The 284,677-nt window shown below is 50.5% G+C and overlaps 4 protein-coding genes and 1 non-coding gene across 12 annotated transcripts in view; 3 read left to right on the forward strand and 2 right to left on the reverse strand.

The window, feature by feature from the left end:
• The window catches only part of GINS4 (GINS complex subunit 4), a 14,051-nt gene extending 1,221 nt beyond the window's left edge, over nucleotides 1-12,830 (forward strand). Inside the window, exons 3-9 of one of the 2 annotated variants that reach the window (XR_011072157.1) lie at nucleotides 4,709-4,795; nucleotides 5,750-5,863; nucleotides 8,800-8,897; nucleotides 9,062-9,150; nucleotides 11,553-11,643; nucleotides 11,734-12,008; nucleotides 12,548-12,830. Coding sequence is in view for 1 of the 2 variants with exons in the window: in XM_068532221.1 (XP_068388322.1) it covers nucleotides 4,709-4,795; nucleotides 5,750-5,863; nucleotides 8,800-8,897; nucleotides 9,062-9,150; nucleotides 11,553-11,643; nucleotides 11,734-11,830 (576 nt within the window). In the remaining variant the exon portion in view is untranslated. Of the gene's footprint in view, nucleotides 1-4,708; nucleotides 4,796-5,749; nucleotides 5,864-8,799; nucleotides 8,898-9,061; nucleotides 9,151-11,552; nucleotides 11,644-11,733 lie in introns of both variants that reach the window. The other variant, XM_068532221.1, reaches the window with a different exon arrangement.
• Nucleotides 12,831-40,479: 27,649 nt separating this feature from the next.
• GPAT4 (glycerol-3-phosphate acyltransferase 4) lies at nucleotides 40,480-77,303 on the forward strand. Of its 4 annotated transcripts, none has more exons than XM_068532020.1 (13): nucleotides 40,511-40,582; nucleotides 44,486-44,582; nucleotides 52,243-53,226; nucleotides 66,247-66,316; nucleotides 66,471-66,771; nucleotides 67,546-67,620; nucleotides 68,405-68,494; nucleotides 68,674-68,767; nucleotides 69,416-69,531; nucleotides 70,490-70,545; nucleotides 71,066-71,151; nucleotides 74,048-74,256; nucleotides 76,554-77,303. In XM_068532020.1, exons 3-13 carry the CDS (start codon nucleotides 53,062-53,064, stop codon nucleotides 76,660-76,662), a joined length of 1,371 nt encoding a protein of 456 aa, XP_068388121.1. In that variant the 5' UTR covers nucleotides 40,511-40,582; nucleotides 44,486-44,582; nucleotides 52,243-53,061; the 3' UTR covers nucleotides 76,663-77,303. The 4 variants fall into 4 exon arrangements, with proteins under 4 accessions (XP_068388119.1, XP_068388118.1, XP_068388121.1 ...); XM_068532019.1 differs by having other exon boundaries at nucleotides 40,518-40,586; XM_068532018.1 differs by lacking the exon at nucleotides 44,486-44,582 and having other exon boundaries at nucleotides 40,480-40,582.
• Nucleotides 77,304-92,610: 15,307 nt separating this feature from the next.
• Nucleotides 92,611-96,483, reverse strand: NKX6-3 (NK6 homeobox 3). The gene is made up of 3 exons (XM_068531998.1): nucleotides 96,102-96,483; nucleotides 94,117-94,286; nucleotides 92,611-92,832 (listed from the first exon to the last, which is right to left on the reverse strand). The coding sequence occupies exons 1-3, from the start codon at nucleotides 96,481-96,483 to the stop codon at nucleotides 92,611-92,613; spliced, it is 774 nt and encodes a 257-aa protein (XP_068388099.1).
• Nucleotides 96,484-100,599: 4,116 nt separating this feature from the next.
• On the reverse strand, nucleotides 100,600-198,821 carry ANK1 (ankyrin 1). 4 transcript variants are annotated; one of them, XM_068532256.1, is made up of 43 exons: nucleotides 198,580-198,821; nucleotides 192,144-192,245; nucleotides 172,408-172,506; nucleotides 168,337-168,435; nucleotides 167,698-167,796; nucleotides 166,518-166,703; nucleotides 165,356-165,454; nucleotides 164,883-164,981; nucleotides 164,509-164,607; nucleotides 162,089-162,286; nucleotides 160,572-160,670; nucleotides 160,055-160,153; nucleotides 159,466-159,564; nucleotides 157,910-158,107; nucleotides 157,269-157,367; nucleotides 156,604-156,702; nucleotides 152,614-152,811; nucleotides 150,125-150,223; nucleotides 148,205-148,303; nucleotides 147,887-147,985; nucleotides 146,783-146,875; nucleotides 146,254-146,326; nucleotides 144,530-144,626; nucleotides 143,243-143,321; nucleotides 141,146-141,243; nucleotides 140,840-141,064; nucleotides 139,739-139,893; nucleotides 139,216-139,427; nucleotides 138,519-138,723; nucleotides 138,134-138,230; nucleotides 137,692-137,923; nucleotides 135,347-135,472; nucleotides 135,101-135,220; nucleotides 134,005-134,083; nucleotides 133,679-133,753; nucleotides 131,942-132,073; nucleotides 130,513-130,659; nucleotides 116,191-116,749; nucleotides 112,967-113,225; nucleotides 108,890-108,973; nucleotides 107,794-107,934; nucleotides 107,425-107,562; nucleotides 100,600-101,467 (listed from the first exon to the last, which is right to left on the reverse strand). In XM_068532256.1, the coding sequence occupies exons 1-42, from the start codon at nucleotides 198,616-198,618 to the stop codon at nucleotides 107,461-107,463; spliced, it is 5,697 nt and encodes a 1,898-aa protein (XP_068388357.1). In that variant the 5' UTR covers nucleotides 198,619-198,821; the 3' UTR covers nucleotides 100,600-101,467; nucleotides 107,425-107,460. The 4 variants fall into 4 exon arrangements, with proteins under 4 accessions (XP_068388357.1, XP_068388355.1, XP_068388356.1 ...); XM_068532253.1 differs by lacking the exons at nucleotides 100,600-101,467; nucleotides 107,425-107,562; nucleotides 107,794-107,934; ... (1 more) ...; nucleotides 112,967-113,225; nucleotides 116,191-116,749 and adding an exon at nucleotides 127,508-128,130; XM_068532254.1 differs by lacking the exons at nucleotides 107,425-107,562; nucleotides 112,967-113,225; nucleotides 116,191-116,749; ... (35 more) ...; nucleotides 192,144-192,245; nucleotides 198,580-198,821 and adding an exon at nucleotides 109,570-109,788.
• On the forward strand, nucleotides 183,940-184,012 carry TRNAG-UCC (transfer RNA glycine (anticodon UCC)). The gene has a single exon. It is a non-coding gene; the product is annotated as a tRNA-Gly (tRNA).
• Nucleotides 198,822-284,677: the final 85,856 nt, after the last annotated feature.

The following is a 284,677-nucleotide window of genomic DNA, read 5'->3' on the forward strand; positions in this document are numbered from 1 at the left end:
TGCGGGGACCGCAGAAGTGCTTGGTAGAGACTTGTAAGGTCTAGAAAGTGCTGAAGCACCTTTAGGAGAAAACGGGTCTTATTCTTCCTTTTCCTCCAAATACTTCCTTTTGTCCACCGTTCTGTATGTTTCCACTGCTTACCTCAAACCACTTCTTGGTTGTTTTTGCTTTTAGTCATAATTGCTGCGGTTTACTGAGTATTTCCTGTGTGCCAGGGCTCTTCACAATTGTTGTCTTAGGAGTTCTTGGTAGTTTCGGAGTTCAGACTACCTGTGTTTAAATCCCTGCATGCCACTCGTTTTTTCTTTAATTTTTTAATTTAAAAAAAAAAAATTTTTGGCTGCGTCGGGTCTTCATTGTTGTGCGCGGGCTTTCTCTAGTTGCGGCTAGTGGGGGCTACTCTTCGTTGCGGTGCGCAGGCTTCTCACTGCGGTGGCTTCTCTTGTTGCAGAGCACAGGCTCTAGGCGCGCGGGCTTCAGTAGTTGCAGTACACAGGCTCAGTAGCCGTGGCACGTGGGCTTCAGTAGTTGTTGTGCACGGGCTTAGTTGCTCTGCGGCATGTGGGATCTTCCCGGACCAGGGCTCGAACCCGTGTCCCCTGCATTGGCAGGCGGATTCTTAACCACTGCGCCACCAAGGAAGTCCCCACCCATCTGTTTTACAACTTAAGCAGGTTGTATAGCTTGTCTCTAGCACTTCCCTTGACTGTCCGTTGAGATAATAATAGCGGCTGCCTCACAGAGCTGTTGTGAGGATGAAATGGGGTATTATGTGTGAAGAGCTCAGAGTGTTGTCTGACATGTGCTGAGCGCTCACTGAATGTTAGGTGTGAGTGGTCATAATCAGTACAACAACGCCCTGAGGCTAGCACTATTGTCATCTCCATTTTACAGATGAGGAAACTGAAGCTTAGCGATTAGAGGTGTAAAGTAACTTGCCAAGGTCACACTACGGCAGCAGAGCCAGGATGTGAACCAGGTCTCTTTGATTTACTACACCTGCTGCCTTATTCTTCTCCCTCTCACCGCCCCTTTCCAGAACTCTCTCATGTTTGTTACTTCAGGATTCTTCATTCTTTCCTACCATTACATGCCATCGTGAGCAATAAAACCCAAGGAAGTTCATTTTAAAATTATGTCTCAGACCTTTTTAAGAATCTGGTAAAAACTCTGGCTCTCCCTCCCAGAATAATGCACATACACGCCCATGCAGAACTTTGCATGTAACTTCAGGAGATTCACAGACACCCTGAAAATTTAAAACCCAATGAGATATCACTTATACCCATCAGAGTGGCAGAAATGAAAAAGGTGAACAGTATCAAGTGTTGGCAAGGATGTAGAGAATTTAGCACACTTGTGTACCACGGTGTGCGTGTAAATTGGTACAGTCACTTTAAAAAAGTAATGTTATTTTCTGGTCAGATTAAAGAAGGCACACATGTCTAGTGGCCGAATTATTCTACTCCCGGGTGCGTACCTAGAGTACGGCATATACACATAACGAGGAAGAAAAACAGCAGTAAAATGAGTAAAAGCTCCTGCCACAGCATGGACAGCTGTCAGGAACATCACACAGAAGAACAAAACATAAGTTGCTGAAGAAACCCTCTGTGTACCGTTCAAACCCTTGCAAAGCTGTCGTCCAGGGCAGAGCTTGCCAGCTTGGTAGTGCTGCACACGCTGAGGCTCTGCGAAGGCTCAGATGCTGACCCTCGCCCTCCAGGTCAGCTGGGCCCAGACTGCTGGCATCTTCTGGGTGTCCTCAGGGCTCCCTGGAAGGCAGCCCAAGGGGGGTGGGGTCTGGCGGCCTTGGCAGGGGGTGAGCAGGAGTCACACCTGCGGCCTGATGCTCTCCTGCCCCGAGGGCAGCCACCGCCTGGACAGCTGCTGTGTAGCATGGCCTCGGCGCCGGCCTGACAGGCCACTGATGAGCACAGCTCCGGGAGCATATGTAGGATACTCTTGAATGCTGGTAAAGATACGATTTAAAACTTGGTACCTAAAATGCAGAGTTTCTCATTTTAATGGTCGTATCAGTTTGCTAAGGCTGCCTAACAAAGTGCCACAGACTGGGTGGCTTTGCTGACAGAAATTTATCTTCTCAGTTCTGGAGGCTCTTCTGTCTGAGACGAGATCAAGGTGCTGACACGGTTGGTCTCCTCTGAGGCCTCTCTCCTGGACTTGGAGACGGCCGCCTTCTGTGTCCTCATGTGCTCTGTCCTCTCTGTAGGTAATTTCCCATAGAGAGTGAATGTACATAAAGAAAAGAAGGTACCAGGGACTGAGCCTTGGGAAACTCCGTGTCTGTGTCCTCTTCTTCTCCTCCTGCAAGGACAGCAGCCGTATTGGATTAGGGCCCACCTAACGACTGCCTTTTAACCTAACTACCTCGTTAAAAGACCGCATCTCCAAATCCAGTCACATTCTGAGGTGCTAGGAGTTAGGGCTCTAACATACAAATCGGCAGGTGGAGGCGGCACAGTTTCACCTGTAACAGTGATAAACAGGTTGTCGTTAAAATTTTTTTGATGCAGTCATTTCAAACAGAGAACTTGATTATTTTTAAAAAGATTGTGAACTTAAATACAAGTTTCTCACTAAAAATCTTGAAAAGATTTTATTTGAGCATTTTGTACTAATATAAACTTTCCCCTACTGTTATATGTTTTATTACCATGATTTCATACTGTAAATGAGAAATCTCCCCCAAATCTACTCCATTTTACCCAGTATATCATACAAGTGCTATCATTTCTTTGAGTGCCCTGTCATGGAAAGGTTGGTAAGCACCATGTAGAGGTACAAACAGAAGTAATGAAACTACAGAAAATTAGTCACTAAATTCAGGCTAATGATCACCTCTGAGGAGGGAGGGGACGCGAGGGGACTTGTAAAATGATGATGATATTCTTTAATGAAGCTATGTGCACATAGGTGTTTATCAGTATTCTTCATGTTATTATGTATTTCATAAATATTTTTGTACCTATTCAGTATTTAATAAAGTCAGGTAAAAACAAAACCTCCTGGGCTTCCCTGGTGGCACAGTGGTTAAGAATCCGCCTGCCAATGCAGGGGACGCGGGTTCAAGCCCTGGTCCGGGAAGATCTCACATGCCGCAGAGCAACTAAGCCCGTGCGCCACAACTACTGAGCCTGTGCTCTAGAGCCCATGAGCCACAACTACTGAACCCACGTGCCACAACTACTGAAGCCCGCGCGCCTAGAGCCCATGCTCCGCAACAGGAGAAGCCACCGCGATGAGAAGCCCACGCACTGCAACAAAGAGTAGCCCCCGCTCGCCGCAACTAGAGAAAGCCCATGCGCAGCAACGAAGACCCAATGCAGCCAAAAATAAATAAAATAAAATAAATAAATTTATTTTTTAAAAAAGAAAATCTCCTGGGCGTCCCTGGTGGCGCAGTGGTTGAGAATCTGCCTGCCAATGCAGGGGACACGGGTCCGAGCCCTGGTCTGGGAAGATCCCACATGCCGCAGAGCAGCTGGGCCCGTGAGCCACAACTACTGAGCCTGCGCGTCTGGAGCCTGTGCTCCGCAACAAGAGAGGCCGCGATAGCGAGAGGCCCGCACGCAGGGATGGAAGAGTGGCCCACGCTTGCCACAACTAGAGAAAGGCCTCGCACAGAAACGAAGACCCAACACAGCCATGAGTAAATTAATTAATTAATTAATTTAAAAAAAATTAAAATAAAAAAAGCAAAAAGAAAACCCATTCATTAAAAAAAAAAAATTACTGTAATAGGCGTTCAAAGTCATTCCATGTTTAAAAAAAAAAAAAAAAAATCTCCTGCTTTATAAGTTCTCTACGACAGTTTGATCTTTTCTCATTCATTATGCTACTTGAAAAGACAGATTGTCTTTCTGGTTAATTTTATATATCTGCAACACTATTCCAGAAGGTTGAGCACCTGAAAAAAAAATTTTATGGTAGTAGCAATACCAGTATTTAATAACGCGTCTGAATGGTGATAATTGGAGAAGCAGAGACTTAAGTGTGTCAAAATGAATAACTGGAGCGTGCTTGGCCTGTAACTGTGAGCTATGCTAGAACTCAGTTTCCTGTGATTGAAAGATAAGTACAGCTTCCTCGGTCACCAGTGGATACTTCAGTTCCCTAAGCCTTGGTAATTTCTGAAATGTACCAAGCATCTGGGCCTAAGTCATAAATTAGGGATTTAACATCTTATCCCAACGACTGCTTAATAGATAAACCTCCGTTTCCTTTGCGATCCTTTGTACTCTTGGGCAGTTAGTAAATAACGTAATCTGTGTTTTCTCATCAACAAGGTAAGGATAACTGTATATCCATTTCATCTCAGTTATGATAGTGATGAATGAAAAAATTATAAAGTGCTCTGGGCTGAATGGGAGGGCGCTGGTGCCCCCTGGTGGGCAATAGCGGATAAAGACGCTGGTGCCCGGTGACGGGTCCCGAGTTGGACACCAGGCAGGGTTACTCTCAGCCACAGGCGTACTGACAGCACAGCCTTTCCACTAAAGGAAATAAAAAAAGCCGTCATTAAACATGGCTTGTCTTCGAAACATTTCCAGTATTTCCAACCGGTAAGACAATTTCTTTGCTGAGGCGGCTGTGATTCTAGGGGCGAGTACTGACTCACAGGGTTATTTTGCGCCATTGTGAGCAGTGCCCCTTTGTTCTTTTTCTCGGGCCTTGTGTTTCTAGGCCTGGATGAATGAGAAGCTTGCCCCTGAGCTGCTGGGAAACGAGTCGGAAATCGTAGCATGTGTCATGGAACAGCTGCAGCACATGGTAAGAGGTGCCTCCCTCAGCGTTCAGAGCAGGGCAGCTGAGCAGGTGTGTCGGCGTGGTGAGAGGCCGTAGGCTGATAGCAAATCCGTAAATCCGTTTCGCTGGGCCCAGCCTAGTGTGGGGTTTTTTTGTTGTTTCCTGTTTTAACGTTGAATTCGTTATCCACGTTTGCAAAGCCTGGGCGCTCCTGTGAACATCTGGATGTCAGCTTCCAAAAACCTGTCCTCAGCATTCCTGCATTTGTAGGCGAGAACAGCTGACCAGAGCAGGGTAGGGACCGCCCCTTCCAATGTGCTCCCCAGGCCCCCAGCTCCTGGCTGCCCACCTGTCGCAGGTAGCTTACCTGCCCGGCCCCGAAGCCTCTGAGTGTGCGGCCCGTGCCCCAGATGAGCCGGGCTTCAGTCGCTGTCAGCCTCAGGGTAGCTGTGAAACGGTGGTATGTCACAGTTTCTCAACTGGCGTTTTAAGTACTTTCAAGACCCTTTAGACATGTCTTCTCTCTGCTGCTGTCCTTTACGCTCGGGTTGGGGTTCTTCAGTGGGCCCTTCTGACCAACCAGATTCAGATTCTATTCAAATGGTCATTTTCTAAAAGTAAACGAGTGCTGTCTGCACTTTATGTCTGTCTAAAAGTAAACGAGTGCTGTCTGCACTTTATGTCTGTCTAAAAGTAAACGAGTGCTGTCTGCACTTTATGTCTAAAAGTAAACGAGTGCTGTCTGCACTTTATGTCGTGAGACTGTGGTCATGTATTGTTTGTGTAGTTAAGAAATGAGAAGGAAACGAGAGCCCTTAAACGATGAGTTTTTTGTTCTCCTCTGACCTAAACGTAGCCGCTCAGTCCCTAATGTTGCCAACGACGATGGGCCTTGTGGGCCACGCGCTGATTGAACAAAAAAGGTCCTCAGTCTTTGACTCTCATGTTTTTTACAAACTTCTTTTTCTCTGCTAACAGGAAGAAAATCTCAGGAGGGCCAAGAAGGGGGACCTGAAGGTCAGCATCCATCAGATGGAGATGGAGAGGATCCGCTTCGTCCTGAGCAGCTACCTGCGGTGTCGGCTCATGAAGGTTGGGAGGCAGGGGGCGGCTGTCGTGCGGACTGAGGGTCCTGGGAGGAGCTGGGAGGGTCCAGGGCCTGCAGGTGCCGCTGAGGCCCCACGTCAGGGGAGCCAGAGTCGGGAGGGCGGGACTGTTCTGGAGAAGCATCGACGGCACGGTTGTCTCCCACCTCCAGGGACACTTAGTCCGTCTGCTGCGCGAACGGCCCCCCCCGGAGTGACCGTCGGGCGGTGCTGAGCGTGGAGGTGTTGGCAGTGGATGAACAGGGAATACTGACCACAGGGGACCTGGTTTTAAGAACTGTTTTGCATCTGTCGTTAGGTCAATGTCAAATGGGCCATGCTAACGACATTCAGCTCTATCTGTGTGGCCATCTAACTTATAAAAACGAAACGGCAAAACATGCTAATTTCAATGACGTCTGCTTTAACCCTGGAAGTTCTTACCTCCTCGAAGTTTCTTCTCGTTTGGTTCCACTTGTTCTCTTAGTTATTACAAAGCAAATATGCTTGATTCTTGAACACCATGGGTGTGAACTGCGTGGGTCCACTGATACACGGAATTTTTTCAATAAATATTTGCTGTAAAGTGATCCGAGGTTGGTTGAATCCAGATGCAGAACCAGGGATACGGAGGGCCGACTGTAAGGCGGGGGTAGGGGAGGGCTGCTGGCACACTCGACCCCCGAGTTGTTCAAGGGCCAGCCGTACCCTCTACCATGTGAATGCGCTTCAGATACTGAAGATAGCTCAGAAGGCTCCGGAGAGCCCTGTCAGGTAAACATTTCAGCCGTTTATTTCCATTTACTCTCCTGGTCTCTTCCCTGAAAAGGTTTATCAGTATCCTTCTTAAATTATCCCACCTACAGTGGAACAGAGCTCCCGTTGTAGTTTGGTCACTTTTGTGAAATGCAGGATGACCGCTTCCCTTCTCCTGGATATCAGACTGGTAGTAATGCCACCCAGCGTCATGCAGCGTCTGACGGACACGTCACCCTGGGTTCATTCCGCACTCGCCATGAGCACCAACCTCTTTTGAAGTTTTTAAGCTGTTGTTATTGTGATTACGCCATCCCGTCACTGTCCTGTATTTCCATGGCTTGATTTTTGACCCTTCAGTGTAGGGCTCAGTACTTGTCCCTCTTCAGCTTCTTTTTTCGGGCCCTTTCCCTGGTCTCTGGATCCCAGTCTTGTCACCTAGCGTATTAGTTATCTCAGCGAGTTTCATGAGTGGGTCATCAGAGGTCTTATCTGGTTCGTTAGTAGGACTGGACCAGTGATCCATGTCCCGCCAGAGCCTTCCCCGCTGATCGGCGTCGGTCAGTTGAATCCGTGTTCTTCTTTCACTCATTCATGCGTCTCCTGGTCTGTGCTGTCACCCAGCACCCCCGCTACAGCTTGTCCACAAGGACGTTAAAGACATCATCACGCGTTTTGAAAAACTTGAGACGCGCTATGCCTCTCCCCACCCTCCGCTGCCAGGCCGCTCAGTTTTTTGGGGTGTGTGGTGAGGTGAACGCTCTTCACGCTCACCACTACTTTCCTTTGAGTTCACAAACCATCTGTCTGTAAGGCCACGTACAACGTGAAGGACGCTGATGTGTGTTGGCAGAGTCCCCTCCTTTGTATTTTTGAAAATCAGGGAACGTGTCTGCCTCTAATCTTTCCCACCTCTTCTGAACTCAGTGACTCTGAGATTCTGAAATGGCATGTATTTTTAGTGCACAAAGTGATACAGTAGCACCGGTGATCCACATAGGACAGGAGAAGGTGCCTCACACACTCAGACTCCGTGCAGACGAGAATTTAGTTCATCCTGGAACACAGTCCGTCCGAGCCGGGAGACCTCACCCCTTTAAGGATAAGTGCTGCCTTATCTCGGCCTTCAGCTCCTCCTTGCCGTCATCGTGGTCCTGCTTGCAGAGAGCGTTTCCCTGGCGGAGGTGATCGTGAGAGCTTTGACTCCAAACAAGAGACTGCCATTCCTGGCTCCTGACCACGCACCTTTCTGTAGCTTTTAGCTTTGTTGTTGTTGTGGTAGTTCTTAGCATTCTTCCCAAGCCTCACCTCATTGTGGGTTTTATCCTTGCTGCTTATATTGTTTTTTGTTGTTGCTGTTGTTGTTAATAAATTTATTTATTTATTTTTGGCTGCGTTGGGTCTTCGTTGCTGCGCGCGGGCTTTCTCTAGTTGCGGCGAGCGGGTGCTACTCTTCATTGCGGTGCACGGGCTTCTCATTGCGGTGGCTTCTCTTGTTGCGGAGCACGGGCTCCAGGCGCGTGGGCTCAGTAGTTGTGGCACGTGGGCCCAGTAGCTGTGGCTTGCGGGCTCTAGAGTGCAGGCTCAGTAGTTGTGGCGCATGGGCTTAGTTGCTCCGCGGCATGTGGGATCTTCCCGGACCAGGGCTCAAACCTGTGTCCCCTGCGTTGGCAGGCGGATTCTCAACCACTGCGCCACCAGGGAAGTCCCTGGTTATAGTCTTGTAACTGAGCGTCACTCTCTGTCTGCTTAAATGTTCTGTGTGTGTCTCTCCAGCCTCTGCATCTGTTTCACTTCACAGCTTGTACAGTTGTATCTGTACAATGACATAGAAGTGCTGGGTAACAGCCTCTTCCTTTCTCTTAACTTCCATTTCCAGTTGTCTCACCAGAGTTTCTTTCATGAAAGCCTCTCATCCTTTTTAAACTGTCTTCCTTTTTTGAGCCCTGGCCTTTGCTCCAAATTCTCTGAAACCTGCCTTCGTGAAGTCCAGTGTGTAAGTCTTATGCTTAGAAAGAGTCTCAACCATGAAAACGTGTCATTTTAAGAGTCACTTTCCAGGTTAACCTCGACCTGTTTCAGAAAACTAGCGTGTGCGCCACTGGAATCAGACGAGACCTTCGCTGACACACTTGATCAAACTTGCTGATGGCAAAAAGCGTTGACAGGTGTTTCCTGTCCCCACAGATAGAGAAGTTTTTCCCTTACGTCCTTGAAAAGGAGAAAACACGCCGTGAGGGGGAGCCTTCCAGCCTTTCTCCGGAAGAGTTTGCCTTTGCCAGAGAGTGAGTAAGCGGCGAGCGTGGGACCCGCCTTTATTTCCCTGGCTTGCCAGTGTGAGTTTGGTGGTTGTGTCCCTGAGGCCAATCGCAGGGCCACTGCTGTTGGTCTTATAGCCCTGGTGGCTCCGGGGCATGTCGTCACTGCGATGTGGGTTTGTGTGTTTTAGGTACATGGTTAACACAGAGACCTACCTAAAGAACGTTGCCTTAAAGCACATGCCTCCTAATTTACAGAAGGTGGACCTCTTGAGGGCAGGTGAGCGGATCATTCTCCTTTCGGACATCCCGAGGGGCCGTAGTTTACACCCCACGTATCTCCAGGTGCCTTAGAATAGCATCTTCATCTCCACTCTCTTCTCTCGAACTTGGGCAAATAGGTGCATAGATAGATCAGCAGAAAAGGGACAGAGGGGAAGGGTTCTGGGTTAAAAACCAAAAATCGTGAAAAGCAGGTGCCGGGGTAGCGATTTCAGCATCACTTTTGTGTTCTTCCGGTTAAGAGGAAATTCTCGTAGCTGCCACTGTAAGTGCAGACTCACCCGCGTACACAGTCACCTCCCGAGGGTCCGTTCTGGGCGAGGAAGATTCCGGGGTCTCTGGTCTCCGGGGGCAGCAGCGTCCCCCTCACAGGCTCCAGGCCATGCAGGGCGTGTCTCCTCCCCGGGGGGGCGTTAGCTGGGGGGCTGGGACACCTCCGGGGGCAGCAGCGCCCCCCCTCACAGGCTCCAGGCCATGCAGGGCCTGTCTCCTCCCGGGGGGCGTTAGCTGGGAGGCTGGGACACCTCTGGGGTCCCTCAGGGCTCCTGATCTCCGCTTGTGAGCAGCCTCCCGGCTGTGGGAAGGGGAGCAGGACAGATGGCGGGGAGGCGCCAGGGAGGGAAGCACGGCCATCTCCTCTGCCTCTCGCCCCCTTGCTGGGTCCCCCGAAAGGCTGCCGAGCCCAGGGGGGGGCCCCTGGTGGTAATCCCTAACCTTGGATCAGCCAGCAGGGCCCCTGGCGTGTGGCCTCCAGTCAGTCACCTCCCCGGCCTTTCCCAGCTCGCCGTGTCCACGCAGGACCTCACGGGGGCCTGGAGTCCACGGGTTCCCAAGCTGAGTCCAGGACAGCCGAGCCCTGGGCGTCCCTCGCCGACCCAGCCTGGGGGCCGCGCTCTGAGCCCTGCCACTGGCGGGGGACTTAGCCCCGGCTGCCACAGCTAAGTACCGCCAACAGGACGGGGGCGCCTGACCAGCCGGCGTGGATCTTCTCTCAGGTCTGGAGGCCAGAGTCCATGGTCAGGGTGCTGACGGTGTTGGTTTCCCTGAGCCTCTCTCCTTGGCTTGCAGGCGGCCGCCCCCTGCACACGCACCCTGCTGTCTGTCCCTCTCCTCATCAGGTTGCATCAGGGCCCAACCCTGACGGCTTCATTTTGCCTCTTTAGAGGCCTGGTCTCCAAATCCATTCCCATCCTGAAGTACTGGAGTTCGGGGCTTTGGTGTGTCATCGTGGAGGGGACACCAAGAGCAAGCCCACCACGTGCCGGGCTTGTGGAATTCTGAACTGGTCGTTTTTGTAAACCTGCCTGAGGGACACAGGAGGCCCAGTCCGTGTCCAGTTCGGCCACTTTCATCTGCACTTATGAGTGGGGCAAGGACCACGTCCCTAATCACTGCCCAGCACCACCTGTCGTATCCAGTTGAGCCGGGTCCAGGCAGTTGCCCCAGAGCTGCTTCTACTTGATGCTGGCCAACACCTCCTGACGCTCATGTGTCGTTTGTCCTGGGTCCCTTCCAAGGACCAGAGCCGGGCGCCGAGGGCTGGCGCCCTCATGAGATCAGAGCCTTGCTCACTTAGCCCAGATGCCCCCTGGAGCACGGAGACCACGATGGCAGGGTCGTGGAAGGGCGTTGTAGCCTAACATCCTTCGAGGGTTTCTTCAGATCAGCAGCTGCCCAGTGGGCCCCGCTGACCCTGCTGAAGTTGGAGTCTCTGGCAGGCCCAGAACCCCCGAGCAGCCCAGGGGACCCTCCCTGGACCTTTGCGGTCAGTTATCCTGACCCCCCTCCCGTAGACAGGGAACCGAGGGCAGCCCCACACCTGAGCTGGGCTCTGAACACTTGAGTTGTCCGGTGGGTTGTCCGGACCCCGCAGGTGATGGGGTCCTCTTGGCACAAACGGAGCCACAGGCAGGGAAGGGCTGGAGGAGCTGCCAGCGCGGGGCACTTCCTGGTGAGGTGCTGGCTGGTGGTAGGGAGGGAGGGGTGCTTACAGCGTGCAGCCCGTATTCATCACCCTGACGTTCAGGGCCATCGCCGTGTGACCCAGTCTCCCTAACATCCTGTCCTCCCACCCTTTATACAGACATACTTTCTGGCCCGATTCACACACTCTGTCCTCCTAAGGCGTCGTGCGTGTTTTCTCCCATGGCCCTCGCTCTTCCTCCCAGGCGCCCTGCAGATCTTAAGTCCTCATCACTTGTCAAATGAGCGGGTGCCGTGTGAAACCTTGAGGGAAGTGTGCTGTTTCTAGAGGGAGCCAGATCTCTCCTCAGATCCCTGCCCCCAAGATGCTTTTACATCAGGGGTCCCTTTGTGCCTGAGGCAGTTAATCCCAGCAGCTTCTCCAATTTGATCTCGTTAGCTGAGCATTTTCTGATCACACTGTCGTCCTCCTGGCAGTTCCCAAACCAGATCTGGATTCATACGTGTTTCTGAGGGTGAAAGAGCGACAAGAAAACATACTGGTAGAACCGGAAACAGATGAGCAGAGGTGAGTGGCGTTCGCGTCGAGGACGGTGGGAAACACTCCTCCCCGTGGGGCTGCAGCCGAGCTCCGCGGGGACATTGTTCTCTTTTCCAGGGACTATGTGATCGACCTGGAGGAGGGCTCACAGCACTTGATCCGATACAAAACCATCGCACCCCTGGTCGCTTCTGGAGCCGTACAGCTGATTTAAAACCGGAAGCAACTAACCAAGAGTGAGGACGTGGAACGTTAGAGAGCGCACTTGGAAACCCCACGTGTCAGCCGGTGCCCGAGGATGGGAACTTTTCCTGGCAGCGCCATGGATCACTGGGGCATTGAGATCCGCTCGGGGCGGATCCCTCCCTGGCCGCTCCAGCCAGGATCAGCAGGTGGGGTCATCGCTCTGCTGACCCCGCGGCTGGGCAGGGACACGGAAGCGCCCTTCGTGGTGGTGTTTGAACTGAGGAAACACCGAGGCCGAGGTGGTGCGTAGAAAGGCCTCGCTGCCTGTGATGAGGGGACTGGTGGGCCACGACCTGACAGTGGCAGGAGCGCTCCCTCAACCCTCCTGGTAGGAAGAGTGTAAATAGATTAAACCGTGTGGCTGCCCTGTATAGTATGTCACTGACTCGCGTAAACTCACCTTCTGGAGCCTCTGCTCTCGGACTTAAAGCCAGCTTCTGCCATGCCTAACTGAGCATCACAACCCATGAACTAGTAACTAGGTCTCGGTTTCATGGCAGAAGGAGCCCACGGGCAGTTCCCAGCGTGTGGGCTAGTGAGGTGCATCCTCCCCGCGGCGAACTGCAGCGTTGGGCGGTCTCCCGGGCCAGCCTCCAGGCCATCTGCCGGCCTCGACCGGGGCCCCGGGGGCAGAGCAGCTGCAGCTCTCCTGCGCTGCCGCCTCACAGCAGCCGTTCCTTTTTAGGCTCTTCACCTTCTCAAGGGAAATGGATGAAATTAAACTCGGTGAGTGGACAGCGTCTCGGTGACACCCGAGGAGGGATGTACACACATGAACCGTCTTCCCTTGAAACGTGATACAGAGCAACTGCCTTCCAGTCTTTCTTGCTCGATGCAAAGGCAGGTTTTCATCTGCATGATGTTGGCTCTTGGAGTAATCAGTGTGACATTGCTGTCATTTCCAAGAGAAATCACTAAGTGAAAGCAAGGAAGGTTTTATTCGTTAATAAAAAACGTTTTATATCTCACGCAGTGCTTTATTTTCTCCAGAGCGTTTTCACCCTCTTCAGCCATTCATCAAATAAATGTGCAGTGAGCACACAGTGTGCCGGGCACAAGTCCACCCCACTGGGGCTCCAAGCCAGAGTGAGATGGTCGCTGACCCTGCTCAGGTGGGAGAAGTGCCTTGAAGAGAATTAGAACGGGGGGCTCACGGGGGCTCACCGGCATGACTGGGCGCTCTGAGAGGCTCTCACTCATCTCAGTGAATCTCACTGCATTAGGCTGAGGTCTGAATAACAAGACGGGGCCAGACGCAGAACTCGAAAGGCTTTCCAGGCAAAAAAGGCAGCTTGTGCAAAGGCCCTGAGGCAGAAACGAATTCTACCTGCAGTCGGCGTGGCTACAAGGCAGTGGGCACGATGCAGAAGGGTGCAGGATGAAGGTCTGAGAGGCAGGCTGGCCCCAGATCACTTACGGCTTTGTTAGCAAGGACCCCGTGGGTCCTCACAGCATCCTGCGAAGCAGGCAGGGCTGGTAGTAGGTAAATAGGTGGGAAACAAGGTGGGCATTTAGCAATAAGTCTGAACCCAAGTCTCCTTCCTCGGGGCCACCTTGTGGTCCCGTGTCACTGTTGCCTCTGCTGTGGAAAGGAGAGGACCAGGCTGCATCGTGTCACCCGCTCCCGCCCTGTGCATGCTGGGCAGCACGGAGGAGTAAGGTCGTCACTGAAGCCACAGAGCTCATTGCTCCATTTCCTAGGTCACCTCTGCAAAGGAAGACTGGTTTAGATAAGCCATTTCGAAATAAAGGGGAAGTTGAATTTCAAAACCAAGTGAAAGGAAATGATGTGGTTTAGTGTGACGTTGTCTTTAACATTTTCAGTTTGTGGGGAGTATTTTGCTTTATGGTTAAAAACTCATCACTGGAAGCAGGATGGGACATTTACTTCAAACAATGGCATCATACCTTATTATAAGCTTGTTGCCAGCGAGATTCCTGAGAAATGCTTGCAGGTCCATATCTGCAGGCGCAGCAAAAACATGTACCAGCTGTGACCTTGCAGCAAGACCCCAGCTGTGTTTACTCTGTGCCCAAACATTGAGGCTTCAGTGCCCCCGACCCCGTGCATATCCACCTTCCTTCTGTGATGGACTTGAGCTAACCATGAAACTCTCAGTGGGATTGTGAAGTGAGCACATCATACACCAGTACTTCAGATGAATGTTATATGATACCACTTCTATGTGGAATAAAAAAAAAAAAATACAAATGAACTTATTTCCAAAACAAATAAATCCACAGACATAGAAAACAAACATGGTTACCAAAGGGGAAAGGAGGAGAGAAGGATAAATTAGGAGTTTGGGATTATTTATTACTATACTATATATTAAATAGATAATCAACAGGGACCTACTGTATAGCACAGGGAACTCTACTCGATATTTTGTAATAAACTGTAAGGGAAGAGAATCTGAAGAGAGTGTACGTATACATATATATAACTGAATTGCTGTGCTGTATACCTGGAACTAACACGATATTGTAAATCAACTACTGTATACTTCAGTTAAAAAAATACTTCATATAATGTTAAGTAATTTATCATGGGAGGCTAAACATTCCAAATATTTGGAATTGTTCAAAATTGATTTTTTTCTTTTTTTGTATTATGGTAAAATACACATAACGTAATTGCCATCTTAACCATTTGTAAGTGCACATTCAGTGGTGTTAAATATATTCACCTTGTTGTGCATCCATCACCACCATCCGTCCCCACGACTCTTCATCTTGTGAAACTGAAACTCTATACCCGTTAAACAATAACTCCCTCCCACCGTCCCTGAAAACCACCATTCTACTTTGTCTTTACGGTTTTGGCAACTCTAAGTACCTCACTAAGTGGAATCATAGTTTGTCTTTTTGTGGCTGGCTTATTTCCCTTAGCATAATTTCCCCCAAGGTTCATCCGTGTTGTAGCATGTGTCGGAAATTCTTTTTAAGGCTAAATAATATTCCCTTGTACGTATAGACCACATTTTGCTTATCCATACATCTGTCAGTGGACACTTGGGTTGATTCCACATTTCAGCTGTTGTGAATAATGCTGCTGTGAACATGGGTGTGCAGATACCTTCGAGATCCTGCTTTTAATTTTTTTGGCTATATACCCACAAGTGGAATTCCTGGATCATAATATAATTCTGTTTTTAATTTTTTGAGGAAACACCACACTCTTCCACAGCAGTTGTACCATTTTACAAGGGCTCCAATTTCTCTACATCCTTGCCTATACCTGTTTTCTATTTTTTTATAGTAACTGTACTAATGAGTGTGAGGTTATATCTCATTATAGTTTTGGTTTGCATTTCCCTAATGATTCAGCATCTTTTCCTGTGCTTATTGGCTATTCCTACATCTTCTTTGGAGAAATGTATATTAAAGTGCTTTGTGCTTTTCTAATCGGGTTGTTTTTGTTGTTGATGAGTTTTAGGAGTTCTCTATACATTCTGGGTATTAATCCCTTATCAGATATGTGATTTGCCAATGCTTTCTCTCATTCTGTGGGTTGCCTTTTTACTCTGTGGATAGTATCTTTTATGCATAAATTTAAAAAATGTTTTCATAAAGTCCAATTTGTTGATGTTTTCTTTTGTCACCTGCACCTTTGGTGTCATATCCAAGAAATCATTACGAAATCCAATGTCATGAAGTTTTTATCATATACTTTCTTCCAAGAGTTTTATTTGCTTAGGTCTTAAATAAATTTAAGGACCTAAAGGTCCTTGATGCATCTTGAGTTAATTTTTGTACGTAGTGTTAAGTAAGGGTTCAACTTCATTTTTTTGCACGTGGGTATCCAATTTTCCCAGCACCATTTGTTCAAAAGACTGTCCTTCCCCCATTGAATGGTCTTGGTACCCTTGTCAAAAATAATGTTACCATATATGTGAGGGTTTATTTCTGGGCTTTCTATTCTGTTCCATTGGTCTGTATGTCTGTCTTTATGCCAATACCACACTTTTGATTACTGTAGCTTTGTAGTAAGTTTTGAAATCAGGAAGTGTGCGTGCTCCAGTTTCGTTCCTCTTTTTTCAAGATTGTTTTGGTTATTTGGGGTCTTTTGAGGTTCCGTATGAGTTTTAGGATGGGTTTTTTCTGTTTTTGCAAAAAAAGTCACTGGGATTTTTATAGAGATTGCATTGAATCTGTAGGTCTCTTTGGGTAGAATTGACATTTTAGCAATATTAAGTCTTCTGGCCCATGAACGTGCAACGTGTTTTCGTTGATTTATGTCTTCTTTAATTTCTTTCAGCAGTGTCTTACAGTTTTCATTGTGTAAGTGTTTTACCTCCTCGGTTAAGTTATTTCCTAAGTATTTTTTCCTTTCTGATGCTATTTTAAATGGAACTGTTTTTGTAATTTCCTTTTCAGATTGTTCATATATAGAAATGCAATTGGATTTTGTGTGTTGACTTTCTATCCTGCTACTTTGCTGAATTCATTTATTAGTTCTAACAACTTTTTTGTAGAGTCTTTAGGGTTTTCTACATATAAGATCGCATCATCTGCAAACAGATAATTTTACTTAGTCCTTTCCAATTTGGATACTTTTTATTTATTTTTCTTGCCTAAGTGCTCTGGCTAGAATTTCCAGTACTATGTTGAATAGAAGTGGTAAGGCCGGGCATTCTGATCTTAGAGGAAAAGCTTTCAGTCTTTCACCATCAAATGTGGTGTTTGCTGTGGGTTTCTAAATATGGCTTTTATCATGTAGAGGTAGTTTCCTTCTCTTCCCATTTTGTTGAGTGGTTTTATCGTGAAAGTGTTGAATTTTGACAAATGCTTTTTCTGCATCTGTTGGAAAGATTTTGTGTTTTTTCCTTCATTTGCTGATATGACCTATTACATTGACAATTTTCATATGTTGAGCCATCCTTGCATTCTAAGAATAAATCTCAGTCATGTGTATAATCCTTTTAATATGCTGCTGAATTCTATTTGCTAGTATTTTTTTGAGGATTTTTGCGTCAGTGTTCATAAGGGATATTGGTCTGTAGTTTTTTTTTTTTTATTGAAGTATAGTTGATTTACATTGTTGTGTTAATTTCTGCTGTACAGCAAAGTGACTCAGTTATACACACATATACATTCTTTTTAATATATTTTTCCATTATGGCTTATCCCAGTGTATTGAATATAGTACCCTGTGCTGTAGTTTTCTTTTCTTTTAGTGTCTTTGTCTGGCTTTAGTATAAGGTTATGCTGGCCTCATAGAATGAGTTAAGAAGTATTCTCTCCTCTTTGGTTTTTTGGAAAAGTTTAAGAATGATTGGTATTAGTTATTTAACTGTTTGGTAGAATTCACAGTGAAGCCATCAAGTCCAGGGCTTTTTTTTTTTCCCCCGGTTGGGAGATTCTTGATTGCTGATTCAATCTGCTTACTAGGTATAAAATCTATTCATATTTTCTGTTTCTTTGTGATTTAGTCTTGGTGGGTTTTGTGTTTCTAGAAGTGTGTCCATTTCATCTAGGTTATCCAATTTTTAGCATACAATTGTTAATAGAGCTCTTTTATAATCCTTTTTATTTTTGTGGAATCTGTAATAATGTCCCCACTTTCATTTCTGATTTTAGTAATTTGAGTCTTCTCTCTTTTTTTCTTAATCCATCAAGGTAAAGGTTTGTCAATTTCATTGATCTTTTTGAAGAACCAACTTTTGGTTTCATTGATTTTCTCTGTTGTTTTTCTATTCTCTATTTCATTTTTCTCTGCTCTAGTCCTAATCATTTCCTTCTTTCTGCTAGCTTTGGGTTTGGTTTGTTCTTTTTTCTAGTTCCTTAAGTTATAAAGTTAGTTTGTTGATTCTCTCTTTCTTGTTTATTAGTGTAAGCATTTATAGCTATAAATTGCCCCCTTAGCACTGCTTTCTCTGTGTCACATAAGTTTTGGTGTGCTGTGTTTTTCTTTTCATTTGTATCTAAGTATTTTCTAATTTTCCTTGTGATTTCTTCTTTGAGCTATTGGCTGTTTAAAAGTGTATTATTTAACTTCCATAATTTTGTGAACTTTTCAGTTTTACTTATGTTATTGATTTCCAGGTTTATCCTGTTGTGGCCAGAGAGGATACTTTGTATGATATTTATCTTTTCAAATCTATTGAGACTTAATCTGTAGCCTAATACATGATCTGTTCTAGGAAATGCCCCATACGCACCTAAGAAGAATGTGTATGCTATTGTTGTTGGGTGGAGTCTTTGTATCATATATGTCTGTTAGATCTAGCTTATTTTAAGTCCTCCATTTTATTTTTTCTGTTTGTTCTGTCCATTATTGTGAGTAGGTATTGGTGTCTTTATTTTTGTAGAACTGTCTATTTCTCTCTTCAACTCTGTCAGTTTTTGCTTCGTGTATTTTGATGGTCTGTCACTAGGTGTGTAAATGTTTATAGTTGTTATATCATCTTGCTGTATTGAACCTTTTATTAATATATAATATCCTTTGTCTCTTGTAACCTTTTTTGATTTAAAGTCTATTTTGTCAGATATTAGTATAGTCACCCCTGCTCTCTTTTGGTTACTATTTACATGGAATGTCTTTTTCCATCCTTTCCCTTTCATCTTCTTTGTGTCTTTGGATCTCAAGGGAGTCTCTTGTAGATGGCATATAGTTGGGTCACGTGTTTTTATTCATTCTGCCAATCTCTGTCTTTTGATCGGAGAGTTTAATTCATTTACACTTAATGTAATTACAGATAAGAAGTGACATATTTCAGTCATTGTGCTGTTTGTTTTCTATATGCCCTATAGCCATTTTGTCCCTCCTTTCCTGCATTCCTGTCTTCTTTTCTGTTTTGTTGATTTTTCTGTAGTGAAATGTTTAAATTCCTTTCTCATTTTCTATACTCTATAGCCCTTTTCTTTGTGGTGATCATGGGGATAACATGGTAAAGCTTTAACACTCTAATTTGAATTTATATCAGCTTAACTTCAATAAGTTTTTATAAAGCTGCTCCTTTACAGCTCTGTCCCCACCCCTTTCATTTGCTGATGTCACAGAATTGCATCTTTATCCATTCATTGTATGCCCAAAAACATAAATTAAAAATTCATTTAAATGCATTAGTCTAGATTTAGAGTTACACACCAAAGTTACAGTAATACTAGCTTTTACACCAGTAATTGTTGGGAGTTTTTTTCTTAAAATGTGTTAGTCTCTTACTTCATGTAGAAAACAAAAAGTACAGTTACAAACCATTGTTACAATGATAGTAGCTTTCATAATTGCCCATGTGTTTGCCTTTATTGAGATCTTTATTTCTCCATATAGCTTCAAGTCACTGTCTAGTGTCCTTTCATTTTACCCCACAGGACTCCCTTGAGCATTTCTGCCATTGCAGTTGTTGTCTGGGTGGAGAGGCAGCTTCCTGGCACTACCTGCTCTGCCACCTTCCAGAATCCTCTGAGAATTGATTTTTTTAATAATGTATCTAATCAACTAGCTCTAAAAGTACTCTCACCTTGTCCAAAAAAAACCTTCATTTTTTTAAAAAGCAAAATCAGTATTCTTAATATTTAACAGACTTGATTTCAAATAACTTAGTCGTTTCAAAAAAATTGAATATCCCTTCCACAGCAGAAAAACAACTACTGGGGGTATTCAAAGGCAATACAGATTATCAACATAGAATATCAAAGGCACTGTAGACTCTGAAGGCAATAGTAATATCTAATGTTTATGATTTATTTACTATGAATCAGACACTCATATGCTTTAAGTAGATAAACCTGTAAATCTTTACAACCACACTATGCAAGGAAAAACTTAAGATTTTTGGAATGAACAAAAGAGATTACTGGATATCTTTTCAATGGGACGCTTGATCCTTGCAGGGTGTGTGCCCACATCTTTGAATAAGCTATTTTACAACTCTCTAGAGGTAGAACTTAATTCATAGAAAACTGATAGTAATGTGATATTCCCTAACTGTTGCTATGCAAGTGATTCCCATCCACGGCAATGCAAATGAATTTTGTCCTGTAGAGAATAAAGCTAAATCCTCATTTGAATTGGTTTTAACATTTTCCTGATTCTGTCATTAAAAAAAATAAGCTAATTCACTTCACCGTACAGTAGAAACTAACAAGACATCGTAAAACAACTATACCCCAATAAAAAAAAAATTTTAAATAAGTTAAATAAAATCATTGGCACATGTTCATTTTACATCTGTCTGAGAGTCAACAGTTCCTACTGTTAAATACATTTTTTAAATGTTTCATATATTTGTAAGGTAGGTAATACTGATATCCCCATTTTATAGATGAAAAAAACAGACTGATCCACTGAAGGCCACACCCAGCTACTAGGTAGAGAAGGTGGGTTCAAACCCCGGTGAGCTCAGAGCTCCAGATTCCATCCTCTTCATTACCTTGTAATACTCCTTCCGCAAAAGGAAAGAAGATCCAAAAGTATTTTGAGCAATGAGAGCTTCACTGGAGTAAATTCAAGTCTTCCAAAAAGACTCCTTGGGGGAATAACCACTACCACTCACATTACTTTAGAGGAGATGGCATTTTTCTTAACATGGGAGTATTTTCTGCTTTAAGTAGGTCATGTTCTACATACCAAGATGCTTACAAAGTCTCCTGGTTTGCTAAGACAAGGAAAAACAGTATCAATTCAGCACACAATTACCTAAGCCTGGCTTCTTGTCCAGTTCTGTTAGGTTCTATGAGAATGAGGACAAAAGTAAATGACTATTTCAGCCCCAAGGAATTTACAAGGAATCCTAAGAAGACTTCCTAAGTAAATCTGATAATATGAGATTGTTTGACTCAGAAGAAAAATTGTCCTAACAGCCGGGATTAAAAAGTTTGAAAGGAAATGATTTTCTTGGGTTCAGAGCTTTGTATATGAGAGAATGTTTTCAGTGAATGTTTAAGTGGGGTACTGCTTGGGACCCAAAGTTGTTCCCAGGTCAAATGTAAATTTTTTAAAACTTCTACTAACCGCTTCTGTCATCTCTGAACCTGCAATTTTTCTCAAGTATAATTCTAACCATGTCATTGCTTCTCTTAGAAAGCTTCCATGGTTACTTATTGCCTACAGAAAAGGAAGGGGGTGAAGGAGATTAATATTTTTTGAGCATCTGTGTCCTGGACAGTGGATGAGTGCCCTCCACAAATTACCTTGTTTAATCCTCATAACAACCCTGTAAGATAAGCACTAGTCTCACCATCGTATCCCAGCTTCCTGGTTAAATTGTATTTTCTCTTCCCCTAAATGGTTTCTAACCTCCTTTTCATACTTACATTTTTACTATTTTATCTTTCTTAAAATCCCACCAAAATTCTTTGGGGAATTAAGTAAGGTATAAATAATTTCACGTTAGTAACACTGGTGCCAACAAGATGATTTGGGCATGGCTGCAATCTAATTTCCAGAACAGGTCATGAAAATAACCTAAATGAAAAATGGCATATGCTTCATCTGACTTCATCTGTTAACAAACGGCAATAGCTTAGCTCTGTTCGCAGGCATGGCTGCCCTCAACCTCTGGGCAAGTCGGTTGGTCTTCAGTCTGAATGAGACTGTAGCCCGCCTCCTTCATTTTTATGAATGATCATCAACTTTGCCATCTTTTGGTATCTAAAGCTTCATGATCTCCAATCAACAACATCGCATGTCTGCACTCTGTGGGCTCAGTGATCTGCAGGCTGCTAATCAAGGCATGGCCACAGTTTAATAAGGGAAACGAGAGAGATACTAAGGACAGTATCCTCTGTCTGTTTCTCTTGGTTCCCCCAAGTTTTATTTCCATATCAAACTTGATGCCGGAAAGCAATATCCCTGGGCTAATGTATAAGTTCCTTGCTTTTAGCAAAGAAATAGCCCTGTGAGCAACATCTTCTGTCTTCCAAAAATTATAATTCACATTGTCAATTACATGACCTATTCTTTTCTTTATAAGGATCCATGTAATCGATTTTTCTTAGAATTTAGTGCAAGTAAAAGTTTGCCTCTTCAAATGTCTATGATTCATTTTTATCAGACAGATGAGTCCTGTCACTTCCCCTTGTTAGCCTTCCTACCAAGGGGCCCAGAGGCAATTCCCGTTTCACTGTCTCACCGCAGCTTCCTGTAATATTGCCCTGGATCTTTCCTTAAACACTCTCTGATCTCCTTTTTATACCTCCAATTTTCCTATTTTATTTTGTCTTAATTTAAAAAGCGAGCCCAATTTGGGGGAGAATCAAGTAAAAGATAAATAAGTATGGAGTAGTCACTTGGGCATATACAAGTAACTTTGAGTTCCCAATTTTTAAAAGTATGTATGAGGGGACTTCCCTGGTGGTCCAGTGGTTAAGACTCTGTGCTCCCAATGCAGGGGACCCGGGTTAGATTCCTGGTCAGGGAACTAGATCCCACGTGCCGCAAGTAAAGATCCCGCATGCTGCAACTAAAGATCCCGCACGCCACAACTAAGACCCAGGGCAGCCAAATAAATAAATAAATACAATTTAAAAATAAAATAAAATACATATGAGAATGAGCCATTTCACAGAACACAAATTCCTAAGTGAGGCACATCAGCAAAAGTGGTGATAAGGCAAGAGTCGTAGAGTCCTGTCACTCTAGAACCCTAAAAAGAGGGAATAGGTCAGGTCAGTGATGCAATAAAAATAGTAGTTGCCAACTGTGACTCCATTCAGTTGGTACCTGAACACATAGGGTCAGACACTGTGTGTGTAACCTGCTTGTACCCTGGGCATTCAGAGGAAGAAGGCTCCTGACCTGAAACAGCATGTGGTCTAGTGAGAGAGACCAACCAGAGCACAAATCCCAGAAGAACACGCTTTTATAAAAGTAGGAATGGGCATGGAGCATTAAGAAGGAACATAGGAAGGCCTCCAAAGACGAAGAAATCGCCAAAGCTTCCCAGAAGGGGTGATGGCTGAGCCAGGACTTGAACACTCAAGGAGTTAGCCAGGCCAAGGAGGGAAGAGGCGATGGCTGTTTTGGGTGGAAATGCCATGTTTAAAGGCACAGAAGCCATGGGCACATAGAGCATTCTGGGCCCTCCGAGGAGCTGGCTTGGCAAGAGCATAGGATGAGGGGGGGTGGGGTGTAGCAGGAGAGCAGCTTCCCATTTCATAGGGTCTCATAGGATGGCTTATAAGACATACATGATGTGTAAGTTTTACAGGAGTCTGATTTTCCATGCTAAAAAATCTGGATTTTTGCACTAAAACATTTGGAAGCCCCTGAAGGACTTATTTGATCAGGTTTGCATTCTAGAAATCTGATCTGCATTTAGAAAAATCCCTCTGCTGACTGTGGAGAATGGAGGCCAGACTACAGAGTTAGAAACAGGTGGCCGTGCCGGCAATCCAGGCGAGGAGAAATGAGGACCCGGCAGCACATAAAGGTGGAGGCACGAGGCGATGGGCCGGCGTCTCCGCGGTCAACTCTCACGCTGAAGACAATTTAAACGCTGGATAAGACAGAAAAAGCGTTTTGCTAAAAACATCAGATGGCTAATGAGCTAGTGAGAAATGGTTGCACAAGGTCTAGAGGAAAACAGGTCAGGACAGGTGAGTGAGTCTAGCGTTGCCAAGGCAACATGGCAGCCGTGAAACAGCAGTGCTTCCTGCAGCAAACGCAGTGACCCTAAATCTGAGGTTCACAGACAGGTCATCTCAGGGGTCTGTGAACTTGGTTAAGAAAAAAAATTACATCTTTCTTTTCACTAACCTCTAAATGAAGCTTAGATTTTCCTTCTATTATGAGTCTAGGCCACAAGCCTCAGTGATGTGTGCCTTCCTGTGACTTTGTCACCAACAGAAATCAGCTATTTTCACACCACATTGACAGCTGTATGTATCTCAGAATGTTGTTTAGGGACTTCCCTGGCAGTCCAGTGGTTACGACTCTGCGCTTCCACTGCAGGGGGCACAGATTTGATCCCTGCTTGGGGAACTAAGATCCTGCATGTCGCATGGCACGGCCAAAAAAAAAAATGTCATTTACATTCATCACTATTTCTAAATTGCAGTCACTTTTAGACCTGCTGCTTGAACTTGCTATTTAATACTTTAATAAAGAAGCACACATATGACTCTATCACAAGATTTTAAAAAATGTTTTGTTAACTGTATTTCAATATAATGGGCTTCCTTTGTAACTCTGTATATTTTTTCCCCTTTAATGTTTCTCTATTTTCTTCTTTTATTTTATTTTTTGTTCTCTACATATTTTATGTTTTTAAAACCATCATTCTGAGAAGGCGTCCGCAGCTTCATCAGATTGCCAAAGGGACAGAAGAGGCTAAGCACCCCTGGCCTGGTGGAACTGAAACGGAGCAGTTTGGTCCTTCCCTGCCCCCCACCCCATGTCCTCAGCCTACCTTTTGTCTGTGGAAAAACTTTAGCCAAAGAATAAGTTTAATCAGAGAAGTGAGAAAATGCAGAAACAGAGGAAAACAGTCAAAGGAGACCAAATAATAACAGTTTAGTCATTAAGCGTAGTTAAGGACCTTTAGTTCCTCCTTAAGGGCTATGGATAATATTCTGAGCCATGTCCTGTGAGATGTCTTGTAGATACTGAAACCCCCGCCAGGTGGAAGAAGTTAACTCCATGATGACCAGGCTGTAGCCATGACATAAGCTGCCACAATTCCAAGAATTGGCCTCAAAGAAACGGAAACAAACCGACCCTGGAACTGAAGATTAACTGTACCTAAAACAATCGAGATGACACTGGTCAGACCACCACATGACCAATTTCATGATGACTGTCAGAGCTGACTGTGCTGTTTCTGCATGTAGCCCCCTCCATCTATAAAAGCTCTGGCCCCTTGATTGTCCGGGGGCAGGGAGTCGGCCTTTGGACAGGTGTCCACCCTCCCCCCTGGTTGCCCGCCTCCGAAATAAAGCAACCTTTCCTCTCCTACCAACACTCGTCTCTCTCGAAAATTGGCTTTCGAGCGGCGAGCAGCCGGACCTGGGTTTGGTAACAGAAAAAGTTAGAGTCCAGGGCCTGTGAAGGTTGAGAGTTCTGGTAAACCACCCTGCGTTCAGGATCAGGACTCTACAAGTGCAGGTGAATTAGAAGCACACCAACCCCTCACACAGAGATTTTAAGCCAGCTCTGAATCCAGTGGATGGTCCTGAAAATTTCAAACTTGTAAATTGGATTACAGCAATCCAGGCACCTGATAGGACTAAAATCATCTCTGAGGAAAGAGAACATCCTAGGCCTTAAATGATTTCTATACATAATTTTTCAAATACAATATCTAGCATAGAGATAACTGGCCATAAAAGGAAAAAAAAACAAAGAGGGAACAGATAACAGAGACGCAGGTCCTCCAGATGGTGGAACTAATAGACACAGGCTGGAAACCAACAATCCTCATGGAGGTAAAACACGAATGCAAACATTTCAGGGAGGAACTAGAAGGAATACAGAGTAACGCTGCAGATTTGAAAAAGAATGTTAGCAAAGAGCAAGCCTGAGGGAAGGGGATGAGCACTTAGATTGGAGGTGGGCAGGAATTGGAGTAAAAGAGAGAGGAGGCTGGGACTTCCCTGGTGGTCCAGTGGCTAGCTCCCAATGCAGCGGGCCTGGGTTCAATCCCTGGTCAGGGAACTAGGTCCCACGTGCATGCCGCAACTAAGACCAGCACAGCTAAAAGAAATAAGTAAGTAAATATTTTTTTTAAAAAGAGAGAGAGAGAGAGAGAGAGGAGGCTGGCTACCCATCTGATCCGGGTAACTGTGAAAACAACAATGCCATTCATTGGTACAGGATAATGTAGAACAATTTTGTAAGGTGGAAGTGGAGTAAAGAAAGTGATGGGGGCTTCCCTGGTGGCGCAGTGGTTAAGAATCTGCCTGCCAATGCAGGGGACACGGGTTCGAGCCCTGGTCCAGGAAGATCCCACATGCCATGGAGCAACTAAGCCCATGCACCACAACTACTGAGCCTGTGCTCTAGAGCCTGCGAGCCACAGCTACTGAGCCCACGTGCCACAACTACTGAAGCCCGCGTGCCTAGAGCCCGTGCTCTGCAACAAGAGAAGCCACCACAATGAGAAGCCTGCACACCGGAACGAAGAGTAGCCCCCGCTCGCCACAACTAGAGAAAGCCTGCATGCAGCAACGAAAACCCAATGCAGCCAAAGATAAATAAATAAAATAAATAAATTTTTTAAATTAAAAAAAAAAGTTACTCAATCCCTCTGTTAAAAAAAAATAAAGAGTTTTTATAGTAATGCTAAATAGTAGTTCATTCTTTAAAAGGACTAAACAGTAATATAATTACTTACACAGCAAAAGAAATGTTCTCTGAACATGAGGAAGCCTCTAGACTACAAGGAAGATAAAATCGTAGACTGGGCAATGTTACAGACTGAATGTTTGTGTCCCCACCACTGCACCACCAAAACTCATATGTTGAAGCTCCAGTACCTCCAGATGTTGGTATTTGGAGGTGGAGTCTTTGGGAAGTCATTAGGTGTAGATGAGGTCTTGAGGGTGGGGCCCCTATGATGGGATTAGTGCCCTTACAAGAAGATGAAGAGCCCAAAGTCCTCTTTCTCTCCACCATGTGAGGACACAGCAAGAAGGCAGCCATATACAAGCCAGGAAGAGGGCTCTCATCAGAACCCATCTGCACTGACACCGTGACTCAAGTCTTCCAGCCTCCAGAACTATGAGAAATAAATGTTGTTTAAGCCACTCAGTCTATGCTATTTTGTTTTACCGCCCCAAGCTGACAACAAACAAGAGACCCATGGAATTTCCATCCCTGGGAGCCTCTAAGAAATGCATAGCCCTGTCCTCTCTCAGATGGGAACCTGGGCTTTCCTCACTGCTTGTGATTCACAGCCAACCACGATGGCTTAGACTCCAGTGACCTTTAAAATGAACCTGCTCCATTTAATGAATTAACCAGAACAGCTGGGGGTCTGGACATGGTGATCAATGATGAGACCATCAATTTGCATTTGGTAATTCAAGGCATATACTAGATCTGATGACCCAATTTGATCCTGATTTTTAAGGGGCAAATTAGTTTTGTGGGATTAAAAAATCCGGGAGGAAATGGTTGTGGAATTACTCAATTGAAAAGAAAAAGGAAGGAATTAAGCAAGTTTTTTAAAAAAATTTATTTATTGTATTTATTTAGTTTTGGCTGCATTGGGTCTTCATTGCTGCTCGCGGGCTTTCTCTAGTTGCAGCAAGCTGGGGCTACTCTTTAATGTGGTGCACGGGCTTCTCGTTTGGTGGCTTCTCTTGTTGCAGAGCTCGGGCTCTAGGCACGTGGGCTTCAGTATTTGTGGCACGTGGGCTCAATAGTTGTGGCTCACGGGCTTAGTTGCTCTGTGGCATGTGCGATCTTCCTGGACCAGGGCTTGGACCGTGTCCCCTGCATTGGCAGGTGGATTCTTAACCACTGTGCCACCAGGGAAGCCTGCAAGTTCTTTTTAGTGAATGTTAAAAGACCAAAATTTTCTAGTATTATGACTACTGGGGGGAAAGCAATGGAGTCTTGTAAAAATCAAGCTGCTTTGGGGCTTCCCTGGTGGTGCAGTGGTTAAGAATCTGCCTGCCAATGCAGGGGACACGGGTTCGAGCCCTGGTCCAGGAAGATCCCACACGCCGTGGAACAACTAAGCACGTGCGCCGCAACTACTGAGCCAGTGCTCTAGAGCCCACAAGCCACAACTACTGAAGCCCACGTGCCACAACTACTGAAGCCCCTGCGCCTAGAGCCCGTGCTCCGCAACGAGAAGCCACCGCAATGAGAAGCCTGCGCACCGCATCAAAGAGTAGCCCCAGCTCACTGCAACTAGAGAAAGCCCATGCTCAGCAACAAAGACCCAACTCAGCCAAACATAAATAAATTAATTAATTTTTAAAAATTGCCTGCGAAACTGCTCTTGCCATCTACATTAGCTTTGACAGCAGTGCCAGGATCATGCTGAGCTTGGCATCAGCCAATGCAAACAGAGAAAAACAAACTTACAGAACGTAGGTCATGAAAACACTTACTGAAAGTACAAGAAAAAAAGACGCCAAATCTAGAAAAGCACAGTCCAACTACCTTCTGTTCCCCCACAGTAACTTGACACTTAAAAGAGTGGAAAAGTGGATAATAGAGAAATAAGCAAAGCTGTAACAGACTGATATTGACAAAGCAAAATAGAGGTATCTATAGAATTATCAACATAGACTCCAAGGCGAAAAAGACTAGATAGGATAAAGAATTTTATCATCCATTGATATGGGATGAAATCGCTTAGAAGATATAATAGTGATGAGTCTTCACACACCAAATAAGATAGTGTTACAATAATATGAACCCTAAACAGTTGGAGAATATACGGATTTGAGAAAAATGCAAACCTCATAGGAGACTTGAACTCTCCTTTCTCAGAATCTGAAGATCAAATTGGGGAACCTCATTTGAACGAACTGAGAAAACACTTGCTTTTTTAAAGAAAATTTGTTCACATACTTGCCAACAAAGAAAATCTCAATAAATTCCACATTTTCTGAATGCTAGGAATTAAACCCCAAGATGATCAGCAACCTTGCCAGTTTTGTTCACCTTTGTACCTGAGCACCTGACACAATGTTTAGCACACAGTAGGGATCCAAAAGTATTAGTTTCATAAGGAAGGAAGGATGACCCACAATACGACACAAAAGCAACATGAAGAATACATCCTCCCCCCAATTAGAAATTTCCATTACACTCTTCAAAATAATTCTTGTGTCAAAGAGAAAACTGAAATGGAAATTAGAACCTATTTAAAAGTAAATGGCAATAAGAGTACTGTGTATAAAAATGTACAGGTTAAAAAAAAATGTACAGGTTGTCTTTGTGGAAAATTTACACTTTTAAATGCATTTCTTGGAAAACATAAAAGATTGAAAATAAATGAAATAAAGTATTCTGCTGAAGAAAGTAGAAACAAAGTATTATAGAAAAAGAAAAGGGAAAATCATAAAATGAAAACAAAAAATTATGAACTAGACAAAAAGAAAATCACTGCCTAAAAAATTAAAGAAAACCTAGTCTGATCATGAAAAAAATAGAAAACACAAATAAAGTATATTAGGAATAATAAAAGGACTGCAGATAACACAGAGCTTTTAAAAAATTAATAAAACACTATGCCCAACTTCACATCATTAAATTTAAGTTTAAATTTAAAGTTTAGAGGAATGGCTGATTTTCTAAGAAAATACAAAGGATCAAAACTGACTCAAGAAGAAGTAACATCACCTTGGTTGGTCAAATATTTCCAAATACATTTTCCTAGTCTTTCGTTTGTTGATTTTTTTATGGTGTCATTAGCCATACAGAATTTCTCCCACCCCAAAACTGTGCAAATATTCTCCGATAATCCTTTCTTATGACTGATATTTTTTTTAATTAAATTCTTCAGTTATTTTTGGTGTGAGGTAGGGGTCTACCTTTATTTTCTTCCAGCTAGATAGCCCACTGTGCCAATGTCATTTATTAACCTAAGAGCTACTACTACTTAATTTTAAAATATACAAATGGCTTACTATAAAAATTGGCCAAAGGTTGGAATATGCATTTGATTGAGAAGGAAATGGAAATGGCCAATAAATACATGAAAAAATACTACATACCATTTTTGTTTAAAAATATAATCAAAACAATCATGAGATACTGTTTTTCACCTATCATATTGGCAAATATTTAAAGTTTGATCATTTTTAGTGATGGTGAAGGTATGGAAAAAAGGTAATTCTTCAAGGTTATTGGTGAAATTATAAATTTATTCAGCCTTTCTGGAGGCAGTTTGGCCATACTTAACAGAATTTTAAATGTGTACCTTTGAACTAACAGTCCTCATTCTAAATATCTGTCAAGGAGAAATTCTCACACATGTACAAAAATGTATGTATACAAGAATGTTGGTTGGACTATTTTACTAGCCAAAATCATTGAGAATCCCATAAATGTCAATAGTAGAGTATGGTGGACCCATATGATGGACTCCCATGCACCAGGGTGAAAAATAGGTTACATCTATAATACACTAATATGGAAAATGCACATTGCCTATATATACTCTGAGGCCATTTTTGTAAGAATAAAATCTCCAAACCACTTGATAATTAACAACTTTACTTTCGTGCTGTTTTTTTTTTGAAATAAACTTTTGATTGATTGAAGTAAAACATACATATGGAAAGTTACACAAAGAACATACCTGACTTACCACCATCCAGATCAAGAAGTGAATTATTACCTAGGAGTCTGGAGCACAAGAGAAAGGTCCAGGCTAAAGACAGACACTTGGGAGTTAGCATAGGAAAGTAATTGACTATTGTCAAAATCGGATAAGGACATCCAAGAAAAAGGTATAAAGTGAAAAATGTGAGGGCTGAGGACTTGGGGTACATTAAAGCCTAAGGGGTAGGGAGAGTATACTGGGTCTGCAAAGGAGACTGAGAAGGATGCCCAAGGTAAGAAGCCCAGGAAAGAGACAAGATGTTGGAGTAGAAGGATGGGAGCTCCTATTCTTACAAAAACACCAATATCACAACTAACTGCTGAACAACCATCGACAAAAAAAACCACACTGGAACCTACCAAAAAAAGATAACCTACATCCAAAGACAAAGAAGAAGCCGCAACAAGATGGTAGGAGGGGTGCCATCGAGATAAAATCAAATCCCATACCCTCTGGATGGGTGACGCACGAACTAGAACCCCAGGAAACTGGTCCACCACCTGAGACAATCTGATCCAGCAGAGGCTCAAAGCCCGCGAGTGCCATCCAGGTACACAGGTGGATGCGTTATGGATGTACTTTGTATACTATGACCCTGTAACTCCAGCCACAACTGACTGAACCAGAGATCATTGCCCAGGGCTCTGTGCCAGCTCTCAGTATTGGTCAATGAGTGCCACACCCAATGACCCCCCAGTCTCTTTGGATCACACATGTATCGAGTAGTACGTCAACACAGAATCCAAAATGGAGAGAGAAGGCAGTAACAGAAGTGTGATTGGGAGGAAACCATGGTGGAGAAAAGTGGCCAGAAAGTGGGTAGCTTGTAGTAGTATAAGGAAAAGCAGCAAGGCTGACTCCGTCACAGAAGCAGAGGAGAGAGAGTGCCGTGGGAACCCTGGGGAAACTTCTCACTCCTGGAAGCCTGTCTTTCACAGCTGAAAGGGGTTCAGTCTCATCACCGTCCTTCCTCTCCCTATCACAGGTGACCCTAAGTCTGCCTGGTCAGGGACGGAGTGCCACCGCCTGCGCAGTGTCTGAGTAACGCTTCTTGTCACCTCCTTTTCATTTCCCCAACCAAGTGTCTAAGACATGAAAGGCCTGATTGGCTGCGTCCCGGGCCGGTGCCTCAGTGCGGCTGGCCCTCGGGGGGTCAGGAGCGTATAAATAGCTCCTGCTGGGGAACCTGGTCTCAGACAAGAGGAGAGACATCTCTGCCACCGCTGCTGCCCAGACCCGAGTGGGGTAAGCGCTCCTGCGTCCGGGAATTGGGAGCTCCCTGGGCGCGCAACGCTCTGCCACTTCCTGCCTGCGCTTCTTTGTATCCAGTTTCATCCGACACGTGTGGGCCGGCGACCCAGGGCAGGAGAAGTGCAGTGATGGGGCGAGGGGAAGGGTGTAGGCGGGCTGCAGTTGAGAATGGCTGGCCCTTCTGCCCTGTCATCAGAAGGCCCTTCCTTCTTTTTTCAAAGGTCCCGGTGCTACCGGGTCACCCGCGCGCCGCCCCATGCACCTGTGCCTCCGCCGCAGCGCATCCCCGCAGCAGCGCCCCACGGACCGTCCCAGAGGAGCTCCGTCCCCGGCCATCCTTCCGCTCCTGCCTGGCATCGCCTCCTGAAAGCCCGGAGACCCAGAAAGCGGGTGGTGTTCGCAGACACCAAGGGGCCCTCGCTGACGTCGGTGCACAGATTTAAAGATGCTGTCGGCGGAGACTCAGAGGAGGGGACTCCTGCCGCGGGTCCAGCTGCGCGCGTCCTGCACAGCCTAGCTCGCCAGAGCCAAGCCTCTAGGCTCCGGGCTGCCCCGCCACAGGCAGGACCCCGGGATCTCGGGAGGCGTCTGCAGACCCCTCGGGCGCCGGGAGCAGTGCGCGGGGCCGGCGGCCTCCTGCGAGGCGCGGTGCGGGCGCGCGGGCTGGGATTCCAGAAGGTGTTGCAGGTGCGCATCGCCTTGGATGCCTGGGGTCTGTCCTTGAAGCGCCGCGTGTCACACGCCCGGTCCTGGCGGAACGGACAACACGTCGGCGCGGTGTTGCCGCGAGGTCCCCCGAGGCGGGGGGCACCATCCAGTCCTGCTTCTCTTTAGAGTGTGTTCAGAGCTTTCGAGGGACGATGATCAAGGTCAAAATTATTGCTTGGCGCCTAGTTCACAGTCCTGCTCATCGGAATGAAAGTGAACTCGGCGAGGGCCCACAGACGGGAGCCCTTGGGGGTACTTTTTATGCGCAAAGCTTGAATCTCTTGCCCAGGACGTGCGCCTTTCCTCTCTCCCCCGGAGCCCATCTCAAACCCTTCCAGCTCCTGCATCACAGTGGGCAGACAGGAATGACGCGACTCCTAATCCTCCAATAAGCCTTGAATGCCTTGCATTCTTATCTCACAAGGTCAGGAAGTAGACCAAAGAGATGAGATTTCCTTTAGGAAGATGCCGCCAATGGCGCCCTTCATCCTCTGCAGGAAAGCCTTTGGAGTGTGGAAACAGAAGAAATGTAAACAAAGCTTTTCTATATAATTTGTTCAAAGGCCTGGCAGAGAGTGTCTGTAAGGACGGTGGGGGAGGGTAGGAGGGGTGAGGGAGGGGTTCTTTACATTGAAGGCAGGAGAATGCAGCGCAGAAATAGACTCTTTTACTTCCCTCCCCGTTTGGAAAGGCCTCGTTTTCTGGTAACTCGAAATCGTCTTGCTTCTTCAACTTTGGCCAAGAGAAATATTTGTTAAAGCATTTTCAAGTTGTAAACACTTGACCTTTCCCCTCTTCAGCAGATAAGAGGCAGGGACAAGTCTGTCTACCTTAAAGTAGGTAGACTTTAAAAAATTAATGGTTTAGTACCGTTTCTTTCGAGCCATAATTTACTGAGGCCCAGAAGGCTGACCTTTGCTCCCATGGCCACCCACACTTTCCCTGTTGTATTTACTACCCCATATTGAAACTGCTGACTGAACTGTGCCTCCGTAAGGTAAAGAATGTTGCCCACCATCCAGCTCAACAAGAATCAAGTCGTTAGCCAACGCAGTCGCTGGCCTACAACACACTCGGAAAGGAATTCAGGGCGAAGATCAGGATGGGGCACTTTGTGCTCTGCGAAAACAGGCCAGATGAGCCCTTAGATAGTTAGAAATATTGCAGGAGAAATTTTTTATGAACGTGGATTCGTGCATCTTCCTCTCCTTAGAAAAGCACTAAAATCATTAACTGAGAGACCTGCTCTTTGTAACTAGCCGCAACCCTTCTGCTGAGATGTACGCTTGAGTGCACATACCCTTTTGCCAAAATCACACGTATACTGATCTTATCTCTTCGGAGCAGGTGCCTCAGAGCTATCTGAGAGGCTGTCTCCCTGGCTATAGTCCTTAATAAGTCCCCCAATAAAGCTGAAACAGCTCTCACGTCGTGGGGGTTTATTTCAGTCAACAACTCCCTCAGGTCTGGGAAGGCTGGGACAGGCCTGCCATGTACACTGCTGGCCCCTAGCCGGGCCACCGCTGAGACGCCCAGAACGTATGGGTTGGTATAATTAATACGTGAGTATTTGTGCCAAGTATGCTTCTAGCTTCAGTTTACAATATTCTGAGATCTTTAGGCTTTGGAAGATTTTAATCTCTTTTCAGAGTTTGTTCATTCTCTCAGATTATTGTTCATGGATGACAAATTTTAAATAACCGTGCTTTTTAAAAGATCTTCATCTGTTCTGATCCTTGACTTGTTGGGCTACAATTGTTTGTGCCAGTGGCTGGCTGTATAAATGCAGTCATAGTGGGCGAGCAAGCAACATTCTCTTTATTTTTCTCCCTAAAGGGCCTGCCCTGGCCAATTCACTCTGTAAAACAACCAGGTGGTTAACATCGTAAAGAGAGAGGCACCCAAACACACAGGCTTCCAGGGACAGTGTGAACACAGCTGCAACTTCCTCATCTGAAAAGGGATGCTATCGTGACCGCCCCCGTTTCCTCCCCATCCCTATATCCTGCCTGTAGTCCTGACTCCATTAAGGGATGATGGGGAATAGGGTAGGTGGTCCCCACAGGGTATGTTGTCAGGATTGGGGAACGAACGCTCTCTGAAATTAAAGCTGGTAAGACTTGTCCATGAAAAAGTTAATCAACAGTCAATCTAAGAAAGAAATGGAAAATTTTATTCATGCCAACCTGAGGATTATAACCCAGGAGACAGTCTTTTAGAAGGCTCTGAGGACTCTTTCGAAGAGGTAAAGGGGGGAAGCCAGTATATGTGTGACTTTGGCAAATGGTTTGTGCAATCAAGCAATCATCTTGGTAGAAGGTTACTGCTATTCACGATGAATAGATATCTTAGTTAATGGTTTTAGTGCTTTTCTAAGTATGGGAAGATGCAAGAAACTGGATTCATAAAATTTTCTCCTGAAAATATCTAACTGCCTCAGGGACAGTTTGGCCAGTTTTCCCAGAGCACAAAGTGCCTCATACTGATCTTCCCCCAGAATTCCTTTCAGGGTGTCCTGTAGGTCAGCGACTGCAGTGGCTAATGACCTGATTCTTGTAGAACTGGATGGTGGGCAACATTCTTTATCTTACAATCCCCTCCCTTGCGGTCTTAATTTAGACCAAGGTTTGGGAAGCATTTCATGACCAGTTTGTCTCACGTCGCTAGGAATGCTCATTCCCAGGTCAGGCGAGGATTTTCTTGATAGGCCTCTCAATGTGCTATTACTGCATTTGGTCCTGTTAATAGTAGCTCAAAGCCTCTGGATCGCCAGTCTTACTGGTCTCTTATGGTCCAGGAAATGGTTCCCTCTTCTTGCTTCTTCCCTTATCTAGAGTTACAATATATTACAGTCATTGATCTTATAGAACTATCTAGTTCATCAATCATTTCAAGTCACCTAATAATCATTAACTTTGAGACTCAGTCACACATTTGCAAGAAACAATAATCTTGTAAAATCGGCAGAATACAAGTATCAATAATATAGCTAGTAGCATTAATAAGGTCATAAGTAAGTATTTAAGCTAAGAACTTCCATTAGGTGTGGCCCAGTGTCTCCCCAGGTCATCTGACCAGTCTGTTCTACACCAATCACTATCTTTAAGGGAAACAATCTATTGGCATTGTACAGAAAGCTCACCAAGGGTGTCGGCACATACAAGGTGAGTGGTGGGTCATTATGACCCCTTACAAGATTGAGGAAGGAATGTTATCTTCTAAGGAGTTACATGGCTGGCGCCGGAAGAAGAAGAATGGATCTATATGGCAAGCATTTCTGCCATTGGAGAGGTCTGGTTAACTCATAATACAGATGCACAGTGCACACTGGAGGGGAGAGAAGAGGCCTCAAATGACAGATTTTATGTTTAAATTTTGTGGGGTTTTTTTGTTTATATTTATTTTATATTTTATGTTTAATTTTTTGTTTATTTTCTATTTTATGTTTTATTTTTGTTTAGTTTTATTTTATTTCAATTTTATGTCTCGCCTTAAAATGTGAATTTTTATTTCATCAGTGTCAACAGAAAAAGTAAGTAGCCAGCTATAAAGGTGACTTACCCCTAGAAATGTGTTGTAATATATTTGTAATGAAATTAAGGTTTCTAAAATCTCATCGATGACCCTTTGAAAAAATACTCATGTCAGAACTCACCACTGGGGAGGGGAAGTCTGGAAGACCACGTGGGTCTGGTCTCACAATTACGGGGACCTGGAATCTAGGCTTTTGATATTATCTCCAATGACGTTATGCATGCCACCACAGCCACAGCTAACAGGATTGAAAAAAGATGCTACTCACCATCATCTGTGAATTTCGCAAGCCTGTAGTGCACTTTGAATTAATATTTGGTATTTTATAAAGCCTTATCTTGTAAATTGCACAACTGTGCTTATTGCCCCCTTTTCTGTTAGAATTGTTGATTTTGGAAATACGCACATGTACTATATGTCACAATAATAATCCTATAATTCTTTTTTTATAGTGACAATCTCAAAAAAAATGAAAGTGGCTCAGGACCCTCTTGACCTCTGAAGACTCCAGACTAAGATAAACTGGTCTAATTTATAACACCCTTTCTTATCTGGGTAATATTTCCATTCAGTGAGCTCTGATCTTTTTGCTGTTAAGAACCCCTTTTACTATTTTTCCCACACACAATGTGTGCTGTCTACCAAATTTCATGCATTCAGTACTAGTTCATTTCATGATTTCATTAACTGCGTAAATAATTTGTCAAGTTTCTGATGGTTACATTGTGTAGTTTTTACTCATTCAACAAACATTGATTGAGCAAGTGCTATGTGCCAGATACTAACTACTAGGGATGGAAAGATGAATTTAAAAAATTCACAATCCAGTGAGGGAAGCCAGCCATATAAATAGATAATAAAAATGAATAGGGAATTCCCTGGCCGTCCAGTGGTTAGAACTCCGTGATTTCACTGCCAAGGGAGGGAAGGCGTGTGTTCAATCCCTGGTCAGGGAACTAGGAGTGTTAGGGACACGAGGGAGAAATCAGAGACCACTTCCTGTTGGAGTTGACCGCTATCATGAGTCCCTACAAGCTGAGCAGATGTTTGCCAGAAATTGCATTTTAGTTAGCTTAAGTGGCCTTATTTACATATGTAATTTCCACTAGACTTTTTCAATTAAAGCAACTGAAGCTCCCCTTTTCTTTTCTTGAGACTCTCTGGAAGGCAGCCATTGTCTTAATGGAGGTGATAATGGCTGATGGGTGTGAATTTTAGAAAATGGAGAGCCTGGCGAAGAGGAGTAGTTTCCCATATTCATCCAAGAGGATGCTTTGCTCAACCAAGGTTTTTTCAGCTACGTGGCAGGTAGAATGCTGTACAAGTAGAATTTCCGGGGTGTATCAAATTGCCAGAGCCTTTACAGTCACACATTTCCGTTTTTGAATGTTATAGTCAACAACAACCTATTGGTATTGATTTGGTTTCCCAAGTAGATTTCCTACCGCTGAGGGTATGAACTGACCTATGGATTCTATTATCCCAGTTATATTATTCTATTATTCTAGTTAATTAAGCATTTTCAATTATCCACCTAAATTAATAAGTAAGCCTTATCTTGTTATCAGTGTCTCCTGTTGGTTTGATTGCTACAGATCAATCCCCAGAGCCAGATCATCCTGCTGTGAATTGGCAAAATTGAGTCTGTGTATTTTCAAACTGAGGACCACAGTGTGGATACCAACTGAAAAACTTGTCTTCATTTTGCTCTTAACTGCAAAGTCCTACTTAAGCCCGAGTGTTCCTGTATTAATCCGATCCAACATGTATATCATCCATATTCTGATGATTCTTAAATTTATATTACTAGCCTGGATCTCTCCTCCCAACTCCAGACTCATATATCAAAGAATAGCATCTCAAATGGTAGTTCCCCCAAAGTTAAAAAGAGAACTACCACACAATTCAGCAATCCCATTTTGGGGTATATAACCAAGTGAACTGAAAGCAGGAACTCAGATATTTGTACGTTCACGTCCCAGCAGCATTATTCACAGTAGCCAAAAGGTGGGAGCAACTCAAATGCCCACCAATGGATGACCAGGTAAAGAAAATGTGGTCTATACATACAGTGGAATATTATTCAGCCTTAAAAAGGAAGGAAATTCTGGATGAAGCTGGAGGGCATTATGCTAATTGAAATAAGCCAGTCACAAAAAGACCAAAACTGTGTAATTTCACTTATATGAGATATGAGTACTCAAACTCATAGAAATTGAGAGTAGAATGGTGGTTGCCTGGAGCTGGGGGAAAAAGATTAGGGAGTATTTGTTTAATGGATACAGAGTTTCCTTTTTTCAAAATGATAAATTTCTAGAGATTGAGTGCACAATAACATGAATATACTGAACACTACCGAACTGTACACTTAGAAGTGCTTAGGATGGTCAATTTTATGTGTATTTCACCACAATGAAAACGTATTTTAAAAAGAACCCAACTTTTGCTTAATTTGGCCTTTTCTCTAGGGGCTTGGAAATGAGCATTGCTGTTGCTGGTTGTGGATTCACCTCTCAATAAATGCCAAAGGCTTTGCACACATAAAGGTGACTTGGATGGGAGAGAAGTTATACAGCACACGAACGGGATTATTCTACTGGGGGAAGGAGTATCTTTTAAAAGGAGTATCTTCCCAGTTCATAGCACTGTGTGTCACACACACAGCAAACACAGTGATCGCAGAGGCGCATTTTGGGAAGTGAGCTCAAGGTTAGGATGGCGTGGGAGGTTATTAAACTTCTCACTGAGCTCTTACACACTGTGATCCCCTACTCTTAATGGACTGTCCTTCATCAGGTTTTTTAAATTACTCACGTAATTTTTGTAGTATGAGAGTATATTCATTCTAGAATGTGAAAATACCTTTAACAATAATCTAAAAGTCCAAATTCACCGTGACAAGGAGTTTACTGTTGGATATAAGCTGATCATGCTATAGGCAAGAGGCCTCCTCTGTAGGTAAGCCTACTTTGTGTCTAACTTTTCAAGCTACTTGCTCATTTTCTCTCTCCCATTTGTATTTCTCATGCCTAGAAATGACCATGACAGAGATGTGACCAGATCACTGACCTTTGCAAACAAAAGTTTGGAGCCTAAGGGAATTATATTAACCCGGTTCTTATTGGCTTCCTCTTCGGAGAGAAGTTTGATTGCCTTCCTGCACTCAAGAAGTTTAGAGATGATCTCAGGGAACGTGTACATATTCTCTCGCGCGTGTGTGTGCGTGCATGTGTGTGTGTGTGTGTGTGTGTGTATTGATATAAAACAACTGAGTCTATTTGGTTGGGCAAAGAATCAGTCAACACCATTTGTGTTCAGTTTCTAGTATGTGTAAAACATTTTTAAATTTCAAAATTATTATGTACAAAGAAATGTAGTGTATGGTAAGAATTGTGAGGAAATTTAAACATGAATATATATGAGCAAAGCAGGTGAATGGACGACTTCTACATTTTGACTGATTCTGGATCAAGAAAGGAGAGCAGATGTAAGAACCCAAAGAGCATTTATGATGGTGGTGGCCACTTTAAAGCCCTATGCCTCGCATTGATGATGTCCAGTTTCTCCTTTTACGGAACTTAATCTAGTTGAAGATTAGACATAGCCATGCATTGTTCGGCTTTGCGTCATTGGGACCAAAATTTGTTAAATGAATGGATAAATGATTGAGTTAATGAATATGGGATAAGTCCCACAGGTGTGGTAGCATTTAGCATGGGGATGAGCAGTCCAGTGTTTGAGAGCAGAGCCATCATTCTTATACGATGATTTTGAGGTCTAAGAATATGGACTTTACCCTCAAGCCTTACTATCAGATCATTTAGCATGGATTGGCAATCTGACAGCTGTGTGCAGAATAAACTAGGAGGGAGGGCTTGATCTTTTAAGAACAGGAAGGAAAAGGGCTAATTTCTTTTTTAAGGAGAACCAATTTTAGGACAGATGATACAGGCTTGGGTTAGGCGTTTGAAGTTTAAAGAGATGGTGAGCAATACACATGCAAACTCCAGCAGGCAGCAACTAGACTTTAGCAGAGAAGTAAGTTACAAGTTGAGGTAGACGTTGGAAAGTTGCAGCTGCGAGGGAACAGGGAGATGCCTACACCAACCCTTGAACTCCTTGGCTCCGCTAGTTGGCAAATGAGACTCGGATGATGATGGTGGTGGTGATGACAGCTAATATTTCTTGAGCGTGCCGGCCGCAAGCTAAGTTCTTTCCATACCGATCTGTATCTCACTGTATACTCACAACAGCCCCAAGATGACAAGGCCATTTGGTGACTCAAATCTCTTCTCGCTAATCAGGGCTGATTTCACTCTCTCCAGAACCTATAAGAGTGTTCTTTGCGGGAAGCAGCCAGCATTCGGGCCCTGGCGCAGCTCAGAAGCGTGGAGACCTCTCTTTAGGAAGTGCTCCCCTTATCACAGCAGGAGTCTCGGGGGCACGCGCCAGGCTAGCAGCAGGCGACCAGGGCCCGGCGCACACAGTACCAGTCTCTGCAGCAGGTGGCCCGGCCCAGGCAGCGGTCCTCGCCCGCCAGGTGGCAGCTTGGAGAGTCCCGGGCGCGCCCACTTGGGGCTCGTAACGCGGAGCCCCGCCTCCCCGCCTCCTCGGCCCTCAATTCGGCTCTCCGTCTGCCCGTCTCCCCGGAGCCCCGCCCTTCGGAGCCCCGCCTCCCCATCGCCCCTCCCCTCGGCGCCCCGCCTCCCCGCCTCCCCGGCCCAAGATTGGCGCCCCGTCTGCTCATCTCCCGGCGCCCCGCCCCCATCTCCCCGCCCCTCGGGGTCCCGCCCAGCCCGACCGGGCGCGCGCCAGCGCGTCAGGTTAGATGACGGAAGGGTGGGGACTGGACGCGAGGGTCACGTCAAGGCGGCATAGACAAAGGGCGGGCGCGCGCACGTCCTTACGCACGCCTCGGCCGGCGGCGGCGGCGGCGGCGGCGGCGAGGGCGGGACGGACGGTCCCCGGAGGGATTTGCCGCCTGGAGCCTCGAGGTAGGTGAGTACGGTCCGGCCGGCCCGTTCCTGAAGGTCACGGGCCTCTGGGGGAGCTGGGGTTTGGGCCGGCGCCCATGAGGGCTAAGGTCAGGCGGCCCCGCTCCCTGCGCCACCCCCCCCCCCCGCCCCTGGCGTTGGGAGGCACCATTGACGCTGCCGGGGGGTTCCCGGCGCCGGAACGTGCCGCCCTCCCTGCGGTGGAGCGGGCCCGCCCGTCCCCGCGGCGCCCTCCGGCCCGCGCCCCCGCGTGTCCTGCCGAATCCCGGCCCCCGCGGCCTGCTCTCCGCGCGCTCGGGAGGGTGAGAGATCACGGGGAAGCGCCTTCACCGTGACTGCTCAAGTTCTTTGGTGTCCCTGGGATGTACGTTTTCCGCTCCTGTTCTCCAGAGGATCCCCATTTTGCTTTCTTCAGGATTTCTTAACCCTCGATATCCCTTGCCTTTCCGTTTTGATTTCACGCCCTGCGAAGCATCCTCCTACCGGAGGGTCTTGTTTATTTCCTCACTGTTGGTGTCACAGAGGGCTTTAACTTTCACAGTTAAAAAAAAGTTAGGGAAAATATACCATATGAAACATACTGTAGTTCTGTGGAAGTAAGCTCCATGCTGTACTAGATATCAGTGCCTCACTGCTCAAGGCCTCTGTGCCGCGGACCTTCTCGCTGATAAGCTTCTTGAGATCCGTTGAAGAATTTGCTTTCTGGTTCATTTTTCTTAATTTTGGCTGAAGTTTGAGTACCTCTGTTTAGTTTCATGTCTTGTAGATTCTGTCTCAACCAAAGGGGAACGGTATGAAAAGCAATTATCCTTATGCCAGAGATGGTAGAAAAGAGTCCTATTAATGCCAGTTCGGTATTATTTTCTCACTTTGACAGTGATTTTTTTTCAACCTTGTATTATGGAGAATTTCAGACATGGAAGAGTAGATAGAATAGTGAACCAGCATGTACCCATCATCCAGCCTCAAGAACTCACCTATGACTGAGCATGTCTAATCCACATCCCCCTTCCGCGCGCCCCCATGTCTCTGGGATAAATCCTTGATGTCAAAAGTAGCTTGAGAGTCAAAATAAAAATCTTACTTTACGACTTTATGGAGTAAAGCCATAACTTACTTTTATTGGGACATAGTCTATTACAAGTCCTTCAAGTCAGAAATACACAATAGCATTGGAGAAGCACCAGAAAAGGGCATCTAAAATAAATAAGCGGCTGGAGGACACGTTAAAACAGAAGGTGTGGATGAGAACTTCCAGATCACCTTGTCTTTTTCATTTTTGATGAGCCGTTAAGGCCCAGAGAGGTTCAGTGACTTGTCCAGATCTACAGGGAATGAGAGGTCGAACTGAGGCTGGAAAAGACATCTCCCAGCTCCGCATCTAGTCTTTCTCCCGTACCGTGCTGCTTGCGTTTATGTTGTTTCCTTTGGGAAAGAGAAATGTGTGGGAGGGCTATGACTGAAAACTCTTCCGATGAAGGGCTTGGGTAGGCAAATAGGAACCTTTCCACCAAAATCTGGAATAATGAAACTAGGGGCTAGGCCTTAAATTATTTCTTAAGCTAGATTTGGGACAAGTTGAGGAGTTCTCATCATAGCTTTTAGGAAACATGGGAAGATGCTGACCTTAAAAGTGGAATTCCAAACAGAATAAGCACAAGCTTTAAAAGATTTGGATGACATTCATAGCTACTGAATGAAGAGTGACTAAGGGAAACTGGAATGATTTTTAGGGGGTGTACCCCTGAGGTTATGCTCTTGTGGCCGAGAGAACAGTAGCACCCTGCCATAAAAATATCCTTCCTTGCCATGAGCAGGTAAGAATCCTGGGCTGGGTGCACCATGGGTTAGGCTTTTTTTTTTTAAAAACAAAACCATGGTCTGCATTTCCTAGCACACTTTAGGCAATTAAGTTTCCGTATCTCAAGAAAGACAGCTAAATTCAGTACTTGGACCTCAATTTTTTTTACCCTTAAATGCTGCCCGAGGGATGCTGTGAACAAGGGAATCCTTGTGTGTCGACTTCTTGGAGTTTGCTTGTAAGTTCAGTTTATATGATGTGACATAATTGTTTATAAATTTACTTTCAGGATGGACTTTTCTTCTGTGAGTTTGTGACCTAAATACAGTAGTTGTCATGCACATCCAGTTTATGGAAATGCCGCTCAAATGAACAGCATCAGGGTGTCTTGGTAAATCATCACCCCTGAAGACATGAGGGGGTGGGGGAATTGTATGTTTTGGCGGAGGGGTTGGTGAGTGTTGGAGAATATTTGGTCCTGGTTAAGCTTGAGCTGTACTGCAGAATTGTTTCTTCACGTAAAACAACCTCCCTCATCATGGCATGTCATTTACTTCTTACTGTATCATTACACTCACGGGGAGGACCTGAGCAAATGTCATCAGTTTCCTGTATAATAATGCTTACTCTATAGCATGATGAATGCTTTTTAAGAGCACAGAATTTTAGAGTTAGGAGGAGTGTTGTAAGTGCTTGGAGTTTTTCGTAAGTCCTTAAAGGTACTCTCTCCTTTAAAACACATTGATACGTGCACACGCCACCCAGCCATACAGGCTGGTTTGCTCTCTCTGGGAGCTCTTTTTATTTTGTCTTCATAATAGTTGTTAGTGTGTTTGCCTTCTATTAAACTGTTAGCTCAAGATCTGCAATTCTAGAATGATGCTTTGTAAAAGTTAGGCACATGGTACGCTTTTGTTGACTTTTTGAATTAAAAAAACAGAAACCAAAAAGCTGGTGAGGAAACTTAAATCCACAGAAGGTGAATGACTTATTGAAGGTCACACAGAGCAGAGAGTAACAGAGCTGGGCCTCCAACCTCAGACGACTCCTGAGTCCAGTTCTCAGCCCCTTCCTTTGCACTGTTCTCTTCACACCTCAGAGGAGGAGGGCGGGGAAGATACTATATGTATGTATTTTTTCCCTTACCAGTTGGAGATACAGTATCTCCAGGGTCTGCCTTAAAAGTGTGCGGTCAGTGCTATCCAATAGAAACATAACACAAACCACATGTACAGTTTTTTAAATTTTATAGTAGCCACTTTAAAAAAAGTAAAAAGAAACAGGTGAAGTTTAATAATACATTTTATTTGACCCAGATTATCTAGAATATCACTTCAACGTGTAATCAGCGTACAAATTATTAACGAGATCTTTTACATTCATTTTTTTCACCCTAAATCACTGAAATTCCAGTGTCTGTTTTACATTTACAACACGTTTCAGTTTAGACTGGCCACATCTCCGGTGCTCAAGGGTCAGATGTGGTTAGCGGCTGCTGTGTTGGACGGTGCAGAATCACTGTCAGCTGAGCATAGAGATGAAAGAGCATTTTATGTTCCTGGTAATATACAGGTCTGAGGTTAGAGTTCGTGGTTTTGGTGACTTTTCTTTGCACAATTAGGGTTGTTTCAACCTTGTGGCAAGTTGAACCGAGAAGTCTGATGTTTCACAGATTTTGCGCCTTTGTGATGAAATGCTTTCTCATTGTAAAGAGACTGCTTAGTCATGGGGGGGGGGGGAATGTTTGGCTTTTAAAAAATGGCTAGTGATAAAACTCAATACTAAAATAACCTGATAAAAAGTTGGCGAAAGATCTGAGCGCTTCACCAGGGAGGATATACAGCTGGCCAATAAGCATGTGGAAGATGCTTCATATCATTGGTCATGAGGGAAACATTAAAACCGTGAGATACCACCTAACATCCATTAGCATGTCTAAAATTAGAAAGACTGATCATATTGAGTGTTGGTGAAGATGTAGAGCACGTGGAACTTTCAGACACTGCTGGTGAGAATTAATGCAAGATGGTACAACCAGTTCAGAAGCCAGTTTGGCCGTTTCATTAAAAGCTAAACGTACACTTATGTCATTCCACTCCTAGGTATTTACGCAGGAGAAATGTAAGTGTATGTCCATGCAAGGCTTGTAGATAGCGGCTTTATTCGTAACAGTCCCCAACTGGAAGGACCCATCACTAGGTAAGTGAATAAAGAAGCCGTGGCCTGTTCTACCAAGGGAAACAGCTCGGCAATGGGGAATGAACTGTTGACACGGGCAGCAGCATGAATGATTCTCAGAGTGATTATGCTAAGTAAAATAAACCAGACACAAATTTTTGAAAAAAGAAGGCCAGGAAGTTGCTTCCAATTACATATACAATACTCAGATGTCAAAGCACTGATTTTGAAGTGGAGCTCTGAGAGCGGTGTTCAGGTTGGGTAACGAAACCTCTTGGCTCTTATAGCCCCAGCAAATGAAATTGTCCTTTCTTAAACTGATGGCCCCAGAATGTCAGTGTATCCTGTATCTTTGTCCTTTTTTTCTTTTCCAGCTTTGCAGGTTATGTTGCTTTGGGTTGAACTTGGTACCACGTTTCTTGTTACCCAGGTCCAGCTGACGTGAGGCCTTTCTAGGCAAGGAGAAAGTACTTAGGGTCAGAATGACCTTAGTTAAGACCAAGACCCTGAAACTGACCATGTTCCTGTCTTCTTCCTAGTGAGTTGAGTCATCCTTGAGCCTGACATATCCTGGCTTTGTCTTGGACCATCTGTTTTATCCAGGATTGCTGTCGGCTGTAAGCACGTCCCTGGTTTTTCAGCAGTTCAGGTTCACTTCACCTAGCAGCTCTGTGCTGTCCCAACTCCTTGGAAGCATTTTTACACCTTTCCTCCTAAGCAGCAGCGTCCTATTCAGGCATATTTCTTATGCTCCACTACTCTGACATGCTTGACATCAAATTCCCCCCCAGCGTGCATTTCCTCTGTGTACGTGCATTTATTTACCATCACATCAGAATGGGGGCATTTGCTGGGTCTGTGACCTGACAGAGTAAACTAGGAAAAATGGATGGCTTTCCTCTCAAGTGTAACCTGCCCCAAAGCAAAGGAGAGGCCAGCCTGGGGAGCAGAAAGACCACAAGACGGGGGGTTGGGGGGCAGATGTAAGTTCTAGTCCTGCCTCTGTTACTGGCCAATTTTGTAGCTTGTCTCGTCACTCAACTCTTCCAAGCCTCAATAATTTAAGCCATTAGAGGAGCTTGCATTAGCATTCTCAGTGATTCACTAATAAAGTTGTGGTTTGCGCCAGCCACCGTAGGGATTGTAAACACCTTTAGGCAGGAGTGGTGTTGAAAGATTTCTTGTCAGTGTAATGTCATGACTTCTTGGGAAATACCTTCCAGCGCCTCCTTCTCCTTCATAATAACAGGAACTTAGTGTAGCAGTAATAACAGTTAATGTATTTTGAGCATTTACCTTGTTCTAGGCACTGTGAAATGTGAACAGTCTTTTTAGAAGATGTTGAGCAGAAGTTTAAAGAGATTAAGTAATTCACGCAAAGTCACACTCACACTACCAGTTAAGTGATCGAGTGAGGATTCAAACCCTGATGTGTTTGTTTTGATTCTTGAATCATGAGTCTGTTACCTATTCAAAAAGATAAACACAGTTTTAAAAGTACCAAAAAGATGGAGTGATGCCTTCCTTCCGTTCCTAGAGGCAGCTGCCGTTGCCAGTCTCCTGTGTCTCTTCCCAGAGATGTGTGTCTTTGCAGGTACACATGCACACTGTATGTATTTTTCCTTTTCCTCCCTCCCTCACAGTCGGTATTTGCAGTGGACCTTGTTGTTCTGCATCTCACTGGGAGGTTGTTTCTTCTCGGTGCATATGTAGATGTCTCACTCTCTTTTTTTTAACGGGTGACTAGTATTCCACTATATCCTTGACTGTCGGACAGTGATGTTTCTCTTGATGTTACAGACAGTACTGCAGTCAGTAACCTTGCACACACCTCCTTTTGCACGGGGTTTCTCAGCCTCCGCACCGTGGCCGTTTGGGGCTGGACACCTCCTTGTGGTGGCAGGGGCGGCCTGGGCTGTGTAGGACGTTTAGCAGCATCCCTGTCCGCAGTCAGCGCTGGATGCCAGGAGCCCCCCATCGCAAGTTAGGACAATCACAGATGTCTGCAGACATTACCAGGTGTTCCCCAGGGGGCTACAGTCAATCGCCCCTGGTTGAGAGCTACTGTTGCAGTTTATCTTTAGCATAAGTTTTTAGAAGTAGAGTTGCTGGATCTAAGGTTATATGTATTTCAAGTTCTGACGGTGATTGCCGAATTGTTCTGCATAGAGGTTGTACCGTTGTACGCTCCAGTCAGCAGTATTTGAGGGTATTTTCTCATTTTCACCAATAGGGTGGGTTATAAGAAACTTTTTTTGCCCCTCACTGTACTTTTAATTCACATTTCTTGGCTTTACAGCTGACCTTTGTATGAGCACTTAGTGCTTGCTAGGCACCACGGAGTAGTTTTTGGTTTGTGGGTTTTGTGACATACTTTGAAATGCCTTCCTCTGTATCTAGCCCTCTTAAAAAGTGGGGTACTTAGAACTGCAGACAGTGCTCTGGGTGTCTTCTGATCGGAATGAAGTGATAATATGTGCCATGTATTGAGATCTAATATATATAACAGACATTGTGCTTAGTGTGCTTTAAAAATGCATTATCCCTGTGTAGCCTAAGCACTTATTTTTAATAAAATGGCATATCTTCTCCTTTTTGAGTTCGTATGTGGCGTGTCTCTGGACATATTCTGGTAGTAGGTATGGTCCCCTGAAGTGTAGGATGTGTCACAGAGTCATGGAGAGCTAGCAGAAAAGAAGTTTCTATAGCTGCAAATCATAATAGTCCCTGCCTTGTGACCGAGTCAGAACTGGTTTAGAAGCCCTGATTTAAATTTGTAAGTTCCCTCCTTTATTTTCTCTTCCAGGACTCTTATATTCCGTTTTTTTTTTTTTTTTTTTTTTTAGTTGAGGTGTAGTTGATGTACAATATTATGTAAGTTACAGGTGTACAAAATAGTGATTCACAATTTTTAAAGGTTATACTCCATTTATAGTTATTGTAGAATATTGACTGTATCTTCAGTGTTGTACCGTATACCCTTGTAGCTTATTTTATATCTAATAGTTTGTACCTCTTAGTTCCCCACCCCTATATTACCCCTTCACCCTCCTCACCGACAACCACTAGTTTTCCCTCTGTATCTGTGAGTCTGCTTCTTTTTTGTTATATTCACTAGTTTGTTGTATTTTTTAGATTCCACATGTAAGTGGTAGCCATACAGCATTTGTCTTTCTCTGTCTGACTTATGTCAGTTAGCATAATGCCCTCCAAGTTCATCCATGTTGCTGCCAATGGCAAAATTTCATTCTTTTTTATGGCTGAATAGTATTCCATTGTATATATGTACCACATCTTCTTTGTCCATTTATCTCTTGATGGACACTTAGGTTGCTTCTGTATCTTGGCTATTGTAAATAATACTTCAGTGAACATTGGGGTGCATGGAGCTTTTTGAATTAATGTTTTTGTTTTCTTTGGATAAATGCCCAGGAGTGGGATTGCTGGATCATATGGTAGCTCTGTTTTTAGTTTTCTGAGAAACCTCCATACTGTTTTCTATCGTGGCTGCACCACTTTACACTCCCACCAACAGTGCAGGAGGGTTCCTCTTTCTCCACCCAGGACTCTCTTCTTGTTGGCAGTCATCGAAGTGGGAAGTGATGACTGTGTATGTGCCTGTTTGCTGAGTACTTGTCTCTAGGCACTGAATGCCTAATGCCTAACATGGTGTGTGGCACATAGTATGTGCCCTGATGTCGTCACCCTGAGAACTGAGAAGCCCTGGAAAGTGGGCCATTTGGCGGCCCAGATTTGCCATTCAGTGGGTTGAAGAGTTTCATTAGCTTAGTGGCGGACTGTCACATTCCTAGGATGAGGCCATCTTCCCTCCTAAAAGGCTCAGAACCAGTTGGGTCTTCTGTTTTTCTCTGGACCATGTGGACTGTTGGGGGAACGTTGGTCCAAGCGACTCTCAGTGGATTTGGCTGAAAGGTGTGGAATGGAAGAGAAGGGGTAACTAGTGCTTTGAGCTGATAGCTTCCCCTGCCTCCTGCCAAGGAGTCGTGGTTATATGTACTTGAGGCAAAGTGATAGCCTCTCTTACAAAAGCATTTATCTAGAAATTGTGGTGTGATGGAGTTCTCATGTGAGCAGTTTCCCGATATTTCCAGAGACTAAAGTCTGTGTTAAGGGGCCTTAAGACGCCAGCACCTCTGGCTGTGATGGCTGGTTCGCTAGTCCGGCAAGACGTTTGGAGGCCTGTTTGATAACCACAGCGTGCTGGCCTCCTCTTTGCCTCTAAGAATTCTCGGGAGGATTGTTAAATTTGGCCACAGAACTCGTTTGGCTAGTTGCTGTTGTGAGTTCTGGAGTCTCTGGGGGTGTGGGGAGTGGAGGGCAACAAGGGGGAGGTCACTGCCTCGGAGGGGAGGAAAGAGCAGCAGGGACAGAGGTCTGCACACTGTTGCTGTAAAGGGTCAGATAGTAAGTAGTTGAGGTTTTGTTGCTGGCCGTGGTCTCTGTCACATGTTATTCTTTTTTTTTTTTTTTTTTTTTACAACTCTTTAAAGATGTAAATACCATTCCTAGGACACGAGCCTTGTAAAAACTGGCCCAGGTTTGTCCTGTGGGCCTGGTGTGTCCACCTCTGAACTAGGTGACGAAATTATTGTTAACTGTGTTTACTTTGATGTTTCGGGGACACGAACCCAGAATAATCTTGGGAATTCTCAGTTGATTGTGATCCAGAGGAAAGAGATCTAAGCTCTGGCTTGGGACGTCAAAGTGACCCCGGTGTTGGTCGCCTTAGGTTCGTGGAACTCAGGGTAACCTTGGCTAATGTGACAGCAGCTGTGCAGTGGGACAGGGATGGGAGAGTGGGACGGAGGTGTGGCCCTGGAATTAGGCTGGAATTGGACAGGTTTAAGGAATACAGTGACTCAGCGAATTGACTTAAGTCTCAGAAATACATCTAATTTCCTGAACCTCCGTTGGGCTGTCATTAGAAATCTGGCATGTACTGTCGGCTTGGCCAGTTTATAAAAATGAACGAGCAGGTTTGTACCTTGGATTCTGAGAACACCAAATTCCGATGCATGAATCCAGGTTTGTCTTGTGGTTTTTCTCTGATGGCAAGAAGTTCTATCGAGCAGGCCTGGCGTGAAGGAAGTGTTAATGTAGCTCAAGGTAGTTTGAGAGCTAGGAGGGCCTGGTGGTTAAAGAGCGGGGCTGTGAGATAGGCGCACTTGTCCAAATTCCTCCTGTGCCATTTATAGCTGTGTGACTCCGGGTGACTTTGTCCTCTAAGCCTCCGCTCCCTCACCTCTCATAGCAGTGATGGTACCTCCCCTGGGGGGTTGTTGTGAGCCTTCAGTGAGGATGGCGTGTGCACAGTGCTTGCTGTATTAGCTCAGTGTCCGTGCTGTGAGCGGTCAGTAAACGTTAGCAGTGATAATGGTCACGTGAAAGTGGAAGAAGTGGAGGATCCCTGCCACTGAAACGTTGTCTTTTTAATTTAATTGCTAGGTGTGTGGGATGTAATGGGAGCCGTTAGGAGTCAGAGAACGGGATCCGTGTCTCCCTCGCTTAGTTTCCTAACTGGTAAAATGGAAAGAATACATACTGACAGGTTGTGAGATAACATGAGAAAGGGCTTTGAATTCTAAACAGCACTGGACAGAACTCAAGGTGAAGTCAGTCACCTGTTCATTTGTTCCATTTCTTGAACTTCTAAAAGTATTGGAACCGAGCCAGAAGGTGATTGGCGTGAGGCCAAAATGTTTGCCAGAAAGACATGATAGGATTCTCCCAAGTTCAGAACTTGGAGTGGTAACTTGTGGTTAAGAAAGAGTAATATAAAACTGAAATAGTGAAATTTTAAAAAATAAGTGGCTGTATTAAGTAAAAGAAGCCAAGATGGCTACATACTCTGTGATTCCAACCATGTGACATTCTGGGAAAAGCCAAACTATGGAGACAGTGAAAAGACCGGTGATTGCCAGGGGTTGGGGGTAGGGAGGGATGAATAATCTGAGCACAGAGGATTTTTAGAGCAGTGAAAATATTCTGTGTGGTACCTTAGTGGTGGATACATGTCATTATACATTTCTCAAAACCCATAGAATGTACACCACCAAGCGTGATCCCCAATGTAAATAGTCTTAAAGAAAAAAAAAAAGAGTGGCCAGGGTGGCCAGAAAGGCTGGAGGAGTTAATCTATGTAGAAAATGTGACAATATCTTGTAATATTAAAACTGTATTTCCTAAGTCAGAAGCGAAAGACAAATACTGTGTATTCTCACATAAATGTGGAATCCAGAAAATGTGAACTTGTAGAAGCAGAGAAAAGAATGGTGGTTACCCGGGATCAAGGGGTAGGAGAAGTTGGGAAATGTTGGGCAGAGGGTGGAAACTTCCAGTTATAAAATGAATAAGTTCTGGGGATCTAATGGACAGTGTGGTGCTTATAGTTAACAATACTGTATTAGATACTTGAAAGTTGCTGAGAGGGTAGATGTTAAATGTTCCCACCACACACACAAAAAAGGTAAATATTTGGCTAATACTCTGTGGATGTCATGTTGTGATATGCAGGTGTGCAATATGTAGGTGTATCAATCATGCTTTGTACTCTGCAGACTTGCTCAGTATTATCTGTCAGTTAAATGTCAGTAAATCGAGGGGGGGGGAATAAATAAAAACAAGAGTTATTATTTTTTTAAAACCTAGATTTCCTTTTCCCCTGCAATTCCATTTCTAGGAATTGATCCTGCAAATATGTTTGCGTGTGCATTTTGTATGCTGAATCATGTAGGCATATTCATTACATTATTTATAACAAAAAAAGGGTAGGAACATTGGTGTCCAACCTCAGGAAAGCAGTTAACCAAATCAGGGAACATTCTTACGGTTGAGAACTATGCACCTGCAAAGAGTAAGGGAGCTCTGTGTGCACTGCGGGAACACTCTCCCAAGACATGTTAAGCTACAAAACAAAACAAAAAGCGGTGTTCGTAGTGTGCCGTCATTACTGTTGCCTGGGTGCGAGGTGGGCCGGAGTGGTTTCCTCGTGTGCGCGTAGAACGTCTCAGGAAGAACACGAAGCTGATGATGCGGTTGCATCTGTGGACAAGAACTCGGCAGTGGGGGACAGGTGGGAGGCACGTGTCCTCCGCCGAGTGTGCCCTCCTTGTCTTTTGAGATGCGTCTTATGTCCGTGTATTTTCTTTTTCTTCTGTTTGAAGTCTAAGGTATTGATTTTTTTTTCTTTAATTGAAGTATAGTTGGATGTACAACGTTGGGTTAGTTTCTGCTGTGCAGCCGAGTGACTCAGTTATACATACACATTCTTATTCGTATTCTTTTCCACCATGGTTTATCCCAGGACATTGAATATAGTTCCCTGTGCTCTACAGCAGGACCTTGTAGTCCGTCCAGTCTATACGTAATAGTTTGCCTCTACTAACCCCAAATATGCATACATTATCTATTAGAAAAGTTTGAGCGGCCACAGGTCATCGTTTCATCGGGGTTGAAAACTGTGTGAAACATCTGTGGTTCTCCTCCGCACGCGCGTCTGCCGCCTGCGGCTCTGCGCGGTCCCTTTGACCTTGACGTTGTGAGAGCGGCACAGGCTCTAGGCTGACCCTAAAACGCACCGGGCCCCACCCCAGAGCATCGTGATGTCTCTCCCCTTGCTTTGTGTTTGTGTGACGGATGGTGTTTCTGTCTCCACCTCCAGCTTCGGCAGCATGTGAGCAGCTTCTTGCCAAGAACCCGGGTCACCGCTGAGAAGGGGGCCTTAGGGAGAAAAGTATCCAGAGGAAACCAGCGCCAGACGCGTCTGGAATTCCACGCACCGCAGGCAGCATGAGGTGTGCTGTGCCAGCACCTGCGGCCTCCCGGCGCGGCCTCTAGCTCTCCAGAGAGGAGGGTCCTGGGAGCAGTGCGCCCGGAGCCTCCCCAGAGCAAGCACGGGGCCGGGTGTGAACGCTCTACGATGGACGCAATTTTCAGCTTATGAAGGAGTTTTAAGGAAAACAGTTATTTAATTTCCACATATTCACGTTCGCTAGCCTTCTGTGGGAAGTGCCAGCAGTCACCCTCCTCCACTGGAGTTATCAGGAATTTTCTGGCACCAAGTTGAACTCTTCTTGGTACTTCTGGCAATGACACATCCTCAGGAGAGATTTATCTGCTAAATGCTCTTGGACAGGAGAAAAAGTAAAACTTCTGGAAGCAGCGCGAGAGTAGCAGAGCCCAGATCGCGCCCTCGCCGCTCACTCGCCCAGACACTCTGCCTGGCCTCGGATGCTGGCACTGAAGACTGACCCTGCCCCGTCCACCCCTGCAGCCCGTCTCTTCTGGGGAGGGCTGGCCGCCTCGGGGGCCCCCTTCTGCTCTCATCCTACTCCCAGGCTCTCTGTTCCGGCCGTCGAGTGACGTGAACTTGGGAATGGAGTTGGTGCCCCTCCCCAGGCCGGTGCTGTCGGAGAGGACCATCTGAGGCCGAGCTTTGTTCGTGGGGAGGAGGGCGCTGGCCTGGCCTGCATCCTCCACCATGTTCCTGTTGCTGCCTTTCGACAGCCTGATTGTCAGCCTCCTGGGCATCTCCCTGACCGTCCTCTTCACCCTCCTCCTGGTTTTCATCATCGTCCCCGCCGTTTTCGGGGTCTCCTTTGGCATCCGAAAGCTCTACATGAAAACTTTGTTAAAGATCTTTGCGGTGAGTGTGCTGTTTACAGACGGTTGCTTCACAGAGGAGGGAGGAAGTGCCATTAGCAAAAAGAGTTGTTCTTGTCTGGTTAATTGTGAACTCGCTGCTGGATGTGGAGAAAGTTGGGAGAATGGGAAGGAAGTGGCAGTTTGAGTAGAAAGAATAACTAAACGTGAGCTTGTGAAAGCCTTCAGCAGTCTTCCTTTTGAGCTAAGGGACTTGTGTGTTTGGTCTGTCTGAGCAAAGGCACCTATTCCATGACCCCACACCTTGCCTGTTTATTTCAAACGGAGGGACTTAGAATTAAAGAAAAAATCACTGCCGGACAGTGATGTAACAGATACTGCAACTCAAAGCTGCTGCTGGCATATTCCCTGACTGATAAGTATGGGAGAGTCTTTTCTCTCTTTCAAATGTTTATCTTAAATACGTTCTTGCACTTCAGACAAAAAGAAGTAACAGAAAAGGGCATTTGATGAATTTTTCTATTTTCTGAAAGATAGAGGAGGAGGAGAAGAGTATATTTCTTAACATATGTCAGAACTTAAGTCGTTATACCGCTGAACAGAACTGGTCACAGTGGGAAGGAAATGAGTGAGAAGTGATATTTCCTGGAAGTTGATCTCTGCCACAAGCCTTTTAACTGTCTCTTCAGAGATGTGATTTATTAGCAGGATCTGTTTTCAGTAGTCACCAGATCTTCAGGTTCATCTTTTCCACGGCTGAGACCATAATAGGAAACACAACGCAGTTATATTTGTTCAGATAGTATCTTATGGTTCAGAATAGTCTCACTCGTTTTCCTTTGGTTCCCTGTAATTCTGCAGTGGCCCAGGGTATCTATCAGTGATAGATTTAACCAGTGAAGAAATAGTGACTCTGGAAGATGAAGTGAGCTGTATGAAATGCTACATTACAGCAGGAAATATTTTTAGGTATATTACTGAATCTTGAGTTTTGGTATTTTATATAAGAATATGACTTTTTTTCACATTAAAAAAATTGAGGTGAAATTGACAGAACATAAAGGTAACCATTTAAAGGGAACAGTTTGCCGGGTTTGCGGTAGTTGCAGTATTGCATGGTCACCACCTCTGTGTAGCTCCACCACACTCTCACCTCTCTGGAAGGAGGCCCCATACTCATTAAGCACTTGCCCTCCTTTTTTCCCTCCCCTGGCTCTGACAACCGTGAATCTGTGTTCTGGCTCTGGCTTGACCTATTCTGGATATTTCATTTTCATGGAATTATATAAAGTGTGCTCTTTTGTGACTGGCTCCTTTCATGTAGCATAACTTTGTAACATGTTTCAGTACTTTGGTTTTTATGGCCAAGTAATATTCCACTGTGTGTCTGTACCATAATCCGCTTATCCATTCATCCATTGATGGGCCATTTTCACCTTCCGGCTGCTGTCCGTAATGCTGCTGTGGTGCGCTTGTACTTAAGTACTTACGTTCAACCGTAAGATTTCTGAGCCCTACCTACGGTCTCTGGGGTTGTCTTGCTACTCAGAGAGTGCTCTGAGACCAGCAGCTGAGTGTCACCCAAGACTGGTTAGAAATGCAGGTCACAGGCCCCCTCCAGACCCACTGAATTAGGATCAGCATTCCAGCGAGCCCCAGGTGCACAGTAAAGTTTGAGAAGTAGTAATCTCGTCAGTCTTTAGTGTTTGTTTTAATTAATCAGGAAATGTAATTTTCTTAAACTTCAGTCCCCGAAAATCTTCAGTAGAACCCAGGGTTCCTGTGAACCACGTAACTACCCATGCCCGTTTGCCACTGAAAAACGTACATCAGTATAGAGTGAGTAGAACAGCTGATAAACTTCTAGGAGACAACAGTGAGTGATGTCTAGCTTTTATTCAAGTTTATAAGCAAGTGATTAATTCATAGACCTATGGAAGTACTTATTCTTAAAACATAAAAATAGGAGTAATCAGACCAGAGTTCTTTGGTAGTAGCTAAATTTTTAAAATTTGGATCACTTTGGGTGGAACAAAAGACCTAGAATCCATATGCATTCCATTTTGAAAATGTCCCCTCAAATTAGTATTTTAAAGTTCATAGCCAAGTAAATCCTTATTACTATTGACTGTGTTTTTCAGATGTACATTCTTGTGGCTTTTAATGTCGATTATAATTATATATTTTTGGGCCAATCCATGGGACAGGTAATCTTTTTTTTTTCCTTTTTAATTAATTAATTTATTTATTTTTGGCTGCGTTCGTTGCTGAGCGTGGGCTCCCTCCAGCTGCGGTGAGCGGGGGCTACTCTTTGCTGCAGTGCGCGGGCTTCCCATTGCAGTGGCTTCCCCCGTGGTGGAGCACGGGCTGTAGGCGTGTGGGCCTCAGCAGTTGTGGCTCGCGGGCTCCAGAGTGCAGGCTCAGCAGTCGTGGCGTATGGGCTTAGCCGCTTGGCAGCATGTGGGATCTTCCCGGACCAGGGCTCAAACCCGTGTCCCCTGCATTGTCAGGCGGATTCTTAACCACTGCGCCACCAGGGAGGCCCTTAGTTGCCGCAGAGCAACTAAGCCCGTGCGCCACAACTACTGAGCATGCGCTCTAGAGCCCACGAGCCACAACTACTGAGCCCGTGTGCCACAACTACTGAAGCCCGCACGCCTAGAGCTCCGCAACAAGAGAAGCCACCGCAATGAGAAGCCCACACACCGCGACGAAGAGTAGCCCCCGCTCGCCACAACCCGAGAAAAGCCTGCGCGCAGCAACGAAGACCCAACACAGCCAAAAATAAAAAATAAATAAATTTAAAAAAATAAAATAAAATAAAATACACCTATACTTGTGGGTGCTTTTTAATAAAGACGAGACCTTTATTTTGCCTTTTTTATCCTCGTCATCCCTTCCTAAACTGGGGTACTATATGTAATTTTGCAGTTGGAAGGAAGCTCAGATATCATCTTAATTCCGTGGGTCTCTTCCTAACTACACATCTGAATCACCTGGGGAGTGTTTAAAAAATACTTGTTTGGGAGCACTAGAATCTCCCCAGAAATTCTGATTTAATTGGTTTGGGTGAGCATTTTTAAAAAGCTCCCCAAGTGATTCTAACATCTACCATCAAAAGGTGGAGTCTGATTGCCCTCCTCTTGAGTTGGGGATCTGCCTTGGTGACTCGTTTCTAACATATAGAATGTGGTGGCCATGACGCTGTGTGACGTGTGAGGTTAGGTTAGAAGTGACAGTATAACTTCCGTCTGCCTCTGGATACTTGCCCCTGGAGCCCGGCTGCCACTTTGTGAGGAAGCCTAGGCCCCGTATAGGTGTTCCAGCTCCCAGTCCCAGGGGAGCTGTGACAACCAGCATCAGCTGACACCCAGCCGATGCCGGACCCTGTGCAGTTTGCAGATTCATGAGCAGAATAAATGGTGGTGGTATTTTAAGCCAGTATTATGGGCTGGTTTGTTACACAGCAGTAGATGACCAGACAAATAATGTAATAGTAAAGAATTTTAAACATTCATTCATGTCTCACAGCTGACAACACCTTAAAAATTTTTTTGTTTCCTTTCAGTCTTGGCAATATTTTATGGCTGTGTTAATGGCATGTACGTTTAATTTTATGTCTACATTTTCTTTTGGGATCTTATAAGCCGGTTTTACAGTTTAGTAGATAATCTTCATAAAGATGATTCAAGCTGGATGTCTGGTAGTCCATGCAGTACACATACCTTGCTTTGGGGGGACCTGGGTCGGCGCAGCTTGACAAATGGTTTCCCACGATCAGCTCATCTCCCCATATAAAGGAACCTTGGGGTACCTGCCAAGGGGGTATGTGTGCGTGGGCAGGTCCTCCAGGTCTTTCCTCCTGGAAGACAGCTCAGTGCAGGTCCTTTTAATGCTGAGTTGCGGGAGACGGTCGTGTGCGGAGGGCAGCGTGTTACTTAAAGTACTTTAGTTATCTTAGTGTTTGTGCTTCAGATGTACCCTCTGTACAGCGATGATGGTATTGTTTCGGGTAGAATTCCTAGGAGTGGACTTCCAACTGAGTTGAGAATGATTTGGAAGAGGAGAGAAGAAAGCCTGGGTATAAAGGAGAAAGATGAAAGAAAAAAAAAACAACGACTTGAGTTTTCTTGCCTGATGTGAAGGGGGTTGATCAGGTCAGGTCAGAGAAGATGGGCCAGCTGTAATAAGTGACGTTAAGCTTCACAGCGGAATGGGTTGGAAACCAGTGATGGTTGTGAGGAGGTTGAAGAGACTGAACAGGTCGCGGGATCGTGGTGGGATAGGCGTGACTTTTTTGAGGGTTCTTTACCAACTCTGAAACTTGACCGAAGTCCTCAGACCCTGCAATCTACGTCATCCTCCAGGGAGTGGGAGCAGTAATGCCTCCTTCACATGGGTGCGGTCCGTACCCCCGCCCCCTGTCCCAGCATCACCGGGAGTAGCTTAAAGGCCGAACTGAAGGAGAAGAGAGTGGGATTATGGCGGGGAGGGTGCTAGGAAGTGGTTTTAGGTTCAGGTCTGTCTTTCATACGGAGACCTTGATGAAGAGAAATATTGGGAGCTGGTGAATTAAATGCAGCCCTTATCGACTGCCTGCGAAGTGCAGGGCGCTTGGTCGGATTCTGCTGGACCGCAGGTATGGGTGGGTTCTGGCTCCTGCCCCTCGAGGCAGTTATAGTTTAGTAGGAAAGACAGATATCTGCATACAGAACTAATTCAGAATGTGACGCCAGTTAAAATACACAGGCGGAGACGAACTGAGACTGCAGGAATTGGGTAGGTAGCATTTCATGTAAGATGTGGCCTTTGAACTGGATCTTAAAAGGGAGAAAGCCTTCTAGAAGTGCAGTGGGTAGAGGCGAGAAAGTGCAGTCTGGTTTAGAGACAGTACCTAGTTCAGAAGAGAAGAGCCTTTGGGTGCCTGGAGGGGATGAGGTGGCCTATAAATCCAGCTGTTGCATGGTGAGACGGGAGCGCGTGTCCAGATGGCTTGGAGCGAGGAAGGCGGGGGAGAGAGCTGTAGGTAGGAGAAGCAGCGGGTGGACAAAGGGGTGGCCTGACACTGGCATCCAGGGAGGACCCTTCTCGGGCGGGGAAGCTTGGGGACCGTGGGAGGAGGGCCGGACGGAGGGGAGCACGTTGGGGTCGGGTGTGTGCGGCTGCCTCTCACTCTCAGGCTGGGTGTGAGGATGGGGGGACTTGCACGCGGTCACGACCAGCAGGTGATTGGAAACGTGAGGTTGACGCTGCTGTGCAGTCAGGATTGTTGATTTGACAGTAGCTACTGAGAGATTCCCGCTGAAGCAGGGAGAGATGTCGTCGCTGCCTGGGCAGCGGACGGTAACAGGTGCTGGGAGCCTGGCCTCTGGGGTCTGGTTCTTTGGGTGTCTCTGGTGTGGTCGTGCGAAGCGCGGTGGAGGCTGGCTGAGAAGAGGGGCGGGTCTCCGCTGAGATGAGTGCTGCAGAGACTGTCAGGCCTTCCCCATGTGCTCGGTCCCTAACCCACAGTGCTCAACAGAGTGAGCAAGCAGCAAAGATGCACCGTGGCGCCGCCCACACCTCTCGGGGCTGGGCCTGCGCTGTTCACCTGCGAGGGCTGTGTTGGGTTTACTGTTAGCTCGAGTGCGGCATTATCCTTGCCCCTAACAGTCTCTGTCTGGGAGATGCTGAAAAGGGAATAATTAAGTAATCTGGTCCTGAACATCCCGGATCAAGGGAAGGGAGGGGGCTTGTGGGGAAATGACCTCTGAACCTGGAGCTCTCGCTTTTATTCTGGGCGTCTGGACGTGGTGCTCCTTGAAGTGAAGCCGGAGAAGCCAGGTGCGTAGCTGTCAGTGCCGCAGGCTCCGTCGCCCTCCCGTGAGTCACCGCAGCAAGGCGAAGCAGCCCGTCGCGAGCGCTGGCTCCTGGCGGCCCCGCCTGGCGCTCTTCCCCTGCTCTGCTGACCTTGGACAGTTCTCTCCTCAACGCAGAGACATTTTGTGATGTGCCTGAAGTTTGGAAAAGTAAAGCTAAAGTACAAAGCGGGAGGGCAGGAGGATGTGTATGACAGAGCTAGGGGACTGGAATCTCATGAAACCAGCACCTTTCCAGTTAAAACAGAAACCACAGCCTTCCTGCACATTCCGTCGTGAGGCAGTCCTCACAGACGGTCAGTCCTAGTGCTCCAGCGGCCTGAAGGCAGGTGCTCCCTGCCCGATAAAACTGCATCCAAGAGAGGGCAGACAGCAGAAGCAAGAAAAACTACAATCCTGCAGCCTGTGGACCAAAAACCACAGTTACAGAAAGATAGAGAAGATGAAAAGGCAGAGGGCTATGTACCAGATGAAGGAACAAGAAAAAACCCCAGAAAAACAACTAAATGAAGTGGAGATAGGCAACCTTCCAGAAAAAGAATTCAGAATGATGATAGTGAAGATGATCCAGGACCTCGGAATAAGAATGGAGGCAAAGATTGAGAAGATGCAAGAAATGATTAACAAAGACCTAGAAGAATTAAAGAACAAACAAACAGAGATGACCAATACAATAACTGAAATGAAAACTACACTAGAAGGAATCAACAGCAGAATAACTGAGGCAGAAGAACGGATAAGTGACCTGGAAGACAGAATGGTGGAATTCACTGCTGCGGAACAGACTAAAGAAAAAAGAATGAAAATAAATGAAGACAGCCTAAGAGACATCTGGGACAACATTAAACGCAACAACATTCGCATTATAGGGGTCCCAGAAGGAGAAGAGAGAGAGAAAGGACCAGAGGAAATATTTGAAGAGATTATAGTCGAAAACTTCCCTAACATGGGAAAGGAAATAACCACCCAAGTCCAGGAAGCGCAGAGAGTCCCATACAGGATAAACCCAAGGAGAAACACGCCGAGACACATAGTAATCAAAGTGGCAAAAATTAAAGACAAAGAAAAATTATTGAAGGCAGCAGCAAGGGAAAAACGACAAATAACATACAAGGGAACTCCCATAAGGTTAACAGCTGATTTCTCAGCAGAAACTCTGCAAGCCAGAAGGGAGTGGCGTGATATACTTAAAGTGATGAAAGGGAAGAACCTACAACCAAGATTACTCTACCCGGCAAGGATCTCATTTAGATTTGATGGAGAAATCAAAAGCTTTACAGACAAGCAAAAGCTAAGAGAATTCAGCACCACCAAACCAGCTCTACAACAAATGCTAAAGGAACTTCTCTAAGTGGGGAAACACAAGAGAAGAAAAGGACCTACAAAAACAAACCCAAAACAATTAAGAAAATGGTCATAGGAACATACATATCGATAATTACCTTAAACGTGAATGGATTAAATGCCCCAACCAAAAGACATAGACTGGCTGAATGGATACAAAAACAAGACCCATATATATGCTGTCTACAAGAGACCCACTTTAGACCTAGGGACACATACAGACTGAAAGTGAGGGGATGGAAAAAGATATTCCATGCAAATGGAAATCAAAAGAAAGCTGGAGTAGCTATACTCATATCAGATAAAATAGACTTTAAAATAAAGAATGTTACAAGAGACAAGGAAGGACACTACATAATGATCCAGGGATCAATCCAAGAAGAAGATATAACAATTATAAATATATATGCACCCAACATAGGAGCACCTCAATACATAAGGCAACTGCTAACAGCTCTAAAAGAGGAAATCGACAGTAACACAATCATAGTGGGGGACTTTAACACCTCACTTACACCAATGGACAGATCATCCAAAATGAAAATAAATAAGGAAACAGAAGCTTTAAATGACACAATAGACCAGATAGATTTAATTGATATATATAGGACATTCCATCCAAAAACAGCAGATTACACGTTCTTCTCAAGTGCACACGGAACATTCTCCAGGATAGATCACATCTTGGGTCACAAATCAAGCCTCAGTAAATTTAAGAAAATTGAAATCATATCAAGCATCTTTTCTGACCACAACGCTATGAGATTAGAAATGAATTACACGGAAAAAAACGTAAAAAAGACAAACACATGGAGGCTAAACAATACGTTACTAAATAACCAAGAGGTCACTGAAGAAATCAAAGAGGAAATCAAAAAATACCTAGAGACAGATGACAATGAAAACACGACGACCCAAAACCTATGGGATGCAGCAAAAGCAGTTCTAAGAGGGAAGTTTATAGCTATACAAGCCTACCTAAAGAAACAAGAAAAATCTCAAGTAAACAATCTAACCTTACACCTAAAGAAACTAGAGAAAGAAGAACAAACAAAACCCAAAGTTAGCAGAAGGAAAGAAATCATAAAGATCAGAGCAGAAATAAATGAAATAGAAACAAAGAAAACAATAGCAAAGATCAATAAAACTAAAAGTTGGTTCTTTGAGAAGATAAACAAAATTGATAAGCCATTAGCCAGACTCATCAAGAAAAAGAGGGAGAGGACTCAAATCAATAAAATCAGAAATGAAAAAGGAGAAGTTACAACAGACACCGCAGAAATACAAAGCATCCTAAGAGACTACTACAAGCAACTTTATGCCAATAAAATGGACAACCTGGAAGAAATGGACAAATTCTTAGAAAGGTATAACCTTCCAAGACTGAACCAGGAAGAAACAGAAAATATGAACAGACCAATCACAAGTAATGAAATTGAAACTGTGATTAAAAATCTTCCAAAAAACAAAAGTCCAGGACCAGATGGCTTCACAGGTGAATTCTATCAAACATTTAGAGAAGAGCTAACACCCATCCTTCTCAAACTCTTCCAAAAAATTGCAGAGGAAGGAACACTCCCAAACTCATTCTATGAGGCCAACATCACCCTGATAACCAAAACCAGACAAAGACACTACAAAAAAAGAAAATTACAGACCAATATCCCTGATGAATATAGATGCAAAAATCCTCAACAAAATACTAGCAAACAGAATCCAACAACACGTTAAAAGGATCATACACCACGATCAAGTGGGATTTATCCCAGGGATGCAAGGATTCTTCAATATACGCAAATCAATCAGTGTGATACACCATATTAACAAATTGAAGAATAAAAACCATATGATCATCTCAATAGATGCAGAAAAAGCTTTTGACAAAATTCAACACCCATTTCTGATAAAAACTCTCCAGAAAGTGGGCATAGAGGGAACCTACCTCAACATAATAAAGGCCATATATGACAAACCCACAGCCAACATCATTCTCAATGGTGAAAAACTGAAAGCATTTCCTCTAAGATCAGGAACGAGACAAGGATGTCCACTCTCACCACTATTATTCAGCATAGTTCTGGAAGTCCTAGCCACGGCAATCAGAGAAGAAAAAGAAATAAAAGGAATACAAATTGGAAAAGAAGGAGTAAAACTGTCACTGTTTGCAGATGACATGATACTATACATAGAGAATCCTAAAACTGCCACCAGAAAACTGCTAGAGCTAATTAATGAATATGGTAAAGTTGCAGGATACAAAATTAATGCACAGAAATCTCTTGCATTCCTATACACTAATGATGAAAAATCTGAAAGAGAAATTATGGAAACGCTCCCATTTACCATTGCAACAAAAAGAATAAAATACCTAGGAATAAACCTACCTAGGGAGACAAAAGACCTGTATGCAGAAAACTATAAGACACTGATGAAAGAAATTAAAGATGATACCAACAGATGGAGAGATATACCATGTTCTTGGATTGGAAGAATCAACATTGTGAAAATGACTATACTACCCAAAGCCATCTACAGATTCAATGCAATCCCTATCAAATTACCAATGGCATTTTTTACGGAGCTAGAACAAATCATCTTAAACTTTGTACGGAGACACAAAAGACCCCGAATAGCCATAGCAGTCTTGAGGGAAAAAAATGGAGCCGGAGGAATCAGACTCCCTGACTTCAGATTATACTACAAAGCTACAGTAATCAAGACAACATGGTACTGGCACAAAAACAGAAACATAGATCAATGGAACAAGATAGAAAGCCCAGAGATTAACCCACGCACCTATGGTCTACTAATCTATGACAAAGGAGGCAAAGATATACAATGGAGAAAAGACAGTCTCTTCAATAAGTGGTGCTGGGTAAACTGGACAGCTACATGTAAAAGAATGAAATTAGAATACTCCCTAACACCATACACAAAAATAAACTCAAAATGGATTAGAGACCTAAATATAAGACTGGACACTACAAAACTCTTAGAGGAAAACATAGGAAGAACACTCTTTGACATAAATCACAGCAAGATCTTTTTTGATCCACCTCCTAGAGTAATGGAAATAAAAACAAAAATAAACAAGTGGGACCTAATGAAACTTCAAAGCTTTTGCACAGCAAAGGAAACCATAAACAAGACGAAAAGACAACCCTCAGAATGGGAGAAAGTATTTGCAAATGAATCAACGGACAAAGGATTAATCTCCAAAATATATAAGCAGCTCATTCAGCTCAATATTAAAGAAACAAACACCCCAATCCAAAAGTGGGCAGAAGACCTAAATAGACATTTCTCCAAAGAAGACATCCAGACGGCCACGAAGCACATGAAAAGATGCTCAACATCACTAATTATTAGAGAAATGCAAATCAAAACTACAATGAGGTATCACCTCACCCCTGTTAGAATGGGCATCATCAGAAAACCTACAAACAACAAATGCTGGAGAGGGTGTGGAGAAAAGGGAAACCTCTTGTACTGTTGGTGGGAATGTAAATTGATACAGCCACTATGGAGAACAATATGGAGGTTCCTTAAAAAACTAAAAATAGAATTACCATATGACCCAGCAATCCCACTACTGGGCATATACCCAGAGAAAACCGTAATTCAAAAAGACACATGCACCCGAATGTTCATTGCAGCACTATTTACAATAGCCAGGTCATGGAAGCAACCTAAATGCCCATCAACAGACGAATGGATAAAGAAGGTGTGGTACATATATACAATGGAATATTACTCAGCCATAAAAAGGAACGAAATTGAGTCATTTGTTGAGACGTGGATGGATCTAGAGACTGTCATACAGAGTGAAGTAAGTCAGAAAGAGAAAAACAAATATCGTATATTAATGCATGTATGTGGAACCTAGAAAAATGGTACAGATGAGCCAGTTTGCAGGGCAGAAGTTGAGACACAGATGTAGAGAATGGACATACGGACACCAAGGGGGGAAAACTGCGGTGGGGTGGGGATGGTGGTGTGCTGAATTGGGCGATTGGGATTGACATGTATACACTGATGTGTATAAAATTGATGCCTAATAAGAACCTGCAGTATAAAAAAACAAACAAAACAACTAATAGTAAACTTTCATTGGGTTATTTGTATGGAAATATGTTAACATAAATGTTTCAGACATTACATGAAATTTCTAAAAATCTTATATTTGTATTTGTATGGAAATATGTATGGAAATATGTTAATATAAATGTTTCAGACATTACATGAAATTTCTAAAAATCTTAAAAAAAAAAAAAAAAAACAAAACTGGATCCAAGTATCAGAAGTGTCAGTACAGAACCAAGCTTCTCTGGCTCTGTGCTTTGCAGCTCCAGTGCAGAGTCCTGGCCAGAACGGACAACCCTCAGGTCTGGTGTGCCAGGCTTGTTGTAAGCTCTCTCGCCCCTTAGCCACCTCTTCCCTCGATGGCATTCCCAGATGGAATTCATCTTCCTCCATTGTAGGAGCTAGGTTTACATTTTCTTCTAGAAGGAAATCACCTGTGCCAGAAGCCATCAAGGGTTAGCTACCTGAAATGGGCTGTGTGAGTTTTCCTGCCTTAGACCTTTAACTTGGTGACTCTGTAAGCTCTGTTTTCTCTAGACAGTGGTGTTTGAAGAAATTTCCAGATGAGGTCAGATGGCTGATTAAGCTCGTGTCCTGCTTCTGGCTCTGCTGCCTTGCTAATACTTCAGGCTCTGCCAGCAGAATCTCACCAGAGGCTGTGTGCCGTGTGGATCCTGCTGCGTCATGGAATGACGGGGTTCTTTTCTACCTTGCAGACCTGTGGAAACAGAAGTTTGAAAACACACCTTTTAAAATGTCCGTTCTGCTTCCTTGACTCACTGCGGTCATAACTTTGTGTTCTGCGGTACCACATTGCAGGAGGGTGGACGGGAGCTCGTGTGTTCGCCTCTCAGCATGTGAGAGCAGGAGGGACCCAGCCTCTGGCTCTCTTAAGACAGCTGAAAGGATCTTAATGAAGGAACGGAGGATCTAGGAAGAGCCTCACTTTCCTGGAGCCCATATTATTTCAGTGGTACTGAGGACAATTCGGGGGGTTTGCCGTTTCCCGAGTTCTGTCACATATGGTCTCATTGGATCCTCGTGAAGTAGGACGTTGAAGGACCATCGTCCTGTTTTGTGGATTGAGAAGACCAGCATCCAGAGTGTTGGAATGAGTTGCTTGAGAGACACAGCATAACTGTCAAACTTGGGATTTGAACCTAGTTTTGTTTTTGTTTTTGTTTTTTTATCTCCAAATACTGTTTTTTAAACACCTTTTTGTTTTTTTAAACACTAAGCTACTCTCAGGCTTTCTGTGTCAAGTTTGTGGGGTCTCCTGTTAGAGGTTACTCAGAGGGTGAATGGGCAGTCCAGACATATATATTATTTAAATCCTTTATCGACTCGAAAACTACAATTGTTGCTTTCTTGGAATAATTTGGGAGGCAGGCAGCACCAGGTGGCGGGCAGAAGCTTAAAACGTGCTTGGTTTTGCTGTTGGTGAAGCGCTGCTGTTTGGCAGAAACGAAGGAACCCCTGAGGTCCGTGGACTGTTGGCTCCTTTAAGGACCCAGGAGGCCATGAGCGGCGAGGCCCGAGCAGCTCAGCCCAGCCCTAGTTCCCAGCTCGTGCCCGCCGGGGACATGGCTTTCGGTCCAGGTTATCTGGGACGGGTGTGCTCTAGGAGGAGAGGGCTCCGAGTTTCCTTTCAGAACCAGTGCACTCTCGGCCGCAGTCCGCTCTCGGGGGACCAGGCTTGAGGCTGGCACGGAACGGAAGTGGAGGTGCCCCCGAGCGAGAAGGGGGCTCATCGCGGTGTGTGGCTCTTCCCTCCGCAGTGGGCGACCTTGAGGATGCAGCGAGGAGCCAAGGAGAAGAACCACCAGCTCTACAAGCCCTACACCAACGGTAAGACGGGGTCTCCGTCCCCCTCCCCAGCGGCCCCCCGGAACTACGTGCCTGCGTGCTTTCGCCCCGCCCCCACTCCCCACTGGTGAGCACCCCGAGCATTCCCAGCGTGCTTTCTCCCAGCGGGCCGCTTGACCGGGCTGTTCCCTTGCAGGAATCATTGCAAAAGATCCCACGTCACTAGAAGAAGAGATCAAAGAAATTCGCCGGAGTGGTAGCAGTAAGGCTCTGGACAACACTCTCGAGTTTGAGCTCTCTGACATTTTCTACTTCTGCCGGAAAGGGGTGGAGACCATTATGGACGATGAGGTGACAAAGAGGTTCTCGGCAGAGGAGTTGGAGTCCTGGAACTTGCTGAGCAGGACCAATTATAACTTCCAGTACATCAGCCTTCGGCTCACGGTGCTCTGGGGCTTAGGAGTGCTGATTCGGTACTGCTTCCTCCTGCCCCTCAGGTGAGGCAGGGCCTAGCCCAACGCCTGATCTGCCCGCCCATGCCCCCGGCCCCTCCGCTTCGCTCTCCCGCTTTAGAGAGGAGGACAGTACCGTTCTGTCCCCGGCCAGGCCATCTGGCTCTCGGAAGGCTGCACCGGGGCTCGTCCTTTAAGGGCCCTCGGATTGTCTGCGTATCAGACGTAGCTGGGTTTCTCAAAGACAAATTGCTTGTCTGGACTGACTAATAAACACAGGGACGGGGAACACGATGTTCTTCTGGCCACCCCTCCCCGGGCCTGGCTGATGCTGTTCCTGCAGCTTCCTCTCCAGGACAGAGGCAGTATTGATCTCCCAGTGTTTCTGTACCACGTGCTATTCTGAGTATGTCTTGCCGGCTGCTGGTACCTTCGGGCCCTACTTCCTATTGCTTCACAGCGAAGCTGGGCTTCTGCCAGGGTTTTAAGCCAAAGGGAAGGGTAAGACCACAGGGCAGCAGGTGCCTGAGGGCGGCACAGCCATCAGTAGACCGTCCCATCCTTCTGGCTGCTGCCACTGCCTGCGGAGAGGGTGTCGGCTGAACGCCAAATCCGTGGTGTCCTGCCACTCTGGAAGCAGAACGCCCTCTGGTTCTGATAGGCCTGGCCGCGTTTCTAGGGACCCAGACTCCTGTCTGGGTCCAGGTGATCAGATCTTGCGGGGAGTTTTCGTGATGCCCACTTCCATTTTCGCACGTCCAGTTCTGTACTCGGGGCACAGATTTGTCTGCTGTGTTGTAACTTGTCTTCTCGTTACAGGATAGCTCTTGCTTTCACGGGGATTAGCCTCCTGGTGGTGGGCACAACGGTGGTGGGATACCTGCCAAACGGGAGGTGAGCAGAGCGCGGGCATCCGAGTCTACGGGTACTGGGGGACGGCTCCCATCTTGAAGGCCAGGCCACTTCTTTGGGCGTAACCCAAACCACAGACTCTTAGAGGGAGAAAGTAACCCAACGACAGCAATGACATAGGCAGGAAAGTTTTTTTCCAACTGATCTTGATCTGTGACTGTGTTCTTTTTGCCCTCCAGCCCTCACACTCTTCCCATTTTAAAGGCAAAAGGGAGAAACCACAAGCCCGTAGTGTCCAGGGCTAGCAGGTTTTATAGCATGTTGTTGAGTTTTGAGCATTCTACTGTGTTGATGAATTGGTAAGAGGATAAGACGTGTAGGTAGGGCCTTTTTGTTTATTTGCTTTTTTTTTTTTTTTTTAGTAAGAGAAATTGGCTCCTTCTGGGAAGTTATGGGGCTGGCAAACCTCTCTTTTGCCCAGCCGGTGAGGAGGTTTGACTCTCTGGCCTTTGCCCTGCCTCTGGGTGTTGACCAGCAAGAAGGAAAGGAATCTAGGAGACTCAGTGTGCTGGAAATTCTAGGGCTGTGCATTGTAAGCCCATTACCTTAGGTGAATTTGAGTAGCCCTCATCATTTCTTTCTTTCTTTATCTGTAGACAGAAAGATGCTAATACAGAGCTTTACCATAAACACTAATATTTATAAAAATACTTGGCAGTCATAAAGGCCATAGGCAGTGATGGTTAGATGGTTGGACTCAGCACCTTTTCCTGTCTTCCTATATGTATGAAAAATAAAAACAGAAATCTCTGTCCTGTTGTCGCAGGTTTAAGGAGTTCCTGAGTAAGCACGTTCACCTAATGTGCTATCGCATCTGCGTACGAGCCCTGACGGCCATCATTACCTACCACGACAGGTGAGGGGGCTCGGGATGGGACAGAGGGGTGGCGCTGGCGGAACACGAGGGGCTGGCAGCCGGCCCGCGGGCCCTCAGAGCGTCGTTAGAGCCATTAGGAAGCTGCCGAGGCCAGGCGTGAGTTCCAGATGAATTGTTTCACACTGATTTTTGTTGCTTTGCCTACAATTTAAACGCAGGAAGAACCGGCCTAGAAACGGCGGCATCTGCGTGGCCAATCATACATCTCCCATTGACGTCATCATTTTGGCCAGTGATGGCTATTACGCCATGGTAAGGCCTCTCTCTGTTGCTCCTTTAGGCTGGTCAGGGCTGGGAGCTCTTTCTTAAGGGTGTGAACAGGTAAGCACGTTTTTATACACGGGCCTGACCTAGGTTGTTGCCTTTGTTACTGTGGCCTTGGGGACTCCTTGGGACCTGGATGTTGTGAGCAGAGTGAGCGGCGTGGGGAGGGGTGAAGGTGGGGAGGGGTGAAGGTGGGGAGGGGTGAAGGTGGGGAGGGGTGAAGGTGGGGGGGTGAAGGTGGGGAGGGGTGAAGGTGGGGGGGTGAAGGTGGGGAGGGGTGAAGGTGGGGGGGGTGAAGGTGGGGAGGGGTGAAGGTGGGGAGGGAGGATTTGAAGGCACTGGGCTCGGGGGCTTTGGATAATCCGCCCAGGGAGGGCGTTTGGACACAGGTGTGCTCCGCTTCACGGTTCGTTTTAGGGTTTTCAGCTGTGTTTTTATTAATAGTTACACATCTCTGGTATCACTGATTAGAAGGAGAATTTAAATTCAGAGAGTCTAATGGTGGTTTCTGAACAGTGAGAGCCTGTGGTTACTGATAAAGCGTTACGGGGTGAGAGGTTGGGGTCCGTGTCTCGGGGGACCTGGGGGCTTGCGTGAGGACGGCTTCGCTGCCCTTGCTCCTTTGTCTGAGAGCAGGTGGGGCAGGTGCACGGCGGCCTCATGGGCGTCATCCAGAGAGCCATGGTGAAGGCCTGCCCCCATGTCTGGTTCGAGCGCTCGGAAGTGAAGGATCGCCACCTGGTGGCTAAAAGGTAAACAAGTGACACGCAGTCTGCGCTTAGGGGAAGCTGTGCCTCTACAGCCTTCTCCACTGAGCCCCAGCTGCTTTCGTAGTAGTTTTTTTTTTGAAACATGGAGTATAAAAAGTATCAAAACCCTAGTGTTATTACTAACCCAAGGTAGTAATGTTTGTAACCTTTTTTATTCCTTGTACCCATTGTAATGAACACTATATGAACTTTTAATGCGATTTGATTTTTCTTTTTTAATATTTATTTGGTAGTGCCGGGTCTTAGTTGCGGCTTCCCGGCTCCTTAGTTGCGGCACGTGGGCTCCTTCGTTGCGGCAGGCGGGCTCCTTAGTTGCGGCTCGCTGGCTGCTTAGTTGTGGCATGCAAACTTCGTTGCGGCATGCATGTGGGATCTAGGAAAATCTCAAAATGAATTCATTGTCACAAATGAAAACACACTTAAAGCAACAGAACAGAGTGCAGCTAAAAAAAAAAAAAGTAAACGTGCAAGTGATGGCGAGAGCTTTGCCGTAAATTGAGAGGAAGCAAGCCTCAGCCGAGACCTGCTCCCCGGGACTGGTGGGTCGTCCCTGAATTCCCTGTGCTGCGTCTCGGGGGCTGCAGGTCCCACCCAGCATGGCTGTAGGAAGTCGGGGGTGAGCGTTTCTCGAGGCTGCTCTTTGCCGGCCTCTGTGGAGGGTGAGCCCTTTAGACAGTCCTAGGTCTGAGCCACGGCCCCTGTGCGCAGACTCACGTACCTCATTGAACAGCTGTGCACATTAAGTAGTAATCATCCGGTGTTCCCTGTCCTTGGGAGTTTTGTCTATTAGCCCGTGGGTTTATAAAAGAGAGGGTCGTATTTGCTAACCCGCTTTTATACCACATCCAGCGTCACGTCTAGACAGGGTATAGATAGATGCATTTGGATGATGACGGACGTGAGGCTGTCTGACCCTTCGTTTTATTTTCCTCTTGTAAAGGCTGACCGAGCACGTGCAGGATAAAAGCAAGCTGCCCATCCTCATCTTCCCGGAGGGTAAGCGTCTGTGTGGGGAGGCCGTGCAGGAGGGTGAGTCCAGTGTCGTGTTGGAGCCCAGGCCCTCACCCGTGTTGGGGGTACCTGTCTTCACTGAGTAACATGGGGGCCCTTTAGATTGGTCGTGGGACTGAAGACTCAGAGGATTCAGAATATGGACTCAGAGTGCCGTCGTGTGGCCTTCCCCGCCGCGGGAGCCCCTTCTGTAGTGTTGCTGATGGGCTCCTCGAGCTTCTTGCGGAGTCCTCCCTGGGCCCTCCCGAGTCGGCCGGGGCCTCTGGCCTCTCATCTGGGCTGCCGTGGGAACCAGGGAAGACGGTCCTATAAGAAGAGAAGAGGAAGCAGTGCAGTAGTCTGTTCATCTGTTTTCAGTGTGCGTTCAGGAGCTGGGGAGATGACGGGTTTATCCTCTTTGAAGAGCCATTAGAGTGATTTTTATTATTATGTTTAATCCTTGAACTCCCAATCTCTGGGGTAAAGGACCGAAGGAAATAGCATTTTACTCTCTCCTGCATTTCAGGAACCTGCATCAACAATACATCTGTGATGATGTTCAAAAAGGGAAGTTTTGAAATTGGAGCCACAGTTTACCCCGTCGCGATCAAGGTACGAGCCCTCTGAGGCCACGTGATCGCCGCGGCCGCCGTGACGCGCAGGGGGGAGCTGGGCCCCCTCTCCGTGGAGCAGGCCACACTGCGGAGCTCTGAGCTTGGTGCATCTCCCCCACGGGTTCCTCTTTCTTCCTAAGCCCCGCGGGTATGGAAGGCAGTCCACCTGAGGGGCTTCCTGCGGGCACGGGGCTGCCCAGCTGGGCCTGTGCCTTTGGTCGGTCAGAGGTGAGGGTGGGTAGGTGCAGATGTGTCCTTGCTGCTGGAGGAAGAGACAGCCCCGCTGCTGTGGCTCCCGTGGCTCAACGTGGCATCTGACAGACCGAAGGCTACTCTTGAAAGTAAAGGGGACTTAAACGAACCTGTTAGTCTGCCCCGCCTTTTAGGAACTTGAACCTCTGAGAGTCCAAACTCGCGTAGGAAGTTGGATCGCGCTCAGCCAGTTTCCCTTTTTCCTCCTCCTCTCTCTCCCCCCTCGTATCCATCTGATTTTATAAATAGATCCACATAATTATTTCTAAAAGAATGCTGTTACGCTACTTCCTCCAAAAAAAACACAGCCTTTGTCACTATGTTTAGAGTATTTAGGTTGACGTCTCAGATCGGGGTAAGGGTGAGTCAGAGTTGTTGTTAGAATTTAGTCTGCATACTTTTGCGAGCGTCTTTTGTCTGCAAAGGCTTCTGAAGAAATATTCCTCATTGTCACCTGGCAGCACAGCTGGTGCATTTGGGGGAGGAGGTTCTTCTTGGTTAAGCGAACGCCGCTTTCCCAGGTAGGCCGAGCACCAGGGCAGGGATGGCGAACGAGGAGTGGCTGCACAGTTACAGGTCCCTGGACCAGGGCCGCCCACGGGATTCGTTGAGGATGCTGGGTCTGGAGCAGCAGAAAACATTCTGCTCGTAGTGTGTGCCACGGGTGTGGGAACGGGGAGAGATGTTTGCGTTGCGTGCGTGCCGTCCCGCAGTTTATGTCCTGGGAGCCCAGTGCCTCACCCTGCGTGTTTGTTAAAAACCGGCTGCTGCACAGAAGCCCGTCCTGCTCACTCCAGAGCATCGCCTCTGTGCGGCTGCATCAGCATCCCCTGGTGGGGCTGTGAAAAGGCAGATCGTTGGGCCCCACGCCCGGAGTTTCTGAACTTGCGTTTCTGACCCGTCCCTGGGCGCTGCTGACACTGCTGGTCGGGAACCACACTGAGAGCCTGCCCTTCGCCAGTTTTGGAACATGGACCCTTGGACAGTTATGCCCGCTCCAGAACACGGGCGTGTAAATTTTCCTTCCACCCGCAGGTTTATTAAAGCTCACGTGTGATTAAGAACTTCTGCTTCCCAGATACTTCTCTAGTTTTTGTGAAGACGTCATCGGTAACCAAACTTGTATGACCTTAGCGGTTTTAAAGCTCTTGTTACATTTCCACCAAAATTAAGCCATTGTCTGCCTTTGGGGAATGTACTGCTGTTTTGAACTTTTGCCTTGTTTTTCTCTCCACGGTGTCTGCCCAGCATGGAATAGAGAATCAGCCCTCAGCAAAGGTTTCTCTCCAGTCATGCTGTGTAAACTGTAACAGCACTTTCTTCCAGCCACACACACTAGCTCCTGTTTAAGACTCGTTCTTCTCCCACATTTCTTCGTGGTGTTATAACACCAACCCGTTAAGCCTTCTGTAGTTACATTCCGATTTTTTAGTTTCTGTAATTAAGTCTAAATGTCTTCGTTTCTATAGTCAGGTGTGCAATTAGGCAAAATTCTCTACTTTTTATTCTGAGAATCATAAAATTCAGGCTTGAAAGGCCTGAAAAAAATCATATAGTTCTAACCGAGCCCCCTCACCCCCAAGTGTAAGAACCTGCACTCGGGCACCTTGGCCGGTGTCCCTTCCCAGGGTCTCCGGGGAGGGGCGTCCTCCACACTGGTGGCAGCTGGGTCCTGTGAGACCGCTCGTGGAACTGCGTCTCCTTTGGTTTTTTCACTCGGGTCCCGGGTCTTTGCTTCGCAGTCACGTACTCCATCTGATGGCTTGTCTCTGAGAGCCCTTCAGACATGCAGTGGCAGTTCAGCCCTGACCCTTTTCAGGCTTTCTCCTCAGGGACCGGTTCCTCTTGTTGCCCCTTGTGTAACTTCCTGCGGCAGCTCTCCCTCCCGGCTCACCTGCACTTGCTCTTCTGTTAGGGGAGAACGAGGGTCGCAGCTGTGGCCACATGGCCCACAAAATGCCCCTGAGGCACAGCCCTCGCCTGCCTCGGAGCGGCTGGCAGGTGACAGTATCCGATGCCCGCCCGCCCGCCGTGGCCACTGCCACTTCCTCGGGGCAGCGCCGCCTCCTCACACAGACAGGCAGCTCCGTTAGAAGTGTTGTGACACAAGCAGAGCTTTCTGGTTGTTTTCTCGTTGGTCTGGGCACCAGAAGCGATCTTTGAAAGCTGGCGGTTGTGTAAGAAAGTCTCTCTCTGGGGAGGTACGTGTCGAAGTCTTTGTGAGTGTGTGACGTGGCGGGAGGGGTTGATGGAGCAGGTGGGGTGAAACGCTGGGGATTGTTGACTCGGGGCATGGATCTCTGGAGGATGTGCTCCTGTTCTGTTTGCGGATGTGCTTGAGGACTTGAAGAACAGACGATAGACACCTGTGAGTGAGACAGGCCCCTGGCTCAGAGAGGGAGGACCTTGGAGGAAGCTGCTGGTCCTCCTTAGTGATCTGCGCTCGGGGGTGGATGTTGCTAGGTGTCACACGTGCCCAGGTGTGGGGTCCCTGCGGCAGTGTCCGCGTAGGGGGCTGGGAGCAGCGTCCTAGTACCGACCCTCCCCCACACGTGGCAGGGACGTTCAGCAAAGCTGCTGTTGATGGGCACACACGTTAGAACTCCTGACTTCTCACCGTCCGGCGTTCCCTTGTCTTGCAGTACGACCCCCAGTTCGGTGATGCTTTCTGGAACAGCAGCAAGTACGGGATGGTGACGTACCTGCTGAGGATGATGACCAGCTGGGCCATCGTCTGCAGCGTGTGGTACCTGCCTCCCATGACCAGAGAGGCCGAGGAGGATGCCGTCCAGTTCGCCAACAGGGTGAAGTCCGCCATTGCCAGGCAGGGAGGCCTTGTGGACCTGCTGTGGTGAGTCCGAGCCGGATCTTACCAGCCGAGTCCAGGAGGACGTGAATGTGTGAAGCAGGTGCTGGGTGGTGGACTCCATTTATGAAGGATCCTCCTCTCCCTGGTGTGGAGAGCGAGCCCACCAGTCCTGGAGAGTCAGCAGTTTGACTCACTCTCAGAAGCCCAGGATGTTTGGACGAAGCAGTGGATTTGGCGTCCCTTCCTGGGGACACAGTCCGCCTGCGCACCGGGACAGCCCTGTCTCTGCGGGCAGGGACTCCGTGCCAACCCGGAAACCTCGGACGGGCATTGGGCTGTCTCATCTCGTGTATTTGGCAAATTGGACCTTCCTTAGACCAGTTTTGGTTTTTTGTAGCTTGTTACCTACTAGAGCCGGAGTTGGCAAACTTTTTCTGAAAAGAGTCAGTACGTATTTTAGACTCTGGGCCATGTGGTCTCTGGTGCGACTGCTTGACTCTGCCATTGTAGCGGGAAAGCAGCCAGAGACAGTCCAGGAGCGGGTCCGTGTGCCAGTGAAACTCCACTTACAGACGCAGGCGTTGGGTGGATCCGGCCCATGGGCCGTAGTTTGCAGACCCTTACACTAGGGTGTGAGGTGGTTATACTCCAGCTAACAGGAGGTTGATGCGCTTGAACACTGGGTCAGGGGGGCTAATCCCCCCTCCTGGGACCCTTAGGTTTAAGTGCAGGGGTCAGCTCTGGAGCGCATTTGACTGAGTGGGCGTTTAAACTGCCCTGTAACCCTTTTTTTTTTTAATTAATTTTTTTATTGGAGTATGGTTGATTTACACTTGTGTTAGTTTCTGCTGTACAGCGAAGTGAATCAGCCATACATATGCGTATATCCACCCTCTTCCAGACGCCACTCCCACGTAGGTCACCACAGAGCACAGAATAGAGTTCCCTGTGCTATACAGTGGGTTCTTCGTAGTAGTTATCTTTTATATATCATAGTGTGTATGTGTTAATCCCAGTCTCCCAATTTATTCCTCCTCTCCCCTTTCCCCCTTGGTAACCGTTAAGTTTTCTACATCCCTGACTCAACTTCTGTTTTGTAAATACGTTCATTTGTATCATTTTTTTTTTTAGATTTCACATATAAGCAATACCGTGATATTTGTCTTTCTCTGTCTGACTGACTTCACTCGGTATGGCAGTCTCTAGGTCTGCTTGGCCCTTTTTAAAAACGCTAACATTTATTGGGCGCCAAGTGTGCCAGACACAGTGCTGCTGCTGCTCTGATGATCTCGTCTCACCCTCAGGGTAACTCCATGAGTAGGAAAACTTACTGCCATTTTTCAGATGAGAAACTGAAACTCGGAGAGGTTAAGTAACTGTCTTTCAAAGCCACAGAATAAGCCCTGGAGTCGCATGTTGAGCGCAGGTCTGACCGGCTTGAATGTTTAGCCACTGCCCCACGTTCCCTGTCGCTGAAGCCCAACGAAGACAAGGGTGGCTGCTTTCTAAAGGAGGCCTTTGCTGGGGATTTTGAAGGATGTGGCAGGTGTCAGGGCTCCCAGGGTAAGGCGGGTCTGGTGGTGAGGGCTTCACCGAGACTTTTCCTACCAGCCGCCTCCACACTCAAAGTGTAAGAGAAAGACTGCGGTGGGCTTGGTTTTGCATCAGTCACTGAAGATGATGATGATTCTAGGGTGCAGGCAAGGCGTTGGGGCGTCAGGTGGGGGGAGACTTTGAAGAAGCGAATCCACGTTTAGAGGATTTCTTTGGGGCTATTGGAGGAGATGGGTGGTTAGCCCCAAACTCTGCGTTACTTCCATTCCCTTACGGGACCATCCCTTGAGCACGAAGCAGTAAGAACTTGTATTTTCCGTTGTGTTCATTTGCATGAATTTGGAGAATCCCGGGACCTGAATTGTACAGATTTTATTTTGCAGATCAGTTTTACAGATTCATTATAAGTCCTACTATTTCTTAAAGCTTGGCTCACCTTCCATAAAGCCAGGGCCTCCTTTGCTTTCTGTAAGGTGAGGATGAATGTTTGAGCAGAAAGAACTTTTAACTCCTTGGCAGGTGTCAGCAATTAGAAAGTACCCTGGATAAGAGGAGTGAGCTCTGACCCCAGGGCAGGGGTGAGAGTTGTAAGGTGGAGAGGGTGGGTCCCACAGGCCCAGGGCCGGTTTCCGAGGCCACCGTGGTGAGGGAGCTGCTGCGTCTCTGGCGGGCTTCTCCAGGCGGGAGCAGCACGGGCAGCCAGTGGGGGGCACGGCTGCCCGGGGCGCGGGGTGGCAGTGGGGCTTCTCTGCTCTTGCATCCAGCCCTTCTCCTTCTCTCATCAGGGACGGTGGTCTGAAGCGGGAGAAGGTGAAGGACACGTTCAAGGAGGAGCAGCAGAAGCTGTATAGCAAGATGATCGTTGGCAACCACGAGGACCGGAGCCGGTCCTGAGCCCGCGCTGCCGCCGAGCCACCTCCGCCCGGGACACAGGCGCCGTGGGCCGCCGCACGCACAGGACTCTTCGGGCTTCTTTGAGCCGCCTGGGCCGCTCCCAGGACGAGCTGCCTTCTTGTTCCTTCTCCGCCGAGTCCGCGGGAGGAGTGCCATTAAAGTCCCCTCCCCACCGTGCCCGTGCGGCCTGAGTGCTGGGCCAGAGCCTGCCATCCTCACTCGGGACCCGGTGTGTGGTCCGTCCCCGAGGCCCGCGTGCAGGCGGAGACCTCACCGGGCCAGGCCCGCCCCGAGGAAGGCGCAGCTTCGGGGCCCCGCAGACTCGAGAAGAGAACGTGTGGTCTGCAGGGGCCCTCGGCAGACTGACGGTCCCCGGCCTGGGCCGCTGGACCTCCCACTCCGGCCGCACTCTGCCAGCTCGGCCTCGGCTGCCCCGCTGTCCCCTGGGCTGGCGGGGGGGTGGCGACACCTACCTCACCGGGTTGCTGTGGCAGCTCACGCGCTACCACGGGGGGAGGACGGTCAGCTCGGCGTTGCGGGTCCAGGGCGGGGGAGGGGTGGGACGAGGGGAGCTGGAGCCGCCCACGGGGCTCCGGGTTTGTTTCTGTGAGTAAATAAAATTGTCTTCGATGGTGACTGAATTGCGGGGTCCTTTCCTTCACGCGCCCTCCCCTGGCTGGGGGCCCGAGCAGCACACTTCCCAGCAGCAGTCTGCTTCTCTGACTTGAGCCGTCGCAGGGACTTGGCTTCTGGAACAGGGACTAGCGCGGGTGGGAAGAAGGTAGAGCCCTCCTGTTAGGTGTTTGCGCAGCTCTGGGTGATTTGGGATTCCCCACATGGGTGCCGTGGGACTGGAGGTGTGTGACGGCGGGTGGAGGGCGTGCAAGGCGGTCTGGAGGTGAGGGCGGGGAAAGCGACGAGAAAATCCGCGGACAGGGCAGCAGCGGGGGCTTTGGGGGTTGGGTGCCCCATGGGCTTCACGCAGCCGGAGGGAAGCCGCCGGCCGCCTGCGCCAGCCTGCGGTCACCTGGAGGCAGGTCCGAAGCCAGGCCCCCTCCCCCTTACGGCTTCAAGGCTCGGCTGAATTCACATCCCTCAGGGGAGAGCTGCCTCTCCCCCCACTTCTCCGTCCGCCTGTCTGTCCGTCCCTCCCCGCTCCCTGCTCTGGCAGAGCAGCCACCACACCCTTCAGGGTTTTGCAGCGGCCGCGGGGCGGGTCAGCTGTCCAAGCCGCCCTCCGGCCTCCACGTGGGGAGGTGGCGGCAGTGAGCCTGGCTCCAGGGGCTTCTGACCTCAGGCTGAGTCTCCACGCAGCTGCCGGCTGCTCCTGCCCCCTGGGTAGCCTCTCATTTCCTCCTACCCGCCCCCGCCAACGGGCGGGAAACTCTGTTTCTCTTTCTAGTCCATTTCTCTCAAAAAAAAACCACTGTTAGGACAGTAAGAACAGCCTCTTATGAGCTGTTTCACAAAATGTGCAAGAATAAACAGTGATTCTTAGTCTTTTATAGGCAGTACTGTTCAGTGTTTAAAAGCTATCTGGGGACTTCCCTGGTGACACGGTGGTTAAGAATCTGCCTGCCAATGCAGGGAACACGGGTTCAAGCCCTGCTCCGGGAAGATCCCACATGCCGCGGAGCAACTAAGCCCGTGCGCCACAACTACTGAGCCTGCGCTCTGGAGCCCGTGAGCCACAACTACTGAGCCCATGCGCCACAACTACTGAAGCCCACGTGCCTAGAGCCCGTGCTCCGCAACAAGAGAAGCCACCGCAATGAGAAGCCCGCGCACCGCAACGAAGAGTAGTCCCCGCTCGCCGCAACTAGAGAAAACCCGCGCACAGCAACGAAGACCCAAGGCGGCCAAAAATAAATAAATTTTTAAAAACAAACAAAAAAAACTCACCATTAAAAAAAAAAAGCTATCTGGAATAATCTTTACAAACTGGTCTTAAAGATCAAGTTCCATTTTTAAAAGTTCCCTTTTCTTTATGCCATTTAGTATGTTTATTTCATAATTTTCATAGGTACTTTTAAACATTTTGGCTTTAGTTTTCTCATTCTTTTCAGCACATCTGTCTGTTGCTGATGACATAGCAGAGGACTGCAAGAACCTGGTCTAGAATTGCTGCTATGTAAAGAAATACTTGTGGAGACTAAGTAATGTTTCTTTTTACTGTTACCAGCTGAGAAGGGATGTGAATTACACCCCTATAAATAGAAATCTCTAAAATTCTTATTTAGTGCTTGTTACAAGCGTACAGACTCATCAGACCTCTCCATCCTTTTAAATTGGGGACCCTGCAGGCCCGCAGTTATTCATAACTGGTTTGGGATAACTGAGTTGGTCCTGTATGGTTAAACCTCCCGACATTTAGGAATAACAACAACGAAGCACGTAAAGCAACGTAATGTACAAAATACGCTCACTTCTGGGATCCCAGCACCCAGGAGGACCGTCTTGGAATGAAACCAAGTGGTATTAAGTAGTGGGATGAGTACTGGCCAGCATCAAATCACCTTCCAGACCTGCTACTCATTTGCCGTTTGGGCTTTATTTCTATTTCCTGATCCATAACTTGGGACTTGGGCTAGGTGACCCCTAAGGCCCTTTCCACATCTGAAATGTCTGTAATTTTTAAACCCCTAGTTCAGACAACTTTGAGCTGTAAAGTCATCTGGGTTCAGACATAAATGAGTTTGAATCCTTTTGCTTCCTGCAGAACATTGGGCTAGTGAAACTCTTTTGGAGAGTGTCACAACGTGTCAGAGAGTCCCCAGGGTTTTAGGTGGTAGTGGGGCTGGGTGGATTTGATTGTGCATCTTGGGAAGACTTTTTTCACTGAAACCTGAGCTATTTTTTTCCCAGCTAGTTGGAGAAGGAACTTTGTGAAAAGGGTGGTAAAATCCCCCTGACGGGAAGCTCTGTAGAAGGCTGTCTCCAGGCCGGGGCTCAGGGAGCTCAGCTTGGCCGAGCAGTCTGAGGTGACGTCCAACTTCAGAATTTGATTCTTTACTGGGTCAGACCCCACTGCCGGTGGCCGCCCTGCAGCCCGATGTGAAGTGTGTGTGTGTGTGTGTGTGTGTGTGTGTGTGTTTTGGGGGGACGGGCCGCAGAGGTGCCCTCGGGCACCACCCCAGCTCAGCCCTTCACGACAGCACCTTCCCAGCCGTGGGCACTAACCCTGCTGTCCTGTGGAAGTCCTCTGGGTCTATAAACCCTGCCGTTTCCTTCCTGGAGTTGACCGAAACCTCAGTGGTCTGGGGGATGGCGCTTGCAGCGGTCCCTGATGACCAGAGTCCACGGCGTGGCAGGTCCCATCACCTGCTTTGCGTCCCGGGCGGCCAGACTTGACTTCTCTGGTCGCACTCGCCCTGAGTGGCCCGACGCCCGGGCTGGGAGGGCAGCTGCACACACACTGCCTCTGGACAGGCTCAGAGACCACCATCCCGCCATCCGTCTTGCGCTGCGCTAACCCTCCTCTCCCCCAGTCAATATGTCTCTCTCCGATGGGAAAGTTAATAAATTTTGCTCTAGATTAAAAGTATTGATCATTTCATTTGTAAACGATAAATAAAAAGGGGGAACTTTTCATCACACCAGGGGTAACGTCAGGTGTGTTTTGCGGGTGAAATTGCGCTGGCTGTCGGGGGGGTGGGCTTCTTATATGCATTCCAGCCGGTCAGCAGCATTGATTTCCTATTAGTCTCCCAGCACCACCCAGTACCACATCATTCCGGTACCTGCTATTAATGGTCTTTTGATAAATAATCACTTGTAAGTCAATAAATTTTTATTAAACAGTGTGGCTCTTTGATTTATTAAAATCCGACCGTGTTTGTCTGGGAGAAAAAGGATGCTGAATTGAAGTGGAGGTTTTCATACATCTTCCTGACGCCGAGCAGTCACGGCACAGTCCAGAGAAAAACAATTGCGTTTTAACAGAAACAAAACAGCCGAGTTTGGAACTTGGGCCCGGGGAAACTTTATCTCCAGCAGCCTCGAGGTTGGTTCACTCTGCAGGGAGCAGCTGCAGGCCGGGGGCGCCGAGTCAAGAACTTGCTGTTTGCTTCCGAGAGGGGCGAGGTGCCGGGGCCGGGTCCCCGCGATTGCCATCTGGGCAGCACAGACCCTCGTGCTGCAGACGGCCCGCCGTGCACCCTGGAGTAGTCACCCTGGACAGACAGACGTTTGGGATCCATGAGAAAAGTTGGATGGCGGGACCTCTTAGCTTCCTCCCTGGTCAAATCACCAAAGTCACATCTTGTGGCAGGAAATGCCAGGAGGTGGTTCATGCGTTAGGTGGAGATCTGGCTATATGGATTATCTTAGAAAGTGGGCTAAAGAGCTGAAGGTTGGAGTCTTTTTTTGGTGAGATTGTCATTGGCATAAAATTCGCTGTAAAGGGTTTAATTTGCTGTAAAGGGTTTGGCAAGTTTTCACTGAGACTGATATGGCCCCAAACAGACTTGTGTACAGAGAGGCCCAAACACTGGGTACAGAACCAGAACTCCCAGCCCAGAGGGAAGTATGAGACCCGGGAAATGCTCTTATTAGAACTGATGGCTGTCCCCAACGCTGCCCTGATCCAGGCCACTGTTGCACCCTCTTTTCCATTCATAACCAGCGTGACAGGTGTTAACGGGAAGGGCTGCTGAAGCGAGGGTGGCTAGTAAGAAGTTCAGCTGAGGGCTTTAATGTTTTTAAACCTATTATAAAACGTTTAAATCACATTTTAAGATGTTTTAAAATTTTAATATTTTAAACCTGCTGCAAGGTTTCTCTTGTTGCTTGAGTTCCTTTTCTGTCCTGGTCTTGGGGGCGACAGCTGCAGCATCAGGGACCCTGAAGGTGGGCAGGACTCAGGTGCGCAGGGCAGGTGAGTCGTGACACGGCTGTCCTGGAGCATGGCCCGTTCTGCCCCATTTTGGGGGGTTGCCCGAGATGCCCAGCCTCTCCCCGGAGGAGCTTTGGGTCCTGTCCCTAGGGGTTGGTCCCACCCACCCCTAGCGGGGCGTAGAGGTGAGCCCAGGCCGGGAAGCCACAGGACAGCTGTCTAGAACGTGAATAACGTTCTAGAACGTAAGTATATTCTGCACTTTACACGTGCACAATTCAAGTCCACTTTCAAGGTGAAACTGGAGATGTGGCCCATGCTTCACCTGGGGTTCACTTCTAGCCTTCGTTAATTCTCCCCGACTTCCCTCCCCTGTCCTTGTTCATTCAACTCTGCGTTAGGACTTCAGTGGGGAAGCTGGAGAAGACTCATCTTAGGGTTTCTTGTACTCTGTGAGTTGCCTTCCGGGGATTCTGAGTCAAGTACATTAACTTGGGAGAGAAGTGACTCCTGCTGTCTGGCTTCTGTTCCAGCTGACGGCAGGGGTCGGGGGCGAGTGAGGTCGGCACCAGGAGTTAGAGGGGCATCTGGCCAGCGCCAGGCAGGCACCTGCCGCTCCTGTAGGCATAGCCAGGCAGGAGGCGGCGGGGGACGGTGGACCGTAGGAAGCTCTGTTTCCCTAGAGAGTAAGAGTGGAGGCCTGAAGATTCTAGAATGGAGGACCCAGTGATCCCAGAGAACTGTGACCCCAGGGTCCGCAAACTGCACTTCACTGCACGTAATGCTCCGTGTACTGCAGACTCAGCACTGAGGGGTGGGGACTGGGGTCGGGAGGCGAGCTAGTACCTTCGCATCTGATGCCATCCGGAGCCCTGGGGCAAGATGTTCTGCTCCCCCCCGCCCGCCCCCTCCCGCCCTGTTTTGGGGGTCTGGACAGACACCGCCCCTCCCGAGCTGAGGAGCGGCTCTGCAGGGGGGCCGAGGGCGCCCAGCTCTTGGGGCGCCTGGTTGGGCGGCTGCAACCCGGGCTCGAGAAGGGCTGTGAGCGCTCGGATTGATCCCCCAGCCGTGATCTGTCATTTCTCCGAGGCAGGCGCTGTTTTCTCTTGCTTCAGGAGCCCCTTCGACACCTGCTTTATTTTTCTTCCTGTGCTGACGTGATGGGAGACAGGTGTTAAACTACTTAATCACTTTAAAATTGTTTTAATTTTCTGTTTTTTATTGATCTCTCCAGCACCAATTAATCAGCTCACTGGACCAGGCAGTTAGTACATTAAAAATTGTCAGGGAGGCCGTGCATCTTGCAAAATGTCTAAAAAATATTCGGCTAGCAAATTTCGTTTTTCTTTGGCATGCAGCAGCCCTTGGGCCGCAGAACTCCCACTCTCGAGGGGCCTCTGCCTCTGGGGCTCGAGTCCGGGAGTATTCGGGGTGCAGGGGGCTTCCGGTAGGAAGGATGGAAGCAGGTGCCCGTTTCATCACTGATTTGCATCTTTCCTTCCACTTTTGTTCTCTGCTTCCCAAACAACATTGGCTCTCCTTTCCCCAAGAGGGTTGGGAATTTTCGGGGACGCGGTGCTCGCTCTGGACCCCCATGGGCAGGACTCCGCCATCTGTAACTGCCCTTGCGACCGGCCGGGCACCAGGCCCGCAGCCAGGGTCCCTTTCCCCAGGACGTGGGCACTTTTAACTTGCCCCGATGACGCCAAAGCCACCTCTCTGGGGCAGCGGCGCTGCTAAACTTGGTAAACTCTGTTGGCAGGTGGCTGCGTGTCACGCCCCCTTGTCCCTGGCAGCCGGCAGTGAGCCTGAAGTCCGTCCATGGAATGTTCTGCACAGCCCCACCCCGTCGGTCACCCAGTCCTGTGTGGCAAAACTTTGCCACTTGCCTTTTATCACCTGATTAACTGCTTGGCTGTACTTTCTTTTTTTTAAAAAAATTCATTTATTTTAAATTTAGATTCTATTGGAGTCTAGTTGATTTACAAGGTTGCGTGAGTTCCAGGTGTACAGCAAAGTCATTCGGTTATACATATACGTATATTCATTCTGTTTTAGATTCTTTTGTACTTTCTAAATTAAATAAAACGTGGACCGAATAAACCAGGGGCTTCCAAAATCATTTCTTGGGGGTAGAAATTTGTTTTCCAGTTTTCCTATTTTTGCCATTTTTTGCCGCTCACTTCCCAGAAGCAAGCCCCGTATGTCTTCTGTGGCAAACGAAGTATCAAGCAGCCTGTCTGCGTGGTCTGAGTTGTTTGCTCCCTTCCGGTGGGTACCACCCTCGCAAGCATCTCTCACCCACTGCGCCCTCTTCCTTCTGCCCCCAGCTGATTGCGGGAAGCTCTCTTTCTCTTCCTCCCCGCTTCCTTCCCCGACCCTTCACCGTTCAGTCTGGCGCCCCCTCTGGAACCAGGGCCTGCAGCCCCATCTGAGCTGGGGGGCAGGTACAGGCAGCGCCCGCCTGTGGCTGGGGGACTTATCTCCCCCAGCACCCGGCCGCACCCGTGCTTATTAATTGGTATATGATTGGGCTGGGACATATAATCTCATATTGATTTTCCCTCTGGACGCCACAGCTTTATTTGCTCACATCTGCCCTGTGTTTAATTGGTGCTTTGCTCTGGAAAGGAGGGATCTTATCGGCCGGTTTGGTTTCTTTTCCTGGGGCACACAGGCATGCACACACCCTCACACTCAAGTCAGTGGCCCAGCCCGGCCCCTCCCCGCCCCTCCCTCAGTGAGCCATTCCTGGGGGGGGGAGGGCGGGGCGGTGGAGAATGACCCAGAAGGGCCTTCTGGAGACTTCCCGTCTTTACACTTTACCTCACGCGTTGTGCCTGATCCCGCCTGCGGTGAAAGTGCCTGTGTGAGGCTTACTGGGGAAATGCTGGCTTTGGAGTCGGACCTGGGTTCAAACCCACCTGCTCTCCGTGTGTGGCCTTGAGGCTAACCTATTGCATTTTTCTGCACTGCAGTACCTTCCTTTTTAAATATTTATTTATTTATTTAATTGAAGTATAGTTGATTTACAATGTTGTGCTAATTTCTGCTGCACAGCTTGCAGTATCTTCTTTATCTGAGAAAAAGGCAGCATACCTGCTTTGGAGGATTCTTGGGAAATATGGGTCAGTCACCACACACAGTGCCGGGCACTTAGTAGGTGCTCAGTAAACAGTGGCCCCAGTCAGCCCGTGCTGGTGTGAGAGATCATAGCCTTGTGTGCTGGGAAGAAAAAGAAAAAGGTGTCTCTGGCAGCCACTGTGTCCCCGCGGGGTGGGGAGCATGTGTCCCTAGGCCCATGGTGCAGGGAGAGAGTCTCTGCCCCGATGCACTGCTGTTACCACCCCCTTGTCTGAGGCCAGCACCTGGGCTGCGAGGTTTTGTTTTTCTCTTCTAACTACAGTCCCGCATCTGGGCTGGTCCACCCTGGGGTGTTCATAGCAAAGGGAAGACATAAAGGCCAGAGGTAAACACGAATTTCCTATTGACACAACATTAATTCTCCTGCTTGGACAGGTGAATGTGCTTTCACTCACTTTACCAAGATTAATGATGTGTGTTTGCCCACTAAGAGAGGCCTAATGAAGGGCCCTGAATGCGAGCCTTCTGGGTTGGCTGTGGGAAAGAGGCCGGCAAGCTGCTCTACGTGGGGGGCAACCAGCCTCTCCACCACTGCCAACATCACCGCCTTCCCCCTGGAAGGAGCAGGACGAGACAACTGTTGGTTTAAGAATGTGTCCTGGGGACTTCCCTGGTGGCGCAGTGCTTAAGAATCCACCTGCCAACGCAGGGGACACGGGTTTGATCCCTGGTCCGGGAAGATCCCACATGCCATGGAGCAACTAAGACCGCACGCCACAACTACTGAGCCTGTGCTCTAGAGCCCGTGTACCGCAACTACTGAGCCCACATGCCGCAACTACTGAAACCCACATGCCTAGAGCCCGTGCTTTGCAACAAGAAAAGCCACCGCAATGAGAAGCCCATGCACCGCAACGAAGAGTAGCCCCCGCTCGCCGCAACTAGAGAAAGCCCGTGCGCAGCAACGAAGACCCAACGCAGCCAAAAAATAAAAAAAAGTAAAAAACAAAAATTTTCCACATATCAAAACACTAAAAAAACCCCACAAAGAATGTGTCCTGTCCCAGGGGGTTCTGATGGAGGTCAGCCCACCCAGCACCCCCGCCTGTCCTCTGAAGCTCTCTTCCCACCTGTGCAAACCGGGTCCTCGCCCCACCTGCCCCCAAAGCTGTCGTCAAAGGTCGGGTCAGTCTCTGGTTCATTGCTCTGAAGAGTGACAGAGTATTGGAGGGGCCAGGTCAGGGCATCTAAGGTGGGGCTTCTGGCAGAGAAGCATCAGGACCACCGAGGATGCTCTGAGCCCTTAGGGCAGAAGGCTCCTGGGCCTGCAAGTGACGTGGTAACAAGACTGGATCTGAGCAGCTTCTGTTCTGTTACTCGTAGGCTCAGCACAGCTCAAACATGGCAAGAAGGGGCCTGCAGCTCGACTCTTCTCAGCAGAGCAGCACCAGACAGATGATACAGGAGGCTGCAGGGGGTGGCACGGCGGGCGTGGGAGGCAGTTGCTACTCCAAATCCTGGACTCTAGGGTCTCTGGAGGATGTCCTCAGCCTTGGGGCTGGGGCGGACAGACCGGCCACCTCCTCCCAGGCAGCCTGAGCCGGCAGACACGCCGCCACCCACCCGCCGCAACCTGAGTGTGGCTCCCCAGCAGGGCTAGGCGCTGCTCTCATCAGCAATCCGATCGCGGCTCGGAAGAATAAAAGCTGGGGATGGGAGGTTTAACCCGGTCCCTTCCTGTCACGAACGATGGTCCATTATCGGGGGCCAGAGCCGAGAGAGGAGAGCCGGGGAATAAAGAGAGGAAGTGCGGGGACAGCTGTCGAGAAAGGAAGGCTGGGAAACCCGAACCCAGGGCAGCTCCCCTTTGGCCATCTGTCCCCGTGTCCCTACAGGCTCCCTGGCAGGGCCAGCCTATAAGCAAACAACAGGGTTAAAAGAAACATTTTTTTACTCCAATAGTGTTCTTTGAGCTGTAAATTATAGAAACGCAGCTCGACCAGTCTGAAGACAAAAGGGTGTGTCTTGTCTCCTGAAAAGGCTAGGCTTGGCTGAAACATTGTCACCAGTTCAGTCCCGCTCTCAGATCCTCTTTCCACCGGGCTGGCCCCCTTCCCGGGCACGCCGAAGGCCAGGCCACTTGGCGCTCCAGGTAGAGAGGGAAGCGGGCGCTCCCCAGAGCAACGTGGTCCTTCGCTCATTGGTCGGGACTGAGCCGCGGGCCTATCCCTGGGCCAATCCGTCACATGACCAGGGAGGTGGCATTAGCTGATTGGCTTAGAATGGTGTCAATCATCCGCCCCCGGAGATGGGGGTGGGTCGGCCCGCCCACACTAGATCAATCAAAAATGGCAGGTAGGTTGTTCTCCGTGGAAAATCAGGGTGGCCTTATCAGAGGCCGCAGGGGTCCACGCCCGGCCATCCCAAACCACAGAAGTGCGCTGTGCCCTTTTCCTCCTCGCAGAGGGGAAGCTGCCGTTCACTGGGCAGTGCACAGTATTCTACAGTTTTCCTGCAGCTGGGCTGCAGAGCCCTCTGCCCTGGCTGTTTCCACCGTGGCATGAGGTGCCCTGGCCAAAGCAGCGCTGGAACTGCAAGGCCAACGCTGCTTTCTCTTCCAGAACATAGAGGCAGCGGGTTAGCAAATCCCTTAGTTAGGGCAGGGCCTCTCCCAAGAGCCCTTGGAGGTTTGAGTGTATTAGATCTTTCCATAGTATCACAGGCACAGGACTGATGCCAGTGGCAGCAGGAAACCAGAAGGGTCCTGCCATCTCTCTGTGCTTCCTGAGGAAGAAGATCCAGACCCTTTGCACCTTTTCTTGCACCCCTGCTGCCTTCCCTGACTATGTGAGTCTTTGTCTCCTGGAAAGGAAGGAAAAGTTGCAGAATTCAGCGTGGGTCACTGAACAACTCAGGGAGAGCCAACGTGAATTTAAGTCAAGTTGGGCTTCTAAGATCACCATTTGCCAAATTTGTCTACTCCCAAGTCCTGGGGCACTTGTTAACCAGGCACATTCCAGGGCCACACCTGCCCAACTGGGTCAGAATATCCCGGAAGGGCCCTGGGTATCTGTATGTCTGACAAGGCCTAGCATCAGGCAAGCTTAGGAAACTGCCTAAATGAATATTTTCTCTGGCTGTGGTGTATCTGCTCCATCCAGGGACACTGGCCATCAATTATAAAGCAGCAGAAGCCATACCAAGAAAAACGGTGTTCACTGTATCGTGCACTGCAGTGCACTTGATCAGTGAGCCTTTGATGAGGGGACCTCACCTGGTCCTCTGTAGCTTTCAGGTCCTCATACACCTGGCAGTTGACACGGCCCTGGCCTTAGAATGGAAAGACAAGGAGTTTTGACCTTGGGTATGTAGATTCATAGCATTTGAAACCACATAAAACACAGTTAGAACTCGACTGTGAGCAAAAGAAGAGATCATTCTGGGGACAAGAAAGCAGCTGCTCCAAGGCACACACACAGCCCTCCCAGGCAAGGCCGGAGCCACCTCAGGTGCAAGACTAGACTCAGAGAAGCCCAGAGCCGAGACGCAGGGCGGCAACTGTTAGCGGTGGCTGACAAAGGAGAAAGGGGGATTTCAGAAGCACAGGTCCCCGTGGGCATTTGGTGATGGTATAGAAAGCCCAACTTAGGTCAGTGCATCTCTATGTATCTAACAGTTTTTTATTGAGCACCTAATTTGGGCCAGGCTCTGTGCTCTGAGAAAAGGAGGGTTGTCCATACACACTCACACGGTCATACCCACCGTCCATCTTCTCGCGCCTACAAACCACCTGGAGATCTTGGAGATCTTTGGATTCGGGAGGGTTGAGATGGGGCCTGAGAGTCTGCATTTCTAACAAGTGCCCGGGGAGGCGCCTGCTGCTCGTCCACGGACCATGTCTTAGGGTATCGAGGCTTCAGAGCAGGACGTATAGACCCACATGCCTTCAGGGATCAGGCAGGGGATGGACCTTGTGGGGACCAGGCCCGGGGATGTGCCAGGAAATCGTGAGGATCACGCACGGGACCAGGCTTGCTCAGCCTACAGACCAGCTAAAGTTTCTGTAAATGCACTGTTCTGCCCCCCAAAAGAAACACATCTGCAAACTGAATTCAGCCCTCAGCATCTGACTTGACTCCGCGCCCCAGAGTCCAGAACCTCAGGCTTTTGCCAGGTAAATGAATCTGGTCATACACGAGGCCTTCCACAACCTCCAGATGGCAGTTGACCTGCCGGGGCTTGAGTACTTATAGGAATGGGTAGCTGTGACTTTGAACCTGCCTGTCCCACTGTGAAGAAGAACCGCTTAGGACTGGCTCTGCTGCTTCCTGGCAGAAGGAAGGAGAGGGTGTGAGCACGCTGATATGGGAATGCCCACCCCCTTTTACACCTTGCAGGTGATTTCAGTGCATCTTCTGCTGGGTCTTGCTGATAACCATATCAGCTTCACTTTACAGATGAGGAGACTGGATTTCAAGAGGTTACCTAACTTGGTCACAGTGACCCAGCAACTACTTGGTGACATGGGGACCCAAACTCGGGACTGTCGGCCTCCACAGCCCTCTTGAAATAACATAGCAGATACTATTGGGTGTCTGTATATGCCACGAACGCTCGTGAGTTCTGATCTTACAGAGACCGTGCGAGGTATGTATAATTACTCCCATCTTACAGATGAGTAAACTGAGGCTCAGGTTAAGTCACTCGCCCAGTGACACAGAGAGTGGTGGCGCCAGTGTTCGAGCCCAACTCTAACCGAACCCAGTCCCCTCTGCCATGCTCAGGCAAAGACTCGGGCTGGCTGGTATCTAGGCTCAAATCCTGGGGGTGGCTGAGAAGGAGGAGGGATTGCCAGCACCAGTCTTTTGATTGTTGCCATCGGGATATGGCCATTCGGAACCTGCTAAGACACTGTCATCCCTAGCTTCAGCCCCGCCCTGCTCGGGACACGTCAGGTCTTTCCTACACTGGAAGCCGCAAGCGGGAGGGCTGTGGACGGGGCAGAACCTTGCCTGCCTTGGGAGCCTCCTGGGCTGCTGGCAGGGCAGGACTCGGTCGCTCTCGGGAGCCCAGGGCTGAGCGTCTTTCTCTTTGTTCATCCCTGAAAAGTTTCTCCTGTGGTCAGAGGGAAGTTGCCAGAAACATGAATATTCTTAAAGTTGTGTAGTTTTGTTTAACTCAGCATATACAAGAAGGCCCTTTGTGACCTGGAATGGAGAAGGAGAAGGGAGGTGCTATGGCTTATGATTTCTTTATGATGGATGAAGTGAAATAGTCCTGAGTTCCTCCCAGCTACACACACACACACACACACACAACACACGAGTGTGCACGCATCCGCAGAGGGCAAAACTTATCCCAAATTACCCTCGGGCATCTGGGCCATTCACCTTTGGCTCTTCTCCTCCTTCAAACTGGGAATCTGGTCCCTTGATGAGGCCTGAGCAGTGCCTCTTCCTCACTTGGCCCCGTACTTGGGAGCAGGGGTGAAGGAGGGGGACTCCAGGAAGGCTGGAGCCCTTGACCCAGAGGTTCCAGTGGCAGGTGTCCCAGAACTTGGACATTGGAGGAGGTTTTGTTTAGCTCAGCAAATGTTTCCTTGGCGGAAAAAAATTTTCCCTCCACTTGATATAATACTGACCCCAAACAATGGGAATCAGACATGCAAGAATTATAGCTATAATAGAGTGTTAGGATTGTAATACACTTACGAAGAAGGCAAACGAGCCCAGTTTTCTTGTTCCTGGCTTCTCCCCACACCTGCCTCATGACTTTGCACCTGCATTATGTTGAAAGCCTCCTCTGGCCAGCAGGCCCCAGACTCTCCTCAAAGTGCTCAGGAAATCCTGGGCCCCGCCTGGCTCGCAGAGTTTTTCTTCTCTGTGGCTGTACCCGGAGGGTCCTTGGGTCCTCTCAGGTGGCCGTCCGGCCTGCTGCAGCTCAGGACCCCTGTGTCAGCTTGTGGTCAGGAGCACACAGGGCAGGTGCTTCCTTATTATTTCCTTCCCACCTTACGTGGAGAGAGACCGAGTGTGGGCCTCGTGGAATAAGGATCACAGCTCAAAAGCGTCCTACATCTTCTTGTTATGGCCCTCCATCCTCTGGGTCCAGTAGGGTTATGATGAAGGCTTGGTGCCTCCGTTTCCAAGAGGCCCCAAGCTGGGGTCTCCCTCCCACCCTCTTTCCCGCTCCAGGCGGACTCCACCAGCCCAATTCTCCCACCCTTTGGGGCCCAAGGGACCACAGAAGGACTTGCTGGGACAGCAGAGGGGGCAGGCTGCTCACAGCTTGGAGGCCTTGCTGGAGCTGGCGTGGATGGTTACAGCTGGAAGGTCCTGAGAGCACATCTCATCCCAGCCTCTGGTTTTACAGGAGAGGCCTGTAAAAGGCGCTGCCCCTCGCGGTAGACGTGAGGGCCTGGGCATCAGCTCAGGTGGCCTCATCCCACTTCTGGAACTTGGTGTAGGTACCTTCTGGGCCTGTGTTCTCTCATCCATGCAAGAGGGACAATCCCTCCTCCCGGGTTTCTGGTGGGGTCATGTGACACAGTCGGGCCTTCCACATGGGAAAAGTTAGTAGGTGTTCAGTCCTTGTCATTGCTGCTCTTCTCTGCCCCAGGATCTTTTCCTTACGGTACCGAATTCCCCACAGATAATTTCCCCCATGAGGCTGTGAGCGCCTACAGGTCAAGGACCCCGCTGAACGCCTCTCGGGTTTCTGTACTATGGCGCTGCCTGGTGCATACCACCGAGACTCGAGACTGACCGACGCCTGCAGGTTTCCTGATTCCCAGAGCCCTGTCCCCTGGGGGCAGAGACGCTGCCCTCTGGAGGGCACCCCCGGCAGCTGGCATGCCTGGGACCCCACAGACAGTTTTTCGGAAACACATGAACCATGGGGAGGTTTCTGGGACTTTTATTTTTACCCTTTATTTTTTAAAAGCCAGTGAAGATGGGCGACCGCTTGGTGCCTTTTGTGCTGCATTCCTCTAGGGCCACCCCACTCACCCACCCCCGCCTGCTGCAGCCCCTGTCCTTCTCACCGTCTGGGCAGCGCCCTCCGCAGCACCAGCTCGAAGGCCAGGCTGCAGGGCGCCCCAGGGAAGGGAGGCTCGTGGGTTCCATGCGAGCCCCTCCCGCCAGGTCCTCTCCTCTCCTGCGGGGGTACCGCGTTGGAGGAACAGGGGGTTCTGAGGTCCCTTCCTGCCCCGAGTCCCTCCCCCGGCGGGAGGCTCCCTTCTCTCTGGGGGTCCTGTCCTTGCATTGGCAGGCACCGAGGGGAGCCCAGGTGGGAGGATCTGGGGTGCAGCAAGCATGCCGGCGTTTCTCACCTTCTCTCTGCCTCTTCCCCCAGCGGGCGCTTCTAATCTCTTCCTGTCCTGGGTTGGGGGATCCCCTCTGAGGGCAGAGTGGAGAAGGGATCACAGGAGGACTGCTCCCCCCAGGGGCACGATCCTTGAGTTGGGGTATCAGGGGTATTCCTTCTTTGCTGGGACCCATTTCCCCTCCCTGGGGTGGGTTTCCTCCCACCTGGATTAGGTTTTGGGCTCTGGCCCCTCAAGTGGGATCCTTCCTGTGCCAGGGTCTGAGGAGGGTCCCTGGACATGCCAGCTCTCCTTCTGCAGTCAGCGCACAGGGAGACCGTTGCCGGAGCCAACGGTTTCCCTGGGGGAAGGCTCCCCCCCCGCAGCTACCACGGTGGCCTGTCTGGGACCCCACGGCCAGTGTCCTGGCCGCAGAGCCCGATCGCTTTTCATCTACCTGTGTACTTAGAATCTGCAGAGCTGGCAGGGCCAGGCCTGGGTCCACAGAGGTGCAAGACGGCGGAAGGGGTGCCCGGTCTCAGGACAAGTTCACGTCTCCCCCTTTGCCCCCTCTTCCCTTAGGAGACTGGCCTCCTCCCCCCCTCTTCCCCTCCATCTCCTGCTCTTCCCATTCCTCCTCGTCTCCCTCCATCCTCCCCCGTCCCCCCCCTCCTCCGCAGCCCCCATTAGCCTTTTGGGAACCGCGGGGACGCGGAGGCCGGCGGGGTCAGCCGTGCGCGCCCAGGCTGAGCACCGAGAAGGCGGCGCGGTGCTTGCAGAGCAGCAGCCGGATCTTCTCGTCGTCCGAGTCGGGGTCCAGCGGCTTGTTGTACTCGTCGTCATCATTCTCCGAGGCCGCGCGGTCCCCGCCCGAGGCCCGGGGCGTGGAGGACGAGGGTTCCAGGGCACTCTTCTTCCGCCACTTGGTCCTCCGGTTCTGGAACCACACCTGGGAGGAGAAGGGCCCTGAGGATCACGCTGGCGCGCGGCGCACACAGGGCCCCTCTGGGGAGGGCGGCTCCACTGGGTGGCAAGTATCCCCCCAGCCTCGTCTTTATCGTAAAATAAATGGTTCAGCAATGGACTAGGCAGTCATAGTCACACTACTTTTTTTTTTTTGAGGGGGGCAATAAAATAAAAACAAATGTGAGTGCAGCAGCCCTTTCGTCTTAGCTCTAACCCTCCCTGCGGTGTATCTGCCTCTCCTTTGCCATCTGGGTACTTGGGTGGAAGGGGCTGACATGCTTTTAACCTCACAGACCTTCACTGAGCTTCATGAATCATTGCCCACAACCGTGAAAATAACACACGCTCATTACTGGAGACAGGAGCGTGCAGAAAGGACCCAAAGAAGCGGACGGAAAGGCCTTCCTCTTAGACTCGGCGCTTCCTCTCCTTTGGAGTTAACATTGGGCGGAGGGAGCTGCCCGGGTGGGTGGCTGGCTGGAGGTGCAGGGCCCTGAGGGAGCCCAGGCCCGGGTCCCCAGCTGCCCCTGTGCTTCCTTCTCCCCTCAAGCCCGTCGCCTTATCACAGTGCCGGGTAGTTACAGCATAGCCCAGAGCTGGCTTCTTTGGTGCCCACCCCAGAGCCCCTCAGGGAACAGTGAGCCTCTGAGTTGCCAGGGGTGCCCCTGGGAGCCTGAGGGGACAGAAGCTGCCTTACCCACCGAGTTCAGGCCCGAGGTGTGCAGTTTGAGAGGGAGCCTTGCCCCGAGCTGAGCAAAGAGACTCAGACTTCACGGGCAGGCGTGGGGAGGAGTTATCTTCACTTTCGAGTTTGGTGAACCAAGGCGGGCTTGTTTGCCTGGCTAACGGAACAAGCCTGAAGCCAGTTCTGATCCGGCCCAGCGGCTGCCATCAGCTCTTGAAACTTTTAGCCTCGACCGTGCAGAGGAGGGGCAGGCATGAGGTTAGAGCCCTATAATCCAGGGTACTCACTTACCAGCCGGTGACCTGGGGCAAGAGGCTCAGCTGAGATTGTTTCTTCTCCTGTAAGACGGGTAATAAGGCCCACCGCCAGGTTGCTGTGAGGTTTAGATGGGCTGCTACAAATAAGGCTCTCAGAATAGGGCTCAGGAGATGACAGCCATTTGGCATTAGGGTCATACTACCGTCTCCAGGGTTAGGTGGGCAGGCGGTGCCCAAACACCAGGACGGCCTCCCACTGAGCTGCACTTGCCAGGTGAGGCTCCTCGCTGCCAGGCAGACACCTTCTTGTCCCTCACACACTCACCTTGACCTGCGACTCGGTCATCCCCAGCGAGTATGCCAGCCGCGCCCTCTCGGGACCCGCCAAGTACTTGGTCTGCTCGAAGGTCTTCTCCAGGGCAAAGATCTGGTGCCCCGTGAAGGTGGGCCGGGTGTGCTTTTTCTTGTGGATGCTGTCGCTCAGGGGGTCCGGGGCTGGTGGGAGGAAGGAAGTGTGCGGTTCGCGGGGTTGGGGGGTGCCAGCCCTGCCCCGCCTCTCCCACAGGGTGAGCGCCCGTACGGAGAAGCCGCTGAGGTTGCAGGGGCACGGTGGCACCTCTCACCCAAGCAGCATACCTCTGCCGTGTCTGGGTGGGCGGGGACCCCGACGGCGCCTGCCCCAGGTTTCAGCTAATTAGGGCCAGAGGATGCTTAGAACTGGGGCTCCTTGTAAAACGCCCTCCCTACGCAGTGATGCAGCCGCACCCCGAGGGGCGGGAGGAGTTTCCTCTGGGTCTCAGGGACGTTCTTGCAGGTCACCGAGAAACGGATTTAGCACCTTCCACCAACCCTCAGGGCCCCAGGGGCCCGGGAGTTCCTCCACTTCCTTGCTCTTGAGATCCCATTTTCCAGGTTTCTGGGAAACCAGAACCCTAAGCTCCAAGTTACTGCTCTCCCCTGTCACCAGGCCTGGGAGTCATGTGGCTTCAACCCCATGGAGAGTCTGGATGCGGAGCCTCAAGAACTGACCCCTGCCCCGCCAGGGCAGCCTCTCAGGAGCTCGGCGGGGGGGTGGGTGGGGGGCGGATGGGGACCAGGGGAAGCAGAATGCCCACGTGCAGGGCCTCGTGCAGTGCAGCCGACCCTCACATCCCATGTCCTCACTTTACAGGTGAGGAAGCCGAGGCACAGAAAGGAGGCGAGACCTCCTGAGAGGCTGTCACCCTCAGTCCCCTCCCCTTGTGTTAATCCAGCCACTGACTCAGATACTCCCCTGTGTGTATACGTGCATTCGGGGTTGAAGAGCAGGGGTGTGGAAACGGGGTGCGTGTGGGTAGGGGGGCATGGAAGTGAGAGACAGGGATAGCTCAGGCCTAAAGCACCCGCAAACCAGGTTATAGCATAGCTTCCAAGAGATGAGGTGTCGGCCCCCTGTGGGACTCGCCGCGTTTCAGGCTGACGAGGGGTGTGAAGGTCCCAAGCAGCATAGCGGGCGGAAGGCAGGTGTGCTTCGGGCTTTCCTGGGCCGCCCCAAGCCCCTGTGCCAGTGCAGGAGCCCCCAGGTGGGACAGAAGTGGAGGTCCCCTCTGCCCCTGCCTGATCCGGGCCCAGGGGTGGTTCCTGCAGCCACTGTCACTCCCCCTGCCTCCCGGCTGACGCTCCCCTGCCTGTGCACGACCTGCCACCTCCTCCAGGCCTGACTGGCATCCTGGGGGCCCCGAACCAACTCTCTGAAAACCACGGTTTGGGGATGGGTGGGTGAGGTCCCCCCATAGCGAGGGCCCAGTGGGGCTGGCCTCAGCAGCTGCTCCTGGAGGCTGGGTGGTACGGGTGCTGCTGTTGACATAAACCCCGAGGAGGGAAGCAGGCCCCCTTGATCACAGCGGGACCGAGATGGGTTCAGGGTACATTCTGTGTCCCTGAGTGCTGCCGGCGCACGCACGGGGGGCTCTTTGGGAAGGTGATGCAGTGGCAGACTCTCACTGGGGACGGCATTTGCCTGCTTGGACGAAGTGGTGACATGGGTTCTGGGCGGGAGAAGGAAGGTGAGCAGGACCGTACACAGGGTGGGGTTGAGCCGTGTGGTCTCCCGGGACCCCAGCTTCCCCAGGAGGGCCGCTGGTGAGGAGTGAGGGCGGGGGTCAAGACGCCCATCCGAGTGAAGCCGGGGTGGGAGGGGGAGAGGAGAAGCCCGTGCTGCACCAGGTGGAGGGCCGGATCCTGGGGTCTGCCCCAGGCTGTTGGATGGCGGCCGAGGACCTCTGTGAGCGTCCGTTCCCGTCCCCCGTCCCCCCTCCTCCCCGTACTCACTGTTGCCGCACGGCCGCCCGCCTCGCCAGTCCTGGCCCGTGTCCGCCCAGCAGTTCCGGGTCCGGGTGGGGTACTCGTTCCCTGCCTTGGAGAAATTCCCCACCTGGGGACCGTAGTAGACCCCCTGGGAGCCGAGCCCACCGAAGCTGGCCACGTGGGGGTAGCCGGAGAGCAGGCAGCTGTTCGGCGCGGCCACGGGCCTGCTGAGGATGTCCGAGATGCCGTGTGGGGTCCCGGCGGGCGGCTGGGGGCCCAGCCCCTGGGGGCTGAGCTTGTAGAAGGCGTTCTGCACAGAGTACTGGCACACAGGGGCCTTCATCTCTGAGAACTGAGCCAGCGGCGCGTTGTTCAGCAGGAACGGGCCCTGCAGGTTGGACTCCATGGCGCCCCAAAGGGCCAAGGGGAGGTGGGAAGCCCAAATCCAGGCCCCTAGAGCCCCCGATCTGCGGCCCAGAATCCCATGGCAGCTCTGGAGGGTCAAAGCTGCTTGAGCCCCAGTCCGCCCTCCCACCCAGGCATCCGGCCCAGCCCTTGCCCGGGGCCGGGATCACGTCAGCCGTGGGAAGTCAGGTGCTCCCAGGGCAGGTGCGAGCCCTCCCAGCGCCCCTGCCTTCAGTCCCTGCCTGGCCTGGGGAGAGGTGGCTCCCCCCACCTCAGCTCAGGCCCCTTCTCTGCCTCAGAGTCTGGGGACCCTCCATGAGAAGTTTCAAGTTCAGAGAAGCAACATTTCCCTGATAAAGATGGGGCCCATTAGAATACAGACCCGAGACTGGCTGAGCTGCTCGAGCCGCGTCGCCATTGGTGGAAACCCTCACAGGCCTCACATTGGCTTTTCCTAGACAAATTGCACTTTGAAAGATTGACTGTAAAATCAGCCAGCGTGAGTGTGTGTGTGTGTGTGTGTGTGTGTGTGTGTGCACGCGTGCGCGTCAGAGAGAGAGAGAGAGAGAGATGGGGGGGAGAGAGATGGGGGCAAAGGGGGGGGAGAAAGAAAAGAGAGAGTGCTCTGGAACCTATGTTCATTCTCAGAGGGTCCACCAGCTCCTGGTCCCCCAAGTGAGCATCAGGAAAAAGCACCCCGGGGGGGCCCCTGGGGCAGCTGGAGGGCACAGTTCCTCCAGCTGCCCCCGCTGCGGGCTCAGGGGGTGCGGTCCTGAGGTGCCCAGGCCCCTTCCTGTGCACATGCCCAAGCCTCTGGGGGAGCGTGCGGTCTGGACACAGATGCTTCGCTTCCCTCCTCCCTGCTGGGACGGGTAAGTGGGGAGGCTGGACTTTGGGGCCTGAGAGCCTGGGGGTGGGAATCTGCCAGGCAGCCTGGGGCAGGGGGTGGGAGTGGGGCACCTCTGGGAGTGCTGGCTGTGGGTCCTTCCTGGCTCTGCCTCTGCCTCTGGGCAGCCTTCCCTGATCCCCCTGTCCTCCCTTCCTCCTCCTCCGAGGACTCATTTGTGCCTCTGTCACGTTCTGCCTGGCTGGGCACCTGGGATGGAAACCTTTGATGGCTGAGATGGCCGTTGATTCGGTGGCGGTGCCTGTGCCGGGCTCTTGGTTGGCGCTCAGTAAATATTTGACGGATGAGACTAGGTTGAATCGCCGAGCACCCGTTTGCCTTTCTTTTCCTAATGAATTTTTACAACATACAAGGCTCTACTGGGGTCTCTCTCCTGTTTTACCAACAGGGAAAATGCGGTAAATAACTTTGGTCATTTCTGCACGGAACGGCATCCTTTCCTGCAGTTTTAAAAAAAATGGCAATCAGCATGTCGCTGGTCTGGACATGCAAAATGACAGGAAAAACAGTGGCTGCCTGACAGATGGACTTCTGTCCCTCCTCTGCCTGGCAGTCCCAAAGCCGTTTCTGACCAGCCCATGGTCGCCCTTTGGCAGGTGGAGACAAGCCTGCTCCTGGGTTTCCTGCAGGAGGCCAAGGGCCCAGGCTGCGGGGAGGCTCCCCTCTCACAGAGAGCCGGCTCTCCCCATGCTGCTGTTTTCTGCTCGGGCTGGAATGGGCCATGACCCTGTAGCGTAGATGACGTAGGTTAACACGAGAAAGACCTCACCAAGGCTGTGGACCTTGTTTTTCTGGAATTTGGATTAAAAATGAGAAAAGTTCTTATCAGTCTGAATTGGCTGTGCTCCAAAGCTGCCCATCACAACCATTTGGGAAACTGAACTCCAGTTCCCAGTGTTGCTGCAGGAATCACCTAGGAAGTTGTGATTCTGAGCCTGTGCTTTACAAAACCCTCTGGGCGAGGCCGGTGCACAGCTATGGCTGGTCCCTTGGCCTGGATGTCTTTTCTGATGCTGAGAGAGAAGCTTCACAATCAGAGTGAGTGCGGGGAGTGCTCCTAGGACCCTGTGACTGTGATTTGGCCATCCCCCGACCCCCACCAATGATGGGAACTTGTGAGGAGGAAAATCTGCAGTAAATAATTTGATTCTTATTTATCGCCAAGCTTGACAGAGGCATTTGTGTTCAGGACTCCCAGGATGACAAACTGAAGAGACTTGCAATCGCTTAATCCCTTCCCCCATTTGACAGATGAGGAAACTGAGGCCAGCTTGGTGACCAGCCTTGCATGAAATGTTAGGAACTAGTTAGGAACAGAGCGATTTTCTTGGAAGTTCTTGAACTCTGAATGGCATTGCCTGCAGAGGCCAGAAGCCTTCACAGGGAGCACTGGGGGGGAGGGTCCCCCTTGGTGTATGCCCACTGTGGGCTCAGCCACGTACCCTGGTGTTTGTGGCGCGCCCCCCTCCCAGCATCTCGGACCTGCCCCCATCACATGGTCCTCAGGTGGGACAGAAATCTGCTCTACCATCTGCGGGGTGGGGAGTGCCTCTCCTAGAGTGGGTGGTCCTGATTAAGGGGATGTCCAGGTTTCCAGAGAAGGTGGGCGCCTGCCTGGGGCGCAGGCCTTCCTGCAGACTGATCACCCCCAGACTCCCCCAGCGCCCCCTCTCCACACTCCCCAAAGATGCACCGGGAAGGAGAGATGGAGGCCTGTGCCATGAGTCGAGTTCTTTATTAATGTTGACATTTGTTCAGCTGGTGTAGGGAGAATGGTCTATACATCAGAGTGGAGTGGGGTGTGCGGTGGGAAGTCCCTCCCAAGAACAGAGCGTGTGGGAGTCAAGAAAAGAATCATTTTCATAACAATTTAAAAAATCAAGGTGATTCCAAAACTTCTAAACAGCGTCTAAGGTGCAGACTGCAGCATTCTCTAGGCATTGTGTGGCGACCCCAAACGTCTCCCCTACAGCTCCTACTAGCAGCGGACGCAGCATGCCGCCGGGGGCCGGGGGCCGGGGGCCGGCGGGCCAAGCAGCCAAGCCAGACAGAGCGAGGAGCCAAAGCGCAACCGGGGCCTGGGCCGCGGCTCTACAGGAGCTACTGGGGCGGGGGCGGCGGCGCCCGGGCGAGGCGGCGGCAGATCGCGGCGGGAGGCGGCCCTGCGCCTGTCTTCCTCGGCCTTCACTGAGTCCTGCCGGCCGCGGCGGGGCGGAGGGACCGGCCGGCGGGGATGCTCTGCACGCGGGCCCCGCAGAGGCTGGGTCTGGGGCTCGCGGACCGACGCGCGCGCTCGGGCTCCCACTCCCCGCCCGCCCCTCGGGGAGCCCGGCCAGCCCCGCCCGGACCCACCGGAACACTTGTGCGCCGGGGCCGGCCGGGGCCTCAGGGGCTCTGACACCGAGGGAGCTTCTGTGCTACTTGGAAGGTTCGGATGTGTTCTGAGGACATCTCGGCAGAGAGGCAGGGAGGAAGGTGACCGGACATCCACACACAGTGGCCCTTGGGCGGGCGAGAAGAGCCTGCAGTCTCTCTCCTGGCCCGGAGGGCGCCGCGCGGGGCAGGCGCGTTGTGCTGATTCGGGCCTCCCTCTGCCGGGGGCTCTGGTGTAACTTAAGGCTCTTCCCCGATGGCACCGAGGCGAGGAACAGCCAGCCGCCGTCTCCGTCCTGCCCTGACGGGGCCCTGGCACAGGAGCGTCTCCTTCCAGGCTGGGGCCTCCTGGTGGTCAGCCGTTTCTCCCCCTGCGCTGCCTCTCCAGGGGGTTCGGGGTGGGGCGTTGGTCAGATGGGGGCACTGAGGCTGCCCAGCCCAGGCCGCCCATCCCGCGGCTGCCTGGACTTAGAGCACCAAGTTCGCTCTGGGAGACCTCGGGGTGGCGGCTGACCTAAGAACGGGCAGGTGCAATCCCTAGCCCTACTCCCTTCCTTCCTCTTTCACTGAAAGACAGGCTGTAGCTCCTTCTCCCGCAGCCTGGAGAAGTCCTCAGGAGCTGAGCTATTAGTGCTTTGTACATACTGCTAAAGTGTTTCTATTGGTTTGCATAGTATTTATTGTTTTTCATATACACAAGGCTGATTACTGTACAGTTGACACTTTGAACACGGACTATGATATAAGTGCTTGAAGATATAGAAAACCTCTTCTCTATTGAACATGCTGGTGCAATCCTGGGACAGCCACCGGCCTTCCCCCAGCTGAGAGTGAAGACCCTTTCGGATGGGCACTGGCTCCCTCGGAGCCCTACAGCTAAGCCTGGGGGTCCTCGCCTCAGAGTCTTAAGTCCCTAACACGAGGAACCCCGAATGCACTCTGAAGGTAATGATTTTCCATTGGAAGATGATTAAAACTGAAACTGGCAGAGAGAGCGACAACATAAAAAAAATTCCAGTTTATCCACAGGAGAGTCTATACAACTCCGGATGTCACAGTAAAATCTGTGTGTATACTGAGCAGAGGGGAGAGGGGGGTGTGTGTGTGTATGCATGTGTGTGTCCTGATGCCATGTAGAGCGTTCTGGAAGGTTCCGTCCACGGGGGAGTGGCAGGGCTGGTCACACATGGAGCGTGGAGGTGTGGGGAAGGCTGGCGGATGAGGGTAAGGGATTAAGGTGTGGAACTGATTTCATGTCTAGTTTTCTTTTTTTTTTTTTTTTTCCCTTTCCAGGAAGCTCACATGGATTTCTTACAGATGAGGTTGAAAAAAAAGTACCCTGTAACAAGTCGAAATTGAAATGATTTAAAAAAATATCTCATCCCAGCCACAAAAGAGCCCTTGTTTGCTGTTGCGTTCGGTGCTCTCCTGCGCTTGTTTTACGTCCCCCTCTCTCTCTCCCCCCTCTTGCTGTTTCCGTCCAGACTCCCGAAAGAGATCCACCGTCGCTAGAGGCAGGATAGAGGACTGTAGGTCATGCGTCTACAGTCGGTCGTTCATGCGAACAGGTGACTAAAGGACGTCCCTTACAGAGGTCATGCCGTAAGCCTCCAGGGACGTGTGTGCGGCTTCCGGGGCCTCGGTCCAGCTCTCGGGTGCGCGGCGGAGTGTGTGGAGTTCAAGGGTTGGGTGTCGAGGTGTGATCCTGAGGGACACACAGAGAGGAGTCACTTAGAATTTAGAAGCTCAACTCCCAGCCAAAACCCACTATCCGGAGTTTTGTGCTGGCGGCTCGGGCAGGGGTGAGTCAGGAAAAGCAGCCTCCCCAAGCCAGGCAGGAGCTGAAAGGCGCTGAGCTTGGCCCGGACCTTCCTGAAACACCAGCCATCCTTATCGCACTGCCCGACGCAGAGACTGCCACTAGCTCCACGCCCATCGATGAGCTCCCCGGGAGACCCTCCTGTGGGGTACTCTGTGCCCGCACGGTCACCTGGGGAGAGGTCCCCATGTACCCAGCACCTAGGAGAGGGGCCATGTGCTCGAGCCCAGAAAGGGCCAGGCTAGGCGGTGGCAGCACCCTGGCTTGTTTGGTTTGGTTCAGCCAACATGCATTGATGTCTCCTGTGTGCCAGCCTGGGGACCCGGGGACGGAGCAGACATGGCCTCGGGAGCTCATGGCCTCAAGGGACCTCAGCGCCTCTTCGGCTCTGGTCCACACCCCTTACTGTCGGGGCCTCGGGCTCCTCTCCCCATGCCCTTTGGATGGACAACCTCTCTTGGGGCAAAGAGATCTTTGAAAAACAGATGGCTTCTCCCCAGGGGCCTATGTATGTTAGGCTGGAAGACAGCAGCTCTGCCAGAGTGAAGTTCAACTCTGCAGCCTGGGAATCACAGCGACACGGGGCTCCTGCCACCCCGTGGGGCCTGCTCTTCCAGCCTGGGGGGACAACTCCATCTCCAAGACCAGCCACCCAGGGTTCTGTCTGCAGGGACTTAACATTAAGAGGAGCTGACAGTCTCCTGGGTGGGGTGGGAAGTGACACAGAAAGGTGGAAACTCACTTGAGGCACAGCTGTCCCCGGACAGGGAGCTTGTCGTGGCTGCTACAGGTGCCGGGGCTGGGGAGGAGGCTGGAGGTGATCAAGGGGAACTCAACCCTGAGTGGTTCCCCAGGGATGGAGGGTGGGGCTAAGCTCCTCCCCAGAGCGAAAGGCCAGGCCTTCTACTGCCATGGCCTGGGCGAGCTGTTGCCCTGGAGGGGACTCTCCCATCACTGCCAGCCAAGCCTCCTCCTCCAAGTCCAAACCCGCACGCCCGCCACTGCCTGCCTTTGTCCTCGGCTCCCCCGTCAGGGACACCATCCGGTCTCCACTTGGCTGAGGTTCTGCCCACCACGCTTCAGACCTCTCCTCCACAAGGCCTTCCTGAAGACTTCAGCTTCCCCTTATCTGTCCTCTCCTGTTGCTGCCTTGCATGCAGAGTAATCTCAGAGTGCAGTTAAGAGTATGAACTCTGAAGCCCGTCTGCCTGTGTTCATATCCTGTCTCTGCCAATTTCCTGCCGTGTGGCCTCGGTCAAATTACTTACACTCTCTGGGACTCAGTTTCCTCTGCTGTAAGACGAGGGCAGTAGCAGGATGTACCTCGTTTGACTGTTGTGATGTTGGAGAGCTAACGACCTAGGAAGCGCTCAGGACACTGAGCGGTATTGGATTCCGCCGTGCTTGGGCTCCAGAAATGCCCTGTCCTGTCTGTCCTCTCTCGTCTGCTTACTTCCCTGGCTAGAGTATAAACACTCTGAGGGCACGAGCAAAGCCCTTACCCTTCCTACCAGTCCCAGAGCGCCTACCCCAGCGCTAAATAAGCACGCCTCACATAGGAGATGTTATGAAAGCTTGAGCCTGGGGAAGACAGGCTACCATCTCCCTCCCACTCTTCTGCCCGGACACAGAGCAGAGGAGAAAGTTCAAGGCTGAGAGATCATTCTAGCGTAACCGTTCTTCCCATCTCTGGGTGAGCTGAGGCTCCAGGAGGCGCAGGGACGGTCCCGGCGGGAGCATCGGGGCAGCAGCAGGGGTGGGAATACAGTGCGTGTCTATTAGACTCTAATAGAGCCGCAATCTCCAGCTGCGTCCAGTACTCTGCCACCGCCCTGGGTGCCCCTGGACACGGTCTCACCCTATAAACGCTTAGAAAAGAGCCTCCTGCCGCTTCTAGTGGCTGTGCCGGTCGGGCTTTTTCCCTTGTGTCATCTCTCTGTGCTGTGCCACCTGCCCCCTCCCCCACCAGCGTCTGCGGCTTTCGCCTCTCTCCTCTCTCCTGCAGCCCCAGACTCTGATACACCTGCCGGGGCTGGCGAGTGAGGGTGGACTGTCGCTTAAAAGAGCAAAGTAAAACACGACCCCTGGCCTCCTTGCCTCCTCCTATTGAGATTACTAATAGACTAATTTTCAAGTTTACTAAAATACTCTATTTAGTCAGAGCCAACACAGGTCTTGCAACCACAGTGCCTAAATGGAAAGTGTCTCTTAAAAAGCGAAACAAGAAAACAACAAGAGCCGTCTCATGGCTGGTGCCACCCAGCGCCCGGCCGGGTGCCTCTAATCCAAGGACACAGGCTGCCTGCTGCCCGCTGTCCTCTGGCAGCACTGACACCCTGGTTCTTGGACCTACGTACTTGGGCACAGAGCAAAACCCACCAGCTGCTACTGTCTGCTGCACACCATCAGGCTTGACTCCACAGCTATTTTCTAACTGCTTAAGTACAACCAGAAAGCACCCCTCACCCACACGCCGGGTCTCCTGCAAAATCCTTCCCAAGGTTGGGCGTGACCGCAGGGGAATCGGAACAGGCGGCTAGGATCGGGGTGTTCGGCCCTTTGGGGCGTTCCAGGGCTTTGAACACTGTCGCCATCACTCATCTCTGCTCACCCTTTAGGTGTAAATTCTACAACTGTGCCACGGCACCTCCGGGAGGTTTGGGAAGGAAAACCAGAATTGGTCCTGATAACCCACTCTTCGATCTGCATCAAAATCACTCGAGCTTGCGGCCAAATCCTGAGTTCCAGAATTGTCATTCGGTAGGTGTGGGTCAGGGGCCAGGAGTCTGCATCCTAACCAGACTCTCGGGTGACTGTGATGTGGATGGCACTTTGAGAACTGGTGGATTAGGACTTGACAATTCAGAAAGCCTCTCACGAACAGAAACCCATCGATCGCCGTACAAAGGGAATATCGGCGTTATTGCCATTTTACAGCTGGGGCGCCTGAGGCTTGGAGAGGTCAACTGACCCGCCCCGGGTCACGCTACACGTAAGACCTGCAACTGGTTGAGCGCCAGAATACACCGTTCTCCTTACTCCTCACAGCCAACCTCACAGTTACCCTGGTTATTTTCAAGCCTTTTTACACCAGGGTGACACACAGAGGGACTAATTTCATCTTCCCTCGAGGAGAGGGAAGCTTAGGGAGTGAAACAACATGTAAGGTAACCTGGAACCTGGAGGAGCCAGGCCTGGATCCTGGGCCCCAACCCACTTTCACTATCTCTGAAACAGTCAATTCCCCTTGTTCGCAGGAGGCATGTTCTCTCAAGTCGCCAGGAGCCCTGAATTAACCAATACTGGGACCACTGCTCCCGAGGAAAGTACAGTGCAGGGTTCCTGCCAGCCTCTGGTCACAACAGTTTTGTCAACCAATGAACACACAACCTTGTGTGTCTCTCTTTAAAGACAACATATTTCATGTACAATTGACCCTTGAACAATGTGGGTTTGAATTGCACGGGTCCACTTATACATTGGTTTTTCCCAATAAATACAGTATCTGCATTTTCATTTTACAGATCTTTAAATGAACTAAGTGTGGGGAAAAGTTTGTATTGGATTACAGATCACAACACGTAGAAATAAAAGAACTAGAGTTTGAGCCCAGGATTCTATCCAAGCTGTTTCAGCTTCCCACCCCGGGGGTGAGTCATTCATCAATTCCTTCGCTTTTGAGGCAGAGAGAGCAGTGCTGGGATTTACAACTGCCTGGGGGTTGGCGCCCCTAACCCCCGAGTTGTTCAAGGGTCAACTGTATACTGTTGCTTTAGTAACACTGAACTCATGTCCAACAGAGCTATAACTCGTGCCTGAACGAAGCTCCTCTAAACACGGACTTCCCATGCACGGCCCATCACAGCCCTGCTGCTCTTAGGAACACTAGACAGCAGGGCCATTTCAAACAGCGAAATCACCAACAAACAGCACAAAAATGCAAAAAAAAAAACACCCCGTGACACTGAATAGACCGCAAAAAGGGCAATTGTTCAGAGTGTGAACTGAAACGGGGACAGAGAGAAGGGCTCCTTGTTTGACCTCAGCCGGGAACAGGCACGCAGGGCATTCGGTGCTTCACCACTGGGTGCGCGGCCCTGAAAGGCCACGGGCGGGAAGTGCTGGGGGTGCTGCGTTTGGGGTTACAATAAACTGTAGCTAGTAGGCGAATTCGCACGTTTGCAGTCATTCGGAATCCGTCAACGCTGGGGACCGTGCATGCTTGCGAGTGGCAGGCAGTACGTATGGAGGACCAGAGAGCCCTCAGCGGTCTTTGTCTTGCTCAAAGGGTAGAGCATGGCAGGCTGTCCCCGGGGCTGTCCCTCCCGAACGCTGGCTTCTGCACCACTGTCCCCACTGCACGCTCCCCTGGCCTCTTCCTGGCGGAGGCCCTGGCCCTGTGCTGCAGCCTGGCTGCCCTGCTCCGCGTCCCTGACACCCACGCCCGGTGGTCTGGAGCCACATTCCCTGGGGGGGGGAGGGGGTTCAGCCACTTTGCAGATCACCTACAGAAACATTTTTTGAAAAATGTCTAGGCTCCTCCCTTCCCCTCGCCTGGCTTCTGGGCTGCCTCTCTCCTGTTCAGGAACATCAGCAGAACCTGAGCCAAACAGAAGCTGGAATTTAAAGCTTCTGTCTCTGCCCTAAGAAAAATAAGGCCCAAGAGTGTACTTTTCCTTCCACTCTCTGGATTTTCGAATTACTTGCACCTTTGGACTATTTCCAGGACTGATCACAGCTGATGTCCTAAACCAGCAGCGCGGCGGACCCCTGGCAGTGCGGGGGTTAACACTGTGACCTCCTTAAGCTGCTGAGAAGTCAGGTCTAATTTTATCCTATAACTGGACCGGCCAGACCTTTTTCTTTTGCCCAAGTGCTGAGGGAAGCCCCGAGTCAGCACTTCTGGGGGCTCGGGAGGCGGCGGCCCTGCTTTTTGCCGAATGCGGAAGGGGAGCCTGCTGGCCGCGGGCCCAGAGCCAGGCCCTGGGGGTGTAGGTGACAACAACCCGGTGCCAGCGGGAGCTGGGGCCACGTGCTTCCTGCTTCCGGCCGACTCCCACCCCGACGCGCCCGGTACTGAGCTGGCCCGAGCTGGGCACAGCGAAGGGCCTCGGGGCAGCTCAGTACAGGACCCCTCAGGGAGGACGGAGGTCCGAGCTGGCCCCGAAGCCCCCAGCACTGCTCAGCCCGCTGGAGAGCCTTTGCCGCGTCTTCTCGGCCTCCCTCCCTCCCTCACTGCACATCATGCCCCTGCCCCCCAGCCATCAGTGCTCCCACAGCCTCCTGTTAACTTCGCCTCTTCCTAGAAAGCAAGGGCGTGACATGCTTCAGGAAATACCAAGGAGGATGGGAGCCTTGGGTTCAAGGTTCAAGGCACAGCTGGGCTCCAGGCCTCTCCCTGTCCAGCTCTTCCTGGCCACGTGCACGGAAACAGCACAGCCTAGCAGACCCCACTGCACCCTCCAGGGCCCCGCCCCTCCTCCTCCAGAGCCCCTTGCTGGGCTTCCAGGATAACGTTCCTACTGAGATGTACCGAGTGCTTCGCACTCATGGAAGAACTTTTTCAAATCTGTATGTTTGCGCTTGCCGAGGAGCAGGTCAGCAGACGCTGCTGTTTTCTCTCGGAGGCAATGGAGCTCAGAGGCGCCGTTAGCAGGTGGGAGTCTGTGCTTGGAGCCCACAGCAGCGCCTGGTCCTCCCGTGTCATGCTGGGCAGCAGGGAGGGGCTGGGAGGGGAGGGAGTTCCAGGAGGAGGCGGGTAGGGGTGCGCAAGTCCGCAGCCTCTCGGCGGGGCGTCGTGGGGGACCAGGCCATGCAGAGAAGATGGAGAACGACGGCATTACCTCCAAAGAGGCCATTCCACAGGGAGGGGCTCGAGATCACTGTTTCCCCCTTTTGAGGCTGGCCCGCTTCACTATCTGAGCCCCCTTCCTGCCCTCTATCAGGTCCGGCTGCAGGCTACTGTACCCTCTCAGCTCCACCTGGAGACAGCAGTGCAGACACAAGGCAGGACAGATCACACACGGAGATGGCAAGAGAACACAGGCGCCCCTACGGAGGTGGTGGGAACAGTGCCACCAGGGGCAGGAGGCTCGAGGGGGAGCAGAGAGGTGAGAGGTGAATCCCAAGGGGGCTGGTGCAGAGGGCAGCAGAAGTCACGGGCCGGCCCCTCGGAAGAGCGAGGGCCTGGGAGGCTGCAGCTCGGGCAGTACCTTGGCGTGAGTCATAAAGTAATCAATATCGGCCTCCATCTCACTAGGGTCCTCCAGGGGCCCCTCAGAAATCACCTCCTCGTGCTCCTGGGTGTCATCGGCTCCGGATGGGTCGATGTGGAGGACAACTTTGCGAATGACCTGCAGCAGAGAGGGAGGGGAGAAGGGGCTGGGGAAGCCGGCCAGACAGAGCTTGGAAAGAGCAGGTCGCGGAACGAGGCAGGGGGTCAGAAGCAGCCTTTGTCCCCAGGTGCCCTTCCCTGAGCGGCCAAGATCAGGGACGGCCTCTCACCCCTCATCGGGTGGGGAGGTCGCACTGGGCAGCCTCAGAGGGGCTGGAATTTGCGGGGGGTTCTTAGCAAGGCTCATGGATGATCGGGGTCTCACCACCACCCCCCCGCCCACTCTCCGACTTCTATCTCTAGCCCAGGGCGGTCCATCCTGCCTCCTGGTGTGCTGGAAGTTTACGGCCTCTGTCTTCCCCTTATGACTGTGAGCCCCTGAAGGGCAGGGCGTTCCTGTCCCTTGGGTCCACCTGTTCCCTATTCACGCATCCAAATATTCCAAGGACAGTCTGCTCTGCACCAACCGTGTGCGAGCAGTGGGAGGTGAGAACGCAAACAAGCACGAAGCTCCCCGTGCAGGAGGGAAGACGGGGTCCTGCTCTGACCTAGCATGAGCCCCGGAGCAACACAGGTCTGCCTTCTGCCTACACCTAGCACCGTGCCCAGCACCTGTTAGGCAGAATCACGTCTCCTGGTGTAAACCTACTGCCAACCCCATGCATTCCCACGTCCTTTTATCTCAGGAGGCCCACAGGGAACCCCGTACTGCTGTCGTACAGCTGTTTTCAGGGCCAGGCATCACAGGACTAGGTTTGGGGTGTTCCACGGGGCCCGGTCCTTCTGGAACCCAGTAGGAGGAGCTGAATTCAGGCTGAATCAGGCCAAGTGGCTGTAAGGAATGTCACGTCTGGACTGCGGCAGGTGCCTACCCCTCTGTTAGGGCAGCAGCCAGAAGCTGGGGGTGAGTCCACCGCCTTCTCAAGCTTCTAGCCCGCCTGCCTCTGCCCAGCTCCGGGGGACTCCGCACCCACCTTCTTGGTGACGACGTTGCCCTGCTCATCTGTGAAATGCTCCTCTGTCACCTGCTCCCCTGGAATATCCTGAAGCTCATCCCCCTGGAATTAGAGGAAGGGAGAAAACTCGAGATTGATAAGCGGGCATTTGGGAATAAGGACAGAGGATGAAGAAATAAAGTAGCGCCAGCAGTAGCCACAGTCCCACGAGTCCCCACCCTGGCAGGAAACTGCAACTCGGCCGCCAAACCGGGCTCTGCGTGAGGCGCACCCCGGGGGGTCCTGGGCCCGAGGACTGGAGGGAGCCCTGGGCTCCCAGGAGCGCTGCCACAGCAGCGGGGGTGGGCAAAACAGGGGCGATTATGCGGGCTTTACGGAGAGGGAGGGAGGCCCCCCGATTTCTACTGCAACGGCACTTGACAGGGAAGAACCCCCGCCCCAGATGCCTTCGCCCCGAGGGTGACTTGCTGCCTCACTGAGCTGGCTGGGGACAGAAGCAGGAGGGGGCCGGCTTCCCAAGTCCCAGAGCCGAGCCTTCTCTGCCGTGTCGGGGAGTCGGGGGTGGGCCGGGCAGTGAGTGCCGCCCAGCTCTGGCCCCGCACGTTCCACCCGAGGCCCGCCTGGCCTTCTCTTCCAGCAGGCGTCCTACACATCCCAGCACGGCGCCCGCAGCCCCGGCCTGCCCCCTCCTGGGTTACCTTCAGGAGGACCCGGCGCCGGACCACCCTGGTGGAGATGGTCTCGTCGTTGTCGCTCAGGCCCTCGTTCTCCCCCAGCTCCTTGTCCAGCTCCTGATGGATGTGCTTCAGCACAAAGCACAGGGAGCCCCGGATGATGTGCATCACGTTCTGGCAGCTGACCAGGAAGAAGCCCAGCAGCACCAGGGTGACCAGGAGCTGGGTGATGAAGGCCCACATCCTCACCTCCTCACCAGTCTGGCCCTCCAGGGCCTGCGCAGCCAGGGGGCCACCAGGCGGGGGTCCAGCCTCTCATTCTCCTCTGGGACTCCGGAGGCCCCCTGGGACGCCCTCCATTTTCTCCCCGTGAGGGAGGCTGCGGGGCCCCTAGTGGAACTGCCGCCAGAGTGCCCTCCTGCTGCGAGCCCAGCTCTGCCCTCGGCCTGGGTGACGTCAGGCTCCAGTAATTTTAGCTCCCAAGCCAGCTGCCAGGCTGTCCAGCGGGGCTAGAAGGAAGCAGGCAGGTGTGCGTGTCCTGGGCGCCGGAGGCGCGTGTTAAAGTCACCGGGTGCGACACCAACCCTGAGAGCTTGCAGGGGCCGGTGGCCCTGTGACAGCTAGAGGCAGCTCTGTCCAGGAAAACTGTCCCATTCGGACTTGGGAAAGTAAGATGTCTGCAGAACGTGGCTACTTGTGTGTGTCCCTGGGCTGCTACTGCCATGATCAGAATGATGTCACCCCGCTCGCTCATGGCATGGGGCCGGCTAACACCCTGGAGGGTGCAGGGTTTGTTTCAAAAATAGCCCCGGGTGAGTGACTTGCTCAGGCCCAGCCCTGGGAGTGCAGGCGTCCAGGGAGGGCCCTGGGAGCCCGTGCAACTCCATTAGCCCCTCGGGCCTCGGTCCCCGCTTACGCGGCACAGCAACCCCAAATGCAAGCGTGTCACTGGTGTGTCTATTTAAGGCCTGTCCTTAAAGGCTCTTCCCAGGCTGGGCTGTCAACACCAGGGCAGGAACCATGCGCATTAAACTCGCCTTTGCAGAGCTGACTCTCTAATGCAGCCCAGCAGCTGCGGCTGAAAGGAATTTCCCTCTCGGGATCAGGCCGTTTCTCTCTGGGCTGCAGCCGGTGTGGCAGAAAGAACCAGGATCTGGACCCGGCACACTGACCCTGCGGCTTCCCGCTGTGGGGCTCAGGGAAGCGGGGCGCCTTCTCTGGGCCTCGGTTTCCCTGGCGGTCAAACAGGGGTGGGTTCAGGAGCTCTCCTCCCGTTCTGAGAGTGCCGGGAGGTCGCACGGTTTGTGAGCCCACCGCTAGGGGCGGTGACAGCAAACACCCCACGCAGCCCGCTGCCCAGGAGGTGCTCTGTGTGCGTTTCACACACTAACTCGGTTATGCCTGCAGCACCCCTCATCGCGTCTCTGATTTTCCCATCTCACACAAAGGAAACGGAGGCACGGAGAGGTTGATAACTTGCTATGTGAAAGAGTAAGGAAACGAGGGTCAGATTTCCAGCTGCGACCCCGGCACAATCCTACCTCATCTCCACAAGACAGCACCTGGGACACAGAAGCCACACGTGCAAGGGGGCACGAGAGCCCTGGGTCTGAGCCCAGCCTAGGAGTTCAAGGTCAGATGCTGCCCACCGGGGCCGCAGAGAGGGACTGGCTGCCTTGCAGGTTCAGGCCCCCCATTATACCCCACTCCCCGACCCCGTGTTTTTTGAGACTCACTGGAAATACTAGCAAATAGGCACTTTGCAAACCGTCACCTTAAACAGGGCTCATCATCATCCCCTGGAGCCCCGGCAGATGATTAGGAAACAGCTCACCTACCCTCCCATCCGCCCTAGACAGGAAGGTGCCGGCTCACTGGGACTGGGGATCAGGAGGTCCCAGACTCCCTGGGCCTGACGTCGGCCTTCTGGGCCTCAGTTTCCTCATCTGTAAATGAGGCAGTTCGGCCAAATGACCTAGAGGGTTTCTCTCGCGGTCCCCCGGGGTGGTCCTGCTTCCTCTCCAGGCCTCCACTCACCAAAGCCAACTGCAGAGACGCTCCTTCCCCAGGACTCCGGCGGTGGGGCACAGACCCGGAGGGGGGCCATCTGTGATCTGGGACAAGCGCTCGATACTGGGAGCGGCAGCAGAGGGGCCCGCGGAACAGCCCCACGGCCAAGAACACACGGGGTGGCCTGGGGTTAAAAAATGGGTGCAGCCGCCCAGCCGTCGGTGGTGCGGACTCGGCAGGGACGCCTTCTAAATACTACCCTGTTTAATTCCTGGCAGCACTTGGCAGCCAGCAGCCCAGGTCATTGTGGAGCCCGCCTGGTCCTGGGGTCCTCAGAGGTGCCTTCGAGGCTCGGGCTCGGAAAGGAGCGAGGGGAGGGGAGGAGAGGGCAGCGGAGGGGAGGGAGGATGAGGAACCGATGCTGACCGAAGAGAAGAAACCAGGGAGGCGAGGAGCACATTGTTACGCACGTGTTAAAACCACACGTGCACAGAGCAGCGACGCGAACTTTACAAAAACGCGCGAATTAAAAAGACACATTCAAAAAAAAAAAAGACACATTCGTAAGATGTCTGGGATTAACGTCAAGATAACGTGGGGGGACCCCTCGGGGGTGGGGGGGCGATGAAACCAGGGGGGCCGCCAGCAGGCAGTGGCAGCGCCTGGGCGCTGGGTGTGCGCAAAGGTGACAGACTGTTCTGTCTGGTTTGGTATCTATTTGCAATTTTTCATAATAAAACTGTTTCCAAAACCACATTAAAATGATGTCTATGGGAATGGGGAGTGAAGATAAAAGCAAATAAATAAAATAAATAAGTAGGGAGGACTGAAGGGAGGCCGGGAGGGCGGAGGGTGCAGGCAGCCGGAGCCTGTGCTGGGATTGCGCCCTCGGTCCCAGCCTGTTCCACCCGGGGAGCCCACCCGCACAGGCAAGGAGTCCCCAGTGAACCCTGGCGACAATCGTTTCTCTACCTCGTTTACACGAGGGAACCCGGGGCGGGGAGAGTGGCTGGTCCTCGGCCCTACAGACACGGTGGGACCCGAGTTAGCCTGGCCTCCAGGTCTCTGGTGCTAAGCCCTTCTTCCTAAACCACAACGGAAAAAGAAAGCAAACAAAACTATGGCTTTGGCGCCAGCCCTGCAAAGCCGACCTCTGACCCTGTGACGTTGGGCATCTGGAGGGCAGTGGAGGGGAGGTGCCTGGAAGTCTCTGGAGCTCCATCAAGCTGAGCCCCTCCCCTCCCTCTCAGGGATCAAGGAGGCAGACATGTGGAAAGAGAAAAAGAGAAGCCACTGCCACAATTTTTAAAGCCGGAAAACATGCCCGGCTAGGGGCCTGAGCAAGTGAGCAGCTGCCCCAGGCCCGGCCCTCTGGCTGGAGCATTAGTGGCGGCTCCCCGGGGGCTCTCACCTTTACCTGGCGGGAGAAGGTGCTGACAGCCTCCTGCATCCACTCCCTGGGGTCCTGTGGTCTCCGGTCCCTGTCAGCCTCGGGCTGCTCCGTGTGTGTGCGCTCCGGTGCAGAGCCCAGGACCTCTTCGTGCTCCCAAGACCTGCTGATGGTTCTCTGGAAGGAGTGTGGGCCTTGCACGGCCTCCTCCCCCAAGGAGCCTCGTGTGGCCTCTTGCAGATAGGAGACGATGGAGCCTTCCGCATCCCAGTCCTGCAGTCTGGGGCCCAGGAAGAGACCGAGGACACCAGTCACCCCCAGTCTCCGCTCTCAGAGACCCTCCCCCTCCAGAGCCCTGGCCCATCCAGGAAGGATCCTGTACTGCCCACTGGAGGTTGGGAGAGCGTGAGCTATCGCACAGCGACTGCCCTGTCCAGAGGGGCCCGCATGGGCCATCCTTGCTGTCCCGGTGGAGAGGGCCACGGACACCAGTGGCGCCGGGCCCCGCCCTGTGAATGGACGGCTCCACGCTCTGCGCTCCCGAGGCACGTGGCTCACGGTCCAGTCATCGGGGTCCCAACACCCGTCATCCCACCCACCACCCTCCAGCCCCTCAGGTCACTCCCACCGCACGGTCCTCACGCCTGGGCTCAGCTGGCAAAATGATCACCCCTCCCCCTTGAAGCAGGCTCTTCCACGGCCTCCGGGACACATTTGCCTGCTTTTCCCTCCCTCTCTGGCCGTTCCTTCTCAGCATCCTTTGCGAGATCCTCCTAATTTCCCTGGCTTCTGACCCTGGAAGGTCCCAGACTCAGTTCTTCTCTGTCTACACCCACGTTCTCCGCAAGCTCATTCAACCCGTGGCCTTAATCCCAGATGTGAGTCCCCAGCAACTCTTCCTTGAACTGCAGGTGTGCGTGTCCAACTGCCTCCTCGACGTCTGTCCTTGGGGTTTCTGATGGGCATCGCATGGGCAGCCCGGCCAAGTCCACACTTAGGGTCTTCTCCCCGGACCTGTTCCAGCCGTCCTCCCACTGCAGTAGATGGCAACCTCGTCCCTCCAGGTGTCAGGTCAAGGACACGCGTGTTGTCTTGGACGTCCCTCTTTCTCTCACACTCTGCATCTTATTTGCCAGGAAACCTTTTTGGTTCAACTTTCAAAAACACACCCTGAACACGACCACTCCTGGTCACCAAACTGCCACCATCTTGGTCCACGTCACCATCGACTCTTGCTTCCAGCTCATCTTCCTGCCTCTACCCTTGGCTGTGGCCGGCCGTGGCCAGATCACATCGCTCCTCTGCTCAAAACCCTCCAGTGGTTCTCCATCCCACCCAGGAAATGCCAATCTTTCCAGGACCCCAAGGCCTGACATGTCCGGCCCCATCACTTCCGTGACCTCATCTCCCGTGATCACCCTGCTCTAGGCACAGGCACCTTCTCGCCGCCCCTCAAATGTGCGGGTCGCACTCTGCTCCGAGGCCTCTGCCCTGGCTGGGCCTTCTGCTGGCTCCGCTCAGGCGTTCACATCATTCATCACCTGAATTCCTTTATGTCTTTCCTGAGAGTCACTCTCAGGTGTCCCTGCCTGCCCCGTCTATGATTTCAACCACCCCCTTCCCTGCTTTATTCTTCTGTTTAGCACTTAGCATTAATTAGCATCTCTCTTTTAATTACTTTTAATTCCATTTACTTTATCTGCTTTTATTGTCAGTTTCCCCACTAGAACATAAACGTCTTGCAGGTAGAGACTATCTGCTTTGCTCAATGCCACACCCAGGCTCCGAGGCACTTCATGCAGGGGCCTGGCACACAGTAGGCATTCAATACACACTGTTGAGTGAGTGAATGAAATTCATCTGTCCCCACGGGAGGGCTGACCCAGGTCACAGAGCCATCCTGTAACGTTCCGAGGCCTGGCCCCCAGGCCTCTGGTCCCTGTCTAGGGACCCTGCTGTCACAGTGGTGCAGTGGGCGGCACACAGGGGCATCCAATCAGTGCTTGTTGAGTGAACGGCACTCGCCAGTGGTTGGAAGGTCGGATTTCACTTTGAATCCTCACAGCTCAGTGTGCCCAATTTTCCTGACGCATCGAAGGATTCGTTTGGGACACTAAATGAATCCTTGCTGTCTTGTCTCCTAAGCGACTTTGTTTTCCCTCCTGCTGGGGGATGCGGGCTACACTGCGTGGAGCCTGGGGAAGGGCCGTCTGCCCGGGCTTCTGGGAGGAGGATGCGGGTGGGAAGAGGAAATGAGAATAGATTTCCCACGGCCTGGCCGGATCTGAGCTCCCTGGGTGGCCACAGCCTTCTGGGAGCACAGGAACTATCTCCTTGCTTTAGGGAAATTCAGGCAGCAAAGTAACACGGAAGAAAGGGCCTTTGCCACTCCCTTCCTGTGCCAGCCCCAGAGGCCAAGGCCATACCTGTCACTGTCTGTCTCTCTCGCTCCACGCCCCCCTCTGCAGTCAGCCCAGCGCTGGAGTGTGGCCCATGTCCACTGCATGTACGTGGCCTGGGGACTCTGTGTCCCAGAGGGGCATCAGGCCATCTGCCTGCACTGCCAACGGGCATCCTGCTGCTGGACCTGTCATCACAGGCCTTCTCATCGCAGGAAGTGTGGTAAGGCGCTACCCAGGAGAATAACCATCTTCAACAGCTGAAGCTCTGTCCTGCCCCTGATAAGCCTGCCGGCCTCACTCCTTCAAAAGGGTGTAAGTAGAAAGGGCAGCCTTATCAGCTCTGTCACACGCAGGCTGTGTGACTGCACACATAGCTTCCCTGGGCCCTGGTGCCTCTAGGTTTCCAAATATGGTTTGATTTCAGCAATCAACACACAACAGCGACGGGGGCCCAGAGCACCCAGCTCAGCTGTACTTCAGGGACGTGGCTTCTTCCAGCCTTACAATCTCTCTCCCAAGGATGCTCTCCCCTCTCCCAACACCCTCAGCCTCTCTCCTGCTGGTTGAAAGATGGGGTTGGCGAGGTGGGGGGCGGGGTGTGGTTCTGGGGGAGGGACTGGCCTTTGCAGACAGCTCCACTCTCACAAGACAGAGGCCTGAGCACAGGCTGGGTGGCTTCAGAGGCGAGCTGGCGCCTTACTGAATTTATTTGCTCCAGTGTGTTTAGAACACAGGGTCGGGGGACAGCGGCGTCCGAGTTCCCTCTGGACTCGCTGCCAGGCACAGTATCCCCCGGAAGCCCAGGACGGTGAAAGGCATCCCGCACGGCGGCCCAGCCCTTACCTGTCCTGGCTGGAGTCCATCACCCGACTCACGGTGTGGGATTCTGTGATGTGGGCTTGTACCCTCTGCTGGCCTGAAACAAGAGACACTTCATTCCCTGAGCCCTGCCCTGCACCTGTCGAGTCCTCCTGCCTCTCATGACCTGGCAGCTTCTCTTCTGACCTCTGACCTTCCTCCTGGTCAAGCAAATCGATAAGGCCATTTGTGGCATCTGAATCCACTGTGTCGTCCTCCACGAGGTCCAGAGAGCCCAGCGTGGGGCCCTGGGGTCCCTCGGAGAGCGCCCCCTCCAGCTTCCACTCGTGGCCAGCGGCGTCCGAGTCCTCGGCCTTGCTGCACTCCAGAGAGGAGTCCTCAGCAGTGACCAACGAGGGCGTGAGGCCCGCGGACCACACCTGCATGTCAGACATCTCCAGCATGGCGTCATGCTCCGTGCCCGCCAAGGGGATGGCGTCTAGGACGGCCACCTCGTTCCAGTACTGGTCTGCGCGCAGCGGAGAGGGGAGCGCATAGTGCAGGGAGGCGGGGGACAGCAGCTCGTCCTGCAGCGAGGAGTAACCTGGATGGGCAGACAGAGGGCGACATGCTCCAGCTGCGACCTTCCATCACTCGCGCTCACGTGCAGGTCACGCGCGCACAGGCACGGCCACTGACGCGCATGCGCATTCCGGCGGTGCGGGCCTTCCCAAGCCTTGTGGCTTCTGCCCAGGCACCCGGGCAAGAGAACAAGGCTCTGGGGGCTGAGGAAGAGGGGGCAGCCAGGGGTGAGGGCGGGGAGGGGGCTCATTTGCTGGACGCAAAGAGAAGAGGTTGGAATGCTTTCTCTTCCAGTCCAGAGCGGGGATCAAGACGTCTTGATCCAGAGGCTGGAGCTCGAGCCGTCCGCAATCAGGTGAAAGCCCCGCTGCTCAGCGGCCGCGCGGAAGGCAGGACTGCTCTCGCTTTGCACCAGCGTCCCTTGGGCACAGCCCCTGGGGGCTCTGTTAGGAATGCACCTCCAAGGGAGGGGGCAGCCCCGGAGCCAGGGTCGGTGACTGAGCCCTGGGGGGGATTGGCGAGCACACCGAGCACCCACAGACCTCGGCGCGGTGGTCCAACGGGAAACCGCTAGGTTTGGGATGAAGTCACTTATCCGCAAGCGGTGTATGTGTTCCAGGAACCGTGAATGAGCCAAAGTGGCACAAGGGAGGGTCCTCAGGGCTCACAGCAGGAGGCCAGGTCAGAGGGCGCACGAGGTCCCAGGCACAATGCTGTTTCCTCAGAACTCTGCCTGCCGATCCGGCCAGGTCAGCTGTGACCCGGGGGAAGGGAGCCAGCGGGCCCAGGCCCCTACTGCGCAGCCGTGTGGTCAGCAAAGCCTGTTCCCAAGCCTGTTCCCTGGGGACTGGCTCGGACACAAAGTCCCTGATAGTCTCCTGGTTGGGTCTGGTGTGCAGACCAGGATGCTGAGGGGGCAGCAGGTTTAAGTGTGGGATCAGTGTGCATGTTATGGACGGGGTTCCCTTGGGTGGTGTCTCTGCTCTCCTCCAGCTTGTGGGGGGGGGCGGTCCCTGCAGCAGGGGAAGAGGGCCTCTGCCTCCCCTTCGGAGCAGGTGCCAGTCTGAGCGGGGCCTAGAAGGCAAGATTCTCCACTTGGCCCAGCCTGTCTGGGGACCCGGGAGCAGGTGTGTGCCCACAATCTCTGAAGATCCAGCAGAGCCAAAGGGGACCCTGGGCATGGGTGGGGCTGCCCCTGCAGGGTCTCCAGGGACCTTCCTGCCACGTCCCGAGAGGCCCCTAACCCAGTGTCCGCAATCTTCATCCTGCCATTCAGCCCTCACTGCTCCCCACCCCTGCGTCCGGCTTAACCTCTCTCCTGGCTAGACGGGCCCTCCTCACTCCCAGCTGGGCCTCAGCTCCTGTCCTCCAGCTTCTCTGCTTCTCACAGAACTCAGCTGTCCTCCTTCACTCACTTCTTCAACCAGAAAATATTAACTGAGGTCTGCTTCCATGCCAGGTACCATACATGCTAAAGGGTTGGGGATTATAAACACACACAGACACACACACACACACAGACACACACACACACACACACACGACAGTTTCTCTTTGTCCTCTTTCTTTCATGACGTTTTCCCAACGACTCCAGCTCCCCTTGGACTCCCCCATCTTTGAGCCCGTCCTGGTTCGCATGACTCTCAACTCCAAGGACAGGGAACCTGTCTACGCTGTCCCGGTGCAGAGCTTTCAGATGTGAGGCGGACACAGGAGCCAGAACCGATGACCTAGCCCATATGCAGTGAAACCGAAATTGCCAGCGACTACAGGTGTTCAAGGTGCCGGCAACCAGGCCACGTGCTTGACATTCATTCTCCCTTGTAATCCTTCCAGAGAGTTTTCCTCCTGACTGATCTCTACAAGTCTACGTGGTTCCGGATTCCAAAATTAGGAGAACGAGAAACAGACCATGGCGGGGGGACGGGGGGGGTGTTGGCTGGGGGGTAGGGCTGTGCAGTGACAGGGACCAAGGGACCCCTCCAGCTCTGGCCAAACTAGGAGGGACAAAGAGGAGGAGGGTGGTGGGGGAAATGGGTGGGTCAGATCTTCCCACGACAGTAACACCAAGTCACTGCACGTGAAACTGTGACCTAACTCGGAAACCAGGGCAAAGGCCTTCCAACCCTCTACAGAAATCTCTCCAGATATCTGCGAGCAGAACATTTAATAATCACATAATTTTTTTTCTTCTTGAAAGCATTATTCTATTATTACCATTACTAATTGAGCTCTCTTTCATATGAAGTATATCCAACATGTTATTTTTAATTGTCACGACAACATTATTCCTACTTTATAGATTAGGAAACTAGAGATTTAGCAACTTCCTTAAGGAACACAGTGAGAGTGGTCCTTTCACTAGATTTTGCCATTAATATATTTTAAAGATAGCTTCATGGAGGTATAGTTGGCATACAATGAATCCACATATTTAAAGTAGATAATCTGATCATTTCTGATACAGGGAAACACCCATGAAACCATCACCACAGTGAAGAGAAGGGCCATTCATCATCCCTGAAAGGTTTCCTCAGGATTCTTTGTAACCCTTCATTCTGCCACCCCACTCCCAGGTAACCACTAATCTGCTTTCTGTCACCATACATTAGTTGCATTTGCCAGAATTTTATATAAATGGAACTATACAGTGTGGAATAATTTTTGTCTGTTTTTTTTTTTTTTTTACTCAGCCTAATTTCATCCATGTTGTTGCATATATTGATAATTCATCCATTGTTATTGCTGAATGTCTAGATCACACTGTAGGTATATGTTTAACTTTTTAAGAAACAACCAAAGTTTTTTCCAAAGTGATTGTCCCATTTACATCCCCACGAGCAGCGCATGGGCTCCCAGTTCCTCCACATCCTCCTCAACACTTGGTATGTTTTTCGTTTTTTTTTTGTTTTTTTTTCTAGCTCTTCTTATAGATGTGTAGCGTTATCTACTTATAGTTTTAATTTGTATTTCTCTGATGACTAATGATGCTGAGCATCTTTTTGTGTGCTTATTTGCTATTTATCTATCTTCTGGGTTAAGTTCAAATCTTTTGCTCACTCTAAAACTTGGGTTGTTTTCTTATTATTGAGTTTTGAGAGCTCTTTATGTATTGTGGATACAAGTCCTATATCAGATGATTATTTGCCAATACTTTCTCCCTATCAGTAGCTTGTTCTTTTTTTTCTTCATTTTTTTAAACAGTGCATTTTAAAGTGCAGAAGTTTTAAATTTTGATGAAGTCCAACTTATCCATTTGTTCTTTTATGGATTGTACTTTTGGTGTTGCACCTAAGAAATATCTGCCTTATCCAAGATCTCTAAGGTTTTCTCTTATGTTTAACCAATAATTTTTATAGTCACAGGTTTTACATTTAATCTATGATCCATTTTGAGGTAATTTTTGTATGTGATGTAAGGTGTGAATCCCAGTTCATTTCTGCATATGAATATCCAAGTGTTCCAGCACCCATGTTGTAAAGATTATGCACTGAATTGCCTTTGCACCTTTGCTGAAGATCAGTTGTTCCTATACGTGTGGTTTTATTATTTCTGGATTCTATTGTGTTCCACTGACTTATCTGTCTTTATGGCAATACCACACCATAGTGATCACTGTAGCTTTGCAATAAGTTTTGAAGTCAGTGTAAGTCCTCCAACTTTCTTCTTTTTCAAAGCTGTTTTGGATGTTCTAGGTCTTTTCCATATGAATTTTAGAACTACTTTGTCACTTTCCACAGAAAAGACTACTGGGATTTTGACTGGGGTTGCATCAAATATATAGATTGTTTCAGGGAGAACTGACAAAGTATCGAGTCTTCTGACCCATGAACAGGGGTGTATCTCTACATTTATTTAGGTCTTTTTAAATTCCTCTGGGCAACGTTTTGTAGTTTTCAATGTGTGTCTTTCACATCTTTTATCAGATTCAGCTCCAAGTGTTTCAATTTTTTTCAATGCTATCATAAAGGGTATTCTTTTTTCAATTTCAATTTCCACTTGTTCATTCCTAGTATATAGAATTCAGTTGATTTTTTTTATGTAGTGAAATTGTATCCTGCAACCTTACCAAACTCATTTGTTAGATTCCATTGGATTTTTATCTATATCATGTTGTCTGTGAACAAAGACAGTTTACTTCTTCCTCTCCAATCTGGCTGCCTTTTATTTCTCTTACTTGCCTTATTGTACCGGCAGCACCTTTAGGACAAGGTTGAACAGAAGCCGGGGGAGCAGACATCACTGGCTTGTTACTGCACTTAGAGGGAAAGCACTCAGTCTTTCACCATTAAGTGTAATGCTAGCTTCAGGTCTTTTCTCCAGTTTGGGGGACAGCAATTTGCCCCAAGTCCTCACTTCTCTTACAGACCCTGGAAGAGTTACTGATTTTCCAAACCGTGTAGCTTTTCACTTGTTGTTAGCATGGAGTGGTGACATCCAAGCTCCTTACATGCAGAACCAGATGCTGACTTATTTTAGAATATTCAACCATTTTGCATTCCTTGGATAAACCCCACTTGGTCATGATGCACTATCCTTTTATATAGTGTTGGATTTGATTTGCTAAAATTTAGTTTAGATTTTTTTTGCATAAATGTTCATGAAGGATATTGGTCTGTAGTTTTCCTGTAATGGCTTTCTTTTTTTTGACCAAAAATGTAATGCTGGCCTCATAGAATGAGTTGGGAAGCATTATGTCCTTTACAATTTTCTTAATGAGTTATTTCTTCCTTAAATGTCTGGTAGCATTCACCACTTAAGTCCTCTAAGCTTGGAGTTTTCTTGGTGGGAATATTGGTTTTTTAAAAAATTTATTGAAGTATAGTTGATTTACAATGTAGTGTTAATTTCTACTGTACAGCAAAGCGATTCAGTTATACATAAATATACATTCTTTTTCATAGTTTTTTTCTATCATGGTTTATCACAGGATATTGAATATAGTTCCCTGTGCTATACAGTAGGACCTTGTTGTTTATCCATTCTATACATAATAGTTTGCATCTACTAATCCCAGCCTCCCATCCACCCTTCCCCCACCCTCCCTCCCCCTTGGCAACCACAAGTTTGTTCTCTATGTCTGTGAATCTGTTTGTTTCATAGATACGTACATTTGTGTCATATTTTAGATTCCACATATAAGTCATATCATATGGTATTTGTCTTTCTCTTTCTTTTTTTAATAAATTTATTTAGTTATTTATTTATTGGCTGCATTGGGTCTTCGTTGCTGTGCGCGGGCTTTCTCTAGTTGCGGTCAGCGGGGGCTACTCTCCGTTGCCGTGCGCGGGCTTCTCATTGCAGTGGCTTCTCTTGTTGCAGAGCACGGGCTCTAGGCGCCTGGGCTTCAGTAGTTGTGGTGCGCGGGCTCAGTAGTTGTGGCTCGCGGGCTCTAGAGCGCAGTCTCAGTAGTTGTGGTGCATGGGCTTCGTTGCTCCACGGCATGTGGGATCTTCCCGGACCAGGGCTCGAACCCGTGTCCCCTGCATTGGCAGGTGGATTCTTAACCAATGTGCCACCAAGGAAGCCCCCTGTCTTTCTCTTTCTGACTTACTTCACTTAGTATGATAATCTCTAGGTCCATCCATGTTGCTGCAAATGGCATTATTTCATTTTTTTATGGCTGAGTAATATTCTCTTGTATATATGTACCACATCTTCCTTATCCATTCATCTGTCAATGCACACTTAGGTTGCTTCCATGTCTTGGCTGTTGTGAATAGTGCTGCAATGAACATTGGGGTGCATGTATCTTTTCGAATTATAGTTTTCTTCAGATATATGCCCAGGAGTGGGGTTGCAGGATCATATGGCAACTCTGTTTTTAGTTTTTTGAGGAACCTCCATACTGTTTTCCATGGTGGCTGCATCAATTTACATTTTGGTGGGAATGTTTTAAATTATATATTTAATTTCTTTCATATATTCAGAGTGTTCATTTCTTCCTACATGAGCTTTGATAGTTTGTGTTTTCCAAAGAATTTGTCAGTTTCACTTATGCTTTCAAATTTGTTGGAATAACATTGTCATAATATTCTCTTATTATCCTTTTGCTACCTATAGAGTCTTTAGTGATGTTGCCTCTCTCAGTCTGGCTGTATGCTTATCAATTTATTGATCATTTCAAAGAACCAGCTTTTGGTTTTATTGGTTTTCCCTAGTGTTTTCTGTTTTCAACTTCATTGATTTCCACTCTGATCTTTATTATCTCCCTTCTGCTTACTTTGGGTTTAATTTGCTCTTCTTTTTCAAATATCTTAAGATATTATAAAGCTGAGGTCACTGACTTGAGAACTGTTCTCTTTTTTAATGTGGACATTTTAGTGCTATAAATTTCTCCCTAATACTGCTTTACTGGCATACCATACATTTTGATATCCTGATTCAAAATACTTTCTAATTTCCCTTTTGCTCTCTTCTTTGACCCATGGGTTATTTAGAAGTGTATGATTTAGTTTCCATATGTTTGAGATTTCCCATGTAGCTTTCAGTTATTGACTTGTAATTTAATTTCACTGTGGTCAGAGAACATACTTTGAATGACTTGAATTCTTTTATATTTATTGAGACTTTATAGTCTATAACATGGTCTATATTGGTTTGTTCTAGGTGCAATTGCAAAGAATGTGTATTCTGTTGTTATTGGGTGGAATGTTCTACACATTCCAATTCCTAATGTCAATTAGGTCAAGATGAATGACAGTGTTGTCAAATCTTCTATATGGTTACTCATTTTTCTACTTGCTCTATCAATTATCAAGATGGGGTATTGAAATCTCCCACTGTAACTGTGGTTTTATCTATTTCTCATTGCCCTTTTCTGTTTTTGTTTCATGTATTTATAGCTATATTACTGGTGCATAAACATTTAAAGATTGTGATGCCCTCTTGATTAACTACTTATTATTATGAAATTATTTTCTTTATCCCTGGTAATATTCTGTTCTGAAATCTACTTGTCTGATATTAATATAGCCACTTCAGTTTTCTTTTGATTAGTGTTAGCAGTTTATATTTACTCATCTTTTTACTTTTAAGGAATTTGTGTTTTTATATTCAAAAGGCATTACTTATAGGCAGTATATATTTGAAATTTACCTTTATATCCAGTCTGACTATCTCTGCCTTTTTTTCTTTAATTAATTAATTAATTAATTTTGGCTGCATTTGGCTCTTCATTGCTGTGCTCAGGCTTTCTCTAGTTGCGGCGAGCGGGGGCTACTCTTCGTTGCTTTGCGCGGGCTTCTCATCGTGGTGGCTTCTCTTGCTGTGGCGCGTGGGCTCTAGGTGCACGGGCTTCAGTAGTTGTGGCACACGGGCTCAGTTGTTGTGGTTCATGGGCTTAGTTGCTCTGTGGCATATGGGATCTTCCTGGACCACAGATCGAACCCGTGTCCCCTGCACTGGCAGGAGGATTCTTAACCACTGTGCCACCAGGGAAGTCCCTATCTCTGCCTTTTAATGTGGGTTACTTAGGTCATTTACATTTAATGAGATTATTAATATGGTTAGGTTTAAACCTGTCATTTGCTAATTTCTACTTTCGTCCCGTCTGTTTTCTTTTTCCTCTTTTGGATTAATTGAAATTTTCCATTTTATCTATTTTGATTGCTTATTAGCTATAATTCTTTGATTATTTTAGTAGTTGCTTTAGGGCTTTTAGTATACATCCTTAAACTATCACAGTCTACTTTTAAGTGATGTTATATAACGCTTGGCATATAGTATAAGAACCTTACAATAATATACTTCCATATTTCTCTCTCAAATTTTTTGACTTTTGTACCATTGTTGTAATATATTTTACTTTTATACATGTTATAAACCCAACATTATATTGTTATTTTTGTTATCTTTTAAAGAGATTTAAATAACAAGAAAATTATGTATTTATTTTTATAGTTAACATTTTTGGCAGTTCATTCCTTCACGTAGATCCGTGTTTCTGTATGGTATCGTTTTTCTTTGGCCTGAAGGATTTTCTTTTTAAACTTTGCTTGTAGCAGGCACCTCCTGGTGATGAATTTTCAGGTTTTGTGTGTATGGGAAAGTCTTTATTTGCCTTCGTTTTTGGAAGTTATTTTTGCTGGGTATAGAAGTCTACATTACTTTAGAGATGTGATTCTTTCAGGATGTGTTCTACTTTAAAGATATTGTTCCACTGTCTTACTTCCATTGTTCCTATGAGAAATCTTATGTAATCCTTATCTTTATCCCCTTGTATATAACGGGTCTTGCTTTTTTCCTTTGGCTACTTTTAAACCTTTCTCATCACGGGTTCTGACCAATTTGTTTAAAATGTGCCTTGGCATAGTAGCTTCCATGTTTCATGTGGTTAACTGAACTTCTTGGATCTGTGTATTTACAGTTTTTATCAAATTGGAAAATTCTGGGCCATTAACTCTTCAAATACGTTTTCAGCCCCCTTCTCTGCTGGAAACTCTAATTTCACAAATATTAGGTCACTTGATTTCCCCACAGTTCACTGATGCTTTTTTTTTTCTTCCTGTGTTTCATTTTGGAGTTTCTATTGCTATGTTGCCAAGTTCCCTTCTTCTTCTGTAATGTCTAATCCCATTCAGTGTACTTCATTCATCCTATACCTTATAGTTTCATCTCTAGGAGATTGGTTTGGGTCTTTAAAAAATATCTTCCAGGGCTTCCCTGGTGGCACAGTGGTTAAGAATCCGCCTGCCAATGCAGGGGACACGGGTTCGAGCCCTGGTCCGGGAAGATCCCACATGCCACGGAGCAACTAAGCCCGTGCACCACAACTACTGAGCCTGCACTCTAGAGCCCGTGAGCCACAACTACTGAGCCCACGTGTCACAACTACTGAAGCCCGTGCGCCTAGACCCCGTGCTCCACATCAAGAGAAGCCACCACAATGAGAAGCCTGCACACTGCAACAAAGGGTAGCCCCTGCTCGCCGCAACTAGAGAAAGCCCGCACGCAGCAACGAAGACCCAATGCAGTCAAAAAAAAAAAAAAAAATCTTCCAAGCCTCTACTTGACTTTTTTTTTTTTGACTTTTTAAACATCTGAAATAGTTATAACTGTTTTACCATTCTTGTCTGCTAATTCTAATATCTGCGTCAGTTTCAGTTGATTGATTTTTCTCCTTATTATGGGTTATGTTTCCCTGCCTCTTTGTATGTATGTCTGGTAATCTTTAATTGGATGTTGTGACTTTTATCTAGTTGGGTGCTGGGTATTTTTGTATTCCTATGACAATTCTTGAACTTTGTTCTGTTATGTAGTTGAGTTCCTTGGAAACAGTTTGATCCTTCTGAGTTTTGCTTTCAAGGTTTATTAGGTGGGAGCATTGATCAACCTAGGGCTAATCACTCTCCATTTTTGAGACAGGACCATTCTGTGTTCCCTATGCAGTGTCTGTGAACGATCAGTCTGACTGTTGGGAATAGATGATTAATATTCAACCAAAACTTGCGGGGGACCTTCTGGAGGTCTCCAGAGCTCTCTCTCTGTGCAGCTGTCTCTCTAGGGAACTCTAGCTGCCCTGGTCTCCTTGGACTCCCAGCGACTTCTCCTTAACCAGGGAGTCTTCTTGGATTTCTCTTCCTGCTGCCATGACTTAGAAACTCTTTCGAGGCAGTGATCTAGGCAACTGTAGGGTTCACTTCATTTATTTTCCATGTCTCATAGATCACTGTCCTTTGCTGCCTGATGTCCAATGTCTCGAAAACTGTTGTTTCATATAATTTGTCCATTTTTTGCTTGTTTCAAGCAGGAGCGTACATTCAGTCCCTGTTGCCTCATCTTGGCCGGAAGTGGAATGCATCTCAGACAGCCCCTCAGATATGGCCGGATAAACATTTTCACTCCTGGGAATCTCAGTAAGACTTCATAAAGGCTGGGAGAGGGTAACTCTGCTGGTCACAGAACACCCGAGGCTCATTCTTGGTGACTTTTCCACCTTGAAACTTCCTGGGGTTCATGAGAATGGAGTTTCACCCAAGCAAAAATGTGTCCATGAAGAGAACTTGTGCAACCCTCCCCCAGGACTTCTTTCTCCCTTGTGTTTTGTCCTGGAGGCCCTCCCCTGGTTGCAGTGTTTAGGGGCTATGCCCCCTGCTCCCTCTCAGTCTCCTGACCCCACTCTCACCCCCGCAAGTGTGGATCTGGGGCTGTAGGTGTCCATACTCAGTAGAGCGGGGATTACTACTGATAGGGGCCATGCTCGGCGAGGACCATCTCACACGGTCTGGGGTGGACCACAGCACAGGAAGGTTTGCTGAGTCCCCTGGGTTGAGCTCCAGAAGTGCCTGTCTCTCTGGCAGTCTCACGTGGCCCTGCCATACCTGGGTCACCAGCCCATCCCTCAGTCTAGAGCTCTCCCCTCTGGGGTTGCCTTTTGGGGAAATCAGGTAACAGGCAACCAAACACACAGCTTTGGAGCAGAGCCGTCCAGCAGTGGCCCGCCCCCCAGCCTCCCCTCATCTGGGCTGTCACACTGGGTCTCTGTTAACCTAGGCCTAACGCTGCCCCCACTAGTTTGATGTCAGCAGCAAACCAGACAAGGGTGGACAGACAACCCTAACTCAGGCAGGAGCTGCACTTCACTAGCTGTGTTCACTAAGAGTCCGTAGAAATGAGACATATTGTATTTCCAAGTAGACATTATGTCCAACTCATCAAACCAAATGGAGTTGACCAAACAGGATGTGAGATGTCCATTTTTTCCTTTCACATGAGAAATCTGTTTTATTTTTAGGAACATGCTTTTTTTTCGCTCCACGGGCAATTTTTTTTTTCATGTTTATTCCAGGGGCCTGGGGTAGTTCCCTCCTGTGCAAGAGAAGCAAACTGGCTTTTTGACTTAAAGCCCCTTCTACTCTGGCCAGTCCAGGCAAACACAGCAAGAAGAGCCAGGAAGGAAAGACAAGAGACCTCAGGTTCCTATCTTCCTGACACCACAGAGCAACCAATCCCTGCCCTGAGTGCCCACAGGGAGGCTGAGACGAGCAGAGAACGAGGTAAAGCACAGAGGAGGCAAGGTACCGCCGTGGCCATCGGTGCAGAGGCCTGGGCTGGCCCAGGACAGAAAGCCAGAGGAAGCGCAGGAGGCTGCTGTCCCCCTTTCCTTCCACCTCTGATTCCTCCTGCTCCTTCTCTCCGGGCCAGAAGGGCACCCAGATGTGGGATGGTCTTCCTGGGACTGGAAAGAAGGCAGGAAAAATACACAGAAGCCAGCTCTGGTGCCCAGAAAGGCAGGATGGACCAAGCGGGCGTCTGTTTCTGAGTGTCTGCTCCGGCCTGGGGGAGCGTGCACACAGGGCACACGGCCTGCGTTTGCCGGGACACCTGCTGGACGAGGGGGTTCAGGAGGGCTGACAGGCGACAGAGCAGCCAGGAAGCACAGAAGCATTCAGAGTGTGACGTCTGCAACCAAAGCAGGGGAGGATCCCTTGTAAACTTGTTCCATCTTGTGACCCCTCTGCTCCAAACCTACAGCGGCTCTCCATCACCCTCCCAGTAAAACCAGTGTCCTCAGGATGGCCTGGAGGAGCCGCCCTCCTGCTGCCCCTGCCCTTTTTTCCTCCCCTCTGGCCCCTCACTGTTCTGTGGATGCACCAAGCACGCCCGTTCAGGGCCACTGCCCGGGATGCTTGTCTTGGTGCTCTCTCCCGAGTTTACACACCCACTCCCTCCTCTCCCTCCAGCCTTTGTTCAGATGCTACCCACTCCCACCCCACTATTTAATCCCCCAAGCCCAGCACTCTGATCCCCCTTGCTTGAGTCTGTTTTTTCCACCATCTACTTGCTAGCACATTATACAATTAACTTACATACTGTATTTTTGTTTGCCTCTCTAAACAAAAGGTAAGCTCCATGAAGGCAGAGTTTGGGACTTTTCTTTCTTTTTTTTTTTTTTTTTTTGTCTGTTTGAGAACTGACTTATCTGCCCTGCTTAGAACAGCCCCTGGCATGTGGCAGGTGTTCAGAAAATATTTGCCAAATGAGCTGACCAACTGCACAGCCTTTCCACAGTCACGGAGCACAGGACCCAGCCCCACGGGGGTTCGAACTCTGCTCAGGCGTTAGATGAGAGTCTCCAGGCCCAACTGGAATCCTGAGGCCAGTGGAGACATTCATGAACACCTGGGTCCCTAACTGCCCTTTTAAACAGTTTTTTTTATTGTGATAAGAACACTTGACATGGGATCTATCCTCTCGACAGATTTTTAATTGTTGTAACTGCCTTGTTTATACTCATGTAATTTTATGGGCCTAGCGTCCATAGAATTGGGGCACAAAACCCCCAAAACTTGAGTTGACTTGATTGAAACAGCTCTGGGGATGTTAAGAAACCCAACCAAGTCACCAGTTATCACGTAAAAAAGGGAGAAGTGTTTTGTCACTTGATTTCCCCCAGTTTGCAGCACTCAGCCCCCTTCCCTCGGTCCTCGTGAAAGGGAGTTGGTCACTTAGCAGTCCCTGCTGTGTCCAGCTAGTCCCCCAAGAGCGGGGAGAGGGCCAGCCTGGGAGCCCTCAATGCTGGGTCTGAGGGCCAAGCCTCCTCCATGGGAACAGCCCCGAGGGCACACAGGCCCCAGCAGGCAGAGAGGACGCCCCAGCGTCAGGCCGGGGGCCCTTGGTGACATGCATCAGTGGAGGCTGAGGGCCCCTGAACACCTGGCCCAGGTGAGACAGTGGAGACAGGCAGTGGGGGAGAGAGCAGACTTGCAGGCCAGGTGAGGTCAGAGGCAGAAGAGAAAGGCCACAGGACGCGGTCAACAGATGAGCCCTGTGCCCAGGGGCCCTGGATGGCATGTTTCAGGAGACACAGGATGTGGGAGAGTCACCCGTGTCAGGGACGCGGCATCCCCCTGGGCAGGGCCCCTGTCCCCACCCTCCACTCACAAGCCCCGGCCACAGGGGCTCACACGGCGCACGCACGTGCGCGTGGCCGGGAAGGCTGGTGACCTAGGAGCTGGGGGCGGACAGCGACGCAGCTGTGGGATGGGGCATGTGCCGGCCTCATGGAAGCCGGTTCACAGAACCATACTGTTTTTCAAGGCCTGTGAGGAGCCTCAGGTCTCTAATCCAACTTGCTGATTTTAGAGAAGAGGCTGATGACTCAGCAGTGGAGTCAGGAGGAAAGAAGGGACTAGAAGCCGGCCTCCCGTCTCCCACCGCAGGGTAGGGCCTCTGTCCTGCTTCTGCGCCCCTGGTCAGCGACAGAGATGGAGGGGCAAGGGGGGTCCCGGCCCTGCTCCTCACTCGGCCGCTTCCCCTGCTAAAAGGAAGGTGTCCTCAAAGGCCGCGGGGGGGGGGTGCTGGGGGCAAAGGTCAGGGCCCCCCGGGGCCCGGTCACATGGGGGCTTCTTGGCATGCCGAACCACATCAAAACGAGTCAGGGGAAAGAGATGGGGCGAGATAAAAGGGAGAGAAAAGCAGAGACCGGCCTGAAGAAAAGATCCCGCTTAGTCTCAGAGAAGGAGTGGCAATAGGGCTTCAGGACGCGCCCTGGCTGGTCCCCACGGGACCTGCGCCAGAACCTACCGCCCTTGCGTCTCCCCACCGACTGGGTCGCCGATGGGTCCGCGCATGCGCAGAGCTGGGGGGAGTGCGGCACGCGGGGACGCCGAGCGGGGCCTCGGCTCCTCCCGTCCTGCCCGGGCCTCGGGCGCCCCCCCCCCCATCACCTCTGCGTTCACCACCGCCCGTCCAGAGAAAGACTGACCTCCGGCCACCGGGAGAGAAGGTTCCAGGGAGGGTCAGGAGGCGGCGGCTCGGCCCCTTCGTCCAGGAGACACTCACCATTCATCTGGGAGGGGGACGACGAGTAGTCCCGGTCCGCGGGCCGGCGGTCGGGCTTCAGGTTGCGGCCCTGCCTGCCCGAGCCCTCCAGCATGTTCACGATCTCGCCGCGGTCGATGTTCCGCAGGGCCGCGTACAGGTTCTCCACTGCGGGCAGAGGGGAGGAAGGAGGGCGCTGGGGGGACCGCTACCCATCGCAGGGCGCGCGGGACGCCCGGCTCCGAACTCTGGCGGGGTGGGGGGAAGACTGCGAGGAGGGGGATTGCAGGCCCCCGCTTTTGTCAAAGTCAAAGCAAACTACCTCTTCGGAGAAGACGGCAGACCTGGGGACACTGCGGTTGCCGTCCAGCCCACGCAATAAAGCCAAAATCGCGGTAAAGCGAGAACACGAATGTTGTTTTCCCAGTGCATATAAAAGTTATGTTTACACTACGCTCTAGTCTATTAAGTGTGCAATAGCATTCTGTCTAGAAAGACAAGGCATCTACCTTACCTTTAAAATATTTTATGGCTAAAAAACGCTAACTGTCCTCTGAGCCTTCAGTGAGTCTTAATAGTCACATAAGGATCACTGATAACAGATCAGCGTAACAAATGCAATCATAATGAGAAATTTTGAAATATTGAGAGAATTACCCAAATGTGACAGACACGAAGTCAGCAAATGTTGTTGGAAATTGGCGCCAACAGACCTGCTGAATTTGATTGGGAAAAAATCTCAGTATCTGTGAAGCACCTTAAAGGGAGGTAGGCCTGTGTTTTGCTATCCTTTAACAGATCTTTCACAGACCCTAACAGTGCCGAATTTCAAGGCATGGGAAGTGTTTTTTTTGTAACCTAAGAGGAATGCTACAAGAAGATGAGAGTGAGAATAATTGGGTTCTATCTTCTGGAAATCCTTGGTCCTTGCCAGTTGATTTGCCATGCAAACGTAAACAATTTCCTCTTAGTGCTTTGTGTTCGGGAATGGGGTGGAGGAGGGGCTGAAAAGAGTGAGACAAATCTTCCCTCCGGTTGGAGAAAATCCTGGAAGAAGAACTCCATCAGAGGGGGAACTCCTCACTGGGCTCTGTCCCAAGGGGACAATCCTCATTTGTTTGAGAAATTCAACCGGAAGGCACACACCCTACACAGATGCTGTCTTCTAAGGGTCCTGGTGCGATTGTGAACTCATTCTGAGGATGGGAAGAGATCACGGCCAAGATTCTCTGAAATTCCCTCCTGGCAGGCTTGCCCAGAAGACCAGGGATCCTGAGAGGTGCATGTGTGCGTGAGTGTGCGTGTATGTATGTGTGAGACAGAGTGTGCAGAAGAGATTGGTTCCAAAGGCCAACACCACCCAGGGAATTTGGAGGGAGAACTACTTGGTGAGAAGAGGTCCTGGCACAGGCTTTGGGGAGAGAAGGCTCCCCAGCCCATCGGTACTGACTCTTTGCATCTTGGCCTTCACGGATGACCCAGAGGTTCAACAAGGCCACGCTCTGCTCCAGCAAGGAGTTGGGGTTCTCCACGCGGATCCTGTTGATGTCATCCACGCTGAACTGCAGCTCGCGGGCCAGCTCTGCACACAAAGAACCAAGAACGGGTGTGAGCCCAGCCGGAGCCCAGCCCCGGCCCCCGAGCCCGCGCATGGAGTGGGGCGCCGGCAGGGACCAGGAGATAAAGAGCAATCTCCCTCTGGATTCGGTATTCCTTCTTCCCAAGGAAATACCTAGTGAAATGCTGACACTCACACTGTTGTATCCCCAGGGAATGAGCCCAGAGGAGGCATGTGCCCAGGAGAGTAAATAGGTATTGAATGAATGAGACTGAGCCACTTATCCAAGGTCACAGGACAGGCTGGGGACACAGCGGGAGAGGGACCAACCCGCTGACTCCCTCGGTGCTGCACTGCATGCCACCGCCTTTCCCGCGAGAAGCAGTTATAATGGAAATGTATTTCTGTGTTTACATTTCTTCCCAGAAAGGTGTTGTTCACATTTAAAATGAAAGTACAATTTCTCATCTAAATGCAAGGCAATAACACAGAATGCTAGCTCTTCCCCTCCCGTGATTTTTATTGTTATTTCTCACAGGTGCTTTAGATGAGAGAACAGCATCGGAGTCTCATTTCAAGGATGAGGAAGACAGGAGGGGAAAGTGATGGTGAGAATCAGCATATGCATGTACCCCCTCCACACACACACACACACCACACATACACTCACACCACACATACACTCACACACACCATATACAAACCACACGCGTCACATACGCACACCCACACACAACACACAAGCCACACACACATACACACCACACATACCACATCTCTCACACACACCGCATACAAACCACACACACACCACACACACAAACACACACAAAGCCAAGAAGCAGCAGCAGATGTGCTTTTTTGGCTTAAAGAAGGAACAGTCTCTGAACTTCTGTTGTGAGCTCCGTCACACCGCCTTCCAAGAAGTTACTGCTAAGGTTTCTGAGCTTGTCTGATGCCCCCTCTGCAGGTGGCTGAGTGAAGGGGGTCTGTTCATACAGAATCTCACAGGAAAGGGGGGATTAAGTCATAGGGCCTGCGACTGAGTACAACGCAGTCTGAGCTGTCACTGCCTCAGTTGAGTCAGGTCTCCCCTCATGGTGGACGGGACTTGTGTATGACTTCAGCTACGGCCAGAGATGACAAATGAAAAACGTCCAGACTTGTCCTTCTTCCCTCCCTTCCCTCAACAATACCAGCCTGTAGGACCGGCGACGTGTACGGTGCAGGGAGCTGTGGGCAGTCGGGATGCACATTTTTTGTTCGCTTTTGTGTTTGTTCTTGGTTTGCTGGCTTTTCAGGGCCCTGTCACTAACTCACTGCACAACTAAAGTCACCCCAGTTAGCTAGATCTCAGCCTCCCCATCTGTAAAATGGGCAGCCGGGATCCATTCTAAGCTCTCCTGTAACGTCCAAAGTTGAGTTTCTAAAAAGGAAAACCAGAGAGAAGTGGGGGACAGAGGGAGCCCCCCCTCTATTGGTACCCATGGCGACAATCCCAGGTCAGGTGTGCACCGGTGGTGGGAAGAGGTTTAGAAACGCCTTCATCAGCTGCCCTTTAGCGGAGAGGAGGTGTAGAGGTAGGTGTAGACAGGCAAAGTGCTCTTCTGCCCCAACTCCCCGACTCACCGGCCCAGCTGAGGCCCAGGTGCTCTGATATAATAGCCATCTTCATGTCCGCCCGGTCTGCGCCGCTGAGGAAACCTGGGGGAAGCATCGCATTCCATTTAGTAGCCTTGGCGGGACACGGAACCGACAAGCGTGGGCGAGGGACCTCAGAGGGTGCTCAGGGCACGCTCCGTGTCCACCCGATTGGTGGCTGAGCCTGAGAGGGTCAGTGGAGACCCCAGCCAAGGGCTGAGCCAATGGTGTCAGCTCGGAGCTCCTGTCGGGGTGAGGGGACGCCGCCCCCCTCACCGCCCCCGGGAAGGGGGTGAGCACAGAGAGGTTGGTACCCAATGCGGACTCGCTGAGAACGCTGTATCTCAGGGCCAGCGGCGTCGGGGTCCTCCTCCGGTCATCGGCTCCACTGCCCTGCAGGACAGAGACCAGGAAAGGGCACTGTGGGTGCAGGCGGGGAGGACGCCCAGCCTGGCAGACGATGGGCAGCTGCACTTCCTGGAGCCTCGACGCACAGGGTAGAAGTGTGGGCAGAGGGGGGGGCGAGAGGGAGTCTCACGTACTTTATTATTATTAAGGATAAGCTCACACGGCCCTTATCACGTGCCAGGCCCTGCTTGATGGACACAACCCCCTATGAGGTAGGTACCATCATTCCTCCCATCTCACCGGGGAGGGGGAAACTGAGACCCAGAGGGCGGACTAACCCGCCCAAGGTAACTCAGCCAGTAAGCGGGTGGAGCTGGAGTTTGAATTTTAAAAAAAGTTTTTCTTTTTGGATTCCTTTCTGCTTAAAAGACCCGTTTTTGATGCCCAAGCCTTCGCATGCTGTGGCAAAGCACCGGGATGCTTGTTCAAGGCTGTGGGAAACCCGCCTGTGAAAGAGAAGTCGGTTCTCCCTAGTCCTCAGACAGAAAGGAGAAAACGAGCCTCGGATGTCTGGATGTGACCTTGTTTGTCTAGTCTGGCATGAAAGGCTGATGACAAAAATGACAGGACGACACCAACCAAAGAGACGCCCCGCCTCCAGTGCAGCGGAGACCCAGCTGCTCCCAGGCACCAGTGATGCTGGGTCCTCACGCCTCTGCTGGGCTCGGAGCCCTGGGCGAGCGCAGGGCTGAGACACCAGGCTTCCCTTCTCTGAGGGCCTGGGCAAGACAAGCAAGTACAGGAAAAAGAGGCTCCGAAAAAGCCCTGACGTGGCTGGGACACCTTGAGCCACCGGCCACCCGGTTGTCAGGCCTCGCCTTCCAACGTCCTGGAAGGGGCGTCCTGGGGAGCTCGGGGCCTCGGTGTGAGCACGCGTGTCGCCCTCACACCCTGACATCTGTTCCCGAGCTTTGCGGGAAGGGCTGGGCCACAGCCCATGTCAGGGGAGAGCCCAGGGCCTTTCTCCACCTGTTCGGCTGAGAGTCCTGGCAGGGCGCGCACCTTGGTGCAGGGTGGCATGCTGATGTTCAGGTGGCAGAGGATGTGCTGTGTGTCCTCGTACTTCATCGCCTTGCGCAGGAATGACAAGGACCCTGCTGGATCTCGACTGCTGTCCCTCACCTAGACTCAGTCACACAAAAGGGAGAGTCAGGGGCCGCCCCACTGGCCACCAGCCCAGCTGGCTCAGAGCTCTCCGCCTCCCGGACTTCTAGACCCGGGCGAGGGGTGGGCGAGAGGAGGCTGCACCTTGACGGGAATGGCCAACCGGTTCTCCCGGAAAGACTGGAAGAGGAAACTCCGCTGCTGGGCGGCCTTCTTGACGGGCATCAGGTTCCCGGAGAGCTCTGCGAAGAGGGGCATTCCTTCCAAAACCTGCAGGAAAGGGAAAGCAAATGCAGCTGGTCAGGAGCAATGCCCAGATGCCCGGTCCCGCCTGTCAGCTCCCGTCTCTGCTTCCCCACAAGCCCCCAGGAGCCGTGCTCTGGGAAGCCCCACTGAGTGTTTCGGAAAGGTTACGGTGGATGCTTCCTTACTTCAGAGGATTTTCTAATGAGCAGGAATCTTCGTACATCCCTGTGTGGTTGATCAACATTGCCATCAGAGTACTCTAGAACTCCACCAGGAAATCATAATACGGCTTCCAAAAGACATTTATCTCTTTTAACACCATCCAGCAATGTTTACTTTATATGAGTGCCAGAAGGACCATGTTGTGTTTTAATCTCACCCAGAATATAATGATCCCTATTGTGTATATAATGCTTTCAGCTGAGAAGTTATCGTGAACCCATTAGACAGTTGAGGAAACTGAGGCCCAAAGAGACTGGTTAGTGCCCAAAACAGCATTAGAGGCAGGTCCCAGCCCTGTGCTCCTTCTTCTGGGCCCTCAGAGCCCCCAGAAGGCTCAGCACAGCCTCTGAGGCCAGATCTTCAGAAAGGTCCTGCTTTGTCACACATCTTAACCTGAGTGAGGACCCTGGGATGGGTAACAGGTTCAAACCTAGTCCCCGTTCTTTACTGCTCCCCCATCTGCCCAGCCTCTCCCCTGCTTCCTCATCTGGGTGCTGCCAAACCCCTGGCGTGGCAGGGAAAGTGGGCTCTGCGGTCGGACTCCTGGGACAAATCCTTTCTCTGCCATTTACTCAGCTGTGTGACCTTGGGCAAGTTGCTTAACCTCCCTCAGTCTCGTTTTCCTCATCTGTAAATGGGGGATAACAAAAGGACACACAGTTATGAGAATCAGGGGAGATGGGGAGATGATGCCACTCAAACACTTTTTGCTTTTGGGCCACACGGTGCGGCACGCGGGATCTTAGTTCCCTGACCAGGGATTGAACCCATGCCCCTGCAGTGGAAGCGTGGAGTCTTAAGCAGGGGACGGCCAGGGAAGTCCCACTCAAGCACTTTTAAAAGTACCTGGGGTGTAAGAACTTTAATAAATGTCAGCTCCTAGCACCACAAATCACTGGGCTGACAGCCTGCTGTCTCCTTGACCCACATGGTGTCCCTCGGCTCTGGGGAAGCTTCCCGTTGACGCTTCATAAAGGGACACGGCCCAGGAGCCCCTCTGCAGAGGCTGCCCTCCTGACAGCCCTGGGTCCCAGAAGCAACGGCTGCCCGCGAGGCGGGAGCCCAGCGGGGTCAGGCCCCTACCTCTGTGTCCCTGCTCCGGGCCACGAGGCAGGAGCCCAGGGGGCCAGGCCGCTACCTCTATGTCCCTGCTCCGGGCCACGAGGCGGGAGCCCAGGGGGCCAGGCCGCTACCTCTATGTCCCTGCTCCGGGCCACGAGGCGGGAGCCCAGGGGGGCCAGGCCCCTACCTCTGTGTCCCTGCTCCGGGCCACGAGGCGGGAGCCCAGGGGGCCAGGCCGCTACCTCTATGTCCCTGCTCCGGGCCACGAGGCGGGAGCCCAGGGGGGCCAGGCCCCTACCTCTGTGTCCCTGCTCCGGGCCACGAGGCGGGAGCCCAGGGGGCCAGGCCCCTACCTCTGTGTCCCTGCTCCGGGCCACGAGGCGGGAGCCCAGGGGGCCAGGCCCCTACCTCTATGTCCCTGCTCCGGGCCACGAGGCGGGAGCCCAGGGGGCCAGGCCGCTACCTCTATGTCCCTGCTCCGGGCCACGAGGCGGGAGCCCAGGGGGCCAGGCCGCTACCTCTATGTCCCTGCTCCGGGCCACGAGGCGGGAGCCCAGGGGGCCAGGCCGCTACCTCTATGTCCCTGCTCCGGGCCACGAGGCGGGAGCCCAGGGGGGCCAGGCCCCTACCTCTGTGTCCCCGCTCCGGGCCACGAGGCGGGAGCCCAGGGGGGCCAGGCCGCTACCTCTATGTCCCCGCTCCGGGCCACGAGGCGGGAGCCCAGGGGGGCCAGGCCGCTACCTCTATGTCCCCGCTCCGGGCCACGAGGCGGGAGCCCAGGGGGGCCAGGCCCCTACCTCTGTGTCCCCGCTCCGGGCCACGAGGCGGGAGCCCAGGGGGCCAGGCCCTACCTCTATGTCCCCGCTCTGGGCCACGAGGCGGGAGCCCAGGGGGCCAGGCCCTACCTCTATGTCCCCGCTCCGCGCCACGAGGCGGGAGCCCAGGGGGCCAGGCCCTACCTCTATGTCCCGGCTCCGCGCCACCTCCACGAAGTTCTCGTGCTGCTCCAGTGTCTTGTCCACCTTGTCATCCGTCGTCATGCAGTAGCAGCGCAGTCGCCCTTCTCGCGGATCGTTCATCTTGGCGAAAATGACAAACTTGGCCATGTAGGGCACCACGGTGAGCTCCTTGTACAGCAGGGTGGCGAAGTTCACAGCTTCAGCCGTCCGAGGACAGTCCGACAGCCAGAACCTGAAAAGAGGGCAGCCATGAGCCTGTCCCTAAATGCCTGAGGGGGAGCGTCTCCGCCATCCAGTGGCCTGTAAGCCGAGCGGTGGCCTCTCTCACAGCCCCGGTGGTGGGGTGGGCAGGTGACGGCCTAAGCATGGCCACCCATGGGGACAGCGCTGCCCCCTCGTGCGGGGCCCGGGGACCCGTGGGGCCGGGCAGGCGGGGTGTCACCTGGCAGAGACGTTGGTGGTGAAGGTGGCGCACTCGTTGGCGTACATGAGCTTGGTGGTCCCCGTGATGTCTTCCCACTGGGCCTGGTCTGTCCCTCCTGTGACAGCAGTAGAAAGGGCTTGGGGGACCGTCTCCAGAGGCCAATGCGGGACGTGCACAGCTGGCTGTAGCCCCGAGAGCACACCAGCCCCTCCGCCCCTCCCCTCGGAGCAGCCCTCCTCTGGGGTCAGAGGGCTCTTCGGGGACGAGGCAGCTCTACTCAGACGCAGCTCCTCATCCCTGCGCGGAGCCCATCACTCCCTAGCTCTGTGTCCTCCTGTCTCCCCAGGTGTGCGTGGAAGGAGCTGCTGCCCAGAAGGCAGGGCAGGGCGGGGGCACCGCTCACCAATGACACTGCAGAGCAGCCGCAGGCTGGTGGTGTCTCCCTCCCCGCTGTCCCGCGGGTTATCCGTCCAGGAGGGAGGGAGTGGGATCCGAAGCCCGATGGGGCGGTGGAACTTGCGGCGCCTCGGCTCCACGGTGACAATGGGGCTGAACGTGGCCTGGTTGCCCAGGAGTTTGGTGACCAGCTCATCGGGTACAGGCTGGGCCTGCGAAGTGCCCAGGGGGTACACTCAGCCCCGGAGCAGCAGAGGGGCTCATGGACGGAGGAAGAGAGCGGCTGTCCGGGCAGGTGCGAAGGCTCCCGGGGGGTGGGGGGTGGGGTCCTGCTCCTTCTGACAGCCAGCCCGGCTCTCCTCTCTGAGCCCCCGTCCCCATTTCCTTGCTGCTCCCCACTCCTGGGGGCCTTGCTCAGCATCAGGCACCTCTCCAGGAAGCCAAGTGGCTTCCCCTCACACTAAGCCTGTGATTTAACACGTTATCTAGGGTTTTCTGCAACTTACTGGAGCGTCTGCCCTATCCCACCCACCCAACCTTCTTCTGAGCTTTAAGGTCAGGGCTCTAATGGGACTTTTCAGGCCCTGGACCAACGGGTGGAGATGTCCTGGGGAGGAGGGTCATCTCTGAGCGCCTTGACGCCTTCCATCCCTGAACCCGGTCCAGGTGATGGGGCCCCAGCAGGTAAGGAGGGGCTGTGTCACCTGCAGGGCCAGCTTCACTTTCTTGGTGACAGCATTTTCTGGGAAGGTGGCCTGCACCAGGGGGACGAGCTTGCTTTTCAGGGAGCCCCCCTCGGGGCCGATGGTGTCATAGTCCTGGTAGAGCCTTGACATGATCACGAAGTACAAGGGGAAGTCGGTGGTAACAATGCGGCAGACCCTCTTCTTCTCCAGCTCCTCCAGGCTCCCCAGCTCTGCAACCACAGGCCCGTGCCCGCCCGTCACCACGGTGGCTTCCCAGGGCCCCTGATCCCCACTGTGGCGCCCCCTCCCCAGGCCCCGCCAGCGGCAGCAGGCTGGGCCACCTGGAAGGAGAAAGGTCCTGGCCCAGGGGGTCCTGCACAGGAGACCAGGCTGCAGGGGCCCGGGTGCCGGAGCTGGGCCGTCTCTGGCCTCTCAGGGGGTCCCACACTCCGGGAGGCCCCGACAGCCCACCCCAAAGTGCAACCCCAAGCCCCATCCTCCAGGAGGAGGGCCGTGCTCCGGATCCCTGGGGCTCGCGCACCTTCATCCATCCCGTTGAGGATCTGATCCAGGTAGCTTTCTCCGTAGCGGTTCTTGTGTTCCTTCCACACGGAGCCGTTTTCACTCCGCAGCACCACGAGCTCGCGGTCCCCACGGCCTTGGGAGGCGAAGTGGGGGACCTCCACGATGACAGGGCTGGGGGGACAGGGGACAGTGGGGAGGGGCCTGGACGCAGGTGTGCGTGCCGTGTGGGCGGCAGCAACGGGCTCAGTAGGGAAGAGCAGCTGGGTCCTGCCTGGAAAGCGTCCGTCCCGTCTGCAGGCTGGTCCTCACAGACAGACAGACCTGCCTCAGGTTCCCGAGACACCTCCAGGACCCTCTCGCTCCCCACCAGGCCCCAACCTCAGTTCACAGGGGGCTCTCCTGCCATGGCCACCCGGCCAAGGCTCAGCAGAATAAAGCTGCCATTGGACCTGACCCCGAGAGCCTGCCTGACGTCCTAGACCCACCCCCTCTGAGCCTCAGCTTCCTCCTGTCAGTGTGTGAGAGGACACTTCCTTGGGAGGACGGCTTTGAGGACTGCATGTAAAGGGGAAGTCACCGTGAAAGCGTTTTACAGCTGTTTTACAATCGGTGGATGAAAGCTTGGAAGTGGGGACAGGCCGTGGATGGAGACGGGAGGGCGGGGCCTCCTGGGCAAGACCTGTTCCAACATAGAGCCCGCGGCGCCTGAGGGACGCAGAGCTCCAAGGAGAAGCCCTTTTGCTGCGGGAAAGGTGAGGACCGAGCCTCTGAAACCATCAGTCTTGTCCTTGGGGGCCATGCTGCAGGGCCGCCTTCTAGGAAGACCGTTTCAGAGCTTAAATAATCAAACCCTGGGGGCCCCGAAAGTGGCCATCTTCACCCCCCCTCTAGCGTCACACAGGAGCTGAGGGTGTTAAGCTCCCCCTGGGGAACAGACTCCTACGTGTACCTAGAACAGGCCGTGGAAGGAACACCGGGCCTCCTGGTTCTGACCGGTCAGGACACAGAGAGCATGGGTGCGGGCTCCAGGCTCGCCTCCCCGCTGCCCGGGCTGGGCTGGGGCTGGGTGGTCGCAGTGCGGCAGGGACAGGTCGGGGGCATGGGAGTGACCTCTCACCTCAGGAACTGGACTCCCGTGGGGCCCAGGGCGATGACCCTGCTGGCCAGGCCCTCCTCCTCGGCCAGCGGGGGCGGCGTGGGCAGCTTGTGGGGCTTCACCAGGCGGCAGGTGATGCGAGTGGGTGCTGCGCACGTCCGGGGCGGGACCACCACCCTCAGGCCGTTGTGCCTGCTGCCCCGCATGGAGCCCCCGCGGGCGTCCACCATGAAGCTCACCAGGAACCTAGGGCACAGCGGGTCTGTGTTGGCTTCTCCTGGGTGGGCGAGCAGGGCCAGAGCTGCCAGCCCCTCCCAGGCCACTCACCCTGTGTGCACAGGGCTGGCCACCGGGCTGATGTTGTCTGAGGTCTCTGTGGCCGGGCTGCTGGGGATCAGTGAGTCTTCATCATACTCCTTAGATGCCTGCAGAGGGGAGAAAGGCCAGCTGTCCTATCACCCCTGGGCCACGGCTGATGGTCTCGGCCAAGGTCGGGGAGGCTCAGCCATGAACCAAGGGGCCCAGCGTAGGAGGCGCTCCCCACTCCCCACCGACCCGTTGGGACAGAGCTCACCCGGAGTCTAAAAGGAAGCACGGGCTTCCTCGTACCAACACGGACGGCCTCTCCTTGGCTCAGGACCCTGGGCCAGAGCTTCGGATGATGGAGCGAGTCCTACCTCCCGTCCGGCCTCGGTCTCAGCTCCTGCACCACATGTGCTCCTAACCTGCCCGCGTCCTCCAGCTCCTCCCCACCGCTCCGCCCCTGTCGCGAACCCTCCGCTCTACACAGCTCGGTTTCACACTAGAGCTGGCGTTGCTTCCCCACACCGTCGCCTATGAGCTGTTTGGCTCTGGGCAAGCCACGTGTCCTGGGGCATCGAGAGGCACGAGAGAAACAGACCCTCGTCCCGGGGGCTTCCCTCTTCCTCATCTGCAGATGGGACAGCCCCTTCCTTGCAGTGCTGTTGTGACTTGGGGACCACAGGGCTGCCTCGCCCCAGGCCTCGTACGTGGCGAGGACTCACGAAGCCAGCAGGTCCCCTCCAGGTTTCTTCTCAACTCTGCCCTCGCTCTCGCTTCCCCGTCGGTCCAGACACCCACGTCCCTCTCCTTCGCTGGACGCCCCTGTTCGTTTTTCGCCTCTCGCCTCCTGTGTGAAGCCTTCCCCTTGACTCCGATCTGGAAGGGCTCCCGCCACACAGCTGGGCCCTGCGGTAGTCACCCTCCCTGCGTTCTGAGCCCCTCCCCAGCTGGACCATCTCCTCCCACATCCTCCCACCCCACACGGGGCACAGCGGGACGCCAGGAGACACCTGCCGCCTTGGGTTCATGACTTAGGCAAGGACTCAGAGGGCACGGTTGGCCAGGGAACAGCAAGACCCGGGTCCGCTCGGATCCTTCTCATTGTCGTCTTCGGCGGCCCCCGGGGAACATGCCACAGCAGCCCCAGGGCCATGTTTGACCGGATCTCCCAAATGCCACCCGGGGCGTGACACCAAGGTCACACCACTGTGATGTGCCCGAGGGTGGAACAGCGGATTGGACGGCATCTCAGCCGCCTCCTCCTGGCGCCACTTTCGGGTCGAGGGGACACGCATGCCTTCAGTGGCAGGGGAAGAGACCAGCCTCAGCTGGAAAACGGACAAGCCCAGCTCGGTGATCGGGCCTCAGGGTGGCCAGTCCCAACCTTCAAATACCACACTGCTTTCTTTTTATCCTAGAAAACCCTTTGCCCAGGTGAAAAAGTGCCAAATGGCCTAAAATTAAACCAAGAGGAATTACATTGTTTTAAACCATCCCACCGATCTTGGAGACAAATTCAGGTGGCATCCAGGGAAGCCACAAAATAGGGTATTGTAATGAGTAACAGCCCACGCTGGGAACAGCTCTCCTTGACATCCTCTTTCCATCTGTATTGGTATTTTAAGCTCCCAGTAATCCCTTGAGGAAGGTGAGGCAGAAACCGTCCCCTTTTTTTTATGGATGTGAAAGAAAAAAAGTTCAGAGCTCCAGAGTCGCCCGCAGCTTCATAGAAGTGCAGATGCAGCCTCAGGCTCCCTCTCTGGCGCTGGGACCCTTGGCCCCAACAGGTGCATAAGGCGTGTGCTCAGGGGCTGTGGCCCCGACAACATGGGCTTTGAAGCGAAAACTTCTGGAGTCAGTTCTCAGCCCCACTGAGACCAGCGTGAGGGTGTCCCACACGCCCTTGGGCTCTCGGAGACCCAGATCATCAATAGCTAGGACAAGAGCACTGACAGCACAAGTGCTACCAAGAACACGTGGAGTCTGGGATCTGCAGGGCTTGGTAAATGCTGCCAGCTTTCAGCTGTGAGTTCCTATCGTCCTGCAGGTCATCTCAAAACAGTCACCGTCCAGGGGACCTGCTCACTGCCAAGGGGAAGTAAGAGAAAAGATGCTTCTTACCTGTTCTGCCTCTTCAGATCTGATCACCACTGTCTCAGGTGTGACGCAAGGAATCCGAGGGATGGCTGGGGATTCCACCCTGTGTGCCGAGAACATTGGGACATCAAGGGATGATCCTTATGAGTAGCCCCATCTTCCACGGAAGGCCTTAGTGAAACACTTCTGTACCCCCAGGATCACCTATCCGATCCGACTGCTCGCCACGACCTGAACCCCACTGGCACATGTGGTACATCCTGGCCTTCACACACTGACCAGCCTCCTCCCTCTGCCTCCATGCCTGTCCCCAGAGCCCAACTGTCCTGGCTGAGCGAAGGACCTGCATCCTCCAGGAAGTCTTCCTGCATGCACCACCCCCGTTCTGCAGCCTTCGACCCCTTGGTGAGGGAACCCTCACTCTGGCCATTACATCTTATTCTGCATCACGATCTGTCCACTGGGTGTGTGTTTTGATTCTACCAAATACATCTGTAGGTTCTCCATGGTCAGGGTCCGAGTCTCATGTTTCTTTCTAAACGAAGTTCAGTAAATACTAATCATAGTTTTCCTTCTCCTTGGTCCATTGCCCTATTTTGTATAAGCCCTGGGACCAAGCTGACACACGTCTGTCTTTTCAGAAAATACCGAGGGCTCAGTGCTTCTAGAAAGCTGTCACTTTTAGATTCCTTCACAAAGTCCCCGGGTGTGGCGATGCACCCGTATCGCAGTAGCACAGCATCTCAGGGAGGAATGAGAAACACAGGCAGACACAAACCCTCCGTGGGTCTTCCCTAATGGACAGGCCGACGGAGGGACATGGCCGGCCTCTGAGGCCAGATTGGCAAAAGTTCCTTTCTTTTTTTTATTATTTAAATTCTTTTAATTGAATGAAAACTCTTAAAAATTCTGTAGTGCTTTGCAATTTTCAAAAGTTTCACACACATGATTTCATATAATCCCATAATAATCCCCCCCACCTCCTTTTTGGCAATGGTTTCTAATGGCAATCTCCCTTAGTGGATTTTTTCTGGTGGGAAGCTGAGTGTGTGAGAGGGGGAAGGGTATGGACAGGACACTGAGTGAGGAGAGGAGGAACAGTGGGGGAGCAGGGACCCCGGAGAGGGTGGCTCACAGTAGGAGAGACCTCTGCCCCCGCCTGGCACCCCTGGTGCAGGGCTAGCTTATCCTAAGGTGCTGGACCAGCGCTCTGTCCAGGCCCGGCCTTCCTGGAAACTTCCCGCTCTGGAATCCTCCTACTCTGCGTCCCCGGGGTGGACCTGGACCTGCCCCGGCGCGAGCATTTCTTACACTTGGTCCAGCTTCGGCACAAAATCCAGCAGCTCTTTCTCTTCATCTATATCCCTGGAATCCTGCTTCTCAGCCTTGAAGCCAACAAGTTCTTCCCCTGAAACCACACAAGTTTAAGTCAGTGACAGGACGGAAATTCCCTCTTTTCTTTTTCAAAAGAAAAGAGGGAATCTGCTGCTTCTCCTCTCAACGCTCGCCCCCGAGGAGTGGGGGAAGGTCTCAGATGCTCCAAGGGGACCATAGCAATGTCTTCGACCAGCCCTGACCCTGTTCCTCCAGCCCTGGTACCTGGAGCCGGGCAGCCAGCCCCTAATATCTTAATCTGCACCAGGCTTTGGAGAAGAAAACAGTTCCATCAGAAAGAACTTTTTTTGCCTGACAAGTTCCACTTCAAAACAGCCCTTGTGGCGTGTGCAGTGACACCAAAGAAAGAGGTGCTTCTGTTCTTTTCCACACCACACGCGACAGAAGAATAAACGACCGTGGAACCAAACCCATCCATTTTGAGAGGCTCTAGGAACTTTAATAACCATGGCGGCTGAACCCTCATTATTTCCTAAGTGCATCACCAGGAGGTTCAAAGTCTGCCTGCAAACCAGACTCTGCCTCTTTGTTTCTCTCGCCTCCTTGCACTGGAGTTGGAGCCCTGGACCTTGCAGGGTCCTTTACTGCCCCTCAGCAGTGTGTGTCCTGGCGTTGTGATCTGGAGCCGACAGAATGGAATCACAGCAGCTCATGCAGTTATGATCACAGACACAGTGGCATGGGCACAGACACAGACATGGACAGGCCAGAGCTGCCGCCAGGGCACGGATCTTACGGGTGGAAATTTCCTGTTTTAGTCAAGCTCTGATTGTTATGAAAACCAGGGATGGATTAATGAGATCTTGGATTGCTTAGAGTGAAATGCGCTTGTGAGAAAGGACCACAGGGAACAGAAAGTGTTTCATACCCATTAGAGTTATATGAGCAGTTCCTGGAAAGCAAAGAAGAGCCAAGTTTAAGGACGGATAGGATTGAAGTCAGTTAAATTAAGAGGCAAATCATCAAAGGGCATACAGGAGAGCTTTCATCACCTAGTTGACAAAACTACATGACCCCTGGGTTACCGATATGCAAGGGGCCAGAGAGAAATCTGATCCAGCCCCACCCTTTTTTTAATCACGATCTTTCTCTTCCAAGTTAAGTGGGAAGACAGACTTGCCTGGGGCAGGAAAAAATGCCACAAGTACCCATGGCCACAGAAGTTGAAACTATAGTCATTTCATAATGACTGACTGTCGACCCAGCGCGTGGTCAGAAGAGCAGCTTATGAAAAGCAATTCTTCCAGATTTTAAATGCAACAGCTTTGCTCAAAGCACAAGGAACGCACCAAGTGGAATTTTATGACAGTTCCTTACAGCTCTGAGAGTTGACTGAGTTGAATCAAAGTCCTTGTATGATATAGGCAGACACACACGTATTTGTGAAACTTTGTGGGATTTTATATTTTAATCCCTGCGATGTAGATTTCCTTCTCCTAAAATCACATTAAAGGAGTCTTTTGGATAACGGACAGCATCTTTAGAGCTTGGTTCTGTCCAGTTCCGACTCGGACGACAGAGGCGGGCATGCTGTGAGGTGCCCCGGGGCGGCAGCAGGGGGCCCCCCCGGAGTGTTCAGAGCCCCGAGCACCCCTTTCAGCCTGACTTGACCCGGACGCGGTGTTGATCCCAGCCTGTACCTTCATCTTCAGAGACGTCCAGGATCTCATCCACCGTCTCGGGGAAGCTCATTCGGTGCTTGTCACTGACCAACTAAAAACGAGAAAAAGCAAAGACGTCAACCCAAACACAGCAGTGGGCCCTTTCACCCATTCAGCAGTTACCTGGTTGTGAGTGTGGAGACAGGAAGGAGATGGTAAAGGAGGTTTGTCCAAAATGAAGAAAATGACAGCTAAGAGGGTCTCTGGGGTCTGGCAGGAACCGCAGAGGGATGAACGGAACCCCAGCTTCCCGGCGCCTGGTCCCTGCCCCCAGTCCCATCCAGGGCTGCCCGCTCCGGTCTGGTGGCGGCACCTACTCCTCCGGCCGCTAGGTGGCAGTAAAGACCCGCCTGATGAAGGAGAAGCCCCGCCCCCAATTCTTTTGGCTCTGAGCTTCCCGCGGGAATCCTAGGACCCCTAGGCTCCCTTTCCCTGGGTACCCCAAGGGGCGCCCTGCGGCCAGGCTGTGTGTGTCCAGGGTAGGGGTGCAGGGGAGGAGCAGACGTACCGCGACACTGGTTTCATCGGTGACAACCTTGAGCACGTCTGTTACAGAAATGTAGCCCAAGCGCTTGGCTATGGCCAGAGGTGTGGTTCCATTCTGGGGAGAACAGCAAAGGGAGGGCGAGATCAGACCGCGCTCACGCCCCAATCGTTCATACCCAGAGCAAGACCCCTGCACACGCGTGGGCCCAGATGTGTGTCGCCGACGTCTGCAGCGACGGGTGCGGGCGAGAGGAGGCCACGGTATTTGCATCTGCAGCCCTGGGTGCACGAGCCTTGAACGGGAGCAGGGGAGATATTACCACCAAAGTCAAGGGTGGCCAAGAGGAGAGCCAGCGGGAAGGTCAGGGTCAGGGGGGCACCAGATGCAGTTGTAGGAATAGGAGGGCACAGGGCAGTACTGCCCACGGCTCCCAAGGCCGGTTCTTTGGGTGTCAGTTACTGAGCATTCAAATAGTTAAAGTAATCCACATACTTCAAATGAGCTCTTTTCAGGCCAATCAGAAATCACAAGTCACCAGAAACAGGGGAGGGGTCTATTTCTACTCTGATTTGAAAACAGCAGAGCTAAGTGACACTAAACGGATATTGAGGCTTTCTTTTCTTCTAAATTCTCTGGTCCCAGGGCATGCCCCGCTCCGATTCAGCCTCATCCACAGTTACGGTTTCAGCAACCCCGCCTACAATCAAAGGCCTGCACGCTTGCTGAGCTGGAAGCGGCTGCGGATATAACCTAGTGAAGCTGACAATCGCGTCATCTAGGGGAGGAAGTTCATCCTGAACGGTGGCCACGGACATGGCTGAAGACCCCGAGGCCCCCAAGCATCACAAACCACTCAAGACATTTGGCTTTGTTCACTCCCACAGATTTCAGAAAGGGTTTTGACAATATTAAAAAAAAATAAAAAGGGGGGAGGGGAAACAGTGCTACCAGGATAACCTTCTGTCTTCCAGAAGGAGGAACTAATCCCAACAGCCCACGCCCTGGGGAGCCCGCCCAGGCCCCAGACGCGCAGGAGGATGACCCGAGCTTCCCTGGTGAAGGGATATCACATGGGGCCGCCTGTGAGAGCAGGTCTCTGAAATCAGGAACCGGGTGGGTACTTACCGAGCTGACCTCGTTTGGGGAAGCACCATTTTTGAGAAGCAGTGTCACGATGTCTGTATGGCCTTGTTGAGCTGCCTGGTGCAGGGGACTGTATCCGAGCTGTAAAGCAGGCAGATGTTTGGCAGGATGAGCTAGCTACGAGAGTAAGCACTGCCCACCTGCCACAGAGCATGTGCGTCTTCTGTGTGCAACACAGAAAGGCATTTTCCCCATTTCCTCCTCCAGCGTCAAAGCTGAAAGTTGTGGTGGAGCCCCAAGTGTGCCCGGAGTGACCCTGGCTGCATCTGAATTTGGCACTGCTCTCAGGCATCCCAGTACCTTAGTCTTGGCATTGACGTCTGCCTGGTGCTGTAGCAGGAACTTCACCAGCTTGATATTCCCATAATGGCTGGCCACGTGGAGTGGAGTGTAACCCATCTGGAAAGCAAGAGAGGAGAGAGGGTGACCAGCAAGGCTTCGGGGGACACCACGAGCCGTTCTGAGCTGGACGGGAATGCAAGTCTCACGACAACGGTGACTGAAAGAGAGGATGGACCAGGAGGCCCTTTGCAAGGCAGCAGTGGGATACCACGGGCCTGGGAGGGACAGGGCTGGGTGTCAGTCAAGTGCGGTGTGAGATGACTAGGAGAGACCCAAGCGGAGAGGTTAAGTAGGTGATTGGAAACCCGACACTGAGCCCCGGGGAAGAGGGCAAGGCAAGGAGGCACCTGAGGGAAGTTGAAAGTCTTGGAGGTGAGAGAGGTCCCCCAGGATAAGTGTGGAGAGAAAAAGTGGGGCCCACGGACTGAGGCAGTACTTACAGGGAGCTCAGAAAAGAGGACGGGGAGGGAGCAGCAAAGAGGAGGGAGGAAAGCCAGGAGAGACCCGTGTTGCAGAAGCCAAAAGGGGTCATCCCCAGAAGGAGGGAACCGCCAGCAGACCCTGGGAGGGCAGCAGACTCAGATGCCAGCAGCAGCACAGACAACAGCACAGAGATCACTGCCGACCCAGACAAGACCTGCCTTGCACACTTATTTCCACTAGAAAGGTGAAATCCCACTGAAAAACTCCCCAGAAGGCTGTCTAGGTTACAGAGTTGTACCATAATGGAATTTATAGGAACTGGCCATGGCTTGAAATCAGTGGCTTTGGGCATTTATTCATTTGAGTTTTGTCTGCAAAGGAGGTAATTGTCAAGAAAGCCGTTCTGCTGAATATTTTAATGCTCCCTCCAAACGCCAACAAGCCAAGGCTCTCTGGGCTCCTAAGTGTCCCTGGGGAGCCCGGTCCCAGAGATGACCCGGACCCAGACCCTGCAGGCTGGACCTGGAGTGATGGGGTGGCTTTGGGACCCCCAAGTTCTAACCCACAACATAGGATCTCTCAGGGCAGGACCCCAAAAGACTAAACCAGGCCCACAAAAGAAGCCTCAAAGATCCAGAACATTCCTGGGTTTAAAGCAGGTTCCTTTTGAAGCTATAGGCAGTTGGGGATAAAATATGTCTCTGGATTTTTCTCAGGGAGGCTTTAATGTCACCCTGCTGACCGATGTGCCTGAGGAACGCTGGAGGGGGCTGGAGCTACAGGGGTGTCACTTTGTCCCTTCCTTTTAATACTGTTGCCTTTCGGTGAAAAGGAACAAAATGCCACTTCTTCCAGGAAGCCTCTTCCTTCCACCAAATGGAAACACCCTCTCCTCCCTCTGTGCTCCGTGTGGTTCACGAGAACCCCCCTTGCACCGCATATCACACCGGCTGTCCCTTCCTGCCTCTTATGTCATCTGCAGATGCCTTGAGGCAGATTGCACTGTGTGCTGGGCACCGGGTCATCCTCCACCCCACCCCCCACCCCCCCAGAGCTCCCTGCACACACAGAGGCTCAAAGAATGCTGACCTGCTTTTAGCCAAATGCCAGAGTAGAAGGGGCAGAATTTTCCAGTGCATCCTGGGAAGCCTGACATTTTGACACCTTGCTCATGTAAGACAGGGCTTGGAATCATGATTAAACGTTCCTTTCACTACAGAGGATCAAAGGTCTAGCCAACTTTTTAGACTCCCCACTGGAAAGTGAGCCCATTGGCTTGGGGTCCTCAAACTCCACTGCCGCCCCTAGGAAGTGGCAGACAGGAATGGGCCACTGGGTCCTCGGGGTATCAAAGCTCCTCAGATGGACCAGTGAGGGAGGCCGGAGTGGGTAGGCCTGTGGGTGCAGGGGGAAGAGGGGAGTCCCTGTGGACAGAGCGCCGGCTGCTGGCCTTACCCGGGTGGTGGCGTCCACCGTGACACCATGTTTGATCAGCACGTCTGCCACTGGAACGTGACCTTCTTGTGCGACCAGATGAAGGGGAGTGAGTCCACTCTGGAAAGGAAAAGCAGTTCATCAGCTTGGAGCCAGGAAAGAATTCCAGGCCACACTGAAAGAGCACTGAGGTTTGGGAGTTGAACTTGGCTTTGCACGCTCCAACCAGTTGTTTGACCTTAGGTAGGCTCTTCTAGGCACCGCCCCCCCATCCTTATCTAAAATATGAGGTGGTTAGACTGAATCAGAGGTCAGCAACAGTTTCTGTTAAGGGCCAGATGGTCAGTATTTTAGGCTTGTGTCTCTCTTGCAACTACCCAGCTCTGCCAGTTATAGTGAGAAAGCAGCTATGCCAACGTAAATGAATGGGCATGGCTGGGTTCCAATAAAACTTTATTTGTACAAACAAGTGGTGGGCCGGATTTGGACCCCAGGCCGTAGTTTGCTGATCTCTCAACTAGATGAACTTTATGATCCTTTCCAGTGGTAACATTTCCTATTTCCACGACTCGAGACGAGCTTCGAAGCCTTGGTTTGCTTATCGAGAAAATCGGGATTATAACTGACGAATCTCAAGGGCAAAGGAAGGCTCCCTTGAGAAAACAGACGAAAATGCGTTGTAAACCACGACGTGACATTCAAATGCAGCCTGTGGTCAGCACATCCCAGCCAGTAAACAGGGTGGAGGATCCTGCTGGGACCGAAAACCCCAGATTCTTGGAGTTTTCATCACAGCCTTCTCATGAGGACGGTGATGCCCCAGCGATCTTGACTGACATGTGCGCATTCACGCAAAAATGCCAGGAAAGGCTTCCCTCCCCCGGAGCCCGCTCAATACGCCTTACTAACCGTGGGGCAAACAGGGCTGCAGCTCCTCTGTCATCGGAGCCAGTGGGCAGGGCCCGTCCCCTCTCCAGAGACTCCACTCGCCCTCCCCTGCCATCTGCACTTCCCCCCAGGCTGACGGGCGGCCCAGCGGTGCTCCTCCCCAGCTGAAGCCTGCACAGGCAGGCGGGGCTGCCCACGTAAGAACAGGTCCTGGGTCGGTCACAAGCGTCCGGGTGCCTTGCCTGATCCTTGGGATAACACAGTAACCTGACTGGTGAGTGTGGATGTGGACGAGTGGGGATGTCTCAGGGCAGGGCATCACCGTCCTCCTACTGGCTCACTTAAATGGCACCAGCAAGAAACCAAGAGTCCTGTCCAACATAATGGTCCTGCCCTAACAGTTCCCTCCTGGGGGTCACCTGTCCAAAGCTGTCCAGATAGAGCCAGTGGATCCACACGCTCTGAAGAAATCTTAAGTTACCCTCAAAATGCTTGCCTTTCTGAAACTGTATTATGTTCATTTATCGTCGAAAGAAGTGACTCTTCATATCGTATGATTCCATTTGTACGAAATGTCCAGAACAGGCAAATTCATAGTGACAGAGAGTAGATGAGTTGCCAGGGGATGGGGGTTTGAGGGAAATGGGATGCGGCTGCTAATGGGTCTGAGGCTTCCTTTGGGGGTGATGGAAAGGTTCTACAGTTAGACAGTGGTGGTGTTCGTCCAATTCTGCAAATATACCAAAAAACCACTGAATAGTACAGTTCAAAAGAGCGAATTTTATGGTACGTGAATTATATTTCAGTAAAATTGTTGTTTAACAAAAGAAGTGACTCTTAGTCTTTCTTGGGTCATGCGTTCTTTTGAGAAGCTAATGAAAACCATGAGGATGTCACCGGGGAACAGCTCCCATGCCCATCCTCCCATGTGCCAGGTACACCATAGAGAGGGTTTCCTGCTCACACATCAACAGCCCCTGGACTGAGACTCCATTTAAGGCACAGGTTGGCACTGAAAACACAATATCTTCCTCACAGAAAAAGAATATTTAGTCCCAGCTTACTTAGTACATTCCAGAATGTAGACGCTGGCCTATATTTGGGAAAGCATGCAGTGGATTTCAAGAGTGATCTTTTTGTAGATTCTTGAGTCAACCTCTTTAGAAAGGACCAGCCAAAGCTTTGGCATCAGGTAGGCTTGGGGTCCTGCAATCTTGAAATAAGCAACCTTTCTGAACCTGTTTATTCATTTACAAAACTGAGATAAAACCTACACGGGGGACTTCCCTGGTGGTCCAGTGGTTAGGAATCTGCCTTCCAGTGCAGGGGACGCAGGTTTGATCCCTGGTCAGGGAACTAAGATCCCACATGCCACGGGGCAACTAAAGCCCGTGAGCTGCAACTACTGAGCCCATGCGCCACAACTAGAGAGAAGCCCACACGCTGCAACAAAGAACACACACACACACACACACACACACACGCACGTGCAGGTGTGCGTGCGCATCACCTGATTCAGAACCCGGGCACACAGCAGGTGCTCGATCCTGAGATGCAGTGTGCCGTCAGCTGACCCCCTAATGTGATTGAGTCTATAGGGATATCTGCAGACGCGTGTTTACCTTGTTGCCCAGGTTGCCGTTGGCCTGTTTGGAGAGCAGGAGAGCCACCATGTCCGCGTGACCCTCCTGGGCCGCCAGGTGGAGGGGGGTCACGCCTTGCACGGACTCTGCGTTCGCCGAGCCCCCGTACTGCAGCAGGCTGCGGGCTACCTCCATCTGGTTCTGCTTGGCAGCGATGTGCAGAGGGGTGTAGCCGTTCTGAAATAGAAGGGGCCGCCAGAGCCTGGTTCCAGGAGTGCTGAGTTGACAAGCTTAGCGCATGCCTTACGTTTTAGATCCTCTGAGGAGGGGCCAGGAGGCCTGGTTCAGGGCTGGTGTCACCCGGGAGGGCCACTTCAGTAAATAAACCAACCAACCGAGGCCATTTGGTTTGGAGAGGCTCCCAGAGCCAGCAAATGCCCTACCCGTTCTCTCCATCTATCTTCTGTGCACAAGGTGCTCTGTCCCCAACAGATGCTAGGATTCAACCAGGCGGCAGGCCTACAGAACACCCAGCAAGCTAGGCACACAAGTAAAGGAAAGGCTTCCATGCCCTCTTTCCTGCAGTAAGAAACATGCCCCCCAAAGACAGTTCATAGAGGAAAAGGAACAGAGCCCTTCTCTCCTCGTGACGTTGGGCCAAGAGCTCCCCCTGGGCCTGGTGGCTTCAGGCAGGTGACGTTAAGAGTACATGTCCCCAGCAAGGGACCTGGGGGTGTGGAGTCAGTCCTTGGTCCACTTTAACCGGCCATGTGACTAGGGCCAAGATCGTCAACTAGACTTCCTTTTGTATTTTTTAAGCCATTAAAAGTGGATAGTAACATCTACCTTGTTCTTAAAAGTTGTTGAATGGATCAAATATGATAATATATGTGAAGGTGCTTTCCAAAATTGAGATAGAAAATTAATAATCCTTTGTATGGTTTTGCAGTGCCCTGGTTCACAAATCTGTTAAGTCCGTTATGAGACGAGGAGATTGGTCCCACAGTAAATCAGCTACGTCACTGTGCACTCTCTATTCAGCTGGCTTTCCTTTCCCCTTTGTCTTGGGAGGAAGACTTTCTCAATGAAGGAAGCAGTGCATGGGAGCAAACTCCATACCCCACTGCAGGCAGCCTACTTTGATCATCACTGTTGGAAACCACTTCCACCTACATTATCCTTTTCGAGCTTCACTGCAACCCACGTACAGCAAGTAAGACAGGCATTGTTATTACTACCCTGCTTTGTGGATAAAGAAGCCAGTTCTCGGAGAGGCTAAATGCCTTTTCTAGTGTCACATAGCAAGTGAAACAACAGAGAACCCAAGTCTGGTTTTGTGACTCCAGATTCCAGGTTCTTTCAACTGGAGCCAAGATTCCACTTGGAATCTCCGTAAAATGCAGATTCTGACTCACACGGTATAGGGAGGCCCTGGACTCTGCACTTCCAACAAGCGTCTGGGTAAGGCTGATGTTGTTGGCCACAAAGCATTCGGGGCTAAGGGGGATGCCAGGCCTGAGGACCTCCGAGCAGGACCCAGGACTTTCTAAGCATATGCCCACCCAGTCCCAGAGCAGATGGCATAAGGCATATGGTCTCCTGCCGCGGCCAGCATCCTTCTGGCCATCCCACAGAACTGAACCTCCTTTGCCAGCCACTGCCTTATTGTGAAAACCGACATTTCTGATTCTGCCAGGATCCACTGATCAGGGAAAAGAAACAGAAAAAAAGGGGCTGACCAATACAGTAAAATCCCAGTTTAAAGCACTGGGGGACAGGGTGAGATCCGCCTGTCTGCAAAGTAGATTTTGCGGAAAGGAAAGTTGTCATTTACCCAAAGAATTAAATTGAATAATAAAAATCCTTCTCTCTGAGTAATTATGTAAGATGATTCATCCTACTGTTCCTCCTTTTAAATTTGATTATGTTATGAGAAAACATTCAATTCTCTGTAGGTTGTGTTCCCCTGACAAGATTGGCATTTTGACTGTAATAAAATTCATTAAACAAAACGAGGTTTGTACTGTATCAAAAGGGAGCAAAGAAAAGAGGTGCGGTTCCGTGGATCAGACCTGAGATTTGGAGTCATCCCCAAATGGAGATCCTTCTCTCTGAGTATCAGAGAATCTTCCGACTCCAGAGCCCAGGTCTTTTAGCTGGAGCCGTGCTTCTCAAACTTGAATGTGTATGAAATCACTTGGGATCTTGGTAAAGTGCAGATTCTGACTGGGGGGCCCCAGATTCTGCATTCGTAACAAGCTCCCAAGTCAGGATGAAATGGGGTGAGGTCGCTGCTCACCTAGGGTGCCTGACTGCAGCTTGCCTTCCATTCCCCGCATGGAAGCAAGGATTATTAGGACCTCTTTTACTGAACAAAGGACAGGAACTTGAGTACTTATTCACGTTCGTATAATCAGGAGTCCAGGCCACTTGGGCGATGGAGGATGTCTGCACTGGGAGAACGGCATCCCGTCCAGGTCAGGCTGCCAGGTGACCCCCAGTTAAAACCAAGATACAAGAACAACCGTCAGTCTCAGATCAGGGACCAACCCCTGTGAGCTTTCTCCAAGCTGGGACTACAGGGAACGAATGACCTTCTGTAGGTGACAGGGACGAGGGGCAGGGAGGCAGGAGAGTCGGGGGAAAGATTCAGGGACGGTGTGAGCCAGTAAAAGGCTCCTCTTTCCCAAGGAAATGAGCTCGTCCAAAGGAATGCGCACCCTAGAGAGAGATCTGCCTAAACATTAAAACAACATTAGCATCAAAATTAGAAAGGGGTGGGTTTGGTTTGGGTGCAGAGAGACTTGCATGCGAAATTCTACAAAATTGCCAGACTGCTTTGGAAACTATTTTTTGCCATGGAAACAAAACCCATCTGTGCAGGGTTTGTGCTTGGATAAAGCTCCCTTTAAATACCAGGAGCCTGGCTCTGATTTCTTTTATATAAGGAGCAGTGCAAGGAGGAGGGGAGTCCAGCGTTTTATCTTTAGAAGCAGGAGTAAGTCACGTCCCAGCAGGGCTGCGCGCTGTCTACACAGTGATGTGGGCTCTGCTACAACAGCGCGGGACCAGAGCCCAAGGAGACGGGGTGTCTGGGAGATGCTGTGTCTGCAGGAAAGTGAGGCTGTAAAATTCAGATGAGCATCCATTCTGAGAGGGGAAGGCAAGCTGAAGCCCGGCCCTGACTTTCCCTGCGTCCCCACGGAAGTCAGCAGGTGTCGGCTGGAATCACACTCTGACCCACCCGTGGCTCCCTCCTGCCGCAGGGCTGAGCACTGTGGTGAGCTCAGGGACCGCGACTGTCCTTTGCACCCGAGCCCTGCCCCCTCTCCTTGCCCCTCATCTGCGTGGCCACCAGCCCCCTCGGCACCCCTCCCCTCACAGACCCTGCACACCTTCTCATCCCACAGGGGACGGCCTGTCCCCCCAAAATGATCCTCGCGTCCAGCTTTATCCCTGTACCTCGTACAGCGCCCCCTCAGTCCACTCCTACATAAGCCCCATCCGCTCCCTACACTCAGGGTCCCTGGGGGGCGATGCACCCATGGCTCTGAGCATCTCAGGGGCTGGTGTGAGGGTGCACGCCGGCCACACCTCAACGTGTAACGTATGTACAGAAACGGCACCATCTCAGAGCCGGAACTCCAGAGAGAAACAGATTTGGGGGAGACTATTCGCATTCAAGACAGGTTCCTCGCTCCAAGGTTCTGGTGAGTTCACCCCCAGCCCTGAATATTCTCCAAGTGTGGCCCTGGTCCCGGAATCCACGAACACGCTGTACATGCTGACCTCTGACACCAGTTTGGGGTACACATTAGTTGTGTGAAACGAGCTTCACGTCTGCGAGGTGACCTGTGGCTGAGAAGTGCTCCCCACTTCCCGGCCCGCTCCGGTCCCCAATCAGCAGCCGTCGCACTGCAGGTAATCGGGCTGCTTCTGCACGGCCCTCCCTGAGCGGTGGCGGTGGCCGCCGCCTGCTGTCCCGGGGTGGGGACAGGGTGAGGACGGGGTGGGGACCAGGAGGCTTACCCAGGCCAGGCTGTGCGGGGAGCCGCCCCGGGGCAGCAGCAGCTTGACGACGTCCAGGTGGTTGTGGTGCACGGCGACGTGCAGGGGCGTCAGGCCACTCTGCGGGGAGATGGACAGGGAACAGCCTTCACTCAGGGGACGTCCCACTGGCCATGCCTGTGGCTACAGGCAGCACCACGTGGGGATCCGTATTCACTTTCCTGTTACACAGGAAATCTGCTTGACACCATTTCAGAGCCAGTCTTGAGCTGAAGTCACTAAAGAACACAAGCAGCTGGACCTGGGCCACCTCCTCATTCCCGGGGGGCCACCTCCTCAGTCCTGGGGGTCACCGCCTCATTCCTGGGGTCACCATCTCAGTCCTGGGGGGATCACCTCCTCCTCAGTCCTGGGGGGTCACCTCCTCAGTCCTGGGGGTCACCTCCTCATTCCTGGGGGTCCTAGGGGCTGATGGGGCAGTACAGCACCCTCACTCAGAGGGACCACCGGGTCTTTCTAGAAGGGCAAGGTCTCTGTCAGAAAGATCTGTCTCCCCAGAGGCCATTCTTCCTGGACGGCTGCCCATTCGCAAGGGGGACGCAGTGGGCTCAGGCAGAGACGACCACCCGGGCGCAGCTGCCCCTCTGCCCCGGCTCCACCCTGGCGGGAGGGAAGGTCAAGCTCACCTTCCCGGCGGCGTCTGGGTGCGCGCCATGCTCCAGCAGCAGCTGTGCCACGCGCACCTTCCCGTACTTCGCCGCCACGTGGAGAGCGGTAAATCCTTTCTGAGGAGAAACACAGGCCGTCGGAACCGTGGGGAGGCCCGCCATCCTCCCTGGAGAAAGGGCCCGCGGCGAAGGAGGTGTCCCACCCCGACTGGCGTGGAGACGCCAGTAGAATAAAGGGCACAGAAGGTGTGATCCCGCTGAGACTCCCAGAGCCCAGGGGGCTGCCACCTGCCCCTCTTGCGACGGAGTCAAAACCACTGGTGCTGTTATTTGACAGCCAGCTAGCTGAGGGCAGGGGCTGGGCCGCCAGCCTTCTCGCATCCCAGAGCCTGTCTAGTCTGGCCAGAGCAGATCCTGAGCCATTCCATGATAAACAGACGAGGGCTGGTGGCTGGATGAGAAACTACAGTTCACCTTCCTGGGGAAGGACGGGACACATCCGGCTCACAGGTGGCGGCCAGTCCTGTGGGTCCATTCCTCCCAGCAGCCCTCAGCACAGTCAAGGCGATACAGAGGACCAGGTGGGAACGCCCTACCCTGCCCCAGGCCCAGCTGGGACCAGCCTGCCGCTCTGGAGAACGGGAGGAGGAATGCTGTACCTTGGTCATGCATGCCTGGGACGCCTCCTTTTCCAGAAGGGCCAGGGCCGTTTCCACGTGGCCCTCTCGGGCCGCGATGTGCAGGGGGGTGTGCCCGGCAGTGGTGGCCAGGTTGGGGTTGGCGTTATTTTCTAGCAGGAGCTTCACCATGTTTGTGTGGCCAATGCGAGCTGCACAGTGAAGTGGGGTCTGGTCATCCTGGAACCCAAAGCAAAAACAAAGAACAGGGAACGCTAAGGTTACCTAACCCAACTCTTCATTTTATAAAGAAGGCAGGTGAGGCCCAGAGAGGTTAAGTGACTTTCTCAAGGCCACACAGCTAGTAACAGGAAGAGCTGAGATTCAAAATCTCTGAGTTATGGGAACGAATATGTTTTATATTATTTAATCCTTATAACAACTTTCAAGTTAGTTGTTACTCCTACTTAATTGCCCAAAGGCTCAGCCTTCCCATCTGTAAAATGGGAATAATGGTATTGACCTCATAGGGCTATGGTTAGGATCAAGCAGACAGCGTGTATAAGATGTTTCACACCACGTTTGGCACAAACTATACATTGTGGTTGCTCTTACAGGCAGACCTCGGAGACACTGTGGGCTCAGCTCCAGACCACTGCAATAAATTGGGTAACACGGTAAAGCGAGTCACATGAATCTTTTTGGCTTCCCTGTGCATATAAAAGTTATTTACATGCCATTACACTCCATTATGTGTGCAATAGGATTATGTCTAAAAAATACACTTACCTTAATTAAAAAATACTTTACTGCTAGAAAAATGCTATCCACCTGACAACGCGGGGTTGCCACAAAACTTCAAATTCTAAAAAACACATTATCTGCAAAGCATACTAAAGCGAAGGGCAATCAAACTAGGTGAACCGTACTGTCTCCTGAGTCCTGTCTAAGCGTCCACTTGTCTTTCTGTCTGAAGGCTACCCTGGTTTTCTCTAAGCCAGGGGTGATGGGAGGGTCAGACCTGGGGAAAGATGACTTTTCATCCCAGCTCCCGCCCCCTGCCCCTTCCAGTTTCCTCCGGAAGCTGAGGGGGTCAGTGGGCAGGGTCTCTGTGTTACTGGGCCCAGCTGGGGGCCTCCCTCACGTGGCTCAAACCCAAACCACAGTCCTGACACTAAACAGAGGCTCTGTGGTCTGTGCGGTAGGAAAGCCTGATCCTGGCCAAAGCCAGACTGCAAACTCAGCAGGTCTTCTTACCCTTTGCTCACTCAGTCCCTCAGAGATGCCTTTTACATCGCGGGGGCATCTTGATTTTCACCGGCAACCCTTTCTTCAAAAAGTTGCTTCTCTTCTGATACTGTGACTGTAACCCACACGCAACCTTTCAGCCGCCCCCTCCCCCCAATACTGTTTCTTGGCCTTTTGTTGATGCCAACACGTCTCTGGCCTTCTCAGAACCCTTGCAAAGCAGAATCAAGCAGGTGTGACAAGGAATCCCGGCGCCACGAGCCCTTCAGCCTGGTCTCCGATCAGGGAGGATGGCTCCTCCTGCGCTTGAATTGCTTCCGTCTGGGATCCCTCCCATCTCCAGAACTCACCTTGGCCTTGGCATTGACTTTGGCTTTGTTCTGGAGCAAATATTTGGCCACTTCCATGTGCCCTGCTCTGGCTGCCATGTGTAGCGGGGTCTCCACTTTCTGTAAGATAACAAAATTATGGAAGTGTTAACACCTGCTGGGTTTCCAAAAGGGCACACACAGAGCTCCGCAGTGCCAGCCTGGAGTAGCTTGGCGGGCATTCATCCAAGAGGTGGAGTTGCCCCAGCAAGCAACTTCAGCCTTTAGTCTGCTGATGCCCGGTGTGTGTGTATGTGTGTGTGTGTGTGTAAGATACACTTAAAAGTAAACCCCAGAGCTAAGGAATGTTTAAAAACATACATGTATTCCCAGATAACACTCACAGAAGTTCCCAAATGATCGTCCAAAATAAAACCCCCAAGACTTACAGATGGGTGACACGTTTAACTGGGAAAGCGTCAGTACATACAGTCTTCCTCCCCAAGTCCGAAGCCCCTGCTATTCTGAGAATTCTACCTCTGTCCTCGAGAGGAGAGCTTGGGATTGCTGGCAAATGCTCGCCTCTGAGCCCTCCGTCCACAGGAAGGGCCTGCTCTCCCCATGGACTCACCACATTGGAGACGTTGGGCGATGCTTCCCGCTGCACCAGGCTCTTCACGATGGGCAGGTGCCCCATGAAGGAGGCCACGTGGAGAGGTGTCAGGCCGGACTGGAACAGACCAGACAGGAGTGAGACGGGGGGAGCCTTTCCCGCTCCTCCAGAGACACAGCCAGATGGATCTTAAGCTTTCCTGCCTCTAGGGGCTCCAGAACAATCTTCCAAGGAAAGGGAGTTCTATGAAATGGGTCTGCTTCCAGGAAAATGGCCGGAGGGGGGAAAAAAACACTGCAGGGTGATTCCACCCACATGTACAACTCAAAACATTTTGCATCTGACCTTGGACAGCTCCCTGAGATCTGACACCAGCTCCTGGTCTTAGCGACCCCTGATGTATTCCTCTGAGAGTTCTAGACTAGCACACACACACACACACACACACACACGCAGCCACAAAGAACAACTCTCAAGATGGCTATTGGAAGAAGACTCGTGGAGACCGTCCACTCGCCTGCGGAGTTTCTCCTACCTCAGTGACAGCATCGATGGAGGCCCCGGTCTTCAGCAGCAACTCCATGACGCGGATATGGTTCTTCTTGCAGGCGATGTGTAAGGGGGTAAAGCCATTCTGCAGCCCCACACAAAGGGAGACAGGCAAGCAGGGGCTCACACTCAAGCCCAAGGAACACCCAGACCACCCTGCTGATGAAAAGGCAGCCCCTGCCCAGCCTAAACGTCAATCACTGTGAATCACGGAAGAGGCGGGCGGCTCTCACTGCACCAGGCGAGGTCCTGGATACGTTGTCTGTAAACCCTTTTTCCAGATTTAGTCATATTTTTGGACGCACTGAAAGTGCCTGCCGTTTAAAGTTTCCTTAAGGGGAAATTTACGATAAAGAGAACTGCTGTGAAGCACAGCACGTTCCCTGAAACCGCCGTGCGTTTCTAGTCAAATGGATTTCTGTACCTCAGCCCTGCTCGAACATGATACGCTAGGATGTAAACCCCACCAGGGCAGGGATTTCTGTTTGTTCGCTGGGTTTTGTCTGTCTGCTTGTTTTTTCAGTGCTTTATCCCCTAGGGCAGTGTCTCTCAATGTGAGGGGAGGGGATTTTGTCTCACCACCCATCCCCCGCCCCGGGGACACTTGGCGATGTCTAGAGACGTTTTTGATTGTCACAACGAGGGGAGGAGTGCTATTAGCGCCTAGTGGGCGGAGGCCAGGAATGCTGCTAAACATCTATTCATGGGTCAGTCTCCCCACAACAAAGAATATCGGGCCCCAAATGTCAGTAGTGCTGAGGTTGAGAAACCCCGACTACCCCAGACGGTGCCTGGCAAGTGGGGACTGCTCGGTGAAAGCTTTCTGAACAAATGAATGAATAAATGAATGAACGAGCCATTCTTGCGGCCTGGAGGCTGTCCGGCCTTCCAAATTCTCCTCCTCTGGGAATGGGCAGAGGGGAGATGGGGGGTGTGGGCAGGCTCCGTGCAGCGCTCCGGCCCCGCCAGCAACTTCCCTGGGAGCCCCCGGCCTGGGGCGAGCGAAAGGAACCACAGTCCCAGGAGGGAACTTGCTTTAGGCCTGAACTCACCTCTGCTCAAGCACCATGACCACTGTGAGCCCCTCTGCAGAGGAAGGATGCTTAGCTGAGCCCATTTCACTCACCCCCAAAGCAGATCAAAAACCCAGGCAGTCGCTAGAAATCACCATCCCTCAGCTCTGGGCACGGACGGGAGTGACATCCCGCATACCTACCGCACACACTGCTTGTGAGTCAGGTGTCCTGGGCCCAAACCCACCCGGACCTCAGCCTGTTACGGGGGCTCGGTCATTATGTGTGGGATGCGGCAGGGAGTAAGGTCACATCCGCCTGTGCGCTGCCACGCCCCACGGGCCTCAGCACCCCCCTCCCACCCCGACACTGTCCCCGCCCTGAATCTCCAGGGCAGCTCCAGGCACCAGTGGGTACCTCCCTGGGGGGCTCAGCCATGCAGCTCTGGCCCTAGCCCCTCTGGCACCTTCTCCAATAGCCTCCCACTCACCAGGGCTCTGGAGTTTGGTTTGGCCCCTTTATCCAAAAGGACCTTGGCCACCCTGTGGTGGCCGCAGTGGGCGGCCACGTGGAGCGGGGTCAGGTGGTCCAGTGTGATGTCGTCTATCTCTGCATTGTATTGCAGTAGGAGTCGGACACAGTCGAGGTGGTCCCCCTGAGCCGCCATGTGGATTGGGGACAAGCCATTCTGGTGAAGAGGGAAAACAACCAGTCGCAAAGGAATCGAACACGGAAATTCAAGGCAGGCAATGATTCCAACCTCACTTCCCACCTCCTCCCTACACAGGGCTTCCACGTGGCTCCCGGGTGAGCCTGGTTCATTCCGGCCTCCGCGTTCCTGCTGGTCTCTGATTGCAAACCTTCTTCTCACCCCGCCAAATCCTCCAGGCCAGCTCTAGCCAGGCCCACCTCTTCCACGAAGCCTCCCCTGGCCACCTTTGATTCCTGTGGGCTTTTCTCATCTGCACCCCTCACTCGGACCGTACTTGTATACTTGCCGAATTGTTTTCATAATTAACTTTTCAGGTGTATGTATCTTCTCTCCTTCCTTAGAAGCTTCTTAAGATCAGTGACTGTGCCTAGTATCTCTTACACGCCCCACGGACGCATGAAACACACACACTGGTCCTTAATCAATGTGGTCTTGAACGAATGAATGATGCTAAAATGGAATTTGGATCTAAAACCCTCCGTTCTTTGTCCCTGACAAGTGCACATCACTTTAAGAAACTGTTAAGGATTCTCACTGTTTCTTAAATAGCAATTTATTTCAAAAAACTAAAGACAGAGAAGACTCACTCACTCATTCATTCAGACATTAATTCAGCAAATATTAAGTGATCAAAGTGCACCAGGTATGGGATCAGCTCTGGGGAAACAGAACAGACAGAATTCCAGGCCAAGGAAGCTGGCAGACTAGTAGGTTAAAGATGGGGAAAGAGATACATTGTTGCCACTCCGTGTGGTGACATCAGGAAGGCGTGATAAAGCACAGAGGAGCAGGGGAGGGTGGAGTCATGATGGGGTCGGGGGGACATGGGGAGAGAAGGCTTCCCGGGGAGGTGATCCCTGAGCTAGGACCTCGCCGGGGAGAAGACACAGGAAGAGCATCCCCGAGAAGGGAATGGCGTGTGCAGTGCCACAGAGGGAGCCGCCCTGGGACCCAGGGAGCTCCATGCAGGTAAACACGTGGGAGGCCACGGGCGTAGAGCTGGACTCCAGGGGCAGGCGGGAGCTGCATCATGAAAGCCCCAGAGCGAGGAAACTGGGACGTTAGGTTTTAGCAAGAGACAACAGAAAGAAGGATTTTCAGCGAGGGAGAAACACAATCAAGCTGCATGATGGCTATTGTTAGTGTTTGAATTGAACTGTGTCCCTCAAAATTCACATGTTGAAGTCCTAAAGCCCAGGACCTCGTGATGTGGCCTCATTTGGAAATAGGATCATTGCAGATGTAGTTAGTTAAGATGAGGTCACTGGTGTAGACCTTAATCCAATATGACTGCTGTCCTTATAAAAAGGGGAAATGTACACACACACACACACACACACACACACACACACGACAGCCTGGGCCGTGAACATGACCCAGATTTCAGAGAGCTCCATTGAACACTCACATGATCCTCGGTCAGGGAATAAATTGCTTTTATGGTGTAGAATCTTATGACAGGTAGCTGCGCACAGAAAACCTCAGGAGTGACCATGGGTGGGTCTGGTTTCTGCCTTGCTCTGTTCTGACCACCTTCTAAATTCACCCCAAGAACGAGGCAGTAGGCCTGGAGGCGGTGTAGGCAACACCAGGTAGTCTGACAGCTTTAGCCCCAGTAAGACTCAAGACCTCATATTAGAACTGAGGGCCGGGCTTTTGCTCTGGCCCCGAAAGGACCTTGAGAAGAACCGTTTTGTTTTCTTTTCAACATCATCCAGTCCGGCCCAGGCTCTGAAGACTCCCCGAGTGCTTAGTTCCTGTCTTTTCTGGAGCCAGGGTAAAAAAGATGAGGCCTGATCTAGAGCTGTACAGACAAATGGCAGCCCATGGGTCAAATCCAGCCTGCTGTCTGTGCTTGGCAATAAAGTTTTATTAGAACAGGGCTGCTAGTTTGCACATTATCCACGGCTGCTGCCCCACTACAGTGGTAGACTTGAATTGTTGTGACATTGACCAGGGCCTGCAAAGCCTAAAAATATTTACTATCTGGCCCTTTAGAGAGAAAGGGTGCCAACCTTGATCTAGATAATAATTAGAGCTGAGTGCCTCCTGTGTGACAGACATTGGGGTCAACGTCACACACACTGGCTGAGTTAGTAGAATTAACATCTCTGTTTCTCAGAAATGGGATTCGCCCCGGGTCGGCCTGACCAGGAGCCCTGCCTAAGAGATGCTCCTCGCAGAAAAGAAGCTCGCACCTTGGTTTTGGCTTGGATGGGCGCCCCGTGGTCCAGCAGGATCTCTGAGATTCGCAGGTGCCCATTCCGAGCTGCACAGTGGAGAGGTGTCAATTCATCCTTTAAAAGACAGTCAAAGAGAGAAAGCCCCAGAGGCACCCATCAGAGGTCGCTGGAGAGAAGGCACCTGTGGCATCATTCCAGCCGGAGAGGCACGAGAAGGCTTCCTTAAGGACCAGCTGGATGGAGCAGTCTGGTCTCCAGCTGCCCCTGTGGGCTGTTCTAGAGGCTGGACGCCCTTCCCTAGCTGGTCATGGGGAGCCCACTACCTGGGTGGGGCCCTGGCAGGCAGCACTCCCTCCCCTGGCCTTGCCGGGCAGCTTGCTGGCACCCACCTTGGTCCTTGTTTCTATCTGGGCGCCGCGGTCCAGCAGAAGCCGCACCATGATCACGTTTCCCCTGCGGGAAGCGATGTGCAGCGGTGTGATGCCGTTCTGGAGGGGAGGAAGGGACTGGTCAGGGCGTGCATCCTTGTTTGGGAGGCAGCTGCTCTGCGCCCTGCTCCCCTGTGGCCCTGCCCCAGCCCAAGGCAAGCGGCCACTCTGAGCCCACTGTTAGGACTCTTCTCGCCTGAGAAAGATTTCAAAGCCTCTAAGGACACGCCAGCCTCTTGGTTCATCAGAGCAAGCTGGCTGAGCCCAGGTCCCCCAGAATCAAAAACACAGGCTGCAATTTCTTAGAAACCCATCCAGGGCTGTCTCGCCTGCAGGCATGTCTGCAGTGCGGGGATGTCCTTGGTGCCACGAGAGGGGGGCACTGGGTTCCCCCAGTCCCTGCACGCACGGGCGGCCTCACCAAAGGGCCTCACCTGGGGCGTGAAGTTGACACTGGCTCCCCGGTTGAGGAGCAGCTGGGCCACGTTGAGGTTCTCGTAATGAGCTGCGATGTGGAGGGGGGTGAATCCCGTCTGGCACACAACAGAGGGGGACAAGGCGTCACAGGCCACATACTGGCATTTCTACCTGAGAATCAGCCTGGGGTTCTGAAAAGCCGGCAGGACCAGCCGACCTCACACGGCAGGCAGATTCGGATGAAAGGGGTCAAGAGATGTCCCACGGGAAGTTACATCCAAAAGTGAGGTGCCACCTCTGGGGACACCCAGTCTCCGTGGTTCACGTGGACAAACCATGGACCAGGGTCGCCTCCCACCCTGCAGGCAGGGCCCGTTCCTCTGAACGGTTACTTCTGAAGAGATTTTAATGAATGAGTGAGAAGTGTTATGGGGTCCATGACCTTAATCCTCGGGACGGTTTCAGCCCCTATAGGGGTGCGGTGGCCCCTGGGTGGCCAGCTGGGTGGCCAGGGTGGCCCTTTGACCCTCGGTGGGTCCCTTGTCATCCTTCTGTTCCTAACCCCCGACCACGCCTAACGATCCAGGCAGCGGTTTTCCAGGCGGAACCCTGTGACCGTGGGGCAGGGGCCTGTGTGACTGACTCAGTGCAAGTTCATTCCCAGCGGGAGGGAGACGTTAAGTTTAGACGTTAAGTCTAAACTTACAGGTAGTGAAAACATCGGACAGTGTGTGCAGACGGCAGGCTGTCCAGGCCCCTGGGAGGCCCCTCCCCGGTCCCATCTCCATGTGGGGACCCTTCCCTCCCTCCCTCCAACCGGGGGGAAGCTGGGGAAAGAGCTGGAATAAACTTCTAGAACACCACCTGGGTGGGGGGGATGGATTGCAAAGTCCTCCTCTGGCCAGAGGCCCCTCCTGCCCCGCTTGGACGCTGTTCTGGGTGACCTGGAGCCACACCGAGCACACGTCCTTCGGCGTTGCCCGGGGATTTAAAGGGGGGCGTCCCGTGTGGCACTCGGCTGGCTGGTGGAACGGCAGGCGCAGCGGGGCGGGTGCTTGGGGTGCACGCCGGAGCTTCTGTGGTCTGGGCTGGTTCCAGGTAACTGCCGGGAATCGGTGGAGACCCCGAGGACCCCCGGTCCGGGCCCCGGCATGATCCCGGCCCCGCCGGCCGCCTCACCTTGGAAAGCACATCGGGGTTGGGGTCGTTCTGCAGCAGCACCGCGGCCGTCCGCGTGTCATCATTGCGGGCCGCGATGTGCAGGGCCGGGAGGCGCACCTTCCCCTTTGTCCCGTAGTTGATGAGGTGCGCCACCACGTTCTCGTGGCCCTGCTGCAGGGCCACGGCCAGAGGGGTGAAGCCGTCCTGACCGGGGGGAGAGGAGAGGAGAGACCATTTGCTCTGACCGTCCTGACCGCTCAGTCCTCGGGGCAGGACACGCGCTTTCGAGCTCAGGGCTCTTGCCCTCTGCCCGAGAGGACCTCCCTCTTCCACAGCCTGCAAGCTGGGCTTAGATGCCACCTCCTCCCTGACGCCGCTCTTGGCCCTGCTTTCGTTCCCTGCCATCTCACAGCACCTCCAGTGATTTCCCTCTGGCGCGTATTTAACTTTTCCTTTATGACGTGCTCCTAGTCTGAGTGTTGATGAGAGCTTTTACTGCCCTGTCTCTTTGCCTCCCTCTCACCCCGTCACCCGGTGTCAGGACAGTGCCGTGAACTGACGGCCGACCATCGTTCCTTCATTCATTTCACAAATATTACTGAACGCCTACCAAACGCTGGAAACCACACCAGGCACCGAGGTTTCAATTGTGAGCTACTGTTATTAATCTCCTCGGTGTGTACTAGGGGCACAGGGCCCCCTGAACTGGCAAAGCAGATGTCATCTGATGCTAAGAGTCAAGAGAAGCTTTGGTTCCACCTAGTCCGATTTCATCATTTCACCAGTGACAAAACTCAGGGTCGAGTGACTTGTCCAAGAGTGTACGTGGGTTCCCGGCAAGAGCCTTCCTCATGAAGGTCCGAGGCAGACCTGTCACCTACACGCGCGTGCGCGCGCACACACACACACACACACACACACACGTGCATGCACGCCCCCCACCCCAGCCCGGCCTCCAGTGTTTCTCACAGTGGGAATGACAGGCTCACCCCCGCTGTCACTTCTCTGGCACGTGTCTGGGCATCCCTCAACGGCCATAACTTTGTCTCTTACCCCCTTGCAGGGTCCGACAGCACCCAGGACATTGATCATGGCAGAGGATGCATCCCAAGCCATGTCCCAGGAACACGCTCCCCTGGGACCGTGTCCTCCCCCCGAGAGACATTCAGCCGTGAGGCCGCGTCCCCAAGGTACTTACCTCTGTGGCTACATTCTGATTAGCTCCGTTTTCCAGCAAAAACTTAACCACCTCCAAGTGATTCTCTTGTGCTGCCATGTACAGGGGTGTAAAGCCTTTCTGTAAGCCAAGAGAAAAAGCCATTGGAATTCACCCACATTAGTGACAGATGCTAAAACCGATGCAAAATCCTCCAAACTCGTGGACAGCTCTCCCTGCATCCTGTTTCCACCCAGCCCTTGTGGCAACGTCCCCACCTGTGTCTCCAGCTATAAAAACACACGGACACTGCAATGGCATAGCGGGGTTACTGCAAAAGGCCACCAGGTGGGGTGATCCTCCCCGGAAGTCTGCTTCTGCCCCTCCCAGAATGGTCAGCCTCTTCTGCACACCCACCCCCGCTAATTTCACTCCCTTCCTCATCCCCCCTCACGTCTCCCCCATACACAGATGAGCCACAACTAAATATATTATTCAGCTAAAGGAACAGAGACGGGGTCCACAATGACCCGCCCCATCGTGCTTAGAATGTCCACTGTGAAGCAGGAAAAAGCAAGAAGGTGCTTGCAGACATTTGAATACATTTGGACTCGGCCACACAGCGCGTCCACCCGGGTGAAGGGGACGGGCAGCCCCACGGCCCGGGGCCCTGAGCATCACCTGTGACTGGGCGTTGACGTTGGCGCCATAGTTGACGAGCTCCCGCACCACCTGGTCCTGACCCGCCAGGGCGGCGATGTGCAGCGCCGTGTTCCCCTTCTGAAACACGGGGAGGGAAGACAGGAGGTTCCCAGGGGCCCGTCACAGGTACAGGGCTGTCACAGGTGCGGGATAAGGGTGTCGTCTGCGGGGAGGCAGCGGGCTTCCTTTATGGCCCCAAGGGGCGGACCGCACACACTTGTGTGCCTGACCCATCAGACATCGTGAACAGCCCTGGCAGCCCAGGGAGGGAAGTTCTTCCCGTTCTCCTGAAAAAAGAATGCCCCAGAACAAGAAAGCCAACTTCTCAGCACGGATCTGCTGCACTTGGGCTCGGCGTCCCGACATCGGCCGACGGGCAGTCAGAATTCCCCAGGACACCTGTGGAAGGGCTGCCAGGCAAGCTGGTTCCTTGGACGGCCGGCTCCTCCCAGGCTGCGGCCCTGCAGGACGGGGCGGAGGCCCCGAGCTCCAGGGAAAAGGAGGCCACAGATCCCGCGGGCCCAGCTTCCTCGTGCCATTACAGCAACACGCACCGGCCAAAGGCCGGACCAAAGCGGGCACGGGGTGAGGGGTAGTCAAGCATCAGATAGAAGCGGGAAGGGCAGAAATAGGTAAAGGAGTTGGGGAGGGGGGTTAGTAAAAGGAACTATATAATGTACTCAGAAGAAAAGAAAAATATGAAACTAAGTGCGGAAAAATAAGTAGAATAGAACCTGGCAGAGGAAAACACAAAGGAAGAACATGAATAAGTAAAATACAGTCAGTCAGAGTTCACCAAGTCAGAGAGGAGAGAAGAAACGCTAGAAGCAAATGAGATTCACAGCTGTTTTAAGGTAAACTTTTCAAAAGCTGAGAACTGGTAACAGAGACTAAGATGCCAGGCAGGCTCTGAAGGTGGTGGTAGTGGCGGGGGCGTGTGAGGTTTCTTGTCTGCATCCATCCTGGGCATTTAACAGCACTTCCTGGATGGGCGGGCTCAGGTCCAGCAGGCGGCTTCCGTTTCCGGGATGCGCCTCCCTGCCAGGCTCCTTCCTGCCTCCCTCCCAAGTCCCTCTCCCCCACGTGACCCCATGGGCATCCCTGCTCCGGGAGGGGCAGGCAGGGCAGGCCCACTTGACAACGTCCGTCAAACAGGGACCACAGCTGGACCCATCTGTCCCTCTGCTACTTACGGAGCACAGATCTCACACGACCTCACGTTTTCTAGTTCAGACGGCATATAGTTTTTAACTAAACTACATGAACACTTGCCAATCCATCTCAGGAAACCCACCAAACAGGGACTTCAAATCTAGTCTGTGCGCTGGGGCCACCGGCCACTGGGAGCCAGGCGCCTCCCCCAGGGGGTCTGAGCATCACAGGGTCTGGGCATCACAGGGCCACCCGGCGCCCCAGGGCTCATGTTTCTGTCTCTAAAGCGTGGCCTGTCTCAGGCAGGAGGGTCCTCTCGTTACCTCCCAAATGTGTCTTTCTGATTTCTCCTTAAGTCCCATTTGATAAGCAGAAGGGTCCTTCCTCAAATATCCATTAGAGAATAAGTGCCAGAAATGAGTATATAGATGCTAAGTAATCTTTTTTTCTTCGAAGTCTGAAGAGCCTCCACTTAGACACCTTGGCACCTGGGTCCAACTCACTCGCTGTACCAAGAGGAACAGGGCTGCTGGCACCAGAACCTTCTCTAGGAATCAGGACTCAGACCTCCACGCCTCCCCACCTAGAAGGAGGCGTGCCGTGTCCATTCATCCATTCACCACACGCTGAGCACGTGTGTGTCAGGCACTGGGCCGGCTCAAGAAGGGAATTTCGAACATTTCTTTCCGTCTGCCCCTTCCTGCCTGAAATCCCACGACGACAGGACTCACCCCATATAAACCCACGTGGAGGGAAGCTGGCCGGGGAGAGATGTGGAGGCCTGGCCGTGGGACTCGGCCCGTGACATCTTCAGAACCTGGGCTGAGAGCAGCCCTGGTGAGGAATGGATGCCCCCCTCCACACACACATGCACACGCCGCAAGGCTCAAGAAGACCCCCAGCCTCAGGTCCGGAGTCACAGGGAGATGGGTTTTTTTTCTGCCCCTCCCTCAGCATGAAGGAACGTGCCCTCAAAGAAGCAGGAAAAATTACTTAGCTATATTTGGATCCACAAAGACCCAATTTCTCCATTTCCAGGGAGTCCCAGAGCTCACGGCAGGGTGGGTGGCCGCAGTGGGTGCTGAGTGAGTGCCCGGGCTGGGGAGGGGTGGGCTGACGCGGCTCTGATCCCCACCAGCTTGGATGTTGAGCTGGCCTCTGGGGGGTGCAGGGGGAGGCAAAGAATACATTTGTTTCACGCTTTTAAATTTTCTAAGCACAGTTTAGGAACCTATATTGGTTTTGGCTTTTTAGTCTTTTCTTTTTTTAATCTCGCTCCTGCTTGCGAGACCCATTACAATTCCCCAATCTGTTGTGACTCTTGCTTTGCCCACGGTTTCAGCTTCACCCTTTTTTTCCTCCCTCTGTTGGGCCCTCAGAAACCACGCTGGCTTATACAATTTCTATAAATAACAGAGACACACCAAGCGTTCGCTTGCAAAATACCGATCCAAGGGGGAAATTCGGAGAGAGTAAAACGTGCTGAAGCGTAGTGTTTCTGCAGCTCTTGTGGGGATGCCAGGGGGAGGACAGCCCTCTGGCCACCACAGCCGGTCAGATGGCACCATGCTTGCGGCCAGGCAGCTGACGGCATCAGATGAGAAATAACCACATCCCTTTCATCCACAGAAGGAGCCGGGTGGAAACAATTGGTATTTGTCATGGGGTTAGAAAAAAAATGCCCTGTACACGTTCAGAAAGAGCAAGTCAGTCTATTTCATCCGTGAGATCTCTTCACCTTTGGGAAATGACATGAAAATTACAGAATTTTGCCTCGAGAGATGAGTCTGCCTTCATAATATTTTGGTAGTTCACTTCATAACCATAAATCATATCTGTTCTCTACCTGTTGCTCTTCTGGTTCTCTGCTCGCGAGGCAGTAAAACGTTTGCTGCGTGGAACTGAAATCGGGGCTGTGCATGAGACCACGTTGAATAAACAGCAAATGGAAAATAAAAGGCTGCCGGGACCAGCCCAGGAAGAAAACCATGGGATGTAACAAAGGAGGGGGGAGAAGAGGAAACAGTACTTGACACAGTAAACAGAGGTGATTTTTTTGGTTTAATTTTGTTTGTTTTTAAATGCTGGCTGCTTGTTGCTTAGTAAACAAATAAGATGCATAAGAAATGAAACTGATTTTGCAACATGTAGATGCGTCAATTTCATGACTGCAGTTTCTGGACTTAAGTCACTGGTGTTTATAATCTGCTGCTTTGGGGAGAAACGTCCTGCTGTGAGAGGTGTGACATCACACAAACGCTTGGAGTAAAGAGAACACTCTTCACTGTTCAAGGGACCCAGTAAGGAGAGGAAATGGGTTTGGGGCTGACCAAGGAAGACTCGCTGGAGAAGGATGAATGAGAGGGATATGGACTCTTCCACAGCCCTCATGAACGACACAGTCACCAATATTTATTGATTTCTTTCTATATAGGCATTATATATTCATTACCACATTTGATTTTCATACCAATCCTGCAACTACCTATTATAATCTCCATTTTAAAGATGAGTAAACTGAGGCTTCTCACTGGCTGAGTAACTTGCTTCAGGTCACAGAGTATGAAACAACTCAGCGAGGATTTGGACCCAAGGCACCTGCCTGTGGACCTCTTAGCTTGGGAAAGCATGAAGCCACTGGGCAAAGGGTTTTATTTTTAGATTTACAGTCGAGTGATCAGGATAAAGGCCCCCTGAATCCTTGTGGAAACGGGGTCCTGTGTTTTTCGGGTGACTTCAGGGGCTCACAGGACTAGGAAGTGACTGGATGGATGAGAGAAGTTCAGCAGCAGGCTTGGGTTTCTGTCAGGATGGGCTGGTTTCTATGTCTTTAGGGTTTGGGACAATATGTGAATTTTGATGGAAACCTCCCGCCCCCCCCCCCCCCAAGAGACGTACCTTGGTTGTTGTTTCCAGGATGATCTCTTTGTGCAGAAGTTCGACCACCATCTTCACGTGGCCTTCTTTAGAGGCCAGATGCAAGCCGTTCAGCCCATTCTGTGAAGAGCAGAGAGGCAGGGACGGTGGGGTTAGAGGGTCCGTGCATCTTGCTGGTCCAGGCAGCTGGACCGAGGTCCCTGACCGCGAGGGGCCGTGCGAAGGGCCCGAAGGGGAGACCCCGAGTGGTGTCGACATAGGCGCAGGGCAGAGCCAGCCTGTGACCAAAGCTTGTCTGACAGTTAAATTTTAGGGGAAGAAAAACAAACATTTTCCAGGGCCAACCATCAAGTCCACAAAAGCAGAACTCTCACTGGGTAGTTAAAGTTCCAGCCGTCCGGGCTCTAAAGAAAGCAGCCAGCGCAAGCCTCACTGGTCCCCTCCTGCTTCAGACCCTTCTGACCCTTGCACTTAGATGTCTTGAAACTTTCTGGCAAAAGCTGCCTTCAAAGAGAGCGACTCAGAACACAAATAACTGACTACACGATGGAACTAGCTTTCAGTTCCAATGGAGAAGTAGATCTTGGCTCCACACAGAGAATGATTTTCATCGGTCAGTGATCTCCACCCCCCTCCTTCCCCACCAGCAATCTCCCCTCTTCCCGTCTCCTCCTTCCTGTCTCCTCTGCTGGTCAACTCTGTTCTCCCATGTCCCATTTCAGGGGGTGCCCCAGGGCCACCGTGGGCTCTGGCTGATAAGAAAGACCCTCATCACCAAGATGGAGGGGTTGGCTCCTGATGGTGTGAATGGAGGGGTCCCTGGCTCACCCATCTTCAAATATCTCTGCGGCCCCACCATGGGGTCCTGAAACTCCCACTCTCCCTTTGTATCAGGGCATCATTTTCAGGAGATTCCAATTAAAACACAAATATTCTGCCTGGGAGTGCTAGTGCATTAATCCATTAACAGATCAGTCCTATTGCTTTGCTAAAACCAGCACTGGAAAGTACTGAGCGATTACTGCCGTAAGGCGACACAGGTGCCTCATGATGGGAGAATGGAACGTGTATAAGACCCTCTTTACGTCGGGGCCTTGGACGGGGCAAATATAACAGGTGCCTTGGGTGTCAGAGAACATCCCAGAGTAGGCTTGAAGGGAACTTTACCTACTTCCTATTTAGATCAGACCCGCCCTGCACCCCAAACACACAGAGTACAGTTGGCCAAATCTTTGCCCATCAGCACAGCCAGCCTTGCCAGGGTGGGTGTATGTGGAGGGGATAGGAGAGCCCGTTGTAATATTTCCTCTTGCCAATGCCTGAAAATCTCCGTTAGATTTCTTCCTCCTGCAGATTTTGGACACCAGGAAAATGTAGGGTCCAAAGCGGTGTTAATAATTCACACCCCAGTGTGAATGAGTTTATCAGATAAAGGCTAGGTCAGAGCCCGTTTTGATAACAGAAAGGGAGAAAGTGGTTGAAGGCAAGACAGCAGGTGTGTGACTGCAGGAATCTGAGGGAGGGGGAGGAGCTCGGGGCTGAAGTACGCCAGTTCGCCTCAAATCATTCTGCAAAACACAAACTTGCAGAAAAGCCTTTGTCAGGTGACCCGCTCGGGGCGCCTGGAGCCACTGTCTCCAGCTTTGCGTCCTGACTCTACCCCGGGGAAGGGTCTGCACCGGAGGGAGCCCCTCCTTCTCCAGCGCTGCGATCTGCAATCCCCTCTTCACACCCAGCAGCGCCTTGTCTGGAAGGTTCCGGGCGCTGAGCGCAGGCACCCTGTGGTCACGTGGGAATCCGGGGTGGGCGTACCACTGTAGGAGTCACAGTCTGCTCACTGCAGGGGACTCGGCTGGGGCTTCGAGCCTGGCGTGCGTGTGCTGACTGCGGGGCTTTCAGCGCTGCCGGGGGGTGCAGTCACTTTCCAGGAGCAGTCGCTGGTCCTGAATGCCTCAAAGATGGGGAAGTGGCCAGTCTACAAGGAAAACGCTAATGTTCGCTGCTAACACCCCAGGGGTGGCTGGCCCTGCTCTTTGGAGCCAGAGTCAGGATCTCAATCCACAGGGATTCTAGACACACAGTCTGCCCAGAGGATGCTGGCGTCCAAAGGGTTATTGGAGATCCCTGAATGCTGAGGAAACCAAGGCCCAGAGAAGTCAAATGATTGGCTCAGGTCACACAGCCTTTCTAGGTCACAGCTACATATAGAACCAACCTGGATGCCCCAGGAAGAAAGAGTTTGGGGCTTTTTTTTTTAACCCGAGGAACTAGTATGTTTCTTTTCATCAGCTGCTGAAAGCACAGGTTCCCTTTGTGATTACCAGGCAGCTTAGAGGGGCTGCTCAGTCACCATAACCAACCGTGTGGGTCTGGTCACGACCGCTGTAGGTGGTCCCCAGGATTCTACTCGCTGCCCTGGTCCCTAGGAAGCCCCTCTGCTTCCCTCCCTGGGTCACATACCCCACTCCCAAAGCTGAACTCTGGCAGAAGGCAAGGGACCGTCTAAATATCAATAGATCTGTATCTCTAATAGTTTTACTCAGCTTCCACCTCGGATCCTGGTTCAAAGATCTCTTTCTTCTTTATGACTTGATTTTTCTCACTTTATTTTTGATTTGTTTCCAACACAGTCACACTAAGTTACTTCCAAGTCCATTACTGTGATGATCTGAATCCAGCACCCTCACCAGGGCCACAGAACAAGCCCATGTGGCACAGCTATGACAGGTGTGCAAGAAGACCCAGGAATCTAGTGCAGAGCAAAATCACACAGGGGCACAGCTATGACAAACTCTTGTCCCAACTACAGTTACCTCACGCCGAGCAAGCACTTAATCTGCTTCAGCAAACATTTACTGAGAAGCTATCTGTGCCTGGCACTACGCTAAGGATGCCTAAAACACAAACCCTGACCCTCGAAGAACTCAGTTTAGGACAGAAAGGAGATGCATAAAAATAAATGCAAAATCACGTGAAAAATGCCCAAAATGCAGGTATAAGACTGAAAGTAGCACAGAGGAGAAAGGAGCTGCTTGGTTAAGGGGTCAGGAAAGCTTCGCAGAGGGCTTTTCAGGGCAGTCTGCACACAGCCAGGGGTGCAAGTCCATTAACAATGGCAACGTGAGTTTAAACGTGTCTGAGTTTAAATTCTAAACCCATGAGCTCAGATTTTAGAAACTATGCTCCCGGCCATTCTCATCAAGCGCCCTCCTCTTTCTTCCATGAAGCATCTGGATTCCAGGAATGTACAAACATCCAGACCCACTGCAGCAAGTTTTCTCCAGCAACTGGCCTCAGCAGACGCGTGGATGGCCACATCCGGCAGCTGAAGTCGCTGAAAGCCTGAAAACAAGTTTAGGGCATATGTACCCAAAGGAGCTTGTACAACTGTCTTATCAGAGGCATGACTAGTCTATGCAGGAGACCACTTCCAGTATTTCAAAAGAGCGTTTCATGGATAAATACTACATTTCATACTTTCTTTTTCTTTAAGCAGACTTGTTATTTATTGCTCAAATCTGAAGGGGGGAGGGGTGCAAATTCTGGGAGCTACTTGTTCTTAACTAAAACTATGGACAGAGACAAACTGCAATCGACCACCTCTTTAAAATCAGGATCCGTGTGTTGTATTTGAGTCAAATCAAGTTTAAGTTACTGGCTAAGAGTAAAAGGCAGGCTGCTGAATCTTCCTCGCACCTTTTCAGCTACTCCAGCTAACTTGACAGCCACTCCACTCCACGCTGAATGGCAGACAGAATACTGAGGGGGATTACAGGGAGAAATCACATATTTCTTCCCCCAAATAACTGGGTGTAGAAGATAAACAAGAAGGAGGTGGAGGGATATTAGAGGAACTTCTTCAGCTAAATTAGAAGCTAGGGAAGAAAGCAGTAGCTACTTGTGGGCATTTTTTTAACCACACGCTTTTCTCAGGAATATGCCAGCTTGCCAAATTCTTCTTCCCGAAGACATCTGCTTCTGGGTCTCCAGTTACGCGCATGTTAGACTAACTGATTTTGTTCCACAGCCCTTGAGTGCTCTTTTCTGTTTTTCTTTCATCACTCTTTTTCTATTTTTTGTTTCAATTTTGATCATTTCTACCGACATGTCTTCAAGTTCTTTGATTCTTTCCTCAGCTGTGTCCAGTCTACTCTTGAGCCTGTTGAAGAAATTCCTCATTGCCATGAAAGTTTTAAAAAATTTCTAGCATTCATTGGGCTCTTTCTTACAGTCGCCATCTCTCTGCTGAAATCCCCTATCTGTCCATGAATGGTGTCCACTTTTCCTACTAGATCCTTTAACATATTAAGCATAGTTATTTCAAAGTCCATCTGATAGTTCCAATATCCAGGTCACCTCTAAGTATGGTTCTGTTGATTGCTTTGTCTATTGACAATGCTTTGTTGTTGTTGTTTTCTTACGGTGTGTATTGTAATTTTTAATTGAATGCCAGACACTATATATAGAAGAGCAGTAGAGACTGAAATAATTTGTGCCTGGAAATGGACATGCGTCTGCTTCTGTGAAGCTGTTAGCACAGGGCTGGGGATGGGGGCTGAGTCAATCTAGTCAGGAGTTGACCTGCATCTGGGTTTTGTTGTTACCACTGGCGCGCACAGCCTTCAGATTATTCCAGAGGTAGGTTGCTGTCACCCGGAGCTCAGAGTAGGAGCTAAGGTGCCAGAGGGTTGTTCTGTGTTCCTGATTGCCGCTCAGCTTCCAGCCATCCTTTTGCGCCTGTGCCTCAATCGGGGTCTTTCTCCACGCTCTTGCCCCCTCCCAGCAGTCCTATGCTCTTCCTTATTACAAGGTAGGAGTAGAGCTTCTCTTTTGTCCTGCTCCAGCTTCAGTCTTAGGCAGGCTTTGCTCCTGGACCTCAAAGGTGGGATTTTTTTTTTCATCATTTTTCCCCTCTTCTCTGCAGCAGCAAAACCTGCCTTGTCTCTATACTTGGTGCTGAGTGAGATTCCCTTGCTCCTCCCCCAGTGGTAGCAGACCTCTGCTTTTTATTGGTATAAGGCAGTTATTGGCCCCAAATGGCTTCCCGCCCTCCCTAGGAGTACAGGGGTTGTGCCTCCCCCTTTCCTGAAGCAGCGCTGGGTCTCTGCCTGTGTCTTGGGGCTGGAAGGTTTCCTACCCTCCCCAGGGGCAGAGGGAGTTTGCCACTACTCCCCCTCTGGAGAAGGGATTTTGCCTGAGGTCTGAAGGGGAGAGGGTCTGTTTTGGCTTCACACAGGGGAAGAGTCTGGGGCCACCCCCCAACCCCACAGTCACAGGCACCACCTGCTCTCCTGTGCTGCCCGTGGGTGTCCTCTGGTCTCCTGGATTTACCCCACTATTTCTCAGGAGCACCTGGTGGAGGCCTGGGGCTCCAGACACACTCAAGCCACACTGGCCTGCAAGAGTCTGTTAAGACTTTGGCTTGCATGGCAACTGCTTTTCTCTCCTGCATCTGCCAAAGCTGAAACGGTGGCCCTCTCCTGGGAGGGCTCATCCCTTTTTGGAATTCAGCTAAAAGTCCATTGCCCTGTGGCCTCAGCCCTCTGATGGGCTCAGGGAAGACTGTAATTCTGTAGATTATCCAAGCTTTTCCCTCTCCGTCAGGGTGGGAGCTATGTTCTTTGAAGCTTTTTACATCCCAGAAACTCCCTGTCCTGAGCCTCTGAGGCCACCTGGTCCCATATGATCTCATCCCACACGGTCTTAACACGGCAGACAACCATTTTAGGATCTTTTGGGCAAAAATATTCATGCCAAACATGCACACCTGGAGTTTCTCATCTGCCTTTGCTCTGTTTTTTTCAGGTAAAATGTCAATCTAGAGGATCCTTCTGAGCAGCAATCTGTCTGATGGGAGGGGAGGAGATCTCAGCCAGGCTGTGTCTCTTTTAACATTTTTAAGAAGCAGCAGCAGAAGAAAAATAAAGTCTCATTCAGCCTGAATGATTTAATTGGGAGTATTTTCTTGTACCAACTGTGAGAAATGCCACTGGCCAAACAGACAATTCCAGACACTTGTTCTCAGTAGATGATCCCTCTGCTTCACGTCTCTGATCGCCCCAATTACACTAATTGATTCCTCAATGTACAAATCCAGTAGACGTGTCACAGGAAATTAAACTCTCATCCCGTCCAGAGCAGAGGACGATTTCAAACCGAGAGGCCTTGGCGTCCGGAGATCCTCTGCCTCTTTGAAAACTCCAAGAATACCTCCGAGGCTGCTGCTGGCATTCTCGTGTGGACACGCTCCGTTCCACTCCTTTTCTCACACCCGGCGATTTCACGCACACACACAGCTGGCCCTGGAGTCAGCCTCAGGCTGTGTCCTGAGGACCCTCCTGCCCACCTGCCCCTGCCACCCCACAGCCCCTGAACCTCATGATTCCAGCCCCTACGCCCTTTCTTTGAGCTAAGCAGCGTGTGCTCCTGTAGCAGCTGGGAAGCATGGCCTTTTTATTCAGAAGCACCTACTACCCTGTTATTGGCTCTGCTTAGCAGATTAACTGGCTGCCCTATTACCAGAGGCTATGGAGCCTTGGGCAGGGGAGGCTTCGATGGGGGAAGGAAAGGAGTGGAGTCCTGGAAGAATAAGCCAGAGCAGTGGCAGAGAAGGCCAAGAAACCGAGGGCCCCAGAGGGGAACAAGATGCAGCGAGGGAGGAGTTTCTAGGTAACTTGCCTTCAGGCCACACCCACTTTACCCAGGCAGTCAGCCAGGAGTGAAGGTCTCGCCCATAAAGGACAAGGTTGTATACACAGAGGATCATGCACCTAGTTCTTATACTTTATATGCTACTTTCCCATCCAGTCTGGATCCTCTGTCAGCTTGTTATATCTGTCCAGGGAAGATAAGTATAATACTCTATGTTACAGAAGCTTAATTCCCCGAATAACAACCCGCCTGTACATTTGTGACCTCTAGCTTTGCTCTATTATTGGTTCCTATTTGTGGGCCACGATCACTGACATTACATATTTCCAGGTCTGCAGCCCTGAAACAGAGTAGGAAATAAGAATCTAAACAGGGCTGTGGAGAGAGAAAAGGATTGAAATGGTTGCCATCCCTACTCCGAATCCTGAAATTGATGAGAAAGAGAGAAAGAGTGAGGGAAGAAGGAAAGGCAGAGACCATGGAAACCAAAGACAGAGGGGACGATGAGAAACAAGAGGTGATGGGAAAGGAAAGATGGAGTGACTGTCACTCTGGGCTCAACGAGATGAGGGCATGAATTAAGCTGCTGGCAAAGAAATTGCTACCACAGTATAAATCTTGGGTCCTGTCCTCAAATTGCCTGCATTAAATTTTCAGCCCAAACAGAAATGAAATCAAAAGGGAACAGGGGTTTTCCCATCTTCCCTTCTCTTCCTGTTCCCTCCCCTCACCTCCCAGCCGGAGGATGCCGGCATCTGAGGAAGGAGGACAGTGAACCAGAGGGGTGCCCTGCAGGGGCATCTGAGAGGGAGGAGGGGGCCGCTCTGGAGTGCTTAGGAGGTTGGCACATCGAGCGAATAAACAAACATGTTAAGCATGATGCGAATCCGTGGGAGTCAGATTTCTCACTGTCTGAAGGGATTTAAAACCTGGAAAGAGGAAAGGCTAGGAAGAACCCTGAGGTCTTGGACCAGGATTACAAGTATTGGCTTGATCTCATGGGTTTTTAAAAATACACATACACAGACAGATGTAGAAATAGTTACAGATGTGTGTACACACATGACAAGCAGTAGCAGTGGGCACACCGAGTGATCAGATTTTGGTGTCTACATACCAGCCTCCACTAAAAGGAAACAGGGGGCCTTGGAAAAGTGGCTGATCCAGGGCTGGGGCAGGGCAAGTACAAAATGCCGCTGGGATAACTTATGCCAGAAAGTAAGGAAATCAAGAATGATGCAAACACGTCACGTAACACAGAAGCCCGCTTACTGAAAGGGCTCCCAATGGCCCGGTTTAGATCTGAACATCAAAATAAGTCATGAGAGTATCAGATTACAGCCCATCAAATAAAACAGGAACCCATGAGTCTGAACAGACTCATTATAAATAAATAACGAAAAAAAACCAAATCAATGAGGGAGAAGGGAAAGCTTATCCTTCAGTGGAATGCCAGCTAATAAACGCAGAAGAAATGATGGAGAATCACTCCTTGGAACCACCTTAGTGGTAGTGATGCAGGCAGAAGTCATCAGTCTATGCCAGGAATGGTGGCTGGGAGTTTGATGAGGAACAGGATATTGGCATCATATCGGAATATTCCTCCCCAAGAAAATACTGATCAACTACAAAGGGAAAAACTGATGATTTCACGGTAGAAAAACTTGGCAGACACCAACTTCAGCAGGTGATCAAGGTTAACATCCTTGGAGTGGAAAGGGAGCATGATTTCTGCAGGCTCCTGCTAAGAATGCACCGCCTCAGCCTGGTCACCAGAAAACATCAGCAGACACAGCTGAGGTTCAAACTACAGAACGGAAGACGGTCAAAAAGAGGAGACACAGGCCAAGACTGAGGAAGCATTCCAGGTTGAAGGAGGCCGATAAGCCATGACTAGTGATCCCAGAGGGTGTTCCTGGAGACACTCTGTGTCATGCGGGAAAGTGTCCTGACTTCTGGGTGGTACTCACCGGCTGTTTAGGGGTGACGGGGAATTACATCATCTGTAGTACATATTACAGATCAATAGAGAGGAAAGGTCGCAGAGAATCTGGGTGAGGGAGATGTGGGGATTCTTTGTACGGATCTTGCCAATTTTCTATAGGTTTGAAATGCTACAATTTTAAAAAAGAAAGTGGGGGGTAGGAAGGAGCCGCGTGGAAGGGGTAGAAGAGGTTGTCAGAGAAGCGGACGCAGAGCTCTGCGTTACTCTGGGCTCTGGCTGTGGCGGGAGAGGATGGGCAGCCCGTTGGGGTTCCCGCGCGGGTAAGGATCAAAGCCAGAGTGCGAGGCTGAGCACTCACGTCCCTCCTATTTTACAGGCCCCGCGAGGGGCGACCTTTACTGGAGTTGAGAAGACCATTCTAGGCTGGAAACCCCGGAAAGCAGCCAAAGCCCCACGTGGGAACCAGCTGACAGGAGGGCAGGGCAGGGCCCCGCACACGGCACCGCAGCTTCCTTCTGACCCGGCTATCGCGTGGCTCCCTGGAGACCGCTTGGTGGGAAAGGTCTGCTAAAAATATATGACCCTGGATCTAACACATCGGAAGCCAGAAAGAGCTGAAGCGATTGCTGTCACCCTGGCGGGAAATCACCCCTCGTCTCCTTTGCCATCCTGTCTCCGGTCCAGGGCCGGGGAAGGTAAAAGAAGCTCAGAAACTGAGAGGAAGGCGTACAGTCAGAGGGAAAGGCACAGGACCAGCTCTGCGCGAGCCCCTGCTCTGCTTTATTACAATCGAAGTTTACCTCCTTACCCAGGCAGCGCTGATGATGTAGAGGTTACTGGATATTCACAAGGAGAAAAACACTTGAATGCTTTCATTATCTTAAGAAAAAAAAAAAAAGAAAGAAAAAACCAGAAACCCACACCTCTTTGGGAGCTCCGGGAGGAGATGCCTCGACCCGGTCCCCTTCCCTCTCCTCTCCGTACACACCTGGGCAGCCTCCTGTGCTCAGCAGCCCAGCGGCCGCAGGGGCTGGAGGCCCTTGGGGACACAGAGGAAGGTGTGAGCTCAGGTTAATGAGACAACGGGACTAACGGGACTCTGAAATTCAGCTCAGCAGCTAAGAATATCTCCTATGGACTAGAAAGGGTATCCACGTCCGAGATCTCAGCATTCCTTTAACAGGATAAGAGGAACCAGCTCTTCAGAAGCAGGGCAGTGGGGTTTAGAGGCAAGAACGTCGGACACGGGACGAGGGCCTCTAAACTGTCCTCCTGAGGTCTAGACGTGTCACTTCACCTGCCAGGCCTCAGCCTGTGAATCTTCAAAATGACAGGCCTGCTTCTCTTAATTCCACAATTCCAGAATCAGTGTAGGCGCTCTCAGAAAACAACTAAGATAGGGGAGGGTGGGACGAATTGGGAGATGAGGTTTGACAGAAATACACTACCATGTGTAAAGTAGATGGCTAGTGGGAACCTGCTGTGTAGCACAGGGAGCTCAGCTCGGTGCTCTGTGATGACCTAGAGGGGTGGGATGGGGGGTGGGAGGGAGGTCCAAGAGGGAGGGGATATAGGTATACATAGAGCTGATTCGCTTCACTGTACAGCAGAAACTAACACAACATTGTAAAGCAATTTTACTCCAATAAAAAAAAAAAATATGTGTTTTTGCACATAGAGATGCAGAAACACATACGACAAGACTCGCGCCAAACTGTTCACAGTGATCTGGGGGGACGGGGAGTAGAAGGGGAGACTTACAGAAGACTGACTTTCTGTATTTCTGTAAAGTGTGAATTTTTCAACAACTACCCTGCATTCGTTTCGTTGTTAAATGAAAAATCTCAAAACACACTCAGGGACATGGTTGTCACAAATGACAAAAACGGGCCTGGCACACACCGTGTGTTCCCTAAGAGTTGACGGAACTGAATTCTCACACATGCAACCTGACACACACACACAGCTATCTTTCTTCTTAGCCTCCTGAGACTAAGAATGCCACATCTAGTCTTCACATTGTAAAGTCACAGCAATCAAACCGTAAAGTGGACTTTGGAGGGTGTGCTTTCCTTGGAATACGTTCCAGATCCTTCCTGACGATGCCATCACCCTTTTTAGTCCCTCGGATCCCAGAGATGTCCCCGTTGTTGCTACAAGTGGACATCTTTATATACCTGAAGCAGTCAACTAACTCTCCCTTCACCAAGAGGGGAGGGAAATGAGAATAAAACCAGTCAGCCTGCCCGTGGGGTTCGGTGCACAGAGGCCAGGCTGGGGGTTGGGGGACCCCGGCTCCAGCTCAGGAAGACTCTTTGCCTCTTCACCGACCTCACTTATCAAGCACCTGCTCTAACCACTCCACAGGGGTGATGTGAGCCTTCAAAGCGGCCGTGCCTGGAAGGGCTTGGGAAAGCAGAGACACCAGAGAACTGAAATCTGTGATTCTTAAAACACCGTGGGTCACTCTGATTCATGTCAAGCAATCAACTTCCTTTCAAACTATAAATTAGCCGCTGTAATTAGCAAGATGAACACCAAATAGCTCATTTCTGCCGCGATGCAGAAGTAATTTACCTATTTAAAATAATTCAGGGGAAGGAGGTTTTCAGGTTCTGTCTTTTTCACTAGTACCTTTTCTAGCAGGAACCGGAGCTCCAGAAGAGTCCCTGGAACCAGGCGCTGGGGCGTCTAGTGTTCCCCTTGTACACCTGCACACCCCGGACCACCACTCTCCCACATGGGGGCTGCAATTACACACCCTTCCCTTTCCTTCTTCACTATTCCAGAGCTGCACCAAACAGCACATTTCCAGAAGGCTTAGTTACCATGTGATCGTATGGAGACGCTTTCTGTGTGAGTTGGGGGGTGCAGGTAGAATTAGGGAACAATGTAGTTGAACATGATCTCTACGCCTGTCAGCAGTTCCTAAGCAAAAGATGATGCCAGAGGGGACTTCCCCGGTGGTCCAGTGGTTAAGACTCCGCACTTCCACTGCGGGGGGCCTGGGTTCGATCCCTGGTCGGGGAACGAAGATCCCGCATGCTGAGCAGTGCGGCCGGAAAAAAAAAAAAAAAAAAGATGATGCCAGAGGAGAGTAACAGGCTGCATATTGGCCCTGATCCGGATGTACCCTCCTTAGCCTGATCACCCCATCCTCCCCTCTTACATTTCATGTACCCCAAGCTCACCCACCTCCCTGCTGCCTGTGCCCTTCGCCACCTCTGCCTCTGCACAGTCTGCTCCTTCCTGCTGCAGTTCCCCGTTCCCAATTTCCCTGGCAAACTCCCACTCTTCCTTCCAGGGCTTTCTCTGACTCACTCCAGCCACCACCCCCAGACTAGAAGCGATGGGGGAGCACTCACTTTGAGTGGCGAGCACGTGGCTTAGTAGAGCAGCTCAACAAATGTGTTGAGTGAATGAATAAGTGAGTGAGAACAGCCTCTGTGCTCATTCTGGATGGCGCTGGATTTGTAACCTTCTATGTACAAGCTGGACTTCTTTACTGGCCTCCAAGTTCTTTGAGAGCAGGGCATGGATGAACTTAGTGTTCACCAAGGTCCTGGGGGTGTTCTAAGTGCTCAATACATGTTTGTAGAACTATGGTATAGAGAACGGGTAAGCAACAAGGTCCTGCTGTGGAGCAGAGGGAACTATATTCAATACCCTGTGATGAACCAGAATGGAAACGAATCTGAAAAAGAATATATATATGTGTATAACTAAGTCACTTGGCTGGACAGCAGAAATTAACACAACATTGTAAATCAACTATATTTCAATAAAATAAAATGCATTTTAAAAAATGAATTAAAAGAAAAATGTAAACATACATGTTTGTTGAGTACATGAATGAGCAGAGAAACTTCAGGGGGTCTTTGCCAGCCCACCTCTCCAAATCCAAAGTTATAAAGCTCAGAAGATATTCAGAAGTAACCTCTAGACCTCAGCTTTCCGAGTTATAAAGTGACACAGAGTTGAATGACAAGATCTCCTCTAAGTTCTAAGACTATAATTTGGAAAGGTAGCAATTATCACAAATCCTGATCAAAACACTTGGCATTTGGCTGCTGTAGAAAAGATTATTCTGGAGCTCTTGTTCAGGTGCTCCATTTATTTGAAATGCTGAAAACCCTTCACCTTCAAGATAAACAAGTACCCAGCAGTGCTGGGTGCACGAGGAAGGCACATGTGGAAATTTAGGGAACATCAATGGAACTAGCATGGTTTCACGCGCTCTCCTGGGCTGTGTCGGGAATTGTTTGTGTTTTTGTGACGGCTCAGATGGTCGAGCTTCTGGATACGGCAGCAAACACTGCCACATATTTGATGAGTGTGGCTGGTGCCAGAACTACCATCATGCAGGAGAGTCATTATCCTAAGAGGGACTATTTCACGCTGCTCTTAAAAGTGGCACTGCTTACGACGACATGGATGGACCTAGAGATGATCATACTAAGTGAAGTAAGCCAGACAGAGAAAGGCAAATACCATATGATATCACTTATATGTGGAATCTAAAAAAAAAAAAAAAAAAAGATACAAATGAACTCACTTACAAAACAGAAATAGACTCACAGACATAGAAAACAAACTTATGGTTACCAAAGCAGAAGGCAAACTTATGGTTACCAAAGCAGAAGGGAGGTATAAATTAGGAGTTGGGGATTAAAATATACACACTACTGTATACAAAAGAGACAACCACCAAGGACCTACTGTATAGCACAGGGGACTATACTCAATATCTTATAATAAACTATCACGGAAGAGAGCGTAAAAAAAGAATATATATATATATATATGTATAACTAAATCACTTTGCTGTACACCTGCAACAAACACAACATTGTAAATCAACTATATTTCAATAAAAATTTAAAGATAAATAAATAAAATTTAAAAACTCAAAAAGAAAAAGTGGCAGTGCTTAGATGGAGTTCCTACATGGGCTAAGCGTCAAATGAATAAGGTTTCATCATTAGTGGTTACAGCAGACTAGAGAGCTACCGACTGATTTTATGAGCACCTACTATGTGCAAGGCAGAATCCTGACAAGGAGCGCTGAATAAAGCCAAGTCCTCTCCCTTCGAGGTGCCTCCACTGTAGCAGGGAAGACAGAGAGTAATGAGGAGAGACACAGACGCATAGCAAGTCAGGCAGTAGTAAGTACCACGGAGAAGAATAAGACAGGCTAAGGGGATGGAGGTTGCCTGGGATGTTCCAGAAAACCCTTCTTCTAACTCTCTGCCTTATGCCAGCGCTGCAGACAACAAGGCCTCTGCTGTTGGAGTGAAACCTCCTTTATTCCCATCAGGAGGGGCAGTGAGCCAGGGTTTGTGAGCGTCATGAGAACCGAGCAGAAACCTGGAACAGTGAGGCTTTTCGCCCCTGGAGTTAGAGCTGGCCGTTCCCAGTGGAGCCCCACGTAGACCCGGCAATTCTAGGAATTCGGGAGAACAGAGGCTCTTGACTTGCTGTCCTCTCGTTCTCTTTTTATTGGGCTGACTGCTAAGCACGTAAGGTCGATCAGTGCATCCCAGGAAGTATGTTTTTTTCTTGCTATGGCCTCCATAATAAACTATTTTAATTTGATATAAGTAATCTAGCAATAATTCTGGAAATTGGACACATGAGGCTGCTGTTAGTATGTGTCTAATTATGGAGCCATTTATTCTAGCCAGTATCGACCATATGACACGTCGTGTGCCGGGTGCTGAGGGGCAGAGGCAGTCATGGGCTTCGCCACCAGGTCGCTTAGCATCTACTAGGACAGATAAGACGACTTTGCTGTGCTCTACGGTCGGGCACGGCTGAGCTGTGAGAGGATCGGGGTGACGACAGCGGACATTGCTTCAGGCCCTGGGGACAACTGTGTCTTCACAATGGCTTTGGAGCTGAGACGCGACCCAACCAGCCCGCTGCCGTGTGCGAGAACGACACGGTCCCGGGCTGAGTCAGGGCCCCTAGCCCACAGATGCCCTGTGCCGTGTGTGCTGAGACCACCACAGCCAGGGCGACAGCCCTGCGAGCCTGGGGGGCAAGTCCCTGGGCTTCGCTCCCAACCTTCTCCCCCCTTATTCAGAGCCCCTCGGGATTCTGCCTGGTCCCCTGCCTCAGCTTCCCCCAACCCCAGTCTCCCCGCTTCTGTCCCTGTGCCCCAAGTCGATTCTCCACCCGGCAGCCAGGGTGATCTCTTAAATACCTAAGTTAGGTGGAGCACCTTCCAAAGGCGTCCATCACCCTTGAAGCAAAATCCAGATCCTCACTGTGGCCTGAAAGCCCTTCAAGATTCCGCCCCGGCAATTTCTCCCACCTCCCCGCCTACCATGCCCCCCTTCCATCCTTCCACTGCAGCCACGCTGTTCTTGCTCTTCCGCAAACAAACCAAGCTCACCCCTGCCCCAGGACCTTAGCACATGCCCTCCTCCAGGAACGCTCACCTCCAGAAACCACCTGGTTCTCCCTTACTTCTTTTTAAATCATCCCCTTAGAGAGGCCTGCCTTAACTACCCTCTAGGTTAGGCCCCTTTCCCTCCCTCCTTCATGGGATGTCTCATTAGCTGATGTTATATATTTGTTCATTTTCTTGCTAACTGTCTGTCTTCTTCACCAGCTATAAATGTCACGAGGGCACAGACTTTGTCTCTTCTGTCTATCTTGCTCAGTGCCTAATACCTGGCACAAACAAGGTGTTTAATATATACGTGTGAAATGACCCCCACGAAGACACTGGGGGGTTAGATTCAACACACCTCTCGGCCCTGTTCTCACCAGCCAATGCCCGCGTTCCACTTCCTTGAGTGCTGGATGGCTTCCAAATATCTATCTTTGGGTTGGACCTCTTATCTGAGTTCCAGGCTCAAATATCCAATTGCTTACCGTATATTTCACTGGATTCCTCAAAGACTCCCTAAGAGGATGCCCGCCCAGCCCTGCTCTCTGCTTCTCACCCCGTTTCCACACACCGAGGCTGCTCCCAGTTCTTCTGTCCGTGAGCGGTGCCACCCTCCACAGCCCGCACAGGCCAGACATCTGAGGGTCCCTGCTGAAGTCTCCTTCCCCTGTCCCACCCCCATCCAACTCATCCATCCCCATGGCCACGACCCTGATCCAGGCCTCTGACGTGTCTCTCCTGGACTACTGCTGTCATCTTATAACCCAGGGGTCCCCCACCCCCCCGGGCGCAGACCACTACTGGTCCACGGCCTGTTAGGAACTGGGCTGCCCAGCCGCTCCCCATCCCCATTACCGCCTGAACCGCCATCCGTGGAAAAACTGTCTTCCACGAAACCGGTCCCTGGTGCCAAAAAGGTTGGGGACTGCTGTTATAACTGGCTTCCCTGTCTCCACCTGTGGGCCCTTCCACCTGTCGTGTTCACAGTGGGCACCTGCGGCCCTGTCACTCCTGTGCCTGAATCTGTGGTCGCTCCCCTCAGCTCTTAGGATAAAGATCAGAATCCTTAACCGGGTCTGCAAGCCGGGTGGATGCTCTACCAGGACACGCGGATGCAGCTGTGCAGGTGGTCAAAGGCTGAAATCCCTCCATCCTTCTCGGTCAGTCCCTCTACTCCTGCCGTTCTGGTCCCTCCCCAAGACCCTTCTCCTCACTCGGCAACGTGGGGCGCAGCAGGAAACACTGGCGCACACGTGCCCACACTCGTGATGCACACACATGGCTTGGGCCTTGGGGCACGCTGACCCAGTTGTTGGCTGCTGTGACCTTTGCCCCTGCCTCTCGGGTCCAGCACAGCCCTGAGGTCACCTCTCCGGCCTCATCTGGTCCCTGTTCTCTCCGCCTGCAGCCGTTCTGGCCGCCACTAAACTCTCCAGGCTTTTCTCTGCCTCTGGAATGTTCTTCCCTCCCCTCCCTCATTAACCCCATCTCACCCCTCAGCTCAATATCTCTTCCTCTAGGAGTCTTCTCTGACCTCCAGCCCTACCCCACATCTTTCTTACACACTCTCCTACCACCCTCTGCCTTTCCTCATGGCTCCTAACGTAGTTTGGTCTGCAGATCCATTTGCGTGATTATTTGACTTAACAGCTCTCACAGCCAGTAGACTATAGTTCAGAGACGATGAGGATGACGGCTTTTTTCTCTTTTTAACCACTAAATTCCTAAAGTCCAGCTCTACACGTGAGGAGGTATCCAGGAAGACACTGGCTACCGGGTCTGAAGCTCGAAAAATGCTTGGATAAGTGAAAGACGCGGGTATTCATGGAAAGATACTGGCGTAGGCACATGTAGACATGTGTCCTTGCGTGTGGACTTGTTCTTTTCTATAACTATAATCATGGTGATCAGAATCAGTAGACATAATCTATGCAACAAGAAAGCTGCCCTGAATATTCAGATGTCTCTTAAGTAAGCCTCTTTTCACACTACTTAGCGTAATTATTTCCGAGTATGGCAAACAACTCCCATTCTTTCCACGAAACATACTCTTTGAAAGCGTGTTGCTTATATGAGGGTCAGCATTTGCCGTATTACTGCTATCATGGTCCACTGGCTCCAAAGATTCAAGCAAAAGCAAATTCTCGAGCCGTGACCCCAGGACAAGAGCCTGTTTTTATCTTCTCAAAACAGTGAATGCACGCTTTAAAGAGAAGAAGCTCTCATCCCGTAAGGAGGACGGGTCTGTGCGCGTCACAGGGCAAGGGCGTTGCCCGGATGGTGCGCTGAGGTTAACCGAGGTTCGAGTTCTAGCCCCGCTGCGCCCCACCGTTCAGTCCTCTCCCCCCTTCCCAGCCCCGCCCAACACGCTCCACTCAGAGCAAAAGCCAAATCGCCTGCTAACACCAGAAGGAGGCTCCAGCGACGCTGGCACTCCTGGGCGGGTCTGCAGCTCTGCCCCTGCGGCAGCACAAGACAAAGAGCAGCAGGGCCCAGATCTGGGGGAGGGGGTGAAGGAGCCGCGGGGCTAAACCAGCAGGAGGGGCTGTGCACCTTGGGTATCCCTCCTTTCACACACCCGCCCTCCACATTATTTCCTCGCCTGCAGCAGTTAGCAGTTTCCTCTGGCGCTAAGCCCATGGGAAAGCGTGTCCATAAAGAGCAAATATTGCCTCATGCTCGTGGAGCCTGAGATGAACCGAGGAGGTGCCTTAGAGGAGCGACGGCAGAGGGACAGGCCACTCACACGCCGGGGCCTCACCAGCAGCAGCCCGATCCGGACCGAGCCCCTCCCGGTGTCATCAGAATCTTCCAATTTCACACGGAAAATCAGCTCTGGCTCAGGGCTTAGGGACATGCAGTTGCCCCCATTTCTGCTAAGTGGCTCCTTTGAGAGCTGGCGTCTTAACCCTTGGAAGGCCTCTGAGGGGCTGGTGCGTCTCAGGCGGGCGCACTGCGGACACTCAGCTGGGTTTCTGGGCCTGAACAAAGGAAGCCAGAACTCGCATCGATGCCGCCCAGGAATGCATCCGCAGGTGTCCCCACGGGGATGCCGCCCAGGAATGCATCCGCAGGTGTCCCCACGGGGCTGGGGGGTGGTTGGCGACACCACGACAGCTCACGCAGCCCCTGTCCTGAGCCCCCTGATCCCAGGACTCTCCCTTGGCCCCCAGACTTTGCTCCTACTGTCCCTCCCCATGAAAGAAATGGGTCCAGAGTGTCAATCTCTCCAAAGGCGACCTTTAGGGCTGTACATTTACTGAGAATCACCTCGAATGTCCTCAGGCCTGTGGATGCGCGCAGGCTGGGATATTTGGGTGGAGGGATGACAGAAGGGGGGCTTGCTTCTCCCCATCTAGTTTGCACCCCCAAGTCCGTCCACACGCCTGTCTCCCCTCTGAAGTTCACAGCCATGGCTGCTGCTTCATATCACACACCTACTTGTTTCCCATCACACCCCGCCCCCCCGCCCCATCCTCTCTGATCTTCCAGCTGTGGATTTAGACCACAGAAGACCAACTGGATCCAAAAGGGGTCTTGGCACAGGGTATTGTCCATCTTAAGTAGGATGAGGGCCGGAGGCACGCCGCCAGTGGAAAAATTAAGCTGCGTTCCTGGTATTTCCCCTGCTGGCTTGTAAAAGTCATCCAGTCCAGCACAACACGGATGGACCCTGAAGACACTGTGCTCCGTGAAATAAGCCAGTCAAAGACATACACTGCATGAGTCCACTGATATGCATGAGGTACCTGGAGCAGTCAGATTCCTAGAGGCAGACAGGAGGTTGGCGGTCGCCAGGGGCTGGAGAGGAGGGAAGGGCGAGTTGCTGTTTAATGGGTGCAGAGATTCAGTTTTACGAGAGGAAAAGAGCCCTGGGGATGACATCCATGGATGTACTTAAGGCCACTGAACTGTACACTTACAAACGCTTAAGATGGTCGATTCTATGTTATGTGCCTTTCACCACAATTAAAAACAATTTTTTTAATGGTTAAGATGATTTTTTAAAAAGCCACAATCGGTAACTTTCTTCTCAATCAGAAACGGAATCAGCTGTGTACCTGAACAACTGGCAGAAACAAACAAACACAACAGAAGTCATCCGATCCACGGCCCTGGACACACCCCTGTCCTCCTTCTTGGGAGTAAGATCCTCTCTATTCAGTCAGTGCCTAGATTTCTGGCCCCAAACCTGACTCTCTGTCTTCCAATCCATCCTGCACACTTTCAGTCCCCTCCCCCTCCCTAAACCAATCCCTGTCACTCAGCACCAGAAACATCCAGAGAAGCCCTTTCAGCCTCGCTAGTTCTCAGTCTCTGTCAACATACGACAGAGCAAGTCCTCAGCACTGTTTCCTTCTCAGCCCAGCAGCGCACCCACAAAGGCCGCTGGTGGACAAAGGAGATGAATGTCACCACTGACACAGCATCCTTCAAAGGCCCTTCCTCCAGCCCACTTTCAAAGGCCACAAATTCTAAGACCGCAGCAGGGACCAGCCGAGACTTCTAAGGGGAGAGGCCGCAGGGGATGGAGCCGGGTGCAGCCCACACTGTTCGGGCACCAGCGCTTCTCTATGGGACCCTGGGCCGCTGCAGGGCCACAAACATCAGGGTTAGGGCCTTCAGCGGGCAGGAGCCCTGAGGGATATTTGAGGCCACTGGGAAAAGGTGAATAGAGGCAGATTCAAGCCTTCAGGAAAGGGCACCAGGCAAGAGCCGCTCTTCAGAGACCACATGCCTGCCTGCACCCTGCATCTCACTTACCTGGTTACAGGTGTTAACGTCTACCCCGTTCCGCAGGTGGTCCAAAGCTTTGTCCAAGTTACCTGATCTTGCTGCCCTCAGGAAGCTGGTAGCAGCATCGGCCTGTGAGGAGAGACAGCGGCTGTGAGTGGGTCTGTGTGACAAAGATGTCACGATCCATTCAAGCTCAGAGCTGTGCAAAAGGGCCAAGGTCACGGCGGCAGCCAGCACACCCTCCTGCCCAGGTGCCCACCATGGTCCCCAGGTGTGTACGGGCCTGGAGCCCCTGGACAGACCGCTCTCGGCCCACGTGCGGGGCGGCCTTCAGAGCCCAGCCTCCCTTCCTTTTGGTGCTTTTATGAGCAAGCGATCTTGGCTAGGACCCGGGAGGGGCCGGCCTTCGAGAGGGTTCCTGGTCCACCAGTGACCGATCAGCAGGCCTGGCATCTCAATGCCTCCATGCTCCCACGGGCTCCACCTTCCTACTGAGGAGCCCAAATCACATTGGCCGGCCCCACCCACTGAGTCACAGACGGAGGCACCACAGGAGCCAGACGCAAGCTCTTTGGTGCTCTTTTGTGGTTTTGTTTTTAAGTAAACAGCACGTAGCACTCACTACGCGCCCAGAACCATTATCGGCACTTGACATATAATATGTATCAACACACACACACACAGAGATGCACTTCGTCATTTAAAATATCCCCAAGAGGTAAGTACTATTGCCGTCCCCATTTTACAGATGAGGGAACGGAGGCCCAGAGAGCCCAAGTGACTTGTGCAGGTTCACACAGCAGGGAAGAGGCACAGCAGGCAGTCTGGCTCTGCCACCTGACCTGGCAGGTGCCCCTCGCCAGTTTTCCTGAATGACAATAAAGCACTTGGGGTCTGTATGCTGAGGCTCAACCACCTACAGGCACATCCAGATCCTGCCCAGGAGATTGGTTTGTATTAGAGATGAATGATGGCCAGAGAGTGAGAGCTGGGGGGACGGCAGACAACTGCAGGGGCTCCGAGTAGCTCCCCTGCGTCTAGGGGGGGCCCTACAGTCTGCAGGTACCTCTGCTCCTGTGTTCTTATCTGTAAGCCAGGGAGGGAGGCGGGCAAGGCCTTTCCCACACCCTGGCTGTGAAGCTGAAAGGAAATATTATACGTGATTATAATTATTACATCAGCACAAGCGCTGAGCACGGTGCTTGCACACGGTGTGCACTCTGGGTGAGTTTAACAGGTGAGAGCTGTCACGTGAAAAGCCACGTGTGAAGTGGGGGGAGGTTAGGGTTGGGGGGCTTATGATGTTCCTCCAGAAGATCCACCCAGGGGTGCTCTGTCTCCTTCCATGCTCCCCTCCTCCAAGAACGTGCTGTAGCGGGCTGAACCGTGGCCCCCCAAGATACGCCTGCACCCTAACCCCTGGAGCCTCTGAATGTGACCTTACTTGCAAAAAAAGTCTTTGCAGATGTAAGTATTATGGGGCTTGAGATGAGATTGTCCTAGATTACCTAGGTTGGCCCTAAATCCAGTGATAAGTGTCCTTATAAAAGACAGAACACACACACACACACACACACACACACACACACACACACACACACACACGAGATGTAGGCAGAGGTCGGAGTGACGCGGCCACAAGCCAAGGAAGCTGGCAACCAGCAGAAGCTAGAAGCGGTCAAGAACAGTCGCCCCTGGAGCCTCCAGAGGGAGCGAGGCCCTGCGAACACCCTGATTCAGACCTCTGGCCTCCAGACTGTGAGAGAAGATATTTCTCCTGTTTTAAGCCACCAAGTTTGTGGTACTTTGTTAGAGCAGTCACAGGGATGATGGTCCCTAAACATGGAAGATTCAAAATCTACAGCCAACAATCTCAGTGTCCTGCAATTAAACCAAAGCAGGACTGCCCACCTTCACCAATTAAACAGTTAATCCAGGGCAGGAAAGATTCTCCAGCCTTACAGATCTTCACAATGGAGGGCTTCCCCGTGCCCTCGTCCCTGCCACCTCAGGCCTCTAGAGCTGCTCTAGAACTCCTGGCCGACCCCTCGCTGACCTTCCTAAACTCCTGCTGTCCTGCCAGCCCTCCCCGACTCCAGGCCCGCAAGGGTCCTGCTATAACCCAAGCTCAGACCCAAGCTCTGAGTCTGCTGGTTCATGACACACGTGGGTCTCCATGCCGCCAGCAGGGCGGGAGGGCCCCTTCCTCCTCCCTCCTCCCTCCCTGTCCCCGCCACGGCATTCCCACGCTCTGTCTCCCACCAGGCCCACACCCTCACTATCCGGGGGTCCTGACGTCCTCTCACTTGTTATGCCCGATCTTGTCTTTCTTCCTAGTCCACTCAGCCCCTATGTCCTCTATGATGCTAACCTTGGATACTCAATTCTCACCATCTTTAAATCTAGGAACAAGAGCCTGATTTTTTAAAAAAATACATTTTAAATACACCTTCCTCTAGTTCTTATATTTATACAAGGCTTGTCTCCCCCCACCAAATTGTCGGCTTCCTGGGGCAGGGACCAAATCTTCTATCACTTTTGAATCCTTCAAAGCATGAAGCGTCTGCGAGGCCAAGACCTCCCCTGGCCTAAAACACAGGGCACCTAACATCCCCAGGCTCCTTGCCAGGGCATCTGTAGAGAAGGAATTATTTCAGAAATGAGGATTAATCTGTTGGTTCCTCATAAGCTGGATTCCCAGAAAAATCAGGCTCCAGGTTCAGTCCCTCCGAAAATGTCTGTCTGTGCCTGCTGGTTCAGAAAACCTGTCTGGACTCAGCTGTTTGGAAAAAAATAGTACATTATTTCCCCAAAATGAGAGTATTAGAGAGAGACACATCTCCCACTTGTCCAAACTATCTTCTGCAGCACAATCATAGGATTTGGGATGAAAATCTAAGCATGGTGGATACAAATAGATGTAACACCAACTAATGACACTGTCACTATTCAAAGCATTGAATCTAGGAAGCAAAGGAGAATATTTATGACAGACAGACAAGCAGATAAACAGAGGGCTGGGGAAGCCCAATCTGGATGAGGCTGAAGAAGGCTCAATAGTTTCTGTTGTGTGTCTAATTGAACCATGAAATTATAATACTAATATCAATCAATTCTATCTTTCAATCCTGATCACAACCTGTGAGGCAGGTATAATTATTATGTCCATTTTAGAGGTGACAAAACTGAGGTTTGGAGAGGTTAATAACTTGCCCAAGTTCTGTGTTAGTTAACACTCAGGGATTCAGCCCAGGACTCCCTAAATCAAGCCAAAACCTTCCTACTGCCCTTGACCCCGAGATGCATTCTCAGCGATTTCAAACCTGAGGGTGACCAGAAAGCCATGACAGGTGTAGGGGCTGGGAGGGCCCCCATGCCTTTCCCAATTAAACAGTGAATCTATGGCAGAGAAAGGGTTCCCGGCAGGTCCTGGCTCGGACCCTGACCTGCTGCGTTGAGGCCAAGACAGGCCTCTAGGAAGGAATCATCTAGCCCCAGTCCTTCCCTTCCCTGATGATAAAACTGATGGTAAAAATAAAGTGACCGGCTAAGGTCACCTAGATAGTTAGAGGTGAAGTTCAATTACTAAGGCGTTTTCATTTTCTTTTTAGTCTTCTCTGGGCATAGAGTCGTCAGGACCCAGGTAGGATCTTCAGGGTATCTTACGGGTGGATTGTAGGTAATAATGGTGTCATTCCACTGTGTATCCCCCAGTTTAATTCTACAACTTATTTCCTGAGGTCCTGTTTCAAGTCCAGAATCCTGCCAGGGCAAAGAGAGAGAGTAAAAATTCTGAATATAGGTCACTGCCCTGGTGATTTGAAAAACAAAGTGACAGAGTTAGAAAATGATCCATTCCACAAGCACGCAGTGGGCACCTCCTAGGTGCCGGAGAATATTTCAGCTGCAGAGCAAATGGCGCTCTTTGGAATATGAGACCCACTCTTGCCATCTTGTTCTGCTGAACCTCTAACTCAATTTCCTGCAACTTAATGATCTGTCCTAGGTGCCGTTTCCTGGCGCGTCTAGGAACAGTCTGTAACCCAGTAGGGCAGAAAGAGAGTCAAAAGAATCCAATATGCTCCATTTAGAATATCTACCTGAGTAAATACCAACCAGAAAAACAACAATAATGACAAAATACGAACCAGACTATCTCAGCGCTAGGATAAATTGGAGCAGAGCCCCTGGCCCTCCCTGAGTGCCCTGTCCCTGCAGGGCAGCCTCAGAGAGGCCTCCCTGTGTGGAGAGACCAGAGGAGCTAAAGAAGGCTGCTCGTTGCGTCCAGAAAAATCAGTCCACGATGGCCCTAAACCCTGTACCACCACCGAGAGCTGTCACCCCTCTGAGCGCCCACACCAAGGCTGCCCACTTGCGCCTTTGCCCCTTCCTCATCTTGAGCTTTATTTTAACCTAATTTTACCCGTGAGAAAACTGCCAGCATTGAGGGGAGGGGGGGCACACATATCTCATTGCATACCCGGCCCACATCCCTGCAGATTAACCCATGTGATGTCCCCGAACTTCTTTTCACAATGAAACAAGTTACCTTCATAAAGCCCTTCCTATGTGTTAAGCCCTCTGCACCAACGACTTCATTGGTTCCTCCCAATAATCTCCAGAGGCAGGTACTTTCATTGTCTCCTCTTCACAGATGAGGTAAATGAGTCACAGAGACGTTAAGCATCTTGTCCGAGGTCACACAGCGCATCCTGGCTGGGCAGGAATCAAGCAGTGCTTCCTCACTAGCCATGTTCTAGTGCCCAGAGATTCCACTCCAGTTCAGCTCTGGCTGGAGGGAGCCTTCCGCCTGCACTCAGAGGCTGTGCCCACTTCAGCCCTCGCTTCAGGAGGAAGGAAGCAGAGGGGAAAGGAAGGGAATGGAATTCCTCTTGGGACTCAAGTTCTCATCAGGGCTGCTCATCAGAAAAGGGAGGTGAACCCTTGGTTACCTGAGACGCCCGACTATTATTAAACTTGCACTTCCTGAGTGGGGCAATACGAATATAGCAATAGATAAGTAGCAGAGGGGACTCCAGTGTCCGGGGAGGGAGAGCCGGAAGCAGGCAGCTAAATGTCAGCAAGCCTGCACCCGGGGGCAGGGGAGGCTGCCGAAACACCAGAGCCAGGTGGAGTCTAGGTTTAGACCGGGTGGGAGAACCCAGGGCCTCCTCACGCCTTCTCTGGGGCTTGAGATGGCCTGAGTTTTCCCAGGACAAATCATGACTGACTTTTTCAAGGTCTCCCAGTGCAAAATCTCATCTAAAAAGATGAATGGAAACTGAGCTCTCATTAATTTCTGTAAACAGTGATAAGACAGTATCTCCTTCCCAAAGGGTCTTGCTTGGGCAAAAGGCAGAGTCACTGTCACAACTCCCAGTAGAGGTTCTGGACCTTTCCCTGAGGGGCTGCAGCACATCCAGAAGACCAAGAACAGCAGGCGGTGTTCGGCCTGTATATGGGAGTTGCCCTTCACATCTGAGAGTCCCTTCATACTCAGCGCCCGGGTGTTCCTTGGAGCCCAGGTCGGGCCTCCAAGAGAGAACAGGCAGCGCCCGCCTGCACACACCTGTGTGGCCCCTGCATTAGGCTACTGATGACAGAGAAGCAGAAGTGAACCCTGGGCCCCAGTGTGCGTTTTCATTAGGTTTCTTTCATTTTTCTTTCCAGAAAGCTGTGCTATTAAAGGTGTCACTGAGGAAACGAGGTGTGTAAGCCAGAGTCCCGGGTCCTCTTATGACCTCTCCGCGCAAGTACAAGGCCTTGGGGAAAACCCCGTCCATTCCTGTGCTCGTCCAGCTTCATGCTGGGAGGCTGGGTGATGCAGGATGTGAGAAAAGCCACAGTGGACCCTGACGTTGGACAGACCTGGCGTGAAGCCCCGCTCCGCCACTTGATGCTGTGCCTCGCACAAGTTCCCAGACCTCAATTCCATTGCTAAAATGGGGACAGTGCACAGCTCGCCGGGGGGGCCCCGGCTCCCTCTCACCCCCATTCATTTCCCGCTGACTCTGGACCTCCGGGCGCGGGCGCTCGTGTTTCTAAGGTCTAGGGCTCAGGCGTGCCGCGGACGCCCGAGGCGGCCCTTCTCCGGCCAAGGCCAAGGCCGGGGCATCCCCGTGGGTCCGAGTTGGTCCCCGCGAGGGGCGGCCGGTCGCCCCCCACCGCAGAGTCAGCCCGGCGGGACTGTCCTCCGGGCACCTCCGCGCGCCCGCCCGGCCGCCCGGCCACGGGTCCGGCCGCCTCCCGGCACCAGCCCCTCCGCGGCGGCGGCCTCCGGGCCAGAGGAATTTTCCTCTGGATCCTGCTAGAAGCCTCGGCGCCCGCGGACGTGAGGCAACAGAAGGGCGGCCGGCGCGCGTCCCCGCCCGCGCCCGCGCCGGGAAAGTTGGCGGCCGGCGAGCCCGCGGCGGGGGGCGCGGCGGCGGGGACCCCGCCCGGCGCGGGCCGGCCTGGCACTCACCGCGGCGTCTGGACCCGACCTGCGCGGTCGCGCTGCCATCGTCCGGCGCCCGCGCGGAAATCCGAGCCCGCGGCCGGCTCCCCTCCCCCGTTATCTGCTCGGCGGCGCGCGGAGCGCCAGCAAGTTAAGCGGCATCAGGCTAAAAATACAGGCGCCCGCCGCTCGCCTCGGCTCGGCTGGGCTCCGGCGCGCGGACCCCGGCGCCCGCCCGCCCGCCAGCCGCTAGTGGGGCCTCTTCATTTCCTCCCCATCCTCGCGTCTGACGCGAAAGGCAACGCGGAGCGATCTCCGGAGACGAGGCCCCTGCGGCCGAGCCCCGCGGCGCGGGCGCGTGGAGGCCCGCGTCCTGCGGCTGCAGGCGGGAGGCGCACACGTCCAGGCGAGGTGAGGAGCCCCACGCTGCATGGCGCTCCCGCCCTGCCTCTTGCCTCCCCGACCGCCCGGGTGAGTGGGCCCCGGGGCCGGCGGAGACGGCCAGGGCGAGCTCAGCAGAGGCTATTTATGCCCCATCACCGATCTGCATGTTTCCAGCTCTTGCAGCGTGTCCTGAGATGCCAGCTCATCAGCCTCTTCCAGCTGCTGCCGGGAGCCGCGCGGCGGAGTGAAGCTGAGACGCGGATCTGTTACTACGTCTCCCTCATCCCTCCAGTCTGACCGTGTTTTAGGGAATGCCACCCAAGGCCGGAGGAAGCTCCCAGATTCTGCTCCGGGACCATCCTCACCTTTTTGTGCGGTCATTCCGGGGACAGATGTCAAGAGCATGTGTGTGTGGGGGGGGGTGACACCAGGGATTACGCTGAGTGATGAGCAATGGCCAGCAGAAGCAGTGAGAGGGATTGTCACAGCCACTGGCGATACTGCTTGTCCCATCATGGATGTTCTGTATCGTGAGCCCAGCTTCATGCTCTCTTCAAATAGCAGTCTAGACACGACACCAAATGCTCTTTTCCCACCCCTCCTGCCCCGAAGCTTGGGGGGCACCGGACGCCTGTGTGTTTGGGAAGAATTAACCCACTGAGTACCTATTAGGTGAAGGACATATTGCGTTACCTCATTTAACCGTCGCAGGCGCCTCTTGAGGTAGAAGATGCTATTGTAGTTGTGTGGGTGGAGAAGCTGAGCCCAGGGAGGTTAAGGTCAGGACCAAGGTTACTACCAGTAAACAGAGGGTCCAGCTGACCCAAAGCCCTTCCATTAGCAACACTGGCAAGATCCCCAGCCCAAGTGTGCCCAGTGCCAGGAGGGGACAACGCGCGGGATACCCTGAGGTTAGAAAAAACTGAGTGTTTTCCACGGTAAGGTGCTCTTGTAAATTGGTGGAGCCACTGTGGAAAACAGTATGGAGGTTCCTCAGAAAACTAAAAATAGAACTACCATATGATCCAGCAATTTCACTCCTGGCTATTTAACCGAAGAAAACAAAAACACCAATTTGCATGCACCTCAGTGTTCACTGCAGCTCTATTTACAATAGCCAGGACATGGAAGCAACCTAAGTGTCCATCAACAGACGAATGGATACAGAAGATGTGGTACATATACACAATGGAATATTACTCGGCCATGAAAAAGAATGAAATTTTGCCATTGGCAACAACATGGATGGACCTGGAGGGTATTATGCTTAGTGAAACTGAGTCAGACAGAGAAGGACAAACACTATGGTTTTTCACTTATATGTGGAAACGGAACCATAAAACAAATGAATATAACAAAACAGAAATAGATTTACAGATACAGAAAACTAGTGCTTACCAGTGGGGAGAGGGGTGAGGGAAGGGCAAGATAGGGGAAGGGAATTAAGAGGTACAAACTACTGGGTATAATATAAATAAGATATGAGGATGTAATGTACAGCACAGGGAATATAGCCGATATTTTATAATAACTTTAAATGGAGTATAATCTATAAAAATATTAAATCACTATGCTGTACACCTGAAACTAAAAACTAATATAATATTATAAACTATCTCTACTTCAAGTAAAAGAAAAAAAGTAAGGTGCTCTTCAAATCCATTTGACAATTAGGGGAACATCCCAAATAAATGGAATAAACAAAGATCAAGAGAGAAGGACAGGATGTTGCCGAAAAAGAGTGATCTGAAGTGTATAATGCAACTAACCGCTCCCATGTGGATGAAAACACTGGAATTTGAAGACAGCGGCATCAGAATTTTCCAGGCCTGAGACCCTCAACACCATCAGAGGACAGGCAACCTCTGAAAGGTGGAAAACGCCACACCCCTGTACCAAAGGCAGGTGTCTGGCTGGGGGAGTCACCACGGCCCCTTCTCCGAGCACAAAAATGCACACATTTTAAAGGCACGGGTTACCCTACAGGTCTCTTGCTCTGTGCTTCTTAAAACTGCCTCTCAGATTTGCTAAAAGCCTCTACATAGAGAGCTTCAATTAATAAATTATGGTTACTGGAACAGCCCTGATCATAGCCCAGTGCAATATCTCAAGGGATTCCAAAGCACTGTTCCAACATTAATATTTAGAGAGAGAGAAATGCCCTACTCAAATGGCAGATGAAAATATGAACAATATAACAGTTTCAAAAGCACTAATTCAATTGACTCACATGATGAACTGAAAAACAGACCATTTTTAACAGCAGTATTGAAGTGTAACCGACAGACTATAAACTGCATATTTAAAATGTACCATTTAGTAAGTTTATATATATATATATATAACCCTATAAAACCATCTCTACAATCAAGACAATGTACCTCCAAAATCACCTCCAAAAGTTTCCTTCTGCCCCTTTGTAGCCCCTCCCGTTGGTCCCTACCCTTGCCAACACTTGGTATGTTTAGCCTTAATTTAGACATTCTAATAGATGTGTAGTAGTATTTCATTGTCATTTTGATTTGCATTGCCTAATAACTAATGAGGCTAAACATCTTTTCAGGGGCCTACTTGCCATCCACATAGCTTCTTTGGTGATGTATCTGTTCAAACCTTTTGCCGATTTTTAAATTGGGTTGTTTGTTTTCTGATTACTGAATTTTGAGAGTTCTTTCTAGACAGCACATCTATTTTAAAGGTGAGATGAACTGAGATGTTACACGTAAAGTGAAATGTTCAAAGTTAAATAGCAAAAATTCCCAACCCAATTCTGATACCCAGGTAGTATAACTCCTAAGCCCAGGGTTCTTTATACCATAATTGCTATGGGTTATATACAATCACAAAGAAAAAAGATGAACTAGTTATAGTGGACCAGAAGCTGAATACAACCCATGGTACTGTTGAGAGAATGGGAAAGGGACTGAGGTATTATCAGAGGACTTGAGTACTCAGGACTGCCAAAAATTCTGTTTGCTTTTTTTTTTTTTTTTGGCTGCGCTGGGTCTCGGTTGCTGCATGCATGCAGGCTTTCTCTAGTTGCGGCGAGCGGGGGCTACTCTTCATTGCGGTGCACGGGCTTCTCATTGCAGTGGTTTCTCTTGTTGCGGAGCATGGGCTCTAGGCACGCGGGCTTCAGTAGTTGTGAAACGCGGGCTCGGTAGTTGCGACACACGGGCTCAGTAGTTGCGGCCCGCAGGCTCTATAGTGCAGGCTCACTAGTTGTGGTGCAAGGGCTCAGTTGCTCCGCAAGGACGGCCAAGAATTCTTGACTTTGGTTGTGACCTCAGTAGGGTTGAGGTTTTGCAACTTAGATATGTAGAGTTGGACAAAGCCCAAGAGCAGAAGAAGGAAACAACTTCAGGCACGTTACCCAATAAGGCCTGAGGTTAAAGGACCTGGGATGATCGACATTAAAGAAGAGAAAGCTCAAGGAGATAGCCCTTAAGGTGTAAACCCCTCCAGCACTAGACCCTGGGTCTCAGATTGGGACTACTTCTACGGTACCCCTTTCCAGGTGCCATAACCACCATGATTCAATTCTAAGCTTCCTACAGGTAGAGGCAGCTTGGTTCACGTGTCCCGTATTCCCAGTCCCTCTCCTTCACTTTTCCCACCTGCTCCCCTATGTGACTAGCACAGGCCTGGGCAGTGGTGCTGACTGCTGTGTGAACATTTCCTCAGGTCATAAGGAAACTGTAAATCATGGGGTTAAATTGATGTGGAGAAGGTTTAGATCAGACAGAAAGAATTTTTCCAGTGGTAAGGGATGTGACTTAACAGAACTCATTATTCAGAAAGAGCTGAATCTTTGCTGGGGATCTTCGGGGTAGCAGAGAAACATAACTCATCCTTTGATATGGTGTAGAGAAGCGCAGGATAAACTAGATGACTTGGAAGGGTTTCTTTGGGCTCTAGGGATTCAGAAAGATAAGCCCTTATTTTTTTTTTTACCATTAATTGACTGTCCCTCCTCAACCCTCCATCACTCCCATACCCTTCGACAACAAAGAATCATCCTGCTCCTTGCCTGTTTCCTAATTTTTTTCATACCTTAGGGCTGCGCTTTTATTACAGGTATTTAGTGTACCCGGGAGATTTGCCTGTGAGAATCACTGAAACCAAAGCAAACAACCAAGGCAAAGGACCAGAAAGGAATTGATGGGCTAAAGAAAAAGACAAGGGGAGCTTGGTAAGGACCCCTTGTTCTATCTTCCAGGTTCATGGCGTGTGCAGTTTTTTTTTCCAGTCGTGCTAAATATTTTACAAGCTGTCTCTGCAGTTCCTCACAGACAAGCGTAACGAGGTGCTGGAGGCTTCGGCCGTGGAGTTCTGTCCTCCAGGCCACATCAGCTACGTCAGGAGGAGACAGTGTGGGGAGAAGAAAGGGATGCAGCATGCAGAACCCCTGGATGGAGTGGGAGCCTGGCACGGCTCCGGGGCCCCCCCTGCCACGAACTCCCCCATGAATCTTTAGTTCTTCCAGAAACTGGGAGGATGCTTCTTCTTGCTCAAAAGCCTGAAGCAAAGGATCCCAGGTGCGCGGGGCTCCCGGATGAACCCCAGGATGCTTTGGGGGAACAGGGCTTCAGGCGGCAGCCAGCCTGGACGCAGGCTGGCTCCTCTCTACAGGGACGTCAAAGCTGAGATTCAGGGCAGACCCGGGATTCCAGAGACGGGCCACCTGGCACCTCATGCCCCGAGCAGTGACCACTTCTCTCCCCCTGCAGGTCACTGGAGGGCAGAGGGCCTCCCGCTCCTCTCATTTTAATCCTCTGCAGTCAAGTCAGACTTGGTCCTCACTGAATTGCAACGTCATCATTTGCTTTTCCGGGCAGCCTTAAAATACTCAAAATTAGCAGGCCGCCGACAGTCGAGCTGCGTAACTTCTGATAAAGGGAAGTAACTTTTCTGAGCATGGGTTTCCTCATCAGTGACATGAAAATAACCTTCCCCTGTCCCCCACCCCCAGGTATTGGGAGAATTATGTAAAAATGCCCAGCACCACTGCAGGCACGTAGTAGGTCCTCAGTAAACGACAGGGATGCTCTTTTTCCTCCGCCCCTCCCTTCCTTCACCAAAGCTTGGGTCAAAGGTCAACTCCCGCCTCCCGCTCCGAGGTAGGGGGTGTGACTGATTTTGCCTCTACGCTGGAAAATTAGGGCCCCGTCACCGCTTCTGCAAGGTCAGAACACCCACGGCGGGATACAGGCCCCCAGGCATCCCCAGCACGCTGCTGGAGCCACTGGACCTCTTGGGCTTTCTTTCACTGCATCATTTTCAATTTCCATTGTCTCTGCAGTGGAGAACCAATTCTCAGGGTGCGTGTACAGCTGAAGCCTTGCTCCCGAGCCCAGCCCGGGTCCACAGCTCCTCCCCTGCTGACAAGGCTCGCTTTGCCCCCCGCCATTCTTCTATCAGCGTCGCCCCGCACGCGCTCAGGGAGTTGCCCCGGACCCCCGAGTCTCTCTGTACGAGGCCGATAAGGGCGCGCGCCAGGAGCCCCGCCCTTTACTGAGAAAGGCAGGCTGGCTTATCACCACCTGGGGCAGCGGTCAACCATCCGGGGAGTCTGTGAACCACCTAGAGCATCGCTGCCGGGGGTGGGGGTTGGGGGGAATGTCTTTCGTCGTGTGCGCACTATTGCACCCTCCTGCCCTAACCCCCTCCGTAGTTAATTAGGAAGGAACTGCACAGAATAGATGTTCCAGCTGGCGTGTTGAATGGACCAAGAAATCCAGTGTGACTCCTTCAGACCTTTGGTAGTGAGAGAGGAGAGAGAGGCGAGGAAAGAGAGCCTGGCTTGTTTTTCCATTTAACTCTGTGTGCTGAGCTCCGCGCGGCCAATTCAGCTGGCTCAAGGATCCCGGGTGCGGCGCCTATTTAGGGAAGTGATCGGAGCCGGGTATCAGGTGCCACGGTGCTGGCACTGGGCTCTATCGTGTTCCTTTTAAGAGGGTTCGCAGGCCCGGAGTCTATTTTTAAACCTATGAGAAGGTGCTACATGGATTCCACGGAAGGCCAACGTCAAACCCGAGATCACACCGGGGAGGCGGGGAGAGTGCAGCTGAATCTAGGATTTTCTCTTCACGTACACACAGGGCTTCCCCTCAGCCCTGGGACCAGATACTGACGGTCCATCGAAAGGATCTCTTTAGTTGCAGGCCCCTCTTGCACATGACCTTGTGGAATTTGACTCCTGACCATGAACGCTTGAGCTACCCGCTGGGACTATGTTTCAGTATTGAGATTTTAAAAATATACCCGCCCCCCCCGCCCCCGCCCTGTGAAAAATCAACATGACTTTTTATATGTCTGTCATCTCTCTTCTGATTTTCAAATCAGGAACAGAAACCCGCACATTCTGCCCGCCCCCCAGCACTGCACGCCCACAGTCAAGTTTGCCAAGGAGAGGATGCAAGCAAAGCCTGACCTCTGCAGGGGTCTCTGTGCCCACCCCCCGCCCTGGAAGTCTCGTCCCTGTGCTGGAGAGAAGGGTGGGAAGAGGGCTCGAGGGGCGAGTCTGCAGGGCACGGGATTATTCTCCCAGTAGTGAGAACCCAACAGGCACCAGACATCAGTTTCTCATCAAATAACCAGATGAAGAGAACACAATGTTTTATGTACAATAACAAGTTTCAGCTTCAGTATCCATTTCTCTTTTTGGATAAGAAATAGACCTGGAATTCCTAAAGAACGAACTGCCCTGAGAACAAGCAAGTGCTTCTGCTGAGCAGTTCTGGGACCACCCAGGACCACCAGACAGGGCAGTAAGGATGCGACGAGGCACCTTCTCCTGTGCGTCTCAGACTCCCCATGCCCAGCACAGAAGCCACTCTCAATAAGCGTCTCAACTGAATGGGAGCTTCAGCCAGGCCGGGTCAAAACAAGTGTTAGCACGATCCTGGCCACACACCAGAGGCTCAGTAAACGGTAGCCAAGTTGGAATCTGAATTGATCGATTCCGATTTGTAAATGTCACATCAGTGAAAAAAAAAATCAGATGTCCAGGGCTGTATGACAAACTGTTCATTTCCCCGTAAGCCATGATGGTCCCTGTGGATATAGCCTTGGAACCACTGTCGTTTCCTAGGTGGGGAGGTTACGATCCTAGGTGAACTGCGCCGCAGGCAAGGATCCCAGACCGCAGCCCGCACCTCCCAGCTCTTACCCACAGTCTCCAGCAGCACCAAATTGCCAGTCCAGGCCCCACAGAGCAGCTCCGTCTCCTCACTCCCAGGACAACGAGGCAGACAGGTCTGCAAGAGTTCATACCTCTCTGCAGAGGCTGGGAAAGTGGTGAGATTTCATGAGAGGCATCAGTATCCTGCCAAGAGCATCCCCCATCGTCAGGTGCACCGGTCCACATCGGACCATCATGCTTCGCTTTCCCCACAGTGTGAGGCGCTGGCCTCGTTCAGAACTGACGCTTCAGAACATGTTGCCTGACTGCTGATTGCGGAGCCCAGACGCGGGGCGGAAATTACACACATTTTGGAAAACATGTGTGAGACGCTATGCGCCGCCGGGATGGTCCCGTTGACTGAACTGTGCCCACCCAGTGCTTCCACACCTCATGGAACCTGCCCCTGTAGCCTGCTGGCACGGGAAGAAGCGTGTGATAACTGGAGAGAATGCACAACTACGCTCACTTCTCACTTGCACGTGCTAAGATGGAAACCCCTTTTTTTCTTTCAAATTGCCCAGTGGGCTGGCGTATCGGCAATGAAACCCATGGTTCCAGAGTTTCTGAAGGATGCTCAAGTGTCAGTTCAGACAGCCCTGCATGGCCACCCAGTAGATCCTTTGTTTGAACAGTTCTCCCTAAAGGGACAGAGCCAGGATGGGTGGTGGCCCATCGCCAGCCACCTGGAGACTTTCCTGAAGAATTCCAGAAGGGCCCCAAGTTTGTCCAGCCTGTGTAGCAAGGCTTTTCCAGATTGACAGAGGTGGCCTTGGGACATCCACTAGGAACGGGGGCCTGGGAAGATGATGCTGGGTGACCCCTTCCATGCCCTGGGTGACCTATAATACTGTACTGTAGTGACAATGCAATACAGATGAAAGGGCAGGAGAAGGAAACGATTTGAAAATAATAATAGCTGAAATTTGCAAGCCAGGCGCCATTCGAAGCAATTTAGATGTCTTAACACCTTTAGTCCTCAGCAACCACCCTATGAGGTAGCTTACTGTCCCCACTTTACAGAAGACAAAGTGAAGGCACAAAGACATTAAATAATTTACCCAAAGTCACCAAAGAGTAATAGGATGCTTGGGGTGGTGTGTGGAGCAGAGTGAAGGTAGTTGCTCTGGCTTTTGCTTGATTACATGAGCCTAAGGTATTTTTAGGGTATGTGAGAAACGTGAATTTCAATATTCTCCAGAAAGAATTGCTCAGCCTTGGAAATTTGAGTGCAACTAGGGCCTCTCTATTAATTTGGCCATTCTCTCTAGTCAGAAAAGACCCCAGCCACTGCTCCAAGGCATGTTCAATGCAGAAATGTTAGACCACTGTTTCTATGAACCCAGGCCTTAAAGGGTTATTTGTTTTGTTTTGTTTTTAACTGAAATATAGTTGATTTACTGTATTATATTAGTTTCAGGTGTATAATGTAGTGATTCAATATTTTTATAGATTATACTCCATTGAGAGTTATTATGACATTTAGCTATATTTCCCTGTGCTGTACAATATATCCTTGTATTTATTTTATACATAGTAGTTTGTGTCTCTTAATCCCCTACCCCTCCTGGTAACCACTAGTTTGTTCTCTGTATCTGTGTCTGTTTCTCTTTTGTTATATTAAAGGTTTAATTAGAGATGATTGAAACTGTCCTTCCCAGACGGTTGGGAAAATGGAGAGTCTTGAAACTGTAAGGTTGACCTTAATCTCAGGCTACCCCAGTTGAGTCCTCTAGAATCATAACCGTGACTTCAGTACCAACCCCTTCTGAACCAGGCGAGGAAATGTCCAAGAAGCAGGTGCTAAGCCTGCCCAGCTGCCCTGGGTGCTCAACCCCAAGGCAGTGGAACCCTTAGGGACCCTCTGCAGTGGAACCAACTTCTCTCCCCTTTCATTCGGGCCTCGACGGTCAAGGGTGGACTCAGCTGGCCAATTGCTGACTGAAGAGGTTTCCTCTCTCTTCCCGGAGCCAAAACATTTCAAGGCAATCAAACCCAATTAAGCTACCACCCAGCCTACCTACGGTCCCCTGAAGTTTGCCGTTTTTCACAACTTGACAACAGGAAGGCAGGCTCTTTCCTTCGAGATGCTCTTAAGCTCCTTTCAACAGGGTACTTAGTGGCCACCACAGAAAAGCACCTTGGCATCTGCCTTCTACTTCTTGGTCCTATTCTCTTTACTGCCAAGGCAACAGGACAGATGCCACACATAATATCTCACACAGGGCTCATCATAGTATTCTTAATAATTGAATAGAGACCATTATCTTTCTATTTAATCCTCTTGTGAATTCTGGCTGGCTTCTCTTTCGAATATCTTTTCATGCAGTATATTTATCACCCCTTTTATAATTATTTAAATGAAAAAAGGTGAGGAAATAAGCTATAAATCATCAGCCTGATCTACCTTTCTCTACATCCTGCTTCATCTGCAGAAAACCCCACCTACCACAGGTGAATCCTGAGGTATGTTTCTCATTTGGACATTTCAAATCTAGACAATGATCAAGCATGACTAGACGGTCCCTCTCTGAAACCTTGGCTTCATATCTTTTGAAAGAAATAAAATGTTATAGATGTATTGATGTTCTTTCCATCTCCAAAATGTTATGACTTTATGAAGACCTCATTTTTACTCTAAAATCACCCTTGACAACCACCCCCATGAGCTACTTTTCAACATGACTTTTCTTAGCACCCTGACTTTGAACTCCTAAATAAAGGAAGGATAAGTATTAGAGAAAGAAAGTGAGAAATGGGCAGTGAATCAATTATCACTAACACAACCATTATTGTTTCTGTAATGACTGAGCTAGTTCTTAGCCTTCAGAGAAAGACATTTCCAGGATTTCTGAAATCAGATACCTAGAGGCCAATCAACATTTCCAAAGGAAAATCATTGTCAATATTCGCATCAAACTTTAGTTCCACAAGCGCTTTTAGGGTGGGGGTAGTGGAGGTAAATTATCGACACTGCAGGACTTTTACTGGTACTGATAGGTCTGCTTCTCCTCATTCATTTACCCTTCCAGTCAAACTGCCGAATTGCCACGCGCAATCCGAGAACACGATGGCAGACGCAAATAAGCATATTCTGTGGTTCCTAGCCTTGGGAAGATTGCAAACTAGTAGAGGTGAAAGATACAGCTATATGGAAAATACATAGAACAATAAACGGGTTAAAGATTCAGTAAGACAATAGCTCAAGAGATACTCCATGAGTGTATGATTAAAAGGAAATGAGGGACTTCCCTGGTGGCTCAGTGGTTAAGAATCCACCTGCCAATGCAGGGGACAGGGGTTCAAGCCCTGGTCCGGGAAGATCCCACATGCCACGGAGAAACTAAGCCCATGTGCCACAACTACTGAGCCCGCGTACCGCAACTACTGAAGCCCTCGCACCTAGAGCCCGTGCTCTGCAACACGAGAAGCCACCGCAATGAGAAGCCTGCGCACCTCAGCGAAGAGTAGCCCCCGCTCACCGCAACTAGAGAAAGCCTGCGCGCAGCAGCGAAGACCCAATGCAGCCAAAAATAAAAATTAATTAAATAATTAATAAAAATGGAGGAAATGAGAATGTCCATCGACAGAGGAATGGATAAAGAAGATGTGGTACATATATACAATTGAATATTACTCAGCCACAAAAAAGAAGAAAATAATGCCATTTGTAGCAACATGGATGGACCTAGAGATTATCATACTAAGTGAAGTAAGTCAGGCAAAGAAAGACAAATATCATATGATATCACTCATATGTGGAATCTAATTTATAAAATGATACAAATGAACTTATAGAAACAGACTTAACAGATATCAAAAACAAACTTATGGTTACCAAAGGGGAAAGGTCGGGGGGAGGGATAAATCAGGAGCTTGGGGTTAACATATATACACTACTATATATAAAATAGATAACCAACAAGGACCTACTGTATAGCACAGGGAACTCTACTCAATATGTTGTGATAACAACCTATATGAGAAAAGAATCTGAAAAAGAGTAGATATATGTATATGTATAACTGAATCACTTTGCTGTACGCCTGAAACTAACACAACATTGTAAATCAACTAGCCTCCAGTAAAATTCTTTAAAAAAAGGAAATGAGAGGTTCGAGCAAGAAGTTCCAGGAATTCAAAGGAAGGGTTGAGATCAGAGGGGAATATGGCACTCGGAGGAATCTTTTATTGAGCAGTGAGATTTGAACCAAGCCTTAAGGGCTGCCAGTTTTTAGGGAGTCACCGGGATCAATTTCAATGCCACGGATGCTTATTTGGAGCCCCCTGTGTTCTAGGTGTTTGGTTCTAGAAGATAAAGGGAACGCATTCTTCCAACAGAAGGTGGGGGTCCAGAAACAAACACTTGTCAATTAAAAATATGTATGTTAGTCAACAAAATAAATATGCCTACTCTAGGAAATGGTGTGAAAATTACGTACAAGAATAATTTATTTCTAACGATAGTACAGCCTTTAAAGTTTGAAATGTCTCCCATCATGAGGTTGAAGGGAGTTTCCATCCCTCACAAAGATGGTTATGCAAAGAGGAAGATGAGATGATAGTTGTTAGATTCATTTGTTTCTTTAACAAATATCTGTGTGCCTGTTAGGAGCTGGGACTGTTGAGGACCCAGCACGTCCACAGACAGACAACCTGCTCTCACAGAGCTTGCCTTCTGATGGGAGAAGGGAAGTGGTTAGGGCAGTAAGACACAGGTACACGTCTCCTATGGGGAAGTGATAATTGCCAAGCAAGGAAAGGGATGGAGAGCCATGTGGGATGCAGCCCTAGACACACGTGGCCTCTCTGAGGCGGTGACACTGGAGCAGAGGCCTGACTGCAGGCAGGGATGGACGTTGTGTGTCTGGAAATGCAAAGTTCGTGAGAGGTAAGCTTGATGCAGGCAAGAAACACTCTAATGCCCTCCCCAGCCCTCTCCCATCACAGGATACACCTCTTGCCGGGTCTGGAATGCCCTCCCCTACACCCACAGATTCTGTGTGTCTTTTGATGCCTATGGGACCAGAAGAGGCGCTGGTAGAGAAACCAAAAGAAAGAAAAAGAAGTAACATTTCGGGGGTGCTTACTGCGTGCTAGGCACTGTTCTAAACATTTCACAAGCGTCAACTCATTCAATCCTTACAGCCACATCGGAAGGTAGATGCTCTAATTGTCCTTATTTTCCGAGCGGAAAACGGGGCGCAGAGACGTTAAGAAACTTGCCCAAAGTCACACAGCATATAAGGGGTAGAGTCAGGATTTGAACTCTGCAATCTGGAGCCAAGCCCACTGCTGTAAACATTGTGCTCTAGGGGACGATGAGACTAGAAGCATAGAAACCCCGGGGAACTTGGAGAAAGCAATAAATAAGAGATGGCAGGTCTGGCTGGGAAAGAGAGGAGAGAAAGCCTGGGAAGGTCTCTGTTCTCTAAGGGCAGCTTGGTGTGTTCTATGGCCGTGCAGATTCCAGGCACTTGCTCTAGTGATCACCTCTCGTTTGCTAAGTGCCGACCCTGTCCCAGAGCCCATCAGGGAGGCTGAAGTCACAGACCTTCCTGGGTCTTCCCGGGACCTCACTTGGAACGCAGCTGGCTAATCAGACCAGCTTGGAGGCCCCAGTTCACCTCCTCTTCATTTTGAACCAGTATCTTTCCATGATTTCCTCTTGGACTGAGTTCATAAATAGCATGAACGTTTTTCAAGTGTCTGTAGGAGTTTGTTGAGTTAACCCGCGTGACTCATTACTAAAGCATCCAGCTTCTTCTCCTCCCCGGGGTGGGACGACACATCCTCCTGCATCCCAACACCCCACCCGGGGGCAGGGGGCTGGAGCAGGCGCTTCTCTTCTGCTAGATCCTTCCCACCCACGTGATTGATGCTTCCCGGGCCACAGGTGGTGGTTTGCCCAGACTCCAAGGCCGGAGTGGCTCCCACACTTGCCCAGGGAGTGGGTGTGCATCTGTGTGCGTGTGTATGCACGCGTGCACACGCGCGTGTGTGTGAGAGTGTGTGTGAGTGTGTGTGGACCGTCACTGTCGGGGCAACCTCGGACGTGGAGACAAAGAGTGGGTCAGAGGGTGTTAGACTCCGGGGCTGGGGGGCTGGGTGGGGGGAGGGTGCTGAGGAGGGCAGTGGCCTGCTGGGTTCACCATCTTTTCTGTGGGTGGATGTGTTACAGTTTTACTAGAGAGGTTACTCAAAGAGGGTAAAGGCAGGTGGGGTGGGGCTACACCACGTACACACAAAAAATCAGGAGCGTTTTTGGCATTTAACATCTCACCATGCCTCACTAGAAAATGGGTAAAATCCCTAACCAGCAATGCTAAAGAGAAATGTCTCTGCCCTGTGCTTCTACGTTTGTAGGAAGTCTCCCTCTCTGGGGGAAAAAAAAAAGTCATCCTTTTATGTTTTAACTGGGGGGACTCCGTTTGGAAGGCTCGAGAGAGGAGAAGAAAGTCATTCAGAGGTTGTGATGGGGAGTGGGATTCATGTGTGCCCCTCGCCCCCAAGCCTCCTCGGCACCTCCACCTTCCCTGCCCTCTGCAGTCTTCCTAGACGGTCAGCAAGCTTTGGATCGTCCACAAACATTTAGGGGTGCTTCCCTAATTGCTTTGGAATCCCCCTAATTTTTGTGTGATCCGAGAGATCCCTTTCAGGCCGGGGACCACAAGAAGCATCCCCTCCCAGGAGTGGTGCCGCCTGCCTTCTGCTTGGGACCACACCCCAGGGATCCCAGCAAGACCACCTTCCCAGGCTCCCTGACCCCGGTGCTCAGGCTCTGCTCTCGCCACCTTCCCTCCCCGCCCTCTTTTTATTTCCACCACACACACTGCTCTTGCCTTCTGCAGAAGAGTAGCCTGCAGTCGTTCCTAATCCCAACCAGAGTGGAAATCAAAAACCAAATTTGGAGTCGCACTCTCTGGGTGCAGATGGAAAGGCACAGATCCTGGGACCCGGGAACAACCCTTCAACTCTAGGTCTGGAAAGATGAAGCGATTGGCTCAAGGTCACAGGTCACGGTGGAAGTAGGACCAGAAAGCAAGTCGTCTGTCCTCTGGTCCAGCACGTTCCACACCCCTGGATGGCCACACTCCTTCTCCCTGCCCTTCCTGGGTGAGAGTGTGTGCTCAGGACATAGAGCTAGAACCAACGGGCCCAGGAGAGGGGAGCAGGGGAGGGGAGGCACAAGGTCCCCAAGGCCCAGAGAGTCAAGTTCAGGTCCCATCCGAGTCCAGGGCTCGGCAGGAGAGAGCAAGTGCTGGGAGTAAGGAGCAGATTGAGGGGCGGCTGGGGGCCCATGGCTGTTCCCAACTCACTTGCATGAGCAGCTGGGGTGGCCCCCCTAAATGAAGGCCAAGGACAGAGCAGTCAGAGACAGCTCTGGCCAAATGGGGAATGGAGCTAAGCAACCCAAGGATGTAAATCATTGGTACAAAACAGGAGCTCAGCCAGTATATGCTGAGTCCTTGGTTTAGAGACAGTAGACCCTTCATATGCCGGATACCAGCTTCTTTAAGGGTGCCAGGAGCCCTCCAGCACAGGGATGTGTCTGCCACGCCCTCATCCCAGACAGGAAGTCATCCCCCAGCCCACCCCAGTTCCGGGAGGTCTACCCCTGCTCTGAGGCTGCCTGATGGAAGAAGGAATATTTCCTGGGGGGCTGTGAAACTGAACATGCACGCTCTCAAGCCAAATACAGAGCCAGAACAAACAGAGTATGTTGTAGAAATGCACATCGGTGTTGATGAGGATATGCCTGGTGCTCCCTGGTGGGTATTTCAATCTGGGAGAGCAAAAAGCTGCCGTCCTTCAGGCTTCCTAATATCACCCCCTGCATGTCTCCCTGGATCTGTTTGCCAGCAAGCAAGTCACCCACCCATTCCGCTCCTCTGTCTCCACCTCCGCGAGATGAGATCTTATTTCCCAGCGGGAGTGGCATACCGAGTGAGTCACTTCTTCGTCCTGCAGGCCTGTCCCTAAATATCCGTACCGTCCTCCCACCCCCCACCCCCTGGGTATTTCCTAACGCCCGTGGGGGGAAGGTGCTGCCTGCTGAGAAGATCTCAGGGGGCATCTCTTGGATCCTTAGTGAATCAAAATCTGAGCATCTTATCTGAATCAAAAGATAGCACATCGCAAAAATTAATTTTTATTTCATCTTACATGTTTGGAATTAGGACCTCTCTATTTCTAATCACCTATGCAAATCTAAGTGAATAAGATGTAACTCTGGATCCCAAATTAGATGAAAGAATTCCATCCTGTTCAGCTTATAAAATTTCAAGGATTTCATCGACTTGATCATTAGACACCACCAGCTAATCAGAACATCCAAAGATTTTTAACTGCCGTATATACTAAATGGTAGAGGCATTCCTAAAATACCCACACTGGAAAAAGCTCCTTTTCTCATCCCAAATCCATTTCCCCTGATTGAATGATTTTCTCATTTCCACAGAGAGCTGTTAAACCAGCCATGCGAGTATCAAGGCCCCACAGACCCAGCAGGAGAAAGAAATTAGAGAAAGAAATTAGATGACGTTTAGATAAGTCAACCCCCTAACAAAGTAACTGTGCACCGAAGTGAACGCAGCACGTGGGGTGTTTGTTAACCGAAACCTGCTTCCGGGCTGAGTCATGTATCTTACCATCACATCATTCAGGGTTAGCATTTCCATGGTCATCTAAGTCTTCGTCCCGGTCCACCTAGCTCCTCTTCCTGACCTTCTTGACAGGCCTCTGATCAAATCCTTCCCTCTGTGGAGAGTTCTAACCGTTGGAAAGTTCTTTCTCATTCAAAATCGGGACCCTACATAGGTACTCCAGCGATCAACGTCTGCCCTGAAATGAAAATCTGAACACCATCCTCTCCATGGAACCTGAGACTCCATTTCCCAGAGTGTGTTCCCAGGAACACCAGCCTTGTGCAATGTCACCCACTGCACCCCAAGGGTGCGCAGGCCAGGTAAGCGTGGGAAATGCAAACTTTATCCTTAGAGATTCAAAAACAAGGGAGCATATTAAGGCTCTGAGCCTTCTTGGGGAAACCCTGATCAGGGGTGTTTAAGCCCATGTACCCCCATGGCATTTGACTCTACTTATTTTTGCCCACGTGAGGAAAGGCTGGTCATTTCACTCTGACTGATGTCCAGCTAGTTAAGCCTTATAATACTTCATTGCTCTGTCGCCCTAACCTCCCCGCTTGCCCCCAATCTCCTCGGCCCCCATGAACTAATAACATAAAAACAAGAAGTGCAATAGCAAACTATATTTAGTGGATTCCTTCCTAAAGCAAAACATCCCTTGGGGATATAATTAATCAATTCCATAATTCTCCTGTTTGGGACATGTGAACTCGATTACATCTTCAGTTCTTCAGCAAGACCTGTAAAACAATTCAGTGCTACCACATGGATACTTTTTTAAGGTGATTGATGTTTGTCATTAAATTCACTGACAAATATGAAAGGCAAGGAGAAAATTGGAAACGTTTTCAGGTACTTTCAGCATGTACAGTATATCTGAGTCTATTCAGTTAAAGCTTGTTTTTCCTTTTTTTTTTTTTTTTTTGCCTTCCATGGAAGTTTTTATATATTATAATTTTCCTATGCACTTGGGAGCTAGCTACTTAAAGAAACCCCACGGTGAAGCTTTTGCAAATTAAGTAAACATCCTGCCACACATCTGGTTTTTGAGTTCAGATGGGTACCCGCTTACTGAGGTGGTTCTGCTTTGGTTTATAGAGCACAGAGGGCCCAATAAGGAATGAGTAGAGGGGGTGATGCGAAGGGTCCAAAAGCCAGGCCTGCAGGATCCCGCCACAGAGCTGCACACTGGCACCCTGGAGTCAAGCATTCAGCCAATGGGCTCGAGAGTTCCACGTGAAATGCCACCACAGGACCCGGCAAGATGGATGCCAGCCATCCCCAGCCCCTGCCTCTCCTTTTGAGCCTCCTGCTTCTGCAGTTCGCATGAAAGCAGAATAAGGTACTGGCTCAGAAGCCAGGCTCTGGGGCCAGCTTTCCTGGCCACTCATCCTAGTTCCACTGCATACTTGCTGTTGTAGCCGTGGGCAGATTCATCTCTCTGTGCCTCTGTGTCCTCAGCGTCACACGCAATGACCTCACAGAGCCGTGGCTGGGATCCTGTCTATCCTGAGAATAGAGCCTGCACTCAGGAAGTGTCAGCGACAGTTCCCTTCCTCAGCTCCATCATCACTCGCATCCACTGCTTTCCATGTCACACCGTGGATCAGGGCTTCATCACTTCTCACCTGGACCACTCAGCAGCCATCTCCCAAGTACCCCCTCCTCCTGGCTCCTGAACCTCAACCAGGATCCTGTTCCTTCCCCGCTCAGAACTCCTCCGTCGTTCCTCAGTGCTTTCCAGGTCCTTTGGACACCCTGGCAGGTCATCCCCAGGCCCTTCCTGGTCCCCTTTCCGGCTAAGCTTCCAACCTGACCTCATACCTCCGTTCCTGTCCTGCCCCGAACCGACTGAAGATGAGCTGACCACTCAGGGCTGTCCGCACACTCTGTTCCCTCCCTTGGGACACCCTTCCGTGCTCTCCTCTCCCTCCACCCTCGACTGTCTGCACCAAACCTGTCCCTTACAGCCAACTTGTACTATCTCTGTGGAACTTCCCTTGATTTGCTCTGCTCGCAGGATTCTCTCTCTTCTGAATTTCCAAAGCCTTTTATCCCTTGTGGCAGATTCCTTCCTTCTTTGGAATCGTGTGGTTTCTGTAACTGCCTCCTCTCCCCTTTCCGGCTGCAAGTGCTTTTTTTTTTTTTTTTTTTTAATAAACTTACTTATTTTTGGCTGCATCAGGTCTTTGCTGCTGCGCACGGGCTTTCTCTAGTTGCGGCGAGTGGGGGCTACTCTTCGTTGCGGCACGTGGGCTTCTCATTGCGCGGGCTTCTCTTGTTGCAGAGCACGGGCTCTAGGCGTGCAGGCTTCAGTAGTTGTGGCACGTGGGCTCAGTAGTTGTGGCATGCGGGCTCTAGAGCTCCGGCTCAGTAGTTGTGGCGCACGGGCTTAGTTGCTCCGTGGCATGTGGGACCTTCCTGTACCAGAGCTCGAACCAGTGTCCCTTGCATTGGCAGGCAGATTCTTGACCACTGCGCCACCAGAGAAGCCCCTGCAAGTGCTTTAAGAGTGGCCACCCCAGGCTTAATGTCTGCAGCCCCCCAGGACTTTGTCCATCTCAGGAGCTCAGTAATCACTCACCAGCTTGGGAAATGATCGAGAATAAGACTCTGAAGGAACAGGAGCGAGGGCAAGGCTTGCTGGGGATGAGGGAAGGAGGAAATTTCAGAGGGAGGTCTCCATGTGGGAAAGGCATGATGGAAGGGAGTCTCCAGACAGCTCTGCATGTCACCCTGGGCCCCGGCACAGCTGCCTCAACAGGGGACCCACTATATCGTGGGGGACCCCAGAGACAGACTCCCCAGCTCAGCCATCAGCAATTTCTCTAAGCAGGGCACACCTGCATTGTTACACAAACAAAATGAGACACCTAGACACCAACAAGCAAAGCAAAGACTTTGTTGACTTTCAATCAACAACTTAAGGCTGAAGACATGGAAACAACCTAAATGTCCATTGACAGATGAATGGATAAAGAAGATGTGGTACATATATACAATGGAATATTACTCAGCCATAAAAAAGAATGAAATCATGCCATTTACAGCAACATGGAGGGACCTAGAGATGATCATACTAAGTGAAGTAAGTCAGCAAGAGAAAGACAAATACCATATGATATCACTTATATGTGGAATCTAAAGTATGACACAAATGCACCCATCTCCAAAACAGAAACAGACTCACGGACATAGAGAACAGACTGGAGATTGCCATGGGGGAGGGGTTTGGGGGAGGGATGGAGTGGGAGGCTGGGGTCAGCAGATGTAAGCTATTACACAGAGAATGGGTAAACAACAAGGTTCTACTGTATAGCACAGGGAACTATATTCAATATCCTGTAATAAACCATAATGGAAAAGAATATTAAAAAGAGTGTATATATTACATGTAGAACTGAATCACTTTGCTGTACAACTGATTGTAAATCAACTATACTTCAATTAAAAAAAAAACCAAACCTTAATGCTGCCCTATGCACTACACACTCCAAATATATCCCATTTATTCAACGGCTGGAGACGAAGTTCCCAGTGTCCACTTCGGCGATGAATGGGGTACAGAGAAAGGGCTCGGACAAGGATCCTAATCCCAGAGCATCTATTTGAGCACCACTGCGTGCCCGAGACGTGCAGGACAACCTGCTAACGTGAACTCAGTGCCTGACACCAAACTCCTTCGTGGTCCTCGGTACCAAGTGCATGTTTTCAGATGGAGAAAGAAGCACTTTCAAAATGAAGTGATTTTTCAAAACACTACAGGAAGACAGTTTAGATAGAGACTGAAAACCCAAACCTCCCAGCTTGTCAGTTCACCACTCCATCTGCAAATGTTTTTTAACCAAATCTGAGAAAGGCTGCAATTCTCCTTAAAGGCTATTTCAGCGAGGGAGGGGTCCATAAGGAGAAGAACAAAGGCAGCGGTGGAACACGTGCCGCTGACTTGTCATTCAGTGCAACAAACTCCACACATTGTCACATTTCACACACACACACACACACACACACACACAGAGGTCAGAGGTGGCGTTCAATGGTTATTCACTTTTTTCACACCGTAAATATTTATTTATTTGGTCCAGAGCTATCCCAGTGCAGAGATGCATCGCCTGCTAGATGAGGACACAGCCTGGGGAGGACAGGAGGGCGGTGGGGTCATGGGAGCTGGGGAGGAGGGACCGTGGGACCCTCTCTGGCCCAAAGGAGGGTGGCATTTGGATGGGCACAGAGAGATGGGGGTGGAGGCAGGCCCGGCCCAGAGGCCAACAGTCCTGCTTTGTTGGTGATTCTATCAAAACTTTGGTTGGGGAAGTTGGGTTGGAAAGCTCCATTCTAACAGGGACATGAGTGGCAACTCACACATGTGTGGGGAGGAGGCAGCCTCCACTGCCATCGTTTCAGTGCCAGGGGGCAGTGGGCTCCATGTCCCCACAGACTGGGGTCTGCGCGTGGACCCTGCCACTTCCTGGCTCTCTGACCTGAATTTAACCCCTGAACCTGACAGTGGCAGCCAGGAAAGACATGTGCTATAATCTCACCTTCTGAGTGGTAACCAGCCAAATCAATACCCAACGCACAGCGCTGGTTCGCTTCAGACGTCTCCGTGACAGATTGGATGTCTCTCAAATAAATAGCAGTCAGAACATGGCTCATCTGAATACGGCTCAAACAAAGAAGAAGAACAGAGAGAAGAAAAAAACAACGATGGCCAGAAATGGCTGCTATTAACACTCCAACCCTCCCCCACCTGGCGCCCTGGAAGACGTTGCTAATTTATCACACATGCTTTCCCACGCGCCTGAAAGTGGCTCCAGAATCTCTCATCACAGCACCCCAGGCAGCCGCTACCAATTGGATCGGTGTTGACACAGGCAATAAGGCCCATTTTCTATTCCAGTGTTGTTTAACAATTTGTAACGAGTGTGATGCTCTCGGCTGTGGGGCAAGAGTAGGTCATCAGGCCTCATCACGGTCTTGACGACATGTTCTTCAAGATGATTTGGCCCCTGTTCCTCTGATTGCACGCTCACCAGACACTGCTATAACTCACTGGCCATTTAGATTCTCTTAAAGGGACGAATGCACTGACCGGAGAACACAACAAGACAGCAGGACACCAGAGGGCCAGAAAAGCCATACTTCGCCTTGTGAAGTTGGTGAGCAAGTGTCCACACCAGACTCCTGTGGGTTGGATTAGCATCAAGTCACTTCCCAAACCTGCTTGTCCTCTGGCTGTGCCTCCAAGTCAAGTTGCTGAGACTGCAAACTGAGGACCGGATCCCAGACCACAGGGGCACCCTTATGATGCCCCAGACAGCAACCTTATTTCCTCGCCCTTCCTGGCTGCAGCAAGACCCGGTTTCCTCGTCGGTAAAGCGGGTAGTGATTCCTGGTGGGGCTGCTGTGAGCACTGGATGAGCTGAGGTGTGTGACTTGCACAGCACGGTGGCTGGTACCCTCAACAATGTCAACCATCCGCCATCCTCTTAATTAGGACCTCATCCAGTGTCTCCTGGAGAGGGCAACGTTTTCCTAACTGGTTTCCACTCCCCACCACTCCAATGGCCCCTCTTCCTCTCCCGGCCAGAGCCAGCGTTCCAGGCGTGACACTGTCCTACCCAAAGCCCTTTGCTGGCTTCCCAGCAGCTGTCGAAGAAAGCCCAGAGTCTGAAGCTGCCGCTCAGAAACGTTCACCCTCCAGCCTCTACCATCCTCTTCATCCTCATCCCCCACCACGGTCCACTACCTTCCCATACCTGAGCACCGGGCCCCTGCCCTGGCCTCGCTCATGACCATGCTTCCTCCGATGCCCGCGCCTTCCCAGTCTCTGTGAAATTCTACTGGTTCTGCCAGGCCCGTGCAAAGCCCTCTTCCTCTGCGACGTTTCCCTGACCGACTCCCTTGTTCTCCCGACAAGCGGACCTCATTCTGCCTCATCCCAGTCCCCCAGTAATGGCTCACTTACCACTACTTGAGGGTTTTTTAATCTTGTTTCCTACTCAGCAGACTCTGTTGACCTGAATTGAAGATACATTGAAGGTAGAAAGATTTTTTTTTTTTTAATTCCCAAAGTTCTTAGCATGTTGGAAGTTATGGGTCCAGAGCCGAATGTGTGATTCCAAAAAAATCGTAATAACCAACATTGTCTGGTATGCCAGGCTCCGATCTCATGTACGACTCCAGGACAACCACCATTGTCTCCAATTTACAGATGAGAATATAGAGGTACGGGGAGAGTTTATAGCAACTTGGGTATATAAACAATTTGGTTTCACCAAATTGCTGGTTAAACAACACTGGAATAGAAAACAGGTCTCAATGCCTGTGTCAACGCTGATCCGGTTGGTAGCAGCTGTCTGGGATGCTGTGCTGAGGATTCTGGAGCCATTATCCAGCTCGTGGGAAAGCGCGTGTGATAAATTAGCAGTGTATTCTGGGCGCCAGGTGGGGGAGGGTTGGGGTGTTAGTGGGAGGGTCACAGCAGCCATTTCTGGCCATTGTTGCTTTTCTTTTTCTTATCTCTGTCTTTTTCTTATTCCATTGAGCCGTAATCAGATGAGCCATGTTCTGACTGCTATTTATCTGAGAGACATCCAATCTGTCAAGGAGACGTCTGAAGTGAACTAGTTCCAGGGTGCCACCTAGAAAGTGGCAGAGCAGGAATTCTAACCCAGGTAGTCAGGCTGCAGAGCTCAGAGGCTGGACCACTGTGGTCACAGCATCAGCCTTTAGTGATGCTCGTGTGAGACCCCCTGCCCTGTACAGCGTGGGCATTGGGGTGCAGACCAGTGGGGAGACGGGCACATAAAATAGCGATTTCAGCATGACCAGTGCGTGAGATGAGCAAGATTCGCACCCGTGAGCATCGTCTGTAGGGTGTTAGGAGACAGACAAGAGCCGGGAACCTGGCTGTGGGACTTGGGCCAGTCAGCCTCTGCTTCCTCATCTGGAAAGCAGGGATAATAATATCCACCTCACGGGGTGGTCTCAAGATCACATTCAGATGAAGTATGCAAAGCAAGTGCTACATTACTCTATGTAGATTAATGTAATAATGCAACACTACATTATTCCGCACAGCGTTTGAAAGTCTAGTGGAGGGTAAGAGATAAAACCCTGGGCACTGGGGCCGAGAAGCCCAGCTGACTCCTGGGCTGACAGCACGGCCACGTGGACGGCATGTGCACGAGGAGGGGATTCAAAATCCGAGTAACTCCACCATTGGTCCCTACTTCCACTTTTAGTCCAACATCGTTTATCAAACTCCACACTGTGACAGGAACCCAGACCGCCTGGAACCCACATCCTAGGACGTGCGAATACCTAGGAAGGAGTCTTGGGCCCAGTTGCTGTCCTAAGCAAGGGGTGAACTTTTCCTCCCTTTAGCCCCTCTATCCTCACCTCATCCCTCTCCATCCCATTCCATGAACCTGCCCTAAATTCCACTCCTCCCTTTTGCCTAATCCTCGGCTAATCCCACAAGGTAAGTATTAGATCCTTGTATCTGCACTATTCGAGATCCTATTGGAAAGACTTAAGTGTATGCAATGAATGGGAGACTTTCAGAGATGAAAATCCCTTTAAGAACCTACGGGACGCTTTCTAATGGTGGAACTTCGGGCTTCACAGCCGAAGGGTACCTTTAAATCACACCACTTAGACAGACATGTCAGCCAGCCCCGGAGGGCGACATACAGATGACACACCCCCAGCCATTCCCTTCCTTTGGAGAAAAAGAAAACCACAGGTACACACCACGACCCACCCCACCGGGAGGAGAGGTTGCCACAGTGGAAAAGGGGGTGGAGCCCAGAATGGGTTTTCAGAGCAGCTGGAATTTGTTCTGATGTTTGCAAATCATCATCCCCCTCCATCAATGGCTGGACCAAAGCCAGCTTCTTTTCAGCTTTTATAGGCATGAGTTTTCCAAAGGAAACTGAAACTGAGAGCTCTTCCTTACAAATTATGCGGCTTCACAATCCATCCATCCTGGAAAGGCAGAGCGGTATTCTGACCAATGCGGTCTTGGGGAGGGGGGCAAGACAGGCCTCCCGCTGCCCGCTCTGTATCCTGGCAACTCTGGTGCCTGCAGCTTCCTTGGGACGGAACCGAGTTCCAGCCACCGCCCCCGGGCAGGAGAGAAGGGCTGGGGGCAGGGGGTTGTTTGCTTGTTTTGTTTTCACTCATCTCTCCATAAGCGAGTTTCCCGTCAAGACATCCAGGCCGCCTCCATCCCGCCCGCCTTCCCCTGGCGGCTGACAGATTTCAGCGCAGGCTGCTCAGGCCCATGAGCCGTGGGACCGCTTCCTCCCTGAATGCGCCTTCCTTCCTGGGCCGTGACAGTAAATTCAGGAGATAAATCAGCCTGGACTCGGAGAGCAAGCCGCAGAGGGACGGTGGTGGTCAGGGGTGAGCGGGAGGCAAGGGAGAACGCAGTTCAGTTTCTCACTAGAGCTCTAATTGGTTGTCACTGCCTGTCGGGGAATGATGACAAACTTCGAGCCTGCCCTGGGCCAACTCACATGGACCTCCATCCACGCCGGGCATCTCAGAGAAACCGGGCTGTATGGCCGGCTGGGCACCGGGCTGTGACTGCCGCTTCTGCATGGGGTCTGCAGGAGATTGATTTTCCGAATAAACGCCCCGATATATTCCTAACACTCAGTCAGGGCTCACAGTGTGGGTAAGTGAAGGAGAAGCCAGAGCTCAGGCTCATTCATTGGTTTTAAACGACTTCATTGAACAAATATGCTTTTTTTCAGCCCCATGTTCAAGACCTGGGTTGGTACCTGGGAACATAAAGTGACTCAGACGTGAGTCAGCTGGGTTGTTCCCTCCTCCTGCCGCCCTGGCCTGCGGGAGATGACACCCGTGTAAATAAATGAAAGACATCGAAAATGACAAGTGCCTCAAGGGAGGTTCCAATAAAACGCAAGGAGGCTTCAGAGGAAGGAGAAACTATCTTGTGGGTTAAAAAAAAAAGTCCCAAGAGCCGAGCATCTAAAAAGTCACACACACAAACCACTAGAGCTCGGACTGCAGGTCTGTGACCAAACTAGTGAGCAGCAATCAGTCATGAGGTGCTTTTTGCAAGTAATTTTTTGTTCATTCACGCATGCAACGGTATTTCATGAGCACCTGCTACGTGCTGGGCACTGTGCTACGTGCTGAGGAAACAATAGTGAACAAAGTGAGCACAAGACCCCACGTGTGAAGTTTACAAATGCAACAGAACAATTTCCAAGTTTGGAGGAGTTGACAGTTCTGGCAGCGCAGAGTAGGAAGCAGGGCGGGGAAAGATGGGCTGGCAGGGTGGGAGGGGTCCCAGGAAGGAGTTTGGACTCCATCCTAAGAACAAGGTGAAGCCAGAGAAGATTTACAGCAGGGCAGTGACAGGGTGGGACGTGCTTGCTACAGAATCACCTTGGTCGTGTGTAAAGAATGGATCCCGGGGGTTTCCCTGGGGGCGCAGTGGTTGAGAATCTGCCGGCCAATGCAGGGGACACGGGTTCGAGCCCTGGTCTGGGAAGATCCCACATGCCGCGGAGCAACTGGGCCCGTGAGCTACAATTACTGAGACTGCGCGTCTGGAGCCTGTGCTCCGCAACAAGAGAGGCCGCGATAGTGAGAGGCCCGCGCACCGTGATGAAGAGTGGCCCCCGCTTGCCACAACTAGAGAAAGCCCTCGCACAGAAACGAAGACCCAACACAGCCATAAATAAATAAATAAATAATTTAAAAATGGTCCACATCAAAAAAAAAAAAAAATCTTTAAAAAAAAAAAAAAGAATGGATTCTGGGGACTTCCCTGGTGGCTCAGTGGTTAAGAATCCACCTGCCAATGCAGGGGACACGGGTTCGATCCCTGGTCTGGGAAGATCCCACATGCCACGGAGCAACTAAGCCCGTGTGCCACAACTAGTGAAGCCAGTGAGCCACAACTACTGAAGCCAGAGAGCCACAACTACTGAAGCCCGCGCCTAGAGCCCGTGCTTTGCAACAAGAGAAGCCACCGCAATGAGAAGCCCGCGCGCAGCAACAAAGACCCAATGCAGCCAAAAATAAATCAGTAAATAAATTTATTTTTAAAAAAAAAAGAAGAATGGATCCCAGGGAGCAAGGCTTTCTATAGGAAGACCATTACTACTTTTCAAAACTTAGAGCAAATTCAAGCTTCCGCCTCTGGCAGCTCCGCTTCCTCATGCTAACCCAGTAAGCTTTCTGCACAGCCAGCGTTCCAGAACCTCAGCCTGCTCCATCCACACAGAGGTCCAGAGAAAACAACGAAGGACCAGCAGCAGCTGGGATTGTGACCTGCTGTACTGCGTGTGAACTGTGATTTTATAGTGGCTTCTGTTTCCTTTTCAATTTTACCCATGGCAAGTTTGTAAGTAAAGAGCATCTGTGGCACTATTTGTTTTCTCATTAAATTGCAGAGTGTAAGGGAGAGGGGGTTACCAATACCCGGGGGGTGGCCGTGAAATCGGTCATCCGCAACTATGTCAGCAGTCAGCCTTGTGCGTCCCAGAGGAAAAAAAAAAGGCTGAGAACAATTGCACGAGAGGTCAGAGATAACTCCGTCCCTCGGAGTTTGGTTTCAAAGGCATTAGAAGGTCATGGGTCTAGGGATAAGTCAAATCATACCATCTGTCCAATCCCAAGACTGTCTAGCGCCTCTTATCTTGCTCAGGGTAAAAGTAGTGTCCTTCTGATGGTGCACAAGGCCTCACGTGTTCTGTACCACTGCCCCTGCCCCTGCCCCATCCTTCCCTTCTGCCACCGCTGTGACCCCACTCCCTCTTACTCCGCCCTCCTCCTGCTCCAGTCACGCCTGCTGCAGGGCCTTGGCATCTGTCATTTTATTTTTTTAAATATTTATTTATTTATGGCTGCGTTGGGTCTTCATTGCTGCGCGAGGGCTTTTCTCTAGTTGCAGCGAGCAGGGGCTACTCTTTATTGCTGTGTGTGGGCTTCTCATTGCGGTGGCTTCTCTTGTTGCGGAGAATGGGGCTCTAGGCGCACGGGCTCAGTAGTTGTGGCGCATGGGCTTAGTTGCTCCGCGGCATGTGGGATCTTCCCGGATCAGGGATCGAACCCGTGTCCCTGCATTGGCAGGCAGATCCTTAACCACTGCGCCACCAGGGAAGCCCGGCATCTGCCATTTTTTCCAGAGCCATGCAGGACCTCCCTCACCTCCTTCAAGTCTTTGCTCAGCGGTTTTTTGTTTGTTTTTTTTAATAGGAGGTGTAAAAAATAATATTCTTTGTCCTTAAGAATATTCCTAACCAAGATCATTATGTTTGTCGGTGTCCATAACACATTTAACTAGCCACGCTATACAAGTTCCCCACCTCCCCAAATCACAATGGGCAAATACAATCATCAGCAGTTTGACATGAGAAATCCTGGCAACCCAGAGGCAAGAGGCCTAAAATGTCATCCATGCAGCTGGGCCAGCCAGAAAGGCGCGCATCCAGCCTGGGACCACCGGAGCCTCACAGGACAGCGTACGCAAGCACCACAAATTCTGCTGGATTCTAAGGGGACCCGTCTCAACAGTGATGATGTAACTGAGAAATCTGTAGCTTCTGACAATCAACACAGTCTGATATTTAAGATTCTGGACAGCAAATTACAATCCTTTATTAATAGTCCTGTGGAATCCAGCTTTGAAACACAACAGCCAAAGTCAACCTCCCTGAGGCCTGCTGAGTGCCTATTTTAACAGCATAAGTCCCCACGCATCTTAGCCCCTACCTGCTCCCCGCCTCACAGCAACTCTCATCTTTTAATAAATGAGGACTCATTTATTTTGTTTTTAGTCTGTCTCCATGTCCTGCTGGACCATCAGTTCCACAGGGCAGGGATGCGTGTGTTTTGTTCACGGCTGCGTCCCCAGAGCCACACCAGGAGTGACGCAGCAATACGCGAGGAAGGCTGCTTAAATGCTGAACAGACTCCGAAGACAGCGATTTTCTGTTACTTTCCCTTTGTCTTTGCCTCTCTTATCTTTCTTACTTTCTCTCTTTTATTTTTTTGGCAACAGCAACAATGAAAAGCCTGCCTTTCTCAACATGTTCCACTTACCTGAACCTCAAGATAAGTCAGCTGACTTTTTAAAGACACTGGGGGGTGAGGGGTGGCAACCTGGGTTTAGAAGCTCGTAATCGTTGACCCCTGAAGTCAGGGGTCAGCTGAGTTTAGACAACCCTGCTTATAGAAACCACCCTCAAGACTTATTTCCTTTCTTAAGGTTTTCACATTCAGCTTCAGAGCAGACCCAGTTTCCAGAGAGAGAAAGAAACACACAGAAAACAGTGACTCGCCCAAGGCAATTTGGTCGATGAAGGTAATCACGCTGATTTTAAACATGTCATTCATAAGCCATTCCTCATTCATTCCTGCAAAACGTCGGGCGTGTATTTGGCTCTGGAGACAGTCCCTGTGTCCTACGTGCCATCCACAGCCACTTCCCTGCGTCCTGAGGTCTGGAGTGAGCAGACCTCCAAGACTCAATGCGAACCTGAGGCCCAGGTGACCAAGTGAAAGGAAAAGACTCCAATGACCTTAACCTGACTCGTGCTGCTGAAGAGACTAAAACGGGGTCCCTGGCTTCCTCCACAGACCCTCCCCCTTCCTGGGGGGGGAGAAGATCAATCATCAGAAAAGCAAACCGTGAAGATGCCAAACCACTAAAAAGAAATTCCCACGAAGTATCGTTTCCCCCGCACCCAAAGACTTTCAGACGAGGGGAAGGGCAGATGTCCTTCCTGAAGGCTACTCCAGGGTCCCTCTCAGCCTGTGGCCTGGGGTCCATCTCTGGCCTGAATCCACCACCAAAACCAAAGAACCTCACCCTGACCCAGGACACCTTACAAACGGCACAGCTGGAGGTACTGTGACACGGTGATACGTCCTATCATCACTGGGAGAATCAGGGGTGGGGTGACCCCTGTAACGCTCTGTGGCCGCTTTAAGAACACCCTCAGACCTTCTATCCCAGAGCCACCTTCAGCCCTTCTTTCTTAGACATTTTCCCTCTCCTTAGTCAGCAACATGAATCCAAAGTTCAGTGTTTCAACAACGGAGCAGTCGTGACAATGAGGTGACTGGCTTTTGTGGGTCTTTGAGAAAACAAGCCCCTTCCAGACAGGGGTGACCCGGCCCCCTTCAGAGCCCCCCCCCCCCCGACAGGTGCCCTTATGCTCCCTCAGGGCCACAGGCCTGTGACCACACACCTGGAAAACGCATGGCTCAGTAGCATCAAAGGAAAGCTTCTAGAATCTCCACAGACAGACTGAAGAAATAGAACCCAAAGATTCTCCTTCCCAACCCCTAATGCAGAGAGAACATAATTCAGAGACCCAGGTAGGCGGAACTCAATGTGACAGCAAGTTTCGGGCTGTAAAAAATATGAACTGGCTTAACTGAGTCAAGCAGAGGCCACCTGCTACCTTCAGCAACGGAGAGAATGAGTGATGACGTGATCGTAAAGCTCAGAGCCCAGGGATGCGTGCCCTGGGTGAACACACAGGTCCGCTCCTTCCCACCCACACCTGCTTCCTCATCTTTCCCCAGCACCCGCTCCAGTACTCACTTTGCTGAAGCCCGGGAAGTGCATCCCAACCAGGATCTCTGAGATCGGTCACCGCTGGCTGCAGGAACAGCTGGGGCTGCTGCAGCCACGACACCTCTGCGGGGCCTGGTAGGCTGGAGCCTGGGGACTTTATCAGCAGCAGAGGCGCTATCGGGCCCCGGAGCTGAGCAGAGGGGAGGCGCCCGCCTGGGGCGTGCAGATTGCAGGGGTGCCCTCGCCCGCGCGCTCAGCCCGGAGGCCTGACCCCACTCCCGCAGGCCCCTCGGGCTGTGAGCAGAATGGGCAGCTCCTCCAAGAGCTGGGAGCAAGGGGACCCACTGCCCACCTCCCCCTGGTTTGGGTGCAGGAGTCCTGCAGAGACGGGGCTGCCTGGAGGGGGCGTCTGGAGAGGACAAGGTCCCCAAGTAAGGGTGGCACCCCTTCCACGGGCAGAGGGCTCTCTGGGAGCCGCTTAACCAGCCCTGGGGCTGCAGGGACACGAGGTCTAGGTTTTCACCTGCTTTCACTGGGGGTCCCTGTGTTTCTTCACTGCTGATTTGCAGGGAATCTGGGCCCGATCTTAATAACACTGGGGTCCAAACTAACCATGTTCCTGGGAACCAGAGGTGAGTCACCACAAACAGCGGCTGCGAGGGAAGGGGACCAGGAGTCAGGGCTGCCCCGCGGGTCCAGCCACGGCCATGCTCCCGAGGCCTGGCTTGGAAGGCTACTTTTGCAAAACCTGTCCATTGCCCGATGGGATGAGGGGGCACCTGCTTGGACTGGCTTTATCCGGTGAGGACACGGTGGCCTGGAATTGCAGTCAGTGGCCGAGGGTGAGGACGAAATGGGAGGCCTGGCGGGTGGCGGCTCCCGTGGGCCTGGGGGTGGCCTGCTCTGTGTGTGGGCCGCCGCTTAGGTGTTCCACATCCGTGTTTTTACTTCTCCAGGTGTATGGACACCGCTGGGTTCAGTCCTGCCTGAGAAGGGTCTCTCCAGCCTCCCTCCTGTGCCCCTTGGCCTCCCTCTGGGCTGAGGCTGGTCCAGGTCCCCCAGTGGGCTGCCATCTGGCCTCCGAGCTTTTCTGCAGATCCACGCGGGCCCTGCTGTGAGGCCACAGCTGCCGTGAGAAACGCCACCAAAGGCTGCTCTGTGACCCACTGTTTCCACAGCAGCTGGAAGGCCCCCAGTGGAGGTCGGGCCATCCCCCAGCAAACCAGCAGCTGACATGGCTATGGAGGGCAAAGCAGGCTCCAGGCCACATTTAGACTAAAAATACCCACCACAGTCATTATAACATAGAATTCAAAACAATGGCTGTTTTTTTTTTTGAGGGGCGAGAAAGGTAAAAAATGTAACAGAAGCAGGTCATGTGAGGCTTGCCTTCAAGCAAGTCGAACACAGGACAAACGGTCTTATATGGTGACAATGGTTGGGCTAGACTGGTTCACGGTGGCAGGGCCCTGCCCACACCCGCTGGGCTTGGGAGGACTTTGCAGTCGTAGGAATTGGCACAGAAGTGCTCAGTGGAGGTTCTGGACGGCTCTATGGTTGTCACCAGCAGGGTGATGAGACCAAGAAGCCATTTCCCCATCCGGGGAAGAGGAGAAACTGTTTTCCTCTTCAGAGTCCCTGAGCTCTGAGGAGAACATGCCAGCAACACCTAAACGCAGAGCGTAACAATGACTGAGAAAATGCCTGTAGTAGAAACTGTAACTTCAGATCTTTGGCAAGGGGACCGTCAGGCAGGCTGGATTCTGCGAGGCCCTTGGGTGGTGCTTGCAGCAATAAGATGGGCCTCACAGGCCCCTGAGTCTTGAACCTCCAGCAGCTCTGGGTCCCCGGGACCAAGGGTGCCTTGGAATTTACCCCAGAACCAGCCCTGCGGGCAACGCAAGGCTCTTCTCCCATGGATCCATCAAGAGGGAAAGGCCAGGCGCACACAGGGTAAACCCAACAACCAAGCTCCACTGGGTTCCAAAGAGCCGGCCTCACAACGCACTGAGGCCCCGCTTCTTCCCTGGAGCTGGGTTTCTGTGACAACCAGGCTAAGGGTGGGTGCGCTGTGTGATGGGGGATGAAGTGACATTGTCACCCCTGGTCAGCAGACTGCTCCCAACAGCTTTCACAAATTTTCTGCCTTTCTTTTTTCTTAATCTCTTAAAGGGAGCCACAGAAGCTGTCCCAACCCGTGAAGTGCAAGGCCTGGTTATGTCAGGATCGCCAGGATCCCCTCAGAATTCAGCACTGCCCCCTTCCCAAGCCCCTCCTCCTTTGTTCCACTGACTTATTAATGCACAAGCTTATACCTGGGGCTTTCTATGTGCCAGACTGTTCTAAGCATGTAACATTCACGCATATAATCCTTATACTTACCTGTAAGGTATTCATAGACTTACACCCAGTTTACAGAAGAGGTCAATGAGGCACAGAAAGAACGAGAAACCTACTCAAGAAACAGAGCCAGTTTCCAACCCCAGCAGTCTGCACCAAGGGCCTGGAGGCCAAGTCGCCATCTTGCTTTGGGATGAACACTAATTCCATTCAAACAGTTGGCCAGTCTGTTTTCCTTAAAAAGCATGGAACTCAACAACTGTCTGAATGCTTCAAGGGTTCTTATCTTGGTGTTCCATTTTTAGAAGATGATAAATAAGTTGATGGAAGAGGTTTTTAATAGATTTTTCATTATAAAGGTAATGACTCCTCATTGAAAATTTTTTGAAAAATGCAGGGTATCACCTATAATCTTAGCCCCTGCACCCCCCAACACGACCACACCCAGATTTTGATGTATTTCCCTCCAGACTCTCTTTCTACATGTTTCTTTATATATATAAATTTAATTAATTTATTTTATTTTTATTTATTTTTGGCTGTGTTGGGTCTTTGTTGCCGCAGGCGGGCTTTTCTCTAGTTGCGGCGAGCGGGGGCTACTCTTCGTTGCGGTGCGTGGGCTTCCCATTGTGGTGGCTTCTCTTGTTGCGGAGCATGGGCTCTAGGCACGGGGGCTTCAGTAGTTGTGGCGCGTGGGCTCAGTAGTTGTGGCTCGTGGGCTCTAGAGCGCAGGCTCAGTAGTTGTGGCGCACGGGCTTAGTTGCTCCGCAGCGTGTGGGATCTTCCCGGACCAGGGCTCGAACCCGTGTCCCCTACATTGGCAGGCAGATTCTTAACCACTGTGCCACCAGGAAGCCCCTGCACATGTTTCTTTTCCTTTAATATTTTTATTAGGAAATATTTCAAACAAAAAGAAAATTACAGAGAATGTCTATACAAATACTCCTGTGCCCATTTCCCAGCTTCATCAAAATTTTGCCACGTGTCAGGTTTTCTAAAGAAATAAAACATAATTGATACTTTTTTTTGTTTTTTGTTTTTTTATGGAATATCATCTCTTGCTCAGTGGAACTGATGGGGTTTACATCTATTCTTTCCTATTAGATTGTGAGGAAGAGCGATTTCACGTGCTACTGATATGTTCTCACAAATATATATATATATATATATTTTTTCAACTTTTTATTTTACATTGGAGTATAGTTGATTTACAATGTTGTGTTCGTTTCAGTTGTACAACAAAGTGATTCAGTTATACCTATACATGTATCTATTCTCCTTCAAATTCTTTTCCCAATTAGGTTGCTACATAATATTGAGCAGAGTTCCCTGTGCTCTACTGTTAAAGGCCCAGTGCAATGCACCTCAATCCCATCCCCTTCTTGCTTAGAGGTAGCAACTAACCAGACTTTGGTGTTTATCAGTCCCATGAATTTTCAATACAAAAAAACCCTATTCCATGTGGAAGGCATAAAGAAAGATATTCAAATGAACACCAAGTACCCTGACCCAGCTAATAAAGAGAAGGTTATCGGTGCCCACGCCCACGTCTTCCATCTGATTCCTTCTACCTTATACCCTCATCCCGCCCCCCAGATGCAAACACTATCCTAAATTTTGTGTTTATCATTCCCTTGCCTATGGTTTTACCACTTCCGGATGTGTCCCTCAAAAATATATTGTTTAGTTTTGCACGTTTTCTAACTTTGCGTAAGTAGAATTATGCTGTACAGATTCTTGTACTGCTTGCATTTTTTATGCAACATAATTCCTGAGATTCAGCTGGAGTAATTTATTCCTTTCCACTGCTGGTAGGTGTTCTGTGGGACGCAAATATCACAAATTATTTATCCATTTTGCAGATAATGGAATTTGATTGGTCTTCAGGTTTTTGCTATTTACTGCTATGAATGTTCTTATAAGCACTTCCTGCTGCAAGTGGGCAAGATCCATCTGGCGTGTGTGCCGGCGGGAGAGAAATCACGGGATTGTAATTTGCACACTCTAGCTCTCAGACCCCTCTGAGCTGTGTGTGAAACTCCCAAGATCAGAATATACAGTTTCTCCCCAGTCTTATCAGCACTTGCTACTGTCAGACTTTTACACTTTTGTCAGCTGGGTGGGTGTAAGATGGTCCGATGTCATGGTTTTAATTTGCATTTCCTGAATTACTAATGAGGTTGGGCATCTTTTCACATGTTTCTTGGCCATTTATTTCTTGTCTCCGGTGAAATGATTGTGAAGCTCTTTGCCCGTTTTTCTGTTCTGTTGTTTGTCTTTTTCTTAGTGAGGTGTAGGAGCTCTTGACATAGTCTGGATACCAATCGTCTCTCAGTTACACGCATTATAAATAGCTTCTCCCAGGATGGGGCTCAGTTTTTCACTTTTTAAAATAGTGCCTTTTCATAGAGTACACTTGTGGTTGCCAAAGGGGTGGGGGGTAGGGGAGGGATGGAGTGGGAGTTTGGGGTTAGCAGGTGCAAACTAGTGCATATAGGATGGATAAACAACACGGTCCTACTGTATAGCACAGGGAACTATATTCAATATCCTGTGATGAACCAGAATGGAAACGAATAAGAAAAAGAATATATATATGCATAACTGAATCATCTTGCTGTACAGCAGAAATGAACACAACATTGTAAATCAACTATACTTCAAAAAAATAAATTTTTTAAAAAAATAGTGTCTTTGAATGAACAGAAGTTGTAAATTGTAATGTAGTCGAATGAATCCATCTTTTCCTATTTAGTTTGTTCTTTTTCTGTTCTGTTAAGAACTCCATCCCTACTCGGAGCTCATAAACCCATTTTCCTGTATTATAAGTATTTTCTAGTTTTGGATTTCATATTCAGGGGTTTAAATCCACCTGACTCATGTTGGTGTGAGCTAAGAGTTCTCATTTTTTTCCATATAGATGGGCAGTTATCCCAGCACCATTTTCTGAAGAGTCCATCCTTTCTGCCCTGGACTGCAATTCCTCCGACATCATTTGTTGAGTCTCTGTGTACGTAGGTCTGTGGCAGCTCCCTCCCATCTCCCACTGGCCTGTGCATCTATCTCAGCGCCAATATCACAGTCTTCACTGCTATTGCTTCATCATGAGTTCAGTGTCATTTGTGATAAGCCTTAATATCAGTGAGGTAAGTCTCTTGGCTTCATCCCTCTTTAAAAGTGTCACAGCTTCTCTTGGCCCTTTGCTTTTCCATGTACATTTGGAAAAAACTCTGTAGGGATTTTTACTGCAATTCCATAAACTTGTTTACAAATTTCAAGAGAACTGGCAACTTTATTATACTTTGATATATATACAAGGTACAGTGTATCTCTCTTCAGGCCTTCTACAATGTTTTATAATTTCATAATTTTCTCCATCAAAGATCTTGTCCATTTTTATTAGGTTGGGTAAGACATCCAATACACTATTGAATGGAAGCAGTGATATCAGCCTATTTATCTAGTTGCTGACTTAAATGGGGCTGTTTTAAAGCTTCACCATTAAGTGTGATGCTTGTGTAGGTAACCGTTTATCAGTTAAGAAAGTTACCTTCTAATCTCAGTTTATTAAAAGTTTTTAACCATGCATAAATGCTGAAATTAAAGTTTTTGTTCTCCTTTCTGTGAAGGTAGTGCATTGCATTAACAGATTTTTCTAAAGCTAAACTATCCTTGCATTCCTGGGTTAAACCTTTCTTGGTTATAATGTATTATTTTTAATCTAGCACCACTGAATTAGAGTTGTGAGGTTTTATATAGAATTTTTGTGTTCATAAGTTATATTGGTTGTATTAGTTTGCTACTGCCACATAACAAATTACTCCAAAATTTTAGTGATTTAAAATACGCACAAATTTATTACTTCATGGTTTCTGTGGGTCAAGAATTCATGGGCAGTACTATATATAAAACAGATAATCAACAAGGACCTATTGTATAGCACAGGGAGCTCTACTCAATATTCTGTAATAACCTAAATGGGAAAAGAATCTGAAAAAGCATGTGTATATATATATATATATATATATATATATATATATATATATATATATATATGTATGTATGTATAACTGAACCACTTTGCTGTATACCTGAAACTGCACAACATTGTAAATCAACTATATTCTGGTATAAAATAAAAACTACAAAAAAAAAAAAGAATTCAAGAGCAGCTTATCTGGGTGATCAAACTCAGGGTCTTTCATGAAATTGCAGTCAAGGTGTCAACTAGGGCTGCAGTCACCCAATGGCTCAACTCAGGCTGAAGGCTCTGCTTCCAAGGCTCTGCTTCTCAGGTGGGTCACTCAAATGGCTTTTGGCAGAAGGCTTCAATTCCTCACCGCATGGACCTCTCCATAGGGCTGCTTGAGTGTCCTCATAACATGGCGGCTGGCTGCCCCCAGGACACAAGAGAGCAAGGCAGAAGCCACAAGCCTCTTATGACCTAGTCTGGACATCATACATCATCACTTCTACCAGATTCTATTTGCTAGAAACATGTCACTAAATCCAGCCCCCACCCAAGGGCAAGAGTATTGTCAAAGGGAAGTGTAACAAAGAGTTTGTGGACATATTTTAAACCACCACATTGGTCTACTATTTTCTTTTCTTACATTGTCTTCAGTTTTCTTATCATGCTGTACTAAACTCACAAAATGAGTCAGATAGCTTTTCTTCCTTTTCTGCAATGGTTTGTCTATGAGAGGGGTTAATTGTCTGCAAAATCATCTCGTCCTTTGTCTTTTTCAAAGCGAGGGTGACTATTGGAAGGGAGAATAATGACTTGTTTTATTTAATGTTATACATGTATTCAGGCTACAAGTTTGACAAGAGATCAATATTTTTATATCAATATTTTATCAACATATTCCAGACTCTGAAAACTTTACTCCCATTTTCTTAAACCTTATACATCTTTATCTGCTCAGCACTGGCCTAGTGTTGCTGCAAAATTCTTACATTCAGGTGAAACACTAAAACAGAGAAGTGACCTCACTCACTTAAAAAAGTATTTCAGCATGAAGAGTTGGGGAAAGTAACAGGTTAAAGAGGTTAAATAATAGACACTTAGTTAATAACAAGTTATCCAATGGTAGACTGTCACTCATTCTGGTAAATTTAGGATAGTGACTCTCCAACTTTTTGGTCTCAGGACTGCTTTATCTTTTAAAATAATTGAGGACCCCGTAGAGCTTTATCTTAAGTGTGGGTTTTATCTATCGATATTTACTGTATTAGCAATTAAATCTGAGAGTCTTTCTAAACTAGTGTTTACTAATTCACTTGAACACGGCCTAATAAGCCCATTTCACATTAACATAGGTAACATTTCTATGAAAAATAACTATATATTTTTAAAACGTCAGAAGAGGGTCATTGCTATTTGTGCAGATCTGTCTGATGTCTGGCTTAAAAGAAAAGGCAGCTGAATTCTCATCTGCCTTGGCATTCAGTTGTTGTAGTATGTTGTTTTGGTTGAGGTACATGGAGATCTGGCCTCGCTCAGGTGTGTAGGTGGGAAAGGGAAGAGTATTTCACAGCCTTTTAAGTTAATCATATAAATTCTAGTTTCAACCTTGGACACCCCCCCCCCCCATCTCCCACTCCTGCTGAAAGCGCCTGGTAGACTCCCTAAAACTTTCAAAACTGCAGATACGGGCAGTCAGATATTCTCTAACGCTGAGCTATTAGAGAATAATTGCGGAACCGGAGCATGAGAGACTGATCACGACTCAGAGAGCAGCCACGCCTGTGTCCTCACTGTGAAAACGAAATTGCAGCCCAGGAGATAGGGTGACTTGTTCACGGCTTTGGCAGAGCCAAATCCTGAGTCCTCTACTTTTCCCTCTCCTGGGTGAAAAAAAAGAGGAGGAAGATGGAGAAAAGAAAGACGAAGAGGGGCTTTCCTGGTGGTGCTGTGGTTAAGAATCCACCTGCCAATGCAAGGGACACGGGTTCGAGCCCTGGTCCGGGAAGATCCCACATGCCGCGGAGCACCTAAGCCCGTGCGCCACAACTACTGAGCCCGTGAGCCACAACTACCGAGCCCGTGTGCCACGACTGCGGAAGCCCGTGAGCCTAGAGCCCACGCTCCGCAACAAGAGAAGCCACTGCAATGAGAAGCCCGTAAACCGCAACGAAGAGTAGCCCCCGCTCGCTGCAACTAGAGAAAGCCCGCGCGCAGCAACGAAGACCCTACACAGCTAAAAATAAATAAATTAAATAAATAAATTTTAAAAAAAAGAAGAGGAAGAGGATAGTACAGCAGCAACACAATGTTCTAACATAGCCAACTACAACAGACCCCTCTTGTACTGTTTTACGCGCTGATTTTCCAACAGATGGCTTTTTCAGGCCCTTCTCTTCCTCAGAAATCCCATGTTAATGTTGCATCGGACCATTCTCTTATTTTGAACAGTTTCACCATCAGTAGTCAGCAGAAAAACAGGTAATCAAATTCAAATCGACAGAACTGTACTTCTTATCCTTTTAAGAAGAGGGGTGGAAGAATTAAATTCTTGACAATAATAATAATAGCCTTTATTAAGCTCTGATCATGAGCTTGTTCATTCATTTATTCATTCATTCACTTTTCTTTCCTCCCCCTTCCCTTTCTCCCCTCCTTCTTTCTATCTTTCAGTATTTACCAAGCAAACATTACATGCCACACATGGAACCAGGGACACAATGGTAAAGAAAACAGACACAGTCTAAATGCTCTGCATCCATCAAATTACTCCATCAATTTGATGGGGTAGCTGCTGTGATAACCCCCATTTTCGTGATGAACTAACCAAGGCAGGAAAGGTGCTTACCAAGGCCATGGAGCTAGTGAAGGAATGCATGTCTTACTCTGGAGCGGTTTCCCTTCACCACAACGGTGCATTGTCTGCAAATGGCTCTGAGCCATTTGCAGTTCACTTATCTGAATCTATACCCCCCTGAAGTCCAGTGTGGAAAATAGAGTCACTGTTGGCCCACCCCTTTCAACCCTCTCACCTTCTTTCTCTGAGTGTCTAACCCAACATTGTGACCTTATATCCAAGAGTATGACGTTGCTGCTGCAACTTGACAGGAGATGGAGCTTAAGAGACGGCTGTGTGCTGCGCCGTGATGGATCTCATGGTGATGGTGGTGATGGTGATGATGACAGTGATGGGGCAGGGCGGTACCCAAAACCTTCGGCCATCTCTAAGACGTCCTGAGATAATCGTTAAAAATCTAAGGACATTAAGTTCCTCTCTTTTATTTTTAAATTGGAGAATAAAACACTGGTCTTCAAGGGGCCTTAGTTGAAGAAGGTCAGATTCACGTCAGTGAAACTTCCTTTTCTACAAGTGTCTACAAAAAGGAGAAGAAAGGGGAGTGTTGGGTTTCTCTGTAGGAGAAGGGGGAGTGTGGAAGAGGAGGAGGAGGGGGAGGAGGTGAGGGAGGAGGTGGGGCGGAGGTGGGGGAGAAGGGGAAGGAGGAGAGGGAGGAGGGGGAGGAGGTGGTGGAGAAGGGGAAGGAGGAGGGGGAGGAGGGGAAGGCGGAGAGTACCTTTCTGGAGAAAGAGCCTGTCTGGCCCATCTCCAAGTCAGCAGCTCTCTGCTCTGAGCCGGACCCAAAAAGTGTCCTCGTGGATGGAATCAGGGCACGACCTCCTCGGGGGCACAAGGCTTTGCTTTCTGCTGCACTGACTCAGACATCCCTGCTGCAGACCCACCACCCAACTTCAGTCCCACCCAAACTCCCATAGATGTGTTTCCACTCCAGAACAACTCTTCCTGAAAGAAACACTGGACTAGGAATCATAGGGTCTCAGTTTTAATGGAGCCTTTGCTACTTCGGGCCATGGAGCCTGGGACAGGCCACTCACCGTTTCTGAGCCTCAGTGTTCCTCATCTACAAAGTGGGTATAAAAATACCTTCCCTGCCTGCTTCGTGGGATTGTTATGAGAACGACAAGTGCTTTATTATGATCCACTGAACAATGTCATGCTCCAGGGTTATGTATTCCCCTGTTCCTACAATTCAATAAGCTAGGGCCATATTCAAAATGCCAGTAGTGGGCTTCCTTGGTGGCGCAGTGGGCTTCCTTGGTGGCGCAGTGGTTAAGAATCTGCCTGCCAATGCAGGGGACACGGGTTAGAGCCCTGGTCCGGGAAGATCCCACATGCCTCGGAGCAACTAAGCCCGTGCGCCTCAACTACTGAGCCTGCGCTCTAGAGCCAAACTACTGAGCCTGCGCACCACAACTACTGAAGCCCGCACGTAACTAGAGTCCGTGCTCTGCAACAAGAGAAGCCACCGCAATGAGAAGCCCGCGCACCGCAATGAAGAGTAGCCCCTGCTCGCCGCAACTATAGGAAGCCTGCGTGCAGCAACGAAGACCCAATGCAGCCAAAAATAAATAAATTTATTTTTTAAAAAAATGCCAGTAGCCTCTGGTACCCAGTCATTCCCTGTGTTGACTTCCCCATCTGACCCAATCGGAAGGAACACGCTTATTTTTTAAATACACATGCAATGAGAATTTATCATCAGATAAATGTTTTTAAAAAAACAAGTAGTTTAGAAAAATAATAAAAGTAACCCGTAATCTCACGGTTCGAATAGAACTACTACTGAGAGGAAGGTTGTATCAAAACAGGGTTGTCAACCCCAGCTTTGGAGTCAGACGGACCTGGTTCTGCCCCTTAGCAGCTGCACAAGCTTGCGCTCCTTACCAACTGCTCTCAGCCCCTGAATCACCTCCCACTGTGGGATAAGAACACACCTGCTTGCTTCGGGGGTCGGTGAGAGGTCTAAATTGGATAACGCATGCGTGGAGCCAGCCCCGTAGCCAGTGCTCCAGAAGCGTTAGGGGGTATTATTATTCAAGTGACTGCACCCCAGACCTCTAAAAATGCACACATAGCACATATGAACATACATGTGGCTCCAAAAATAGGATTCATGGTGCTTTACATCCTGCTTTTGTTAACAACGTATTTCATATTTTTCAATATGAAATATTGTTTCATGTTAAGATATTCAGATGTGAGAAAAATACAGATCTGCTTATCTTTTATTAGCTGCAGAGTAAGGGTTCCTAAGAAGGTTTGCTATTTCAATTAACCCATCCCCTATTGCTGAATACTTAGGTTCTCCCTAAAATATTTTGCCAGTTTAAACAATGTTACAGTTAATACCTTTGTGTTCTTGAATGTGATGATTTCTTTAAGATCGTTCCTGGGTATTTTCCTAGGCTGGCTGGAGTCAAAGGTTATAAACATTTCTGGGGCTTTGATGGGCATTGTCAGTTTTCCTCCAGAAAATGGGTGCAACTGTTTCCCGGCACCCAGCTGGCAATGGGGATTTATTATTCTTTTTAAACTCTTTGAAAAGTGAAGTTCTTCCAGTAGGATTATCACCCCGCGCCACTCACCCAGCTGCGTGCCAGCCCTGCGAGTTGTGGTCTGGCCTGGGGGCCTGATGCGGACAGCCAGACTCACCACGCCGTTGGGGCTCCACCCAGGGCCTGCGCGCCCTCAGGGACGGCTTTCGAGAACCGTCCTTATCCGGGGAGCAGCGCCACCTCCCCACTGTGCTCGTCTTCCTTACTGCTCCTCTGTGTCCACATTACAAGGTAAGGCCATGCCCACCTGGTTGGGCAGTTACACAGCCTGGCTTAGCAGAGATTTATTTACATAATTATCCCACCCTTTGAGGAGCCATAAAACAAAACCTGCATTTACAGCAAATACGCACCTCTGTAAAAAACCTCCAAAGCAGCGGGAGGTTTCCATCTTATAATAGTCATGGTAATAATGTACATTTGCAGAGCAGTTTGCAAACACATCGGCTTACAGTGTGATGTGTAATACACAGGACAATCCCGGATTTTTTTATTATCATTAAAAATGATGATTATTATTTGTTTTACAAGGTGGGGAATGGAAACACAGAAAATCAAACTGAGTCGCCTTGGTCCTGCAGCTAATTAGTGACTGAGGCTGGAATCCATCCTTCCGACTCAATCCCAGACTCACACTGCACGGCTTTCCATATTTTGTGAAAGTAAATCGATCATGTTGTTGGGGGTTAACTGATCACAGGTGCTTTTTCATCATGATTTTAGAGTGAACCATAGGAATCTGGTGGATGGGGGTGGTGGTGTGTATGTCAGGGGTGAGGAGAGAAGCAAAGGGGGAGGGAGGGAAAGAAAGAGAGAGAGAGAGAGAGAGAGAGAGAGAGAGAATTTCCCTATGGATTCCCCTCAATTCCATCTTTACCCTTGATCTAACAATAATAACGTTTAAAGTGTGGAGTGTTCTGTCTCTCAGTCATTTTCCAACCGGGAGGGCATTTAGACGTGTCAATTCTTCAGCTTATGCTTTCCGATATGGTGCAGTTTGTCTGATTATTTATGGTCTGGCATTTCCTACATCTAGGCAGTGTCTGGGGAGAGAGTCAGCCATACTGACAAATGCTGACGGTTCAAAATTCAGCTGAATGATCAGTGGATCTAAAGTTTCATGTTAGAAGGTATCAAGCTTGAAGATTGACTTTTATTCCTCCTCCAAAAGGCAAATCTCAGGTAACAGCAACTCATGCTGGTTCCCTCCGCCCCTCAGGCCATGGATCCGGCCTCTCTGGAAAGGAGCTGGTTTCCACAGGGAAGCCATCTGTGGTTCTTCCACGGAGGTTGCCCGGAGCCAGATCAATGACTCTTTTAAGGGTGGCAAACCCGCTGTGTACACAGGCACTGCGGGTCCAATGTTTCACACGCACCATGGAACTCAAAGTGGTAACAGACCCTAAGGCCCTCTAGTGCCAGAATCCCTCTTCTGATGGGGAGTAGGGCCACCTCCCCTTGACCATCCAGGATGACTGCTCCAGAGGTTCAGAAGGTCCTGCCTACACACCGGGGCTGCCACCCTGTACCTGCTCGCTTTGGCTCCACCTCCGCAGGCCACCTTCCCTCCCGGCCACAGCTCTAGGTCCTTGCCCCAGCCCTGGGCAGCCGGGCAGGCTTGGGTACCCTCCCTAAACCTCAGCGTGTCCAGCTGTCTGGTGGAAATGAGCATAGTGGCCACTTGCAGGGCTTCTGTGAGGACTCGCGAGATCATGTGTGTACAAGCTCACCACGCACGTAGTGTGTGCTCAGGAAACACTGCTATTATTATTATCATTACCTTTATTTCCTCCACACTTCCTTCTAGTCTGCCTATGTGTCTCCAAGTCTTTCATCTGGAGAGCCTGATGAAATATTCCAGCACGTTCCAGCGCAGGACAGAGGGCAATCACAGTCTCCATTCACATCAACGCATGCAGCGCTCTCCTTCCCCCAGACTTTGGCGAATACGTTTGCTACGTCTGCAGGCAAACTGGGGGGTTAACTAGTGCCCACCAAGGATGGGGCCTAGTGCACATCACCAAAGCCCTCTCCTGGGGCTGGTAAAGGTCCACCAAGTAATCCACTTTGGGTATGGTTGTTCAACTAGTTTCAAGTCACCTAACTATTATCACCCAACCCAAACTGTCTTCAGTTTTCTTCATTTTGTCCACAAAGACATCATGCACAGCTCTGCCAATATAAAACACATACAAAATGGAAAATTGGAATATGCTATTTAAAAATAAATGTTTTAGAAGTTCTAGTGTTTTCCTTCCTCCCTGAAATGGGTGGCCCTGCTGTCAGGATCACTGCCCTAGAGTATCCTCCTGATGCCGAATCCTGGTCACATTTGTTTATAATAGAACCACTTTGCTTATAATAGAACCGCTATGTGGTGCCCAAGAAATACTCTATTTTATTAGAGGTATTTGTGTACATGTTGGTCTCCTTTATTAAAAGGAAAGCTCTTTGGGGGCAGAGATTCCAACATATTCATCATTAGATGTTATCCAAGCATGAGATCTTAAGCATAATAGATGCTCACAAATTACCTGTCAAGTGGACCATGAATTGTATGCATGCATGAAAAAATGAATGAACAAACAATTTCTCCCAATAAACCATTGTCGAGTATTAAGGAGCAAAGGAATTCAGTTGGGTGGATTCATTCCTGCTAAACCCGTGCCAGCTGCCAGAGACCGCGATTTCCCCTAACTGGTCATAAACCATCTGCTTAATAATCCATGCTAAATTTTTTTTCCAGGAATGTGGCACTGTGAAATCTGCTTTCTTGAAAAGTGAGACATGTACCCGCCTCCACTTTTCCTCTCCAACTTTTCAGGATTCCACCGACATTCCCCAGAGTGTCTCTGTGACCTCACATCCAACGTTCTCAGCACCAAGGAGAACATGTGTCTGGACAAGAAGACTTGGGCTCATGTCACACGCGTGTGCTAACACAGCGGCTGATTGGAAACAAGATAGATCAGTGCAGTTGAGTAGACTTTGCGAAGCCTCCAAACTTTTTCAATTGCACACTCCTATTAATACAAGTATTTTTGAGCATATACCTTCAACATCTGGCTAATTATTTACCCATAAATCATACACGTGTACTACTGTACCAATGCATTATGTACATTATAAAGCACACAATGAGATAGAAACTGTTAAAGGATAGATATCTTCTTCCTGCATCTTCTTGCACACCGATGGGGATACATGGACCCCAGTTTGGAGACCACAGGACTGTCAGGTTCATGAGCCAATTCTGCTGCAGGCCAGAGAGATTCACTGCCCTGCACAGCCACCTAGCTTGTATTCTTAACCCTCTAAGCATCTCCCAAATGGGAGCCACTGGTGCCAAGGTGGAGAGCCCCAAAACGCGGCGGGATCTGCACCCCTTTATGGGGAGCACAGCTCGAGAACACGGGCAGCCGAGGCCAATTTGGGTGTGAGCCCCAGTGAGCCACAGACTGTGACTGGGGACCGCCCAGGGGTGATGTATCCTGGGCAAGCTGCTGAGGACCACCAAGCTCCATCCCTCATCTATAAAGTAGGAAAGCTAATACCTACGTCTCAGGCTGTTATGAGGATTAAATGAGGTAACAGGTGCCATGTGGGCACAGAACTGGTGCCCAGCCAACAACGTCTGTCCCCTGTCACGTACAACGCATGGTCTTTTTATTTAGAAGGTGGTGTCTGGAAGAAACGAAGCCGCTCAGATCACATCAAGAGCCCCCATCTTGATGCATGGAAGTGTTTTTCTTCTAGCCGGTGGTTGAAGATATAATAACTTAGAAACGCTGGAAGGGACAATCTAGGGAGAGAGAGGTGGTTGGTGTAGATAAGGAAGGGAGTGGGACTAGGAGAGACTTGAGAAAAAAAGCGCCCAACTTTGGCGAGAAACAGACATATTTACTCAACCTTCCCGCCCTCCACTTTTTCTCCAGTGAAGCAATCTTTATGTTAGAGATATCTTTTACCTGTAGTTTTATTTATATTTAAAATGTATCCTACAACACTGAAGACATACCAAAAGAGGATACAGAAAAATATGATACACAGCTATATATCCAATACTCAGCTGAAGAAATAAAACATTGGAAACAGTTAAATGCAACTTCCTCCCAACCCAATCATGTTAATTTGGTATTTATCACTCCACACACGTCTATACATCTTTATAACATATGTATGTATCCCTAAGCAGCGTCTAGCATTTTACTAGTGAAGCAGTGAAGTATTTCTGAACTTAAAAAATGTCTTATTATTACACCATTTTGATCACGGTGCTTCATTAACTCATCCACACAACAGATATCTATAAAACGCCTACTATGCTCTCTGTGCCACGATGAATTATACTATAAAGGGAAATCCCTTCGCTTCCCCAGAAAGATGTCAGTACCAACTACGTGAAAAATGATTCCTTTACAAAATCATTTTCAGAATTTGCAAATTCCTATTCCTTCTGTTTCACTGTCTCTAGAGAGAACCCATTGCTCTGTTATTAGGCAGAGCAATGAGGGATACTGTGCTTTGAGAAATGAGGCATAAAAACATGTCACAGATGCCTAAACGGGTTCTCCCCTAGAAGGCCGGCTTGCTGTCCAGGACAGGGGGGGTTCCGCCTCGAACCCCCCCTCCACAAGGCTTCAGCTCTAGACCACGGAGTTCAGAACAGAGCGGGATTCTCCTGAATCGCATCCCAGAGAGTTTAGTTGTGGAGGCATCTGTGTAGGAGTTTATGCGAAAGACCCTCCTGACCCTCCCAGCTCCATCCACAGGTAGCTGCGTGTGCAGAGGGCTGGCTACAGACCCGCTGTGAGGCCTGGGACCGTGTGCCCTTCACAGGCTCCAGCCATGCGTCTCCTAGGGGTGAACACCTCAAGGCCCGGCTTCTTGCCTCCCGCTGGTCACCAGTGGGCGGGGCGAGAAAGTGCGGTCAATTTCACCAATCCCCAGCAGAGTAGCTGGGGTGACCGCTGCAGCCAGTCTGGTTCTCTGTTCCACGGGCTTCTGGAGTTCACGGCGCTCTTGTCCTTGGGACGAGATACATAGAAATCCTTCTATGAACGTAAGTGATCAACACGCTATTCATCTTTCATTGCAATTGTTTGTAAGTTGCAAAACTCGTCCAGCCTCTGTCCCCCCAGAATTGACCTTGGGGGTCACGTTTTTGGTTAATCACACTCACACAGAGGTGTTCACTGACTGCACCCCTTATTCTGGGTGGGAAAACCCCCTCCAGCCCCCAAGGGACGGAAGTCAGTGACGTTTACCAGGGAAAATCTAGTGTTTCTCGGGTCTCTGGATGGGTGAGTCCCGGTTAGGTGAGCAGTGGCATTAGCGCTGATTCCGTCCTAAGCGAAATGCGGTTGCTCTTCCGCACCTGGAAATGGCCATGCAACGCCCCAGGGCCCTCCTGATGTGCCCCCCACACTCAGGGCCACCTGTGTGGTCAAAGCTGTCCCGCTGGCCAAGCGGAGGTTCCCGGAGTCCTAGGCAGGTGCTCGGCACCAGGGAACCACCACCTTTCCGGGCAGGCCTTTGGAACAGAGTGATGGGATCTCACCCCAATCCTGCCTGCAGCGATCATGGATCCATCGGCCCCAATCCAAAGACGCCTGGAAACTTGGGAACTCTCACCACTTGCTGATGGAGGTTTTGGGGCTCAGGGCAGCCCCAAAATACGCCTCCATGGCATATTGGTTACTTTGAATTAAAGTTACCTGAGAAATGCAAGAGGGACACGCTGACCCTCCTCTCTGTTTCCCCGAAAGCAGGACATAAATCTTCTATGTGAAAGGTGCCCTCCCCACATCTGGAGGTAGAAGGACACCCTTGTCGCCAATGTTGGGGAACTGGGGCCGAGAATCCTGTATAAACAAACCCTGGTACCTCTTTAAGTGACGACCCTGAGGCCAGTGAAGAACTCTGATTCTTTACTAATTGAGCCCCCAAACCCTAAGTTTCTTTGTCCTGTCAATTCCTCACAATTTTAACGTTTCCTTGTCTAAAAAGTATAAAAGCTTCCTGCTTTGGTCACTTCTTAGGTCCCATTTCTATGAGACTTCCGTGGGCACGAGCTGAGATTTGTTTCTTTTTTCTCCTGTTAGTCCGTCTTGTGTCAATTTTATTATTAGTCCAGCCACAAGAACTCAAGATGAGTAGTGGGGGATTTTCCCTCCCCAACGGAGGGCATCCAATCCTAGGGATGGAAAAGGTCATCTCAGGGCCTCTCAGTGCTCCGGACAGCCCACTGTTAGATGCTCTATCCTCCATTTTTCATCTGTACAGTTGCCCTGTTTTTCTAGAAAAGGTTTTCTCTGGCCCAGCCAGTTTTCTCACTGTCCATGACACACGGGGGCTGAGGCTCTCGTTCCCTTGGTTCTGAATCATTCACTGTAACCGCCTCTGAGCTGGTCCTCCCCAGTCACCCCCGCCTCCCCCCCACTGCTGGACAGGAGGCAAATGCAGCCTGCAGGGCACCGCCCTCTCCACACCACCCACTGGCCCTCACCTCCCCGCCGCTGGGGCCAGGCTCTCCACGCACACATCTGCCCAGTGCTGGTCTGCGTGATCTCAGGCACACCCTCCCCGGGCGGCCAGGTGTTGGCCACAGGTACGTGAGTACATCCCTCTCTTAATAAGGAAGACTGCGTTTTGTTTCTTTTTTCTGGCTATAAGACTAAATCATTTCATTATAAACAAAAAAATACCAAGAAGTAAAAAAGGGAAACTAAAAATCACCCATCATCCCTCCATCACGTGACAAGCATTGTTTATATTTTGATACATTTGCTTGCAGTTTTTTCTTGCATATGAATTAAACATATTTTTTCGATTTATACCATGTATAATAGTTTGTACCCTGCGATTTTTTTTTTCCGGCCTCACTCCCACAATAAACACATCACTCTTATTCTTGCCTCTGTATCTCAGGCGTACTATTCTCAAATTCCCCTCCCCTCCCCTCCATCCATCTAAATTTCCCCCTACCTTTAATTCTTGGTCCTGCAAAGCCTTGCCTGATAATCCCAGTCTGTATTAATTTCGTTCCAGTCAATATGTTCTGCCTTTGTTATACAGATTGCATAATTCAGTGCTTCATCTAGCTTCTTGTCTTTTCTAGTTGAATTGGTCTTATGTCCCTGGAATTAATATAAGCCCCTAAAGGTCAGCAACTGTGCCTCACGCATAGTAGGTGCTGAATAAGTATTTGCTGATTTTCAGACAGCTTCGTAGTTTGCGAATTCCATTACTCCCCCTGCCCTCTGTTGTTTGTACACAAAAGTGGAAATTCTCAGAGAAGCCACCAGAAGTCGGGAATAAACACCAACCTCATGGTAAAAACACTTCTGTCAAGTTGATCCTAGAAAAGTATGGGGCTCACATCTTGTATTTTCCTAATTCAGCCCTTCCCTTGGCCGGTGGAGGAGACATAACATGGTTCGATAACAAGAACCATCCTGGATCTTTCTGAGCTGGAGTTTCCCAAGGGTGGACCATCCCAGAGCTGGACCGGTTCAAGCATCAAGCAAAGAAATAATGGGGTGCAAGCTCTCCTTCTCATACTCTCTTCAAAACTTAAAAATGAATAAAATAAAAAGGTTGTCAAAAGAAAATTTAGGCTCAGTGGGATTGCAAATTAAGAGTCATTTGCTAACATTGAAGTAGCATTTTTCTGACCTTATTTTGCAAAGGCTATTCCCTCCCACTCCCACACACAGATTCCTCCCCCACCCCCAGCTGGAGCAAGAAAGAGCCAGAGCCCCGCTTTCTGCAACTCACCTGTTAGTGATAATGGACCAAGATCATTCGTGAGTCCAGTGCTGTCCCAGGGCCGCAGAAACTAAATGGAACACTTCCTCCCTAGCTCACCAGGGGAGGGGTGGGGTGGATTTTAACTCGAGACCTCGGCATCCACTTGGAGTTATCAGTTTTCCATCCGTTGATGTTTAATGCTCATTTTCACATTAAAGGCTGTGTGCTGGGTGACGAAGAAACAGGAAGTCTGGGTGCTCCCCCCTTCCCCCCAGACCCTCTGCCATTCCTCCCCATGCTCCCCACCCCTGACCCTGCACTTGCTTAGTTAGCTGTGTGACTTGGACAAATCACTTTACCTCTCTGAGCTACTTTTCCTTTTTCATACATGCATGGCAGCCTCCTTCCAACATTCTGTGGAATACCTTCTCCACCTTCCCCATCTCACGTTCCAGATTTCAAAGTGCTGTCCGAGGGGTGTGATGGGGCGACAGAGGTGCAGGCTCCATCTGAGGACACCAGCCTCTAAGTCCTGCCCGACTCCCCTTCCCTGAAACAGCCACCCCAGCACACCCCAGATGTCACCTCCTCCAGGAAGCCTTTCTTTCCTTGTAATTATCATCCCCCCCACCACCAGATGGAATGAACCCGCTCTGTGCTCCAAGTGCGTTTTGTTTGTTCCTCTGTGGTGAGTCTTATACCCACGCTCTCTGTCCTGCAAACAGGGCCACTGAAATGCCCTTGGGTGCAACTGTTATTGCATTAGTCCTGCTCCCAGGGCTGGGGAGAGGGCACTTGTAACAAAAATAGGCGTTGTTTCTCACGCGTGCTCCGCAGCCCTTGACATTTTGGTGAGACAGTTACTTTTCATTTCCCTTTAAATGTTCCACGCAAAGCTGGAGACTTTGGGGGCAGGAGTTTTGCAAAACGGGCGGGGAGGGGGGAGGTGCTGGAGGGCTGCCCCTCCTCCTGGAGAACCTCGAAAACGGTAGGGGGAGGAGCGGTTTCCCCATCACTTGGCCGCCCGCGGAGACCCAGGCCCTCCTGTCCCCGCTCCGGTCCAGCAGCGCCCATCCTCCCGGCGCCGGCCTCCCCGCAGCGCCCCCTGGCGGCCGCTGGGCCGTCTGGGTCCCACCGGCCGCAAGCAGAGGACAGGCTCACTGCTTAAGATCAAATGAAATTAATCCTATCTTGACCGGACTTTAGAACCGTTAGTGGGGGGCTCTGGAGGGACGGTCCCCCGCTCACTGCACAGCCTGCCACCATCCCGCTGATGTCCCCTCCCGGCCTCCTCCGCCTCCTGTGGGGACCACTGTTTACACAGCTGGGGCATTTGGGGGAAGCACCTTCCCAGATCTGTGAGCTGCTTTTCAGAAGCTTCCCTCACAAGGCTTCAAGGGAAAACCTCAACTGCGGCCTCTCCCAGAAAAAAAACATCTGCGGTTTCTTCCTGTGGCTTCATGATCTTAGACGGTGTTTCTGAGGATTGCAGAACAATCCTCATGAGGCGGCGCCATCAGTATCCCCATTTTGCAGATGCAGAAGTTGAGGCTCAGAGAGGCTAAGTGCTCGAGGCTCTGCAAGCAGTGAATGGAGCTGGCTTTGAACACAGGCAGTCCGACTCCAGAGTCCCAATCCTCGCCCTAGGCTCTGCTTTCTCCTGGTCTAACCCACTCTCCAAGATCTGGCATTTAGAGTTCCCTAGCATAGCGTAAATCGTCTTCCAAAATTCAGATTCTCTTCTTGATTCTCCATTTGAGGTGCACTAGGGGACCTCACTGTTTAAAGGACTGCCATCCCCCAAACTGGAGTTTTACAAAGAAAAACATGACCTGGCAAGTCATTTTGTTTTTTATAAGTGAGGTTCCCATACCTTTGCCCATATATTCCTCAGATAATATAAATGAAAGTACCTAGCAGGTTTTGCCTGGCACGCAGCGGGTACTCAATATTTGTTGAATCTAATTTTGTGCCTTCATGAATGCAACTGGAAACATCCACTCGGCCATCACCTGACTTCTCGGCTTGAGGGACACCGTGGGTCTCTATGCAGAAGCAAGTGTGTCAAGCTGGGACAGTCAGTACACACCCCGATGCGAGGCTGGCAGAGCACATCTCCTTTCCTTCAAAATGCACACATTTCTTCAAGGTACACAGACTACCAGATAAGCAAGCAGTTGCTCTCTGGGGTCATCTGTTCCTAATGAGAATTAGTGAAATAGGAAACTATTTTTAAGCTAAATCATCAATCAGAAAGTACTCTCCATTCTGGCATGGCTGATTTCCACAGATAATAAAATCCCATCAACTGCTCCAAAGAAAAAATGACCTACATAACAATGACAGTGAGAATAACAATTAATCCTCCAAGGAAATGTTCAAAAGCTGGGATTGTAGTCAAGGCAAGATTCCCAGGGAGTATCAGGACCCGCTGTCTGGACTCTAAACTTGGAGCAGGTAAAGGAAGTGCTGCCTGGGACTCAAACTTGCAGGGACAGGACGCAAGTCCCAGATGACAGCCAGGCGCTGGGGTACAATGTAGTCAGAACTGAACAAGACAAAGCAAACGTAACCAGTGCCCAAGGGAAAACACAGAAAACCGGTTCCGTGTGGATTCTGCTTGAGAAGATCTCAGAAGAATCATTTAGTAGATGAATCACAGAAGAATTCTTTTGTAGGTGACTCCATCATTGCCAACCAGCCAGGGCAAGGGCTGTGTCTGTGGTCCCCTCATAACCCTTGAAGAGCAATTCCACTCATCGATGTGGCCGTGTTTACACAACCACTTGGCTTTCTCCACCAAATGGATTAATCCTTTTGGTCACGTTCCTTATCAATGGATGTTGAAGCTCGATGGTGGTTGGCAGGTGTGTCCCCCAAGGGCCTCCCATAAGAATGAAGTCACAGCCGAAGCTGACAAAGAGGGGTGTAAGACACAGCAGAAAGGTGACCCGGGAGGGGGACACCCAGGCTCTGGCCTGGCCCCTGACACAATCAACTCTAAAACTCTGCAGTAGCCATTTGACCTTCTGGGTCTCCATCTCCCCATCTGGAAAAATGCCATACGGCGATACGGTGCCATCAACCGAAAAGTGCGGGAGACTGTGAGTACCCACCAGGTTCCCCATAACCAGCAGGCCCGAGAGCTTCTTATAACGTCAGACATAGACTCAGCATGTGCTAGCAAGCCCACTGGTGGGTATGTGTCCAAGGTAAGTGAAAACCTATGTTCACACAAAAAACCCATGCGTGAATGTTTATGGCGGCTTTATTTATAATGGCCCCAAACTGGACTCAACCCAGATGCCCTTGGCGGGCGAGTGGATGAACGCTGGCACATCCATACAGCGGATCACTACTCAGGAATGAACCACTGATACAGCCAATGACACCAATGCCTTTCAGATGCACTGGGCACGATCCCGGTTATAGGCCATTCAGAAAAAGGCGAAACCAGGCGCGGAGAACAGCACTGTGGGTATGGGGCGGGGAGGATCTGACTAGTAAGGGGCAGCGTGAAGGAATTCGGGGAGCGATGGAATTGTTCTGATCTTCACTGGGACGGCACAGGACTCCGTGCATTTGTCCCAACTCACAGGACTGAACAAAAAGAGAGGTGGATTTTACCGTTACTGAATTTTTTTGAAAGTATAAGTTATTTTAAAACTCAAGCCCAGATCTTCCAAGACTGAAAAGAGAGGAGGGCTCCCCACTGGGAGGAGAGAGGCAGGGAAAGAGAAATGGTTCCTAAGTGAACTCGGTTCCCTGGGACCCACTTCCCACACCCATCTGCGGGCCTCCATGGGTACTGCTGCCCCTTGAGGACCACACCCTTCCCTTCCCCCGACGCTCTCAGCCCTCAGACTAAAGGCTTGGGGCCAACAAGGGGGAAGGAAACCCAGAGATTAACACCCAGCTCATGGGCTCCCTGCCTAGCTCTGCTCGGCATCAGTGGGACAGAGGCCACTTCTCCTACCACCAGGCGGGCCAAAGACCTGAAACCCCAAGAGAGCAAAGCCAAGAGGAGTGACCTTGGTACCTGGGCCCAGCTTCCCAATCCCCTTCTCCTGAATGAGGACCTGCTTCGGATTGATTGACACCGGGAAGGCCCACCCCCTTCAAGGGAGCCGTCTCCACCAGGATTGCCAGAGAAAATACAGGAAGCCTCATAAATTTGAATTTCAGATAAATAACGAGTAACGTTTTGGTGTCAGTATGTCCCGTGCAGTATTCGCATGTGTTGTTATTTGCTAGATCTGGCAACCCTATCCTTCCCCCTCCCGACCCCCTCGGTGTGGCCCCTCCTACCACATGTCAGAAGGTAGTTCATTACATCTCCATCAGTCCAGATCCACGCCCTCAGGTTGCCTGCCTCCTGGTGCATCCCCTGGGGATTACACACCCGGGTCTGTTAGGAAAACCTCTCTACAAACCTGGCCCCAAAGCAGACTGGGGCCCTGAGGAAGGGGGAGAAAAGGCCGGGCAAAGGCCTTACCCTCTTCAACCTCTACTCCCCAGCAGAAGCTGGACTCCAAGGCCAAGCGTGGGCAGGTAGGTGGGTGCGTGGGGAAGGGAAACCCGGCCTGAGACTCTGCTCACAAGCAGGCTGGGGCGAAGGCCGCCCTGCCCATCCCGGGCCCCCCTCCAGGATGCATCAGACCCTAGAGATATCAGGGGTCACCCTAGAGACGCCCCCAAGATGGACTCTGCCACCAGCCCACCTCCTGGGTCCTCCCCAGTCACCCCTGGGGGACTCACACTTTCTGAGGTCCTGTGATTATAACAGGTGTCTGGGGGAGGTGCCATCCACAGGCCCCCGCCATGTAGGGAAGGGGGTGCCGCTTCCTTTCTGGGGCTTTTTATTTAGCCATTAACAGAGGGAAAATCTGTCCATAATCTATATTAAAACTCCAGCAGACGCGAAGCAGCTGCTCTCCATCTGTAGGGCTGATGGAACAAGGTTAAACTGAAGCGCCAGGGATCTTGGTTTGATTGGATCTCGGGACGCGGTAGTGAAAAGAAAGATAGTCAAAGGTAGGAATGGTCCCTGCTTACAGTCGGTCAGCTCTGCTCCTGGGTTCCCCAAACGTGGGTGAGAGTTGCCTGGCCGAGGGTCAGACAGTGTCTCAACCTCATCCTGTCCTGCCATTCACCTGTTTCCTGACCACACATCTCCTGGGCGCCTCTGTGCTCCTGACGCTGTGTTAGTGCTGTGGTTACACAGCCATGTCCAGAGTGCTGCCACTCAAGGAGGTCACATTCTGGGGACCACCAGCACCCAACGGGCCATGCTGATAACAGAGCTGGGAGCACAGCGGGGGCTGAAGCAGGAGAGTTGGCCGGGTTTCCTGGAGGCCATGTCTGAGCTGAGCCTGAAAGGACAAGCAGAGGCGAGCGGAGGCGAGAAAAGCGGAGAGCGTCCAGGAAACGGTGTGGCCGGAGCAGAAAACTGGAGCGTGGCAGGAGATGGGAGTGGGGGGCCTGGTGGGCTTGGCATGACAGGTTAGGGGGTCTGACTGGATCCTGAGAGCATGAGGGTTTTTAGCAGGTCAAAGTACCAAGCCCAAGTGCATCTCAGGACGGGTGCTCGGTGGCAGAGGAGCGGGGCTGGTCTAGGGTTAGGATGCCGAGGTCTTGAGTAGCAGACTGGTTTGAAAAGCACTTGGGAGGCGATACGGCAGACCTGGGGATGAACTGGATGTGGGAGGAGAGGCAGAGGTGGGGAAGGTGAGCACCAGCTTTCTAGAATCCATGACCCTTCAGGCTTTGAACACCAGTCAGCTAGCGGGGATGATATAAATGGAGTGGCTCTGATGTCAGGGGGCAGTAGTGGGGTTTCATTCTCGCAAAGTCCGGCAGCACCCCAAGCACCTGCCCGGCCGCTCAAACCCATCCCCAGCCCGACAGCAAAGTCCGCTCTGCAGCGTCTCCAGCCTGGCCCCGCCCCGCCCCCATCGTTGCAGCACTGGTGCACAGGTGCAGCTGGACCTGCATCTGCAGAGAGGTGATCAGGGTCCAGAACGGACTTCTAGTGGTCACCACGGGGATGTCCTGAAGGCATCAAAGAGGTCCCACAAAGTACAAGAATACGGCCCAATCTTGGTGGAAGCAATGTGGCGGATGGAACCCCAGGTGAGGATTCTGGAGCACCTGCCCCCACTCTGGAGCTGGGCATCCTTGTCTGCCCAGTGAGGAGTATGCAAAGGCCACAGTCCTGGGGGGTCCGAGGATCCTGCTGAGGGTGAAAATGAATGCATGCAGCTCAGTGCTGCCGCCTACTGCTTTCCTCCTGCCATTGCATACACTCAGCATCACTGACCGCCCACTCCCCCAGATGCACTTCCCCTGGCAGGGCTCTGACTGGGATGGTCACCGAGCGCCAGGGCTGGGCTAATTCCCAGTAACTGAACTTCTGAACTGAAGGCAGGTGTCCCAGAGACCAGTGAGCCTTTTCACATCCATTCGCAGGAGTGATGGGTGACCGCTGCTGGGAAGACATTCAGGCCGGGGCTGGACAAACACCTGGTCATGGGGGTGGGGTGGGGGGGGGAAGGGGGCGGGTGCTTCAGGAGGCAGGAGAAGGAACATGGACCAGATCGGGCTTGGCTGACTTTGGCCCCCAGGCCAAATCCAGCCACTGGCTGTTTTTGTACAGCTCACTAGCTAAGAAGGTCTTTTACATTTTTAAATGGTTGAAAAAAATCAATCAAGAATAACAGTTGTGACAGAAACTGCATGGTCTGCAAAATCTAGGGTATTTGCTGTCTGGCCTTTTACAGAAGTTTCCCGACTCCTGGCCTAGGGGGCAGCTGAGGTCTCTCCCATCTGAGACGTTGACCGGGGCCAGGCTGCCCGGGAGCACTGTTACCCAGAGGTCCTGGTTCCTCCAGCAGACAGGCCCCACCCGCCCCAGACCCTCACGTGCAGCATCCAGCCCGGCCAGTCTCCTGCGAGCCCCGACCAGGGAAAGGGGAGAGGAGCCGAGGGCAGGGAGGGCGGAAAGAGCTGGACGGGAGCAGCCCGCGTCCACGTGCTGCCCCCCAGGGCCCTCTGCACCCAGCACAGCTGCTCCAGTGCGGGAAGGGGTGACGCTTCCCCCTTGGACTCTGTCAGGGATGACACAGCTCTCTGAGGCCTCAGAAAAATACTTCAGCAGTTCTGGTGGGCCCAGATTCGCCAGAAAGTTCCCCTGTGCCCAGCACAACTCACAGGACTTGTCAAGATGACCTCCTTTCATGCTGCAAATCCCTCCTCGACGAGGAAAACCTGCTGATGATTCAGTTCCTTTGTTAACAACCTCAATTTTTTTAAAAAAAGAAGGAAGGAAACCTCAGTTCTTGCTCTTTCGGAGGGGAGAGGAAGTCATCTGTAACATAAATAAATGAGGCAAGGTTTTCACCCTCCAGTGATTCTTGCTCTGTCTCCTGTCTGCAATGGCAGGAACCATCTGATTAAAGCACAAGCGCCCGATGACGGGTCCTGGTGCTGTGAGCACAGCCCACGTGCCGGACGCCGTGCCAGGCCCTTTACTGACAATACTGTCCCAGCAGTGCCGGCCGGGCTCCTGCCTTCCCCCCGGGGGTGGTGTTAGGGTGCCGAGTATCATGGGATCCTAGGCCAAGTTCCATTTCTCAGCGCCCCGGCTTCTAATGGCAGCAGCTCGGCCTGGGCTAAGGGCCGTGAGGGCAGGGACCTCTGGAAAGGAGTGCAAGGGGAAGTGGGGCAGCACACGGGCCTGGCCGTTGTCCTGGCTCTGCAGTCTGCAGCTGGGGACACCTCCTCAGAGACTACTTGCATGGATTAAACAAGGTTACACCCGCAAAACGTCCCCCTGCAGAAGACCCCGGGTAAGTGTTAATTCTCCATACATTTCCTTGACCCCAAAGCTGTAGATCACGTCATCAACCCCTTTCCCACAGCGTGGTTCTGAGGCTGGGGTGAGACGAAGGAAGCGATAGAGCTATAAACTACAAATCTCGACAGTTGTGTATTCACTCAGCAAACACTGATTAAACACTTAACTCGGTGCCACTTCTTGGACTAAGGTCAGGGATGAAGGTAACAAGACAGAAACAGCCCTTGTTCTGGCAGAAATGTAAGTCTACTTTTCATAATAAGGATGCTGTGCTTTTAATTACTGGAGCACATGATCTTTGTGGTCAAGCGTTGGGGAGCAAATGCACGGACCCGTGGACACACATTGTCAACGGTCTTGTGACATGTGGATGGATATGTGAGCCTTTGTTGCTCTACCTGTAAAATGGGATAATGTTTGTGAAAATTAAGTTGAAATAATATACATGAAAGCATGGAGCATAGTGTGTGGCACAGGGCAGAACTTTAAAAAAAACGTTACCTTAATCGGATGACACCCCAATAAACAATATAGGGGAGCAGAAGCATATTCACCTTCAAGACTGAGGCTGTGGGGAAAGCTCGGGTAACCTGAGTCCCCAGCGGAGGGGGGACTGCACCTCAGAGGCCACCTCCTGCACACTTCCACGCCTCCCCACTGGTGATCTCTCCTGAGCCCCTGATCAACACCTTCCACAAAGGTCGTGCCCACAGATGTGTCAATGACACCAATCACTCCTGTTTATTGAGCACTTACTATATGCCACACCTGTCATCTCATTTAATCCTCACAACAATACGCTAAGAAAGTGGCACTGTTATCCCCATTTTACAGATGGGGAAAGTGAGGCACAGAAAGTTTTGGTAAATTACCTGAGATCACACAGCTGGTGGTGAGAGTGTTACCGACCAGGGTTCTTGGCCTTCCCTAATCAATAGAAGTTGATAAGAGGCCAGGCAAGGAATTTGGACGAGGCTTTATTGGGGCCCCTGCTGCAGCAGGGGGGAGTGAGAACAAGTAACATCTTCCCTTGCTCACTCCCCAAGGTGCGGGGAGCTAGTTTCTTACATGAGGTCAGGGTAGGGGTGTGTCCAGGGGTCAGGCCTGAAGGGTGGCTTAGGTGCTCTGCCCACCCCTTTGGTGGTGTTGTGTGCAGGGGGCATGTGTAGTACCTGCTTTTGCTCCCAACACCCTGTTTTTGTTCCCGGCTCTTCAGAAGTGACAGTTGGGTTTTGGTCTTTCTGTATTTTGTCTTTCATAATTTGCCCCAGCTGTGCATGCACGCAGTTATTTTTAGTCCCTTATCGTTTCTTTGTATTTTGTTGCTGGAGGAGACATCTAGCCCTACAGCAGAGGGTTCCTGGTCCCAGCCTGTCTCAAGAGCAGCCAGGATTTGAATCCTCGTCCATCTGACCTCAGAGCCCATGGGTTATCCATGGGGCTATAGGACAGGAATCACCTGGGAGGGTCAGGGGGCCGGCAATGAGCCCAGGTGCCTGTGAAACATACTATCCTAATGATAGCTGAGGATTGTGAAGAATTTACTACGTGCCACACACTCTTGTACTGTGTCTTAAAGAGATCTTAAAAGTATAAGAACAACCATACCACCTGCATCAGTTAGGAACGGTGTCGCAGAAGAGAACTCACCTGTCTCCTCTGTGTGTCAGTGATTTCCAGTCACAACTGGTGCTTGTATATCAGAACAACAGTGGTGACTTGGTGCCAGGCGCGTCCAAGCTCTCTACACAAACTGACTAAGATGGGTGCTGCTGTCACCCTCCTGTCGACCGAGGTGAAGATGCCGGGTCACGTGGCAGGGGGTATGGGCTGCAGGGGCACAGCTGGATGCAGACCCAGGCGGTGGGGCTCCAGAGCCGCCCAGCACCCCTCCCTGAGCCTCGCAGGCTTGGCCTCCCCTGGCCCTGGACGCGGCTTCCATCTCTGGCTCGCACAGATGGGTGGGATGAGAATTCCTCTGATTGAAATTTTGCCCAGGAAATTGGTGTATTTAGCTCCAAATCCTCACCCACTGCAGGAACTCCCCAACATAAGGCTTGGACAGCGTCACTTGGGGGCCTCGCCCTCACCAATGACTGAAAACAAACAATCAGCCAAAATGACATCCTAGAAAACCAGTGGCCACCAGTGCTCCCCAAATGTCAGCGTCATCAAAAACAAGGACAGTCTGAGACACTGCACAGCCAAGAGGAGCCTAAGGACACACGATCCCTGTAGTGTGGCATCAGGGATGATATCCTGGAACAGAAAAAGGACGTGAGGAAAGGACTAAGAAAATCTGAATAAAGTGGACTTTTAGTGAACAAAGCTGTATCAGCTTTGGGTCATTAACTGTAACAAATATACCACACGAATGTAAGATGCTAATAATAGGGGAAACTGGGTGCAGTGCATATGGGAACTCTCTATATGTGCAATTTTCTGTAAATCTAAAATTGTTCTAAAAATAAAGTGTATTATAAAAAATGCACACTCGTTAATGATACTACTTAAATTTACAGCTATGTCCACTTTTCATATTTCAATTTGTCTTAGTCAACTTGGGCTGCTATAACAAAATACCATAGACTGGGTGGCTTAAAAACAGACACTAATTTCTCACAGTTCTAGATGCTGGAAGTCCAAGGTCAAGGTGCTGGCCGACTCAGTTCTTGGTGAGGACCCTCTTCCTGGATGGCACACGGCTACTTTCTGGCTGTGTCCTCACATAGCTGAAGTTCTGCTGTCTCTTCCTCTTCTTATAAGGGCACTAACCCTATCATGAGGGCCTCACCCTCATGACCTCATCTAACCCTAACCACCTCCCCAAAGGACTCACCTCCTAACACTATCACACTGGGGGTTAGAGCTTCGACGTACAAATCTGGGGAGAAAGCACTCAGTCCATAACACAATTGACTTTAATAACAGTATATGAATGCCAAAAAAGAAAAAAGTGGTCCACTCAAAATGAAAGTGATCCTTCCTACTGCCGCACACTTGTCAGGGTGGCTGTTATCAAAAGGGATAACAAGTGTTGGCGAGGATGTGGAGAAACTGGAACACTTGTGCACTGTTGCTGGGCAAGTAAGATGGTGTGGCTGCTTTTGAAAGCAGCATGGAGGTTCCTAAAAAAAACTAAAAACAGGACTACCTTGTAATCCAGCAATCCCACGTTGGGGTGTGTATCCAAAAGAACTGAAATCAGGATCTCAAAGAGACATTAGCATTGCCATATTCATTACAGCTTTTTTCAAAATAGTATGGAAACCACTCAATACCCATCGACAGATGAATGGATAAAGAAAATGTGGTGAATACACATATAATCACTATTACTCAGCCTTAAAAAAGGAAGGGAATCTTGCCATTTGTGACAACATGGATGGACCTAGAAGACATTATGCTGAGTGAAATAAGTCAGACACAGAGGGACAAACACTGCCTGACTTCACTTGCACAAGGGACCCAGAGCAGTGAAACTTACAGACACAGACAGTGGGATGGTGGTTATCAGGGGCTGCCGGAGGGGAAATGCAGCCACTGTTCAGTGGGTACAATGTTACAATTATACAAGATGAGGAAGTTCCAGAGATCTGCTGTACAACTTTGTGCCAATAGTTAACAATACGGTATTGTGCACTTAAAAACTTAAGAGGGTAGATCTCATGTTGTGTTCTTACACACACACACACAAAACCCTAAAACTATAAGAACAAAACAAAGGGACACAAGGAAACTTCTGGAAGTGATGGACATGTTTATTACCATGATTGTGGTAATGGTATCATGGGTGTACGCATATGCCCAAATTCATCAGATTACATACATCTAACATGCAGCTTTTTAATATATCAATCATACCTCAATAAAGCTGAATGGAAGGAAGGGAGGGAGGGAGGGAAGAAAGAAAGAAAAGAAGAAGAGAAAGAAGGGGCTTCCCTGGTGGCACGGTGGTTGAGAATCCGCCTGCCAATGCAGGGGACACGGGTTCAGTCCCTGGTCCGGGAAGATCCCACATGCCGCGGAGCAGCTAGGCCCGTGCACCACAACTACTGAGCCTGCGCTCCGGAGCCCACGAGCCACAACTACTGAGCCCATGCGCCTAGAGCCCGTGCTCCGCAACGGGAGAGGCCACTGCAATGAGAAGTCCGTGCACCACAGGGAAGAGTGGCCCACGCTCGCCTCAAATAATGAAAGCCCACGCACAGCAGCGAAGACCCAACGCAGCCAAAAATGAATAAATTAAAATAAAATAAATTTTTAAAAAAAAAGAGAAAGAAAAGAAAGAAGAGGAAGAAAGAAAAACAAAAAAGAGAGAAAGAAAGGAAAAGAGAAAAGAAAGAAAAAGAGACAGGAGAGGACAGGAGAGGAAGAAAGGAAGAAAGAAAGAAGGAAGGAAGGAATAAAGAAAGAAAGGGAGGGAGGGAGAGAGAGAGAGGGAGGGAGGGAGGAAAAGTGATGCTTCCCGCCACTCATCAGGGCCCGTTCCTTCTGGGGGGGCGCGCTTTGGCAGGTCCCGCAGGACGGGAGCAACACACATCCCTCAGCCACCAGCTCTGTCTACTGGGATCATCACTTCCAGAAAAAGCAGCCTGCTGATCCTAGAGATGGGGTGACAGCCATGCTTAGAGCTGGGCGGAAGCTAGAGGGCGCTGTACCAATCACTAGCCCGGCTGCCCTGGAGCCGGAGAAGGACACGGGGTGGCAAGAGGGCCAGGACTCAGCGGGTCCCGGGCAGAAAGAGGGGACGCACAGGGTGGCTTCTTGGAGGCGCTGTAGGCTTCAGGTGAAGGTGTGGCAGCGGCCCTTGGCTTAGTCATGTCCCAGCTCAGCGACCCCAGGCAAACCACGTGTCTCCTTTAAGACTCAGTCTCCTCATCTGTTAAGTGGAGACACTCAGAGCAGCTGCCTCTCGCGGTGGAGATTAACCGAGAGCGTGTGTTAATATTGAGATAGGAGGCCCGAAGACCTAAGCGGAGAAGCAGTTAAAGCTGCTTTGCTGGGCATCTGGGCCAGGTTGGAGGGGATAGGGGAGGGGCTGTTGCTTTCAATGAACCACGTGCATCCATTATTTGGATAAAGTTACTTGGAAAGCATGTTTAAGGGTGAGATTGTGCACGTAAAGCTCAGCCCGGTGTCAGCACACAGAGCCAGGGCTCGGCACTGGTGCAAACCGGGTGGCCAGGGTCGGAAGATTCCTTCTGTCACACGAGGCAATCCCTGGGGCTTCCTGGGGAGGCCAAAGGGATGACGGTGATGGGAGTCTGGGCAATCTCAAGGAGGGGGACCTGGGGATGCTAACTTGTTTACCAAACCCCGGAACGCACAGCAAGCTGATCTCTCTCGAAGTTTGAAGGTGGTGATTTGGGAACGAATTTACAGCAGCTTATAAATGCATGGAGTTTGTTAACCCCAGATACACTGCGGCCTGGAAATCAGAGAGAAGGAGGTTGGGAGGGCTTCCAGAAATCTCCAGAAATCTTCCAGAAATCATGAAACCATACATTTGTCACTGAGGAGGCCAGCAGGCGTGGCAGTGTCGCTGGTCTTCTGAAGTTGATGTCTCAGAAACCAACTGTGCCCGGCCCCATCCAACCCTCTACCTGCCAGACCCTGGTACCCTCCCTGGGACGTCCACAGGCAAACTGTGGGTGTGCCCTGGTCTAATAAGGACGGCCGGACACAGGTGCAACGTCGGAGCTGTGGGCGTCCAGGCAGACCCGGGTCATGAAGGGGGATGGACAGGGCCCTGAGCCCCTGCACCTGCTGACCCAGGACAAGCCAGCACACATGACAGCCTCCCCGACCTCCATCACCCCTGCACACCCCCTACCTCACCCCTACGCACACAGGCACACACCAGACACAGCACACACACACGCTGCCGTGGAGGGGTGAGCACAGGATACAGAGTCGGGCTGTACTGGTCCCCGGCACGTCATTTAATCTCCCCACAACTCTGGGTACAGACCTACCACCAAAGAGACTTGATAAAGAACAAACAGGAAAAGAAAAGTCTGTGAAAGAGCTGTGTAAATTGTAAATCAGATTATAAATGTAGGCTGTTGCTGTTATTAAGCGGTCGGTTCTGTTCTCGAGCATATCAAGTGAGGCCGAAGAGCAGGGGCGGGGCGGAGGTGCAGGAAGGGCTGGGGAGGGCGGGTCGGAAGCAGCAGCCTGGAAGGCGCCCTTGGGACCACCTTTCTGGACCCACCTGCACCTCCACGGGCCAGAGACCGGCCCTGCGCCAGCCACAGGATCGCAGGGAAGGAAAAAAAGCATCCTTACTCAGCTAATCCACCGGTTCATTTTTATTCTGAAAGAGACACTCCACCCCCCAAAACAGCAGGGCAGCCAATCTCAGCATGCAAAGATGAGAATTTCTTAGCTGATGGATGCTTCATTCAGCTCTCATCCTGCAGTGGCCCCCTGGCTGGGGTTTTGCCGCAGGGGCTGCTCCCTAGAAGGCCTAAGGGACCCCCAGTGGGAAGGGGGCGTGGGGGGTGAGACTTGGGGTGGGGGTTGATTGTGAAACGGTGAGTCACTCCCTTCCTGCCGCAGTTCCCCGCACTCCGTGGGGGGTAAAGGAGGAACGATTAACACTAGGAAAGCGGATCATTTGCCGAGAGGAACGTAAACGGTGTGTTCCTACAAAATAATCCGCCCAGAGCCCAGGCGAAAGGAAATGAGCCTTCCTGCTCCTCTTCACCGTCTGTTTTTCTCCCTCCCCTCCCACAACTTTCTCAAACATCCCAACACGATCTTAAGCTTCCACATGCAAAAAGTACATGTCACTGCATATATCCCAGAGATTTGCGGAATGTTTATACACTGGGGTCACCAACAAGTCCCACTTTCTTCCATCTTTTCCCCCCGCCTCATCCCCAAACTCATCTCTGCTATCTTGTCTGCAAAAGGGGATGCTTCAGATTTCCGTGTTCATTGTTCACAGCACCTGAGAATTCTTGAGCTATGGGGCGCGTAGTAATGAACCAGACCGGATGCTCCAGAGGGAGCCTGTGCCGTACTGTCTCCCTGGGTCTAAAATTGGACAAACAAGTCCCCCTTGACCATCGTAGAGACGAGAAACAGGCCCAGAGCATGGCTGTGGCCAGGTTCACACAGCCTGCTGTTGACACTTCCACGCTGACCCGTCATACTGGCAAGCTGGTCCACTGGGCTGACTCATCTTCCTGCCCTAAAGACCCCTTTCCAGCAGTACTCACCCACAGGTCAGGAGTGCCAGATGAGCCAGGCCTGGAGCTAGGACACAGCTCTGCCGAGGCCCACGTGGGCTGCAGCACATGCAGGCGCGTGTCACCTGTCCCCATCTGAGCCGGCTCCGGAGAGCAGCAGCTCTGAAGGCTCGCAGGGCCTGGCATTCATCCCAGGAACAGGGGCCAAGGGCAAATCGCTTCTTAATTACTGCTTACGGTGCAAGTTTTTGCTTTGGCCTGGGCAACGGCTAACCCCGCACAGCACATCGAGTCTCTTATCAGCCTGCAGTGAATTGATCCTGGGAACTGAGCCTTGCCTGATCCATGGGTTCTACTGTAACTGGAAAAGCAGCAGCAACCATCTCCAGACACAGGCTCCTCTCTGCAGCTGGCGGATGACTGAAAGCCCTCTTCCTGAGCCCCTCTCTCCCACCCCACCCTCCCGGGCCCTTCAGACAGTCTGAGGCCATGCTTTCCTCCTCAGGAGCCTCACCGCTCAGCCTGGCCTGTACCACGTGGGCCCCTTCACAGCCACAGAGCAGTTTCACAATCATCTCCTACTGGGTTTTCACAGACAACCCTCCAAGGATTTAGGAGAAGATATATTAGGGTGATTATCACATCAGCATTGCCAACAAACAACCCCCAAATGTCAATGGCTCAACACAAATATGTCCGCTTCTTGCTTATGTCACTGTCTACTGTGCGCTGGGTGGCTTTCCAGGTGGCTGTCCTCCAAGAGACCTCTATCTCTAATGTTCACCTGGGGAGGTAACCGTGAGGAGGACGGCGCAGGTGGATTTGTGGCGAGAACACGTGTACAGCACTTCTGCTCACAATTCATTGGCCAGAACTAGTCATGTGACTGCTAAGTGCAAGGGAGGCTGGGAAATGTAGTCTTCCTGTGGGACCAGGAAGAGGAAATGGACAGGTGAGCATCTAATCACTCTGCTCCAGAGGGATGATGACACTTTTCTTGATGGAGTTCTCTGTGCCACGCCTTGTGCGGGCAGGTACAGAAACATCATCTCATTCAACCCCCGTGACAGCTCACTGAAGATTATTCATCTTTGTTTACACATGAGGCAACTCAGAGAATCCAGGGCTCTGACTCCAAATCCCCTGCTCTGACACATGAACATAGTCTCCCTGGACAAAACTGAAACAGTGTAGAGAAGACTAGAATCCTTTTTGGCCATCCTACCTTCCATCCCAGATCCCTCCCAAATTCACCGTTGTTATCAGTTTGATGTGTGTCTTCGTGGATCTTTGTGTACATGCATTTATATTGCATGAATGTACTCACAGTGATTATCCAATTGATTTGTCATTTTCTTTACAAAATAGACCTGTACTACATACATTATTTTGTAACAAAATCTAATGCACACCTCCTTATAAGTATCCAGTGTTTTATCACCAGATCACCCAACCTCCCAGATTTCAACCAAGGAGTAATTCTTTGGGCCTAAGGTACCATCTCCATAAGGTCTTGGCTAAAATGCAAATACCTCCCAAGAGAAATGTAGAGCATGAAGCACGAATAGTCATTCACACCTTAGCTCAACATCATTTGCCTCTGTAGAGCCAGACCCAGGAGGACAGGACCAATGTCTTCTCTCGCCAGCAGCCGGCCCTTGGCCCATTGCCTGGTTTGGGGACACTCACATCTGTACCTGAGAATCTGTCCTATGTCGACTATCTTTTAAACCACCCAGGATATTGGGGGCTGGGAAAAATGGGTCCCTGAGGGTGAAGGAAAAACTCACCCTTTTGGAAAGTGGGATTAGACGAAACCAATTTGGAAACAGTGCGAGTCTGGACAGCTGAGTATACTGTGCCCTCAAGCTACCTCGTAATCTTCACAATAATCCCTGCTATGCAGAGGGTTTGGTTACCCCCATTTTACAGCTGGAACCGCCAAGTCCAAGCGGGGAGGCGGACTGCCCAAGGCTGGCTGCACAGTCATTCCCCCACCTGCACGTGATGCTGCCTCCCCAGGCCTGGGGCCAGCAGCCCACCCTGAAGCTTTATTTAATGGGCTTCTACTCTCCAGTGCCAGACAGGGCCCCAGGGATTTGAACCAAACCTAAAAATGATCTGAAAAGTGCTAAACTGTATGAACTTTGAACCAAGTTTCGACATCATTTCATTGAACTCTGAACCATATTAGGAGGGATTACTCTCTCTCCCACCCATCCTTGAAGACCTAACAGAAACCCAGAAACCGTCTTCCAGATAAGGCTGCCCTGATGGCTCTGCATGAAGGGATCTGTCCTCCTCTGAACTCAGGAGTACATAATATCTGCAGAATTAACGGGCCGATTAATCCACTTCACCTTGTGTCAGCTCTTTTTCAGTGCTGGGCTGCTATTTAAATAATTTGTTGTCATAATTTATCAGGAGCTTCTGTTGTGTCTCCCCAAATAGAGGATAATCTCCTCTAAGGCAAAGGCAAACACCTGACCTTGACCGTGAGCCCCCAGAACGCAGCCAGATGCCTTGCATGTGGAAGGTCCTCAACACACACTAGGGGTTTTACATCATTTCAGCATTTTAATACTTTCATATGTAATACGTTATATTATTTCCAAGTAACAGGATAATGCCTTTTCTAAATGATCTCTTTAGCTCCTTTCATTAGCTCATGTCAATCACAATTTTTTCTCTTTTATCCTTTTAACTCTTTTTACCAACCATGTTTAAATTTGAGAAAATGTATTCACCACCACCATAATAATCATCATCTCCACCATCATCATTACCATCATCATCATCATCGCCATTATCATCACCATCACCATCATCACTATCATCACTATCATCATCCTCACCACCACCATCATCACCACCATAATCACCATTACCATCACCATCATTATCATCACTATCATCATCATCATCACCATTATCATGATCATCACCATCATCACCATCATCACCACCACCACCATCATCATCACCATCACCATTATCACCATCATCCCTATCATCATCATCACCACCATAAGCATCCTCAACACCATCACCATCATCATCATCACCATTATCACCACCACCATCATCATCTTCTTCATCATTATTCTCACCTACTGAGGGTCTGCTATTGGTCAGGCACTTGCTGTAAGCAGCCAGCGTCACAACAATGATCCCAATATTCCCTTGTCCCACTGTTACTATCCCTTCACCATCACTCAGACGTCTTTCACTGAGTCCTCCCAGTAGCCGTATGTTCGCTCACGTGTATGAGGTCCTCTCCACCCTGCATTCAGGGCCCTAAGCACAGGACATGAAGCACAGCATTTAATCCTCTGTGCTGCCCTCTAAGGTAAGTGCATTTTCCCCCCATTTTGCAGATGAAGAAACTGAGGCTTAGAGGGGCTCAAATCCCTGGGGCACTGGAGACACTTCAGGTCTCACTTTGGGTCTCAGAGCAACTTCTTTAGCATGCGTTACAGTGCCCCGTAATGAGTGGGGATTTAGTGAAAACTCTTCTTCTGTGTATATTTGACATTCTTCATAATAAAATTTAAAATAAAAAGTTATCTTTCCAAGCAAGAGAAAAAAAGAATGTTATTAAAACAGGTATCAGACCTAACACCTTCACTGGTGTATTCCAAGTACCCAGTATATAGCAGATGCTCAATAAATAGTTATTGAATGGAAAACAAATGAATGAAAAGCTTGTGCAATGTGCTAGGAAAGGAAGCAGCTGAGCCGGAGCCAAACCCCGGTGGGCTTCACCCCAAAGCCCACTTGCACATCCCCACGCCAAGGGGATGAATTGCCACCACAAGGAAGTCCTTTGAAGAGATTCCAGCAGTTCTGGAAAGGAAGGTCCCTCCACAGCAATCTTACCTGTGTCCCCTCGCTCAAAATGCGCTCCAGCACCAGAGCTGGCTGGCGCGCCCACCTTCTGACAGTAAGATGCCTTCCTATTCGATTTTAGCGCTTAGGGATCAACAGCGGCGCTGCAGAGTTCACAGAAGGAAATCGATTGCATCTGGATCAATATTAACAGCACGGCATGGTCATCAGTTTCCTCCGCTCTCCTCACTCTGCCTTCCTCTCCCTCTCTCTTCTTTCTCTTTCTCTCTCAAAGGCTACTCCAGGCCCGAGAACAGCACAGAACTTGGGAGACATGGCTGTTACAGGGTCAGCCGGAAGGCCAGGGCCCACCTTGCCACCAACTAGACCTAAATCTCCTAGAACTAGACCCAGGGGACCCAGAGGCGCAGAGAGGGTTCTCACGAGGCTAAACCAACACCAGGGCCTGGCACAGGGCCTGGCACAGGGCCTGGCACAGAGCGGGCTCTCAGCCGCGCTCCTCCCCTCCCTCCCGCCTGCCTGCGGCCCTCGCTCCTCAGCGTCTCTGCCTCTGGGGATGACTCCTTCGCGTCCAAGTATTGAAGGCTTCCGCCGAATGCAAATATGTTTGCCGGCTCAGCTCAAAACCGCTCAAAACAATAACCAGGATCCGGGGCTCTCAGCACGTGATCCTCGGTCTTCAGGACCGAGGACCCCTGACCAGGGTCAGGCACCATCACCCCGTTCTGTAGCTTCAGGATGAAGGCTGGTGGACCAAGATCACGGTAGGTGGTTGAGCCCTGGCCACCTACCTGAGAGGGAGAATTCAAGTGGAGGGAAGGAGAGCAGAGTTTGGGATGCTGAGCCTTGAAGGGGAGGCCGGAGGGCACAAGGATGCCTTGGGAAGGCGTCTAGGATGGGAGGCAGGTGTACAGAGTCGGGGCTGTTCGAAGTCATTAGCCATGAAACAGAGAGTGGGTCAGTAAGAGCGAGGGGTGCACCCGCTCGCTCTGGGCCCTGAATGCAGGGTGGAGAGGACCTCATACACGTGAGCGAACATAGGGCTACTGGGAGGACTCAGTGAAAGATGTCTGAGGGACGGTGAAGGGATAGTAACAGTGGGACAAGCGACCATTGGGATCATTGTTGTGATGCTGGCTGCTTACAGCAAGTTCCTGACCAATAGCAGACCCTCAATAGGTGAGAATAATGATGAAGAAGATGACGATGGTGGTGGTGATAATGGTGATGATGATGATGGTGATGGTGGTGATTCTGCCCTGGGTGCCTGGGGCGGGGAACGTGAGGGCAGCAGCTCGGTATAAAAACTAGATGGCGCCTGTGACGTTCTGGTGTCCCCGCACTTGTGAGAGATTCTGCTGGTGGATCTTGGCCCTCCCCACACAGATCACAGGGAGAAATACCACCTTTAGGAGACGGTAAGAACAGCCAAAGTAGGGCACGAATGGGAGAAGTGGGGAAAACACAGGATATCCCAGTTGGGTCAAGGGGCTCTGCACCAAAACACCCCGGGGCTCTCCCTAAATGTGGCTACCCGGCTTACAGAGCATCTGTTGCTTGCCTGGCGCAGTCCTGGTTCATCCTGCAGCACTTTCTAAGGGCAACAGCCTCAGCACAGAGTTGAGGAATTGCAGGCACTGAGGTTGGACGAGTTTTCCAGGACACAGCTGGTGGCTGATGGAACCAGGAGCCAAAGCCAGTTTGGCCTGGCCCCCTCCTGGTACCCTCACCACTTAGGATGTGGATACGTCCAGCTCCTAATGGCCTTCCGTGAAGAAGGCTGCTCTAAGGCATCCCTGCAGCTGGCCTGACTCTCCGAAAGGGTCTCCCAGCCTGAACCCTGAAGACTGCGATTGGGACTGATTATTCCTCCATCCCGTCTCTTTATCTACAGGTGGTCCCTGCTCTGAGCAGACAAAATATACACAAATCCAAACCTAGGAAAAAAATTTTAATTGCAAAACAAGAGAGAGAGAGAAAGTATTCATTTAACCAAACGGCTTCTTTGTTTTTACGGGATTCCCCTAGTGCATTCAAAAATAAGACTCAATTTACAAAATTCATTTGACACTCAACTTTTCAGGAACAGGACTATCATCAATTTACAAGAGAACAAAACTGTTCTCTTTCCTGGCTTTCCTCCTGATACCGACATGCCAAAGAGAGTCAGGGTTTGCTGAAAAATGGTTTGCTCTACGAAAATGTTCTGGCAGCTTTGCTTACAATGTCTCTTTAGTGCAGTGTTCAAATAAACTTCTGGAATTTCTGCATTGCGAAAACCAGCAAACTTGAAAATGCTCTAATGAGATCAATGAAATATATTTTAGATTCTTGCTTCTTCTGGGGTCTGAACACTTCATGTTTTTCTTCCTCTGGGTAATTTTTCAACTTGAGATTTTATTATTGATTTTGCTCTAGGCGATATTGATGTACCGCTCCTTTTAAAAATCACATTTATTTTAATTTTTATACCTTAAAGACGGTGAAAGGATGAGACCAGAATAAACTGCTTCTTGTCTTCCCTGAGTTCAATCCCCTCACATCCCCGCCACCTTGTAACAGACAGAGGATGGGCGTTTCCTGAAACACAAGGTCACCTCCCCTTGGGTTAACGCTGTATCGGTTAAGAAAGGTGTGCCACCGGCTCAACCTAGGCATAGGATACAACATACCCATTTCCCCATACAGGACAGGAATACTTTCTCCTTATCAGCCTCACTTTTAGTATAGTATTTGTTCACTAAATAATCTTGGATTAAATATTTGGCTATTTATTACGGCTGCCAATCTTGCCAATTAATTAAATGGCAAAATCACATCTTTCTGCAGCAGGCCACTGCTCCTCACTGGGTGGTACTGGGTCCCGTGGGTGGTACAGGTCCTGTGTAATCTCAGGAGAAAGAGAACGTTCTTCACAGAAAAGCTCACGTGAAATGGAGGGAGGGGAAGCAGGAAGAGGGGACTTAGTGTATGTGACCACCTGGTCTTTTTTTTTTTTTTATTGAAGTATAGTTGATTTACAATATTGTTTTAGCTTCAGGTGTACAGCACAGTGATTCAGTTATATATATATATTCATCAAAGTTAGTGGCCTATAATTCTCTTTTTTGGTAATGTCTTTGTCTGGTTTTGGTATCAGGGTGATGGTGGCTTCATCGAATGACTTTGGGAGTGTTCCTTCCTCTTCAGTCTTTTGGAAGAGTTTGAGAAGGATTGGTATAAGTTCTTCTTTGTATGTTTGGTAGAATTCCCCTGTGAAGCCACATATATATATATATATATATATATATATGTATACATACACACACACACACACATACATATATATACACACATATATATTCTTTTTCACATTCTTTGGGATTAACATTACACACTACTGTATATAAAATAGATAACCAACAAGGACCTACTGCATAGCACAGGGAACTCTACTCAATATTTTGTAATAACCTATAAGGGAAAAGAATCTGAAAAAGAACCTGATCTAACTTTGAACCAAGATTAAAACTTGCATCTTCTGGCATCCACATACCCCAGCTTGGCCCCAGTTCCACTGAGTCAACCAGGAGGCCAATAACACCTCCAACAGAACCATCCACATCACCTAACTGTCTGAAGACCCAGAAGGGATTCTTGTAAGAACAAACATCCTATTTGACAAGTACCTTCTGCTTTTCAAAAGTGCCTTCATATACACCAACCCACTGGATCCTCACAATGGCGCTGAGAAGACGGGGGCCGGGGGTGGGGGGCACATCAAGGACCTCAGAGCCACCTGCTCCCAGGCCAGGAGTGTCAGCACCACCTGCGAGCATTTTAAAAACACGGAACTCCGGGTCCAGGCCTACAACTCAGAATCTGCCTTTTAACGGGATTCCTGGGGATTTGTCTGCACACTGACGTTGAGAAGCGCTGCTCTAGTATTTAGACCTCAGAGACTATGTTTTATTCATCTTTGTGCTCCGGACTGCGGTGTTGGTTAATAGCTGATACTCAAGAAATGTTAGCTGAATAGATGACAAATTAGATAGATAGATAGATAGATAGATAGATAGATAGATAGATAGATAGATAGATAGACAGATAGGCCAACGCATGGACAATTGTACAAATAAACAAGATACGCTGTGATGGGACACAGAAAATGTCAGGTGATCAAAGCCACAGAGGTGTGGACCAAGTAGAATCCAGGTCATCTCTAGGCTCATTCTCTTTCCATTTTTTATTTCAAGGTGAAGAAAGTGGGCTGCACGGCCTGGCAGGAACCTGCCCTTTCTTTAGAACATGCCTGGGCGGAGGAAGATGTACGATGAACCGTACTGCACAGACGCCATCCATCCTCCCTTGGTCAACATTTCAGATCACTGGGTCATGTTTAGAGAGAATTTTTCACAGTCCAATTCAATGAAAGAAGCCACCTGATGTATGGAGAAACGCACAGAGTCCCTGTGATGTGTTTGTTTTTCAGCCACGTTGGAAATCGAATTATTCTGAGTAAAAGAAGTCAGGAGGAAGGGCTCTGCCTACCCAAGATAACCGACTCTATTTTTATAAAAGTGAACACCATGACGACACTGGATTATCTGCATCCGGACGTGGCTCTGAGCGCGTCCTACAGCCTGGACACACTCTTCCCCTCCGCTCGCCTGGCATCAGCAAGATCGCCGGAATACATTAACCAGAGAGGGCACAGCCTCCCTCGGAACCTGCCCCTGCCAAGTGGAAAATCCTGCAGCTCCTGGCTCCCTACCATCCACCTTCTGTCACATCCAATTCATCTCCCAGCGTAGGATGGGCCTGGAGACTGCAGTCTCCATGGATTTAGAGCCAGGACATCCCGAATCCTGAACTTCAAAGGGGCTTTGAGAGACCTTCTGACTCTGAGTCCCTCCTAAATACATGTGAAATTCTGCCAACGACCCATCAGAAGTCCACAGATGAAATGTCCTTTGGGAATATGTCTTCTGTCCCTCTAAACTGGAAAACTTTAACCTTTTTTTGAGTCATGGAACCTGTGAGAAACTGGCCTGTGGAAGGCTCCTCTCCCTCTTCCAGGGAAAATGCACATAAACACACTTTTTGCTTTTGATTTTAAGGGAACTTCTTGAGAGCTATTCACAGAATCTCTAGGGTCCAGAAATTCGAGGTTAATAATCCCTGATAGAAATGCAAGCTTGAAGCCTTTTGCTCTGGTTTTTTAAACATGACTGGACCTCATCAAATGTTGACACCAACAAGAATTGATTTAAATCTTTGGCCTAAAGCTTACTTAGGAATTAGAGAGAAGAGGTTTTGCGCAGGGTGGGAACTATACGGATTCGGATCAGAGAAACCTGGGTTTGAGTCTCAATTCTTCATTTAATAGCTCTGTGTATTGGCAAAGCCACTTCATCTCTCTGAGTCTCATTTTCTCATCTGAAAAGCAGGAATAATAATACTACCTCATAGTTTTCAGACAGTGCATGAAAAGTGACTACTACGTATAACACTTTGATGCTTAATACGTACTATTCCACGGTCCCTCCCTCTCTTTTCCTTTTCCTTAATGAGAACTGACAGACCCCCCCCCAAGAAAGCTTCTTCCCCTAAAATACCTTGAACCCCCTCTTTGACTCGTCCCTTTGCGCTAAGACATTGATTGATGGGCTCTGTTAAAAATCCACCTTGGGGCTTCCCTGGTGGCGCAGTGGTTGAGAGTCTGCCTGCCAATGCAGGGGACACGGGTTCGAGCCCTGGTCTGGGAAGATCCCACATGCCGCAGAACAGCTGGGCCCGTGAGCCACAATTACTGAGCCTGCGCATCTGGAGCCTGTGCTCCGCGACAGGAGAGGCCGCGACGGTGAGAGGCCCGCGCACCGCGATGAAGAGTGGCCCCCGCTTGCCGCAACTGGAGAAAGCCCTCGCGCAGAAACGAAGACCCAACACAGCCATAAATAAAATAAATAAATAAAATTAAAAAAAAAAAAAAATCCACCTCGGATGAGGGGGTAATGCCCACAAATGTCGAGAAACATTTGTTTAACACTTCTTTCCACGTGAGTCACCAGGGGAGGTAGCATGGGATGGTCCTCAGGTTGTAAGTTGAAATGAGCATAGCCCATCCAAAAAGACCGTGTGACACAGGCCGTGGCTACCAAGTGCCAGGTGAGCCATTCAGACAGTGGGTGCAGACACTGAGGGGCACCTGAAGGCCTGGTGATCAGAGCCTGGGCTCAGAGGGCAGGCAGACCTCAGTCTGAAGGCTGGCCCCCCGACTTACCACCTATAAAATACAGAGCAAGGTCATTTTAGTCTCCTGGTCTGAAAAAACAAACAACAGAAAAGGGCAACAGTAAAACCTACTTCGCAGGGTTGTGCATGGATTAAATGACTTGCTTACATAAACGCCGAGCCTGGGATGCCACTTAGGGCATTGAATACATCAAGGCCGTGCTCACGCCTGTGTGGGGTGAGGGTGACGGAGGAGGCTTTGGGGGAGGGTGGATAATGCACACTGAAGAGCAGAGAGGATTCAGAGCAGGCGGCGGGGGGGCGGGGGGGGGGGAGAGTGAGGGCAGAAATGGGAGCAGGGGGTCTCCCATGCACCTTGCCACCGTCGTCAGAGATGGTGCCCTGGGGAAGAAGGATGCTGAACAGGGGACCAATGCCATCAGATCCTGGGGGTTACCCATCCAAAAAGGGCAGGGCTGGGTGGCCCCATGGGGGTTTCTGAGGCCCCGAGGTGCTCCACGAGAGCCTAAGGCCAGGCCACAGGCGTGGGCACAACAGGACAGCAGGTGGTTCCCCAGGGCTGGGAGGGCAGGAGGCCGGTGTGGCCCATCAGCACCTACAGGAATGTTCCCGGGGCTTGGCTCTCTCACAGAAGCTGAGTCTCTTAAATCCAGATTGCTTCAGTGGCTACCTTTTTTGACAGTTACAGACTACAGTGCTCAATAAATACTTACGGATTGATTGATTTCTTCCTTGGCTACTGTTGCCAGGAATGAAACTATCTGTGCAGTGTCTCAAGCACAGGGTTATGAGCGTGACAGGGCCAGCAGGGGTTGGCCGGGCCGCAGCAACAAAGGGCAGCTCGACCAGTGAGTCCGGCCCCAGTCAACTGGCAGAATCAATTTGTGTCCACAGACCAGATTCCCTAGAAAATTGCCAGTGCCCCGATTGACCTCTGCCACCAAGGCCTCCCTCGCAGTAAAGAAGGGAAAATGAGGAGGCGGACACGGTCAGAGAGAAGGGTCTGGAACAAGGACCCACCCTCCTGACGCCTAAATCAACAAACAAGACAGATATAGACAGAACCTGCTCAAACATTTATGACACAAAAGGGGGCGGAGCCAAGCGGGGCAGGGCCTGTGCTCTCCATGGATTCTTTAAAATAAGTCTCCAAGGCCTGGAGGCGCCAGGTCATTAAAATCTTGTCTCTTCAGGCCAAGAATAGCTCAAGATTTATGCCCCACGTTGGAGAGTCCCGCTCGGCCTGGGTGCTGCCTCTGGGTAAGAGGAGAAACCTTGCTGTGGCTTTGACCAGCTCCAAGGCTGAGGCTCACAGGCCAGGCCGCCCAGTCTATAAAGGGCGAGAGCCTCCGCAGCCAAGGAGACGGGGCGGTCAACAAACAGTCACGGCCAAACCTAACACCCTTAGTGAAAACGTGGCCAGGACAAGACAGTGACCCCCGTGAAAGCACTCAGGAGACACCCAGATGGTGAGGGCTGCGCTCAAGGCCGTGAGCTGTGGTGGAAACGTTAGCTGTGTGACATGGGCAGGTCACTTAGCCTCTCTGAACCTCAGGTTCCGCATCTGCAAGACGGGAGTAATAAAAGTCCCCACCTCATAGGACTGTTGTGAGGCTCAATACAGGCAATACCTGGAACCAAGTAAGCAATCAACAGGAATCGTTGTTTTTGTTTTTGTTTTTCTATGTGAGGGCTTCCTCTAGTTGCAGCGAGCAGGGGCCACTCTTCACCACGGTGCGCGGGCCTCTCACTGTCGCGGCCTCTCTTGTGGCAGAGCACAAGCTCCAGACGCGCAGGCTCAGTAGTTGTGGCTCACGGGCCCAGCTGCTCCGCGGCATGTGGGATCTTCCCAGACCAGGGCTCGAACCCGTGTCCCCTGTATTGGCAGGCAGACTCTCAACCACTGCACCACCAGGGAAGCCCGGAATCGTTGTTTTTAATGTCGGCATCTCTCCCGATTTCGCGGAAAATAAATAAGCGAAGGAGTGTCCGGGTGACTGAGAACATTCTCCAGGAGGTGGTCTTCCTAGGGCACCGTGGGAGCCAAATGAGAAACAGAACGGGGTGAGGCAGGTCCTTGGAGCACCGCCCCTGTGTGCCCAGAGCAACGCCCAAGGTCCAATAAACTTTTCCACAACCAGGCTGCAACGCTGCCAACAGAAACAACGGGGACGGGTCACGTATCCTCAACAGCTGCTTCCAGAACACCCCTCTGTCCTCGTAACAACCTCAGAAATGCTCCGTCCTAGAAACACTGGGACGAGGGGTTGAAATACTAGCCGGGTCCCTGGAACCACGACTTCACGGGAAAATCAACAGGGGCTAAGGTCTCCGCGCGTGGCCGAGGAGGAAGGCTGTCTGGGCGAGATGTTCTTGGAAGAGAGACCGACAAACACCAACCTCGGGGGGAATTAACTCTCAAGAAGTACAGCAACGATGTGCACTGGGTACAGCAAAGCTCTCCTTCCGATGAGGCGGGAGCTGACGGGCATGGCTTACGGGGTGCAGACTTTGACAGTCCTCACAGTATCCCCGGGAGCGGCACTTCCCAGGGTAGTCTGTGGAAACCATCCTAGAATGTGCTCCAGTTTTAAAGGGGTCCGTGGTCAGAAGCGTTTGGGAAACCCTGCCGAATGGAACCCCCCTCGTCCATTTGCAATGCAAGGGAAAGGCACCAAGGGCCCCTGCGGTTCATGTGTGTTTGGTTTGCGGTAGAACCCATGGAACCCACTTTGGGGGTGCCACGGTGGAGCTCTGCTATGGAAGGAAAGCCGGGCTGGGGGTCCCCACTCTGCAGCCAAGTCAGCTGTCACTTCCTGTCCCCAGGACCCTTCACTCATGATCCACCAGCCCCCAGCAAGCCCGCCAGGGACAGCTAGGCCTGACGACCTTGCGACACTGCAGCAGAAATGAACACAGGAGGGACCCCAGGGTTGGGGGCCGTGGTGTGCAGCCGCTCTCTGGATTCCTGCTTCCCTTGCTAAGTCTTAAGAGAGACTTGTATTTTACTTTATTAGCGTGCCTTCTTAGAAAAAGCATTATAATCTCACCAGCTAAGGGTAATTTCCAAACTGTGTACAACTTGATGACTGTCCTGGCAGGCACTTTGGGTTTGCAAATATTTATTTTCTGACCAAAATGACATCATACAACATCTACTGCTTGGTAATTTGCTTTTTTTCCTGAATGCACATTAATACATGCATTTTATTATGCACATCCATACATAATAAATAAAAATACATTGTTTGCTTTTGATAACGGTCACAGAATCTTAGCTTTGGGTACGAAGGCCCCGGATGGATTAGTTGAAAAGTCTTCCGAATAGCACCCTTGTCAGAGAAATGTTATTAATTCACCCCATTTTGTGGATGAAGCGACTGAGGCCCAGAACGGTGCCTTAGGAAGGTCAGACAAGCTGTAAGAGGTGGACTGGGGCCCAGAGCTGAGGCCTCCTGCCTTCCGGAACGGCAAATAGTCTTCCTTTTCAGGCTGTTCTTAAGAGTCTTGGGACTGAAAAAGTGCCAGAGGTCAGTTCATATTTGTTCTTATTATATAACATTAGGTACAAAGAATGAGTCAGCTTTGTATTAAGCGCTTTCTTTAACCATTTCCTCCAAAAGTCAACTGGAATATTATTTCTCCCATTGCATTACACACGAAAAAGCCGACATGAAGATTTCCTTATTTGAACCCCCAGGATAATTGTCAGTGGCCACAGGGGCCGTGGACAACTGGTCCTGCAGAGGCGAGGTGCTGGCGTGTGTGCCCGGCTGTGAAGGAACCGTCTAAACATGCAGGCCCGCCCTCCCTCCTTTCCCGGGGCTCCTCCTTCCGTGGAAAACGGCCTCACATCAGAGCACAGGATTTATTGTCTGGTAACCATGCTGGGCTGCGTCGTAAACAACAGCAAACCACAAACACTAGTTCATCATCAATAAAATAAACGGAAGAATTTAAGGAAAATTAAGCCCTTCAGGGACATTAGCATGGAGAGGGTGAAGCAGAAGGGGGAAATGATCACTCAGGCCTCCCCATCACCATCGCCATGGGGGTCACTGAACCCGTGGATGGTGTGCTGAGCGGTCCAGGACCCCAGCCGACACGATCCCCCCACTCCCTCTTCCAGGCGTCCCGATCCAAGTTGTGAGCACATAAAGCTAAATGCCTGGGTTTGTGTGAACTGTTTCCTACTAAACCTTCCGCAGCCCAAGCAACTCAGCCCTCCGACCCCCTCAGGAAAGATGTGTCTCTGGCTGGAATGTGGACCAGCCTGATCACAAGCTGACAAGAGGGCAGTCGGGGTGACTTTCCTTCAGGAAGCCTTGAGCCCCCAGGGACCCAGGATACGGTGCCCATTCCTGCCATCCACTTGTGGCCCGGCTGTGAGCTCTGGGCACGGGCCCGGCTGCAGACACCATCTGGCTCTGTGTCTCAGATCCTCCGTCTCCAAAGACTCCACGGGCTTCGGATCTATGGGCACAAACCGCCTGCTGCACCCAGTTTGGACTCAGGAACACAGATGCCTGAGCTAGCATCAGCAGGGGCAAACCTTCTGTTTCAGTCTTAGCAAAAAAACAACAGAACTCACAAGGCCGCTGACGGCTGCGCGGGTGAGGGCTAGCAGATTTCACTCCCATAGATTCAAACGTTAAAAACTTGGCCACGCATCCCGTGGGATTTTACTCTTTAATAGGAACAATATCGCGTATTATGAAGGAGCCGCTACGTGAGTTACTATAAACTCCACACTTTCAGGGGTGGTGTTAACTCCGCAGGTGCCGCGGGCCCCGGCGTCCAGTGAGTCTGAGGAGGGGCTTTAAACCACCATCTAAAGATGGTGGTCTCAGGACTTCCCTGGTGGTGCAGTGGTTAAGAATCCGCCTGCCAACACAGGGGACACAGGTTCGGGCCCTGGTCCGGGAGGAACTCACATGCCACGGAGCGACTAAGCCCATGCACCACAACTACTGAGCCTGTGCTCTAGAGCCCGTGAGCCACAACTACTGAAGCCCACGCGCCTAGAGCCCGTGCTCCGCAACAAGAGAAGCCACCGCAATGAGAAGCCCACGCTCCGCAACGAAGAGTAGCCCCCGCTCGCCACAACTAGAGAAGGCCCGCACACGGCAACGAAGACCCAACACAGCCAAAAATAAATAAATAAATATATTTCAAGAATTAAAATAAATAAAGATGACGGTCTCCTTGGAGCAGCAGGGCCTGCTCTGGGCTGAGCTGGGCCTTCCCCTATCTGTATTCCTAGCAAAGGGCCCGGTCCATACACGATGCTCGGCCCATCTTCCCTGAGCACGTAACCAAGGGAACGTTTGTCCCCCGCTATGCCCAGCACGGTGTTTGACTCCAAGCTGGACTCAGTGGACACCGGCTGGTTGAGTAAGTGAATGGCTTCCTCACTGATCCAGCTGGACCTGTGCCGCGCCTTCTCCCAAGTCTGTGTCTCTGTTCCAGCCCTTCCTCCTTTATGCCAAATCCATGCCCCCCAATGGCTACCCGAGCAGATGACCCGCGGGTACCTCAGGCTCCCACCTCCTCAGCTCCCCTCCTCCCCACCTAGGGCCTTGGAAACAGTTCCTCTCCATCCTCCACTGCTTCCCTCAGGCTTCCATCACCTTCCAGCTGGACCACTGTATCACCTCCTAATTGCCCCCAGACTCCTCCTCAGCACCATCACTCCCCTGTCCCTGCACCGTCCCCCAGAACCGTGGTCCACAGCGATCCCAGAAAGTCTTCCTAAAATGCCAGTGTGACAGGGCCACTCCACGGGTCTCCAACACCCCTGGTGTACAAGCCGATTCACGCCCAGCCACCACCAGCCTCTCTGCCCTCTCTCTCCTCCCCGCCACCGGCTTCCATTGAACTTGGAGGGACTCTGCAGACACCCCTTCAGTGGAGGGGCTGGCCCCCCCTCCTTTTTTATGTTTCCTTTTCAAATACACAGGACCACCCAGTGGTAACCTGTATTCTCTTTTGCTCTCTGCCTTCACCTTTCCCCAAATCGAATTTCCTTTTTTTTTTTTTTTAATTGGGTGAAATATATGTAACGTAAAATTTACCATTTTAGCCAGTTTTAAGGGTACAGTTCAGTGGCATTCAGTACGTTCATATTGTTGTGCACCCGTCACACCTCCATCCATCCCCAGAACTCTCTTCACCTCGCAAAACTGCAACTGCGCCCATTAAGCCATAGCTCCCCATTCCTGCCTCCCCGCTGCCCCTGGTGACCACCGTCCTGCTTTCTGTCGTAATGAATTTGACTCCTCTGGGACCTCATTTGAATGGAACCATCCAGTACTTGTCCTTCTGTGACTGCCTTATTTCACTCAGCATAGTGTCCTCAAGGTTCATCCATGCTGTAGCATGTGTCAGAATCTCCTTCCTTTTTAAGGCTAAAAATAATATTCCATTGTATGTATTACTACATTCTGCTTCTCCGTTCATCCGTCGACGGACACTTGAGTTGCTTCCACGTTTTGACTATTGTGAACGGTGCTGCTGTGAATGTGGGTGGACAGATATCTATTTGAGTCCCCGCTTTCTATTCTTCTGGGGCATATATACCTAGATGTAGAATAGTTGGATCAGATGGGCATTCTGTTTAATTTTTTGAGGAACCACCAGACTCTTTTCCATCCAAACGTCATTTTTTCCATCCATCTCACCTACTGATTCTGAATGTGGGGCGGACAGACTCCAACCCCCGGAGAAGCAGCCAAGGTGCAAGATGCTAAACGTTCCTTAGGAAGCCTTAGAGTGAGACCTCTCAGGGCAAGAGTCTGTGAGAAGGGTGAGGGTCGGGCTAGCCCCACAGCTCTGATAACTCTCCTCTCCCCTCGTCTTACGATGGGCTTGTTCCGGGGTCGAAGGGGGCGAGAGCCGGGAGGCAGCCGTGAAGGTCTGCGGAGGGAAGAACTGTCTTCTCGGAAATAAGCCACTCGAGGGCCACGCGGAGATGCTCGTGCCCTGTTTCCCACGGTGTCCAGCTGATATCATGAGACCAGTAAAAATCTCTGAAAATGCTGTCAGCCAGGCCTCAGGAGCAGTGCTTCTGAAAGGGGGGATTCTGGTCTGGGCAGCCCACCCCTCCCCGACTCAGGTGCCCTCCATTCCGGCCACAGCCAACGACAGGCCTTCCGGGTCTCGGCAAGTGGGTTCCCTCCACCCGGAGCAGCTGCCCTCCCCCTCCAGCCTCCCGCCAGTCTCTTATTTACGCTCCAGGATCTCATTCAAGCACCACCTTCCCAGGGGAGCCTTCCCAGCCGGCCCTGCAGGCTAGCTATGCCCGCCTCTGTGCTCCAAGCCGCTCGGTACATCGCCATCAGCCGGCTTCTGGTTTTCTTTCCATCACTCCCACGAAACTGTGTTCCTTTGTTGAAAAGACCTCTCTGTATCCCCCAAACCTAGCACAGCTGAAGCTCTCTATATATTTTTGGACAGGCGAAGGATATTTCTCAGGCAGGTTTTGAGGCCAAGAACATTGGTATGAAGTGAGATAGGGCCTCTCTTGACCTCGGCACTATTGACGCGAGGGCTGGAGAGTTCTTAGCTGGGGCGGAGAGGGCTGTCCTTGTGCATTGTGGGATGTTTAGCAGCAGCCCTGGCCTTGACCTGCCCACTTGCAACAACTGAAATGTTTCTGGACTTTGCCAAATGTCCCCCGGGGATGGGGGGGTTGGCGGGGGAACCACTCCCAGGCAGAACCGCAGCACCGAGAGGATGTAGGTTTCGGGCAGAGTCCCCTTGGGAACCTTTTAAAAGTGCACGGCCTGGATACAGATTCCAACGTATGAAATCTCATCAGAAATGTTCACCACATTCATTATCATCTCGTGAATGATGTATAACTTTATATATCTTGTGAATACTTAAGAAAGGTGCCTGGGAACCTCTTCCAACAGATCGTCTGATAGGAGTCTTCAATCATTCGCCATAAGATCTTGACCCCGGTCTGATTCATTATTTACAAACTTCACTAAAGCCTGGGCTGAGGAAATGCTGCATCAAAGCGGTTCCCTTCCAAATCTTTTTAAAAGAGCTTAGAAAATTTGAGGGGGGTGGTGAGGGGAGCAGAGCCCCTGGAACAAAAGTTTATAAAGGCCCAAACTTTCAGATGGAAGAAATTTCACACAAGGCCTATTTAACAGAAGAGGATGAGGCTTGGGGAGGAAGAGTAGGAACCCCCAGGGTTTTAGCACCAGGTGAAGCGTGTCCTAATCAGAAAGGGGCAGGAGGAATATTGGCTAAACACGTTTCATATTCTCGAGTTCCATATACACTGGTTTCCTTTGGGGACCTTCCTGTGCCGAGAGGGGAAAGTCACAGGCCCAGAGCAGGGAGAGATCAGAAAATGGCCGCCTCCTCATCTCAAAATCTGTGCGCCTGGACAAGCTTGGTCTCCAGTGGCTCCCAGCTCTCAGGACTAGCAGGTCCCCCTCTACTTCATGCCATCTTTAAGGTCCCAGGCAGGGAGGCAAAAGCTGTGATTCTGGAACGTTCCCAAGCAGAAGAACCATCAGGGATCTTGCTGAAAATGCAGACTTGGGGACCGCATCCTTGGAGATAGTCGTTCAGTCATTCTGAGGCAGGACCCAGATGCTGCGTTTTTACAACAGGCTCTGCATCCTGACCCGGGTGAGACCAGGACCGCCCTAAGAAAGAAAGCAGCCCAAGGACTTGCAGGGGCTGCGCCCCTGGGGGCCTGGGGACGCTTTCCAACACCCGGATGCTCTGTAGCTGCGGTCAACTGACACAAGATTTTAAAATGCGGTGACACCCTGCACAGTAAAAGTGGATGTCAGTCAAATGGTAACTAGGAGTTACATGTATTTTCAGTTTTGCCACAAATTCAAACGTTCAATCATTTAGCAATAATGTTGGTCTCTCAAACTTTAGCATACAGAGACTTACCTAAGAAGAAAAATCCAAAATACAGATTCTTGAGATCTACCCCCAGAGAATCCAATTCAGTAGATTGAGGAGGGCAGGACTCTGGGATTTTTTTTTTTTTTTTTTTTATGGCTGCGTTGGGCCTTCGTTGCTGCGCGCGGGCTTTCTCTAAGCTGCAGCGAGCGGGGGCTACTCTTTCGTTGCGGTGCGCAGGCTTCTCATTGTGGTGGCTTCTCTTGTTGCGGAGCACGGGCTTCAATTGTTGTGGCATGCGGGCTCAGTAGTTGTGGCTCGCAGGCTCTAGAGTGCAGTCTCAGTAGCTGTGGCGCACGGGCTTCGTTGCTCCGTGGCATGTGGAATCTTCCCGGACCAGGGTTCGAACCTATGTCCCCTGCATTGGCAGGCCGATTCTTAACCACTGTGCCAGCAGGGAAGCCCAGGATTCTGGGATTTTAACAGGCTCTGTGGACAACTGGGATTCAGGTGGTGGCAGGACCACACCGCAGGGAACCCAAGTACAGCTGCCAGGGGCCTCTCGTTAACCCCCAGCTCCATGGGTCACAGATCAGCAAGGCTGCCAGGGGCCCACAAAACAGGCGGCCGTGGGCAAGAGCATTGCTAAGAGGCTCAATTCTTGGGACGATGAGCAGAGACGAGTTCTAGAGAGCCAATGAAATCGATTCTGAGTCTGTGCAGGGGCAAGCTGGGAGAGGCTGGGGGGAGGGGCGGGCGCAGCACACAGCAGCCGAGCCCCGTGGCTTCCGCAGCGGCAGCCCAAGCTCGCACCCACAGAGCTCTTGGTCCTGCTGGTGATGCTTTGCAGGGCACCTGGGTTCTGCCTCCCAGGGGTGCACAGGGCAAGGGGCACCACTGCGGAGAGTGGGCCGCTGCCTCCGCCTGGTAAAAAGCTCTACCCAGAATCCAGGACAAGCACGTGGCCTGTCTGTCCCTTCCCGTCCTTTTCTTTCCTTGTCCTCCAAACTCATGTCCAGCAGTCACTGTCACTCAAGAAGTGCCCTCTCTACAGCCTCCATGTCCAGAGCAAGTCCCCCTGTCTCCTCCCAGACCACACACACCCACCCAGGCCAGCCCCTTCCACCAGGCAGGCCCGTTACCCAGTCCCCTGGAGCTTCGGCGGAGGCCACGACTTGTCTACTCAGACCAATGTAGACCATAACATAGCTCTTGTATCAGCCTCCAACTTCTTTCTTTCTTTCTTTCTCTTAATTTTTATTGGAGCATAGTGGATTTACAATGTTGTGTTACTTTCTGCTGTACAGCAAAGTGAATCAGTTATACATAGACACATATCCACTCTTTTCTAGATTCTTTTCCCACGTAGATCATTACAGAGTATTGAGTAGAGTTCCCTGTGCTATACAGTAGGTCCTTATTAGTTACCTATTTTATATGTAGTAGTGTGTAGATGTCAATCCCAATTCTGATTCATCTCTGAGTCTGAATCTTCTCTCCCCAGCTGGACTCGAAGCCACTGGAAGATAGGGCTCTGGATATGCCCACCTAATTTCCCCACAATCCTGGGCAGGGGCTGGGTCCACAGAGGGTGCTTCAACAAATCCGTACTGAATAGACTCGCCCCCCTCCCCCTCTTTCCCACCAATCATTAGATCCAAGCATCACTTCTAAGGCAGCACACCGTAGAAAATGGAAAGAGGGGGAACTTCGCTGTGGACCAACTGGATCCTAATTCCAGGTCCACCACTACCCATGCAATGCAATCTTTGGCCAGTTACCTAACTTCTCCGAGCCTTGATTTTCTCATCCTTAACACAGAGGTGGAAACTCAACAATAACAACAGAAAAAAAAAAAAATCTGATTCAAACATGGGCAAAGGACTTGAGTAGACATTTCTCCAGAGAAGATATACGAATATGGCCAATGAGCACATGAAGAGATGCTCAACATCACTAATCATTAGAGAAATGCAAATCAAAACCACAATGAGATACCACCTCACACCTATTAGGATGGCTACTATCAGAAAAGCGGAAAACAATAAGTGTTAGTGAGGATGTGGAGAAACTGGAACTCCCAAACAGATGTTTGTGTACCATGTTCATAGCAGCACTAGTCACAATAGCCAAAACGTGGAAGTAACCCAAATGTCCATCGACAGATGGATGAATAAGCAAGATGTCGTATATATATATATATATATATATATATATATATATATATATATATATATGTATATATATATATATATACATACATACATATATATATATACATATACATACATATATATATACATATATATATATATGTATAATGGAATATTATTCAGCCTTAAATAGGAGAGAAAATGCTGCAATATGTTGCAACATGGATTAATCTTGAAGACATTATGCTAAATGAAATAATCCAGTCACAAAAGACAAACACTGTATAAGTCCACTTACACGAGGTACTTAGAACGGTCAAACTCATGGAGACAGACAGGAGGATGGTGGTTGCCAAGGGCTGGGGGAGGGGAGAATGGGGAGTTACTGTTTAATGGGCACAGAGTTTCAGATCTGTGAGATGAAAAGCGCTCCGTGGATGCATGGCAGTGGTGGTGGCACAGCAGTGTGACGGTACTTATTGCCACTGAACTTAAACATGGCTAAGATGGTAAATTTCAGGTTATATGTATTTTGCCACAATAAAAGAAAGGAAAAATGGGGAGGGTCATATCCAGCGTCGATATTCTCATAAAAGTCAAACGAGGTGTGAAAGCATCTGGCGCCCCCTAAGCGTTTCCTCCCCTCCCTCTCCCCACCAGTCATGGAAACACATGCCCTGGACCCAAAAGTTCCAGCAA

This window comes from Eschrichtius robustus, chromosome 21, assembly GCF_028021215.1.
Source record: "Eschrichtius robustus isolate mEscRob2 chromosome 21, mEscRob2.pri, whole genome shotgun sequence".
In the NCBI taxonomy this organism is placed as follows: domain Eukaryota; kingdom Metazoa; phylum Chordata; class Mammalia; order Artiodactyla; family Eschrichtiidae; genus Eschrichtius; species Eschrichtius robustus.

Bases quoted from the DNA above. Each gene is read 5' to 3' on its own strand.
- ANK1 (XM_068532256.1), bottom strand. From the start codon at position 198,618: ATGGCAGCGCGACCGCGCAGGTCGGGTCCAGACGCCGCG. The intron at 168,436-172,407 runs GTACGTCTCTTG...CCCGTGTTTCAG, and splicing joins TCCTGGAAACAACAACCAAG to AAGGGGAACACGGCGCTGCA. The intron at 132,074-133,678 runs GTGAGTCGGGGA...CTTTGTGTGCAG, and splicing joins CCTGGGCCTCAGCTGGGCCG to AGCTGGCCCGCGAGCTGCAG.
- GPAT4 (XM_068532018.1), top strand. From the start codon at position 53,062: ATGTTCCTGTTGCTGCCTTTCGACAGCCTGATTGTCAGCCTCCTGGGC. The intron at 66,317-66,470 runs GTAAGACGGGGT...GTTCCCTTGCAG, and splicing joins CTACAAGCCCTACACCAACG to GAATCATTGCAAAAGATCCC. The intron at 74,257-76,553 runs GTGAGTCCGAGC...TTCTCTCATCAG, and splicing joins GGCCTTGTGGACCTGCTGTG to GGACGGTGGTCTGAAGCGGG.
- NKX6-3 (XM_068531998.1), bottom strand. From the start codon at position 96,483: ATGGAGTCCAACCTGCAGGGCCCGTTCCTGCTGAACAACGCGCCGCTG. The intron at 94,287-96,101 runs GTGAGTACGGGG...TCCTCCCACCAG, and splicing joins CGGGCGGCCGTGCGGCAACA to CCCCGGACCCCCTGAGCGAC. The intron at 92,833-94,116 runs GTGAGTGTGTGA...TTCTCCTCCCAG, and splicing joins TGACCGAGTCGCAGGTCAAG to GTGTGGTTCCAGAACCGGAG.